This window comes from Scatophagus argus, chromosome 20 (assembly GCF_020382885.2).
Source record: "Scatophagus argus isolate fScaArg1 chromosome 20, fScaArg1.pri, whole genome shotgun sequence".
Classification (NCBI taxonomy): Eukaryota; Metazoa; Chordata; class Actinopteri; family Scatophagidae; genus Scatophagus; species Scatophagus argus.
The window spans coordinates 11,396,264-11,659,950 of record NC_058512.1 but is presented as its reverse complement, the minus strand read 5'-3'; the positions used below and the strand labels follow the sequence as shown (position 1 = coordinate 11,659,950).

Sequence of the window (263,687 nt, the reverse complement as noted above, 5' to 3'; positions counted from 1 at the left end):
ACCCTTTTAAGACCATGGAGAGAAACTAATATGGCAGATGTGGTCCCTTCAACTCCCAGTTTTGCTGCAGTATTCTGTACCTAATGGCACTGTCTCATTTTTGGTTAAGAAGGTAAACAGAAGTGCAGCGTTCATCTATTTCTTTATCAGCTCTCCTCCATCCAGGCACTAAAGGTATGTTAGTTGAAGCAAACTGAACATAGCCGAAAATGGGGCATATTAAGAGACAAATCATTTCCATCAGCATAAAAGCCTCTACACACACAATAGGGAAATGAGGCGTACCATTCTGATTATCGTCAAACATGCTGACGACGGTGCTAGTTGGCCAGATCACCAGCAAAGATTGAGATATACTGACATGTCTGGACTATGAGCTCTTCAGCATCAGTAAAACTGAGAGGTTTCATTCACTGCAGAATACCAAAGAGTCAGCACAACAGTCCTGTCTTCAGAGGAGCTTCAGTTGTGAGCTGACAGAAAGAACAAGGTGCACTCCGTATACAACACCTTATACAGATGGAACATCAAAAGCATCCTAACTGCTCTGCTGACCCGAAGGCTTTCCAGAGGGTAGCTCAAGCCTCCACTCTCTCTACAGCAAGAGTCAGTTTCCTTTTACCATCAGGGAACACTCGGACATCCTAATGAAAGAGCTGCTTCAAGCCTCAGGCCAGGATGTTTTTTTTTTTCCTTCATTATTATTTACCCACACTATAAAATTAGAATTTCATTGCTATAAACATGCGACCTCAGTATACTGAATCAACACCTGAAGCCTTAAATTTACTCCCTTTAACCAGACTAGATTGATTGAGGTATTAGGACAAGCCATTGTTAAACCCATTCCAGTGACTGCAGTGGTAACTATGCATTTCATGCGTGCTTTTTTCCAACAAGATAACCGCCTTAAATTTTTGATTTCTGACTTTTGACTTTTTGGCCTCTACACAGCAATCAGACTGACTGACTATCAGACAGATTCTGACTGTAGACAAAGAGGAAAATTTGGTGGGATTACCTCAGATGTATTCTAGGACTTCAATTATGTAGTTATTCATATAAATAATTATAATAAAATAGGCTCATTTTGGACTGGTCGATAGAAGTAGCTGTTTTTAATCACATTAGTGTTGCATAAGCTCTGCAGCAACCATTGTCTTCTAATTCACAGCAAGGAAATTAGTGCAGTTATATAAAAAGTATGGAGCGGAGATATTTAAAAAGCTCTTCTCTTCTGATGGGCCTTTAACAGGCAAAGAATAAGTCAATAATCAGCTGAATACTTTCAACTAAAGTGGGAAGAATTGGACAGGAAGAAAATCGCTCCTCTACTAGGATGATTTATCCAATTATGTAACACATAATGATATAAAATCTAGACAAAGCATCATTTCCTGGCTCAAAGGGGGGAAAAATGAACAAGAATTCTTTCACTACGTCTGTTGCTCACTAAAGATTACACTAAGAGAGTTCTGAGGTGGAGAGATTTGTGGCTCTCCCCAGGCAGCAGCACCTGAAGGCTGAGTGTCATGCAGTGTTATGCGACACACTGATGCAGTATTACTCTGCCAAACAGCCATACCATACAACAGTGGCATTTTAAGTAAAAGGCAAACTTGACCACTTTCAAGCTGCAAGATGTGCCAGTAATTTTAAGGCCATCACTTTACTTTTTTGTCTCTATGTCTCCGCTTTCAAGGGATCGAGCTGGACATGTTATAGAAAAGGTCAAAACGAGGTAAAGCAGTTCTGCTGGAAGCCAACAACAGTCTTACATTTGCCTGCACTTTTTCTTTGTACAAGGTTTCTTCAGGGCAAACTGCAAAGTTCTGTATTGATTTCACTCTGGACTAACAGCAGGGCTGTTTTTAAGTATTTTAGAAGAAGTACAAGTGAAGTTCTCAAGTCATTTGAAACAGGTCCAAGTCATCGACTGAAGGATGTCTGTGAATCTCAAATTGGGTCCTTTAGGGGAAGTCACAAGTCAGATCTAAGGACCTCCATGTAGAGATGAAAGGTCCCAGAATAAATTTCAATAAAAGATATATAAAGTACCACATACCCACCAAAGTCCAAAAATATTCACAACCAGGTGTTTTCCGCTGGATGTCATAAAACGCACAAACTGCCTGCAGCTGTATTTGAAACACCTTTGAAAGTTTCAGAAGCGAATATGCAGCTTCTTTCTGTGCAAATTAGTGTGGCTTGACTCCATCACACTTAATGAAGTACTCTCTGAAGACCCACTGATAAGCTGATTTTTTTTTATTTTTTTTAAGCATCACTGTAAAGAATCACTTGGTCCTTTATTTTGACAGGTGTGCTTTTGACCAGCAACCATGAATAATAGTAAGTTCCTTCTTGTTCCTGGTACAACATACGGATGAAGAGACATCAGTTCTAATCTTCAGTATTTTATAGAAATGACCAACAACTCAATGAATGCCAAAAAGGAGGAACTCGCATATAAGTATGGAATTTGTGAGCAAATATTATATTAATTTATATGCCAAATCCACCACACTGTGTGAAGTCAGTTAAGTCTTAGAGAAGTCTAAGCTGCACAGCTTTGGGAAGGATAATTGTACTAGTGATATTGTACTAATTGTACACTAATTGCAACAATAAGGGCAATAACAACAAAAAGGATTTTCCACAAATGTTTCAAACATGAATTTTATTTGATGCTGTTGTGTTAGCTTAGCTGAGACTCCTTGCGATGATCAAGCACCTTTTGCATGTTGACTCAGTATTACTACATAGCTTACTGCTCTTGACACGTTTTTCCACGTAATGAAACATTTGTAATGGATAGCCAAAGCTGTTTTAAACATCAGTCCATCTTTTGGTATACAACTGCAGAAATCTGTTAGACAGGGAATGTCCATAATACATTTATGAACTGATAAATAAAATAGACAACAGTTTGGGTATTTCTTATTCCTATCAGCGAGTGACTTGCCTTGATACTGTACAACATGTGGGTCAAAAATTCAGGAAGCAGTTTATCTGGCCAATCCACTATGTGTGAAAAGACATTTATTTTATTATTTTCAGCCTTTAACTATCTGTACAGCTGCAGAGGCTTTGATAAGGCGAGTGAGTGATGCCTTATGCAGCATTTTTCAACATGTAATTGTGTAGTACCCCTGAGGAATATGATAAATATGAGCCAAAGAGTCTAGTGAGAAAAATTTATATGGAAGATGAGCCTGTAACCATTTATTACCAAAGCAGCTTGCCTCTTTCTAGGCACTAACGAAATTTGTCTAACATTAACAAAATGGTGTACAAATTGAGGGGGTGATGTGTGAGCAATGGAAGTAATCCTGACCTCTATTCTTCTGTTTGGGAGATAACTTTAGAGTTTAGCTCTGTTCATCTCCCATCCATTGGTATGTGTAGAGATGATATGAATGGGACATGTGAAGTGAAAATAGTCAGGAGTTCTACTTCATGATATCAGAGTAAATAGTTGTAAATAGATATAGGTGTCCTTTAAAAACATATTGTAGTTCAGGTCAACAGTTTAATGTCAGGTAAGCTATCCATGGCAAGAGGAGTTGCTACAGTAAGCAGATTACTAGCTTATTACTTGTTTTCTCAGTGGCATTGCTTCCATTCATCTGCAGTAGCCTCAGCAGCAGTTTTCAACAAAGAATATCTAAAAACCCACCAAATGGAGGAAGAACAACTTAAGCAACTAGCTCGGGGAGAATTTAGATGGTAATTATTGATAGTTAGTGGTAAACTAACACACAGCTGGAGTAAATATTGGACTTATTTACCAGGTAGCCAGAAACACCACTTGAATGCAAACGTTACAGGTGTAAAAAAGCAAATGTTTGCCACATTGATTTTGAAGTCGTATGTAAATGTTGTGTTTGCAGCTTGCTGTGTGATCTGCAACTGGCCAAAAAAAACAAACAAAAAATAATAAAAAATTACAGGGCTGAATTAAATCATTTTCTTCAAATTTGTGATGTTTTCAGTACAGCTTCTTTTTCATGCATCCTATAGTAAGTGACCACAGTGTACGCTCTGACATGATCTATTGAAGAAAACATTGGATTTTCCTTGTTTTCTTGTTCTCTATTTATTATATACACATATCTTTATTTATGCTACCAAGCCACTTAGGCCTACTCCAGCTCATCCTCACACCCACAAAAACTCAATATTATATTATGTTCTGATGACCCATCAGAAAAGCTCCTAAAGCCTAAAAATAAATAAATAAAATAAGTGAATGTGAATATGTGAATAGCCACTTCCATCTTGCCCCGTCAATGGTGACTATAATAACCACAAAGCCCCAGCCAAACGGTAAATCACAATTTTATATATAATCAAATCGAGTTCATCACATCTGCACTGATTGATTCTAGACTAAATTGCTGCCTGGCATTTGCAATTTCATTAACTCATACTGGCAGGGAGTGTGTGTGTGTGTGTGTGTGTGTGTGTGTGTGTGTGTGTGTGTGTGTGTGTGTGTGTGAGAGAGAGAGAGAGAGAGAGAGAGAGGGTGCACAGGGCAGGCAAAAGTGACTCAGGGAAGTAGTTAGAGAGAAACATAAGGGCAGCAAAGTGATTTGTTTGTTCTACAGGAACTTGAATGCATCATAATACAGTGACACATCTGAGGAGGTTGCAGGAGCAATAAAGGAAGGTGGTGGCAGAGAGGAAGGGCTCCATTCCAAACTGCAATGGATGTTTATTAAAAATAATTAAATGTTATATTAATGATTGTATAGCCAGACATTAAGATTATCCAACTCTTTCAGAAGGTTATTATTAAGCTTATGCTGCAAAGTCGGCTAATTTAATTCAAGTCACATAACCGTGATAGGATTTGGCATGATGTTGATCTACCACATGATCTCCAGAGCACGGCTCTTTGATGTTTCATCTGGAAAATATACTGCTGTACCTTAGTGTAATCATGGTTCACAAGTTCAGTATATTTCAAGTGGTGCTGAAGTGGCTTTGACAGATGCAGTCTGACCACTAACTAAAGGACCAACTGCACATGGTGTGAGCACTCAGGGCACCTTGGCCACAGACCCAGACAGAGACACAGTGGTCTAATTAAGACATGTGGCACAAAGAAGGAGAGCAGACTGGCAGAAGTCCCAGCGGTAAACAGAGTCTAGTGTGAGACAGATGTAGAGATTTCCTCTATCCATTTAAAAGATATATATGGAGGGAGAGGCCACATTTTACAGCATCGGCTGCTAAAAATGCTTCTGCACACAATTCATTCCCATGTATGGATTAATTTGCAGGCACTAGATAAGTCTATTTATCTATCTGTCTTAGAAACCTGATGTGTATCTATCTTAAAAGTCTAATGCTGCACTCTATTTCCCACCAGAGAGATTGAGAGTCCAAGACTTCTTTTAGATTTCTCTCTGCCTTGTTGCAACTGGTCCTAATTAGACTACTACATCTTTGTCTGGGAGAAAGGTGCCCTCAGTCCTCACTTCATGTAGCTGATGTTGTTGGTGTCTTAAAGTCTGTCCCTCATACACATAACAGAGGAGACTTCAATCTGCTTCGAGACCTCTGTCATACTCTTAATGCTCTTTGTGTATTCCATGCAGCTCCCTGCATATTCTTCTCTAATCAGTTGAGCTGAAAGAACCATTTTGCTTATTACGTGCTAACCTGCTCTATGGTGTCAGCAAAGAAGTACAAGAGGTCAGTGTTTTGCCTTGTTTTTCCTGACGCGAGATGGTAGATATTGGTGGAACTCTTTTGGGTGATCTTTGTAGTCAACAGTACCTGCACCTGGACATGACCTTATGAACCTCCATTTACATGTGCTTGCAGAACACATCTGGCTTCAGTTTGGGTTTTGGTTCCTGCCACTTTCTGTCAGTTTGTGTGTCTTTCTCTTAGGTAGCCGTTTTATTTGTGTGTTGAATAAGGGAGTGAATGCGGACTGAAAGACCACACCTGAACAGACAAACAGCAGGCACACATGCTGTTCGTGTGCTACTCCAAGTTCTTAACTATTTCTTCAGTGTGCATGCAATTCTGCTGTCAAGGTGAAAATTACTACCGATGTAGTGATATGGAACATGGCACCAGATCACCTGTGTCCACTCAACCATCGCATGTTCCCTCCTCAGCCTCCCAGTTTGTCATCTGATTTGGATCTGCTTGGCCAATCCCAACTGCGAAGGCCGCGTAAATAAATTGCCTTTCAATCCACATAGTGCAAAATCCATCCTCTAGATCCACACGTGGAAATCTGGAATTTTAAGGTGCAGTTGACTAAATGATTCAGACAGATAACACGACAGAATGCGTGTGATGACAAGAAGTGGTCCTGGTGACACCTATTGCAACCAGAAATACCACAGACTTCATATATTTGTCTGTGGACAAATTTTGTCAGCAGAATAGCATCACTGAAATTGATCACATTGATTTTAAGTCACAGACCTCTTTATGCCAGTTTATACAATTATTCCCCTCTACTCTCTAAAATAGAGACCATCTTGCAATAGGATCGTAGCAGCTACAACGCTAATTTGGTGTTTATGGTGTTTATGCATGTTACAGTTTATTTTAATAGTTTAAAATCTTTTGCAGTAAAGCTACAACATTTTTGCAACTGAAAGTGCTAGAAACAAATTCAAATCAAAAATCTACATACAAGGGTTTTTACTACTTGCCATTTGTTGTTAGGTTGGTTTGTTGTCTTACTTTGAAGTACATCATTCATCATTATTTGTCTTGTTTTCACCAATAAGTCAAATAAGAAATTCTGCTTAGAGCGCCAAAAACCAATCCTCTGGCCCTGGCGTTTAAAAATGGCTCAGTGCTAGTCAATCCCTCCATCTGAATCTCAATTCAAATCTTCTTTTGCTGGGCCTCAGTACATCATGCTGTATTACACATTCACCACACCTGACTGCTGCCAGAATTACAACACTGTGGAAGCTATTGAAAGAGAAGTGCTCAGGAGTAAATGGTGGATTGTTGTGATGGATAGGGATTGCATTGGATTTCCCCAGCCAGATTTTCTGGCCCACTGGTATTGCCAGAGTTTAGCTTTGCTTTGGGACCCTGAAGAAAAAGCCCCCCCCCCCCCCCCCCACACACACACACACCCTCTGTATCTTAAGTTCAAATCACAGATCTGTGGAACTGTGGGATAAAACTGTTTCTGTGAAAGTTATTGTCAAAAATGTTTTCTTTCCCTGATAAGAATTTCAGCATTTCAGCAGAGCATTTGTGAAATAAGCTTCAAATCTGTGGGTTTGAGTGTTCAACTTTGCATCTTTTATTTCTTTTATGCACAACAGTACAATGACCTCTTTGTGTGCCATTTGTTAGAAATAAAATAACCTTTGTTAGAAAGCTTTCACTCAAATATGTAGAGACACAGACTAGATTATGTATTTCACTACCAGCACTGTGACAAATAGTACAGCACTCACAAACACACCTGTCGTATCCTCATTTATATTTAGTCACATCACATCCCTATCTCCCTGCAACAGCAACAGGATAACAGCCCCTGGGATCTGAAAGTCAACAGAGCATTTTTTTTAGCCAGAAGAATCAGAAAATAATCACAAAACAACAATATAGCAAAAAAAAAAAGAAAAGAATGTTTGCCAAGAATCTCAGTCAAAAACTGTTCTTATCTTTGAATGGGAGATTTAAAGTATTGTCATCTCTGATAAAGTTGATTGTATGGTATAATTACTATGTCTTGAATCATGTCCTGAAGCCTGTCATCTGATCTTGGCTCCACTGGTGCCCTACAGTTAGCAGCTATTGTCAGCAGTGACAACTGTTATCATTACAGCTCATTCGTCTGTCCTCTCAGCAGGCTGAATGAAAACTGGAGCTGCCATCATCCAGGTTTATTATCTCAGATTATGATCAACTGATTTTTTTTGTCCATCGTCAATGGACAGAACTAGTCATACACATAAATAGATAAACAGATAACTGGTTGGATAGTTTTTATATAGATATGACAGACCTTATATATGCTATATAGAAATTTTACATCAAACCCCCATTTGTATTTTTATTGTCCTTTTTGTCTTATGCTTCTGTGTGGCATAATACATATTGAGCATGAAATTCCTTCTTTCAACATAGTTCATCACACTGATCCAATTTTTTTTTTATTTTACTCATGATTAATAAGGTAATAAAATACCTTATATCACCTCACTGAAGTAATAAGTCTCAACACACATCCCCTCATTGCTTATATAATTGAATATATTTTCAACCAATAGTTAATAATTGTATTTTATTTTGATTATTTTTAATATTATAATAATATTAAATAAATATAATAATTTATGTATAACTTCATCATGTCATGTATCATATATAATTAGGGTGTTATGTTTTATCTACTCATAATCTCCTACAGTAGCTATCTGACACTTGCTACATAATGTTACATTTTAAATTTCACGAGAAAGGACACTGTGATTTACTGTCTTAATGTCTTTTTGAGTAATGGCTGCAGGTATTTCAAGTCAAGTTGTTTACATTTCAATTAACCTTCAAATCCAGAGAAACCCAGCATAAAAAGTTCATAAAGCATCATTTGCTGCTGCTCATTAAGCTCATTGCTGTGAGTGTATAATAAAAATTGAAGGTGACTCAGATGACGTTTCTGTCAGGTCAGTTCTTCTCTCATCTGGACAGTAGAGCAGCAATATTCAGAAATACTTCACCATTCACTGAAGCAGAATTTATGTTTTACGGAGTCAGAATTCACCACCAACATCCTGGATTAAGACTGAAAGTCATTGTTGACCTTTGATGACAACAGAATCTTTCTGCTGCATCACATGACCTTCATCAGCAGATAAAGACTTCATGTTCATGTTGGCTCAAAACCTGAAGACTGTTGAGTTGTTCAACATTGAGTTGTGGTGAGATTGTTGTGAAAAGTATTGTTTTATTCTCAGTGTTTAAGGCAAGATGGACAAACTGTCTTTAAAGATGAGGAAGATTGTGTGATATTATCAAAAGCTCCGAAATAGATATTAAGCTGATTTTGGTGACAGCTCTTCTTTATAGTTTTTAGTAAATAAATCCTTAGCAATCATGTACTCCTGTATTTACAACAGAAACACATCTTGTCCATTTCATACCAAAGCTGAGCAATTTCAGATCAGTAGCAGTGTTATGGAGCCAGTTCCACTCTGGGTCACTGTATATGTCTGAAAGAGAAAAGAGAGTAATGACACGCCTGACTTTCAGTGAACTGAATTTTCTAAAGGGCCGAGTCGGTCAACACTTTTTTGGTTTCTGGTATACATTTACATTTCAATGTGTTTGGCAGAGGTCCTAGTTTCCAAAAGGTGAGGCAATGCTCACATTCACTGAGTGGAGATTTACTTCTGCTGGTCTTTGCCACACATTTGGATTCATTTTGTTCAGTCAGTGTTTGACCTTTTGTGGTTTAATTTAAGTTTGCGTAGAAGTATCCTTTTGAGACTCTCTCCTGATTCAACATCCAGACTGCCATGTGTGGGACAATTAAATATAGAAGGCAGACAATTTCTCTCGTCTGACCAACACTCAATCCCCATCTGCCACTGAAAAATTGAAACTAGAAGAGAGATATCAGTCCCATCTACTGCTGAGAGGCACTGACACAGAAGTCAGACGAAATGCTAGTGTGTACTGTGGAGAATATCTGGTGTGGGTAATGATGCTTGTAGGGAGAAGATGAAGGGAATTCTAGTTTTCACTGCTGACAGTTGCTGTTGTTGAAAGCTTTCAATGAATATATAGCAGTATGCTCTTTGGAAGCACAGGATTGCACAATATGTATGGGCATTTGAGGTTAGAGGCTTCTTATTTTCTTGTTGTGACTTACGGAAATTACTGTACAGATTTTGTTATAAAGTACCATCTGTTTCGAAAGCCCAAACCAATACCATCCAAGAAGATCTGATATGCAGTGAGACCTTTTTGGCAAACTGCTGATTACTTTATCTGCTGTGTGTGACAACTTTTTCAAGGTTTTCCACGTGCCTTTATGAACTGGGAAGTATGTTGTCATGGTCTCCAGTTGTTTTTCCCTGTGTTTCTATGTTTACCCTGCTCTCTCGTCTCCTTTGGTTTCCCTGTGTCTCTCTGCATTTGTTTGTGAGTCCCTGATGGATAAGTGGTATAGAAAATGGATGGATGGATGCTTGTGTGTCCAAGGGTGTGGCTACCACCACCCACTCCTGAACTCCAAAGGCTGAACGGCACACCTGAAAGTCATCATCTCATCAAGAGTATACCAACAACAGCTTTCCTTCTGTCTTCACCAGATTGTCATGTCAGCGTGGGCACTCCTGGATCATCTTTGCGATTTATTCAAAAGGATGAAATGATTATGTGAGTATTTGAACACATAACAAGTCAGACAGAGCTGCAGTTCCATTAAAAAGAAAACGTAGGTATAGTAGGAATATATCTCATCCAAACACACGCACACATTCTTAAGCATACTATAAATCTAAATAACAGTGCCAATTTACTCCCCAGTTCCAATAAGGAGTGTTGATTGCAATGCAGAGTGGCACTTAATTTCACCTGATGATTTTTGCATTATGTTTTGGCATTGATGTTCTTTTCCTTAGTCACATATAAAGATGGAGAGAAAAAAACAGAAAAAGAAGGAAAGAGAGCTTAAGAAGAAAGGGAGAGTGAGTACAGGGACAAGGAGAAAAATTTCCAAGATATGGGAGAAAGGCGGACATAAAGAAACTATACTTCTCATTAGTGTTACATTAGGTAACTCATTAGTCAGAATCCGCTTAATGTTCAGCAAATGTGCAGGAATTCATCTTGATGTCATTGCTGCAGTGCCACTGACCATAAGGCCAGCAGCGGCTTCCAGGGGAAATTAAAACCTCAGAAACCACTAGCATAAACTCCTCTCTGACACAAATGAACAGTGAGTACTTTACCATGTAGTGTTTTGTTGCATTGCCACGAAGAAAGGTTAATACATAAATATTCATTGTTTTAACTTATTTTAATTATAGAAAGGCTTCATTGCTAATCCACACCAGATGTGTTTTTAGACTCTGACAGGAATAATTTCCTATTCTGGGGACTACATTTCTTGTCTTGTCTTGGATCAAATACGAGGGTGAATTTAAACCACAAAGGGGAACTTTTCCTGTCCTTGCTGAAAAGGTTTAGTTGCCTAAATTTAGCAGATCACAAAATGCTCTGATGAGTTATTTACTTTATTTTAGTGGGCAAAACAAAAAGGATCCATTTTGTCATTCAGGTTTGTGCACTTGTTGTATCGCTCTGTCGGTCCACAGGTATAGAGAAAAAGGATGTGTAAAGCTGCCAAGCCATCTGCCTCACCTGCATTTCTCTTTCCTTACACCCTCGCCAAGGCTTGGCATCTTTACCCGCCTTCATCTGAAACACCTTGGCTCTATTCCCACTATGCCACACTTTGCCAAATCACGACTTAGATATTCTAGCTAACGTATCAACGTTGAAAAGGTGTTGACACAGCTGCCTGTTGAAATACTGGACATCTGTCTAAATATACATCAGTGTTGCAATCAATGATTTTTCTGTATAATCATATTTAGAATTGTTATTTTACCCTCTTTAGGAGAATGTAGAATCTGTTTTTCACTACCTGTAGGAAACTGTCATGGCACTGAGCTATAAAATGTACTTAATATAGAAACACATGCACACTGCTGTACATGCACATTCTGATACACATACATGTGTAAGTACAGACAGTACTGAGCTTTACCTTCTTTTTTTCCTTTACTTTCCTTCTCTTCAGCACCTACTTCAGAGCCAGCTGAAAATGTCTTGAGTGCCTTCAAGTGCATGCTTCAATTGTTTCACTCCTCTTAGTGGAGCAACACAGCAGGAAGATTTCTTCCCTGGTGCTTTCAAAACCACTTACCAACTTGTGCACTTGAACTTGGATAGCCATTAGTTTTGGTCATTCATTTATGTCCTTCAACTCACATTATGATTGAACTTTTCTCTCTTCGGTACCTTTTCTAACTTTCGTCTTCTTTTTTTCCCCGCTCCTTTTTCTGATTCTATTTGTCTCTGTGCAGGACTTCATCTTTCTTTGCATTTCGCTTTTTTTCCCTGTCATCATTCTTTCTGTTTGTGACTTCACTCCTTTGCATTCTAAAAGAAGAGGCAGCCCAATCCGTCTCAATGTAAGTCTGGGCAGATTTTCATCTTTTCTTACCCGTTTCAAAGCCAGATGAAAATTGCTATGTATTCAATTTTGAGGAGGGCTTTTGTTGTCTTTCCCCATCCTCTCTTTGCCTTCATAAGCAGGAAGGACAATCAAGCTGTAAGATAATGCAGGGGGAAGAAACACTTGGGAGTCTAAGGACATCAGTGGTGGCAACAATGGCACGAGTCCTGTTTTTAACCCACTTCTGTCCTCTCCTGGTATGTGTTGCAGTCTTGGCGTGTTCTGACAGACAAACAGCTCTGCACCTCTGAACCCCACTCAGTGTAGAGCTGCCATTGTTCCCTTGAAACATGAACTCCTTCATATCCCTCCTCTCAGGCTCCAAACTCTGGAACATCAGCAGAGAAGTCCAAACAATGGCCCCTGAATAACTGTGACACTGGATGTGCAGACAATTGGAATTGGAAAAGACCTATAATGAGCAGGGCTGAATGCCTGACCATGGGCCACCAAGCCTGAAGCCTGGGAGTTTATATTGTGTTTCTCCTCTGAAGGCTTTAGATCTGACCATTTTTGCATTGTCTGTGCAAGCCTGCTCGCATGTGAGGATTTGCTCGCAGAGTATTCATTTAGGAGAGCAGGTCGTTCCCACAGCCCACATGCCATGCTTTGGTCTAGCCTGATTTGCATTCACTGTAAAGAAGGTTATACTTCTATTCATTGATCTGCTCGCTGGTCTCTCTGTGCATCCTGGCTGCCTTTCTTGGAGTGTGCATGCAAATCCTTTTTTTTTTTTTTTTTTTTTTTTTTTTTTGGAGAAAAAAAAAAAAACATTTCATCAAAGACTTTTTATATATTTTTTTCTTTTTCTCCCCCCTGCCCATGAGTAGATGTGGCTAAGGACAGCTTGCTGAGGTAATGCAGTTTTTTGATAATGAGCTTCCAGTCAGCGGAACAGCCCAGTCACATCTAATATGTCCTAATAAAAGGAGAGTGGTTGCTTCCCTTTGTGGGGAGTACTATTCCCTTCAACCTTGTTGGAGTGGTGGGTAAGGAATGCCTCTTAATTAAGGGCATTAAAACTCCTGAAGGAACACTAAGGAGCCTATAGGTGCCATGTGTTCATACCTACTATTGACTTCTGACCATAAATGTTGTATCATCCCTGACTTTTTCTTGACTGCCAAATGGTTAAAATGAAACTTCAACCTTTTCTGTTCCTTGTAACAGAATTTTATCCTCTCGGTGTCATGGCTTCTTTCTTTTCACACCAGAGCAGCAGTGGTCTCTCGCTTGCTCTGATATTAAACATCAGTCTCTCCACATTCAACAAAGAGTGAGGTCGCAACCTGTCTGAGCTTCATTCTGATTGGCAGGCATGACGGCCCTGCTGAGTTTCCTTTTAATATCAGTGGTGTGCATTTGATCTGGCTTTTGACCAACCGGCAGTGTGTGTGTGTGTATCTACAACAGCATAGCTTCTACCACCTACGTAGCAGAAAAGCAATAACAGAGTGGTGACACTCTGCCCCTCTGTGTTTTCTGCAGGGAGTCAGGAAGGATTTTCTGTTTTTTGTTTTCAATCTGATGACAGCTGTATTGACCCGTTCCCCTGCCGCTCTTCCTTTGTGTTATTATTGTATAAATACATCCTGTTGTACATTGTTAATTGCTGTAGAAGTTCCTCTTGACAAATCCGCAGCTCTGCGGTGTCGGTGACCAAGTGAGGCGAGCTAAAATCAGCGTCCCTCAGCAAGACTTTACGAGACCAGCTGTGGTCTCCGACAGACAGGACCACTGAGAGTTTAACAGCCGTGTCAGTGCTTAATTAGAGAGACAGACCAAAGGAAACAGCTCACATTCCTTGTTAAACATGCTGAAGGCCATAAGCTCACTGCAGGACTGTCTGGGGGTCATTAGGTTAGACTGAGATGATGAAGTTTCCTGTATGTGTTTCCTGAGTTTGAATGAGGTAAGTGTCTATTAGGAGCATGTGTGTGGAAGCAAAATATTACATGAGACAAATATCATCATCGTCACTTGAGTTCTGCCCTGAAAACTGTGTGCATCCATTTTGAATCATCGCACAATGTCTTAAATCAGTATTTCAACAGTAAATCTAGTCTGATAAAGTCACTGCTTTGCATAAATTAATGAAATTCATATGTCTAGGTGATGTGAGATGTTGTTGACTTATGTCTGGTGTGACTTGTGTAGGCTTCTGCAGTTTGCTTCTGTGTCCCTTCTAAATTAGTATCAGTCAGCTATATGCAGAGCAGTAAAGAAGCATTGTGGCGAAATGTACAATTTAGTACAACAAAACAATCTTTTATGTTTTTGTACCTTTACTATCATGGTAAAATACATAAATATTAATATATGAACATACTTGAGGCACAGGAACAAAAGTATATTTGTTTAGTTTGGCATGACCTGTACTTGTATTCAAAAGCACATTTTGCTTGCGTTTTCAGATTTTCAGAGATTTTTTTTTTTTTTTTTTTTTGGACAAATTGCCAACTACTAAGCCTGACAATATCTGCATGTAGCACTAACTGTACAATAAGTATTGTTAAAGGATGAAGTTTAGCTAAATACTGTATATGAAACCAGTGAATTAAATCCAGCAAAAGATTGTGGTCATACATAACAGCAGAATAAAACTTAACAACTACAGCACACACAAACTCACACTGTTGCTGCCAAAGGTGCTAGCATTCAATGTACCACACCCCATCCACTCACTCTTCACTTTTTATATGAACAACTACTTTTCACCTCTAAACAAGCATAAACTGCCCTTAATGTTAATGGTGCATAAAATTTTAGTCACTATTGTGGCAGCACAGAACAGTTTAATTTAAGAGTTCATATGTGCAATGACAAAGAAACTGCCAAGCACAAATTTTTACTGAAGATTGACCATGCTACACACACACACACACACACTCACACACCCTGTCTGATAGCTTATACCTCCTCGACTGTAGCCCCACAGCCCACAAGACAATTGTTGTGTGTAATGACCCTCTGTCCTGTTACTCTTGGCTGATCCCTTTTTACCATCCCTGGGGTATTTTATTTTGCCAGCCTGATCGAGCCTGTGCAGCCAGTTGGATCCACCAGACAAACCCAGACAAAGAATCATAAAAGTTTAATCTGGGATGAATTGTCGTCTTGGCCTGCTTTCAAAACCGTAGTTTTAAAGGATGTGTTCCAGTTGAACGTTGTTTAATTCATAATAGCTTAATGAACACAGGCTTTGAAAATATGTATACATCTATCTATTTATCTATATTCTCTTTCAGGAAAGCTACTGTGAGTATGTGGACATTCTGAATATTATTCCGCCCTCAAACCTGATGTTTCCAATTTGTGTGAAGCTCACAGAGGACGTTTGGTCTGAGAAAAAAAAAGGAATCTTTAATTATTTATTTCCTGGCTGACTAATGACTTGAATGACATTCCTCGTAGTATTTAGCACAAATACCCTCCAAAGAGGTTTGATGGATTGCCCTTAGCTGTTTTAATTCATTTCGTATCCTTGATGGACAGGTGGGCATTTCTGAAAATAATTGCTGTCCAGCTGTACATCAGACTACACGCTGCTGCAGACCCATAACCTATGCATTTTTATAGACGTCTGTCTTTAGAATCCAGATGGTGGAATCTCTATTTAACAATTAAATTTATATTTTAAATGACTGAAACAGTGGAGTAAGTTTAAACTGATAGAATATCAACGTTTTAATTTCCTTTTCAAAAGTCACAGTCATAGAAAGCTGTGATGTAAGACCTACAGTATGGGCTAAAATTAAATAAGCTACAGTGAGAGGTGGAAGAGACAGCAATTAGGCATTGAAGAAACATATTTGATTCAGTAGAAACAGAGGACTATGTGGAAGTTGTGCTCAGCTTGCAAGTGAAGATGAGGAGCGACTGTGCTGCTATGAACAAAGTGAAAAGGTCACTTCTCTACTGGGGAGACAGAAGGACCAGCTAATCAATTTATTGCCAAGAAAAGAAAGACAAGTGGCTGATAGCAACAGAATGCTTGTGTTTACAACTGCACCCTAGCCTGGAGTTTTGGGAATGCATGTGGCCACCAGAGGTTTAACTTGGCACAAGCAGCCGGTGGAGAGAGGATGCAATAGTAACTTGGGAGGTTATAAAAGGCTGACATGCTGCGGTGTTCTTGAGAAATGGAAGGGATCTGAATGGAGGTCAACTAGGAGGGAGTTCCACCACTACAAATGGGAGCTAACTAGAGAAAGAGCTGAAGAGTGTCCCTGGTGTATGAGGATCCCATTTGATCTGTGGCACATAGTTTAAATGCACAGTCACAGATCAGATTGTAGCTGAAATCTCAGGCTGACTCGATAGGATCATACTGAGAAGATATTTGTAGGGTTTGCATAAATTGTTGGAAATGTAGAAATTGGCATTGAACATGGAAAAACTTTCAGCTGGAAATGTTAAAGGACATGGCATGAACAAATCCAAAAATACCCTGATGCATTACTCTAATCCAGACTTCCTTACCTTGCTGTAAGCTAAATAAATAATTTATAAATAAATGTACAAATAAATTAATAAATTTATTAATAAATAAACAAATATTAATAAATAAAATATATTAATAAATAAATATTTAATTTTATATTTAATGGCGGTAGATTCCTTCAAAAAAGATCTAATAATAACAATAGATTATTATTCACAGGATTCAAAGTACAATGTAAAATCCATGATTTCAATTGATATTTCCATAAGACTGCCTTTCTGCTCACTTTACCTAACTGTTCATGTGCGAAAACGATAAAGAAAAGCATCCTTTATTATGTCTGAGCACCTGAGATGATGAGCTACCTTCTTAATATGATGTGAGATAACACTGAGATTGGAAGGGAAGTTGATGTATGAGAAATGCAGAAATTAATACATAATACATCCAAGATGTATAATAAAGTCATTGGATTTTTGTCACCACCTGACAGGATGAATGAGGTTATTGTTTTACAACTGATGGTTAAAAAGCTGTGACAGATTTCTCACAGTAAAACTTTTATATATGCTGAATATTTGCGATTCTTTTCTTTTTTTACCAACTGGGCCTCTTATTCTGTCATTCACAACCATTTATACATCTCCATCCTAAATCCTTAGCCCCTTCCTCCCTTCCCCCTTTCTTTTATCCTTTGCTCAATGTACAGGAACCCCAGGGTTGGGCTCGGGCTTCTGAATTTGTTCAATCATTCCAGCCACTGACGTACTCTACTCTATAGTCATCTCACTGAATAATTAAGCTTGCATTTTGTATCTGAAGAGTGGTCACAGTGACGATGCTAACATGTAATAAAAATAGAGAAATTAAACATTTGACTTGATGATGGCTCTGAATGGAAGGTTAAGAGATCGCCAAAGTGATTGCAATTCATCCTGCAGGGGACACGAATGTGTACACTCATTTTCAGAGCAATGCATCCAGTAGTTGTTTGACATTTATGAAAATCACAAATGTCAGCCTCACAGTGGAAGAATCAGGTGATCAAGTCATTAGGATTCATCTCCAGGGTACCAGGAAACATCAGTGCTAAATATTGTGTCAGTCCATCCAGCAGTTGATGAAATAATTCAGTCTGGCCCAAAGTGGATGACTTTATAATCATAGTTAAATATGTACTGCATATTTCCCTCAATATCCCAATCCCAAGACTAAACAAAATGTTTAATATGAAAAACAAAAGTGCCTGTTTTTCACAATAGATGAGTCTCCATGGAACAAGCTGCATGGAACTATCCCAGATATGATGTGGTTGTTGGTAGGCAAGAGGGTATAATCATTTTCAATTCTAAATGGAAATGTAATCAAAAGATAATTAAAGTATCACAAGTCTCTGTATGAATCAATCTGCATTTCAATCCCATGTTCATGCTGCATTGGTTTAACAATGCGATGAGAATAAAAATGGTGTTATTTTTGTAATTCAACTTGTCTTATAAGCTGTTTTTATGAGAACAGGAAACAGTTTACTCTAAGAGATGTGCTTTAATTATGGCATTTGCTGCCTCTTATATTGTTGTCTCAGAATGTTAAGTGCAAAGCCTCAGGCATAGATGAATACCTTGGTTCTAATGCAGACAGATAAGTGCATCTTTACACAGATAGCCCTTGAAATGTCCTTGCAGATGCATGAAACCAATGAATAGCCTCTCCTACAATGGCTCTTATCTGCTCTGTGAAACAGGGCTGCATGCAGAAGTTGGCCGCCACAAGACCAACCCACACAAACCGAGGGAAGAGAGAAGTGCAGTCAAATCCTCTTCTCTGATCCCATTGATGTTTAAGCTTAAGTCTAATTGAGGAGGTGCTCACTTGACAGAGCATGAGTCCCTCCTATATTACTCACTTAAGCAGCTCTCCTTCAGCTGGAAAAGATGTCCTTTACTCCCTGGTGTCCTGCAGTCAACTTTTAGAAGATCAATTGTAATTTGGGCTGAATAACCTCAATGACTTCTGATGGATTGCTCACATGGGCTCATAGAGATCAAAGGATCAATACATTTTAGAATATGAAATAGATGAGGGTTATGTGTGCTGCTGCTGATGTGATATACTCTAAACATACTCAGTTCATCCCTGCTGAGGATGGTTTTGACTTACAGATGAATGAGTTCACTGATAACATGTTGGTATAAAGGCTTGGCTTTTTCATGTGGGAGTTGTGCTGCTTTTTGTTGATTTTGAGGTGATGCATGTTGACACTCATGATAATTTGATTTTGTTGTCTTCTGTTGCTTGTGGATTTAGATTTATGATGGTTGTTGCCTAAGACAAAGAGCTTGCTTCGCCGTGTTAGGTTCGAGTATGAAGATTTCCAATTCATTTAGGACAATTAAAAAAAAAAAAAAAAAATGCAATCATCATAGAAGTTCCTCAAACACTTTAAGTCTGTGTGAAGTGATTGTTTGAAGCTCACCTCACCAGAAAAATGGATCTGCTGCAGTTACCGGCTTTGAAAACAACCCACTTCATATCGACAAAAGTATCCAGACACACGTCTTTATGGGGCAGTTTTTCAGGAGTCGGGCTCAGCCCCTTACTTCCAGTGAAGGGAAATCTTAATGCTTCAGCACACCAAGACATTTTGGACAATGCTATGCCTCCAGCATTGTGGCAGCAGTTTGGGCTGGCTCCACTGGTCCACACAGAGCCCTGTCCTCAACCCCATCCAACACCTCTGGGATGAACCGGAATGGTGATTGCGAGCCAGCCCTTTTAGTCCAACATCAGTGTCTGGCCTTGCGGAAAGCCTTTCCAGAAGAGTGGAAGCTGTTATAGCTGCAAAGCTGTCAATGTATTTAAAATGTGAAATCATTAAAGTCCCTGTTGGTATAATGGTCAGGTGCCCCAATACTTATGTCTATATAGTGTATGTTTGCCTTACTCATATGAGCCTTAGGGCCTGCCAAAGTGTCACTAGGCACAGTTTCAGATCTCATCTACAACAGTAAGGATGGTGTTCTTTTGACAACAATTCTTACCTAAATTTAAAACTACAGTACATTTTGTGGCCACTTGGGGGCAATACAAAAAAAATGTCAATGACATGATTTCCTCATACACTTGATATGGCCCAAGATATCCAGCAGATACAGAGAAACATTAGCATTCACTAAGAGTCATATCTGACCAGTGAATAAATATAAGTCCAATGTTTCCCCAGCACCTCCTGCCTAGCTCTTCAGTGGCGAGATGTTCCACTTTCTTCACATCATGCATCACGCTCATTGCTTTGTTCTTGTCTGCTCAGCGTTTCACACAGGGCCTTTTAGAGCTTTTTCCTGGAAACATTTGTCTGTTGTGGCTGAAAACAACACTGATGAGAGCAATGAGACTGAAACAAGCAGTCCATAAAACCAAGAAGAGTTGAGAAAGAGTTGAAACATGGTAAAATGCAATGGTGAGGAAAACTGCAGTCAGGTGACAATTATCGGTAGGTTTGTCACTTTGAGTTCCACTTCAGAGTACATAATAATTTGACCTATTATTAATATCAAATATCCATTATAGCAGTTTTTATCACATTGTTTTTGTTGCCTTGAGCCAATCAAACCTTAAAGGAAACTACAGTTTATCACAACTTGGGCTTTGATTTTATACCTTGGGCCTTTGTTTCTGTCAGTGAACAAAACATTGTACTCAGAAAAGTAATTACTGACAGAGCAAACAATCAGACAATCAGACAGGATAAAAACAAAACCCCAGGTTAGTCTAAATTATTTGGAAGAGAAAATGAAGGTGAATGGCAAAATTACTACCCGAAGTGTCTGGTATAATGAGTAGTCCCAGCTTGCAGGGTCAACTTTGATATATCCTATTTGCTGTAATTGTGCACTTACCTCAGGCTCGACACCCGAAAACTTGGTTTGGATAAACCTGCTGAATCACTGACCAGTTTTCAGTCTATTTTGATGTTGCTTCTTTCACTGTTAGAACAACCTTTACCGATACTATTGGATATTTAGATATTAGGACCTACTGGGTTATTTTTGTGTGATGTTCATTCTCACACATGTTCTTTCTTAGGACCATTCTAGCCTTAATAACAAGTGATTTTTATGATTTTCTGTGATTTTTTTTTCTACCATATATTGCTCACCATGACACCAACTACCTAAGGGAAAAAAATAAACGAATACAACAAAAATACAAAATCAGTGTGATAAACATTTTGACAAATCGTCAAAGTAAGTTATTTCAAAGACACGTGTTTTGTTCCACAGGTAAATATTTGAGTTGCATTTAAGAACTTCTCAGCAGTGTGGGATTTTCCCCATTGCGTTCCCCTGGAAAAGAACTTCTGTACACAGTGTACAGGACACTTAATCACAGGGAATAGATCAGTAGAATATGGAGTAACTCTGTGTGCTGCCAGCAGAGCCAGTACCAGGGAATAGGATAAAGGAAGATGTTTTCCTCTAAGAGCCTGTGGGCAACTGATCCTAATAAGAGGAAAGCACAGATGCAATCATGAGCTTGCTTATTTTCAGATAAAGTCACAGTTATAGCTTATGTGCTCTCAAACACAAAGTGACACATGCAAAAAAAAAAAAAAAAATCAAGGCGCTTGTCCAGTGAACCAAACTACAACTCATGTCAGGATTAAGGGCTTAAGAGATCAAAGGTTGTGAGTGTGTATAAATGAAAGATGAGCTGATCTCTGCATGTGTCCTTGCAGTATGTGTATGTGGAAGCATCAGACACTTTATATATTATCTATAGAATAAGTGTGGATTATATGAGCATTTGTGGACCCACTGTAGCTATTCATCTCAGTTGTTGTATCTCAGATCTCGTCCGCTTGTGGCCAGTGATGCTAGACTAGTGTTGGAGCCACCAGCCCATCACATCTATTATTCAAAAAAACATGTGTCTGCAGCTGTTTCCAGGCTCATTAGACAGAGATCATACAAAGACTGAGGATACAATTTTAGTTGTGAACTGACTTCAGTCAGGCAGCATGGATGCCACAGAGCTCATCAAAACAACCGTATAATACAGGGTGAGAGGGAAAGATACAAACAGATGTAGCCGTTTGCAGAGACATTGTCTTGTTTTGTCATATGCCAGAATAATCCTCTGGCATGCACTGTTTCCCTAAATCTGAGAGGGATTGTTTGTAAAACCCACAGACAGCAGCAACAGAGACATTTTAATTTGAAGACATCTTAAGAATAGGCAAATGATAAATATGTAGCATTTACAAATTGTAAATTCAATTTGTTTTTGTTTTTTCAATTTACATTGTGAATGAGGATGTTGACACAGAATACTAAAGGAATATCATATGCACAAAGGTGAGCAGATGTTACAGGAACATGAGGATTTAGTTGGAAGTCATTTTATACATTTGAAGATGATTGTAATACGTAAGAAAACCATTTTGACTGTTCTTTCTTTCTTTCTTTCTTTTTCTTGGCCAGTTTGCAGCTGGATGGAAACCAGTCGACATGACAGCCAACACTTCTGTCCTGTCAAGTTCTTCCTTCTCAGCTGGAAAAGGTTGGATTGCGCCCACCAGGTTAGAAGTGAGTTTTTGCTTTAAGTGAAGATGTTCTTGTATTTCAGGGTCTTGTTCGTGTGTGAGGGTACAGTGGAGGGTGAGGTTGACAGGCAGATCAATGTGGCATTAGCAGTAATGTGGGCATTGTACCAGACTGTTGTGGTGAAAGGGGAGATAAGCCTGAACCCAAAGCTGTCAATGTACTTGGCAGTCTATGTTCCAAACCTTACCAGTGGTCATGGGCTTTGGGTAGTGACTGAAAGAATGAAATTATGAGTACATGAGGCAAGAATGAATTTTCTACAGAAGGTGGCTGGGCTCTCCCTGAGAGGAGGATTAAGGAGCTCAGGCATCAGGAAGGGGCATGAAGTGGGGCTGCTGCTCCTTCACATTAAAAAGTTGAGGTGGTGTGGGCATCTCATAAGAATATGTATGAATTTTTCTGGGCATGCCCAAATGGCATTTTGCTTGGAAACATCTTTGCAATTCCCCAAGGAGGAACAGTAAGATGTTATGGAGGAAAAGGGACATCTGGACTACCGTCCTGCTGCAACTGGAGCTTGGTCCTGGATAATGGATGGCTGGATAGATGGGAAGTCTCAGCCTGACCTTGTCATTTCTCCAGTCAAGCTCCAGTCCCTTAGGGCTTTGGTTTATTACCTCAGTTACCTCAAAATGTTGACTGTGTGGAGTAAGTAACAGCACATATGTAGTTGGTTGTGGAAATGCAAAAAAAAAAGTATAAAACACTGGGAATTATTCAAAAAAGGTTAAAGCACGTAACAAAAGCACAGAACTTCTTTCAAAAGACTGAAAACAAGAGTTCAGGCACAGGAGCCTCAGCAGCACTGAGAGATACAGTGATTGCAGAAAAGATACAAACAATGGAGAAGTTCTCTGCTTGGTGCTTGGGTTGATTTAGTTGCAGCTTTTATTACACATGCTCTTTGATGCCCCTCCTTGTCTCCACAGATGCCTGAGTTAGTGGTGTAATTAAGGGAAAAGCCCCAACCCCCCACTAGTCCTTTCTGGTGTGCTCCACCCAGCCGTTTACTCGTATCCAGTTGCTAATTAATGAAGTGCTATGAAAGGGTTACTCAATCACATCAGTGAAAACATAACTCAAATACTTTTTCCTATGGGATGCTGCCAGTATCATCACAGCAACTATTCAGCAAAAGAGATAAATCACTTTGAATTAATGTAGATGGTTACTGACATGTGTTGAATGTTATAGTGAGCTTGAGTCATGGAACGTTTCTATTTGTGACGATGCTCAGTGTGCATACATGCATGCACATGTTTTTCTTTGCAAGTCAGTACGTATACATTTCTGTGGCACTAGTTCTGCATGGTTGCACAAAGCCCGGGCCCATTAACCAGATTCATTTGCTAGATTGGATGAACGTGGAAGGATGGATGAAGGGAGAGAGGACAGAAACCATGAGAAAGGAAGGATGAGACTTGGGGAAGAAAGTGATAGACAGCTGTGTGGGACAGTAAAGAGACTCGAGAGGAAGATAGAAATAGAGAAAGAGAAAAATAAATAGATGAAGGGAAATAGCAAGAGGAGAGGACATGCTCATAGGGGAAACAGATGGAAAGACAGAGTGAAAACAGGTAGGAGGCAGAGGAAGATTAAAAAGTGAGATACAAGGAAGGAAGGAAGGGGATATAGATGTGGGATCTTCTTGTGGAGGATAATGGCTCCCCTCTCCTCTCTCCTCTATTGCTCACTGAAGGGCACATAAGTGTCTGTGGGCAAATGTGTATCAGAGTCTGGGAAGCTTAGGCAATTTCATGGAGCTAAAGAAGATGATGATAATCCAGTTAAATTGAAAAATGGGAATGTCTATGGATCCTCGTTCATCCTGTAATTAATCCTTTCTTACATTCATACAGCCAGATAGTTTATATGATTAGGATTGACTGAGGATAATACTTCCCTCAGTGGTGCCCTGCTGAAATACTACTTGTGGCTCTGTGATGTACAAATGAACATTTACTTCAAGCTGTACATTCAACAAAATAGGCCTGTATTTGTACAGCAGGGTTTTAAGTGTGCTTCAGTGAAGCTTGGCCATAAATAAATCATTGCATTTTGTAGACCCTCTAGTGTTTAATGGAACAGTTAAATGGAGTGTCACCGGGATGGACAGGAGAGGTACTGAGGTTTAACCATGGGTGGTTGTGTGTGCGTGTGTGTGTCAGAAGGAGCCAATTTTGTCCTCTTAACCAGCTGATTGGGGAAAGTGTAATTGGGGGCTAAACTAGCAATCACAATTTGTTTTCACTACTCTTGTATTCAGCATAGGTCAACAGTAAACAAATAAACAACAACGACATGCTTTAGGTCAAAACAAATACTTAGGTTAGAGAGGACATTGGTCCTCATGGTTATAATAATGTATATATGTATAATGTTCAGAAATTTAAACTATGTTCACTTGCGGTTATAAACATGAGACAATTCTGACTCTTGTATTTAAGTCGGATGTTTTGTTGACCTGTCCATCCACCCCAACCTCTTCCCTTCTCTCATATCTCTTCTTCCTTTGTTTACCGTATTTTCCGCACTATAAGGCGCACCGGATTATAAGGCGCACCTTCAATGAATGGCCTATTTTAAAACTGTTTTCATATATAAGGCGCACCGCATTATAAGGCGCATAGGATAGAAGCTACAGCAGTGGTTCGGGTTGCGTTTTGCGTCCACTAGATGGAGCTGCGCTAAAGGAAATGTCAACAAAACAGTCAGATAAGTCAGTCAAACTTTATTAATAGAATACAAACCAGCGTTCTGACAACTCCGTTCACTCCCAAAATGAATAAACTGCTGTGTTATTATTTTTCCCGATGTAATGTCAGCGACGTAGTATTTTCGCGACACAGTTTATCTTTTAACAACAGCACGGTATAACAGGTAGTGCAACATTTTTATCACGTAGTGGACGGGAACTTTTCCTCGATTCAGTAAACACGTAAAAGAGTCTGATACCGTTACGGTAACTCAGACGTAAGTGCAATAACAATATAGTAACTCTCGAAATAGTGCAAAGCAATAACCATTTAACAATAACTCAATGTTGCTCAAACGTTACTGTCCATATTCACAATATGACCAACCTTGTTCAGTTGTGAACACACAAAAGAAACACGTAAAGCTCACTTTATCAGTTCATTCCTCATCCACGAATTCTTCTTCTTCAGTGTCCGAATTGAACAGCTGGGCGAATACGGCATCCAACATGCCCGGCTCGTTAACGTCGTTAACGTCGTAAATTTCTCTCAGCCACTCACTCATCTCTTCTTCGTCCATCCATCCCTTCGAGTTAGCCTTGATAATGACGCCGGCTGGAAAGTCTTTTGGCAAGGTCTTCCTCTTGAAAATAACCATGGGTGGTAGTTTCTGGCCATTAGCCTGGCAAGCGAGAACTACAGTGAAGGACGACTTCTCACCCTGTGGTGCGAACATTCACCGTACGTGCTCTCGTTTTATCCACAGTGCGCTTAAATCTGTTACTTCGGCCACGCCCCCTGACTACGGTAGCCACGATTGACCAATATTGATCCATAGATAAGGCGCATCGGATTATAAGGCGCACTGTCGGCTTTTGAGAAAATTTAAGGCTTTTAGGTGCGCCTTATAGTGCGGAAAATACGGTATGTCATTATTACCCCAGCCATTCAGCCACACTTGCTGGAACCAGTCTTCAGTCTCAACAGTCTCTATTTACCATACTGACACGAGAGTGGCACTGATCTACTCATCTAAATCTTGGCAATAACTGATTAAGCCATTACCCTAAATGTAACCAAGTAACTTGCTCCTTAAATATGTGTTCAGTACAATAATTTTCAAGGTGGAATACACACCTACAAAATCAAAAGAAAGAAACCTGTCTTCCTGAATAAAATGCCAGTTCAGCCCATAGGACTGGGTTTTAAGGCAAAGGCATGTTTTAACTGAAAGTATGTGCTTACACCACAGCTAGGACTCTGCTTTATGCCTATACAAATAGAGCTAAAAGGAAAAGTACTGGAGGAGGAAGCAGAAGGAACTCAGGTCAGTGCTTGCTATACTAACCAGAAACTAAGAGGACATCCTCAAGGTCTGCACTCTCAGTTTCTTAGCTGTTTGCGGTCTGAACTGCAAAAACACTCCAGCATTTAATTTTTTGCCAGTAAATTGAATTAGCTTTACATCCAATGTGAATGCAAATTGAAAAATGTATTAGACATGTTTCAAATGGATTAATTGTGCAGACCTATTTTCTTGGTGACACTGACCTAGAGTCATGTTGACAACATTACATCATTCACAAAAATGTGTTAAGCCTCTGGTGCTGAATAAAATCACTATGAACTCTCCCTGCAAATGGGCTCAATCATCATTCAAACAACAAAATACTATTTGAGGTTTGTAAACAGCCTAGATCCTGCAAATGATCTGGACAACATTAAGGCAGCTCCCCTTGTGAGGTGTCGCAGCAAAGTAGCTGAAGGTGATGAGCTGTATCTCAATGGAAACCTTTGCCTTACAAAATAAAATCTCTCTCCACTCATTTGTGCCTCAAAGAAAGCACAGAGGTCATTTTCTCGATTTATGAGGGACAACAGCTTCTTAGAGAAGCTGCTTAAAGATTGCCACTGGGTTATGCTTCACTAAATCTAAGAACTGACATTTTGAAGGTCTGACCCTTCTGAAGGGTCCATTTATCTTTGCAAAGCATCACACACCATTGTGGTGACCACTGTGCTCTCTGTGTTGATGTCTGTCTGAATCAGGTTTTGTAATACTGGAAGCCTGTATTCTTTAGGCTGTCTTTTACAGTGTTTTTAACTAAGAAATGACCATGAATGATCATGAAAAGCTTTGTTGAGCCAATTGGCTGTGATTTGCAAAGGCATTAAGTAAAGTCACAAGTTCCAAGCTGAGACAAGTCTTACTGTGCAATGGATTCTTAAGGAACAGATCACTGCAAAGGAAGGGAATAAAGAAGTAGCTTAAATTTAAAAAGTTGACAGGAGTACAGTGGACTTTATTACTGTAATGATGAGAGCAACTGGAACTCTGGCTAGCTGTCTGTCTGTCTCAGACAAAACAAGAAAAATTTTGGTCAGAGATAAAGCTAAGACCCCTGTGGCAACTCGAACAGGACATCTGAGCTCCTCTCAGATGCTGAACAGCGAAAAAATGGAGGTGTGGAGTTGCAAGGTTTTGAACAGTCAGTGGCACATGACAGTGAAACTGGGATTTATAAGGCACCTCACCATTTGGAGCATGAGGGACATGATTTGTGGCTCACACTCTACATCTGGGGAGAGTCGATCACTGTGCATGGTGTTCTAGAATCTCTACGGTGGAAGTCCCTCTCAGAAAAGAGGGAACAACAGTGCTGGAGAAGCTTGGAGAAAAGTCTGTGAATGTCCTTGAGTGGGACTGTTAAAGCCTGGACTTATAAATGACAGAATGAGGAAAAAGATGAAAGGATCCGAATATTTTTAAAAGCTGTAGTTGATGTTGAATCTACACACCAGTCATTCTAGGCTCTGGGATGATTTCTCTCTCTTGCTACAGTTGACCAAATCAGCCAGTTATGCTAGTCTTTTATTCCTGTGAGAAGCCTGGAACACACACGCGTGCACACACACACACACACACACACACACACACACATAAACAGGCAGAATTTTGAAGCTGGACTGGGGGTAGATGAAGACTGGATGGAGAATAGCATTATTTATTTATCAAGTTAAATGAAATTTCAAAATGAGGAGCTGAGTTGATGGCTGATCAGTGCTCCATGTGTCAAAAATAATCATAAAGTCTCATCAAATAGTTAGTTCGAAGCATACGATCGCTAAGATGGTGGATTAACAGTAGAAAGACCAGGAACAGAGCAGTGTGCACTCAAGCAGCACTGAAAAGCTGCACTCTGTTTACTTGCCCTCTGATGATTCCATTAATGTTAATTTAAGGGAGAAATAAAAAGAGGAAATGGAATATTTTAGAATGCCCAGAGCAGGGCGCATTTATTTGAACTGTGATCACATGAATAAATAATAAGGGAAAAGGTTATTCTTACGTGCATGGGATGAATCTCTACCGACAATGACAATCGTATCAATAAGAAGACCCACTGTTGTTGAGAGGGTGCCTTGTATCTCCTGTGAGTATGACTTGTTATAATTATGTGCTACTTTTTCTTATTAATAAGTGATTAGGGACAAGGTTAAAACACGATTTTAATTTATTAATGGGATGGCGTGAAAACCCCAGATTGACAGACTGAATAATGACTTTTGTCCCAATTCAGACAACCTTTCTCAACCCCACTGACAAATCAGTGCTGCAACCAAATCTTTAGAAAATGTAATATCGTGCAGTGATTTTCAGCTCCTTGACTGGCTACCAGTCCAGGGTGTACCCCACCTCTCGCCCGTAGTCAGCTGGGATTGGCTCCAGCTCCTCCTCCCCGTGACCCTGATGGAGAAGGGGTATAGAAAATGGATGGATGGATGGATTTTCAGCTCGTTTTCTATTAACAAGTAAGCAGTAGTATAGTGTTTAGATGGCAAAGGGAGGCACTTTAAGCACAGCTGTGGGCAAACAAGGAGCTGAAACATTTTCTGACTCAAATGTCAGCAGGCCTTGATTATGAAATTTAAAAATTTGAAATTTAGGCTTTCTCATTTCGAAAATCTGTAAACTTACCAACTAGTCGAAGTTTCTACCAACATATCCTGTAAAGAATTTAGCATCTTGTGCAAAAACGCTACTTTCACCAAAAAATATATCGGGCAAGATGTATGATCCAAGCAACTGTAAATACGACTTCTGGTGCCAGATGAGACTGTTGCAGCTCTTCAATAGCAGCTGCATTCCTTGTTTTTTTTTAACAACATGAAACCATCCTTCCTTGTGTTGATGTGGGAGTGTTTCTTGGCGTACTGGGCTCCTTAGCACCTTGTGAGGATCATTTAAATGCCACAGTGTATTTCAGCTTTATGAGACTAGAATTATCCCTTCACAGCAGCGCTGTTCATTTTGCATCCTCCCGGAAGAATTATGCATTGTGTCGCAAAGTATTCACCACTTCCCACCATTCAGCACAATGCCCTCAGCTTTAGGCATAACAGGAGGTTTGCAGACTAAATGCAAAGCTGGAAAATACACAGAAACTGCATTAATCTATTAAGACAGCACAGACCAAATTTAAACTGCTGTACCTCTTTGAAGCTTTAAAAATGTAGGCTTTTCTAGAGGCAATAGGGCCCTACAGAGATCTTACAAAAAAGTTGAAGCTGAACGTGTGAAAATCACATCAAATGCCCGAAGTGTGAAGAAAGCACATGTGAACTGAGAACACATCTAAGTACTCAAATGTGCACTGCATGCATGTGGCTTTTGGACATGCGTTTTTTTCATGTTGTTTATTTTTCCCATGTGTGAACTACAAACACATTAAAACCCAACATGTAAAAAAATAAAAATAAATGTGAACTGAGAGTATTTTTTCCCTGAAAACACATGTTTTTGATCCATGTTCAAATGGGATCTCCACACTTCAAAATGTGCGTTTTTCTTATCACATGTGCAGGTTATGTCAGCTACATGGAAAAAAAAAAGTTCACACACATGTCCAAAAACCACATGTTTACAGTACACATGTGTATTTTCACGTGTGGGGATTTGATATAGTTTCACATTTTTTTAAGGTAATGCTGTAAAATGTTGAACACCAAATGCCTTTAATTTTTATCCAACAAAATAATATAACATTACTGTATCTAACCCATCTGTATACTGATTTATCCAGTATGGACTGACTAATTGTCTTTTTAATCAGGGGTGCTGCCTGTACTTAATGAATTCATTCACACTTTGTTTGCTTTTTTTACATACTTGGTTTATTTCTATCTTTATATGGCTAAAACAAGCTGCCAGTAGTAATCTGACATCAAGGGGCAATGGCTGTAACATAGCAACATTTTTGAGGCATTTTATTATGTTTAAGCAAAATACTATTATACTTCAAAGATGTGATGCCTGCAGCGTTCACAGATTTGGACAAGGACTCATACAGTACAAGGCGCTGGCAGCCAATGGCGTAGAGTCAGATCTTCCTGCTGTCTTTTCCCTCATCAGCATTTGCTAAACTGCCAGAGGACAAGCTTTTAACACGGCCAGCAAAACTGTCAAAGTCAAAACATTTGGCGGTGTAAACTCCAAATAAGTAATGGGCAATGCCTTATGGGCACTCTTAAAAACAATCTATAAAATATTTGTATCTCATTCTCTTCCCTCCTGGCACTCCATTTAGTAATGCACTCCCATGTCACATTGTGTCACAAATAAAAAGGAATGATTTAACTTTTTGGAGAGTTAAAACTTTAATATTTGACCAGACCTGAACCTTTTCGTTCTATACCAAGTTAAGAGACAATGCACCTGATAGAATCACAGATCCTTCAACACACCACTCTGCAAATCTGAGATCTGTAGGACTTGGAGGAAGCTGCAGGCTGGTAATTAAGCTGGATAACTAAAGAGCTATTAACCCCACTGTTTTTACTGCTACTTGCTAATATTAGAGCCTTTAATTGGACTCCTTAGGGCGTTTCCATGGCCTAATTCTGTCTGTTCCATAGAAAGTGAGAAAACCCTTTGGTGTAGAGAGCCATGTACTAAGCTACAGTACCATGATAAATTAGAAGCAAGCCTTTTCGGGAACCATGTATTTAGATATATGCCAATAATAGATTCATCAGAACACAGGATTTGGTTTTCCTTTTAACATGATTTTTTTCTTGTACCTTGAAGATTCTTTTCTTGTACCAGTGTCACCTGAAATTCATTCAACAATTATTCTTGTTTGACTAAGTGCATGCACTTTTAAGGCCAGCATAACTCCTGTGGCTGTTGACGAGTGTGTAACCTTGTAGCACTTAAGCACTGCCTCATACGGACACGATGCAAATGAGGTAGCACTGATATTTTCTTTGAACTGCTGTACTTGCTAAACACTAGTTGCTGATGTTTTTTATTGTCTTGCAAGCAAGACACAGCAGGCCTTCAAAGGCAAGCAGCATTCACTGACAAATACAAATTATGGGAAAGACGTGCGATGGAATAGCAGGATGTGTGAAGAGCAGATGAAAGGAGAATATAGAGAAGAAGAACAAGAAGGGCAGGGACAGCGACTCGACCATTGCTTCCATGATGCATTGCTTTGCTGTTTCCCCTATGGTGCAGCTGTTTGTTATCTGTCAGAGTCTGTACCGTCGAACCAAAGGTTAGCAAGCAGTACTAACTAGCCTTTCCTTTGCTTGGTAACATTGAAGAATGGAAGCTAACTAGACCACCCAACACAAACATATACACAAGGAAGTGAGCATTATTTCCATAACATACACAATTCAGCAAGCAAGTCTGAGGAATAAATCCATGAATCTGAAAGCATCGAATGCCACAACATTGTACAGTAGTTCATCAGGCTATAACTGGATTTCACAGCTCTTTTGTATCAAGGTGATTTGTCTGTTAATCGTTAGACGTATGAAGACTTAATCTGTCCTGGATTGTCCCAGATTTTCAAAGTGATACTAATAAGCATTTTGGAGGACGAGGGAGCTGAAACCAAAAGAATATTCTGAGAAGTAGAAAGTGAATTTATTCATTTATTTTTGTAAAAATGCATTTAAAATACAGAGGAGAAGATCTAGTTTGTGGATTTTGGTTAGTTCTTGTAATGCAAATTGCAATTTCTTGAAACCACTGGTTTGTTGCTAGATTTTACTAGAATTACTTACTCTTTGTGCTTGTCTGCTTTTGTTTGTATGGTGACTCAATCACTATCGTAGATTCTTTGAACACAAGTGCCCATAGAAAACTATATTAGACTCTGATTATTATTCAAAAGATGAGAGATGCGTATCTACAGCTTGTAGATCCACACCCTCCTGACCTCTCTCATTTAAGTATCCCATTTCTGCTGGCACTCATTCAGACTCAAGGGAACAGAGAAGAAGGAAATGCTAAATTTTAGCTTCAGACATTCATCTTTTTTACAGAGGTAGTGTCTGCATGGAGCTCTCTTTCAGCCAGGATGTCGAATTTTATTATAGTGTGCTGCAACTGGGCTGTAGCCACACATTTAATCAAGCGTGTAATCATACTATTGTCACTAACAACAAATGGAAATGCATTCTGTGATTAATATGCGTGTCATGAAAGCAAAATATAAGTGTACACTGCAACATTAGTTCTATAATCACCCTCTTATGGCCCTCTTAAGGGTTGGCCAGTCGTGTCTTCATCTCTGCATGGTAAAAATTTGCATACACATGCTCAGTCAATGGGCATTAGCCTACAGGAGTCTTTTAGGAGTGGAACAGCAGGAAAGTTGGTTGCAGGGGTCCACCTGTGCTCAGAGAACTGGAGGCACACTGCATAACTAATGTTCCATTTCAGAAAGTCAGAGCTCTCTAATGGAGCTCTTTAGGCTTCAAGGGCAAAAACTTCATCCTCTGAACTAAATCCAAATATTTAACTGGTCACACCGGCGTGGGTTGCCACTCTGGACCCTATAAGCTTCTCAGCAAAGGATGAGAAAGCAACAATCTCTAATTCCAGACACAAATCTGACAGTCACTGTACAGGAAGTCAGGCTGAACCACCACTTCCCACTTATCCTGTCACAGTGAAGCTGGGGGACTATCTAGCTGACTCAGGTCTGTGCACCTTAAGTTTAATTCTTGTGCTATTTTAAAATTGAAATAAGAAAGTAAATTTCAGTACTTCATAAAAAAATGGATTGCTTGAAATTCAGTATTTCGCAAAAAGAGTATTTTAAATTCAGATATATGTTGTACTTATTAAGCAAGTTGGAAACAACCCAAACATCTCTGTATTTGGTTAATGCATAAATCTTTCACGTCTCTCTGGTCATGGTTCCAGACCTCTGAATTGCCGCCCACATCTGTTCAGCAATTCAAATAGGCCCAGTGTTGTGCCCACTGACAGCTGTTTAAGCCATTCGAAAACGCAGTCAACCAAGAGCGGGTAAGTCATCTAACTACACTGAACTACATTCATGAAAAATGGTGGCACAGAAATGGCAACAAGTGTGGATGATATTAATGGAGCTTTGCAAGTTATTGTGAGACTACATATAGAAATAATAACTGTTAACCTGACCTGTTAACGTATGGTAAACTGCTACCACATCTTCCATGTTAGCTAAAAATGACTTGCTGACTCTTTTTCACTAGCTATTGATCTGTTAAGGTGGGCAGAATGAATGAAGTGAAACAAAATGTGAATTCAGTCGTACTGTTAAGCTCTTTAGCAGCAAATACAAATATCATATGGAAAAAACTTGTACTTCAGTTAATCTTCACTTTGATTAGAAAAATAATATAATTGATGAGCCTCAGTTGTTCTTGCTTAAATATTTGAATTTAATACCAGTGCAATTTTGTCGACAAAGAAGATCTTGGCACAGCAAGTATAAATGGATGCAGCCACACCAAGCTTCAAGTAACATTACAATCATTCATTTTTATAGTGTATGTCATACATACAGACTCTCAACAGGAAGGCACCAGACAAAGTGTGTGTAATTGGTCATTGTCTTCTCATTATTACTGAGGCAGTCTGGCGTCTCTTGAAGGCTCATCTTATCTGGACCTACAGACACCCAGTATGCCAAGTGTGAGTAACCATGTCAGTGCACAAATTAGGCATTCATATGAGACACAGAATAAAACATTCCTCCATGATCATAAATTTCTGCCATATTTACTGTGTGTTCAGGCAAAATGCATAGTGAATTTTAAAGACAGCATGTCGATCGGTAAGACGCTATTAAATGCAAATTTGCACTAGGGTTAAACAAAGATTACTTGAAATCTGAGTTGAAAATGTTTTAATTCACACAAAAAATATACAGGATACTATAATGAAGAAACTTCTTCATAAAAGTAGCAACAAGACAGAGGAGGCATATAACAGAAGAAAAAAAGAGAGACAGGAGAATGACATTCAATCAGAGGCTGAACTGAACACAAGCATAATGGCACACCCCTACGGACAAGGTCAGCTGGGGTCCATTGCTAGTTAGCTCATGCACAAACAACAAATAAAAACAAATGATCCAGCAGCAAAATTTGCACAAATAATGCAAGACGAAAATTCACTAACTTAAGTGTGAACGGGCAAACACAGATGCACAGTGAGTAACGTTTATGTCCCCAGTTCAGGTCCTACCTTTGTTAAATGTCATTTTGCTCTCTCCAAATGTTTCCTGACTCTACATAGAAGCAAATTAGAAGGAAATTCCCTGTGGTGACCTGAATTCTGTGGAGTCTGACAAGAATCAAACCAAAATTCCTATTCAAATGAAAAATCCCTTTAATTACAGCTCATTAATTACACTTCTCTGCGCACAATGGTTTATCAGGCAGTGAGTGTGATTGATAAAATGATGTTGGACATTGATAGGGAAACAGAGAGAGAGAGACTAAAGGGCTTACAGTGCCGCCGTAGGAAACTGGAGGAGAATTGGTAATGTTTCAGTGATGAATGATAGCACCAGCGCATCTGCGGATCCTGTGAAGGAGCGAGGAGAGTGCTGTTGATCTAAATCATTGATGACTCTCACTGATGGCTCACGCTGAGGTCCTACCGATGAAAAGAACAAGTTCTTAACACAGAGCACGTTTTCTATTAGAGCAGTCACTGTAACAAGACGAGAGCAGGTGTGGGGATTGCCTCTCTGCTTTGACCGCTGTAACACTGACAGTGAAAGACCCCATCTTTAGAGGACAAAGTGGGAGTTCAGACTTCCTGTTCTGTGGATACAAAATCTTGTAATCTCACAACTGTTGCACGTCTTGAAGTTTTCCTTTACAGATTAGGTGTGAGAGTTTTCTTCCAAGTACCTAGAGGAATAGCTTGAAAAATTAAGAAATAAACTGATAATTTGCTTTCTTGTGATGAGAAAAGCAATATCGATCCTCTCACCTCACTCTCAGCAAGAGAGTGAATAAGAGCAGGTCTTGAAATGTTTCATTATTTCTTTAATTTACTTAAGATTCCACATAAAGAGTCTTCAGACTAACTAAACAAAAATTTGTATTTCAGCAGACAAAGTGCTGGCACCCCTTGATTCTGGCTTCGATTTGGGCTGTCCTTTATCTTTGGAACAGGAGCAGTTATTAATGAAAGTGTCATTGTGTTAGGGTGATGAGAAAACCTTACAGGTTTATAAAATCCAACATAAACTTTATTGATCCCACAAGAAAGGTTTTAAAAATGACCCTCATGTAGGACTTAAATGGGTACCCTACAGCAGACAAGGATAACCAATAGCTTTTATGACGGTGTTAAGAATAAGGATGATGCATTAGTATAATGGTAATGGATGTCGAGCAGCTACAGCAGTTCACTCTACGTTGAATGTTATTGTTACAACACACACATAAACACAGACTCTCAAAGCTATAACACATGTAAAGCAATCTCACGGCAGAACGCAGCTCTCGAAGGGTTTTTTTAAATGAGGCACTTGTGTTAAGAGGAGTACAGTACTCCACATGCTGAAGAGGCACTTTTCTCTCCTTGCATAATGCTAGCTTTTCTTTCTGAACATAACGGTTTTTATCACTATGGAAAATAAGCAACTGTAAGTCAAACAACTGCATAAACTCATATGCAACAATAGTCTGTGATCATTAGATACTGACTTAGTGTCTGGTCTTTCGTTATGTCACATTGTAACAGATCCATTGCTATCGTTGAGTCAGAAGCACTTTTAACTGCAGGTTTTCCATAAATACACTGGCAGAATAGAAGTGGTCCCTAGGGTGACAGATGCTGGATTTGCATTTGTCAAAACCGAATTTCTCTCAACCCACGATAAACCACTCACCTCTCCAGGGTGTTTCCCTACATTATTTCCAATGCATGCTGCAGTGAATAGATAGAATTAAATTTTTTTCTAATGCCCTGTGCTGTTTCAATAGAGGACAGGAGGGAAAAATGGCAATTTAAACAACTGAAAAAGACTCTTTGTTTCTATAATGTGTTGTTTTTTCCTGTACTGCTGCACTAGAGTAAATGTGAACATCGCTCGGAAACATGAGAAAAATACAGTTGAAAAAAGCTGAGACACTTGAGGATCAGGGTCTGTGAGCATCACGGTCTCATCTGCATAAATAAATAAAGAACAAACGAACAAAATGATTGTTTATTTGCTTTGAACCTTATGGCACTCACATGTGACTGACATGCTCTTTCATGCCAAGAGATCAGAGGTGAGTTTATAGTCGACTGTGGAGCATCTCGGTGTATGGCATGGTTCAAAGGGGGAAGATTTTTCCCCGTATACTAAAGGACCTCAAACAGTATGTACACATGTGCACTGTATTGTTTAATACTGTATTCAGAGTAGCATACATAATGTTTACTTGCTATTTCTTCAGTGAGACCAAAGACAAATTTGTTCTATTCTAAGATGTGGCAAAAAAAAAATTGTAAGTCACTTCTATTGGCCAAATCGTTGACTGAAAAAAAAAAAAAAGATAGATTTTCTCACAAAACTGAGGTAAAAGCTCAAAGCATCAGTGCCTGTGTGTGAATTACTCCACAGTCACCCAAAAAGAGATGCTTCAGAGCTCATGACAGTTACTGTAAAACTTTTCACAAAGTACAGGGTTTGACATACTGTCAAAACACTGACAGTAGTTGTGGTTTTGGTAAACTGAAAATAGTTGTACATATCCTGCAATCAATAAAACAGTATTTTTTTTTATACTTTAAAACTTATATTTAGTAACCTCCTAACACGTAGGCTCAATCGATAATGTTTCCTCTTCTCTGAAAAGGGAAAGATACCAGTTACAGCCTCTTATTTGGAACAGTCTCCAAATCTTAAAGCCAAATCTGAGATCTTAAATTCAAATCAGTTTATTTGAAAGTACCTTCCATTGGGTGCACAGGTGGTACAAGGGTAAATTTCCCATTCGGCGCCACAGACCCACGCTTTGCACACGTGTAGTTTCATACAACCAGGTCAGATGAGACATCATCATAACCACGAAATTGAATGTTCTGCCATTGTTGTAGATTATTGTAATTAACTACCAACAACAGGAGAACAGTTAAGGATTTTAATTTTGGTCATGATGTCTAATATCATGCAGTGTGTATAACAAAAAACAGATTTAATTTGGAACTATATCACAAGTACGAGTGTAACATTAACAATGTAAAGTAGTTAAGACAGATTAATGAATGCCATGATGGTTTTTAGCACCACAATGTTAACTTGACTAATGGCGAAGCCCATTAAGCAGGCCTGACAGTATGAATGCAAAATACATTATGTATGAATTATGTTATTGAATTACAATCCCAAACACTGTCTCCATAATCAAACAACATTACAGCAGGCTACACAAAAACATTCACATCGCTCCTCTATGATGCTACCTGACATGATTCGATGGGATAGAAAGATATTTGACAATACTCATTTATCCTCAGGATATTACCCTCACCGATGCAAGAGGTCTGCAGCCAACTTGGCACGAAATGCTGCAACAAATATTAAAATGCATGTGTTACAATGGCAGCCAGCAAACTCAATTCAGTCCACATCTGCACTGGGCAATGGGTTTTCCTATAATTATATGCTCTAACCAAAGAAATTGAGCTAGATTTCTTTGGGGAATAGTCTGAAGAGGGTGAAGCACTTCAGGTAAAATGTGCAGAGCAGACTGGGATAAGTAAATGGATATTTTAACCTTCTGTTAATATAAAACTGAATGACTTAAGCTTCTTTTTTGCTTTTTTGCCAGCAGCCATGCTGTAAGACACAGTACTCAGATGCTATAATTAGCATAATGTTGTGGCCATACAACAAGTTGGAGTAGGACTGGAAGCAGTAAAGTTGAGAAGTTTTAAGCCTTCAGCGCTACAACAGCAGAGTTTAATGCTGCTGAGAAAAAAAAGAGCATATTTTTCACGTCTTTCTCCTCTGGACCAGTGATGAATGACTGCTGTAATGGATCTGAATAAGAAATGGAACCAGCTGAGGCAGTATGCGTGTGTGTATTGCCTTTCGTGGATTAACTGATTGAGTGACTGATTGACTGATTGATCATAAAATGTTCTTGGATTAACCAGTGAATGTTGCTAATTATTAAGATAAAACAGTGGACTGATTAAATTGTATTATTCATTAACTGCCACTCCATAATGTTTTCATGCCAAATAGATCTGCAGTTTAGCAGTTTGAGTGCACTTCTGTCATGTTTTCTAAAATATGATAAAAAGTGTAATGAGGGGTATAAAATCTTTGCATTTCATACACATGTGCACTTTCTGCAATTCAAGGAGCAAGCTTCTGCTAATATGAGTATTTAATTGGGTGTCAAGTGTTTCCCAGCACATTCTGGGGCTCCTAGACTTTAATGGCACAAACAGCCACATCATGTAGCACCAGTTCTCCAAACCTTCTGGTGCAAAATAATGATATAACTGTTAAATATTACATAGAAAAATATTTGAAATGGAAATTCAATAGTTCCAGCCGTAGATCAACTGGATAAGCTTAATTTGTGTATGTGGGTGCTCGTGCCCATGCACTCATTATGTGTTTCTTTGCAGTCGAGACACGAGGCTGTGGTGTAATAAAGGAGAACTGTGAATCATTAGTAACAGTGCAGTAAGGTTAAGGAGACTGTCTATCAAAGTCGACACAGAGTAGTTAAGATGCTTGCATGTGGGTGCGTGCATGTGGGTGGGCACCGAGGTGAGAGCGTGTGTCTGTGTATATATGTGTGTGTACGCATTATGATTCAGCATTTAAATTGATAATTCACCTTGATGTTGGGGAGGGCTTAGGGATGATTTTCAAGTGATTACAGTAATGCTTTATGTGTTCAAAATGCCTCCTGGAAAATGTTCTTTTTTTTATTCACAGTCCACCGGAAGCTGGTGCAGGGTCGGGTTCAGGTCAGCACTGCAAAACTAATAAGAATTCAGTCTGACTTGAGGACATTTCATGGAAGTGGATAATTGCCATATTGGGGAATTGAACCTGGTCCAGTTGAAGGATCTTTTTGGTCATAAGATCACATTGACATCCCGAGTTTCAAACTGAGACGATAAAATGTAAATTTGCTTATTGCTGAAGTACTTTCAAACTTTAGACTTTTAATTGACATCAGGCTGCCTTTGACTTCATTTATTTTAAATGAGGATTTTATGATGTGGATTTAACCTTGGGCATGGCAATCATTCTCGTCACTGAGTCAGATCCACCGAACAAAACTACTGAGCAAAACTGTTTGCCTCCGGAGGAAATAGTAATAGTATTACCATGACACCAAAATTATTAGACAGCAGTCGCACTTATTAATCACTGGGTCATCAATTTTCCTATATCCCCCTACATAACAAACTGTAACAAGTAGGCTATCTTTTAATTACATTCTTTAGGACAGGAACTGTTTTATCTTTTTGATGACTCGTGATTAAAGGGCAAACAGATTAAATAAAAGGCGCCTAAAAATGAATTAAAATTTTGTCACAGCTGTTTAAATAAAGTCAGAAAAAATCTCAAAAGTAGCGGAGTGGAAATTTGAAAATTGAACTTCAAAATAAAAGTACGAGCTAAAACATGGTGATGGATCCGAGTGGGCACCCAAGAAGTAGGATCGGTTCAGCAGTTCAGCATGGAAATGTAAATATTATACAGTACAGGAGGAAAGACAAAGATGAAAGAATAAAATAATAAATAGGGTAATAAAAAGGCTCTTAAAAGTTTTTTCCTCTTCTTTAAATTATTATGTTTAAGTATTATGCTCAATAAAATTATATATTGTATTCTAAGTATTTAAGTATCTATATCTAAAACAGCAAACTTATCAAATCTGTGTAAAATTCTTGAACTACAGTCTAAATCTCAAAATATTTTTATTTCTGGGTTATATCTTGCTCGATTTAATTTACCATTTAAACAAAAAATGTTTCAAAAGCAAATTAATAGAAGTCAATACAGCCTGGAGTGATGTTGTATAATTGTGTATAAGCCTATTGAGAACTAGCAACATACAGTATTTGATTTATGGCGATATGACACAATGAAAAGGAGCAAATGATTGGTCTATTATGGCCTAAACAAATTCAACAGCTCTGAAAATTACTATTCATTATTTACCATAAATCATTTCAGCATAAAGTAACTTTAATGTCTTTCACATTGGTCATTTTTTATTAGATTATTTGGCAGCCTTTATCGCTTTATCCGAGATATTTTAAAATGTAGGGACTTCAGCCCCTGAAAGGTTTAGAGTCCAGACGCGAGGGTTTTATTTTGGGAACGGTGTCCGGAAGTTGAATAGGTTATTGTTGCTGGCTTTAGATTGATCTCTGCTGACTGAAACTGCGCGCAGCTGCTTTCATTATCCAGCGCTCGAGACGCGACGTGGTGCTCGCGCTCCTCGCTTCGGGGACATTACCGATGATGGACGTGTTGTAAGACAAGAACACGCAGCTTATCTCTCACCATGACAACTTAAGTGACAGTTACACGTGCAGTTTGGCCGAACATAAACTGCTTTAACGGTCTCAGGTGTTTTTTTTTGTTTGTTTCTTACCAGCACCGGTTTTTAATGTGTTTTATGTGTTTGCGCTCAACAGTGAGGTAGACTTATTATACAGGAGTGTCGGCGTGTGATTTACCCCGTGGATGCGGCTGTTGGTGTCGGTGACTGAGCCCTGCAGGATCAGCCTGTCATAGGGCATCATGACTTCTCTGGTTGTTTACAAGTGGATGAGGAATATTTCTCCGGAGATGCTGCTGTTGGTGCCCATATTGTGGTTTTTACCTCTGATCGGAGCGGCTCCTTCTGTCACTACCGAGCAGCTGGACACGGGGGTGGTAAGTTTTCCACCTTTTCTGTCTACTCTAAAGAACGAGGGGTCGGAAGTTTTCCTGCCTTGCCTGCGCCGGTGAACGTGTCTTATTCTGTGAAGCCCTACCATGTTGTGTGTGGCCGTGGAGTGGCAGCTTTTTCCTCTCTTTTCGTGGGTTACTCTTGAACGTCCTGGAGAGAGCAAGTGCTGTCTTCTCCCAATACTTGCTCTGAATTTTAACGCCGCTCTGCAGTCCAGCGAGGCAGAGCAGTGGCACACACTGCACGATCAAAAAAAAGCAAAAAATTTTTTTAAAAAACTGTAATGTGTAGCAAACTTTATTCATCTGATCAGGGAAAAGGAAATCAGTGCGTTCTTCAATACCCTCTTATAGATGTATGTGAAGGGATTCGCCTTGGCGTTGTATCGACCTCTTTCACAGTAGGCTGTCACACATCCTGTGCTAATAAGAGGACTGGAGCTCCCTGCATGGGGCACACTGAATCCATGAGATCATAAAGGTTATTTTATCAGGGCTTTTCTCAGTCTTGCCTAAGAAAGGCTTGATGCCAAGTTCAGACAATTGCTGTGTCTAAAACAGAGGATCCCATAGTGTCGTCTGTGATGGAGCATACAGCCAAATCCGATCACTTTGAACCTGAATCTAAACCCATGTCGATTAGTGCCTTGTCTTTTACTGTTTAGCGTGAGTAATAAAGGAAGCCATGCAGACTGTAAAGTAGATAATGCATCATCATCATCATCATCATCACAGACCCACAGCATGGACAGCATACAGTCAAGACTGAGGTTAAGGCAAGAGTAGTAAATGGAAGTTTATACTGTATGCATGAGTGTATGTTCTTGGCATTTTTCCCATTAGATGGATAGCAGGTCAACACTGTGCTGTATGTAAAATATTGTTATTTAAAATTTTCAGCAAGGGGAAAAGTTTTAGTTCTTGTCTTGTAAAAGATCTCGTCTTTGTAATTTCATCTCTGTTGAACCAGCATTTTTCGACAATTTTACTCCTCGGGGCAACATCAAGTTGCTGCTCATCCCAACTCCCGTCTCGCTTTTCTTTCAGCGCTCAAGCTCTTCGCTCTGAAAGCTGCGCTCGGGGATTAAGTTTTTCTTAACAAAGACTCAAATAAGAGCATTAAAATAGTCCACTTTCTATTTTTTAACTTTTGTTTTGCTTCAGGTTTTTCGTCCACCTTGAGGCGATACCCATCTCCTTTCTTGACTTACTTTGTATACACATCTCGCACAACAGATGTTTTTGTTGTGAGATTGTGTGGGCCATTTTAATCCATCTTACACTGTGTGTGGGCGAGTCAAAGAGAACTTCAACTTCAACAAATAGTATTAAGGCTGCCTAAATTTGTACATAAGTTACATAAGCTGAGAAATTGTTCCTAAGAGAGAACAGTACACACAGTACGCTCAGTAAGCTGTCGTATCCACGCTTTCCATCAGTGTGAAATACCCAGACTCATCGCTGAGGCGGATGCCAACAACCCTGACATCAGGACATGGTCTGCTGCACCTCAGCTCCGAATCAATTTTATTCTGGTTTTCCGAAAGGTCAGTTTGGCCACATCTGAGAGGGTTTTCATCATATACTCACTTCATTGCTATGTAGCTTTGGCCACAAACAGCCAAACCATTGAAACAAGCTGTTACGTTAACAGAACAGCCCCTCCATCCTTAGACTTAACTTCTTGTCTCATTTTATTTTCCATTTGCAACATAAGTCTGTGCTGCTCCCTCTGAGCCCTAGCCACATCTTCCAGCTTCATTTCACCATTTTGGAATTGGTAAGAAACATTGAGAAATAAGCTCATCAATAATTTTCAGCTGGTGTTCAGTCCACTAACAAAAACAGGTTGAGCTCCAAAAGAGATTTTTTAAAAAAAATAATTTGTCTCTCTCTATGGTTGGTCAGACCTCTGACGAACAATCAGCTGAAAGGTAAATGGTGTCAGTGTCTGGCAGGCTGTGTATAGCTACTGACCTCTTTTGAAAGTAGACAAATGAACACCGGACACGTCATCTATGGGTGAAGTTCGTCACTATTACTGTTAAAATAAATGAATAGATTTTTGTACAGTAACTCTCACACAGTTTTCTTTTGCTTCTGAAACACTGGGTTGAAGGGTAGAAGTATGACATTACAAACACAACTGTATCAGATGAGAAACTATGGTAACAGCAGTGATTTTCCTCCATTAATCACAGCAGAGAAAATAATACACAAGGTGGGAGCCCTGCTGCATTTCTAGATGGACGTATATGATACATTCAGTCCAAAGTGCTGCAGCCCTCATGCAGCTCATATAGTTTTAGGGCCATTACTCCTGCTGTGATGTCTGGGATGCCCCACTCCACTTCATGTGCCACTAAATGCAAAGCAACACTGCTTTGCTCCGATTCAGTGACTGATATGTACAAGAAAATGCCCACGTTTGTTCTATGGACTTGCTCTAAATGTGTCTGGTGGAGGCCACAGAATTCAGAAGTTACCTTTTCCCTAATGATCTCAGCTTATTTGTCCGGAGGGAATCCTTTCAAAGAATAATTTGACACTTGGATGTTAAATTTGCAGGTTAAGTCTGAGCATTATTTTGATTTTTTTTTTTTTTTAAATATAAATATATGTGGAAAATGTTTGTTTGTGCCAATTAGGGGCGCATGATCTGGATTATGATAATTAGATAACCGCTAATTATCTCCTCCTCAGGGCCTGGACTGAAAAGTTATCTGATAATTTCCTATTTTTGTGCAGCTTGTTCACAACTGAGGGTCAGAAAGTCTAAGATGTATTGCGCGAAGATGGATGAGTTAATAGTCCATAGCTCTGATAAGGCTTGTTGGGTTCAAACTCATAGACTTTTTCCCTCCTCTCTCAACCCATGTGGAATATTTATTGCAAAATACAATTGTGTTTTCTTGTTCTGAAACCACAAATAAAAAAAAACATCCACACAAGAGACGGCATGTTTTCCTCTCTAGTCTACGCACTATGGCTCTACTTAGGTGCAACAGCTTGACATCAGCACAATGTCCTTGTTGTCCTCTTTTCTTATTGACAGCTCCCAACCCAACGTTAAAGATGCACATCGCCACCTAATGTATCCACTGCAACTTCTACTGATTGTGTAAGATGCTGCGCTTGTTACAGCCGATAACATAAATTTCCCATCCTCAGGCTTATTTAAATGTCTGATATTTATCGCACATCCTTTATCCCTGTTTTCACTGTGGAGAATAGATCCACAGAATAACAAGAGAAAATCTTTCAGTGGGATCACTCCAGCCGCAGCGCCATTCTGTTATTTTCACGGTTGCTCCGTTATTCTATAAAATGAAATGAAAAATTGTCACCAAAATTTTCTAGAATCTGAAGTGAGATCTTCAAATTGCTCCTTTTGTCCAACCAACAGTCCAAAACCCTTCTAATTGTGACAGCAATACTATATCTATTGGCAGATATATAATCACCGGGAAAAGTACTCAAAACTGCTTTTGTGGTAGTTCACAATATACTGTAGGTGAGGCTGGCAAAAATATTGTTAGAAGCTAATCAAAAACACTCTTTTAGCATACTGCACTTCTCTGCTGTACTTGTTTCAATCATTTTTTCACCAGAAACTGCTTTTGTGAGCATTTGCATCAGGATGATCTTGCAGTGTGGACCATTGTAAAATCACTGTAATACTGGGCTTGCTGATGGAGTTGTCTTGGTAGGAAGACATGCACTGCCGAGCACTGAGGCGCATTTCTCACTGTGTCACCACACTCTTAGAAATAGGAGCTTCTAAAAAAAGTTACTTCATGTACTCTTAAAGCAAAATGCTGGGCTTTGCTTTGCCACAAAGACATGAAAGTGCCTTTCAGGTTTATCATTTTCAAACCAGTCAGCCAGCTTGACGAGTTGTTATGAGTAAGCAGGTGCACTGATCTTTGTACTGTGCCTGCAAGTCCAGGACAGGTCTCATATTTGCATTTTTGTGCCACGAAATAGCTGCAATACAGACTATTTCTTCTGTCCTGAAGAGAAATAGGATGCTTTTGTAGAACCTCTTGATGCTCCAGGGGAAAGGTATCATCCTGCCTCCTGTTCAGAGGCCACATGAAACTGTCATTCTGGAGATCAGAGGTGGTAGAGAAGGGTTGGGTTCATAGCTATTCCACTAAAATAAGTGTATTGAAAAGCCCTGTTACAGGGGACAGCTGGGGTCAAGCAGAGCAGTGACATGCAGTATGCTGAGTTACATAAGAAATATAGCATTTTCTTGGTTTATTTATCACAACAACAGAGATTCTCATGTTTGGTCACCAAAAACAAAGACAATTTATCTTGACAATGTAATCGAACTGCAGCCCCTAGTTCATCATGAGAGACAGGCAGAAAGCATGAGTGTGGACAGCTCCGATGATGATGATGATGATGGTTGGCCAGTGACTTATTTCTTGTCACTGGGGTGCAGCAGGGTGTCAGAGGACACAGAGCACATCACTCTGTGTCACAGGAAGGGCTGTAAAGTACAGACGTGAGCAGATGATTGCACACATCATTCTCTCTACACGGTATAGGATATATGTATGCATGTGTGTGTGTGTGTTTGTGTGCGCACACATGTGTGGGTGTTTGCCCATGTGTCTCTGACCGTAACTGCGCAGTACTTGAAACGCAAAAGCGACCATCTAACAAAGCAGTCCTCTGATCTCCACTGTATCATTGCTCCTCTGCAGTCCCTTTACACTTCATTGCCATGGTGCTCCATCACTTGGCATTTAGTTGAGATTGCAAATCTTATGTGTGGTGTGTGTGTGTGTGTCTTCATAACAGCCACACACTCCGAGTACTTAAGCAACTGATGTATTACTGAACTGTAGCTGAAGTAACATTTTATAGCTTTGCTGCTGTCCAGTTTGATATATCACTGCATGGCGCCGATTTGCAATTTCAGCACATGAAGGAACTGAGTCATAACAACAAAAAAGTAATACGCTCTGTGTTTTGTGCTCATCTCATTATGTTCCTCATGAGGAGTATTTTCTCCACTGAAACAGAACCACCAATGTTCCTGAAGGAAACAATTCACCTGAAAACCCAGGGCTTCCCTTTTGATAAGCGAGAGTGAGCTGACCAGATTAGCAACTGATAAATCACCTAATTTACTGTATATTCGGCCACCTGTGGACTTCTGTTCACTAAAAAAACACAACCAATGATCCTTAAACCTTGCAGACTGTGTGAATTTGTGTGTGCGTGTGTGTGCATGCGGCCAGAAGGACAACTACACTCTGCCAGTCCGTTTCTCACTCTCATTTTCCTATTTAATTTCTTCAATGACACCACCATCTGGCATCAATTCCTCTGGAGCGGTAGGCCCCGCCCCGCCCCCTTCTTCTCCCTCGCCGCTGCCATTCACTCTTCCTCCCTGCTAGACATCGAAATGACAAGTCCTTATCTAATTGTGTCAAGGAGCAGCAGCAAAAAACAAAAGCTAATTATTTACAGAAAGATGAGGTTGCGTGAGGGTTAACTTTATCAATCCCTGCAAAACAGGAGTTTCTTCATCAAACATTTGCGGATTACTCTGGTGTGATACTGCTCTGTAATGAACTTTCATATTCGACACCTCCACAGTTAGTATATTTTTTTTGTTATCTAAATTCTGAAGCAATTCATATATTATTTTGTGAGAAAATGTGTCATACATTCATATTCAGAGCTAACGAGACACTCTGAGAGGGACAAAACTGAGGCAAAAGCCCTGATGTCAGGTATTCAGGAACTAAATGTGATGTAAATAAGTCCCGATTACTCTAACCCATAATTCCTCCATTTGTACTTTCTTTTTCTAATAAATTGAAACGCAGTGTTCAGTCAGTTTTGGGTTATTTGGCAGGGTTATGATTTGCCAGCTTTCTGGAAAGATGGCATAGATAGCGCTCACTAATATCCATAATGTGTTCGATAATTAGGTCAATAAAAAGTGCTCAAGAGAAACATAACAATGACTCGAGGAGCATCCAGCGATAGCTTCAAACAAGCTCATCGAAGAATATCCCCTCACCCGCTCGTGTTTGAATCCCAACTCATTTTCTTCAAGTACCATTAATCCTCCATCCTCCACTCAACAATGGCTGAGGAACGCAAGATGGAAAATGTTCATTTTAATAATTCAGGTTTTGTTCTGAAGGGTATAATGGGGAAATCATTTCATTTCCAAGCCCTGTTTCTCATATAGCCAGCCTGGCAGCCAACCATACCACTGCCCTCATTAGTACTGTGTTTGCCTGAAATTTGGGTAAATTTCTACAGCTTTTAATTCAGTCCGTTCACGCTGTTAGTCCGTCTGCTCCCATTTTACTCCTGCTCTTCAAGCAGGAGGTTTTCCTCCTACCAGCGCATCATCTGGTCACTTCCAGAGGCCCAGGGATACAAGAGACTGTACTGAAACAACAAAGTGACAGCAAAGTGAAAGCATGTGTTAAATGAAGAGGAAGACGATGCTGGTCCATCCGTCACTGTCAGCCTAAACCTGTTGGATATTGTTGGCTAGTCAGTTGTTAGCATCAGCTGAATGGGTGATGAGGAATGTAGGATTGTTAACACGACTCTCAGTGCTAGTTTCCATGTAAATATGTTACTACGTTCTCAGCCTGGATCATTAGGATACTTTTAGCACCGCTGTCCCACTTCCATCAAGCCGTGTGACCTTCTATCTGCAGAAATGCATCATGGGACTCGTATTCAGGGCGAGGAGATTATTTCAGGAACAATGTCATGTGGGAGAGGACTCGAATGTTGGAGAGAGAACATTTCACCATAAAGATTGACAGAAAGCGAATATTCAGCATGTAATATACAGTACAGCACATCCTCAGCCTCTCAGAAAGAGGGAAACTTGGCTCTCAATCGGCTCCTATCCAATCTGTCACCTCGGCCTTGTTAAGCGTAAAAGTTCTCCAGAGACATGTGAGTTTCTGAGAAGACTGTCAGCGTTACTGAGGGAAGAGTTTATGATTTATGGTCTCAAGGGCCCTGACACCTCATTGGCTGCCACTGTAGCATGGAGATTTGGGACTGATGTGTGGCAGCTGTAAGACTTCTGCGCGACACTTTCAGACAATGACAACACATCGGTTGCCAGATAAAGTTTGACAGCATGAAATCAGGCCTTGATTTACTTTAGGCGATCCTCGTGTTGACTTGCGAATCAAATAAATATAAATGTAAAACAGATTTAATGAGCGTTTTGGCCACACATTCTCAACTTCAAATTCACCAAGCAGTTTGAGGCTGGAAAAACCATCAGTGGTTAAAGGACACAGGTCATTTTTTTTAGGCCAAGCAATAGTAGCATAGAAAAGTTGAATGTTAAAATCTGAGAGACTGAATATAATATGCAACATTATTCCTTTAGGCGGTCTACACATCTGAACAATACTTGTTAAATGCATTATTTATGTGTTTTGTGTTTATTCTATTTTTCTTAGGGATGTTATGTGCATAGTTTCATTAGGGTTTTTTTTTTTTAGGTTTTTCTTGTGCTTTTGGTGTTTTTCCTTCATCAGTGCCAGTGCCAACAACCCATCAGTGTGTGAATTAATGGGCACTATTTTAATAAAACAAGCACAACAACTAGCGCAAAAGTGGTGGATTTTTACTTTCAGGAGCACCAGCACAAAGTGCAAAAGGGCTGCTGGAATGAATGAAAGAAAAATAATTTGGTGATAATAATTCCACAGTCATGTCAGTGTGACAGTATTTCAACCTTAGGGTCACTTCATATTGTACATTGTATTTGATGTGATACAACAGTGTTTGTACTTCAGTGCATATCAAAAATAAAATTTTCTGTAAAACACTGCTTTTGGGAACAACAAAAAAAGATGCAAAGAATTGCCCTTGTAATCCATTGTGTGCTGCTTAAACAGGTGAAATACAGAGTTGTAAGAGATGTGCGTGGCTATTGTGGAGCAGCTTGGTGCATGTGACTAAGTCAAAGTAAAGGGTTGTGCATAAAAACTTGGCTCTGCAGCACTTCACACATTGGAGGCTTCAGATTTGTCACAGATATTTGTCCTGCAGCCTTCAGATGACTGAAAGGATTTAGTTTACAGCAAGTATTTAGCTTGTGTAAAATCACCAAACTTTGTACCAGAAACAGATGGGGTCCTGAGATATCTAATTTCAATTTCCACCAAAGATGCCAGCACCTTTTGTGCTGTCTTGTTTTATTGAGCCACCCACCTGTTTGAGCTGATTTTCCCACCTGTGCACCATGCGCTCCTTCACCACAAAGACTGGAAAAAGCTAATTTCAGTTGTGCCATGAAGGGCCCTGTAGGTACAGAAACTAGCCAGAGCATAGACATAAGGATTGCTGCTCTGCTGCTGATTGGTGATTTAGCTAATGCAATACTGTGAAGTTGTGTTCCATAATGGGACAGGAGGGGCAGAAAAAGACCTTTAATCTGCAGTTGACTGAGAGTGTGTACATCCATCTATCACTAAGTAGAAAGAATAGAAATCAGGCTTGTGCACGTATATTCAGTTTTTATGAGACAGCACCTTTCTGCTTTTGTTTGTACACAGCATTTTTTCCCATTGTGGCACAACAATGTGTCTCAGTAGATGAGTGTACAGAAGTAATGGACTGCTTACACAATTTGTGTAAGCAGTTAAGCAGGAATTACTGTTTTCCTCAGCTGCTTATGATTCTCTCTTTCTCTCTGCCTCTTACTGATGTCATGACTTACTGTAAATGTGGGTTAAAAGCAAGCTCTTTGACTCTCAGGCTCCTCATGTAGAAAACCCCAAATTAACTCCATGTGGCTGTCCTATTTTAACGGAGGCATCCCGCGCCCTTCTAGTCATACACCAGATCAAGGTTTTGGTTGCCAAAGCTGTTCAAAGGACTGACCAGATCTTGTAATTATGGTGGTTTCTGGAGTTGTGCTGCTTGCATGTTTAAGTTAAAATGAAACAGAGGCCCACCAACTGAACTGAAGGAAACCCCAAAGCATCAACAGAGCTCCTCTGAATACAGTGTGGTGTGTGTGTGTGTGTGCGTGCATGCAAGGATGCAGACTGAGGCTGTTGCTGCTCCAAAGAAAGATGCATACTGATTTTCATCCCTGACGTGGACACAGGAGTGATGGCCCAAGGAAAATAAAAACTGTTTTGCAGGATCGTTTGTTGTGTGCTTTGGAATGAAATTTGTCCAAATGTCTAAGTGAAATGATGAAAGAGCAAATTGTGCGACTGGAGACTGTGGGTGTTCAGCCAATGCCTGTGAGTCTATTGGAATTATAATAAAAGCTTGGATGTAATTAACATGAGCAAGTAAAAATCAGACTTAGCTACTGAGAGCACAATCATTTTGTCCCACTGCACAATACCCAGCTCTATTAATTTGGAGGGTGACTGTTACATTCGAGATTGAATCTTGAGGTGCCCATTAGCGCAGCAATTATTCATTGTCTAATTAGGTATTTGCAATGTTTTTTTTTTTTTTTTTTGCTTGTTTGTTTGTCTCCAGCCGATGGGAGACAAACAAAAATAGTTATGTTTCTCCCTTCTCCCTCAGTGACAATTAAACTATTACATATGCTGCACAAAAGTAATTTAGTGATCGGATTGCTTTTTCCACATATCGTAAACTCTACTTGAAAAAAGTGCTTGTGACATCGAAGAGGCAGAGGTTACTTGAAGCAATACCAGCATACATGAATTGCATAAGCATAATATTACTGTTTGACCTCAGTTATCAGTGAATCATTTTCCCAGATTGCTTTATCAGTTAGAGGAGCTTTGTTTAATTCACAAAAACCCTGAAAGATTTTTGATCCAGTCTGACACAGACATGAAGAAAACCTGCGGTACCTGAACCTGGCATACATTAATTAATTTTCAAAAGATGCATCTGAAAGGCACAGACTCATTCTGAATAAACCCAAAGATTATTTGGCCCAATCAATTGAAGTCCAACTGAACCAACCCAAGATACTTGAAATGGAGTAACACTCCTTTCACTTGCATATTTTCAGGATTCTGTGATATGATTCTATTCTTTGTGATTCTATGATCGATTAGGGCGCCAGTGCAGAAAACTCCTCAATCTGAATTCAAAGAGCTCACTGAGCACCAGCTGCTGGTTAAACAGCCGACTGCTTGTCTCAGTATGTCCGATTATTTTAATACACGGCGAAGTCTCGTTCAACTGATCCCGAGCGAGATTAGTGTCAGATTAATCAGAGGACAGCCATTCCGCTTCTTTATCATGTTTAGTTCTACCAAGTTTAATTAACTTATCCTGATAAGTGTACTTTGGCTCTTGAAAAGATACTGCTCTTTATTATCCCTACTGATAAATACATCATTTTGTTCATAAGGCATTGTGAATATGGTGTATTGTCAGTTTTTCTAGTCGTAACAGAGTCTACAGTCTTTGTGGCTGAGTCCGTACTGTCATTTTGGATTTACCTTTAGTCCAAATGAACACATTTTGGATTTTACAAACTGAAGGAGAGAAGAAAGAGCTGCATAAGAGCCATACAGTATGCAAACTGGGTCAAGGAAAGATCAAATATTTCAGTAATACAACTAACATTCACATTAGATTTTTCCACCTGAAGCTAGAGGAGATGTTAATGCCAAACAGAAAGCAGAACAGAAAAAAGCAATTGACATGTTCAAGTCCTGAGTCAGTCAGTTAATTCACCCGGCTCCTAAAAATAACAGAGATTCCCCTTTTCATTAACCGGAATCTGTTGATTTTTTAGGCTACACTTGCTGCTAAACACTCATGTAAATACAAAATTATAACTTGTGCTGTTCATAACCTCCTTATAATCTACCCCATTCGTTCTAAGTAGTGGTTAGCAAGAAACTGTTGCAACAAATAACATAAATTACATGGACCAGCAGTGGTTGCCACCTTGTGCGTCATTGGGGGACTCAGGGGACTCAGGGATGCGACGGACGGCTGGAAACATAGCCAATTTGATGCAGATGGATCAGACTGTAACCAACTGACTCGAGTGAGTGCGCAGAACTCACAGCGCTAAACAGGCCCAGATGCACAGGACTTGTGACTGTAACCGAGAGCAATCTTGGGTGGTGCAGGATGGGGAAGGCACATCTAATACTTTTAAACCAGACTTGTCACATGTGTGATGATAAATCTCATGCCCCGTGTGCTGTTTAATAGTTATACTGGCTCCAAAAATATTAGCATTTGGTGTAAGTAAAAAAATATGGTTATTTATGCTGGAGGGAGGGTTATGCATTTTGTCTCTCAGGGAGGCATTGTGTAACTCTGAGGGGGGTCAAGATAAAAATGAAAATAAAGTTAATTTAAGTAAGACCCCAGAAACCCCTTTCCTCTCTGTAAAAAAAATCACAAGCATTCCTCGTCTGTGAAATATCCCTGAAAAAATAAGGAATAATGGTCACAGTCATTGCAACTCAAAGCGCCTGTGGTGTTGTTTTTTTATTTATTTTATCCAAACAAAGTTCAAAAACTCAAAAGGTTTTATTTTTTATTAATCAATGATAAAGAGTCACTGTAAATACGTTCAGGCTGGAGCCTATAAAAGTGGGGCATTTCTGCTGATCAACTTGCTATAGATTTTTTTTAGAAAAAGAGTTTTATTTTCTCCTCAGGCAACTGAGTGCCTAATCGACCAGTCCTTTCAAAGGCAGCTTTACATACCTTGTGTTGTTGTGTATGCTATGAGCTGTTGTCTATATCAAAATGTAGCTGTTGGAGTGCATTGCAATTTCTGTTGTATTTTCAATGCACGTAAAATCAGAATGAAGGTGCATTTTCACATTACTGACCAGATACTGTTTATAATTGTGCTTGCTCAAAGCTGCTCTATTGGTTGAAGTATTGTTGAGGTAAACTAAACCCTGTAGCTCTGCAAACTTGGTTAGACTTCTTAGACTTCTACATTTCTCTACAGTCCTTTCTAGTGGTCTTATCAGATTTCATCAGTGTGATAAGAACATATTATATTCCAGGACCGCAGGGCTTTCTCTCTCTCTCTCTCTCTCTCTCTCTCTCTCCCTCTCTCTCTTTCTCCCTCTCTTTCTCTCTCTCTCTCTCTCTCTCTCTCCTTTATCTGGCTTTCCCTATCTTTATCCCATGAACAGACTGTCAAGCAGATTTTGCAAGATAAGGTATCTGCATCCAAGATGACTATAGCAAACTGTTCTGTTCTGATTGATTACTACATGGTATTTATTTTTTTCTATAATTAGAGTATGCATATGCACTTGCTTATGCATATATGGTGGTTGTTGATTGGTATGCTGGCTATTTATTTTTATGTGGTCCTCTTTTCTCTATTGTTTAAGTTTGCCTGAGTTTTAAAAGTGTTTTGTGGCTTCTTCACAAGTCACAGGTACCATGAGTTCCTTAAAGATAATTGATCTTTAAAAAGCCAACAAAACAAAAAGTCAACTATTGTTATTTTTGTGTTTGTAAGTAATATATATGTAATTTCTGGTTATGGTTCCACCACTGGAGTATCAGATTTCACTGATAGTTGGCACCAGTATGAAACACGGCACATGGTGTACCTGTGTGTTGACCTTGCTCCTGTAATAGCAAGAATAGCCTTGCTAAACAGCTTTCTGGTTTGTTCTTAAATCAAAAAAAGAGCTAGGCCTCAGATGTATCGTATCTTCTATCATTTTTTGTTTTCTTTTCTTTGTCCTGTGCAAACATACTTCCAAGTGTGTATATATATTATTTCAGCTGTGCATTTTTAGCGCTGTTTTAACCTCTCCCGGCATCGTCAAAAAAACAACGCTCACTGAACTTGAATATGTTTTCCAGAGCACCAGACTGTCGTAACATGACCACTCGGTTTTCTGTCCCACTGCTGGCTAGAATTCTCCAGGTCTATAGTTTCACTCTTAGCCATGTGGCTGGACAAGCATATTATTACCATATAGCATCACAGCTTTATCCACAGGAGGTCAGTTGAATACACATACACGCACAAACACACGCCACTGCCGTCCCCCTGACATTGCATGGAGAAACAGATGCATTCGGAATGAAGAAACAAGAGTAACTGACAGACCATGAAATAAATTGGCTCATACACATGCTTGTGCATACATACATGGACATGCTCCCTGTGTCAGTCTGGAGGCGTGGCTACGTCACAGCACCCCATCTCATTCCCGGGCCAAGAGCACTGCCAGAGTTTGAACTTTGACTTCTTTTCCAGACTGCGACCGTGTCAAATAGCAAAGCAAGCAAACTCCCTCTGCAGCTCATTTTGGCCAATTTAACTTCCCATTCTTCAGCCTTGAAGTTTGACTTTGTTGTGCACTGAGCTCACTACTGCAGGTTCGGTATCTTGCTTTGCAGGAGTCAGCTGATCCACAGCAGTTTTCTTGCTGGAGGTCCAGCACAGCTCCTCTCAGCTTTGCTTCCTAATGAAACAGCACATATCCAGATAGCACATGTCTCTCTGCAGGTACAGCACAGGCGCGTGCAAACACACACACACACACACACACACCCTACCCCTGCGTCCCCTCGGGTTACTTATCTTTTCAGGTAATCCTTATGTGGTATCACAATAACTGCTTGTCACTGAGTGGTGTGGACTGTACAGCTGGGAGCTGTGGGGGTTTCTAAATAAAACTTCCTTGTAGATTTTTATTTGATGATCTTTCTGGGGGGCAAGCCACATTTTTTGCAGGCTGGAGGGTGAAACAGCATGTATGTGGAAATGAACTAAAGTTTCAAGCCTTGTAGGGATGAGAAGTTTGTTTAGTTGTTTATCAGCTGAGGAGGTGCTGCTTTCAGAGTGACAATATGCCTGAATACAAGCTGAAAGGGTGTTCAGGCAGCAAAGATCAAATAGCTAAAAATTTAAATCTGTATGAGCTTTTGCCAGTTCATGTCAGTGGGCAAATCAAGTGCATACTAGTATACTTTTCAGGTGCTTTGTATTGTGCTAGTTCAACTGTTTACTGAGCAAGCTTTGAGAATGATCAGTAAATTGTTGCAGCCATTATTGTAACAATCTAGAATAGTAAAGTCCTTTGTCAATGGAGCATAAACCTGCTTTCACCCATCAACGTTATGCAGAGCAATTACTTCCACGCATAGCAGGGCTATGATCTCTTGCACAGATGCCTGAACATAGTGCACTTAACTGCCCTGAATTTTCCTGGCACTTTAATGGCCAGAACTTTGATGGCAGCTATTCTTTCTTCCGTGTTGTGGCATCGACAGGAGGCAGGTGTTACGATTTCAAGTTATGGCATCAATTTGACTGCAGAGAAAATTAAAGAAGTTGTCATAGTTATGTACTCCTTGATCCTGTCGGGACTTAAGAAAGCTGACGAAAACACCAGATTAGAAAATTAATTTGCATTCAGATGCAGTCTGCAGCATCCTTCTTGTTTTGCAGAATGGTAATGCTTTAAGTAATCATTACACACTCTAGCTCACACACATTATATCATACTCATTTACCGTGTAACCAGCCAAACAGCCAGTGTGTTCCCACACCAACAAAGCCATTTTTAGTTTGTCTGAATGTTTTATGGGTTTTAGGGGGAATGACAATCCACCATGGGAAGAGGGCTGGATAGTGTGTGTGTGTGTGTGTGTCTGTGTCTGTGTTTAACACCAGTTGTCACCAGTTCTCACTCTACGTTGTCATGCAGCATACATACTGGCCCCATAGCTAAACTGTCGGGCCTATAAATTACATGTGATCCATAAATACGCTCATATACTGTATATTCAATCAGCTTATTTGAACTTGGAGCAGACAGAGATGCCATCTGTCATAACTTCACATGAACACAATACGAGCCAATGAATCTATAAATAAAACTAAATGTAAAAGAAGCACATCTGTCATCATTCACTGGATTTATTCAGACTGTCACTTTCTGCGTACTGAAACCCACTCACAAATTCACACTCTCCAACAAACAGTTTAAAGTTAAGAATAATCCTGGCCCGTTGCATGCATGACTGTATAGCAGATCACACAGGTCACACAGTCCAGCATGTGCATGGGTTTGTATGCATATCTGTATGTGTGTGACTTTGCATATTTCTTCTCTATTGTGGCGTATGGAATGAATGCCACAGCAGGAAACTGGGCAGGCGTTATTCAGTCCTTGTGTTTGTGGTCTTTGGCTGGATGCCATGCCACATTACCGCCCACAGAGAGAGGAACTTCAAAGAAAGTCTGGGGGCTTTTTCCCTGAGTGGAGCCACTGAATCTTCTGCCTGTTAAAATAAACTCCAGTTACAGGGGCATGTCCTAATTGGCTCCAAAAGCCATCAGTTTGTTTATCTTTAAACCTAGGCTGACTTATTTTTACTGAGTGCACTCTGTGTGAATGGTGGATAATTTTGCCCAGTGTGTCTCAGAAGTCGACAACAATCTGACAGCTGTGGAAGGACTGACACGTTTATAGTTTAAGTGCTGTGTTCCACACTTCAATTCACTAAACCACACATAGCAGCTCAGATAGACAAAATAATGGATTCTACCTTGATATTTCAGTTTTCATTATAATATTCTGGTTTCTATATAAACTGCATTTTCTACTTTAGATAGCCACACAGTAATGCATATTCACAGCTAAAAAGAAAATAAAAAAGCGCTGCTTATTTCTCTCTCTTGGACTTATTGAAATGTTCTTTTAACACTTGTGTAACGAAAGGTTTGTTTAATTACATTTACATTGTAAAAGAAGAAAAAACCTGTGAAAAAAACTCCTCCTTGAGGAAATATGTCAGTACTCTTGGCATGTAAGTGGGAAGGACTTAATGGCTGTGTATAAAAGTCTTGTTTAGAGTACACATTTGGTAGACATTTGCAACTAGAATCAACACATTTAAGGTAGCGCTTGGTCTTCTGTGAGCTGGATTGGTAACACTGATAATGTGCAATCTGGCTGAGCTTTTCTTTCACTTTGTTGCAGTAAATTCTGTTTTTTTGTTTTGTTTTATTTTGTTTTTTACTCAGACATCATGTGTCCTGCACATCTTTGCTCACTCACCCTGAGAAACCTTAGCTGCATTGACAACCTCTGGCCAAGAGGCAGGAATCAGCTCCACTCTCTCCACTTCTTTCTTTCCACTTTGATTGACATCAGAAATATCAATGGATAGTGGATATATAATCCCACAGCTGGGTACAGGTCTGACTGTGGGTGGCTGTGGCTCAGGTGGTAGGGTGAAATGTCCTTGAGCAAGACGCTGAACATCAAATTGCTTCCTAAGAGCAGGCTAGTGACTTGCATGGCAGGCTCCACCTCAGTCAGTGTCATGTTTCCTGCTCATCCAGGAAAATGTTATGTAAGTGGAGTCTTTTAACCATTTACAGCACATAGCAATATGTCAGACTCACACAACAGAATTCATGTCTCTCTCAGTCATAAGATGGTCTCTAACCATTAGGTCACTCTGCTGTATGTGCACAGCTTTAGAGATAGTACATAAATTACATTACATTGTTGCTTCTGTCAGATACCACCACTGCAGCCTTTCAGATCGGTTCCCTCTATTACCCGCTCTCTGTCAGTCCCTCCCTCGTTCCCTCTTTCACCGCTCCGTGTTTAACACGACTGAACAAATGGCCGCCTCCATTAACCAGGCGTGTCTAGGTCACTTAGTGTTGAAGATCGAGATGAGAGAAGTACCAATTTTAAAACTCTCCCTCCTTCTCTTTCACGACCTGTCTCCTTCTTTTTCTTTTTCTGTCCTCCACCCTCACAGTCAACAGACAGGAGTTTTGTCTCAGCTCTCTGTAGAACCAGCTGTCTCTAAGCCACGGATTAAATGATTCACTTACCGGCTCGCATTTTAATCCTCCCTGTCACATTCTCGCTCTTAAACGCAGACACACACACGATATGTTGCTTGACGTGGGTCCACTAAATTGAATTATATTTGAATTATATCTGAGGGTTAGATATGTGTAATTAAACATTGACACTGGGCTGAGAGTGGAAACTGGGTGTTAAAGCAAGCACATCCAGTAGAATGTATCCCTACAACAAGTCAGCCATGTGTTCCATTATAAGCACATTAGATGGAAGTACTTGTCTAATGAGGTGATTGAGTGCTTCAACAGGCTGGGGTGTGTGCCATCTGCTTGCAGCATAGAGGCTTTGAATCCAACAGATGACTGTTATTATACGTCACTGTCGAAAGTCCCCTGCATGTACAGTAGTGCTGAAGTGATTCTGATAATCGATTGATCGATTGGGTCATTGAAGGAAAAATACCAAGCGTTTGCTCTTTCCAGCCTCTCTACAATGAGCGTCCCTCAGTTTTACATACCGGTACTTCTAAATATTTTGTCTCTGCGCTTTTGACCTTTCTTGGTTTCTGCAAAGTGTGCTATATGCTAGTAAAAATTGATGAATGAGCAATTAAAAGTAAGTATGAGTCGCGGCCAAAATAGAGTGATAGCACATGAATACGATATCTTCATCATAGTCTTCTGACTAAATATTTGCTTGGTGCAGAAGTGAATATATACATTCATTCCCCTTGTTTTGGTGCTCCTGCTTATTCATCTTTCCTATGTTTGGTTTAACTCCTTGCCATGGACTTTTACTTATTCATTATGAGCATTTAGGTGTGCCAGCTTGCTCATGGTTTTCGGTGCTATCCCAAGGATATTATATGACTAAACCCAGTGTTTGGTGAAGAAGAATATGCGACAGAAAAGGGAAGAGAAGACAGAAAACACCACAAAACAGATTTCATGTGGCATCTGGTTTAGATGCCACACAAAGCAGCCGCCGGCTCTGTTCCATCACCGAGCTGTTTACTCTCTCCTCCTCCTGCACTGATTCTACTGTATGTCGAGTCTGCAACCCTACCGGCCTTACAGATGTGAGGCCCACTTGGTGATGGGGTGCTTTGAAAAAGAACTTACTGCTCAGACACTGTAAACACTTGAGCTGAGGGTTGACTTCTGTTTAAATCATCTCATTTTCCTCCTGAAAATCAACAGCGCAGCTTTGAGTGAACATCCTTGTGTGCACCATCACTGTGTGGCCTCTGAACCCGCACTCACACTGTGGACAAACATGTACTGTTGTACACAAGACTAAGAGGCTAAGAGCCACCAATTGCTCTCATCTGAGAATCCACACGAGGGCAAGAGCCAAGGAAGTGCTCAGCTGACCCTTCCCACCCATCTGTTTCTGAAGCCCCCCTCAGGAAAATGATACTGTTCTGTCTCAGCCAGCAATATCTCCTACATCAACAGCTCCTGAGCCAACATGGTCTCTTAGCTCAGCAAATAAATGAAATCTTAAAAACTAAACTACTGCTGTGTTAAAATTCTGTTAATTGCAACTTTTAGTAGATTGCTACACACAGAAGTAATGTTATAAGCTGTTTACAGTGAAACTGGAGATGATATATAATCTCATATCACTATACCAATAATTAATATATAATATGGCCCAAGTTAAACAAAGATTTTTTTGTCAGTGGAGCTGTAGCTGGTCTGATCCTCCTCCATCCTGTAGTTTTTGTGATTATTCGCTCTCTGGTGTCCACTTGTAAAGAGACATAAAAGTGTATATGTATCATCTCTGATGTCTACATTTTACTGCATAATGACTGCACTATAACAGATTCAGAGCGCTATGTCTACTGGAAGCACAGTGTATGTGTGTGTGTGTGTGTGTGTGTGTGTGTGTGTGTGTGTTTGGCTTACAATCAGCTTGCTCTGCACATTCACCCCAGTGTATAGTTTGTTTCATGCAGAGCACACTTAGTGAAAATATCCTCCCAGCCTACTCTCTTTTTGTGTGTGTTTCAGCACACACATTATCAGGGTTTCTTTATGGAAATTCAGAAATAAGGTAATAATGTAGGTGGATACTGAATCTGCCTACAAGGGAGGTAATGTTTTATTTATTTATATATTTTTATGAAGTTTGATCACATAGTAACAGTTGGAAAAGTGGTGTCTGTATTCACATAACACATAAAGAAATGAAAGTGAAAAATAATTAAACTCTGAAACACTCGGCACTTCATCTGAAATTGGAAGAGTGTGCTGAACAGTTTCCAATTAGCTTCATTAAACCAACTATTAGTCAGCCCACATAATAGCAACGGATGGTAGTAGCATGTAGAGAACAACAAATGTGATCAAATTTGCCAGAAAAAGAATAGAACACAGTCTCTGCAACATGATGCCTCCTAAGTAAAAATAAATTACTAAAAACTTTGCTCCAGATAAGCACTAACCATGGAAAGAAAACTTAACGCTGTTAATGCTGCATCAGCTGAAAACTACACAAAGAAATTAAGTGATGAAAAAAGAGATGGTTTGATTTAATATTTCATGTACCTAAGTTGGGAAATTAAGAGAGGGATTCAAACTGATCACAAGATGCAATCCAAGCAGTATGAAGTCCACTTGTTTTACAATTCACATGTAGTCTTAAGGTGGATTATGTTCTTATTAATAAACATATGCAAAATAAGTTTCCATTATCTAGTCATTACCCTTTTTTCCTGGAAAAATCTCCTGAAATCTAACATGTTAAATCTCTCAGCAAAAATAATTCCCTTGCATCCTCACTAAAAGGTGGCTTTGCAGAGTGTTTTATGGTGGAGCTGAAGGAGTGTCCATGAAGAGGAGGGGGACTGGAGGGAAATAAGCTGAGTGTCTGGTGAGTGATGGATTTAGTAGGCTGAACTGAGCACAAACACACACACACACACACACACACACACACACACACACACCCTTGTGCCTGCCTTTGCTCATTAGCTTATGGCTAATGCACAGGTATTCTGGTTGTTTGGGGTAAATAAACACAAATGATCCTGCGGTCCTACTCACTCAAAATTTGAATTGAAAGTGAAAGATAGTTGATTGTTGAGTCTCATTCCCAGCACTTTGGTCTTGATGTTCTGAAACACTGAAATCTTCCAGGACTCACAGACTGGCACCAACCATGGAAACTCTGAAATAAGATCGTGTTGGTGAATTTTGCTTGAACAGGAAGATAATCAAATCAGATTTAATCAGAAATTTTGAGAAATCTCAATTTGAAGATTGTCGAGCTCTATATGTGGATGCCTGCTTTGTGAAGCACGAATCTTCACCTCCTCAGCTGAATCTGAACTTAGAATAAAAAGTCGGAAATGTATGAAGTCCAGTCAGGATTAAGAGTCGCAAGAGCTTTAGTAAAAGTGTGATTATTATCATGCACATTATAAATGCATTTAATATTTGTGTGAAATGAAGATGGTGTCGAAATCAGGCCAGATTTTAAATCCTTTCCTGAATGAATGCCTGACATTGCAGTCCATTACCCATAATTCCTCCATTGTGTTTGTCCCTTTCACAACCAGAAGTGCCTTGCCCTCAATCTGTGGCCCACAGGCTGTGTCACTTCTTTGTATTCTTCTTTTTTCCTCTTCCATTTGATCTCAAACTGTTCCCTATTTAACAACTGTACAGAGCTTTGCTGATACCACATCCCTGCATATAGTGTCCATCTCCATGCTGTCTTTTATTTCTGGGACACTTTTGAAGAAGATCTTTCCTTGAGTAGTAACTTCGGTCATTTAAACTACAGTCTAAGATGTGACTATCAGCGAGCCTTTCCAAGAGCTGTACGTACTTTTGCATTAATATTCAGAAAGTATCAACCCAAATGCCTATGCGGTTTTACAGGCTCCAGACAGTAACCATTTAATCACATTCTGTGACCAGTTACAATTTTTCATTGTATATTGTGCCAAAAACAGCAGCCAAAACACAGCTAATACCACGAGTGGTGTTTTTGCCTGCTTTGCCATGGCGAGCCACCACAGCAAGAAAAAAAAAAAAAAAAAACATCGGAAAAGAAAGACGAAGGGAGTGAGATGGCCCTTGGGTGACCTACCAAACCAGACCAAGTGCAGCATAATTAAAAGAGAGCCATTTCATATAGGAGTTGTAGCCTAATATCACAGACTTTCAGATGTGCATTCAAACGTTGGACCCCTTCGTGTGAGGCATCCGTTACAGCTTGTCTGTCAGTAGATAAACTGGTCTGCAGTGTAGTTCATACACTTAACTGATAAACCAGAAAATTCGAGAGTTTCGGGCTCGTCTCCACTCCCTCTATCATCTGTATAAAAATAAAAACAAAATATCTGGGATACAAGCACTGCTATCTTGCATTGGTATATATATTGCCTTCATTCCAGTAGGAAAGGGGAAAACACTTTAGTTTTAACTCTATTTAAACAGAGTTTAAACTTTTTATCAGTTGATGGTGCCGCAGCCTCCATTTAAAAACTCTACTGTGCTGTTTGTGGAAAAAGTTATTCTGAAACATTGAGTTTTGTAAGCATTGTCATTCTTCCTTCGCTACAGCAGATGCAAGCACAAAAATCTATTAAATCCTCCGTGATTTTTCGGTGACACTTTAATTAATCATGATCATGTCAAATGTAAATTCACCAATGTGCCACATCTGGCTCATCTCACTGACAGAGATGGAGGAGTGAACAGCAACCAAAGTGTGCTTTCAAAACTGTTTCTTATTCTATTTTAATCTGGTACATCAGTCATGTACCTTCCTAAAATGGGCCTGTGAAACATCAAGAGAGAGTCTCGCCATTTTTTTAGCAGAGGAATGATGGTAAGGTGCAAATTGACAGATAATGTCTAGACAGACATTAGCACTTTTTGTCGCCTGCTTCAATTTTAGAATTTAATGTGCGTCCAAGGCAGCACTCAGAAGACTCACATCATTATTTCAGCTTTCACAAACAGGTTTCTGGTTATTGCAATAAGTTCTACATGTTGATAAGTGACATGGATTTACACAGTGCAGTCCACCAAAGTAAAGTGACCCATTATGTCAAAAAAAAGAGAAAAAGTAATCCCAAACTTTTTGACAGAATTCATCCATCCACCGATTTTCTATACCGCTTATCAGTCAGGGTTGTGGAGGGGTGGAGTCTATCCCAGCTTACTACAGGTGAGAGGTACATCCTGGACTGGTCACACAAAGACAGACAGTCACACACACTCACACCTGGGGGCAATGTAGAGTAGCCAATTGACCTGATGTGCATGTTTTTGGGTAAAACAGGGAAAACATGCAAAATCCTCACAGAAGAGCCCAGATCAGGGTTTAAACCTGGAACCCTCTTGCTATGAGGCGACAGTGCTAACCACTGCACCACCCTGACAGAAGTCAGGTAAAAGTTATTCCTGGATAGAGTTCATGTGTCACTGAAATTCAAAGCTTTCTATTATTTATGTATTATTTATTATTACTTCAGAGAATCTGACATATGCAAAGTGTCCTGTGTGAACACTACCTATGGCAGCAAATGGCGCGTTGTGTAATATGACACTCTAGAGGTTTATCCACACGTTACAGAGGTATGTGAAATACACAGCATGTGTACCAAGCTGACGAGGGTATTCTTTTTACTTAACACTAGGAAGGTGGATCGGCTCTCCAGCTCTTATCTGACAAAAGAGTTCCAGTCGTTTCAAACTCACACTAAATGTTTCCTACATGTCTGCTACTTCATGGGCCCTGAGAAAGTCCCCAACCTTCCTAAAAAAAATCTTGGTTGCCAAGGAACAATATTAACCTTGTGAAATGCCTTGACAAATTCTTACTTTTTTGCACTTTCTTGTAAATTCATTAAATGTTATACATCATGTTCTGTCTTCTACCTTGCGTAGAAAATCTTGTACCCAGTTGTCCAAGTGATGTACTTGTTTATTTGCATATGGAGCGAGGCAGTGAGATGCGACCATAAGTGGTTACTTGAAATTCATATGGAGACGCATTTTAATGCCAGGTGTGAACTGCCAGACTTAAACTGGTCCACTTGTGATAGGGCCACCCAGGGCGCATGTGAATAATAGTTTTGAACAGGCTCACAGTCATTAGATCTAACGTTAATTAGATGTACTAATTACATTAGTTAATTACATTTTGACACTTAAAAAGAAAACTGGCGAATTATAGTAGAAACGTTTAAGTTAGTGCACGAGCTGCAATAATATGCACCCAGAAGCTCAAAGATGTGAACAGCCTGTGCAGTACAGTCCTCCAAACCATCCTCAGTTATTCTCTTTGTTCAGCATCTCTATCCTCTAAACTATCCTCAACTTGATGAAGAGAGCAATGATGCTCATCTCTGTAAGTTTCCATTCAGCTTGTCCTTCTTACAGTCTCTGACATCATGCTTGCAAGTGTGAATGTCACACTCTCTCTCTCTCTCTCACTCTCTCTCTCTCTCTCTCACACACACACACACAGGGGCACATACTGTAGGAACATCTCAGATTAAACATGACCTGAGGGTCAACATATGCTGTTAGTGTAGTGCACACACAGCACTGCTGTTTCAGTTTCTCACTCAACACACTGTATCACACACTCTAACCAGCTACACACAAGGAATCTGCAAGCTGTCTGGGTCTAATACACCTACTTACATACATTAGATAGAAACATTGGGTATTTATTTGTTTTCTTGAGATTGAGGTTGAAAATATTCTGGCTTGAAAATGCACATTTAAAATATGATAATAGGAACAGGGAATAAACCACTATAAAGGTCATGACGTAGGATACTATTTTAATTAACAAAAAGGCAGTCTGTATCTCTGCTGCATAAAGACATAAGGGCCTTTGTGAGTTGTGGACCTTTACTTTTTCAGACTTAGCCATGAAGTTAATGTCCTTATTTCTAAGCAGAGGAAGGGGAGTAAGAGAGAAATGGAGAGGAGGGAGTTTAAATTCATGTTTGGGCCATTTATTATCATCTGCATTATGATTATAGTAGTATATGTCGACCCAGTGAAAACCCTGTGCCTCCGCTACTCCAAGGACGACATACAAATGATGCGAGATAATGCTTTGCACGTGCAGAAAATACAGTCATTGCATGCTGTATAAAATATACAGAAAAACCCAGGCTGTCTTGAATTGCACCTAACCCATTTGCAACCTAATTTCAGGGAGTTGCATTATACATCAAGTAGTGGTTAAAAATACACAGCATATAGTCGATAAAAAATAGTATCATAGTCTACTTAGAGTTGACTTGTGGAGACTCACATCTGTCACTCTGTTAGCTTGTTACTAAGTCTGCCTGTGTGTGAACGAAAAAACTGAAATGAGTGGTTCTGGTCCAAAACTATGATTACAAGGTGATAATATCAGCAAAAGATGGCCTGTATGAATGTTGCCCTACATACTCATGTTGCAGCAGAAAAATACTGAATATATGTTTGCTGAGAGTCTTCACATGGTTTAAATATACAGAGGAGATGGAAAACCGTTGTTCCATCGACCATCATGTCTGTGTTTGAGTAACAGTACTACTGTATCTTGCACTCATCATTATGTATTATATAATATGTACTATATACTAAAATGTAGGCTGCTTACTAGCAACAGACCAGATCAGATCAGATCCCAACTCAATCCAGATCCCTCCTCAAGTAAAAACTGAGCTTGCCTGAATTTACTGGTCTCGTAGTCCAGTTTTGAACATTTTCAAAGATGAGTGGGATTGTTTCTGATGCCATCTGGATGGGCTCGCTTGCGATTGGCTGTGTTATGTTGTGTGTGTTATGGTTTGGACCACAGTGGGAGACCAAACCCGAGATCAACATCGCCTACATTTGTCAGTGCTCGCTGATTTCATGCCCATTGTTGAGTGATCAGTTCCTTGAACAACTGGATGAAATCCCTTTGGAAATACAGTGCTCTCATTTTTCCAGTTCACATCACAAAAGCTAAAAACTGTTTCAGTGCATCTTTAAGATAACAAACCATGCTAAATACCTCAATTTGCTGCTATTTATGTTGTCAAAGTTGCATTTTTTATGGTATACCAACATCTTTTAAGACACGAGATTCTTCATCCATCCTTTTCTTAAACGCAGCTGTGCATAGTTATACTCGATAAAGTAAGTTTCTCGGGTGGAACTTTCCACTGCATCATGATTAAGTGGAATATACGTGACTTTGTATTTACTGTCAGTGAGGATCTCCTTAGTTTTGCCAGTACTGAGAAAGAGATTATTGCTACACCACTGAGAAGGTCCTTCACTTCAGCCTGTAAGCATCCTTGCAATCGATCAGCCCAGTCATCTGCAGGGCTTTAAATCCCAGATGTGGCCTGGTTCTCTGTTTGGCAGTAAGTCTAGTTTATCTTTCCTTGCCGAGAGTCTGACTGCCAGGTCCAAAACGAAGGAAGTCCTGTTTGTTTGTGAAAAGCGAGACAATAGGTGAGGGAAATGCAGCACTGAAAACAGATGACATCTAGGCTCAGTTTAATTCTCACTTTTTACTGCCTGGCAATCTGGCAGCAATGTTTAGATGTGCTCAAACATGTTTCTAAGGCTGTGAAACCATCCTAGTGTATCGGTTGCAATTTCTCTCTCCCTCAGTTTTTTTTTTTTCTTACCATGTTTCCTTTACCTTGCCTGTTTGCACAGGTGAGATTAAATCCTTCACTTCTTTACGAAATGGTGTTTACTCTAAAAGTCTGCCATTGGGTTCAGTTTTTATGAGCTCCTTAGTCAAACACACAAGCTGTCATTGCCTGCCTGTTATATCATCCCAGTGTAATGCATTAAGTAAACGCTTTTTCAGAATAAGCTGGTGATATAAATTGGAAAGCTGCTCCAACTGCTTTGGAGAATGATAGCATCGCTGCAGCTATTGCATATACTCTCTGGGTGTTATGAAGAGAAACGGACTGGAGAAATCTCCTTGGCTGTGGGCAGAGATTTTGTGTTGATTGAAGTGACACAGTATGGGGCAGGATTTTTTTAAATGGACTTTTTGGTAGACAAGGAAATGTTTTTTGAAGACAAAATTCAGTCTTTTATATGTGAGACTGTGGGTATTTGTTTACATACACACATACATTTTATGTGCCATTTTGGATACACATACAGTAAATAGTTCTGGGCCTTTATTCATCAAACTGTAATAAGAGAATTTGTATTTTTTGCAGAAGAGAGCACACACACCAGTTTGGATTGACTGCAGTTAGAGTATTCATAACAATGAAACAGGCATCCTCATCCTCATTTGTTTAGATGGGGATGGTGTAGTTTGAGTTCACCAGTTGGGGCTGCTGCTTTCTTATAAACCGTTCGCTCTAAAACTGATAAGGGATGTTACATTTGTCAGATATCCAAATGACAAGAATAAAGTTGCCATTGATTTAGTTTCCTGACATTTTTCTGTTCTATCAGTGTCACTTCTTTTCCCTGTTTCGGATGTTTTTTTTTTAATTATTGTTTTCTGAGCCCTCACAATCTGGCTATTGGTTTCATTGCATTCTATTCCTCTGAGTGACAGTTGATTGGGATAACACGTTAACAAAAGTAGTAATGCAAGCAAATCGATGTAAACTGATCATTGTTTAAAATTAGGTAAAAATCTGGTTTGCAAAGATATGTTTGGAGGTCCTCAAAGATGAACGGAATCCATTTTGTTAAATGTACACAAGACATTTGCTCCTCAGGAATTTCTCATGAATTAAATAACAACTCAAAAGTCTAAATGCTTTTGCAGAATAATCACTTACAGAAATTCAGCGATTTTTTTTTTTTTAAGAGAATAAAATATTGAACAGCTGCTCTTAAATGCTCATGCTACACTTTGCTATAAGAAATGAGTTGTGTTATGAATTTCCAAACCCTTTTTCACTCCTCAATTAAGAGCATTTCCTAAATTATCTTATATACTGTATGTCAGTATAAAAGACACAAACATTTGCAGGAAGAAGCACTTAAGTCAGCCAGTGCAACTCAATATGAATCCCTTTCTTTCTGTTTTATATTAGCACTTTACTTTTTTATAACCTTAGAGGTCTTCCTTCCTTCCTCCATTAATCAACAATGTAAACAACAAAGTGGCCACGGCTACTTTATCGAACTGTGAGACAGCAGGGTTGTGGGGTTAAACGTCTCCCGGTGACTCATTTCTTGTCAATAAGACAGAGGTTGAAGAGACTCAGCAGCTGTTTATCAGGGAAAACAGAGGGTGGCTTTGTTGGATGGAGGCGTTCACAAGCTGGGAGGATGAAACAGATTGAGCTTTATACAGAGGCTGAAGGGAAGGGAGGGTGAACTTTGATTTTCTGGGGAATCGGGACGAGAGTGGCAGGACTTTTTCTGGCAGCATGCGTTATATGATGTTGGAATGACTTAAATCTGTAACAGGAAGGGTTGTGGGACCATAGTTGAGTTAAATGTGTGTGTGTGTGTGCTCAAGGGCTGTTTATTGGCAGTTTTTGTCCACCTCTCTTGCCTGTGTCTTTCTGTTTCCGTGTCCACACTCTTGTTCTTTTCTCTTATCTTTACTGCAAATGTCGCTCAGAAAGGCTGTGAGCTCATGGAGACACAGGAAACAAAAAAGAAAGAAAAAGGTGGCTGAAAAAGAAAAGGGGGAGAGAGGAAACAGACGGTAAGATGAAATGGAATAAGAAATGTCTGCCATTTAGCTGCTATATTCCTGCCTGTGTAATAGTATTACAGTGACCAGAGCATTTCAATGCAAACAGATTTACATATACAGATAATGTAGTGCGTAATAGAACAAACAAAACCTCTGATGATTTAATATCCACTTTAATACCCATTGAAAATATGTATGAGTTTATGAGTATGGATTGATTTTTTTTCATGTCCTATTATTATGAAGAGCTATGCATAAAATACAAAGCACATTTGTTGTTTACTGGAAAGGGGTGCTTTGGAGCTGTATCAAAGACTTCAGAATTGTATTATACACTCTGGTGATTTACTTGTTGCTTCCAATTTTCAGGAATGTTCAAATGGCTGAGACCTGGGCTGACGACTAAATTAGTTCCAGCAATGTTTCTAAGTGGCAATATCCTCTAATGCATATCTTTTTTGGCTTTCCAATTTTAAGCAAAGCGTCTCCTCACAGCCCCCTGTCATCATTTGCATAATGTCCACTGTTGTTTCTTCCACAGATAGTTTTATTTGAATGACATTTTTTTTGAGTGTAGAGGAGGTGAAACTATTATGTATTTCAGAATTTTCTTTTTTCTTACTGTGTCTTGATAATCATTTTAAGACCCCTCATTTTTATCTTGCCACTCATAAAAAAAAAAGATTTCAAGCTATTCTGAGTTGTGAGTACAATAAAATGACCTATAGTCTTCCTCAGGGTGCTAAAATTAAATCCAAAGACAGAAGATAAGACATGACACAAATGAGCAGTGATGGAAACTAACTAAGCACAAGTGCTGTACTGGAGTACAATTTTGAGGTATTTCTGAATTACTTTAGAATTTTCTGCCACTTTTTTTCTGCCACAAGTAAAATACTGCTACTTTTACTTCTGTACAAAATTTGAGTATTTTCTCCACTTCTACAAATGAGTTACACTTGGAGCACTTCCCGGTCTTGACCCTCAGGCTGGGAACCATAGTTTTAATTCATAAAAGTGTAGATGTGTCCACAATAAATATAGCATAAAACATGTACCTTTTACGCTGTAAGCAATGGTATAACATCTAAATGAAACCGAGTGAAACCAGTACTCTTTTCTATGTTTGAACTCTTCATAAATTTTTAGGTGTTGACAGATCATTCAGGTCATGGTTGGTTTCTGTTAGTGGGCGCCTTGATCAGCACACACTCTATGTTTTTATTCCATCAGAACTGTTTGCCTGAAACCTTGAAACATTCACACCCACTTTACGCCATTACTGACCAGCTATGCAGAGGCGAGGAAAGGAGCCGGGGTTTGAACTATGTACCTCTGGTTTCATTCATTACACAACCGCTTGTGACAAACGTTTGCATGAAAGTTTTCCGGGGTGAGATTGTCCAAAAACATGCAACTCAGTGGTCGGAACAACTGCAAACACTTTTCTCTCCTGATATGGTTGGACAGCACACTGGACGAACTAGTTCATCTCAAACATAGCCCAGCCTACGTGCTGTTTCTGTGTACCCAAACGACAGCAGCACTAACACTAAAAATGCAGAAATTCTAAATAAGCAATTATGTGCTGTTAACTAACCTGTGAGGGCCTTTGTATTTGTACAGTATGTGTGTAGTATCCGCAATATTGTAGCAGGGTGTTTTATAGCCACCCTGTGAAAAGCGGTGTGTAATTAAAAGTGTACCATCTTAGTGAAGCGACAAACAGAGTGTAAATGTGATGATGTTATATAATCACTATCTTTATCAGCGAATTTTTTTCCACTGTAGTTGTTCACATTCTCTGCTATTTCTTTTGAATTCTGGGTATCATTGCATAACCGTCTTCCTAATCTGAGAACTAAGTTGGCACACAGACGACCAAATAAAATGAAAAATGCAAATTGGAAATTTGGAAAGAACTTCTGCACAAGACAAATCAGTGAATCAGTAAGACAGTGGGAAAGAAATTCTGTTCTGTTTACTTATCTGCATTAGAAAACTAAGATCATTTTCAACGTAAGTGTGTAAAAGAGAGAACATTGTTTATTTTCTTGCATTCTTTCATCTTCACCCTGCTGTTGCAGCAGTTCCTCAGAACTACTTCACTCCTAAATTAAAACAACTGGAGAAGATCAAAGTGTCCCATTAAGGACCAGATCCCACAAAAAGCAGCATTTCAGACAACTAACACAAGTCGCGCAAGGGATGCATGTTGAATTTCCACCAAATTACTGGAATTGTATAACTAATTATCATGCAAATACATAACATTTCAAAAATGACTTGTTTGGAGTGGTATAATCCTGGTTATTTTCAACACAGGCTGATTACTCTTGTGATTGCTATGTTATTATTTTTATAACTACCAGTTGCCACACAGTGTGCCTCTCCTCACTACCAGATGCATGTCTATATGTCCCTGTGTCTGTAGGTCATGCCACATCACATCCATTCCTACCCGGTCTGTCTGTTTGACACTTGCTATTTTTCTCTGAGATCTCCATTTTGTCCATCTGGGTCCTTGACTTGTCATTAAGACACCCATCTGACAAGATTATCTTTGTTTCTGTCTCTCAAATGCATTCACTGATTTGCTGATATTTTCACTCTAATCCACTTCTGTTTCTCCCATTTCTCAGTTTTATACGAGATATTTATATGAAATGTGCAGGAGCAACAGTGAGTCAGTCAGCGAAGTGGGGGATGTAGGACAGAGGAAGTGAAAAAGGACTGGGGATGAGGGAAGAGTTATCATCAGAATTATTGAAACTCAGCCTGAGAGGGTCATGGACATGTGTACAAAAAGCTGTGGCAATCCATCCAGTAGTTGTAAAGACATTTCCCTCAAAGTCAGTACAATTTGTGTCTGTACAAAAGTTCATGGAAATCCATTCAAAAGTTGTGGCATTATTTCAGTCAAGACCAAGTAGTTAACAGGCATACTGGCCGACAGTGCCATCCAGACACTGCTTAATAGTGAACAATGACTTGGACTCACATTAGTGTACACTAAGAAAGTGCATTTTTCTTCATTTCTTGATCTCCAGATATCACTCACACCCACATCCCCTGCCTCAGCTGGACTATCCTTTTTCTGCATGACTACTTATATCTGCTTATGTCACAGAATCTGTCCATCACTTGATTAAAATATCCTGTTAAGATGATTGGCCCATCCATGCTACCCAAGACTCTTTTCATTTTTCCTAAAGAAGTCAGTCTTTATTGGTTAATGCACAACAAATGGTCAGGCTTTAACATTATTGATTAGGGCCCATTATTCTGCCAGCACTTTAATCATTCAGCTCTCTAAAAGTGGACCCAAATGACTTTTGTTTTTCAAACTCCAGAATGAATTATGACCCTTCTTATGAACCGAAACATCTTCTTGGTCTTCAATTATTCTTTGCCTGTTCCCCAGTGGTCTATTTATATTTAGGATATCATGAATCTGCATTTTAATATGAAATATTAAACCCTTAAATCTGTCTTTTTAGGACAAATATTCCCTTTGCAGGTTTACAAAGTTTGTGTTTTAAGAAGTTGTGGTCAGCCTGTTCAATAGGAAACGTGTTTTTACACTGGAAAAAAAAGTAATGAAATACTTGCAGGAACTTATAAAACCAGCCTGGCAACACAACCTACAACACTCCCCATTTATTGATTAAAGTCTCCATAAAAGTTGGTGTTTAAACACATAGCAGGAAATGCAACTGCCTGTCACACTGATCCACTGTGCCACCTTGACCATATAATCATTTTTAGGAAGGTCTGCTGGAATAAGGCCAGTAGAAATCATGAAAAGCACTTGATGTCTGTGTGTTTTTTCTTCTTTCATTTTGGTCGATGTTATTCATGCAGCTCATGCGTGACTCACATTTACACATTCTCTCTCTCTCTCTCTCGCATGGTGTGTGAAATCATAGTCAGTGGTTTGGTTTGATGTTTACAAGGCTGTACAACAGAAGGCTCCCTTGAGGATGAGTAGATCTTAAGACCCAAGAAACCCTTTTCATCAGAGGTCTCCTTCTATCTCCCTCCACCTCTTTTACCCCCCTGTCTTTTCTCACCCGTTTTTTCCCCCTGTTGTGAGTCTTTTCTGTAGTGAGGTGTTTTGTGGGGTTAAGTTCTGACTTTATTTCGCTTTCACAGACACATGCATGCTGACGGTCGCAGTCAGTCACAATCACTGCACAGTCACCTTTCTGAGCGGTAGGCAGTCCTGACAGTTAGATAGATGGCAGAGTTTGGGATTCTTGACAGCGCAGAACAACAACCTTGCCCGCTGTCCGTAAACACACACTGCAATGATATACCATATTCTAATAAACAACCCTGTCACCAGATGCAGCGTTGATTTTGGACAATTCTGCAAACTCCAGATTTTGTTCAAAGACAAAGTTTTTAACATTCATTGCCAACTTTTTCTTGTCTCTTTTTCCACCATATTAAATAAAGGTTACATTGGTTAATGCAGTGCTGATAGAATTGGGTTAATGACTTGTAACTATTGATTTTATCAGTCAATAGTGAACTATTTATTAATACTGGAGGTCAGTCATTGATGAGAGCAACAATCAAGATCGAAACAGAAATCCACCGGCCTGTCATACATCATCCTCAGATATAACTTTATGTCTTCAGTCATGCCACCCTCCGAGGATATCAGTTTTGGCCCACCACATTGGTTCAGACTGAAATGTCTAAACTGCCATGCACTTTGGTACAGAAGATAAAAAATGTATTTTGTTTGGCAGACTCCTGATTTTTCTTGTATCACTGCTGTTTTTTTTAGTGGAATGTCTTGACTGTTGTATCTATTGAATGCACTGAGGAGTGCGTTCCTGTCCCTTATTTAAATAAATTTCAATGATTTTGGTGATTTCTTGCCTTTTTGTCCAGGTTAAATTTTCACTTTGTTAATTTCTTATGTTTATGACCAAATACCTGCAAAACTAATGACATTCTGTCTAAACTGTTCTTCATGCTTAATGCTAATTAGCAAATGTTAGCATGCTGATGTTCCAAACTAAGAGAATGAAGATGGTAAACTAAACATAACAGTACTTGCTAAACATCATGTTGGCATGGTGATGTTTAGCTTAAAGCACCACTTTGCCCATGTAGCCTCACAGAGCTGCCAGCATGGCTGTAGACTCAGTTTTGCTTTAGCATAGATCTGGAAAAAACAGCATTGAGGCCACAGCAGTCTGTCTTTATGTGTGTCTACATAATTATATATACAGGGGCAGTTTTACACAAACACAGGCAAAATGGTCATAAGGACAGTTTCATAACTACATTAAACAAATAAAAAAAGTGGATGTAGCTGTCTTGAAATAATGTTTTGCTAAATTGTCCTGTTTTCTACCTGATGTAACAAAACATACAAGATGCTGTAAGACGTAAGAATGTGTGTTTTCTTCATTCCTTGTACCAAGTAATATTCTGTCACGGACAATTATTTCTCTGTTTGCCTCCACATTTCTCACATACATCCCTTGGAATACAAGTGGCACGAGATAAAGTAGACACAAGTGCCTCTAAGTTTGTGTCTGCCTGTTTGTCAAATCTGTGGTTCTTCGGGCTCTGCTCTGCAACTTGGACAAGTAATATAAAGCGTCAAAACTTTTATGCCGACCGCAGTGGAGCAGCTGAAACACGACTGCTTACTACAAAGAAAGACTTGATTGTTCAAAAAAATGAGCTCGCTAAAGTGGCAGCAGGCTGCTATGTGGACTGAACACATTGCTCTCATTTGAGGTACAGGAATAGTGAAATACTGGAGTGTTAGTTTTTTTTTCAGTTTTTTTTGTGTCTGTCTGTCTTAATAATGCATGATTAAAGAAGATAAGTCTCAGGCATCTGCATCAGCCCCCTCATCATGAACGTTTTCGCTCTCTCTGCATGAGAGCTAGTTGTTTGCCCTGTCTTCGCACTGCCTTTCTCTTCTCATTTTGTGGGGATGTAGAGTAATCAAGTGTAGCCTTTTAGACCTTGCGTTTTACAGCAGAACATTTGGTCCAGGCATCTGAGCATCAGCAGTGCAATCACAGTGGTCTAAACATGCTGTTGATTGTTGGAATGTGTCTTCTTACATTCTGTATACTGTACATGTCTACATTGTTTATGATACAGGCTATATTTACAGTACGGTATATACAGTAATAATGCATATCTAACAAAAACTTCTTTTAGTAGTCTTTCATATGGATTACACCCAGTCTAATTATACACTGGGGCAGATCTGAATTCCCTGTTATCTAGACTGTAGTCTTTTTTATGAGAAAGTTCATTAGCTTTCATTTAAACGCAGCCACTGAAATAACACTCCTTTTCATGCAGTTTTTTTTTGTTTGTTTTTTGTTTTTTTTTCCTTTTTGGCTCTTTTCCTTTTATTTAATTTCTACTTACTGGTAATTTTCCCATTTGTTATATCTGTACATTTCCTAATGCATTCCTGGTCGTTACGTAAACCACTTTGAATTACCTTTGTGTTTAAAAGCTGCAACATGTTATCGCCTTGCCTTTTGCTGCTTTAAAGTCGACAAAGACAGCGTTTTTGATTGATGCTGTCTTAGTGGTTTCCATACCAACTGGGGTGCAGAAAGAGCTCAGCTGTTCTCAGGTCCAATAAGGCTTGCTGTGGTTGTATATATAGTACTTATATTTCCTATATTTCTGTGAAGCACAGAGTGAGTCTCATGGATATATAGACCTTAGCTTATATAATAACCATGTTTTTTTTTCTTTTTTGAACTACATACAGTTAAATGGTATTTCGCAGTAGCAGGATGGTGGAGAGGAATTGTCCTACTAAAGGGACCGTTTTCAAGCATTTACAAAGAGTCTATATCAGCTGCAGTGGTGTTATTCTGTAGCTAACCCTGAGCTATGATTGACATGGAAGCAAAGTTCACATATGCTGACATATCATTCAATCATTGAAAAGTGAGCTGGGTGGCTTTTTAACCTTAAATTGCTTTGCTAGAACCTCTGGCTCAGCATAACCTGCACCAGAAGTCCAATGCTTTTGACCCAGACCACACATATACCTACAAACTATATGTGACTTTAATGCTACACAGGCTTCTAAACCAGCTGTTCTTGTACCTTCCCAACATGTAGTTGTCGCAAAACCAACCATCACTATCATCATCATTTTGTTTTCTTTATTACCTTTTCTTTCTTATTAGCCTTACTCATAAACCTGCCCTTATCCACCTTTTATATCTAAGCCTGGTTCCAACCACCTGGCGTCAGTGCAGATACTCAAAGCATATCATCGCATAGAGAGTTACTTAAGTTTTATTAGTAAATGAAAAGAGGACTGCTGCCCTGACATTTATTAGGACATTAAAATAAAAGATAGTGTGTATAAACACAGGGCACTGTTATTTTTGTAGACATCAGAGATATGAGATAATTCAGTGCTCATACATTGTGCTTGTAGTAAACAAGAACCTTTGAGATGTATTTGCAGGATAGACACTATAGATGTTCATACACACATATGATTGCCTTTCTTTAAATAAAGACCTGCCATTTAGCCACTGAACAAAATTTTAAACCCGTTTTTTTTTTTTTTTCATTACCATGCATTGTCCTGTTGTGAGAAGTCACTTTTCACCACAATTTCTAGGGTAACAGAAAGTAAACAAAAATATTTTTGTTGATATAATTTTTATCAAATAAATCTGGTTATGCTCTTGGTATTTTCTTTTTAGAAAAATAAAAAATAAAATAATTCACCTTTTTCATTGCCTGAGTTGTTATTCAGGCACACGTCCTTTGCCCTCTGCTTCCTACACATTGTTAAACAAGACTACAATTTTTTTCCTTTTCATCCCTAATGACACTTTGGATCATCTGTATTCTGCAAGCTTTTGCCCATCTGCTGCCAGAATGAGGGGGCAAATATCAGTCCACAGATAGCTTTGTAAGAACTGAAGTCAATTATCGGTAATGGAATTTTCCCAGTGTTGTAAATAGAGAACGTTTGCCTTGCTATCGATCTGTGTCACCTGTTTCTGATGAGCCTTGATCAAAAACCCATTAAAGACACACTTGTCAGACTGGCTATCAGATCATGCCGGGGTGGAGATGGAGGACAAGAGAACAAGAGACACAAAGAGAAACTGCTAGATTCAGTTAGAGCACGGTAGACGGTGGATTTGGTTGATATGTGGAGTGACTTGAAAATTAATCTTCCAGGACTTTCACTATCAAAGTAGCACAACTTGAATACTAATAAAATGTCCCAAACTACAAAGTAAAAATGCTTCACTCACACAAGTTGGGAAAAAAATCCAACAGTAATATGCTGCAAACATGGGAGGAAACTGATGAATAGGGCCTTTCTTACGTGGCACCAAAGGAAAAGCACATGCGTGAATAATGAAATTAATGATATTACTGGGACACTGGAATAGAATGAGGCCATTGTTAATGTAATTAGTAACACCTGTGCTTTTCCTACGATGACAAGTAAAATGTCAAACTAAATATTCAGAAAATTGATTAATCAAATTAAACACTGTGTGTTTTTTTTAAACTTAGGTTTGTAATAACACGTTCCTATTCAGTGTTCTGGATTGTGTCCCAGTAAGCACAGAGCAGTCAGCCAACATCCACAATACCGGGGTCGTGGAACTATAACACTAAAACTGAATGCAGCCATTAATAATGTTATGTGTAGCACGTGTGCTTTGCCTTTTCCTTCTATGACATGTCAAAATGCCTGCTGTGAAAATAGATCTTTCTTTTAAATGGAGGTATTTGTACAAACTGTGGCATTCAAAAGCTCTCACAGAATCTGAATATGTATGCACTGACACACGGTGTTTACACACAATAAACATGAACTGGTGTAAGACTCAGCAGCTCTGGGATATTTGGAGTCCTTGCAATGCCTTGAATTACTCTTGAACTTTTTGTCCACTGTTTCCCTTCCAGGACTGGCTGAGTAAGTTTGGCTACCTCCCACCCCCTGATCCTGTGACTGGTCAGCTTCAGACCAAGGAGGCCCTGACCAAGGCCATCAAAGCCATGCAGAAGTTTGGAGGGCTGAAGGAGACCGGAGTCTTCGGTATGAGGCTGTGTGTGTGATGGTGGTGAAAGGGGAGGATTATGTGAGAGAGTTGTGTTTACTTTGTGACTACAGAGAAAATAAGGAAATACAAGATATACACTACAATATAATACAGTATAATGTAACAAAAACATATTTTTGTTCCTGTCCCTGAGTTGAATTAAAATCATTTTGACAAAGTGACCATTAGAGAGGTAATATTAATCTCAGATCTTTTGTACTGGATTGCACAGCCTACTTGCTGTCATACACGCACACACACAAACACACACAGTAGAATGACAGTACTGCAGTGCTAGCGGTGTACAACAGAATAACAGTGTATTGATTTGTATACCTTTTACTATTCTCTGTACATATTTTCAGCCTCACACACATCACATCTCTCATTCTGCAAACAATATCAGTCTTTTTCATACACACCATTACAAAATCACATATACAGGACAGTGGAGGGTAGACAGCAAGATACTGTTTTTGAGTGATTTTAAGAGAGCGCAGTGCTAAGTGAGTGTGAGCAAGTATAATTTATGGCCTGAAAAGTAGTGTATGTGAGAGTGTGATTGTGCATGTAGGAGGGTACAGTGCAGAGCATGTGTGATTTATGGCCTGAATGGCTACTCACACCCCTGTGTGTATGCACATATGTATGTCTCTGAGGACATACAGTATGAGTTGCAGCTACTGAAACAGTCATTTGCAAACAGATGTTGAATTGCAGTGGTGTACTTAGACAGTATGTTTATATTGAGTATATCTGTATTCATGTGTTAAGTATCTTTGTCTTCCAAACATTACATTTGCTGTGTTATATTAATACTATGTTCGATTAATGTATCTCTGTTAGTCTTTATCTCAGTTACCTTTCTTCTCCTCTTCAGACCAAGCCACACTGGGTCTGATGAAAACACCCAGATGTTCTCTGCCAGATGTTTCTGAGGCAGAGGTGACAATGGGTCGCAGGAAACGAGGCCTGACTCCTCAGAACAAATGGAATAAAAGGCATCTATCCTGGAGGTAGGAATATGTGGAGCAAGTGTAACAAAGGATCAGAATACCCAGAAGTCGTTGTCAATCATTCACCATTTGTATCCGAAGTAATGTAAATAGCAGGGAGAGCCGCCATGCTATGTCGCTGCTAATGAATAATAAGCCATTCGTCACTTACCGTATGTGCTCATGTTAGCCATAAAAATCAACAGTGCCTAGGCTGACAACAAACTCTGGGAGAAACAAGCACATTTGAAATCTGATTCTCTGAGACATGGCTAAATACAGTAATTTTCTTCAGACTTAATTGTTTTTTTTATGCCAGTGTTGATTAGTAAGATTAAAACGGTTATAAGGAGAAAGTGTTTTTTTACTTTTCCTGAAAATTTTCCATCAGCTTGTGATGGATGATAAAGGTGGTAAAACTAGTGAGTGCCTCACCTCTTTCTGTCTCACTCCCACCTGTGTCCACTCTGTTGACTTTCTTCATAAGCAAAGCAGAGGTTTCTGGCTCAACTTTATCTACTTCCAAGTTGCAAAAAACAACTAAATAGGTCAAAACTCTAGCAACATTTATAGTATTCAGAACAACTTTATTAATAGACCGAAGTGTTTTGGCTTGTGGTCTTCTTCGGGGTCATCATGAAACACATTAGAAACAACATTTAAATAGGGCAGACTGGCCAAGAGGCAAGAGATTAATGACCCCCAACTTTATTGTTTGTTTAACGGTGAAGTTGTTCAGTATATTACAAGTGTGGAGTTTTGACCTCTCTTGACTCTGTTCATCGGCAATTTGTTTTATAAAGGCAACTTAAGAACACAATAAGTGTTTTTTGGAGTTTTTCATCTGTGATTCAGTTCTCACAACAGCAGATGAGCCAAGTGTGGAGGACCTTGATATTTAAAGACGTAGCCTATTGAAATGCTTAAACACATGTCGTACTGAAGGACATTGCAGCAACAAGGGGTGACTGCAAGCCTTTATCAAACACTGGCTTTAGTAGGCCTACATTAAACAGGAGACATTTGTCTCGTTTTGTCTTGGATGTCATTCAAGGATTGTCATTTCTGACAGCTGCCTCCCTTCTCTCCTCTTGCAACAATATCTCTGTAAAGAGAGTGATTAGTGGCACAGCGAAATAAGTGATCATAATATGAAATGACAGATGTTTTTCTTTTGTCAAATGATATGTATCATATATCGCATGGCTCATTTTGAGTAAAGTTCAATCTGTGTCAAATGTGACCAGGTTATCTAAGCTGAATACTCTTACACCTGTGCAATATGTGGAATTAGAGACAAACCACCACATTTTTTATCTCCATCTGTGCATCCTTTGGTAGATTAGATTAGGTGACTCCCTCAAGGAAAAAATATCTTTTGGTTTCTCAATCAATTTTTTGCTAAGAGGAAGAGCATTTTGTAAAGGTGGCATGGTGTTTAGAGACACCTTAAACAAACTCTGAGGCTATACATAGCAACCAATTTCTCTTTTATATAATGTTTGAACTCTTGTGAAATTTCATTAAGCGCACTGGCAGTTCTACGCAGAGACCAATGTCATTTACATGATTCCTGAAGATAAAATGCTTCATCACAGAGTCGTTCTGCAGTTTACACTGCACAGTCATGTTAAGTGCAGCTGGACCATCTGTCATGGGTACGGCTTAGTGCTAGACAGCAGAGGAAGAGCCAGCGAAACATATGTTTGGCTCGTGCTGATTCACATACGCTGTCCAGGATGATTCAACATAGAGATGATCTAAGCTGGTGTGTCAGCCGGTTTGTGTAATATGTGTGTATATGACAAAAGACCTACACATCAAAGCAATAGACGCAAATACACATGCAGACAGAAGCGCAAAAACTTGAGTAGTACATATGCACAAATACATAAAAAGGAGCACACACAATATGCACACACACTGCCCACTCCCACACGAGGTTGGATTTCTCACTGTGTTTTCCCTGCTAGTGTAAGGCATTTGTAAAGGATCAGCACTTCTCAGACAGCCATTAGACACAAATCATGACAGTCAGACCACACCCTTTCATAAAATCTCCCCACTATTCCCTTTGGCCTTTCGTGAGGAGTGACCTCTGCCAGTGAGAGGAGTCAGTCTTGACTTGAACTAACTTGTTTAATGGCATGACTGACCAGTTATTATAATGTTATCTTATTCCCTTCACCAAGGAGGTCATGTTTTTTGTCCAGTTTTTCTGTTTGTCGGTGGGATTACAGAAAAACTACAGGCTTGTTTCTGGTGGAAGGGTGCGTGGGCCAAGAAAGAACCCATTAAAATTTGGAGCAGACCCAAATCATGGGGTGGATACACAAATTATTTTTCACTTTCACAGAATGAGCATAGGATTCAGTTGCAGGTTGGCCCTTAGTTTGAGACAGCAGCAGAGACCGAAGAAGCTAGATGCAGTTTAGTGAAGAGAGTGACAACAAAGCAGCAAACCAGAGAAATAAAAAGTTATTTTCTGATTGTTTCACAGTGATTAAATTCCAAAACACAAACAAACATCTATGCACAACCTTTTCTTAGGAAGGTGCTACATTGCCAGATTTTGTGTGAATTTAGACAAAGTGAACATCAAACAATATGCAGTTCTTTATAATCATATGCTTTATATAATGTCACAGACAGAGGCAGCAGTTCCCTTCTAGACAATGCTGTGTATCTTTTCTTGTTTTTTATTGACACATGCAGAACAATGATGGTGAACCTACTGCACAACAGCTTAGCATTGTAACAGTGAGCATGTTAGCACCAGTGTGTGTCATGTTCAGCTTCACAGAGCCATTAGTATGGATGCTGACTTCATCCATCATAGTTTACTAGAACAATCACAGGTCTTTTCATTTCGTACTGAATGTTGATTATTTAGCGAGTGTTATAAGTTTTTGAGTTGCAAAGTTTATAATTCCGCATGAATCAAATATTGTGATCACATCTTGGGGGTGCTAACAGTTGCAGAATTAGACTGCAAATTAAACATTTTAGCACATAAAAAACAACATGAAACAACATGAAAGTGGGTGTGTCACATGATATGTGAAGTAACCACACCAGCATTCAGTTGTGCCCTGCAAAACACTCTTGTACACCATAGTGTTGAGTATTTCTTCACGACACTTAAACAGTTTTTGTTTCGATGAGGAATGCGGTGTTTACAGCTGACAGGTCAGCACAGCATTTCACTTTAGCAGGGGGTTGTCTTAATACGAGCTGCAGTGTGCATCTGACAGCAGGAACACACTGAAAGAGACAGGTAGGGATGCAAGAATCTTGGCTCCGCGCTCAGAATATGAGATGCTGAGATACAGTTTATCAAAGAAGTAAGCTTGATTTGCAAGTGTATACACAGTGTTTCAGTTAGAAATGACAAATGATGCTGGATCTGTAAGCTGACAACATGAGTTTCTTTTCTGGGTAAGGGGTGTTTTAGCAAGATGACTGACCATTTAGTTTCTGAATTACACACACATGAACTAAAACAAAAATAATGCAATATACATATTTAGAGTGATGTGTAGCTGTGATCTGTTTGGTGGACAAGTACTGGATAGGAAAGGAAAGTCTTCATCTCAACCAGGCCAGTTATGGAGAGTGAGACCACAGGCCAGATGGGCTGAAGCAGCCTGCAGAAGAAAGATGACCCTGGGCAGCAAATAGATCTTAGTTAGGACACAAGAAAAGCAGAATGAAGTGACATTCGGAGGGAAAAAACAGGACATCAGGGCACTGGAGGATTGAAGAAACAGGTCGATAAGCAGAATGGGAAGGCTGTGGGAGCACAGGGCAGTGAGCGGACTGCAGTAGTTACTGTAAAAGTGAAAAAACATGCAAAAGTTCAGACTAAGATGGTGAAGATGATGAGACAGCAGGATTGAGATGGGTTCTATAATGTTGAGTTATCATTTTAAATAAACAAATATCAAATTTCTGCTTTTCTACTGATTCAAGGAAATGTTTGAGATCCAAAAATCAGTCTGGTTGTTTCACAAATACAGATTCTTTACCTTCTGAGAGAAAAAGAAAAAAGCACTTAATTTGGAACTATAAGTGTTTTGTCCCAATTTTATTACTTGACAGAGCACTGATATTTCAAATCTGCAAAACCTGGGATTACATACTGGGACATTTCTAGCCACACTAGCTGCTTGGCTCTAGGGATGACACTGCAGGTCTGCTCATCTGTTTGTCAGTCAGCACATGTAGACTTTAATATCTCAGCAAGTATCAGATGGATTAGTCTGTACTGAATGTTGATTGCTCAGCCTTATAGAGTGTAAGGAGAACACCAGAGAATGAAGCCAACTGATGTTGGTGCCACAGGGACAGCAACATTTGTTGTTTTGATTGAAATCTCTTGAGGACTATTGGATGCCTTGCCATGACCTTTTAGGTTCCCCTCAGTCTTAATGAATTAATGAATGAATGAATGAACTGAATTACAGTACATGTAACTTTGGTGATCACATGACTTTTTGTTAGATCATACAAGGATTTTGTACAATAATTTGGTCTCTGACCAAGTACTTACAAAACTAGTGACACGAGCCTCTGCTTTACTGTGTGTTTGGTGCTGTTAGCGTTCTAACACTCTAAACTGGTGAACACGGTAAATATGTAACATAAAACCTGTTTAACATCATTTAACAACATATAATCATGCACAAAGTCTCACAAAGATGGTAGCAGGGCTTTAGGCTTTTTGAAAAGTTAATTCTATAGTATGGTTGGTGGGGATTTCATTTATGAGAAGCTGTGGTTAAACGGTTGAAGTAGGATTAAGGGTAGGCGACTAGAACACTTGGTTATGGTTTGGGAAAGATCATGCTCATGGTAAAAGGCAACACTTCGCAGACATTCTAACTTTGTAGCTTGTTACATGAAGGGCTCCTTATCTTCTCCATTGGTACTGAATGTTGGCCCTTGACATAACTCATGAGATGCCGAATTGTCCAGTATAAACATATTTACCAGAGATGGGCTGGTTCCTCCAGCCAGGATCAGCTGCGGAGATTAAACTTCTCCAACATAGGGTTTTAAGTTTCCTGCTCCACACTGATTTCCAGCGGCAAAAGTAACAGATCTGACTCCAAGGAGGATGAGTTCAGATGGATGAAGCACTTGTCACTAGGGGCAGGATGGTCATGTCTAGTGATAACAAATCACCTGGTGACTTTGTCCCGATGGCATTGCCTTATTGAAATAATTCCCCGAGTCCGCCCACTGGAGGCCTTCAGGCTGAGATCCAGGCATTTTTCAGGGGGTGAGGATATGATTGCATGCAGGCTCTCGTAAGGTCTCAGCTGACCTGGAAAACCATGTAGCAGCAATCCAGCATCACGCTGCATCAAAACTGTTGTACAGAGTCAACATCTGCTTCAGGGGACCAGCATGTACGCTGCTGTGAAGACCTGCTGTTTTATGACTGGAACATTTTGCTTCCTCTCATCATTCGCTCTCCCACTCTCTCTTTCACTCCATCCTACTGCTGCCAATCACACGCCTTACGAGGCTCGGCCCCACTCAGCCTTGTGAATTAGGGCAGCCTGTCTTTTCGGTCGAATGCAGCCACCTTTCACCTCGCAGTTCCAAGCCAAGTTTTAGTGGAAAATGAGATACTGTATATAGACCTTGTGTCTTCTGTAGATTTTCTTTCTGCTCGTAGCTCCTGCCAAGAAGCAGATGGTAAATTTAGTGTGCTTTTATTATGAACACTTTCAGATTATTTTTTTATTTGACATTCAGTCACATTTTGAGAGGTTTCCATATGGTGTGGGTTATCAGTAATGCAACATAGTAAAACATTGATATTCTATACCGAACTGCTGCATCAGAAGTGCATTAGGATTTAATTCAATGAAAACTTTTTTTTGTTTGATGTGAAAAATGTATGGTCTCTGGCTTCTTTATGGACTTACTAGCTCTTTTGTGAGGTGGAAAAAAAAAATCACCATTTACACTCCCAGAAACATCTGCTATAGTCTTACACCTTTTGCCTTCTATTGTCACCTGAACCTCTATTTGGCTCCAAGGATCTCTTTGTTGTTGATCCCACACGGCAACATTTTCAATAGATGAAGTGCAGAGTTGTGCTCAAATACCGATGCCATTTAAAAGTTATTCTACTGGGAAACCATCTACCCTGTTTCCCATTTTTCACCCAACCAGCATCACTCTGAGACAATATTGCGTAATGGAGTCTGTCATGGCAAAACTAATTTCTCTCCTCATTACGTATTTATAACATAGTTTCATAGTTTGGCTTGCATGGATGGTTTCATCTGCATTTTCAACAAAGTTTTACATCTGTCAGATAAGATGGAAAACTTCCTATAATCTCACAGTCGCTTCACTGCAGCGAGAAAGAGCCCAGCTCCCCACAGCCGTTTCATGTACTTGATAACTGGAGGGTTTACTATGTTAACTTGCAGTGATTTAATTATACTTGCTTGTTTTCTGTCATTACATCCATTATCTTTGTTGTTGGGAAATTAATCTCACTCTGTTCCACTGCAATAGAAAGGAAGCTTATTGAAAGTATATATTGTATTGTGAATTATGTGCAAAAGTATGGCTTTATTTGCCATTCTTCTGGCCTCTTCATGATTTTTATAGATAAGGCACGCATATCAGATGAAAGAGCAGAAACATATATGTCTGCATTGAAGGCAAAATAATACCATGACTAATTTCTTCTTCACCCATTTAACACAAATACTTATCAGACACTACATGACGTGAAGAACAGCAGAACTGAACAGCAGCAGAACGGATTGCGAAGCTGTCGTGTGTTTCTCTGACGAAACGTGTCCATATAAGGCTGACATTGCATCTCACACTGAATCATCGAAAAGCACTTTATTGCTTTTCATTGCAATGATTCAAATGTTGTCAAAAGAAGAGCGCAGGTCACCTGAGCGCACGCAGGCTACTGTAAGTGTGTGTGCACGGAGGCAGAAGCCTCAGTTGATGTTCATGTCAGGTCAGTTCAGGTCACCATTGCAGAGCAGAAAGTTCAGAGAAGAAGAGCAGAGAGAAGTAAACACAGATACAGCTGCATTGTACTTACTTCACTAATTTTCTATTCTGTAACATGAGCAAGATGTATATATTGCATGTTTCTTTCAAATAAAACACATTTTTCATCAGGAAAAAAACAATATCATTTAATTCAGTAAAAAGTAAAAAAAGCATTTATTTCAATCTGGCACAAACAAAATGTTTTTGTAAACAATTTAGTTAGTTTTTGTATTACCACATAAAATGATTGCAGCTCTATATAGTCTAGACTGTGCTGAAAAAAAAAACACTGTACAGCATGTATGGATGGTACTTGTGATGACCAAGATAAATGCTTCTGAGTAAAGGTAGTGAAATTGCCCTAAAAATAGCCTAGACCTAGCTGTCCCTTTCTTACAGCACGGTGAATTAAAGATTACCCTTTAAGACAAAGGAAATAAAGAGACACTAATACCTTCAAAAATCCAGGTACTCAAAAACCAAAATACCCTCATACCCTGCTTTAATAGATGTCAAATTGATTGTTACTTTCAAAATAATGGTAGGTTTTTTCTGGATTCGAATGACCACTGTTTGAATGGTACCTGCAAATATACAGATTTTAGTATTAGTCAAAAATAGATCATTTTTTATGTGTATCAAGTGTGTTATTTATGTGGAATTACACCCATATTAATCACTGCTTCATGTGTGAAATTACAGAACTAATTACACTTGACTTGCCCTCTCTGGTATTTTCACTGGATTATCCAGTAAATCCAACGTAAAAGCTTTCACAGAGCTGGTTTCACTTAAAAAATTTTCCTAATCAAATGCAGTAATGAGAATAGTTTATTTTTCCTTTGGTTAAAGCAAATGACAAATATAAAATGACAAGATTGCAAACATTATTTATTGTGACACATTTTATCAAATGCACAAATAAGTGCTGAATCATTAAGAATACTGTGATGTTCATTTGCATATTTCATCTATTTTCTTGCTTCACCTTCATTCCCTTAAGCCTGTAACAATGCCCCCCTCTCTTCCCTCTCCTTCTTCCTCATGGTATTTCTTCCTTTTCCATCCTCTGTTTGTCAGTAAAGCACCATAGCTAAAGATTCACAGTCTGCCCAGGACTGCCTGCTCAGTAGTGCCAAGGTATTCCTTGATGTAAGCAGTTCTTTATGGAGGTATTATATTTGATTGATGTGGAAATGTCTGATAGCACACTCTGTTCTCAGATATTTATTTGTGAGTCAATGATGCACACTCAGGAGCTCTGTTGCTGCTAAACAGCCCTCAGCCACTGAGCCACTGATGAGTCTCGCTTTATGCTGCAGCCAAAAACTCTTACATCTGCACTTTTTTTTCTCCAAACGCTGCTGGTTCGTGTGCTTATCACTTTCTAACTGCTCATCAGTCACGGTCATGAAATTTCTTAAAAAGAAGGGGGGGGAAAAAACATGATCACACAGCCATCAGCTTGAGTCACAAGTTTGGTATTGTAGAGCCAAGCTGAGAAAACCATGAGATTATATGAGCTGTGACTGCATTATTGCCCACAAAAACTTGACTACAACTGTCATCAACGGTCACATTGTTTGATCTTAATTGTTTGCCCCTAAGGTACAACATCTCTGTGAATAAACATACCGTAAAAGTTACTCTGGTATTAACAGAGTAACAGATTAACTGTCAGTCAACTCACAAGGAATGAATAATTCTCAATACAGAATGTGTGCAGTGTAGATGTGTGGTGTTAGCAGATCACTAGCGGTATAGTTTGACATGCTGCAATAGTTATTCAGGTTTTTGCTGAGGGTTAGATGAGATGATTGATATCACTGTTAACTAAATATGAAGTTACAGCCAACATGTGATTAGAATAGCTTAGCTTAAAGGCTGAAATCAGGGAAAGTGGTAGCCTGACTGTCAAGAAAATTTGTCTAATAGCATTACTAATTCCCACAGCATATTTTGTCTCTTTTAATTATACAAAAGTTGAAATCTAACAAATTGCGGTTGTGTGAAGAGTCACATGCTAAAACTGCTTCTTGGCTAAGTGCAGAGACTTCCTGTCTGAGTTTTATCGTCATAGCGAGAATAACATTATTTAATGTTTTGACAAGTAGTGTTTTCACAACTGCAAAACAAATTCCTTACATAACTTTTGACAGAAATGTTAACTTGAGTCATAACCATAAAATATATGTCGCTAATTAGATAATTTAATAGAGATTTAATAAAGAATACCCTTCAGAAATTTTGTCATATATCAAAATTAATTCATCCAAAGTAAACAAATCATTAATGTCAACTAAAATGATACATTACGGCTGATATAAGGTAAATATATTTGCTCAGTTTTCCTTTGACATACAAAAGAATGCTAAAACTCATGTACTGTAATACCTTTTCTGCTGACATTTTCAATATCTGTAGTGTGTCTTTATACCCTAAAGAACAGAAAATGTCTTGGCTCATAAACATATTTAAAGCATTTTGAAGAGAGTGAAATATTTTACCGGAGCCCATAATTTTTTTAATTTCTCCCAATTTCTCTAATTTACTGCAAACAAAAACCTGTTATTTGTGTGTCTATACAAATTATGCCAGAGTGGAAAGGAATAAAATGACATCTGATATGGCATACAATTTCTATTTGAAAAAAATAAAATATAGCCACAGACGTTTGTGTCAGTACTACACTAGAACATGAAAAAAAAACTATACATGTGTGGACTTACTAAACGTCGTCTGACCCTGTTGGTCACTAGATTAATTCATAATCGATAAGGTTGTTAAAGTCAAGGTGTAATATTGACAAACTGACAGGACCTCTGCTATGCTCTGTAAAGTTAACCATATTTAAAGGAGGCACCACAGGGATATGACACCTGGTTCATTTATTCACCTATAGTTTCCTTATGTAAACACCAGCAGTTCCCTGGGACTCCTCAGTTTATCTGAAATGCAGGGTGTGACTGCTCTGACCTTGTGAGACTTCCCTACAATTACATTCACACACTCACAGGCCGACACACACATTCGGATGCACATACATAAACTTACACACTGACAAAACCATGCACTCTTCCTCTCCATCTTTGTCTCTCATTCAGCCAAACACAGAGACACTCACAAACACACAGACGTGCACAATCACTGACCCTCGTCCATCTGAATTAGGACTAATAAGCAGGTGAATTGTCTGTGGAGGAGCCATTAGCAGTGACCTTGGCTAACAGTGGTTTGCAGTGAGGATCAGAGGCTCTGGCAGTATAAATAAGTGGACTGTGTAGGTCCATTTTTGTGAACAAATCAACACATGAAAAAAAAACATACATAGGCCACTGTACACAATCTAATCTAATCAAATCACCTACTCTATGGCTCTCCCCATAGAGTAGGTGATTTGATTAGATTTTGAGGTGACTTGCTGCAAACATTTGCATCTTAATGAGATAAAACTCATTTTGAAAATACTACTTCCTCATTGCTTAAAGCTAACATTGCTAATGCAGCCCATGTGCTTTGTGACAACATGTTGACATAGACATATTTGCTAATTAATACATTAATTAGCCACACTAATGAACTCATTTGCATCACTGGGTGTGCTAAAGACATCGCGGTTACAGCACAGCCAGATGCAGCTGAAACGGGTACAGCAAGGAGGAGCAAGAGAAAGTGTCCGCTAATGGGAGCTGAAATTATGGATGTTAGCAAGCTACCAAGATGACCTTGAAAGGATTTTATTGGAAGAAGAGAGGCTGCAGTTTTCTTTGTTTAAAAAATGGCCGATTATGGTCAAAACCATTGCTGTTTTTTGTATGCTTACCGTATATACTGCTTTTTTATGTATAGCATTAGTCATGACTATAACAGTGAGAAGCAGTGATACTATGGTAGTCTGACAAAGGTCCAGTGTGTAGGATTTAGGTGGATCTAGTGGCAGAAATGTAATATTGATAATAACGCCTGGTGTATCATGGTGTATCAAGCTGCAGCTACACCGCTAGATGCCACAACATCCTACACACTGGATCTTTTAACCTGCAATAACAGTAAACACATGACCTTTTAGCAGAGCTGCCTGTTCATACACAGAAAGAAATCAGCATTCGTTAAGAGTTGTGTTTGTGTCCACCTCACAAAGGTTTTAAAGTCCAATATGAGCAGGCAGCGTACAGTTGGATTTTAATGCCTTTTTGGTTGAAGCAGCTGACTGCTGTGGCTGAAAACAAGGTTAATGAGAGCAGTGAGAATGAACCTAGACAATAATGTTTCAGGCTGGAAAACCAAAACATCATCATCCATTGTCATTCTTTTGGTTCATTAGTGGCTTGTTTCACATCCACGTAGAAACATCATCCATTGTTGTTATGAAATTACTGGTTATAGTACCAATTAAATCATACAGTTTGTACAGTTCGAGCTGGCCAATAGTGGAAGACAAAAATTTATAAACCAAACTGTAAGCGTTGCATAAAATTCAACAAAAGTGTATGTTTTGGTTGTTCCCGGATCAATCATCTCTGTGAAAGAGACTTCTTTAACACAGAAAAAGTAGAAGAAAAATAAAGCTTACAAAGGCAAAAAAAACATTGCACCACTTACAATGATAGGACTTCTAAAAGAAAATCAATCATATGCAGTACACATATGGCCAAAAATTGTAGAGAGAAAAATGGGGAATGCTGAGGGAGAGAAAAATTACTGTTTGTCTGTTTTACTGCTTGAATGCATACAGGGTAATACGTTTTAGTGTGTGTGTGTTTGTGTGTGTGTGTGTGTAACAATCCAAAATATCAAACATTGTACAGTGGATGAAAAGTAAGCAGTGAATGAGCGAGTGGGAGCAAAACAGAAACAGAGATAAACCACGACAGAACTTGAATAAGTGTGTGAACTTGCTTGCCTTAAGAAGTGAGTTCAAAGATTAAAGAGATCTCGCTGGTGTGAGCTCCTCTGGCAGGTGTTCAGAAGTTTGACTTTGACAGCAAAGGTCCAGTCAGCCTCAGCTACAAGCTAAGTCGCCGAAACAGCTGCTGCCCTGGCTCATGCAGGGATGAAATGTAGCTGGTGGCTTAGGTTATTGTGACTCAGAAGTTTCCTGTAAGGAAAAAAAAAAGAAAAAAACAATAAAAAAACAGTAGATCATCAGGCTTTAAGATGGGTGAACAAACCTTCAAAGAGGTCTAAACACAGCCTACATTGGTTAAATTTATCTTGTCAGTAGAGCCTGAAGGGTCACATAGAGCATTGAGTTTCTTTTTCCATGAATTTCAAGTGAAGTTCAGCTGCAGGTAACTGCTGACCTGGAACATACAGTCAGTGTGTCGCCTGACAGAGTGAAACCTAAGTACATCAGAGCTATCTTAAAACAACTATCTGTTACCAGGCTATGTACAAACGTCTACATTCCCATGGCGTCAAATATTTGTTTTGACAAATTACCAAATTTGCATTAACAAATCTAGATAAGTGTAGTAAACATTAATGATTTAATCCAAACACTGTTTCACCAAAACTCCTCTGTACACATGTAATATTAAATTAAACCTGAAATTTGAAACTAAAAGATCTGCTAAATTGGCTTGTTCTTTCCAAACACAAACAGGAAGGTTTTTCTTAAAAGCAAGTTATTGTAGTTAGTCAATCTTCCAGGCGAACTGTTGTAAAAGCTGCCAAATCACACAGTCAACTTTTCTGGTGTTAAAAAACAGAATCTTTTTTAACTCTCTCTCTTTTTAATTCATAATTAAACAAGGTCCCAACAAGGTCCCAACAAAAGTAATGAAAGACAATATCTGAAAGGAGAAAAATTGTTTTGTTAATTTAAGTTTCATTTATTACACTTTAATTTTTCAAGTAAAGGCTGGACAGTATAGAGGGCTGTAAGGACAAGTATATTTCTTCTTTAAATGTTTGGACATTTTTGTGATTTACTGAGGGTTTGAGTGAAATGGTGTTTATTCAGAAAAGTGAACACTGCTACAGGGTTTTTTGGCGAGGTGCAGTCCATACAGTCCACCAGAGAGTGAAAATCTGGCACCTGATGTTTTATTTTCCCTTCTTCTTTCTTTTATGTAACACATCCTCCCTCTCCCTTTCTTCTGTCAGGGTGAGGACCTTCCCTAAGGATTCGGCCTTACTGGGCAGGGACACTGTTCGAGCGCTGATGTACTACGCCTTGAAGGTCTGGAGTGACATCGCACCACTTAACTTCCACGAGGTAGCAGGAAGTGATGCAGACATTCAAATCGACTTCACGAAGGCCGACCACAATGATGGCTATCCCTTTGATGGACCAGGTGGCACCGTGGCACACGCATTTTTTCCAGGAGAGAGATTCACAGCTGGGGATACACACTTTGATGACGACGAGGCCTGGACCTTCAGATCACCAGGTGAGGACAAATGAACTTGAATATGTAATTATAACAATGAAAGAGTGTGAACCCAAAGAAAAAGATGTGGCAGCAGATTGTAGGACGATAGAGAACTGGCATAGAATTGATATTCTGGAACACATCTCACCAAAACTTTTCTCAGACCTTCCCGGAGTACTATAAAATGTAGGAGACTGAAATGGTCCAGAGAACTTGAAAATGAAAAAAGCCTGAAAACTGTATTAAGCTTCCTTTCTCACCCAGAATTCTATAACCCAAAGTAGAGCGTTAACTGTATTTTGGAGCCAAGCTGTGCTTCAACCCTTTGTTCATGTTCCAGATTATCTAATTAATATTTAATATGTTCGAACTATGAATATAGTATACAATGGTTTCAGATACAGGACTCATTGACTAAAGCAGTGGTGATTGTTATCACAAGCTTATTAGGAGGCATAAAAGCCATCCTTTCATTTCCTCCAAATGCCATAAACAAATCAATTTACACCCATATGCCACTGATACATTTATTCTTGTTTTAAGCAATAAGAAAAAAGCAGAAGAAAGAGACAAAGGCACCATATTTAGACTGATTAAAGTATTTTTACTCATTGCAGCAAAATGCTTCCTTTGATTTGAAGGTTTTGAAAAGCTGACAGGAAGGGGTCTCTACCAGACTTGGAAGCAACATTATAATCAGTGATGTCAACTAACAACTGTTCCAGTGACAATCGATAAGAGAGTGATGTGGACACAATAACACAGTGCCGCGACTTTAGGGTTGTGAAAACACTGTTTTGTGCAGAACATATCAGTCTGCCTTTGCAGTGAGCAACAATGGTGGAAAGTTCATTTAGTCAAGTTAAATTTCCACTCGGTTTGAGTCTTTCCATTTTACACTTGTTATTCTACTACGCTACATTTCTGAGAGAAATATTATGCCTTCTGGTGACAGCTGTAGTGACTAGTTAGCTGCAAGATTAAGATTTTACACAAAACATATCACTTTGTAAAATACATGGCATGGCTCAGATTAAAATATAAAAATGTTAGTTCCACATAAAGGAGCTATAACCTTAAATGCTACCAATACTTTTGCACTTACTTTACTGAAGTGCATTTTTAAATTTAGGAATTCAGCTTATAATGGAGTCATTTTACATTCTTCTGCTTTTTACTTGAAGGAAAAGTTTGATATTTTGTTTAATACATTAATTTGGTTTCTTTCTCCGCTGGTAGATTAGAGGATTGAAACCACTCTCATGTCTGTACACTAAATATGAAGCTGTCACCAGCAGCCAGTTTCAAATGTGTTTGTGTGTGCACATACCAGATTGATCACTTGATTTTAGACAGATAGACAGAAGTTCTTCAAGGCACATAGTCCTCTTTCAGTTGTGACTAAAACCTCAGACTGCAAAATAATCTCCCTGTGGACCCACTAGCCATCCTGCTCCCTGGAGATGCAGCTTAAAGCTTGCAACGTGGGTGTAGATGATGCTGACTGTACCAGTCGGTGAGTCTATGATGCAGCCGGGACAGTTCATTTCCATTCTTTGCTTTGGTCCTGTTAAAGCTGCAAGCCATATGTTACATCAGCTCAATCTGCTCCAATTAGATCTCACAGCAGGCCGTAGCAGTGGCCATGATGACTTGATGGTGTAGTAGTTTACAGAATTGTCTCCATCAGTGGGGGTTTGGTCAAAGGGAGCAGTGAAGGAGGCAGGGGTCTGAGTTGAATTCTTGTCTTTAACACCCCACTCTGTTTCAAAAGCAAAATTTAAACATAATGATTCATGATGACTTAAAGAGAGAAATTAAACTAAGAAAATTCCCTGTGAAATGCTAGTATTAGCAGACATAAATTAGCTCTGAAACAGTGGTGTTAAAAGCGTGGCCTTCACTGCAGCTGTGAATCATCTTTTCTTTTCAGATGTTCTTGCTTGCTTGTTGCTGCAAAGTTACTTTTTTCACTCGCTCCAATAAAGGAAATGTATATCAAGTGAAACATTTCAGACTTTTTTATTTGTAAATCAGGTACCTTGTTCTTCAGCTGTATACTGGCACTAAAACCCTCTGTTTCTTATGGTCAGTCAGTGGCAATTAAAACAACCCTACTCTGTGTACTGATGCTTTTGAGTTTGTAGAATTCTTTTAGAACATAATTAGAAATAATGTGATTCGGGTAGTATAGTGGAGACAGTGTTATTTGTATGCTACAGAAATTACATATTGCCCTTGCAGTCTTTCTCATACTGTTATTTTGGGACTGTCTGCTGAAATACCTTTAGCAATTAGGGACTTACCTCTCGGCCAAGGTCCTTGTTAATTATAGAATTTCAAATTTTCTCTTCGTTGTACTGAAAAGGATAATAGCTACCCAATTAACTGCGTAACTCTAAAGCAATGTGATATTCAAATGTTTCAGTCTGACAATTAGTTCATTTCACAGCACTGAGAATGCACTTTTTAGAAATTAATGACCTACTGTATGCAGCACCTGCAACTGTGAGCTGCCGTCCCATCTAATTTGAGTACAGCCTGTGATTCTATGATCTGTTTCCCCTTTTTTTTATTCTTGTTTCTATAACTTGCACTAACTAATTTTTTTGGCCATCTGGTGGCATCGTAGAGAAGTAAACAAATCATTGGCATATTAAGATACTATGAAAGTAGATAAGGCAAACATTTTAGGAAAGAGCTGCCTATTTATACATCCAGCAAAAACAGAAGTAACCTTAGCAGTCATTCAGTCACATATCTGGCCTCCTGATGGCCACAGACACTGGAACTGCAGAGTTATGTCACTCTCTGTGCGTGCAAGTGTCAATGTTCACTTACAAATGATCACATCATCCTTTGATAAAAGTTCCCTTTGGAGTGTTTGACCCCCAGTAGCTGTATGGACCTGTTTCGTTTGTGTGTTGGTCCATGCTGAGAGGACCGGAGGATGCACATGCATGCTCACACAGGTGATGTGGTGCACACTCCTTTCAGCGGAGTCACACTATTGCAGTGATCTGCAGGTGGTGGTGATGTGCCAAAAAAATCAACAATGCCCCAGCAAAGCAGGGAAGAAGGAGACCATTAGCAGATATAAACAATTTAGGATTAAAATGTTCAAAAAGTTGGCTTCACAAATGTTTTATGAGAAAAAAAGACTTTCAACTCTTGTGTTCAACCTCACGAATAGAGTCAGTGTATTTTGTCAGTCTAAGCATAACTTTTGTTTGTTAGAGGTCGAAGAGCACCAAAATATTGGAATTTTAAAGAGATTATAACAGATTAGTTTAGCCATTGATGGTTCTCTGTCAGATGTGCGTGCATGATGATTGTTGCTCAGTTCTTCAAAGTAAAAATGTATGTAATGTATAGTTTAGATCATTGTTATGACAGTTCCACATCTGCTTTATAGAGTAAACATCCAGTCTGTTCAGTAGCTTGAAGAGTCATTTTCTTTCCAGAGCTACCAACTTGCTTAATTTAACACACTAAATATTCAACAAAGGGAACTGATGCAGACTTTCATTCCTCTCAATTAAATTTTGACATGACATAATATCTCTTTGTATTCACTTTGCCTTGGGCAGGCCAAAATCACAGAGAGGGGAGGTGTCTCCAGCTCAAACACGAGCTGAAAGGTGAAAGTTACATTTAATAGAGCTCTGGCATGGGGGATCTTATAAGCCAATTATCTGCCTATATCCTGGAGGATAAGTAACAATAAATTACAGTACAGCACAGGGATTCTGAAGTTATTTGGAAACACTGTCACCATTTCATAGTTTGCCCATCATAGAACATTGAGTTTATTTTTCAACTATAATGATCGGCATTTTCTGATTTCCAGTTTTGAGGTACCATGAATCCATAGTGTATAAAACTGACCTCTATTTTAGATTCACTACTTGCATCCTAGATGGAGCTCAGTCAACTCTGATAAATGCTTAAAAATACAGAGGTATAATTCTTATTTCTCTGGATTCCATTTTTATATGCTTCCATGGATTCAAGTCCATTCTTCCACAGGAATATTAATATCAGAATCAGCTTCCTGTTTGACCTTTAGTGAATAAGTGTTAGGGTCTGAGCTGTTCTTGAAATTAAACCTTTAATAATCAATACATAGATTACTAATCTATGTAATAATCTCTATATGATACATAAGGGTAATCCTGGCTTTAAGGGTAGAAACTGGAGAAACAATATACTGTATGTGTGCTAACTGTAGCTGCAGCTAGAATGGATATTTAGGGATCTCATTGAATTATTTTAGTCTCACTGTAAAATATTAACCAAAACATCAATTGTTGAACAATGAAAAATGAGACCCCATAATGCTTATCCTCAGCCATTTGCACTATATTAAACTCATCAAACTTAGTATCAGCATTGATTGTCATTTGACTTTTTGCAAGCAGCTCTACCCATGTGAAGCTTAGTTTCACCTTTTAAATTCCTGTCTGTTTCCAGACCGTTTATTTATTCTGCAAGGTGGAATTGTTGTATAATTATCCTCTGTTAATTTTACCTGTCTGCTCCTGAACAAATTAAGTAAATGTACTGTTTCATCCCAGCACTTTTGACATACAGTATTTTGACCTGCATTAAACTTAGTAAAAACAATTAAAGTAAGTACTTCATATATCCCGATAAAATATTGATTCTAGAATCATTATGGCACGAGGTTATGCAAGGTCACAATTCTACGAGGATTCACTTCAAATGAAAAGGATCGCCCTTGGCTAGTTGTGGTCCTGCTTCTTTCCATCTCCCGTATGCTACACCGTCCTTATTAAAATTTCAGCTCATTGCTGCAGGCTGTGTTTGTATCATTGTGGATACATCAGGCTATATCCAAGGTAGCTGTACCCCTTAATATATTGTATTACTGTGCATCAAAGCAATGAGGTTTTTAATACAGTATCTTATCATACCCTGTGGACCGTCCTGTTAGTTGGATATATCCTACTCATACCCTCTACTGTTCATACCATACCATCATATCTTTTTATTTCTGTAAGTCTGTAACCTCTTTCTCTCTCTCCTATGATCGTCTAACTCAATGATTTTTGTTCATCCACCCAAAGCTCTCAGCTCTGACTTTGTCCGCAGGCATCAGGTTTTTTTCCTTCATCCTCTGATGGACTGTAAATACGATGACATGGTACCTACTTTGTTCTGAATCCCTGTCTCTCCACCTCGATCCCTCCTTTTATCCACCTTTTCTCTGTGCACCATGTGCACCTGTAGATTACAGTTGGCATTTGGCTTCTGAACATCCCAGGAGTTGTAAGCACAAGTGCATGTCTTCAGTTGTCCCTTTGTCTTTTGACAGAGCACAGCACTGAGATGTTCACAAATCGAGGCCATTATAAGGTTAACGGAATGCAGAATTCAGCCTAGTCACCGAGGAACTCTAAGCTAGCTTGGTTCGACACGGCAGCACTCACATTTTTGTAAATTTAAATCTCTAAACCCCAAATTTTGTTTTGCTTAGCAGAGCCAGACAAGGAGTTTTGGAAGACATCGCTTTTCTTTTTTAGTTGAACATCGAGGGAAATGTGCTTTAATAGCCTGCAGCCTCTTTAGGTGTCTTTCCGCACTCAGGTTTTGATTGGCAGCCCAGGGGCTCAGGCAGTATTACCATAGTTATCTCACTACAGCACATGCCTAACAGCTCTCACGGCTACCAGAGCTGTCTGTCACGCCTCTTAACTTGCATCCTATAGAGTTCACTCATAAAAGGGATAAACATACAAACAGGGGTTGTGTTGGTTCTACAAAAGGCAAAAAGTCTCTGCAGCAAGGTGATCTATGCCACTGCTGAAGCCGACATAGCAACTGAAGTAAAAGGAATTGATGACATATAAAAGGTACTTATGTCTTGTAAGAATCCTTATGGTTAATTATTTGTTATTAAATATTTTTAATCTTTATAATCTCCTCTTGCTTCTACATCTGCTGTTCCCTCTTAAAGCCCACAAAAAGGTGAAAAATCATTTTTGAAATAATGACAGGCAGGAAAGAGGAACCCTGTCTAAGATTTTGAGAGGACAATTTTTTGTAAAGTAATTTACTACTGGGCTGGACAGCAGAAATTGTAGGAAAGAAAAACATGCCATGTGCAGCATTCTGCAGCTGCTCACGGAAATGAGAGGAGGGAAATGTAAGATGTTCAAAATTGTAGTGTTTTATTCCAGCTCCAAGTAGAAATATACTTTACTACCAATGAAAAGATATGACACAAAAATTTATTGGATTATTATTTTTAGAATATATCAACTTGTGCCACATACAGTAACACACATGCTAATCGCCTGTGTCAAATGATCCATTTTTAGTGGTTATAACAAGTTCTTTGGTAAGAAGGTATAAGTTGTGTGAAAATCTGATCCAGGATGATTATTTCCTTTTCTCTCTCCATGTCTCTTTCAGACTCTCATGGGATGGATCTGTTTGCGGTTGCAGTCCATGAGTTTGGACATGCCATCGGCCTGGTTCACACCTCAGCTATAGAGTCCATCATGAGGCCGTATTACCAGGGACCTGTAGGAGACCCTCTGAAGTACGACCTGCCCTATGAGGACAAGGTCCGCGTCTGGCAGCTCTACGGTACAAGAGAACACCATCTACTGTTCTGTGTTCTGCGTGTGTGTGTGTGTGTGTGTGTGGAACAGCGAGCAATTGATGAGCTCTGTAAAACAAGGCTATTGATTAATGAAAGCGTGCATTGTGTTAATTGGAACTCTTTATGGCATGTGACCTTATGCCTTATCACACCATTCACTGATAAAGACAGCAGCGTGCAGGGAGAGACAAATGGTTTTGAAGAAGAGAATTAAGTGCAGGAGAGAATGCTGATGGACAGGACTGTGAGGGAAGGAGACGAATCAGTTGAATTTTATTAAAAAAGGAGCACAGACATGATGACAAAATAAGAGTTAACATTTCATGCTGTATATTTCGTCTTTTGTTAGAGAAGAATAAAATAAATAATAATAATACAAAATAATAATACAAAAATTACTTATTTAATTGGCATGACAAAAAAAACATAAAATAAAACTATATATATATAAACTATATATAAAACTATCTCTCTCTATATATATACAGTATATATATAGTTATATAATATTTATATAATTGCTTTGTCATGTATGTGTTCATTTGATCCTTAATTGCATATCCTCCCTAGGTGTCAGGGACTCAGTGTCCCATACAACTCGACCAGGCAACCCCTCCCAGACAGCTGAACCTCCGGTCCTGCTGGACCTTCCTGAAAACAGATCCACTCTTCTGTAAGTAGAAGATCTGGTGTCCTTTTTGTGCAACATGAAAGGAGTCAACTGTTCTGGTTGTCAAACCCACTTAAGCCTCTTCAGGAATAGTGCCCCATTCTTTCTCTCTCTCTCTCTCTCTCTTTTTTTCATATTGCTCCTTTCTTTGACCCCCTGAACACTCACATAGTTGGGGTTTGTTCTTTTCCAAACTACCTCAAGTCCCTTTTCTCTCTGTCCACTGCCTTGGTGAAGATGGAGCAGCAGAGACTGTAATAAATGTCCACTTCAGATGAACACCTAAAGGCATTTGAAAGTAAAAACACCCACTATCAGCTTCTAAATACTGCAGTGTGAAGCTTCTAGGACTCCCAACCTTTTTTATGTTACATTTTTAGTTTTATGTTATACCCCACAGCCCTGCCAGTTAATCTCAAGGACTCATGGACACAACCTGTTCTCTTCCAACTGCATACTGTTTAACTATTAATGACATAAAGGTGGATTTATGTGGATGTTAATAATCTCTCTTTTTCAGACAAAATGAAAACAAATCTGTGAAGTGACATTTTTCAGAAGCTATACGTTTCAGGCATCTCTTAAATAACGTTTAGCTACTTTAACTATTAACTATTTAACGATTTAAAATGTTTATTCATCAGTTATAGCTAACTACTCCAACTTATTTTCATTATTTCAAGCTAGCAGTTTATTCATTAATTCTTGCTGTCTGAGTCAACTGCTACTTTTCACTATTTCGGTTGTTTATCTATTATATTTAGCTATTTTAATCAATCATTTACTTTTAACTTTCTACCATTTCAGATGTTTTCAAATTGCTATTAATTATTTTAGATGTCTATTTCAACCACATTTCAATCATCCATTTAGTCTATAGTTGAAATATGAAAGCAGATGCAAACTGTGCCAGGCTACCTGCCTGAATGACCTCAGTCAACCTTAATTTTCCCTGCACAGTCAGAACTACATAATGAAAGTGAGGTTTAAATGGAGCCAGCCTCCACTCTGATGATGTCATTATACCAAATCAAAATTTACTTCATAATGATACGATAATGCAAAAAACTTATTGCCTGTTTTCACCATGCAAATATGAATGTAATTTACTTACTATCGTTACATGTAGTTTACTACTCCTCAGTATCTCTTGATTGAAAAGGGTGACCTCATTATCATATCATTATTATATCATTAGTAGTCTCTCACCACCCTCATTACTTATTTTTCACTTCCTCCTTCACAAGAGGTCATGATGTGTGGAAAAGCTGGATTATGTTTAACAAGGTCACAAATACTGACCACTAGGCAGAGGTGTTGTGTTAATAGAGCTCTGAATAGAGATCTTTGTTGATAATACAAGGGTGGCCTCCCACTCACAGTGGCAGCCCTGTGGTGCTAATGGCTTCACCATTGGCAGGCTGACCACGTCAGTGCTTTAAATCACTTATTAGCCTTGGGGATAAATGATACCATTTTGTCTAATGTTTAGCCTATTTAAATGAAGGAAATACATGCACATACATGCACAGAGTCAGAGTCTCTCAGTAGGATGGTGTAATTATCCCATTTTCTTTTTCTTTTTTTAGATGGAATTAAGTGGTATAGTTTCTTTTTTCCCATAAACTGCATACCTTACAAAACTTGCATTTGTTTATGTTTTATGTAAAAATTAGGTAGATGACGTGCAGAGACCCAAACATTCAATGTTCAGAATATGAATTTGAATTCAGTGCCTTTCTTGGTTTTTGAATAAATAAAACTTTCCTTTCCTTCCTTCCACTTTCATTCTCCTCTCCTCAACTTTGCTTTCCTACGTCCTCCAACAATCCTCTATCAGGTTGGCACGAGATGCCCCAGACAGATGCACCAGTCACTTTGATGCTGTGGCCCAAATACGAGGGGAGGCGTTCTTTTTCAAAGGTATTCAACCTTAAAATGAGAAAGTAAACAAGAGTCAGACAAACAGACAGATAGACAGAGGGTGATGGAGAGAGAGGGAAAAGAGAAAAGGAGGTGAATGGAGAAGAGAATAAGTGAAAGAGTAAGGGACGGGAGCACAGGACAGAGTGGTGGCTCCAGCAATCAATAGAAAGCCAAGTCAAGTGTGGCTCCCAGGGCTCGTATCATAGGCTCACAGACCAACAGACATTTTGTAGTCTAAATAAAATGGTTTCACAGGGCTCAGACTGTTTCACTGTATACTTGCTATCTGCTGAAATTTTTTTCTTGGCTGATTGGCCAGCTTACCTTTTATATTCACAAAGCAAGACAGCTTTCATTCACCTAAACATGTCAGATACAGTTATATTGAAAATGTCGTAAAACATAAAAGCAGACAGTGTGCCTTAGCTAAGATTCCCTTTCATCTTAATTAGTTACACCTCTCATCCTAAGCAGAAACCAACAGAAGAAGAAACCAGACGCTATATTTTCCAATATCTTTTCATTAGGTAGATAAAAATGTAATGATTTTGACATTTTTAAACAAGAATGACTTCATCGCATGGTTGTGAGGATGTGAAGGAAGGTTAGGCCCTTTAATAAGACTGCTGCACACACAGCCAACTGTGTCCTAATGAAGCATGCCTTTTTTTGGTAATAGACTACTACAAGATATTTTGAGGATGTTCAGAACCATAACCACTTCCTCTCTGTCACAGGCAAGTACTTTTGGCGACTAACTCGAGAGAAGCACCTGGTGTCTCTTCGTCCAGCTCAGATCCATCGCTTCTGGAGGGGTCTTCCACCGAATCTGGACAGTGTGGATGCTGTGTATGAGAGGCCTGGGGACCACAAAATAGTCTTTTTCAAAGGTAAATATCTCTCTGTCTTCAAGTGTCTCTTATAGCATTCATTTCGCATTTGTCTTTGTGGATTTAGTTGACTGACTAGGCACATCTTTCCCTTCTTGTTGCTTCTTATCAAGCACATCTGACATGGATATATTTCTAAAAGTTTCTGAAGTAACTGCGTGGGTACATTCCAAATTATAAAGGTCTTATTGCTCTCTTTAATTGTCACCTCTGTGTCCACCTAATTCAGGTCTAAAGTACTGGGTATTTAAAGACAATATTGTGGAGGAGGGTTACCCTCGTCCAATCAGTGACTTTGGCCTACCCTTGGAAGGAGTGGATGCAGCCTTTGTTTGGCTACACAACGACAAAACCTACTTCTTCAAGAACAACCACTACTGGCGTTATGATGACCACCTGAGACGTATGGACCTGGGCTACCCGAAAGACAGCACGCTTTGGAAGGGGCTGCCACAAAACTTGGACGACGCCATGAGGTGGTCTGATGGTGAGGAGACATTGTATCAACCCATTGTTTTGTTTTACTTGTTATTTCAACTGATTTAGGTAAACAAATTCACAAGAAGATTCAGTAAAATAATTGCACAAAAACATTTTCATGTTTATGCTCTGTAGTTACCTTAGTTACTTACACATCCACAGACATCCACAAAACTACTCAAAATAAAGCATAGACTTGTAAAGCCTTACGTTATTAAGGGAACTGTGAAAAGTTAGGGAAAATTATGTCACTCAGGTAATCTTAACTAGGAGTTGGAAACAACAAATTTATATTAAACATACACTTAGCAAACATGGTGTGGCAGTAGTTGGCAGCTTTGCTTTGAAACAATTCTACAATTAGCTTGGCTTATCTGAACATACATTTCTTTTACAACCTAAAACAAAATTTCAGAAGGTTTTATTGAAGCTAATGATTATTTGTCTTATTCTTAACAAATAATACCATCAATGAAGTATTTTTTTTCATGTCCATACAAAAGCTCATATACAAGGTACAAGGTTAATTTATTTATTCTTCCACAACTCATAACACAATGCTACTTGTAGTCACTTTATGCTATTCACAATAGAAAACTTAAATAAATGGGTAAATATATAATGTCAGAAAAATAAACTATTTTTACAGTGCAGCATGGAAAATGAATTCATAGTCAGATGGTATGGCAGTGGTTACTTATGTATAGCTTGCAGAGCCCTTGTGTCCTGGGCCATGCATATTCCGCACCAATTGTTATTTTGTAGATATTTTGGCTGTTGGCGAGTACAATGTATGCGTATCCAGTAACAAATAATCACTGACCCACAGAAAGTGAGCTGTGGTTATAGAAAATGGACTGTACAGCTTTATGTTCTCCTTGAGGGACCTTTTGGATGCAAGATGCTCAAGTTTCCAGGCAACAAACTTTTTAGACTACAGACACTGAGTCAGTCTACCAGAAAGAGGTTGTAAGGCTGGAATCTCAGCTTGCCAACAACAGCCTTGACCTTTACACTGTACACACAGCAGAGAGCCGTGTTGGGTGTTATGAATCCACAAGCCAGTCTCCCCTTATTAATCTACGCTGCCTGTGGGAGCTCAGTGCAGTTGGTCAGATTCTTGGGAGGGCACATTTGAAAAATACTTCAGATGTCATGACAAGATCACTATCACATCTAATCAAGAAGGTCTAACGGAGATTGTTGTTCCCGCATTAACATTTATATTGATCCATCTTCTCATTTGAATCAGTCTTTTCCCGCTCTAGGATAAAATTAAAGTTAGATTGCAGTCTGTGAAAGACCTGAACAACACCAGAGCCAAAGCTATATGAAAAAAAAAAAAAAAGCTGATTTCAGCCATGCATTTTACAGACTGCCCCCTGGTGTACAGCTTCAACACCATCAGTCCTCACACTATCTGCATCAGCATCAGTTACTACCTTGCAGCCATCAACCTCTCCAGCCAATCCTCCCATCACCATCACAGTGAATCTTTAACACACACACACGCACATGCACTGCAGCAGTCACACTGTAAACATGAATGTACCCTGACTGAAATACTTTAATGTGCAACCGGATAATAATTTGAGCTATTCATAAAAGTAACATCTGATTTTGTTTGTTTTGTTGATGTCATTTTACTTTCACACTCAGTGTAGCTTGAATTGCCCTTTACGGGTAAAGGGCAATTCAAGCTAGTAGGTTCACAATTTAAAGCTGCATAAGTCTATATTTTTAAAAGGTGTCGCTCTAAATGACAAGTCAACAGAGGATATTTCCAGACTCTGCAGCTCCCTCAAGTTAATTTTCGGATACCACAGACAGCTGTTTCTAGTGAAAAGCTCTGCAGATCTGCTGCACAAGCTTTTGTGCACCAAACAGTAGAGGGATAAAGTTAGCGACTAAACACAGTGGAGTAAACATGGTGACTAAAAATCTAGATATTTCTTCTGGGGCTTAGCGGAGAGTTGTCAGATCTGTAAACAGGCAACTGTTTGATAGCACAAAATTGATCTTGAAGTTTCCAGTTTGGCTTTGAACATTCAGGTGCAGAATGTTGGTCAAAAACTGATATTATGTTGAAAATGAGGCCCAACGACAGGAAATGATTTAGCAAAAAATCATGTGACGGAAATCTATGCTGTAGATGTTAGTGGTAGTTGTGTCCGAGTATGTCGGTATATGGCTGAACCACATGGTGTTTTTTTTTTTTTTGGCATAATTTGCTGGCTGCGGCCAACATACACGCAACCAATAATAGATCCAGATAACACTGGAAAGGTGTATTCACAGGCACTGTTTTAATCATGCATGTCATGTTATCCTTTGTTTGGATGGAAATGGAACACAGAAAGGATTATGAATAACTACGCAGTCATCATCAGGGTGTTATATGTTCCAAGCATTAACATAGTGCTGCAAAGTGTTGTAAATAGCTTTTTAGTAGCTGTTTTACTTCAACACTTTTCTGCTCAGCATTCTGCCATCAGTTTGGGTATTCGCTCTGCAGCAGCCACACTGGGAATAACAGGTATCTCATCAGCCTCCCAAGTTGTCTCTGCTCATCTCCACTCTCAGCCTGAGTTGTCCGTTAATCTTACATGTGTGAGTACCATCCTCACACAGACTGCAGCCTGCAGCTTTTGAGCTGACTGTGGCTCTCAGTGGCCACAGCCAAGACTTCTCTCTTTTTCTGCTGTCACTAAGTGGTCGCACATGAAAAGCAATTCAGTGTGGCAGCCTGGCCACAGCCTTCTGTTCATATATAATTAAACTGCTTATAGTCTGTGAAATTTCTGAAACACGTCAGGGAAGAAAGTGTCATTGCCAGATGGATGACGTGAGAATTGTTCTCTGGCTATAAATTGGCTCACAGTTTTTATGACACATGGCCAACCACTGACCCAGCAACTGACAGTCATTTGAGAAAAAAAAAAATCATTGGACATCCCTGGTGATCTTTTTTAAAAATCAGTCGACCGAGTATAATATTTGATTACACTCCATAGTTAACTTTGAGTCAGAGGTGAGAGTTCTTGATGCAGAGGAAGCACAAACCTGTGACGAAGTAAACAATGTTAATATTGTTTTGAGTTTGTTAGACACTGTGTGACATATGGAGTTTATTTGCCACACTGTTACAGATCTAGATTTGTGTGTGACACACAGAGTAGTTATTAATATCAGGTCCCAGGGCTATGACACACGTTTTACACGCCTTTGCTGAATGTTTCTAATTAACAAGCTGAGGTGTTGAGAAGGGAGAAGTTTATTTGAAGAAACACTTGTGACATATTTCTAAATATTAATAATGATCAATAACAGGAACATTCACAGGGGCAGAGTTCTGAAGTACTTTTAAGATATAGCTTTTGTAATTTCCTCCATGTGCGAATAATGCTATGAGGCTTTTACAAGTGTCCATCACAGTAAAACAGGATTGTCAACATAATTGGACCCTTCAGGAAAGAATGCCCAAGGTGATATTCACACGCTATAATTTAAATTCACAACTGATGTGCCAATAAAATGCATTAATTGGGTTTATAATATTCTATTAATGTGAATAATAATCTCCCCCTGTCTTTTCAATTTTCTTGGTTGTCTTAATGTGGCCAGTTTTATAGGAGGAGATGGGGTAATGTGATCCTTATAGGTGCACGTCATGACTGAATCTGCCTTGTCAGTAATCTTTCCACACTATGTGCATCTGTGCCTGTAAAACATTCTGGTCTTTTACCTCCTATAAAATGTCTCGTGCGTCAGATAAAACCCATGCATACCTATGTGTGAGAGTGAAACTGTGTGTGCATGTGTGTGTGTGGGCTCACAGCTGGTCCTATATAATTATGTGTGGTATTAGCATGGCATTACCCATTATGAGGAGCAACAGTAAGAAAAACTAATCATCTTGCACAACACTGAAATACCACTAGAGTTGCACCAAATAGTTCTGTTATGAAAGATGCCTCTTGTTTTTCCTTTTAAATGTATTTTGATAGCATACCTGACATGTACATTTCTTCCTAGCCTGCAGCTTTTTTGTTTCAGTGTTTCTCTCACAATTACAGCTTGAAACGTTTCCAAATACGTCCACTGAGATTTAGACTCCCTGGCTAAATAGGTTTGAAACTGAGATCCTGTTTCATGACTTGATTGAATTAATGTATGACATAGGAAAATGAGGAGGATTATAGTATAAGACTGAATGAATCACAAAGTGTGAAATAAATCAGTAAGGCAGCTGTCACACTGTCAGCGGAATTCTTGAAGAATATTTACAGAAAAGAACGTGAGGATTTTTATTGCACTGAGAATAAAATAATTTTAAAAATCCATTCAGGTTCATCTTATGGAGTTAACTGATTTGTGTGAACCTCAGATCCCAGTAGAATGCCAGCATTAGGTCTACTGTTTAAGTCAGATTGCTGTGTTGATCTTGCTGTCAGTCAACATGTCATGTCAATTAATTTCTCTGTTTCTTAACAATAACTGTACAAAATATGGACAGAGCTTTCCTGTTTGAAAAGTGAAACCAATGCAGAAGTACCTTAAACTTGCATTTGCTTTGATAGAAAGCAGGGCATGACTTCATTGGTTTGAAGAAGAAGTCTGACTAGTTACCTCTCCATTGGTCTCAGAAGGTAGTTTCAAGTCCTCTGCAATATAGCATGATGTTCATTTAGAAATTGATGGTCCCATTCAGAGTAAAATGGACAAAAAGCATGGTATGGTTTATGTCATGTGGTTGACAAGTTGCTGCTAGAATGTCCACAGGTTATAAATCAGATCCAATTAGGATAAAGTTGGAACAGTGTGTAGCTCTGGGGCTCACTTCCAAAAAACCAAGATGGCAATGGCCATGATGCCAAACTCAAGGCTTTCAAACAGTGGTCCATAAACCAAAGGCTGATGTTATGGTAGGTTTACACTTGGCACATAAGAAGAAATGTGCTTGGTTTTAACCCAACATGCGTACATCAAAACTTGATTGTTTTCAGTTCTCTTGAATAAGGGAAGAGGATGTAAAAAATTTATAAAATAGTTACCAGTGTTATTAAACTGCTTATGGTGCTTTAATAAACCATTTGCATTCAAAGTGCTGACCCAGATGATCTCAGAGTGAAAGTTATTTTTTATTGCACTGGATTCTTGCATTAATTATTTATTGGTCATGACGGTTTTTATGAACTGAAATTTGCTGTCAGTTATGCCAAAATGATACATCACAGATGTCACTGGTTAGCTGTGCTACTGCTCTGTGATGGACTGTCTTATTTGACACTTTCATAATTATCACAGATGCATTTTGAGATTAAATATTTTGCAGCAAACTTAAATTCCATTACAAATCCAGAATGTAATAAGCTTCAATTTCTTCACATTCAGATGAATGGAAAATGTACAATATTTGACTCTTATAATAACACACGAATAGTGAAATGACAGAAATACAGTTTGGGCCTATGACTGAAAGGATTCAAAAGAGATATGTTGTGATATACATTAATATAAAGTTGGAGGGATAATACATTTTCATGGCTGAACTATTTCAGAGACAATTTCATACATTATGACCATTTTATCTCTGAAAATTACACTTAAAATTTATTATGTGGACTTGGGCCTGACAATTCCTTTGACTGGAGGAGGGTCTTATCTGGAGCTGGTCCCCAGTTAGTGGAGAAAAGTTTCCTGCTGTTCCTAAGTAATTGCAATAGGTCAAAAACTGAGGACATATTACCTTCCCACAGGGATTAGTAATGTTTCCTTTGCTTCTTTTTGGCAGCATTTGCCAAGCAAGCTCCCTTTAAGGAGTGCCGCCACCAGTTGGCTGTGCAGATTAGGCTTTGATAAAGCAATTGTAGGTGTTCAAAACTGGCACAAAAACAACTCATTAGCAGGAGGTATTCAGTCCTTACTTGGGGCCACTCTCATTGAGAGTAAGCGACGTCACCTCTCTCGCCTGCAGCAACTCCCAGCTGAATGTGTGGAAGCTCTTTTCCCTGTCAGGTGTTCAGTGGTTTGTGTTATGTCTGAGCTTCTGCCAGCTTCAGAGGTCCTGCTCCAACCCCTTTGATGTGTGTCTGTATTTGTGTGTGTGTGCCAACTGCAACATAGGGCACAATCCCAACTAAATCCCCAATTCTGTGGAAAGACACATAAAAAATGAATGTATGTATATATGCAAGAGCACACACATTCACATACAGTATAAGCGCACCTTTGGGCAAGGAAACTGGATGCACATCAAAGCTTTTATCTTCCTTTATGCTGCATTCACAAAGAGAGAACAGCGAGAAAGAGGCAGGAGGAGAGGATAGAAAAATGAAGATGTGGTGACAACTCATGGTGACTAGAGAGTGAGAAATTGCAGTTTTAAGAGATGGATAAGAAATATTCTGAAGGGAGGAGAACTGTGATGAGAACAAAACTGTGATGGGAAGCAAAAGTAAGTTATATCAGTATTGTTAGTTATCCAACTACATTTGTCTTTCTCTGTAATCCTATTTTAATCCCTGTCCCACTTTCATCTGCCTTATTGCAAATACTAAGCAAAGTATTTTTTTCTGGTCCATCTCTCCCTCTCTCTCTCTCTCTCTCTCCCCCTCTCTCTCTCTGAAGGCTCGTCCTATTTCTTCAAGGGGAAGGAGTACTGGCGAGTGCCTGGCAGTGACATGGAGGTGGAAGAAGGATACCCGCGCCTCATCGCCAAAGACTGGCTGCTGTGCACTGAGATGCAATCCGATGCTCCAGACGCAGAGCCCAAAAGCACGGAGACGAGAGGCAACGTGCACCATCACCCGGACCACGCGGAGAATGGCTACGAGGTCTGCTCCTGCACCTCTGACAGCGCCTCACCTTTAGGCGCCCGGCCCTGCCCGTCTCCCATGTGGCTGTTGCCACCTCTCTGGACGCTCTCATTGGCCCTCCACTCTGAACTGCTATGATGCCAAAACATGGGACAGAGTTCTCTGGCTGGGTACAAGAAAGAGACTTTTTGGTAGAGGGCCAGTAGACACTCAGTCCAAATACACCCTGGAAGATTTTGTTCATATAAGTTGATATGTTTTTGATATTGTTTTGCTGTTATTTATTTCACATGTCGTTTGACAGTTATCTAAAGCGCCTTGTAGTATGGGTAGTACATACATACATACATTATCATATTATCATACTAAGGTATAGCTAGTAGCCATTAATCCACTGACAATGACAATTCTAGTACCGTGCTTTACAAATGGAGTTACAGAGCCACAAGTTCTATCCCTATAACCCCTCCTTCAAGGATATGTTCACATTAAAAACAATGGTTCAAGCATAAAACAGCATAATACTTTCAAGAACAAAAAGTTAACAGCGATAAGGAATGGCATCATGGGATACAGGCAGGTCAACTGGTAAATCGCATATAGCGATGTAGACTTTGACCATCTGAATGGCATCCTGAGATGTTCAGTAGACAGGTGAGTAGATAAGATAATTTTTACCTTAAAGGAATCGTTTGACATTTTGGGAAATTAAATATCCTCCTTCTCTTTCTTGCTAGGAGCTAGATGAGAAGATCAGTACCACTGTCACGTCGGTGAAAGCTTATTTCGCAAAATGTCCAGCTATTGCTTTAAAGAGTCATATTTTACAACTTGACAAGAAGAGCTGCCTGAAAGACTCCAGCCAAGCCAAAGATTGATATCTGGTATGTAGATACTGTAGTGAGACAGGAGACTGACACCCTGGCATGTATTTCGGCAGACAGGTGAAAAGTACCTTGGGATGTAGCATAGATAGTTAGATTTACAGATGAACGGGCCCATGGGATGTTGACAGGAAGACATATGAATGGCTTGTTTGTGTGTCGGCAGGTAGATGAACGGCAGGGCTGTAAACAGGTAGACGGGCAAACACCATCCAGCATAGTTACACAGCTATTGGGACGTGAGACCAATTACAGACTTCCTGTCATTAATTGGAAAGTTAAAATCCAACAGTTTCTCACTGTCGCTTAACACCATTAGCTTAAATCCCCTACTTGGCCTCCCACGGTCTGTGAGGAACTGTTTGAGGCCATAATGAAGTCATAATTTTAAGCCCTGGTACAGAAGCATTCCCTGCCATTATCAGAGGCAGTATTGGTTTTGTAGTTTGTATTCTTTTTTGTAATAAATAGGGATGAAATGTGATTCCATATTGCTTTGATCAAGTTAGAGTTCATGGAGCCTTTTTCCTCACCACCAGGCAATGTCCATCATCAGTCCAAGCTTGTTCTGGTGACTTGTTGGCAGACCTCACAAGCACCTGGATTTATTCTTGCTGATATATTTACCTACATTTTAAAATAGACAATATATTTGAGTTGAGATGTTCCATGGTTAGTGCGAAACCAAGTGGAATGTGTATATTTGAAGGTGTGTTTTCTAATGTAAAATATTTTTGTAGAAAAATAAAAAGAATCTGAATGACATTATTCTCTAAGTGCAGTCACATTCATTTCAATCAGGACAGATGATTTGGAGTCCTCCTGTGATGCAGGTGTGTGAACTGAGTGAGTCCAGCCTTGAGGACAGATGAAGGTAACATGACAGCTTGCAGAGCCGCAACTGGGAGTTGCTCTCCATCTCTCTGACGTTCTTAAGCCTGTTCTCTCTTGTAATGGTCACTGCTGTTCATCAGGAATGCCAACCACATCATGTCAGTCACAAACCACACACTGACTCGGAGTCTGCCTTATGAAAAGACAAGCCTGGCAGAGGATTATATTTACCCGTACTTTTTCAGGGAAGTACATCAGAGAAGCAATGTTACCTGATCCAAAAATATTCAGCGGCTCAGATACTGCCTAGTTTGAAATCAAAGTGAACTGTGGGTGGCAAACAAATAGGAAACGTCACATACCACAGCAAGCACATGTCAGTCGCAGACTTCAACCTCAGTTCAAAACAGCTATTAAACAGAAGAGGTTACAGATGACCTCTACCAGATTATGACCAACCAAACTCTGTTTTGAGATTAAAAAAGTTTAAAGTTTTAAAAGCATCAACCATCATTTCTGCTGTCGCTGCTTGATGGTATATTATTCTGTTACAGTCCCGTTTCTTATTCCGCACCTCAAGATTACATGCACAAACACAATTGCCTTTTTGTTTTGTTGTAAGATGTTGTTTTCAAGACATTTTTTCTCAAATTCTTAATTTATTATTACATTACTTTAAAATTAACCCATTGTTATTCCCCCTGCGTTTTCCTTTCGTCACGTCTTGCAGGCCAAGGTGTGACACTGTTAAGAGCAGCAAATTTTTCTTCCCTCCTCTTGACACACTTGAGTGGTGTTAATTAACTGGTGTGGCTCAGCGGCCACCAGGAGAACACCTGCTCCCGGGTTCAAATGCAGCACGACAAGTCAAGTTTGTTCAACAAATCCTATTTGAGCTGCTACTTCCAGTGTAACAATTATTTTAATAGAACTGTTAAATTTAAACTTATTGATTTTCTTCATTCACTGTTTTTGGTTAATACATTAGAATCTGCTTTCATCTTGATTGGCACTGTTGTCTGACAGTTGTGTGAAATACAACTGTACAAGTTTGCATCTTTGAAATTAAGACTTCTATCTCCTCACGCCCTGAGCTGTGACTGTTTCCCCCTGGAGGACCCACAGCATCATCAGAACTGATCACATTACAAACACACCCACAAAACATACAGATGGTATATTAGGCATGATGTGTTTTACTTTCATCCTGGCGCTTTTCATAAGAAATGAAAAATCAGCAATAATCATCATCTCATGTGATGAACATCTGTATAGAACTCTCAGTGACACCACTGAATCAGCTCTGATGAGGTCTGGGTTTTAATAAGGGGGTACACAGGAAACTTAAAAAACAGACAAAAAAAAATAAATGCAAATAGTCACAGAGACTGACAGATGCAGAGACATTTAAAAAGCTCTGGCTAACATATGGACATTATTTTTTAATTATAAAAGAATCCAACAGAAAATGAGGAAAAGTTTTTCAAGTGTTCCAACAATGAATTCACAGACTCTGAGTACCACACTAAGTCAAAATGCAATGTCAATAGCCTGTGCAGAACAACTGACCTGGGGAGTTTTTTGTTAAACAGTGTGTATATGTAAGTTTGGGTGTGTGTGTGTGTGTGTGCACACGCACCAAACTATAACTGTTCCCACAGTCACTCCACTGTGAAGAAGATGCTGTCAAGAGCCCAGCTCTGAGCTGATGCATGGCATTGAGGTTGAGGGGAGGGTCTGCAGAAGGAGCTGGTTCAAGCTTGCATGGTGAGCGAATCATTTGACAGACTTGTCAGACTGGCTTCTGGCAGTCCTCTGCTGTCACATTCCTCAAAAGGTCACGCTGAATTCAGCTCTTGCCCACACGAGCCAGGGGACTCAGGAGGGAAGGGTGCACCCTTTTGTTTCTACTGAGTCCGAAGCATCACCTCCACTCTTGATGGCTGGTGTGCCAAAGTGACAGTGTTAGATATGGAAAGGTTCACATTTACAGTGCATACATTGATGGAAACAGTCGTGTTTGAAGCCACAATATCCCAAGCATAAATTGAAAAATAGAAGTAAGACTGGCAGAATTTACAGTGTATTATAAACATTCCAGTTTTGTTCTTCAGAAAGTTGTTGGCTTATGCTGAAGACAGGAGCAGAGCAGATACTCTGGATGATGTTAATCTAAAGCACAGAAAATACGAGCAACAGAATTTTAAAAAAGAAAGTTACAGGACAGGTGACGAAAGCACCCAAGATCCCGCTGGACTGTCAGTCTGTTCTTTCAATGGTGGGCAGACAAACGCTTTTTATCAGTGATATGAAATGCATCTGAGCCCCTACAAGGCAAAACAGCAACAAATTTAAATTAGTTGTGTCTCCAGCTCTTAAGACAAACTTCACTGATTTTACACATCCAAGCCTGTCATCTGAAGTCATTTTTGTCTCCAGAGAGCGTACAATCTCCAAGCAAACTGTGGGTGGTTGAGCTGCATTGTGGGTGATGTAGGTTTCAGGATTTGACAAAGAAGGAAAAGAATATGTGGGGAAAGAAAATATCTTCATCTGTTGCTTTGCTTTTTAAAAAGCTGTCTATCATAAATCAGAGTATGTTATAAATCAATGATGATCAAGCAGTTTTGAAAACATTTATTTAGTGTTCCTTCACCAAGCGAATGTAATTTTACTGATTTGTAATGTGAGACCACTGAAATAATTAACAACCAATGGGAGTTAGAGCTACTTGATGCTTTAGAAAAGCTTTATTTTCAGTCTATGAATGCCAAAGTCTCCCCTGAGTCCAAGGCTCCCTCAGTTGTAATAGAGTGTATTGAATTTCCCTCAGCTTCTCAGTTTAATTATCTGGTGTGACCTACTGGCAGGGATCACACACTTGAGTATAGGAATGCAGAGTGCAGACAAAACTATTATGCTGATCAAGTCCTAAAAGTTCATTTCAGTGTGAAGATGGGCTTGAAAAAGCAGTGACCTTCATGGCAAGATTGGTAGCTCCATCTACATGAAAAACTTGGCAATCATACAGCTGTGCCTAGTGGGGAGTCCAGGCCATAGTGTCACTGCACTAGAAAAGAGAAGCGTGGTCTTGAGGCCCACAGTCAAGGAGATAATGTTCCTCTTAATAAATGTGACTTATTTATGGGTATGCAGAATGATTAGAAACAAGGAAATATTGCAATAACAAAATTTATGTGCAAAAAGAAAAAGACATTTATTCATTCTTTCACAAACTTAGTCCTCACATGTAAAATGATATTATACTGGTGGGATATCTAAGTTTGAATCTGATCCAAATCTTTCCCCTTATTATCCTTGTGATTATTTTGCAGATAAACTTTAAGTAACTCCTGCAACTTTAAAAGAATGAAAAGGGAATAATCCAGCTTCTTTTAAAGAGCTGTGTTTGCCCTCACTAATGCTTTGTCCTCAGAGGGGAGATCAGTCCACAAAATGTCCTCACAAAGCATGTGTACACGCACAATGCATCCTGATATTAATTTATTCCAGAAATAGAACTGACACATCAAAATATATCATATTTAAGATGAATAGAATGTTCTTTTTGGTTTTGTAATGGAAAAATATAACTAAAAAAATCTAATTACCCACATATGCTTACTGTATGTATGCTTACTGTATGTAAGCATATGTGCTTTTCTGCATGCATAGTTATCCTTGAGTGATCAGAAGTACGGTTAAACATGGTTAAAATGCATTACACATTCAGTTTCACATGATAAAACAGTTAATGATGCTGCTTGTGATGATGATGGCACAAGTACCTCTCTGGGTGTGTTTGTGTGTAAGGGAGTATGAGTGGATACATGTTTGTTGGTGTGTGTGACTGTCTTGCTGATGACAGATAGAGAAGTGTTATATGCATTAGCTTTTATATTATGCATTATAATATTCTATTTAAACCATAATTTCCCAAACAGCTTACACAAAGTTTGTATGCTGTGGTATCCCTAACTAGAGTGAGCACCTTTAGGCCTTTGCAGCAACTGTCACCAGCAGAAAGTTAATGTGGGCCATGGAGAACCAATCAATCATTCTGAGGGAACCACAGAGCAGCTAAAATATTCAAAACCAGTGCAAACCCCTGCAGAGTAGACACCTGTGATGGTGGCTGCTGGGCCGCTTACAGCAAAGTACACCAACTGTCCTGTGTATAGTCCAACTTTTCACCACACTAAAGAGCAGTAAAAACAGACTTAGCATGTTTTATGTGCACAAACACATCGCAGTATCAGCCTAACTGCAGCCTATTGGCAGAGGTGCATCATTATGCAGACCTGCACAGCACTCTGCCTGTATCCTGATATTTGGCTCAGGAGAACCAGTATGACTAATTCATGATAGCATGCACCAGTGCTGCTGGACTGCACCAGTATTATACGATAACTGGCTGCCCCCTGATGTGCTATTAGGTAGGATACAATAGCTCTTTGCAATCAAATTGCCAGCCAGAGTGGGCTGAGAGTAGGATGTTTCAAGGTGTCAAAACATCTTAAAATTGGTTCAGGAAAAAGCTGCCTGTGAATAACTGACGTTTAATATTTGTGTGCATTACAACCACCTTTTTCTTTTTCACAGAAGTTTTCAAATGTGCTCACTTTCATACTGTCTTTTGATTACATCCAATCCTGAATGAATATTGTCATAGATTGTTCCATATTTAAAGAAAATGAATATTCAAAGACTGAAATAACTAGTAAATCGGAATAATGTTTAAGATAACTTTGCATGTTTTGTTTCCATAATATTTGTTTTATAATGCTTTAAAATTTTAAGTCTGATCTCAGTACAATAGAAATGCACCCTTTTGCAGTCCTCTACCGCCCCCCTCTGGTGCAACTTAAACTGCTTTAAATTCTCATTACCTCCTGCACTGAAGAACGGCCTTGTAATAATGTGTGATAGAGAAATCTGTAAAGAACATCAGGATTTAAATGTATAAAATGAAACAATTTTGATACAAGGTTGTGTTACGTGCAGGCGAAGTTCAATAGCCTCTGCCATGCATGCACTAGATAATAAAACTCCTCACTGTATGTGGTTGTAAAACCTGTGCTCTAATTTTGTGTTATGAATTCATATCACAGTCTCTTTGCTACTGCTGTAATGATAAATTATGTGCACATTTATCATCCACCTGGCTGTGGAAAGACTCTTCTCTCAAGGACAATATCTTATAATTAAGTCATCTGTATTTGTCAGAAACACATTAACTCACCCAAACAAATAGAAACAAATATACCTTACTGAACTTAGCCTCTCATTAAATTTTCCACATTCACTTCTTCATACGATTAATGGAGTATCCTTCATTTAGAATTGGACTGAAGGGCAGTTTGGTGGGCATTTTGAGTCTCTTATGTTTTCTGTCATATGTAGAGTGACATTGTAGGCATGAAAATAGAGATAATTTAGTTAAGAATGAGTATATATGCTGTTTCAATCCTCTCATGAAAGACAGCTTGATCTGGCTGTCATCTTCTTCCTGTAGTTTTTTGTCCGTTTATTCATTTATTTGATGTTCCTCCATCTACAGCTGCTCCATATGTCTCTGCTGCCATCTTTTCCACATCTCCCATTTTGTCATTTTTTTCCCCATCATCTCAGTCTCTCTTTGCTGGTGTTGGAAGCTACACCTCCACGCCCATGATAATGTCTGATGATGATAACGATGATGATAATAATGATTATGGTTGTCTTTTATATCACCTAGTGGCCATTTCAGACGTTAATCAACGGAATATGGTCTTTTTTCTTCATCCTCTTCCCTTATATTTCTCCACCTTTAATAATCTAAATTAATTAATTAACCTAAACACTCCAAAGCACACACACAACCACACGTGCGCGTGTACCATCTCGTGGTGTTCCACACTGTTGATGTTAAGAGACAAGTCTTAAATAAATAAATAAATAAATAAATAAATAAATAAATAAACACACACTTTAATTTTACGATCGAAGCCAGCTGAGGACGTTACTCTGACGTCAGATCTTCAGCTGTAGTTGCGCATGCGCGTTGTTACAGATGCTGGACGCCGTCTGCTTTGTAGGGTCGATCGATTGCCTGACTTTCGGTGAGTCAGCCGCTAATTGCAAGAGATTACGGGGAATATTCGCAGTCGTTGCTAGTTAATTAACATTATTAGCTTCCTTTAAGTTCACAGGCAGCGCTTGTTTCGCTTGGACTCTTCAGACGACAGAAGTGAGGAGTGTATATAAACAAAACGCTAGGAGCTGCTATTTAAGGTGGCACGTCAAAGATAGCTGCAACAACAAGACTCGTCCAGTTCCCATTTGTTAAGTTAGCCAACTTCGTGTTGGCCGCGTCTCCTGTGATGGAAATGACCGTACAGCTTTATTAGGAGTTGAACTCCAAATCGTATGCGTGCGAACATGAGAGAAGAATACAGTTTGTTGACAGGAAGGCAGCCCATGGCAAGTGAAAGAGGGGGTGAACATCCCTGCTGCTGCCCCTACTTGACAGAGGAGAGAGGAACACTTGCTAGCCAGAAGAGTGTCCTGAAGCCTCCTGGTCATTTATCCGCGTCTAAGTAGTGTAAAATCAGACTTCGGCACAATATGGAGACGGTCGGGAAATTTGAGTTCAGTCGGAAGGACTTGATAGGACATGGCGCATTTGCTGTCGTCTTCAAAGGTAGACATCGAGAGGTGAGTTTCCTCGACTACTGTTTATATTATTTTTTGAGAAATGTATACCTTTGCAAACATTGACTAAATCAAATGCGTGAATGGTTTGGTTGTATTGTCAGACTTGAATCGCATTTTATTGGCCATCTGCTGTATTTGTTTTCATTGTACGGCCTTAAGAGGCCTGGGAGCGTATTCAGGATGTTGCTTAAAATAACAGGCAGTTAATGGATAAAATGCTGAAATACTTACGACATGTCTTAATGCATGTGTGGTCATTTTGAGAGGGTCTTTTGTATTTTGACAGGTCTATAACGCAGATGATACACGTCTGTAAATGTGGCAAACTTACGGACGCTATTGTTTCCGCTAAGCTGTGCACTGAGGTCATTAAAGTGCATGCTGAGACATGTCTCATACCTGAAACGAAAGAGTATAAATCATAACGGCTTCATATTAATTTGATTACACGCTGGTAACATAATACATCACATCTGCTGAGACAAACAAAACACGCAAAGGGAAATGTAGACAGGCCTATAACTTAGCATCTGTGTTGCTACATTAGTAAATTGGCACACAGATAAAAGTGTCTTCTGATAACACATTACAAAGCACAATACAGTAGGTTCCAATATGTTGTAAGGTTAGATAATGTTAACAGAAACCCTTCCAGTCTACAGCATGAAGGAGGGAAGCCAGAGTCAACAACAGTCCACTAACATGTAATAGATTTGCTGTTTTGTTTAGATGCTTAATAGTGCATTGCATTATTGTTTTATGCATGCCAAAAATAATTTTACATGTAATGGTTCCCTCAAGAAACATGACTGGGAGGTGGCAGTAAAGTGCATAAATAAGAAGAATCTGGCCAAGTCGCAGACGCTACTGGGGAAAGAAATCAAAATACTCAAGGTAAGTCACAAGCTATCAGAAAGTGCTTCTACCCGTGAGTTCAGTTGTTTCCAGTCACTATATGTGCTTCACACATTATTATGAGGAACACACACGTACTAATGTGTATTTGCTTGTTCGAGACCTGAGCAAAAACAAACCTGTAAGCCTTCACCAGCATTGGTAAATGTCTATCTCTCATATCTCTATTTATGTTAAAAAAATTATTATTACCTCATTTAGATGTGTAGTGTATTTTCATAACGTTTTGGGATCATTTTGGTTCAGACTAAATGGACTGCACTGTACAAGTCAAGGTGAACTGATTTACCATACAGATAATAATTTTCTCTGTTATTTTTACAGGAACTGAAACATGAGAACATTGTTGCATTACTGGACTTTCAGGTATGCAGTACTGCACTCACAAATGACACATCAGGAATAGGCTGCACAGTCTTCTATGTAAACAGCTTCTGTTTACATACATGATTATCACACCTCTTGTTGTCCCAATTTTCTCATCACACAGTGCTCACCAAGTGGAGCAGATGGGTTGTTGTCTGTTCCACATGACCCACTTCTGTCTAATGCAGCTTGAATACTCTTTTCCCTACTTATTATATGAGGTTTTGTTACATCTGTTTGTTCTAAAAACTGTTTCCACTTTATCTTGTTCAGGCATGTTTTCCTCTGCTCTTCCATGTATAGCAAATCCTTGTGAAGTTTCAGCAAATGCTTTGCCTTTGTGTCCTGTTGAGCTCAGCCATCATCACTGTTTTTGCATTCAGTCTATAGTCACATGAGCTGTTTCTGCTGGTCCCCTTGATTAAGGCTTTCTGGGAAGTATGTCTTATTATTTAAACTTACATCAAGTATTGCTATCCGCGAGCCTTGTGCCAAAGACGTAGACTAGGTATTTTGCTCTCATACAGCTGAGTGCCACACAAGACAGGTGCTGCATTATAAGGTGATGAATGAGAATACACTATTACTGTGATGTTCTTGCCTGTAGGCCTGGAAAACAATCTGTGGCAACATCTGCCAGATGACCCCCTGCGCCAACACAAATATGTATGTTACCTCACCAGGTGTTTGTTTTGGTCCTTGACTAACGCCCTGCCATCTGGTTAAAGAAAATCTAATGTACAGATGTACACATTATACTAATTGTAACATCTGACAAGACTAGAATATTGCATAATGGCACTCCCTTAGTGCAGAACGAGGTTTGCTCAGGTGTTGGAGAAGCTGGTGTTACTTGTGAGGAATGTTACAGTAATTTGGACATACATCTAGTTGCATCGCTGTGTGTTGTCATAATGTCATAATGCAAAAATGTGTCTGGTCTCAGTGTACTCTTTGCTGTATGAAAATGTCATATTTGAAAACTGTGTTTTGAAGCTGGACTTGGTGATGTTGGAGGGTAAAAGAAAGCTCGATTTTGGAAGTATCCAACTGAAAAAATATAAACTACGACACCCAAAATGAGGGTAGCGCATCGTTATCATCGTTAACGGTATCTTACTACCTGATGTCTCATTCATGAATGTAAACATCAAACATGGCTGCTGTTAATACTCACAATTGTCAAGCTGCTTTGACTGCACTTTCTCTGCCATTCCTGTGCAACTCGCCTGTGAAAAGCTTTAGAAATATATCCGTCTAACTTTGTGGAAGTCTGTGTGTATGGACACTGACGACAGGGGAAGGTGTGTAGGCACACCAGCAAGTAGACCTTTGGACTTATTACAGGTCAGCCACAATAACCATTTTTTAAAATTTTTGTAATGTAAAGAGAATTTCAACAAATGTAACAAAAATGCTTATAAATTACATTCTATCATCTACCCTAACTTTAAGTCTGGATGAGAGCAAATATTGTAAGCTTTATTGCCAGACCAAGAGATTTGCTATGCTGATTTAAGCTGACCATTCATTCTCAGCTCTTATCTTTTTGTTTTTGTCAGAGGACTTAGTCATCATGCAAAGAAGATTCCAAAAACGAAGTCATGCCCAGTGATGCATACATTTATATGCTGAGCACAGCACAGCAGATTGGGTTTTAATTGCTTTGCTGAAGAACTCTTTCATCAAGAGCTCAGAGAAAAGTGTTTGCAAAATGTTATAATGCATCTGCCCATGCAGAACTCAGACATATTTCACTTTATTATTTGTATTCAAACTCACAGAGGCACCTAAGCTAGTCCAAGCTGGGTTCTAAGATTACAGGTTTGTTGTTGCACAGCAGCAGATAGTGTAGATGTTCTGTGCAGAGGATCTTACCAACCAGCTATCTAATTAGGTCAGGAGGAAACTGAAACTAAAGCAAACACTGGACACCAGAGAGACACCAGAGAGAAACATTTGCTTTGATTTTCACATATTATCTGATTGCCTCATCCAAATTAGTTTGGGGGTTGAATCATTGTGTTTTTCCTGGATTGTCCTGGAGGTGCAGGCAAACCTTACTGTGACAGTCACAGCACCAAAAGATTTTAGCAACAACTTCCTATTTCAGCAAGAGCGAATAGAAGACAGACTTAAAGCTAAACTTTTTATCAGTTTTTTCACTTTTTTGTCACAGAATTGCAGGGATGCAATACCATTAGATAAATGCAGCAGAGAGACAGCCTGTTGAAACCAGATGGTTCGCTGGCCGGTTTGCTAGTTGCTGTCCATCTTCAATAAAGCCAAAGACAACCAATTTCAAAAGACCTGACTCAGCTGAAAACAGGCTGGCCTCTGACTGGTGGATTCAACACGATACTGAGCGGAGGTCAGAGCGAAAGGGTGCAGTCATCTGCTGCTTTGAGATAAGAAGGTTTTTTCAAGCAGGCTGCTCTGTGTTTTCTTTTTCAAAACTTGTCACTCAGACATGTTGTCAGAGAGAGAGAGAGGACACTAGGGAAAAGTAAATAACAGAGGTTCTAAGAGTTGCTAGAATGCCAAGTATCATCAAAAGTTATCTAAGCTGCTAGTAAATTAAATTTAAAGGTATTTATTGTTAGTTGGTGTTGTTGTGCGAGCTTATGAGTTAAAGGTTTCACACACTTCTCGCTTGTGATTTACCCGTTGTTGTGATCGTGTTGTTGACAGCAGAGCCAACCTTCTGATTCTTTCTCAATGTAGCAGAATACATTGTTTTCATATTTTCTTACTGATGCCCGACATGCTTTTACTTCTTAAAATGTTTACATTTAAACATATGCAAGACACAGAACAGGCTGCAATTCTTTTTAAAAGTCCAGTGGTGTAGGAGTGTGGCATCCATTTTTAAAAACACTACAACTGTGCAAAGCTTAGATATTATTTGACATCTGCCTCTCACCTGTGTTTCTTTTTTCTGTATTGCCAAGTCTCTCTTTCACTAAGCTTCTTTTTTTTCTCCCAGCATTTAATTCTTATTTAGGCTTAGGCTGTTGTATATTTCCCCCATCCAAATCACCATCTTAGTTTGCATGAACACAAGGACCACCTGTTCCATCCTTTGTGTGACACTGACATCTGTTTGTTTACCCCTGTTCTTATCTCTTCTCTCTTTAGGAAACTGCCAGCTCAGTGTACCTGGTAATGGAGGTAAGCTTGCTGTGATGTTTGGCTTTGTTTGCTCAGCACTGCATTGTCTCAGCTTTTGTGGGCAGCTCTGACAGGGCCTGGGCTATAATTAGCTCTGTCCTCAGGCATCAAAGGGGGAAATGGCCACCAGTCCGCATCCAAATGCTGCTAGGTTTTCAGTGTGGCTTAATACTATTTAATTGATGAAGAACCACAGGTAAAATACAGTTTGTGAATCTTCTAACTACTGTTTCACTAACAGTTTATCCCTTGGAATAAAGTTTTTTTTTCCTTTTTTTGTACAATTAAACAACACAGAATGCATGTTTAATTATTGTTCATCATGAATGGTAGTATGGTAATACATATTAATCATTCTTGCAAGGCAGGGTGAGAACTGTCTGTCACACTTGTTTCTTGTTCTGACAGCCTAAATTCCCAGTATATTTCAATATTTTCAGAGGCATATTGATTTTTCACAGCCTGGTTGTTCTCTGAACAAATGTTAGCCATAAAGATATTTTGTGTAGATCATTTTGCTAGTGTTTAGCAGGATTTTATGTACACCAAGAGTATTAATCTGAAAGTGCATCACTTTTCAGCAGATCACTGCTCTGATCTTGTTTGCTTTCTTGTCCCCTCAGAGAACAGCTGATGTCTGACACTTATTCACTGTAGTTACACATAAGTCCTCCATGTTACCTGTATTTCCTAATGTTATCTTTTTTATGTCTTTCTTTCTCTTCCTGCCCCCCCTTCTGTGACTCTTTGCAATCCCAGTACTGCAATGGAGGCGACCTTGCTGACTACCTGCACTGTAAGTGCAACGAGGCCAATTCACTCACACAATGTCCAACAGCAGACTCATCTTTAATTTCTAGACTAGAAATGCTACAAGCTACCAATAAAGGCATTTAAGTCTTAAAAAAAACCCTCAGAAATGTAACAAATGTTTCAAGGGTCTGGAAATAATGATTTTTGGGTAGAAACTATAAGTTAAGACATCAAGTAGGAGGATTAGTTTTGTGTTCTATTAGATCTTCAGGGAAGATTTAAAGAGTCTTGAATTCTTTAAGGGAGCAACTTACAGCAAAATGCATGCCTCGAGGCTGCCACTCAGCAACTGTGTTTTTGTAGGCTTCCTGTGTGACTGCAGGAAGCAGCCTTTTATCTGAAGACAAAGATAGTTTTGGTGCTTCATAAACTTTGAAGGACCTTTGAGTTTAAAATAGACTTTGACATACAGTGTAACAAAGCCAGAGAGCAACTTCTCTGCTGTGATCTACTTTCTTTTCTCATCATATGTGAAAAATGATTTAGTCCACATTCTCATGCAAATATGCCATGGTGGGATATAAAGCATCAGCTTCTAGCCATGTGCAGACAGATTATACTGTACCTGCAGAGGCTAACTTTGCCTGTCATATACACAGGCTCTAAATAGAGAAGCTATTCACGTAGATGTTTCTGCCTGTGTGGTTAAAAAAAGTTTCACCAGTGTTTCTGGATCAACTGTCCACAGTGGATTAATGAGCAGAATTTTCTTCCTGGCCCAAGTTGAGCCTGAACTTGGCTTTAAAGAAACTGTTGGAAGGGAGGTGGAGTCAGAGAGGAATTCAAGACAAGGGAGGGGCTCTCACATGGAACCATACTGTACCACCATGAGATCCAGGAGGTGATTGGAGGAAAGGACAGGAAATAGAGCAGGAGGTGGCAGTGGGGTGATGTGAGACAACAGGGGAAAATAGAGCTTGCAGATATTTTTAAAATTAGCTGTTTTGTCTGTTTGTTGTAACATGGTTTGATTCCAAGATTTGTCAGGAAAACTAGTGTGATCTGCATAGACCTGATCATCTGTGAAAGAGGGTCATACAGTACCTATAGGTCTACTCTTTGTCTTTGCAGTTAATTGCACATGCACTGTACAAATAAGCACACTGAGTATACCCAAAGTTAACATATTTTTGATCAACTTTTTATTGTTACTTTATTTATTTATTTTTGCTTCTTGTTCTTCCACAGCTAAGGGCACACTGAGTGAGGACACTATTCGGGTTTTCCTCCAGCAAATTGCGGGGGCCATGAGGGTCCTACAGGCCAAAGGTATAATCCACAGGGACCTCAAACCCCAGAACATTCTGCTCTCCTATCCACCAGGACGCAAGTCGCACTCCAACAACACCTGCATCAAGATCGGTAGGTTTTGACAGTGTGAGCATCTGCGAACACATATCCCAAAATGATTAGAAAAAACCCTCTAGATTTGTTAGCTTAATTTAATCTTAACTTACTTTAATGTTTTTGATTTTGAACTGGTGTAGTTCTTGGTTCAACCATCTCTTGATTAATATGGACAAAGTGTTTATAGGCAGAAATAAAAAGAGCAAAAACATTCTAACATTTCACAAGACAACAGCTTGAAGATGTATACTGGAGTTTAATAGCAAACCACCAGGAACAAAAACTAATTTAATCTCATGAAGCAGCACATGGCAGTCCCTTTGCTCTAATCAAGCTCTTTTCATGTGCAGGACCTATTAATGATTTCCCTGAGGTAATTTATTACACTAGGATTGTAAAATTTTAACTCGTTAGAGGAAATTGATTAGATTGTATATGTCGAATTTAACATTTTCCCCCAGCACTATTTGTAGTCTTCCACTGTTAAAACACTGTTGGAAAAAAATACCAATGAAGAGAAAACCTATTCTCAGATAGATGATGTATGTGTCTCATCTGTTTTGATGTTGACCAATTCCACCCAGAACATGATGTTGGTATAGCAACGAGCAGTCGACATAATAAGTGTCATGACATTAGAGTGGGTGCGTGTTGTTCATCTGTTTGGAAAGTCTCCTAATCCTTAAGCCTATTAATTGTTGTACCTCTGGAGAGTATTGATTGGCCTGTGGGACTGAAGTCTGAGGGCTTGTTTCTGTCCCACTTGTTATTAGCCTCATGACTCTGGGAAAACCTGCTCAGTCTCACTGACAGACACACTCATTGTTCATCTGTAGTACTTCCAAAATGAGTTTGTTGACTTGCTGGGCTGTGTGCTTTTGCTCAGCGATATTAAGAAACATTTCTTGAGTTTATGTTTAAAACAAAAAAAGTAATATAATGATCAATTCATCAATGTTTGATTGTGCTTGTGGTTCCCATAGATGGAATTTGCCTTCTTTACATAGCAGCTGTTGTTTAGATCATTTGTGTTGTCTTGGTGCTCCACTGTAGCCAAAACTGAACAGTTGGTTTTTGGTTATCATGGTTGAACATCATTTTGGCAATTGTTGTCATTTTACTGCTGTCACAGTGAGGATGGTGAAAACCTCCCTCTCAGCCATTAACCATATTATAATTATGCTATTATAATGTACAGTCTACTTTCTGTTCAGTTGGAGACCTGTGACAGACAAAGAGGATTTTTTTATTTGTTTGTTTTTTTTGTTTGTTTGTTTTTTTGCATTGGGATATGCTTTTCCATAATTAATTTCATGGGTCCCCAGGATCAGCACATTTTCTGTATGAATATAATACAGATTTTTTTTTTTCTGTATCCACTTCTGGCACCAGTTCTTGACTTGTCCTTTGGTCATCTCTTTTGATCTCGATTCCCATCTCTCTTCACTCCCCACTCGCTCTCTCCACAGCGGACTTTGGCTTTGCCAGGTACCTCCAGAACAACATGATGGCAGCAACGCTCTGTGGGTCGCCTATGTACATGGTAAACACTTTTAATAGATTTTCATCATGTCTAACAATGACTAGACCTTTGTTATATTTTGTTGACCAAAAAAAATCTAGAATTTAATTCACGGTAGTAGTGCGTTTCTTGTAGTGACTTGTCACTGTAGCTTCCAAGAGACAGTCATAGAGTGAGGAAAGAAGTCAGTGACTGCATAACATGACATGAATGTAATTTTAAAACATCACCTCATCTGTGCACATCTCTGCTTGAGTTCTGATAGATTTCATCTGCGGCGGTGTTTGCAGTGGTGGCTGTTAAACAATGAAGACAACAACTCCCATGATCCCATGCTTCTTACATCTTTTGTTTTGTTTTTGTTGAGAGATCCTGAGTGGAAAAAACATGTTGCACTTTTGAGCATCTCATTACTTATTTGTCAAAGAGTTCTACCAATTCCACTATTATTTTTGCTCACTAGGCTCCTGAAGTCATCATGTCCCAAAACTATGATGCCAAGGCTGACTTGTGGAGCATAGGAACCATAGTGTTTCAGTGCCTGACTGGGAAGGCTCCTTTTCAGGTAAACACACGCACACATTCACAGGTTGTATGCTGTTTAATTCTAGAGCATACATGTTTTTGTTGCAGTTTGACCTGGTTCACCCATAGTTCTCACCCACTATGCTGTCATTTAGGGATGGCTCAGCAGCTACTTCAGCTGCTTTCAGCTGCAGCACTTCCTGTTTTCTGAGTTCTTTAGCCCTCTCTTGACTTGTCTTACACAACACTACAGACTTGTTTGTCAACTGTGTTGTCAGATGGCCTTCAAGGTAAAGATATTGTAAATATATCTGTAGCCTTAAATTTTGTGAAAGACAACTTTTTAGATATTCTAAAATTTGTAATGGTTGTTTCTCTGACATGATATTGGAGACTGGACACTAACCTGGATTGTGAGTCATATGCACTGAAAATGTGCTTGTCATTTTGATAATGAAATGAAGCAAATATTTTAAGGGGATTGAAGTTTTGGAAAACAAATAGCAAAATAAAATGCATCAGCACAAAAAGCTGCTTATTGTTCTTTTAACTTGTTTTCATACATCCTTGACCGGAATCCAGAGTTCAGTCTGTTGGTTGGAAGCACTCAAACAGCCTATGTCCCCTCTCCAGATCATATGAAATATGAGCTGACTTGATTGATGTTGTGAAAGATGAAACGCATATCTTCGAAGTCATTTTGGCATCGAAACTAGTCCAGCAGCATTTCCTGAATCTAGCTGAGTATCTGTTGCATCGTGCCATTACACAAGTAGTTGAAGCACGACATTAACAGTGCCAGGATTGGGTTCAATCTGTGCAGACTATGGTGCCATGACTCTCCGTCTGCATACTTCATTGGTAGACATTTACGTGTTTTCATTCGTCTTTCTGGTATTTTGTCATATTTAGGCCAGCAGTCCCCAGGACCTGCGGTTGTTCTATGAAAAGAACAAGACACTCAGCCCCAGGTAAAGAATTACAGTGAGATGACAGCGTGTTTATTTTTCATGTCATTAACAGGTCTAATGATAAATGAAGACAACGTAATGAGGTTAAATCGTTTTTCTGCATTTGTTTCATGGACTTATAAGAAAAGAGAAACTTGTGATATGTGCTGGTACTTTTTTGGAATAAAATAATAAATCTTCTAAAGAGATGCAGCCTATGCGAGCTGTGTTGTTGAAGTTCAACAGTTGAACAGCAGTTTGCTTTTAACATTGTTAAAGATGACAGGTTGGTCAGATTGGTTACGTTTCTCAAAGCTGCCTAATGACAGCCTGCCACAAGTTCTGTGTTCAGGAATGTTTACAACCACACTAACTGTGAAAGACACCATGCATTTTGAAAAGGTTGAATTTGCTGTAGGGAATACATATATATCATTTTTTGGCTCCAGTAAACAAAGTGTATCTGAAAATGTTGCTTTATGTGTAGTAACAGTTTTTTCTTTTATTACTTTGCTTTAATGAAGTTTTTTTTCTCTGCCCAGCAGCACACACTGACTTGTATTATTTGTTTTATAGCATCCCCAGAGAGACTTCAAGCCATTTGAGGCACCTGCTGCTGGGTCTGCTGCAGCGCAACCATAAGGACCGCATGGACTTTGGTTAGTGAGCATCAAGCACAGTGCAGTAAACAAAACGGTTGATGCAGACCCACAGTGATAAATTACTATATAGCATTTTGTAAATACTTAAACTTAGTCACTGTTGTAGCAAATATTCCTGTCAGTGTAGTGTTTCTGTTTGATAAAGAAGTGTTATATAACAGAATAATGCCCACCCAAAAGGTTATGTATCATTTTGTACTGTTGCATAGATTCTTACTGTAGGGATGCTGCTCTGTTTCACCTCTTCTCCTAATTATGTTTCTGTTTGTGTTGGTAGATGAGTTTTTTTGTCACCCTTTTCTGGAGGCAAGCTCATCCATGAAAAAGAGTAAGTAAGAATAAACAATGCTCTTCTTAATGGAGCTTGGTTGGATTATTTTCAGCAATTCATAAATTCAGGACTGCATCCATAATGGACGCTTTGTAATATATCAAAATGTCTTGAACCTATGATGTCTCATATGACTGATAAGTAAACAAACAAATACAAAAGTACAAATTTGCTTAAAGTGCAGTTCCGGTATTTTAAAACCGGGACCCTGTTTTTTTTTAACATGCAGTCTAAACACTTTAGGGTTTTAGAACTAATCCTTTACAACACCAAAGTCACACAATAATGCGAACAAACCAATCAAGGCAGCAGTGAAACCAGAAAAACACACAGCGTTCTGTGTGGTGGTGGCTTTGAAGAGCGTAAGGTAGCCACTGTTTCCAGATAAACAGAAAGGATCTTAGTCTTAATTAAAAAAGGCCATCTCTGTAGGGATCCTTACAATAATCTAATCAAACACTTAGAATAACAGCAATAATTAGAATAGCAATCTAAGCCCGGTTGGGAAAAAATAACCGCTTTTGGTGGATGTACTTTCAGGGGTGGTGCAGCTCCCAGTGATTATATTGTAGCCATTGCAGTCTGTTTCATGGCTGAGGTGATCTACTGGACCAATTCCAAAACATTTGTACACATTAGTCATAAAGTATCTCAAAATATGCTAAAATAATGCCTATGTTTTAAGAGACAAGATTTTTTCTTGCATGAAGCATGAAGTGCAAATCTATAAACCTCAAATTTTTTTCCATTTAGTGGTAGAGCCAGCTGCATAGTGATGTGAGCATGATAAAAATAGTATTACTTCTCAGCAAAACATTATAAAGGCAAGGTATGATAGGTACCCTCAGGAGTTTTCATGTAAACAAAGTTTCTGTTTACATTCAGTGCTTCTCACCAAACCACATCCTTTATTTGTTTGACAAATGTGTTGCATTTTTTACAGCAACTCCTACTGTGTCCATGACCTGCTTCCCAAGTTCTGCATCAGCCAGCTCTTGTAGCAGCTCCTCCACCTCTCACCTCGCCTCACCGCCGGTTTGTGTTCATTATTCATGTTTTATTTACCTTTGTTTACTTGTCTGTGCCTGAGTAATGAGGCTGTCCTTTTTTAATGAGCAGTCATAGAAGCCAACCAAGTCAGCACCTATTTGCCCTTTCATCACTGTTTGCTCCTTTTTGATTTCTTTTGTGCTTTCTTTCTTTGTTTATCTACTACTTTCTGTCTCCCTGTCTCTGCAGCAGTCTCTTGCAGAGGTTCAGCATTTGCGTGCCAAAGCTCTGGCCTCCCCTACCCAGGAGGCTGCTGGTTTTCTCCTCAAGGACTCGTCTGGTGGGGGTGGCAGCAGCAAAAACTCCTCCTCCTGTGACACAGATGACTTTGTCATGGTGCCTGCTCACTTTACAAGTAAGAAAGCATTTTTTCCCCTACCTAAATGTCAAATGCAGCTTTTCATAGTCTGAGCCTTGGCTCCAGCTCTATGAATTAATTGCTTGAAATATCTTAAGTGTATATTTTCTATAGCACTTCATAATCTGGAACTCTGCACTGTCTACCCATCCACTCTTAGTCATTCTTTTCATTCTCTGTTCTTAATGTTAATGAGTCATGTGACAGAATGTAAGATACTTGAGGAAATGCCATTTTTGATCTTTGCTGATTTTGCTGTCTTCTTAATTTTCCTGCTTTTCCAGCGGGTGAGCTGACATGTGAGAGTAAAATGCTGCCAGACAGCCTGATGAACAGTGGGTAAGTAGCAAGAACTGGTTATTCATAGATAATCATTACTTTTATATTATACTAATGTATACAGTTGTATGATAGTGTTACAGAATACATCTGCTAAAGGAGGGTAAAATGACTATGTGTAATTGAATTTACTGTAAAAATGAGAACACAAGCTTCAAAGTAAGTCCTAATGACATGTCTCTTGTGTCTCTTCTCCCCTTTAAATAGATCTCTCCTGGCTTCTGCTGGTCTGTGCAGCCAAACCAAAACACCACCACACTCACCTTCCTACAGTGGGTCTCCTAGTCCTGTCAGGTAACAGCACAAAGCTGAATGTTTGATGAGGGTGATGCTGTTCACCTCAGAGGGCACAACACTGAGCTGTAGAAAAGGGCAGTGGCAAAGGAAGAAGCAGCAGTCAACAAGGTAGCGGGTAGAGTAGCTTAGATTCCTTGATATCTGGCAAACTCATTCATTTCATGCACTAGAGATGACTTAAGTACAAAATTACATTTATAAAAATAAATGATCCAAATGACTTACATTAATCTGCTACACATTTGTTAATTATGGGTGTTTTTATCTTCATAAACATATAATATGATGGTGACTGTTTAGAAATACTGCAAGTTTTAGACTTTAATTAACCTCATCTTGTCCCGTTATCCTTGCACACAAGATAATGCTTACTTTTTCATTACAAGTTTGTACAAGTTTGGCAGGCTTGTCAGTAGCAGAATATCTCTTCTTCAAAATATTTGTGTTCCTGTTGAAAGTGTTAAACTTCACAGTGTCCACACACTAACTCTCTCCTCTCTGTTCTGTTTCCCTCGGCACTCTGTGTTCTTCTCGCTGTTGTTGGCAGGCCCAGTGAGTTCCCGGGAGGTAACTATGGTGTTAACTGTGGAAACCATGGTCAGTCATTGCCCATCCCAGTCCCCACTCAGCTCCAGAACTACCAGCGCATGGAACAAAACCTCCATTCGACCAAACAGGATGGCTCACCACGGTCTGTATCCACAAACACACACAAATCCAAACTGTTACAAATGTGAAATTGCATTTATGCTTTTTGACTTGACCGCAGTGACTCATGAACTTTATATTATTAGGCTGTCGACACCAGTGCGCCGCTGCAGCAGTGGAAGCTCACTGGGCTTTGTTAGGACTGGGCCTTCACCGCCCTATGGGCAGGGAGCACTCACTGCCAATCGCAGGCTTTCTCTGGGTGGCGCCAGACCCTTTCAGCTCTCTCCACAAGGTAGCTCAGATTCTAGTCTTCACTTTGTAAACCAATTTCACAGATCGTAGCTTTCCCTATACTGTATGCCTTGAATAAAATTTTGGCTGTTCTAGCAGGATCACTGACCAATTTTAAGCTAACTTGTTGGATTTATTGTTGTGCAACTGTGTGAAAAGTATAGTGTTAAAGCAGTTGACACGACTTGTGAGCAGTTCAGGATATTTAATTTGAAGGACTTTGAAGTCTCTGGTTTGAACTTCTCATATGTAATGATTCATTGCTCATTCTGTGTTTTAAATCATGATTGCCAATTAAAGTTTGGACAGAACAAGAAATATGAGTCTCTCTGAGTCATCCTGATCAGCAGTTTTGAACGTTAATGCTTGAGAAAATAAATCAATCTCCTTCATACACAAACAGTCTCCTTCTTACCAATTTCCCTCTACTCCTCTGTGCCTCATGCTGGCACAGTTCCTTCCATGTCTGGAGACGTGCATGCCAACGGAGGGGTTGGGGGGGCGGCATTAGGCAGGACTTGTCCATCTCTGCTGTCTCTTGGTAGATTTGCTGTCCTGTTGCCCTGCGTGACATTTCATTCTGTGATGCCACCTGCTGAGTTAATACTCTGATTGTCTTACATCCCACAGCTCCTCAGCACACTGAACCCCGGCCCACTTCTCATCAACACCCACAGAGGACAGGACTGGGCACACGGCTCCACAGTGCCCCCTGTTTGTTAGAGTGTGCCAGTGGTGGTGGCAGGCAAAAGATAAAGAAGCAGCACTCAGATCCAGTGGTGGCCCCCTCGGCAGGCCCCATGACCATCCGCCCTCTGCACTCTTCTCCCAGACTCAGTGAGCTGATGCAGCGAAGCCCCCTCCCCACCATCCTGGGCTCCCCTTCCAGAGTGAGTCAGTGGGATGTGTTTTCACTTGAGAGAGAACAAGAAAAGACTAAGCAGTTTAAACAAACCTCTGGTGCCTCTCTCCTCCTCCTCTTGTCTCTCTTCTCAGACTATCCCCCCATTTGAATTCCCCAAGCCTCCCAGCTCTCCAAACCTTGTAACCTTCCTAACACAGCAGGGTTTGGTCATCGGCTCCCCTTGCAGCAGACCTGCCCCAGCAGAGCCCAGAGACCCAGGACAACAGGCACCTACACAGGTCACCCAACCTGCCCACTGTATCCACAGACGGAATGATGATACCAAGGGCTTTGGAAGGTTAGATTGTTGTTTGTGCTGTTGTTTTCTATTTGATATGTTTAGCACACTGATGCTGAACATCCAGGAGGGATTGTTTGATACAAGATGGATAGATCTGCGTATGCAATGGAAAGCTGTTGAAGGCAAAAATTAAGTGTTTTTGAGATAAAGAGTTTTTTTAATTTTTAAATTTGTACCTTTATCACTTTTTTTTTATATATTAAGCTTTTTTTAATAAACACATTTCATGGCATTGTAGAAGCTGAGGATCTGCTGTATCTGGATTTTTTTTTCTTTACTCAATCTCCTCATGCATGCATGAAAAAGTCAAGACAGGAATTATGAACTTAATTGACTGGATAGAAGCATTGATAATCATAGCTAGCAGGAGAAAAGTAAGTAATTGAAAGAAGGTAGCTAGTAAAAATATATGTTAAATAACAAAGTTTGCCTAATTCATATCACTTTCTCTCCTTCCATGTCCTCTGTTCTGTGTCTTGGATTCCTGTCTCTTTGGTGCAGGTCTCAGAGTGCCGGTCGTCTTTCTGACATGCTGCTGATGGCTGCGTTTGGACCCGGTGGACTTGTGGGTGACCGGGGCAGCACAGAGAACCTGACCTCTGAAAAAGCCATAGATATAACAGGTAGGCATGTATGTAGTATGGGATTTCAGTGCTTTTAGGTGTCTTGTTCCAACATGTAATAGATTTACTTAAGGACTAGATGCATATTAAAATCTTGCATTGACATACAGTGTAGAAGTTTTTTCTACACTTTTTTTCTCAATGATATATGTAGCTTATCCTCAGAGTTACCCATCTTCCCCTACCTTCAGTCATTGCTCTTTTCTGCCTTCTAGTGCCCCCCGGTGGTGGGGGAGTCCTTGTTCCTGGCTCCGGCAGCTCAGCACAGGTGGTTTTCACCGTGGGCTCTCCTCCCAGTGGCAGCACCCCACCTCATACCTCCAGACAGAGGAAATACTCAGGTAGCACATGCACATCCTGCTGCAGATGAATGCGAGTCTCCATAGCCCTTGTGCAGCACGTGGGAATCAAATTCCACTTACAACATGAAGCTCTGGGAGACTGTTACTTTCATTTACCATGATGTGGAAAGTTAACAGAGTTAAATGTCATGGAGGTACTGTCCAAAGTTGAAATTAAAGGGGAAGTCCAATATTTGTAACGTGGGCCGCGTGTTTGCATATTTTAGTGTGGAAATGATTCATACATACCAAACTTTGAGCTGCCGGCTGAAGTGATCTTCTGTACCAATTCCAAAACTTTTGGAAGTCAGTATGAGTCATTTACACATCAAAATATGTAAATATAGGGTCTAGGTTAAAAATCACTGGAATTCCCCTTTAAGCATTCTGAGAAAAGGTGTACTTAAATATAGGGAGTAATAACTCAGATGGTTTTCTGAACACGCAATTTTCCAGATGGTAATTGGTAATTGGTGTTAGTATTTATCAACAGAAAAAAATGTGCAGCTCATTATTCATTGTTAACTGTAAAGCTCAGAAGGTGGTTAGCAACAGGCCTGAATGCTGAAAACAACAAACAGTATAGGTAGTATATTTTGGTATTTATTGCAAAGTGATGAAAATGGTGGATTTAAAGATAGTTCTGTATTAAATATGAAATAAAATATTTCTTACCATCTCTTTTTCTGACTCCTGCAGGCTCTTTCACTTCAGTAAGCCCTGCGGGCTCCTTCACAAGCCGTTATCCACAGACAGGCACCTATCTGGATGGCTTTGAGACTCCTTCCAGTCCTCGTTACAGTTTCACTGATCCTATCACAGCCAACATGGGTGGCCCTGTCACCTTCGAAGCTCCCGAGCTGCCCGAGGAAACGCTGATGGAGGTGAGAAGCAGGTTTTATATACACATCTGAAAAGGGAAGTCAACCTTTAGATCCTGGATATTCTGTGTGCACATGCAGCAATGGCTCCTTTTGTTGTGTACATCAATCAGAGGTTTATTGTCACAAAATCTTGAAATGAAATATCCCCCTAGAGAGTGCCGAGTGAGAAAAATAGAAGAAGAGAGAATAGTAGTTTTAAGTGCCTTTAGCTTAAGTCATTATAGCAAAATAGCCTGAGGTGGAATGTGACAGTGGAATAATGAAAATGCACTGAATAGTTCATCCGGTGACTCCTGTTCATGTGGACTGAATGCAAAATCACATTCTGGTGTGTTCTGTTTAAATTCTATCACTCTGTTACCTCCTATTTCTGTTGGAGTGCAGCAGGAGCATACAGACACTGTGCAGAGCCTGCGATTCACGTTGGATTTTGCCCGCTGTCTGATGGAGGTGGCTGGAGCCCGTGGGGCCTCGCCGATAGGGGAGTGGGGGGACATTTCTCATCCCGCCGTCCTTCAGCAGCAGAGCCTGGTAGCAGATCAGATAAGCTCGCTGAGCCGAGAGTGGAGGTAAGGTCCATATGAACTATGCTGTAAGTATTTGTTGATGGCAGTGATGGTGTTTAGTTTGGATAAGGTCCAGGTTGGTGAGAAATTGAGAAAAAATGTTAGGGTAGGCTGTTCCAAGTAGGATAACAGGGAGAGTGCTTTTTAATAGGAAAGACTTTAGTCTCAACTTCAGTCCCCAGAATTCTTTGGATACATTCCACAATCGAGTTGGTGCTAGCAAGCAAATGCATTCACTTTTTTTCTCCACAATGCATAATTGCTTATATGTCTGCTATAATCCGTGTATTTAATATTTCACTAGATTTCAAATACACACCAACAACAACCTTGTACTGTTTGAATTTCATGTCTCATTCATCGATTTCTCAGTACTTCATTCATGCATGACTCTCTTCTCAGTCATGCAGAACAGCTGGTCCTCTACCTTAAGAGTGCAGAACTCTTGTCCACTGCCTTACACACAGCCATGGAGAGAGTTAAGCAGGGTAAACTCTACCCATCCACTACTGTCAAACAAGGTATGTGCCATTTTATTTTGTCATGTTGGCTTCTGGTAAGGTGTCTAATATGTATATTAAAACAATTTTTGTTCATGTCCATATACAGTAGTGAAGAGGCTGAATGAGCTGTACAAGTCCAGTGTGTCATCATGTCGTTCACTCAGCACCCGTCTGGAGTGCTTTTTTTCCAGAAAGCACCGTCTAATGGACCAAATTACCTCCATCACAGCTGAGCGACTCCTGTTCAGTCACACTGTGCAGATGGTAAGCCAGTGGAAAAATCAGAGAGACACAAAAGGAGATTTAAGCACAGATTTAACTGCATGTGTGGAAAACATCCCTTCAAACTCTGTTTGTTTCTTTAAACTTTGGCCTCAAGCATTTGCTATTTTATGCTTCATTTTATTATTGCTTCCCAGGAATATTTTAAAGTCACTAAAATAAATTGATGCTAATTAGTCTGTTACATAAATGGCTAAACATATTTGCTTAATAAAGAGTAGCCCACAGGAAAACAGCAAAAATCTCATTGCATGTCCCATCAGCATTATATTGATATTTTAATAGACTAAAACACTAAGTTGAGCACCCCTGTGTCATCTCAGGTTCAGGCTGCTGCGCTGGATGAGATGTTCCATCAAGGGGAAGCATCAGCCCTGCGCTACCATAAAGCTCTCCTGCTGATGGAGGGCCTCTCTCTGCTGCTCACTGAAAAGGATGACATCATCAGCGTTAGCAAATGTAAGTAAGGAGAAAGGCGGGATGTCTCCACTCTACCAACACAATATGTATGTATTTCAAATGTCCCATTTAAATTTCCCTATAATTCATAATATGTAATATATACAGTAATATCAGAAATAATATCTAGCCTGGGTAGGTAGCCAGCTTACTGCAGAGCTAATGCACATATGTAAAACAGAATCAACCCTTCAGTCTTTGGGTTAGCAAGTTTTAGCATTCAGTTAAGCTAAAACAGCCTGGCCATGTTTTGCAGCGCTCACCCACCCACTGCCTTTTTTTCCTTCCCTTTGTGTCTGCAGGTAAGGAGTGCATTGAGCGCCGCCTCACAGCTTTACAGTCAGGACTCTGTGTTTGAGAGTCTCACACTGCTTGGAGTGTGGATTTGAGATGTCAGTCATCTGCACCCTGCGCATTACCAAGGAACCACATCTGCACCCACATCTTTCACTTTGCACACGACAACCTTGAGGCTTCAGTTTTTAACTGAGCCTCTGGGGTTTGTGCTCTCTAAATGGTCTGCCATTCAAATTTTGGACAGTGGCAATGATTTTTGCCAACATAAACTTGCGTCGGACATGAAGTGACAGAATGTCTGACTCTGCTCCTGGATGGCACTGAAAGTTTTCCTTCGCTACGCGTAACACTTGCAGGAGCAATTATTGCCAAGTAGTCTCATACCCACATACAGAACTTATCTAAATATAAAGAGATAAGTTTTGTTGGGCAAATAGTCATACTACAGATTTGCAGTAGACAACTCTACATACCAAGATCAGTAGCTGGAGGAAAGGTACAGCTTCTGTTGTACGAATACATACAGTAAGGGTGTGTGCTGATGAACACCGGGAACGGCCAAGTATCATTCTCATCAGCTGTGTGTTTGTCTTGTGCCCCTTGTTTGTTTTTCCCGGGTTTATTTCTCTCTGTATTTCTCTCATTTTTACTTGCTTGCTGAAGGGAAGTATAAATAGCAGTGCTACAGTAGATGGCCAATAGTGCATACAAGCACTAGTAAAAAAACTGTTGCCGAAATTAATAGAAAATATATAGTTTTGTGATTGTGTTAGGTTTTATTTTAGATTGACTAAAGGTAACTATGCTGGTTTGGACACTTTACTGATTCTATACTTGCCTAATGTCAAAGACCACATCCCATCAATGAAACAATAATGCAGGTAGGGATTTTATTTTTAAGTGGTGGTGGGTATTAAAGGAACAGGGACCAAATGGGGTCCAGAAAATGCTCACTACCCCACTGCTACATGTAAAATATAGCTTTTAATTCAATAGTGACTGAAACTGGTCTGATCGTAATCATGTTAAAGATGCTGAAATAACCTGGAGTGTATTCTTCAGGTGTACCGAAGCTTAGAAGATGCTGCTGTTACTGATATTTTCTCCACATGATTCCAAATTCTGTCTGCATGTTATCAATCGATCTTGGCGGAGTTTAGCAAGTATAATCAGATTTGAATGTGGTTGACAGGAGAGGAAGAGCGTTAATATTAGCCAAGTGTTAACGTCTGAATGTTTTTGCACTGTTGAAGTACTGTAGAGAACCATCGTGAGTTAAACATACAAAACATGTTCAGTTTGTGTAGATGCATATTTGCTTATTTAGAGATTTCTACTTCCATACTTTCATTGCAGTTTTAGTTGTATGATAGTCGCTGTCAAAAGGTAACGTGTTATGTTGACGCAGAGATGGTATAAGCTATGAAACCTTACAAAGATTTCTTTATAAAGGAAAAGAAAAATCAGTTTACTCTTAAAACTGATTAGAATCGAGTGTTTTGTGTTCTGCTTTAGAGTAGTGAGTGTGTGACAATTGTGTTTGATTTTGAAAAGTGTCCTGTTGATATGGGGTGCTAGATGAAAATGTCTATTTTACCTGAAATATTTATGCGTTGTTGATAATGACCTTCGCCATATATCCCAACGGGATACCTTTTACTGCCCTGAACTGTGGGCCAATGGGAATGGTCAGCTTCTGCTTTGGTTGCTTTCAGAGAGATGTTTGTGTGCATGCATGCATGTGTGAAGCGATGTGTTAAAGGATAGTGGGCTTTGCTCCGTACAAATGACATTGCTCTGCAACAAGATGTTGAATGATTTTTATTTTGACTGCAGTTGAATTGCATGGATGTAGTCAGGTCTCAAGTCAACATAATGAAACTTACATCAGGCTTACAGGCCCAGTACTACGTTCTTTTCCCTGAGGTATATTTCTTCTGCCTTTTTGAGTCAATTAAGATGGTGACAGAGTGCATATTTTTAAAATAAGGTGATGATGTGTGGTAAAGACTGAAGATGGTTTTCACTTATAGTAGCAATTATAGTAGCACAGTCAGAAGAACAGAATGGAGGAAAGGTTTTTCTAAATATACATTGCATATTTACTTTGTGGCCTTTTTGTATTTTTGTCTGACAACACTTTTTCTGAATTTTTTGCAGTGTGTTTATAATGATTGTTTGAGTGTACATTCCTAACATCAACTCATCCACAGGCTTGCTGTCTCTTACACATGCTGCTCTGCTGACCCCTTCAAAGAAATGGATGCATGTGTCACTTTTTATTGTTCCCTACAATCATTACTATTGGCCATCCTCATGATGATGATAATTGTCTTGGGTAGGAGTCAAAAGCGCCATAAAAATCATTTTTGAAGCAGCTGAAATAATTAAAGAGTATTATGTTAGAGTAGAGCTGTAGGGCACAGTGCCCGACATGGGGCACATTTCCACTCTGCTGAAGTTTATCGATATATTGACTATCAGCTCGAGGGCTACTGTTCAAAGTATGAATAAAGATAAAATGAAGTGTAACCTTCATGAAGATTCTGCCATGTGCACTTCTGTAATAGATCTGTCGTTGATTTAGATTATTCTTTGTTTGTTTCCTAAGAACATACCTGAATGTTTTCATTTTGTGCTTTCACTTTACTAATTCTGTATTACCTGTAAATATTGTAAATTAAATTATTGTTGTCACTGTGTACATAATGCTGCAGGCATGGAGAGAACAGTACCATACCATCTATACATTTCCAAAGAATTGGCCTTCTGCAGATCTTCCATTTGTCTCTTACTGTTGCTTATGTCGTCATATCCATGACAGACACGCTGTCTCTGTGTCTGTGCGTGATGTAACCTTTACTTTTGGGAGTTCCAACATGAATAAAGTCAAAGGAAAGGTAATTTGTCTTAAGTGAGTCACCTCAGTTATGGAGATTGGAGTTTGACATGATCCCAAGCTTCTTTTAGAAATGCTTAGCTCCATTGTGACAAATGTTATGGCCCTATTATATGCTCCTATTCATTAACCTCACCATGCCAGTTGGTTAGTTAATTTGTTAGTTTATTTAATTATTAGTTTATTTCATTAAAGGTTAGAGTTATAACACTCAGACAAAACTTAAATGGAGGGAAAGACGCTAATATGACTTGCTGAAACACTTCAAAACTTTTTTGTTAATACGTGAAGGTCTTTCAACAACACACAAAACAAACGCACTAAAATACAATGAGACTATTAAGGACGTGAAAAGAGTATGTCTGGCTATGAAGAGAATGGTTGTGATAACATGACATGTTTTCATTAGGCTAATTCCTTTGCAGGTGACTGAGTTCCTAGAGAGCAGGTGGCAGGGCTCTGCTCAGACACTCAGCTGCTCACAATATGTTGATGGCAGCCATACTTATTCAGTCTCTACCAATCCTAAACTGCGCTATTGCCGTGCTTAACGAGGTGAGCCAATGAGAGAGACACACACACAAAAAAAAAAAGGACGCGCCGTAAACTGTTGTCATGGCAACATTGTGTATAAGTGGAGCGCATGTCAAATGAGTGCAAAACTAATTCAGGTTACCTGAGCTTTTTACAAGCAACACACTTTTAGCTAATTAGTTAACAGCACGGTCGCTGTTGTCGGGTAATGTAGTTTAACGTCTCCACACAGGAATATAATGGTAAGAGAAAACACAGGTAATGGTGCAAGTTTATCTAACCGTTAACGCTAGTCAACTTCGTGTAGAAACAAGTCGTCGCCGATTTGACAGCAAATAGGGCCAGAATGGTTCGATAGCTCAATGAACCAAAGCAATGTCAAGTTACAACCTTCCACCGGTGAGGCATCTGCCACAGTGGACCCGAATTGGGCAACTCGGAAAACCTCGCTCTCCGCGGCCTTTACCGGCGGACCAACTGCCACCGGTTGTCCCGGCAGCAGACAGAGGAGTGTTGAAAGCAGCTGAGGTGTCCCTTCACAGCGACATGGACCCCCACGTCTCATCACTGGAGAGGAATATCCAGTTTCTTCAGCAACAACACAAAGAAACTCTTGAGAAGCTCCACGCAGAGATAGACTATCTCAGACGGGAGAATAAAGGTGAAGAAACACGTGTGAGGTGGGAAAATGCCATTAATGTTAACATAAGACAATGAACCTTCCTATCTGGTAATGTAATGTAAGTACAGCGTTTGTTAGTGTTCTCTTAGATGTGCAGTTAACCTAATAGTTTGGGATAATCACAAAAGATTAACATTTGTTGACAAATGAATTAGAAAGCAGCAAAATACTTTATGCTGCTTTGTTAACTGAACGGCTAGGAGAATCACATGAATAAACTTTAAATGTATAGGACTTTCCAAACTGTAGTAACTTTACAGAAGGCAGAAGAGAAAAAATGAGCAAATAAATAAGGCGCAATATACAAATTTGCGTGATTCAAAGATAAGCCAAAAGGTGATTTTAAATAACATAGTGCATTGGTTTGGCCTCTAAGACTTTTCAGGAGAGTTTTTTTTAAAGTTGAGAAGGTAAACAGCAGAGAATGTTCAGTAATCATAAATAAGATAATAATAAGATAATAATTCTTATCTTATAAAAGGATGAGAATTCATCCTCAGAATCCATATTATTTATCATCTACAAGGGGTGAACTTAGTAACATGTTTAGCTGTCCATACCCGGTATGTAATGAATTTAAGTTAATGACATAGACCTGACTATCTCCTGCTCAGATGCTGAAAAGAGACATTTAATATAGGCATGGTGGTCGCATAGCAACTCCGTGGTTTTCATGGTGTCTTACTGGGAGGTGGACAGAGATCTGGTATCACTTTCCTGAACAGGCAACATGCTGTTCTATATAACAGCATCTCACCACCCATCAGGAGACTCCACAGTCATCTGTCTTCACATCACCACAGCAGTCAGGCCCCCATGGAAACATAGACTGTTTGCTGGAACTGTGTTACAAGATCTTGCCTCTTATGTGCCTTTCTAACACACACTAAAATTCTCTTAATATGAATGTTGCAGAGTTGCAGTATAAGCTGATAATGGATCCTCCCAAGTCAAGTAGAAAAGGTAAGAAAGCCCAATTTAGTGTTTCTTTGTTTCACACTGCTTTGCACAGCCGTTATTCTTGCAGGATTTGGATAGCTTAAAGTAATGAGTAATATGGATAAAATGTTCTATCACAGTTTATGCAATTTTATATTGTGATATAGAAAGTAACAATATAGAAGAAATTTCTTGGATGTGAGGCGAAACATCTTCCAGAAAACTTCACGTCCAGTTGCCTAACGGAACTATTCTGCCTTGACCATGACCTGGATGACTGAGAATCTCCATAGATATGATATAGGAAGTAGTACTGATATATAGATATATACATGTATATCTATATACATATAAAACAATCCGTTTTAGGATGATAAATTTCAAAACATGCTATCTTGGTATAAACAGTATTGCAGCTTCAGTGACACCTGTTATCTGTCAGTGGATATCATTGCATTGCCCAGACCTGGTCCAGTGGCATCCCCAGAATGGAAAGGCTATGTTCTAGTTGTCCTAGTATCTCATGTTTGGCTAATTAGATGTTTGTATACAGTTATGTAAAACTCAATTTGCCAAATAGTGTTTAAAGCACAGCAGTAAACAATTTCTAACTATATTTGTCTTGGGTTCTCTTTTTTATTAGAAATGACACACAGTCGAGGAGTGAGACCACCCACTCAGGGAAGTGAAGCATATATGAGACTCTACCTCGAGGAGCCGCTGCAGGACACACGACCCTCACGGGACCAAGCACTAAGGTGAATTCCTGTCCAGCTTTATCTGGTTCTTATTCTGTACTTCACCTGCCTGCTTACCTCAATACAGATGAAGTGTGATTGGATTTTAGAATGTTTTTTTTTATTATTTTGTGTTTTTGTGAAGATATTTACATACAAAACAATACAAGAGATAAAACAATGCATTTATTGTTCATTTTAAGCAGCCGCACCAGTCAGATAAGCACAGACATTTGTGTTACTCAGTTGTAATTCGGCCATTAAGTCCAAGAAAACACTCATTTAAGCTGTATCATGACTTTCCAAAATTCTAAGACAATATCTCACCTCACTGTATTATTGTCCAGCTCTATATCAATTTTGCAGTTCTAAATGAAATTATAGCAAAACACTGATAGGAAATAAAACGTTAAATGTTGATGTAATTAGTGACAACATGCACTTGAAATGATACAGAATTAAGCAGCACTAAGCATTTTTAAGGGGGAATATACTGCATAATACAATACAAAAACATATACTGCACAATGCAATTCAAATACTAGAAGATATATGGGTAGCAACTAGGCTTTTACAGCCAAGGCTGACTTTAGTAGTTAATATGTTACTTTTAACTAATATTATCTCACTGGGTACTGGGGAGAAGCAATGGAGAAGCCACCAAAATTCTGGGATCTGCCAGGCAGGACCATGGCCATGGAGAGTTGAAAGGAGGTCTCATCACCTCATTACATCCTCTGCGAATTCACAGCAGTCCCTCCCATCCACCGCGCGCTCCCACGCTACAGGAGTGCGAGGTCATCATTCGGCAGCTCTACAATGCTAACAATTTACAGTCTCAAGAAGTAAGTGCTCATCATTACATCATTGCAAATTACATTTGCTTTCCAGAGTTGAGAAATACACTGTTTATAATTTTTTTTTATTATTTTTATAAATATTTCTATGGAAATATTTCATGACTTAACCGCAGACTCTGTGCTATTTAGATTGTACGTGTGAAGGCATTGCTGAGAGACATTGTTTTGAGCAAGAAAATCACACCAGAAAACTACATTCTGACCAAGGCGTACCTTGTTGATGGAGCCTGGTAAACTGATAGAGATTATTACCATTTCTATCTGCACCAATACACAAATATGCAGTAATTTGTGTAAAAAAAAAATAAAATAAAGTACAGTCGTAATAAGGTTTGTCTTTTTTGAACCTCTCAGCAAACCAGAAGAAAAGAAATTTCCTAAACTCAGTCTTCAAACATTTCCGGAAAAAACGTAAGTAAATATCTCCTTTTGCCTTAAAACTCCATTATCCTGTATTTAGTGTTCTTATAATCATTGCAAAGTCTTTTCACAATGCTACAAAGCTAAAATCTACATACATTTCCTTTCTCAGGTCTGGACCCTCTCAGTCAGGGGTGATCCTCCCAGCCCTCAAACAGAGCCTCAGTTCCACCATTGCAGACAGACAGAGGAGGACCCGTGCTGTGCAGAGAGACCGTTTCAAAAGAAAGGTGCCATGACAGGATCAGAACTACCACAGTGGCAGCCACATCCATCTTTGCCCCACATCGACTAGGGCTTTTCAGAGCTGACTGAAAAACCAACAAAAGTCTGTGGTACTAAAATCAAAGGTCTATAGACTTAAAATGTTATAATTTTGCACACAAGAAGAAGATGAATGTCTCAAATCTAGTTTTTACAGGGAATGGTACAGTCGTTTATTTATTTTTTGCCATTTTCTCTAATTTATGGCTGCTTTTTATTATTTTATATTAGTATGGCAGAATTGTTGTATTTCATGCTTCTGTATATACACTATAGATATGAAAGTGTGGAAGCTGTTACAGCTGCAAACCTGTCCAAGTATTTAGAATGCAATGTCATTAAAGTCTCTGTTGGAGTAATGGCATGTGACCCAATACTTTTGTCTATATAGTGTAACTCACTTTTTTTTTGTCACTTTTATTCAAAACTTTTATTAGTGCAAATAACCAAAGTTAAGCCTCCAGAGGTACACACACAAGTAATGATAGCAAGAACCTACCAGGCTTATTTGTGAGGCACATTTTGTGTCAGTTTGTATTTACACTGAAAGGTGTGCTGTCATATTACTGGCTACAAGTGTTTCCAGTCATGCCCCTAGAATACAGCCAAGCACAATAATACAATACTTTATTAAAATGTCTAAATAAAAAATAGCACTGTCCTTGTTTTTTTTCCCTTTGGACTGGTACTTCTTCCTGTTATTGGCACAGAATATGCTTCTTTAAGCAAGAAAAGAACGTGCAGAGTTTATTATTCACAATATATGTGATGTTGCCATGTGGATACACCAATGTTGTCACAGTCTGCTCTGCCCCTCTCCTGCTCTGCTGCTCAGCCACACCCCTCATTAGCTCTACTGCTCAGCCACACCCCTCATCAGCTCTACTGCTCAGCCACACCCCTCATTAGCTCTACTGCTCAGCCACACCCCTCATCAGCTCTACTGCTCAGCCACACCCCTCATTAGCTCTATTGCTTCCACCTGCTGCTGCCACCTGCTCACCATCTCCAATCAAGCCAGTATATATGCAGCTTCACTCCTCTCACTCTTTGCCAGATTGTCTTTGCTCTCATGCCTGATTCTTCAGCATTTATTCCTGGACTGCTTACCTGATGATGACCCATTTTGCGTCTGACCTTTGCTTCACGTCTCTGCCCTGGTAATCACCAGCCTTCTGTCCAACTATGAGTATTGCCTGCCGATTCTCCATTCCTCATCTGCCTGTGGCTGGTTGGCACTCAGCCGGTTCCTGCTCAGCTTCACCTCGCCAACTCACCTCCTCTGGTGCCATCAGCTCCATCAACTCTGTGTCAAGGTCCGGATCCACACACAGCCCTCATCTGAACCACTTTCCACAAAGGCTTCCCTCAGCAGTGGCTTTGAGCTATTTCCCTTCCCCCGCACTCGTTGAGCCTGTTGAGAACTTTTGGACAATTACCTGCTCACAAGTTCCATGTTCTTCCTGCCTGTCCTGTTGGTTCTGTGGTAACGTGCTTGCCTGGCACACGGGAGACCCGGGTTGGAATCCTGCCATACTCACCTGCTCTGCATCTTCTGGTTAGCTGTGCCCCTGCTGAATAAAGACTGTTTAAATGTGAAACCTGGTTTATTTGTGCTGCAGTTGGGTTCAGTCTATACCCGTTACAGTACAACCTGGCCAGCTATGGACCCAGCACACAATCCCAATCCCACACCACACAGTCGCCTCGAGACAATGGAGGGCGTCCTGCAGTAACATGAGGCCATGATGACAGCTCCATCGACTCCTTCTCAAGGTCCAGATCCACACTCAGCCCTCATCTGAACCACTTTCCACAAAGGCTTCCCTCGGCAGTGACTTTGAGCTATTTCCCTTCCCCTGCACTCGTCGAGCCTGTTGAGAACTTTTGGACAATTACCTGCTCACGAGTCCCACATTCTTCCTGCCTGCCCTGTTGGTTCTGTGGTAACGTGCTTGCCTGGCACACGGGAAACCCGGGTTGGAATCCTGCCATACTCACCTGCTCTGCATCTTCTGGTTAGCTGTGCCCCTGCTGAATAAAGTCTGTTTAAATGTGAAACCTGGTTTATTTGTGCTGCAGTTGGGTTCAGTCTATACCCGTTACAGTACAATCTGGCTAGCTATGGACCCAGCACACAATCCCAATCCCACACCACACAGTCGCCTCGAGACAATGGAGGGCGTCCTGCAGTAACATGAGGCCATGATGACAGCTCCATCGACTCCTTCTCAAGGTCCAGATCCACACTCAGCCCTCATCTGAACCACTTTCCACAAAGGCATCCCTCAGCAGTGACTTTGAGCTATTTCCCTTCCCCTGCACTCGTCGAGCCTGTTGAGAACTTTTGGACAATTACCTGCTCACGAGTCCCACATTCTTCCTGCCTGCCCTGTTGGTTCTGTGGTAACGTGCTTGCCTGGCACACGGGAGACCCGGGTTGGAATCCTGCCATACTCACCTGCTCTGCATCTTCTGGTTAGCTGTGCCCCTGCTGAATAAAGACTGTTTAAATGTGAAACCTGGTTTATTTGTGCTGCAGTTGGGTTCAGTCTATACCTGTTACAGTACAATCTGGCCAGCTATGGACCCAGCACACAATCCCAATCCCACACCACACAGTCGCCTCGAGACAATGGAGGGCGTCCTGCAGTAACAGGAGGCCATGATGACAGCTCCATCGACTCCTTCTCAAGGTCCAGATCCACACTCAGCCCTCATCTGAACCACTTTCCACAAAGGCATCCCTCAGCAGTGACTTTGAGCTATTTCCCTTCCCCTGCATTCATCGAACCTGTTGAGAACTTTTGGACAATTACCTGCTCATGAGTCCCACATTCTTCCTGCCTGCCCAGTTGGTTCTGTGGTAACGTGCTTGCCTGGCACACGGGAGACCCGGGTTGGAATCCTGCCATACTCACCTGCTCTGCATCTTCTGGTTAGCTGTGCCCCTGCTGAATAAAGCCTGTTTAAATGTGAAACCTGGTTTATTTGTGCTGCAGTTGGGTTCAGTCTATACCCGTTACAGTACAATCTGGCCAGCTATGGACCCAGCACACAATCCCAATCCCACACCACACAGTCGCCTCGAGACAATGGAGGGCGTCCTGCAGTAACATGAGGCCATGATGACAGCTCCATCGACTCCTTCTCAAGGTCCAGATTCACACTCATCCCTCATCTGAACCACTTTCCACAAAGGCTTCCCTCGGCAGTGACTTTGAGCTATTTCCCTTCCCCTGCACTCGTCGAGCCTGTTGAGAACTTTTGGACAATTACCTGCTCACGAGTCCCACATTCTTCCTGCCTGCCCTGTTGGTTCTGTGGTAACGTGCTTGCCTGGCACACGGGAGACCCGGGTTGGAATCCTGCCATACTCACCTGCTCTGCATCTTCTGGTTAGCTGTGCCCCTGCTGAATAAAGCCTGTTTAAATGTGAAACCTGGTTTATTTGTGCTGCAGTTGGGTTCAGTCTATACCCGTTACAGTACAATCTGGCCAGCTATGGACCCAGCACACAATCCCAATCCCACACCACACAGTCGCCTCGAGACAATGGAGGGCGTCCTGCAGTAACAGGAGGCCATGATGACAGCTCCATCGACTCCTTCTCAAGGTCCAGATCCACACTCAGCCCTCATCTGAACCACTTTCCACAAAGGCATCCCTCAGCAGTGACTTTGAGCTATTTCCCTTCCCCTGCACTCATCGAGCCTGTTGAGAACTTTTGGACAATTACCTGCTCATGAGTCCCACATTCTTCCTGCCTGCCCAGTTGGTTCTGTGGTAACGTGCTTGCCTGGCACACGGGAGACCCGGGTTGGAATCCTGCCATACTCACCTGCTCTGCATCTTCTGGTTAGCTGTGCCCCTGCTGAATAAAGCCTGTTTAAATGTGAAACCTGGTTTATTTGTGCTGCAGTTGGGTTCAGTCTATACCCGTTACAGTACAATCTGGCCAGCTATGGACCCAGCACACAATCCCAATCCCACACCACACAGTCGCCTCGAGACAATGGAGGGCGTCCTGCAGTAACATGAGGCCATGATGACAGCTCCATCGACTCCTTCTCAAGGTCCAGATCCACACTCAGCCCTCATCTGAACCACTTTCCACAAAGGCATCCCTCAGTAGTGACTTTGAGCTATTTCCCTTCCCCTGCACTCATCGAGCCTGTTGAGAACTTTTGGACAATTACCTGCTCATGAGTCCCACACTCTTCCTGCCTGCCCAGTTGGTTCTGTGGTAACGTGCTTGCCTGGCACACGGGAGACCCGGGTTGGAATCCTGCCATACTCACCTGCTCTGCATCTTCTGGTTAGCTGTGCCCCTGCTGAATAAAGCCTGTTTAAATGTGAAACCTGGTTTATTTGTGCTGCAGTTGGGTTCAGTCTATACCCGTTACAGTACAATCTGGCCAGCTATGGACCCAGCACACAATCCCAATCCCACACCACACAGTCGCCTCGAGACAATGGAGGGCGTCCTGCAGTAACATGAGGCCATGATGACAGCTCCATCGACTCCTTCTCAAGGTCCAGATTCACACTCATCCCTCATCTGAACCACTTTCCACAAAGGCTAAATGTGAAACCTGGCAAGCAAACGATGGCAGATTACTCTATTGAATTCCACACCAAAGCCAGCCAAAGCAATTGGAACAGCTCAGCCCTATGTGATGCCTTGCTCCATGATTTGGCTGACTACATTAAAGATGAACTGGTTTCACATGACACTCCCATCACCTTGGCCGGGGTGATTGATTTAGCCATCCGCATCGATCTTCGAATAAAAACTCATTGATGAGAGATGTGTCAAGGGGGAATCCAACGTTCTCTTCCACCTTTCCCCCGTGAGGGTGCTGCTGCAGTCAACTCCACCTCCTTGGCTATCCTCACTGACTCTGGGGCCAATGCCTGTATCATTAATGAGGAGGTGGTCCTTCAGCCTTAGATGGACACATCTTGAGCACTGTCATGCATCAGACCTCTCCTGTTCACCTGCTGCTTTCTGGTAACCATCATGAAACAGTCCAGTTCCACATCCTGAACTCTTCCTGCCTGCCATTCATCCTGGGGTATCCATGGCTCTGTTTTCACAACCCTCAACCTCGACTGGGCCACTGGGGCTGTTCTGGAGTGGAGCTCCTCCTGTAATCTGAGGTGCCTGCAACATGCCTCAACTCCGCTTCACTCCTCCGGGTCCAGCTTTTCACCTGACCTTACTGGGGTGCCACCAGAGTACCATGATTTACGCCATGTTTTCAGTAAAGCCAGAGCCATGTCACTTCATCCACAACTACAGTTCTGTGGCAGCCCCTCTTACCGCCCTAACCTCCTCCAAAGTGCCCTTCCAGTGGTCACCTCCAGCTGCAGTGGCCTTCCAGACCCTCAAAGATCAGTTGACTTCATCTTCCAGGTGCCTGACTCTGGACAGTTTGTGGCTGAAGTGGATGTTGAGGTGGGGGCCCTTTTTCTCTCAACACTGGCACTGACCATAAGCTCCATCCCTGTGCCTTCTTCTCTCGATGCCTGTCCTCTGCTGAGAGAAATTCTGACATTGGTTACAGAGAACTGTTGGCAGTTCAGATGACCCTAGAAGAGTGGTGCCATTGGTTGGAGGGCACCAAGGAGCCCTTTCATGTGTGGACAGATCATAAGAATATGGAGTGTATATACACTCAGCTAAAAGTTGGCTCGGAAAATTGCAGATTACAGAAACCACCTACGGTTTAATCTGAGATGCAGACAACAAAGGCTTATACCAACTAGCCTACGCCTATGTTCCACTATGGAAGGCCATAGAGTGGAAAGAATCATAGGAAAAGCACAAAACCAACTCCTCAATGAGCAGATAAGGCAGATTAATTTCACTGTTGAAGGACTGAAAGAGAAAACAAAGAAATTACTACAGAAATTAACTCACTCCTACCTGGTTCTATGTTGGAGAAAGTTGTGAATTTCACCAAGAAAGCCCAATTATCTCAACACAACAAAAGCAAAGAAAGACAGACCAGAAAGTTCCAGAACCTGCAGTCTCGGAACAATAGCAATAACAACACAGAAACTCTTACTTGGAAGCAAAAGACTGACATTCCAGCACAGAATACAGTACAAGACAGATGGGTAAAGAACTTGTCAGACAGAGAACTCACCCAACCAGAGAAAGAGGTCTTAGCCAAAGGCTTGAACTTTGTCATGACTCCAAAACAGTTACCTATAGTTGATTTGATTACAGCTACAGAATCAGCTATAAAGAAAAACAATTTAACAGAAACCGAAGCCGAACAGCTTAGGTTAAAAGTGTCAGCAGCTTTGTCCAACGCCAAGGCTCCCCCTTCCAACCTCACTTTTGAGGAAAGGAAAGCGGTTACAACACTCAGCAAAGACCACAAAATCACAATTCTTCCAGCAGATAAAGGACGATGCACAGTTGTGCTCAATACAACTGATTACCACGCCAAAGTCTCTACACTACTCAGCGACACAGAAACATATGAAACCCTGAAGAGAGACCCGACTAGTGGCTATAAAAAGAGGGCAATAGAATGTCTACAAAAACTACAAAAAGAAGGGATTATTGACTAAGCACAATATCACCGTCTTTATCCACAAGATTCTATCCCTTGCTTATATGGACTTCCAAAAATCCACAAAGAAGGGGCTCCACTCAGACCCATTGTCAGCAGCATTAACTCGGTCACCTACAACATTGCCAAACACGTGGCAAACATCCTGGCTCCCTTGGTGGGCAACACCCCCCACCATATACAAAATTCCATTGATTTTGTGAACAAAGTCCGGAACTTAAAAATGGATCCAGATGAAACCATGGTATCCTACGACGTGACTTCTCTGTTCACTTGTATACCAACCATGGAAGCTTTGTCCCTCCAGGACAGAACAAAACTCAGACCAGAACACATATGCCAACTTCTGGATTTGTGCCTAAACACCACATATTTCCAGTTTAATGACAAATTTTACAGACAGAAACATGGCTGTGCCATGGGCTCACCAGTATCTCCCATTGTGGCCAATTTATACATGGAGGAAGTGGAACGCAGGGCCCTGAACTCCTTTGAAGGAGCAACACCGAGCCACTGGTTCAGATATGTGGATGACACGTGGGTCAAAATCAAAATGCAAGAAGTGCAAGCCTTTACTGAACATATCAACTCAGTGGACAGGAATATCAAGTTCACCAGAGAAGATGTTAAAGATAATAGTTTGCCCTTCTTAGATTGTGACATCCATATAGAAAAGAAAGAAAGTGACATAAGGACAGGAGCCTCCACATTGGGGTATACAGGAAACCCACACACACAGACCAATACCTCCTTTTCGACTCACACCACCCTTTGGAACACAAACCTGGTGTTATCAGAACCCTGCAACACAGAGCTGATAAGGTACCCACCAGCTCGCAGGCCCAAGGGGAAGAACATGAACACCTGAGGGATGCCCTCAAAACATGTGGTTATCCCAGTTGGACCTTTGTGAAAACTGCAGCTGGTTCCAGGAAGAACACTACCAAGGTGGTTGAGGAGGAAAAACAGGACAAAAGAAATAACATAGTCATCCCATATGTATCTGGGGTATCAGAAAAACACCGTATCCCTGTGTATTTCAAACCCAGCAACACACTCAGACAGAGACTGGTACATCCCAAAGACAGAACACCACACACTCAGAAAAGCAATCTGGTGTATGCTGTCCAATGCAATGAGGAATGCAAAGACCTCTACACTGGGGAGACAAAACAACCACTACACAAGCGCATGTATCAGCACAGGAGGCCCAACTCAACTCAGGCCTAGATTCTGCCATCTACCTACACCTGAAGGAGAAAGCTCACTCCTTTGAGGACAACAATGTTCACATCTTGGACAGAGATGATAGATGGTTTGAAAGAGGAGTAAAAGAAGTCATCTATGTGAAATTAGAAAAACCATCTCTCAACAGAGGAGGAGGTCTGCGACACCACCTATCTCCAATTTACAATGCTGCCCGTTCATCTCTTCCCAGGAGATTCAACAACTTAGCTTCTAAGAACAACTGCCATTCACAAAGGACCCCATGTGACTCAAAGACTGTCGTTATAACACAATAGAGCATTAACGAAGTCGAAACCAACTTCACCATCCCCAACGACTGTCTCTCAACGACTGTCGTTTGGCACAATGGGGCACTGCACGAGCCTATGACACCACTGGCCATGTGAATGCCTCCACAGAGGTTAAATACCTGGGTCTCCACACCAGCTAGTTGGACTAGTCCCAGTCTAGTCAAGCGTGCATGAACTGATGAAGCCTCTTGGATGAGAGGTGAAACGTCTTCAAAGCCTCAGCTAAAAGACTGAACTCTTGCCAAGCCTGCTGCTCCTTGTTTTTTGCCCGTTTCAACTTCGCCCTCTCTTACTGTCTGGGTTCCCTCAATGCCAAACTTGACGCCCTTTCCTGCCAATTCCAGAGGACAGAGGATTCTGTCGATAAACCTGAACCCATCCTCCCCACATCCTGCCTTGTTGCCACGTTGACCTGGGACATAGAGGAGAGGGTGAGAGCCACCACAGAAGGACAGCCAGGTCCCAGCTCCTCCCGTCTAATTGCCTTTTCATCCCTCCAGCCTTGAGGTCAGATGTGCTACTATGGGCCCACTCCTCCAAGCTCTCCTGCCACCCTGGTGTTTAATGGACACGGCATGCCCTCCTCCAATGTTTCTGATGGCCCACCTTGCAGGAGGACATCCAGGAATTCATCAAAGCCTGCCCAACTTGCAGTCAACACAAGACCTCTTGCTGGCCTCCTGCTGGGCAGCTTCAACCTCTTTTTGTTCCTCACTGCCCCTCATCTCAGATATCCTTGGCTTTTGTTACTGGTCTTCCCACCTCTGATGGCCACACTGTTATCCTGGCCATCGTGGACCACTTCAGTGAGATGGTCCACTTCGTGCCTCTTCCCAAGCTCCCCGTTGCTAAAGAGACTACTCAGTTGGTTCTGCTCCATGTATTCCGCCTGCACGGCCTCCCTGTTGATGTAGTGTCAGACCGTGGTCTCCAGTTTTCTTCTGTGTTTTGGAAGCCATTCTGCAGTCTGCTGGGTGCTTCCGCCAATCTGTCCTCTGGATTCCACCCCCAGACCAATGGATAGATCAAGCGCATGAACCAAGAACTGGAAACAGCCCTGCAGTGCATAGCCCCCCAGAAACCCTCTTCCTTGTCCTCACAATTACTATTACTACTAATAATCTGCTGTCATTCAGGATGAAACTGAAACATCTTTCACTTTCCAGACCATGCAATATACAACTGCAATTATTAGTACAGATTTTCTTGTGAATTTTGAGGTGTTCACCATTTTGTTCGTTTATTGTTAATAAATAAATGGATGGAACTCTTAAGCTTTTGGCAGCCAAGTAAACATTGATCCATGAGATGGTAGACAGCTGTGAAAGACAACAAGTTTTAAAAATATGTGGCCTAATTTCATAACAGGAATTGCAATTCTCATGATCACAATGAGATGGAACTTAAGAAATTCTCTTTGTTCCACAATAAACCATGTGTCAAATATCATCTCTCAATGTTGGCTCTATTATATTCATCTAGACAATGCCCACTCTACTCTAACTGCATCAACACTTTGTCAGCGACATCTGATGCAATAACCTTGACTTTACCATTAGTTTTAACAGCAGTAGATGAAGGGGTTGGCTGATCCAGCAGGATCAAAATGACCACTCAGCAACCCTGTTCGTCAAGTCTCCACAAGATGCAGGCCTAGCTTTACTGTATGGTCTTGGCTACCTTTCTAAAGACATTCTTCAGCTTTTTTGTGCCTGACATGATGGTCTTTGCCAAAATTGTTGTGTTTTAAATAGCTACATAAAACATAAAGTACAACAAAATCTATTGCCATAATAATTAAAAATATTGATATACAACATTGCAACCAAGAAAACGGTTTACATACAACTAAATTCATCTTTGTAGTCCCTGAGCAGTCGTGATTTTTATTGGTGATTTGAACCTCTGACAGTGGTGTTTCCTCATATAGGCCCGCCCATAGGGCAATTTCTTAATACAGCACTGATAGCCAGGGGTTAATGGTTAGAAATGAAATCCTTTGCCTGAGGACACTGATTTTACTCCTAGAAATGTCTGTAAAATCAAAGGAGCAAGGAAGATACCTAATATCTTTTGGCAGGAGTTGTAAAAGTACTCTGTATGCTTTTCTGCTCAGACAGTTGTGCTTAAGGCTAATGATGCACCTGACAGGTCTGTGTCTGTCAATTTGTATATCAGCGTAAAATGAAAATACTTACTGTGTACAGAGACAATGTCTGTCTCTGTCTAACATGTGGCCACTAGATGGTGGTATTTCTCGTAAAAATATTCAGTGGGCATCCATTCAAAGCCACAAACAATGTTGATTAAAAAGAGTTGTTAATTGTCTTTGATATTTGTTTATCTTATTTAATTTGTGTTAAATATGGAATTTGTGTATTTGTGATAGGATCAAAGATGCAGTTATATACAGTACATCTAAATTATGACATCCAAAAAATACATGGTAATGAATGGCTGTAATGTGGTAACAAAATATTTAGGCTCTATTTAATATGTGTGGTTAAAACAGATTTAAACTAATGGTATGGTTAAACCAAACGGCTTTTGTGATGAAATGCACAGACACAAACAATACAAGTTCCCAAATAACAAAATTTTTTGCTTAAACTTCTGACAAGGAAGAGGCCTTGTTTGTTCTTTTTTTTCTTTCCAATTTGTTGTATCACTGCATCTTTGTTGAAATGTGGGAATTGGCAGGCATTAGCCATTAAGACCCAGTGAGTGCATATCTATTAACATTCAAACAGTGCTGCAGTGATGAGAGCTGCTCTGAGCCAGCTGCAGCCTCATGAGGTTTGGTCACTGAAACCTCAATGACGAGAGGAACAGAGCTAACACTTTATATATTTTACTTTCATCAATAAGCAGAAGTTGTTACACCACCCTGGACAGCCCACCATGTTCAGTCTCTGCTTTCTAACACGTTCTTTTATCTGAAATTACTCTTTCATTAAGGCTTCTTTAGAGGGACTGTCCCCTGCATTTAAATTCGCTGTCTTCCTTTCAGCATATTGTGCTGTGGGTTATGTTGATTGGGTAGCTCTAAAGTGACATGTCACAGTTCTTTGCCAAGTAGGCTAATTCTTATGTGATTGAATGAAGGGGAAGTTGGAGAACAACAGGAAATGAAAATAGGGAAATATGTAAAACCTTTGATTGGTGGCATGAAATAACTGTTGACTGAGTAAATATACTGTACATTGCAGCTCAAATATATTAACTACTACTACTAGTACTACTACTAGTAAGCTAAAGATATACAATATAATAAGCTATAAGAGGCAGTGCAGTAGAGTCACATGAGAACATATATTCATTTAATAGGACTGTGTCCTCAAGGAACCTATCAGACACGATTAAGTTGTCATATAACAGAATCGTGACATTAAACTCTTTTTATTCTGCTCAGGGAATGTTCTTGAAGACTGGGAACCCATGATGTTTGGCTGTAATAACATTACATCTCCGTTCATCTTTATTTTGAGATGTCCATATATTTATACAGTGGAGGAAAGTAGCTTACTAAACTTTTATGCACATAATTATGCTACTTTATACAGCCGTTTCACAACATCTTATATCCAAATATTTTTGTTTGTTTGTTTGTTTTTACTAAATTTGGCTGACCAAGTAATTTCCCTTCTGAGGTTACATATATCATAATTAATTAATTACACAAAAACATTTTAAAACTGCTCCTGTAATCGTTTTTTTGTCTTGCTGGTTGCTTGTCCTGTGGTGATGTGCTTTATCGTTTATCGTAGAAAATGTTCTGAAGCTGTGTCATGGAAACTTGATTGACACCTCGCTCGCTACACAGGGGTGGGGGGGCGGGGTGAGGCTCTCCGTAGCCTCGTCATCCTCCCACCCCTTTCCTCCTCCCACCTCCCCCTCCAGGCTGTAGTGACGTGCAAATAGAAAGCGGGACCTGCCCTCCCGTCGCCATTTTTCGGTCTTGTACTCGTACTTCTGGTTGCTCGGGTGAGGGGGGGGACGAGCAGAATTAAGGGAAAGTATAAAATATAGAATCGCTAAGCCGGTATGCCTGTCTGGAATGCACGCGAGAGTAACGGTATAGCATAACGGAAGTGCTCCTGAGATGCACGCGCAGGACACAAGCAGTTGCTGTGAAATATTTTTTTTGTGTGAAGACGTGTTGCGAGCCGCCATTTTTTTGCTCTGCTGCCCCTGAAGTCTGCTCTGACTCGAGAAAGGGGATTCAGAAACGCAATTCCATGACGTGTGCCTTATCGTAAGAACAAGAAGAGACAAACTAACGTTAATCATTTGGTTTCCGACCCGGGGCTACTGGCAACCTTTTGCAGACATGTGGAATTAACAGATGAAAAACTGAGGCCACCTTTTCCGTTCTCGTAACTGACACTGACTGGAGGAGATAAATTATTAGAAGAGAAGCCTGGTGTTTTCTCGGAAGGCGGAAAGAAAAAGGGAAGCTTCGTTGATCATTTGTAGCTTCGGTCTCCGTCGATGTTTGTCTCAAGTTTTTGTTGTTTTTGTTTTATTTTTGCATTTTGGCTTTTCAAACCATCACTCAGCCACTGACTGCTGAACACTGGAACCACATTATGCTCCGAAGTTGAATTAAGCCAGTCGCAGCCTCTCTCTGAAAACGTCAGGTTGTTTTTGTTATTATTATTATTTTGTTAACCCGAAGTCTTTGGAGCCGTGGAAAACGTGGAAAACCTCTCGGGGCGACGAATGCCCTGCCCTACATCTTCAAAATCCTCCAATTTGCTGTGATTGGTTAATTCCAACCACGCATACACATTGTAACTTATTATCTAGTTTGTTTTGTATTTTTCTTTTTCTTGTTTATAGACTGATAACTTATTTTTTAAACAGAAATGTCAACTGCTCGGTTTGATTCAGCTGATCGGTCCGCCTGGTATTTTGGACCTGTGTCACGACAAGAGGCACAGAATAGGTTACAAGGACAGAGACATGGCATGTTTCTTGTTCGAGACTCGTCGACCTGCCCCGGCGACTACGTGCTGTCAGTGTCTGAAAACTCCAAAGTTTCTCACTATATCATCAACTCTTTGCCCAGCAAAAGGTTTAAGATAGGCGACCAAGAGTTTGAGCACCTTCCTGCCCTCCTGGAGTTCTACAAAATTCACTACCTGGATACGACCACGCTGATAGAGCCAGCCCCCAGGTAGGGAAATCACGCAATACTGGACTAGTTTCATTATGCACAGTGATAACGTAGCACGACACCTGGGCTTCAAACACAAACGAATCTGGGTTAACTATATTTTCTATTTTTATCTAAAGTAACCCACTTTCTGCTATACTGCAGTGCACTGCACACATTTGACATGAAGCATTTCTTTTGCCAAACTTAAAACTGGGCATCACTCATGGTTTACTGCTGCTGCTGGATAAGTTAATATTTTGTATGTTTTTGTACTTGAGTAGAAATGTTTACTGACACACAGCTATATCTTGCATACACTTGCTACTTCAGCACTGATGATAGTGTTTTTCTGTCATTCTCTTTGTGGCATTGTTCTTATTTTTCTCCAAGACATTGGATATTAAGACGAGTATTAAGATTGTTTTTATTTAAGCCTTTTGGCCTCCTATTTGGTTGTACTACATCAGTAAACATTTGTGTGTAAGGGTCCCTTACTGGGCACATGTGAATCATATTTTCACAAATGTAAAATGTGTCCTTTGACCAAGCATAGCTTTTAATCCAGCGCCATTCAACAAAAAATGTGTGTGATGTTTGAAGGAAACTGAGTCCTGATTCATCTTTTTATTTTTATTATCAACTTGACACTGGCCATTATCTTATGGTGACCGCATTTTGTCTCTTTTCTTTGCCTCTTCATTATAATCTCTCAAGGTACCCAAGCACAGTGAGTTGTCCCATCCAGCCTGTTGGTGGCCCAGAGGAGAATGTGGAGTATGTGCGGACTCTTTACGACTTCACTGGTAGCGATGCAGAGGATCTTCCCTTCAAGAAAGGGGAGATCCTTATCATCTTGGAGAAGCCAGAGGAGCAGTGGTGGAGCGCCAAGAGTAAAGAGGGACGTGTTGGAATGATCCCTGTGCCCTATGTCGAGAAATTGGTACGACCTTTACCTCACCCTGGTCAACCCTCCCTTGGATCTCGCAACTCCAACAGTTATGGAATCCCTGAGCCCTCCCACACCCTTGTCCATGCCTATGCTCAGCCCCAGACACCATCGCCGTTGCCCCCTGGCACACCTGGAGCAGTTATCACTCCTCTACCATCCATACAGAACGGCCCCGTCATGGCAAAGGCTATCCAGAAAAGAGTACCATGCGCCTATGATAAAACAGCTCTCGCTCTAGAGGTATTGTAAAATGGGATTTCACCTTATCTCTTCTATTTTATCTGAAATGTCATTTGTTCTGGTCTCCAACTGGGACAGTCCCCAAAGAACACTTTTCCAAAAAGATTGTTCTCCCTTAAAATATGCAGTTGGTAGGCCATTCTGCAGAAAGACAGATTGTTTGGGTTAAACCAAAAAATTAGTATTTGGTGGTCTGGGAATGAGACATTGTTTCGTTGGAAACACTAACGGCCAATTGTATAACAACCTAAAGCTTTGGTATTTGACGTCCTGGTTGTCCAACAGTCACCTGCATCATGTGGCATGCTGATGCTGCATGTGGTGGTGAGTTGATGCTTGTTGTTGGCATCAAGCAGCATCACTGAATGTGAATGAATGCCAGACACATTTATTGTTTGGTATTAGATTCTGATGGGAAGTCATGGTGAGTTGAGGGAGCAGGTGTTGGAGATCTGTGTGGCTTCTCTGTCAGATACATTGGAGATTTCTTGGAATGATAAATGCAAAAAACACATTGGCAACTGGGGGAGGACAAGGACTCTTGTGAGACTGAACACAGTTCTGTGACTCAGTTTCCACAGATAGACAAGTGCAGCCCAAATTCTACCAGTTATCTTTAGTGTCTCTTGGCTCAGGCTCAGTCTACCCAGCTAGCTGCTAAATGGGCAGCAGCTCTGTCAACAGCACTATTGCATTTCACAGCTCTTTTGCATTTCTCAGTGGTGCACTCTGGCTAATACAGATCAACTTTGGCTGTGGTAACCTTTTGAAACCTGTGATGTAATGCATAATGCACAGTACACATATATACTGGAGCTCCAGAATGTTCCAGTATGACGACAGACTGCGTTGTGTTGATGCCCCCAGGAGAGAGATGAAAATGAACCCATTTCTGCTGCCATTCAGTGACATCAGAGTGTGTCAGTGGATGTAGGAAGTACGCTGGGCCTCTGCAGCTGGGTCGTCTTTATGACTCCTGTACAGAATGAGGGTATAAATTTGGACCATGAGCAAACCTGGTGAAGGGTGTTCATGCTAAAGGTTAAATAATTCCATCTCCCAGAATCAGTCCTGTCTTCTCTGCTGTCTTCCTCCTGTGTCGCTTTTTACAGTTTACAACTAATAACAACCTCCTCAGGAAATACCTAATATCTCATACAGACACTGTTACATGAATTGAATGGGTGCACAAAGAGCTGCCCTACATTTACATACTCACTGTCCACAGCTGCATTGAGTAGGGAACGTCCATTAAACTAAATGCTTCATTTAACTAAGTCCACAAACAGACCATCTAGACAATAGAGAAGGAGGGAGAGTGCACAGCTAGTAGATGAGAACTGAAACTGAAGCCTCATTTTATTTGGCACTTCTTTGTGATACCATTTCTTGTAATCACTGTTTATCATTGAAGTGTACGGAGCTGCAGTCGCAGCCTGGAGTGTAGAGTTTACCCTGTGACTCTCAGTCAAGTCAGATGTATGCTCAGTAGACTCATGCCTAAAGTGTGTCACCCTGTATAAAAGACGTATAGGTCTTCACAAGCATCTTTCTATATCAGAGCACCGTTAATTCATCAAAGAAAATTTTACACACTTTCTTGTTTACAGTTTTCATTTCTGCAGCAAGGACACATTCATCAGTATTTGGTTGTTTTTAAAATCGTCATATACCATATAGCCTGGTGAAACGTCAGGAAGGTATGAAAAAATAGATATGGCCCAAATCTAGTCCCAAGCTCCCTTCACTGTTTCTAAGATACTTTCTGCTTAATCACTCATAGGACGTCAATTAATTTAAACTGCCAAAAAAGACCGCTGTTCTCCTTTAAAACAGTAGAACGTGTTCAGCTAGCAAAATGTAGGACTGCTGAGAGAATAATTATTGATGTTTCCTCTTTTCACAACATTTTTCAGGCCCACATTACCACACCTCAAATATGCTGTATGCTGAACTGTGTTAGAACTTCAGCATTTTGCTGATCCTGGGTTTTAAGAAGGGCTGTTAACATTTTTGTTACAGTTTCAGGCTGATAATGTTAAAATGTGATCTGCAAGCACAAAACTCAAGAATGTAGAAAAAGACTAAAGGACAACATCATTGTCTTTTCTCACACATTAACGATAAGGTATAGAAGGATTTGTTCATTTTGATCCTCATGCGTTTTCCTATAAAATACTGGTTTAACTGAGTACAAGTAACGAGTTGTATCTCTTCACACATTGTCGATGTGAGGGCTCGAGGTCAGATTTTTGGCACCGTCTTTCTATCCAGCAGGAGTAATGCTGCCACTAGTACCTACTGTGCAGCTGAAAGATGGGTTGAACTTCCCACAAAGATTGGCCGAACCTAAAGACTTCAGTTATTTGAAAGAAATTATTGCTGCAAAATATCTTATTTTCAGTAGCTACAATTAAGCAATAAATATGCTACTGTTATTGCGAGTGGTGTGTGTATATTATCCCCCAAAGACTAGGAAATGGATAATTGAGACATGGAGTTTTTCTAAAGACTTTTGCAATCAGTTGCAGTGCAGGTACAATTTCTGCTCTTCTGAGATGCCTCTGTTCTCACTTCCCTTCACATCAACCCTGGCATACTGGAGTACAGATGAAAACTCTTACAATTTTACATTTTAACGCCCTTATTTTTCCACATTTTTACTATTCTTCCCGTATCTTGGCAGTTATCTTCCAATATTGTCTGTTATTAAAACTTTGTAGACTACTTTCTGTTTAAATGTTTTCATAGTTTTGGAAAAGAAATGAAAGAAACAATTCCTAAATGCATAGAGTCTGAGTCAGTAGTTCAGAGATTAAGCACAAAATCTAATGTTGCATATGTGCAACACTGAGTAGTGAGTATAGCAGTTTTTTAAACTTAAAGAAGAAAGCTACCAGTAAGCTGAAATGCTTGTATTTGCTATGGTACTTTTGATTTACTGGCCTTGTACTGAAAGTGCGTACCTCACTTCGTCTCCACATATCTTTTCTATCTCTTGTTCAAAAAGCAGAACCTATGACTCATTATTTTTTTCACTTAAGAGACAGGCAGTCCAGAACAAAAGACATCATCTCATGGATAATTGGCCATTTTGATTAAAGCACAGACATATTCTGTTTTTTGAATAGTATGATAGAAAGATATTTTTATACTTTAGTTCTTTGTATCCGCATTTTTTGTGGTCACAATGAATATGTTAGGATTTGTAGTAATTCTAATTTCAGAATACTCAAAGGTACCATGTTAACAAGAACTTGTTTAATTGGTAAATTTTAATCAAACTTTGCATACATAACAGCCTCCTGATGGAAATGTAAAAGTGAAAACTCGTGAGGGGAAATACATTTTTCCACCCTTCTCTAAATCTTAGCGGTATCGCAATAGCCACATCATGATTCACACAACTAGGCTGATTGAAGTTTTCTATCATTGTTAGACAGGTTTCGCAGAAGCTGTTGATGATTACGTAGGAGTCCTGTCATCGCACGGCAGCGCAGGGGATTATTGTTATAGATAATGTCTAGGACTCGATGTCCTTGAAGCCTCATTCTGAAATTAAAGCTACGAATAGTTTGCCCTCACATTCACGCTTCAATCATGACTTTGATGATGGAGACTTTTTTTCCTTTCTAATCCTGATAAAGAACATATGGCTTTAACAGATTGGGGTCAAATTCAGTGTCACAGAGCCATCTGAGCGACAGCTCTGTCATCTGTTTAAACCTCAGTGACATGCGTGTGTGAAGATGTGACAAACTGTTTTTTATGTATGAAGTCCATATTTATAAATTCGCTGTGTTGGATAGAGCTGTAAAGATTAGTCAATGGAAAGAAAAGTAGTCACTAGCTATGTAGATTACATCCAGTGTGAGGATTGGCTGCTTCTATTTGTCATTTATGATAGTAAATTAAAGGTTTTTGGATTTTGGACTGTCAGTTGGGCAAGAGGAAATCTGATGAGGTCGCTATGGGAAATTGTGATGAACATTTTCACTGTTTTCTACACTTCATGGAGAGATTAATCATGAAAATAAGCAGCAGATTGTTAAAACAATCATTGAACTTCTAGTGCTGGATGCTGTGTACGCTCATGTGCGTCAGTAGTGTAGATGAACAAGTTTCAAAATAAAAATTGGCCATGTGGTAGAAGTTGTTTTTTCTTTCTTCCCTTGAGCTGTGAAAAATCTTGACTCTTTTCTCAGCAGTATTTTTGTTTTGTCTTCATTTTATATGCATCTTTGCAAGAGGTTTGCGTTTACAGCGGTTAGTCGCCAGCTTAAAATTCAAAATAACTCTTTGAGATTTGTTGTCTGAAAATAGACTTGCAAGCAAGTCTTTATGTGGTCTTTATGTGCCATTTTTGATCCATTATTTAGTGAGTGTAGACCACCCAGCTACCTGTGACTAGAAGTTATGTTTGTGTACTTGATATTGGACAAGGAGCATAATGTGGAATTGACTCATTTGGTTATTGCATTCTAATCTACCTAAAACGTCAAACATCCTGGATTGTCTGGATTGTTTTGGTGAGATCAGGTTTTCTTAACGTTTGCTCCATGGACAGACATTGCTGTCCAAGAGTGCTGAGCGAGCACAGAAACAGACTGAGCATAGAGTTATTTTCTTCACCACACAGTTGGTTAAAGTTGTTGTAGGCTGAGGTGTGTGTTGGTCAGCAGCTCTTGTTTCTTACTGCTGTCGTTTACTGCTCTTCTAGCACGGCTGTACCTCTCAGGCTTTCAGTGAACTGGCAGAAACCCTGGAGTCGTTACAGAACTTGAACTGTGATAACAGGGCTGTTAGAGTTAACATTAGCATTAACATCATAGTCACCTTACCAAATAGTGCAGGCACTTTGAAGAGACTTTAGTTAAATGATGTGTCAACAAACTACTAGTGCTTTTTTTTTTGTTTGTTTGTTTTGAGTGCACTGCATTTTTAATTTTACTCACTCAGCAGAATATTTTGTGACCAAATGAAGAAATATTTTTAAGTCACTCTGCATGTACAGCTAACAGGCCCTCCTCATATAACTTGTCTTCTCGTCCTTCTTTCCTCAGGTTGGTGACATCGTTAAGGTTACACGGATGAACATCAGTGGTCAGTGGGAGGGAGAGGTGAATGGACGAAGGGGCCTCTTCCCGTTCACCCATGTCAAAATCATAGACCCCCAGAATCCGGATGAGAGTGACTGACCTAAGAGTTCGACCACAATCTCTCGCCAGTATCGACCTGTACCTGAATGTGCTGGCTGTCTCCACCTTTTCCCGCCAGTGTCACCGGTCGGCTACGTGCTTGCCTGCTTGGGGCTGTACAATAGCAACCCCTCTGTTGTTGCCAACCATTGCAAGGCTTTCTGACTGTTTACAGCTTTGGACATTGGATCCAAACTAAAAACCTGTCCCCACTTTTCCCAGGTCCCTTTGCCATGTCTTGGTTCCAGGCTGGGCAGTGTTGCATTAGTGTCCTTTTCATTTCCAGACCACTGGGCATCAGTGTGAGTGTGTATGTGTGTGCGCATGTATAAGTGCATGTGTGTGTATGTGTGTGTGTTCACAGTTGATATTTACCCCATTTCATCACAACAGGTCTTTATTTTTATTTGCTTCTCTGAATATTTGTCATGTTTTAAGTCTTGGAAACTTTAGAACGTGTTGGTGTGTGTTTGTTTTGTTGATGTGAGGATATTTGTACGAAGTAGGGAAAAGCAATATCCCTATGGACTAAGGAGAGCACTGAGGCAATGAGGAGCTAACCAGCCAGTCAAATGTTATTTCTTCAAACAATCAAGTCACTGTTGTACCTTAGCCATCACACACAAGCACACACATGTACAGACACTTATTGGCCATGAGCCATTCAGGTTGACAGGTTTTTGAAGTGTATGTGGTGTGTGGCTGGAGTCCGGAGGGAGTAGGGGAGAAGGGTTTGTGGAAGACCTAACTCAAGTCTGGCTGACAAGAATTATTTATCTTTTGTCAATAAGACACGACAATATGTGATTTAATCCTTTTTCTTATTTCTGCCATATGATCAACAATAGTTTTTTTGTGACATGGAGAAGGTGGTAGAGAGGTAACTGCATGTCTACTTGATACCTCCCTTTACTGTCCTACACATTATGTTTGAACTAAAAGGACATCGCTTAGAGATTAGCAGGTTTTTAGTGCCAGAAGCACCAAGCACTAGAAGATTTCTGTCAGCTTTCTGCATAAGAGTGCAAAGCTTTGAACAGGTTTACAGAAGTCAGATGGTAACGGCAGTAGCCCTGGGCAGCACTTCCTACAAGTATCTGACTACAGGGCTAGCAAAAAAATGCAGTGTGGGCACAGGGACTGATGATTTTCAACTGAAGTGAGAAACTCCACTTTCCGTGGCTTAGATTAGGTAAGGATGAAATGTCTCAGCAAGCCAATGAGATCCCATCAATGCCTTTTCCAGAGAGTAACATAAGTGCATCTCTTAGCGCATGCAATCCCCCCTCTAACCTTTTGTTTTTAATGTGATGTTAACTCTTGTCAATTTAGGATTTCAGCCAGCTTTATTGCTTAAATATTTGGTCTGTGCACAATTATTGTGTCTTTTTATGCAATCAGACCCCATTGGAATAGTGAAAAGGATCTTTTTTTAATACTGCGCTGCATCCAGTTCTGTTTGATCATTAGGAGCTGAGGATTAAACAGTTGTGCAAACAGTGCCAACCCCTAGATCTGCTGTAAAAATGAACTACCCCCCCCCCCAATCTCTCCTAGTGCTTTCCATGCAAATTATTGCTCAGCTGTTCACCCAGAGTAATATTGCGCAGCTTTTAGTTGTGTCCCAGTCTTTTTTGTTTTGTTTTTGTTTTTTGTTTTGGTTTTTTTTTAGTTTATAGGCAGTTATGAAATCAAGCATTTGTGTTAAAATGAATGATGTTATTAAACAGAAGTACCTATGGTGACATTTACAAAAGGGAAAAATGCCTGCTGGTTGCCTCTGTGCATGACCTCTTGGCTGGGGAGATGGTTCTACCTGGCCAAATGCTGCTTAATGTCATTTATGTCCTTAATAAATAAAGGTTTCTTTTGTTTTGATCCCTCCTGGTTTGTTTGCACAAACCAGTCTGGGTTTCCTCATCAAATTAATGAAATCTACTAATTAAGCAATACATCCTGATTATTTCCTTTCTTGAGGTGAACTTGCTTTTCTCATGCTTCTGATTTGTTTTGTAATGGCATTAACAGTATTACTGTGCTCTCTTCTCATATTCTAGGAAAGCCTGTCTTTTACTTAAGAATTGAAAATTGTGCCTTTTATTTTCTTATACCATTTACATGTGTTAATATTTCTCATGGTTAACACCTGTGCTGGTATTGACCCTTTATGTACAGAACAAGTAAATAAAATTTACGTCTACTTCTTTAAGTTGCTCCGTCTTGTATCTCTGTCCTCGACACGCATGTTGTGTTTTTAACACAGATGGCTGGGTGTGGACGTGTTTGCGTCACAGGACAGTTGCTCTAATTTTCGACAGTTCCAGTTTTGATTCTGGCTGCGCCCAGGAGAAAGGAGGCAATTAATGAATTTTAATGAAGTGCTAATAAAAGAAAGCCAGCTGACCCAAGACATGGGGGAATGGAAAACTTTTCAAGGGCAAGGCTTCATGTGAGCTTGTCTGAGGCTAACACTTTTTAAACCAGGTGCAACAAACAAGTATAAACCAGTATGCATGTAGCTTGTGACACTTTGCTGTCTGACTAAAGATATCAAAACTCCTGGTTTCACTTTCAGCATTGAGCATGTTTGTATAGAAAAAGCATGGCATTTTTGCTCTACAATAATTCAATTCTTAATAAAACAGACTTATTCTTATCATACTTGCAAGGCATAACTCAGACTGCGATCAGATGCTTCTGGTTGAAAAGCTGGTTCTTATGGGGAACGAATTGAAATAAAAGCAAGAGGATTTCAGCCATTCACAGGGACTTCCTTGAAGCTTGTATGAATATTCTAGGTGTTGCAGCTGTTCCCTTGTGTGGTATCCTTGGGCCTAAAGGCATCTGTATTAAATCTGACACGTCTTAAGGATGTTTCCATTCCACACAGATAGCAATGATCCTCAGCTTGTCTTCCTACACAACATGCACTCACTCATCCCTTACCATCACATTATCGTAATAAGATATGTTGTCTTAATGGCTTATATAGGGCTGTGAAGGAATGAATAAGTTATGGATGAAGTGCGGGAAGTCAAAAGAAAAACATATTACATTTACACAACAGGTAATGCTCATGTTGCTCAAGCTAAAATATAGATATTGATGAACCTAAAAGTCAATTCATTAACCACATATTTGAATTTAAACTTAAATGTCCATGTTATAGGTTCCATACTTACTCACGTAAGGGTTCTAATTTATAACTATACCATGATTAGGGAAACTGTTCAGTTCACCCTCTGGCTTTTACCTCTAGTTTGTGTGTGTGTGCCTGTTTAAAGTGCCATTAAAGCCAATCAATGTACTCCTCTGGACTGTGATAGGCAGCGACTGCAGAGAGAGTGACCGTAGACTGAGCTGAGTCTGACCTCTTTTCGGGGCACAGTGTATGCCAGTGTGTGTTCTTTGTGTTGTGTGTTTACTGATGTGTGGCATGGTCGATGAAGGCCTTCCTACAGCCCATTACCACCGCCGCCCTCAAACTGGCTGTGATGACAGCTGCCATGCTGTACAGTATTTAGCCCTCAGAGGCGATTGTACACTGAATGTTTGTTGTTTGAAAATATGAGGATAAATGATTTACATTACTTTTTTGAGGTAATATTTGTTCATTGATGGTTAATTCAATTGATTTAAACCATTACAATATTAATAATATGTAAATATTTAATTCATATAAATATGCACAATAGAGTTGCCTTTCACGTGTATTGTTTCTTGGTTGAACTCGAATGCTTCACCTCTCAGTTTATTCCGTCTGCCATCATAATATTTGTCAAAGTTGTACTGATGAACATCAAGTGCTATCTTTGTCTTTATGCTGTCTTTTTAAGGCCTATTAAAGCAGTGTGCATATGTGTTTCAGAGCTCTCAGTGTTGTAGCCATCAGTTGTTAGTAAGTAGTCATGATGGACAAGCCCATGAATTAATCAGCATTGTAAGTGGCACAGTAAGGCTTTGAATGGCTTGAAAGTCAAGGAACTTCCAGTCAGTCATGTCTGCCCTTCTCATGTAATCATCCTGTTATTGATATTAACTTCTTCCGGCAAATTGTACCAACTACTCCTGAAATTTGAATACCCAAAACAAGTAGTGCACTTGTGATAAGTGTTGTTTGACTGTGGATGGGCTACAATTAATGCCACAGTTGATCACTTTAAAAAAAGTTTGTTTTCAGAGACATATTTTACCTTAACTGATACGTTTTCTAAAACAATTTGAAATTACTCTGCTTTGATGTTGTCCAACTACAGAACCAAACTCAAGAACATTACTGGTTAAAGTCTTTACTAAATGCTCACGTCCCCTGGTGCTGTAATTATAACTTGAGCACACTAATTGACCCCATCTGTGGTCTATAATTCATTTTATAGTGAGGTGAAAGGAATCCAGGATGAGCTATGTGGGTGACCCAGATGACCCAGGCAGAATCAGGAAGAAGACCAGGAGGATGAAGCAACCATCCTGTAATCAGAATGTCACACTTTCAGACTTCCTTACAGCCTACATGTTTGGTGTAATGAACTGTAATGAACTTCAGAAACACAGAGATGGACATCATGTGTGCTCCATGTTTGATATTACTTATACATTTGACTGTATATATATATATTTTATTTTATTTTTTTTTTCACTGTAAAAAAAAGTGTATAACACCAAACATGTCGGTTGAGGTGCTCTAGAAAATGACTTTACAGTGTGTGCTCCCTGAAGCTTTATAGATGTCCCAGATATGGCTTCCCCCTCTCTCTCGTAAAACATTTACAGCACAGACGTTTTTGCCTTCTGCTGGGGAAACTATGCCAGACTATGATGGTAATTCCACACTAGCTGTCTGTCACCACTTTATCGGGTCAGACTCACTGTTCTAGGACAGTCTCTCACTGCTGCATCATTCTCGCTCTTTCTCACCCCTGATTGTGTTGTTGTTGTTGTGTAAGACTCACCCTCAAAGGATTCAAATACAATTGATGAAGACATATTTGCTGCTTTTGCGACATTTCATAGCTAAACTCTCTGCTGGTTGTAGTAAAGCAATGGATTACTAGAGCAGCAGGGCGATGATCTCACAGTGCAATTTCATAACAGCTTTGTTTGGACTTATTTGAATGTGTGCTGGAGAGTCGAGAGCTGCATGCTCATGTGTAGATGATAGCTGCACCCTGGTAGGACAATATTAGCTGTTTATTTTTTATTTTAGTATGGCACTGTAGATGGCAGTGTTGGTTGACTATGGGATGGGCTACCATGAATGCCACTGGTTTTAGTAATTGCTTCAAAAATAATAATTAACTCTGAAAGCTGAATTCTAGCAAACAAACGTTATACCTACCAAACATCAGCATGTTTAAATTGTCACTGAGAGCGTATTAGCATTAACATTTTGCGTTTTTACGGAGTCGTTAATGTGACTGTAAACTCTTTTATTCAGCACAGCTCATCCCATCAGGAATCGGATTAGCTGTTCAATGTCCAAACTAAATACCAGAAAGAATTCCAGAATGTCACACATGTTAAGTCATTGTTCTTCATCTCCATTTATTGTGCTAAAACCTTCTCCAGCATATTAACACCAATATACAATTGAGTCACTTTTTGATGCAGACTCTGATTCTTGCACAGTGTGACTTATTAGATAATGACTCAAAAACTATATTTTGATGTTGAATAAATGTATATTTTGTTATGCATTAAATTCCGTTCAATAATTTTGCCATTTTTATATTATATTGCCTGAGTACAACACCATTACAGTAGGAAAACCTCTTTAAAAAAACATCGTTTCCTCAACGTCTGTTGAAGTAAAGATGGGTGTCTTACCAGCTGAATGAATACAACACAATATGTATATATATATATATTGCATCTTAGAATATACTTGTTAAACAGTCAAACATGCAAACGCAAACTGATCTACGTCATCAGAAAAAAACAGGACAACACGAACATCAGATAGTGATCCGAAGGGATCTGCTGTCCTGTGAAACTGACAAAAAATAAAGTGACCCCCCCCCCCATACAATAGAAACTTTATACACAATTATACACTTTAAACAAACTACATGGGTGGCCTGTCAGTCAGTTGATGCTCCACTCAGAATAACAGCATTCCTTTGAGGCTTTACTGGTGTTATCCTCTGTCGATGATATCACCATTGCGAAGGTTAAATGTTCACCAACAGGAATAAGAAAAGAGTGGGTATTGGCTCCAGTCAGCTGCATGACTGTGGTGGTGGGGATGGTGGTAGTAAACGTTCTGTTGGGCACTGTGTTCAGCTGTGGCAAGTGGATGAGGTGGCGGGTGAACGGGAGGGTGCGCTGCATCTACATGATTGGAAGACAGTGGAAATCTGGTGTACTGAGCGGATCTGAGGAGAAGAAAGTGACATTACGGTTAATTTTCCTGCATGTTTTGTTAAGCAAGCAAGGACTCTCTGAGGTTATTAAAGTGTAAAGTTGAAGGAATTATTATATTTATTCGTACTTGTTACATTCAGTGGTTCTGATTTTTTCTTTTATTTAGATCATTTTCCTGCAAGTCTCATTGGATTTTATCTCATGCTGGATACCTTAAAACATACCTGTAGGGCTGGTATGCCATGGATGCAGGCACCATCTGTTCTTCACAGCTGTAGTCATACTCGTGCTGCTCCAGGGGCTCAGCGTGTAGGCTCTCAGATGGGTCCTGCTCCAGAACCCAGGCTGAAAGGTCACCCCCCTTCAAGGCCTGATTCTTCTCTGCCTGCTCTGACTGAGAGGTGGAGGGCATCCTCTGCAGGCCTGAGAGGGAAATACAATGTTTAATAAGATCTCATAAAAGTGTAAAGACATTGGCACACAGGCTGTGTTAGGTAAAAAAAAAAAAACTTACTTGGAGGACTGCTGCAAAGGTCTTTTCTGTCCAGTGTGGCTCTTTTTGCAGGAGGGCTTCTATTTGGACGACACCTATGAAATAAAAGAGCACATAAAGCAATTTTTTACACATGTCACTCAGATGTAATTTTTTGCCTATTAGCCTAAAAAAGTGAGAAAGCAAATCATGTTTTTGCTGTATATAATTACAGATTAAATACATTCCATTACAATAAATTATATGAACAAATATAACTTGCACTTGCTAGCAAATGTAAATTCATTAACAGTAACTGCCGAGTTGTGACTGCCCTGCAACATATTCAGTCCTTATTAACAATGTATCTCGTACCTCTTACTGTGGGAGTGTGTACCCCCTTCCCTGAATCCCTTAGCAAAGGGGTTGTGGTCAATCTTCAGTTTGGTGATCTTAAAAAAAAGAAAAGACCAGATAGTTGTCAAACAGATTTTATCAAACACATATGTCAGTGTTTCTGTGTTGGGTTGATGCTGTACACGTTTATACCTTTGGGTTTTGGTAAGCGGTCACTGCAGTGAAGGTCATCTCTGGGAAGGAGAAGGTCTGAAATGGGCCCCAGCGGACAGTGTAAGGGCTATCTGCCTGGGTAACATGAAACCTGGGGTAGTAGCGATGCATGGAGTGTAGGATGATCTAATGGGTAAAATGCAGTGAGCAAAACACAAATTAAAAAGAGCAAAAAAACAAACAAAACATGGTATAATCATTTTGTAGCGTGGCATCTTACATGGCCATGCTGGTCCAAGGTATTGTTGGTGAGTTTCATTTTGAGAAAAGACAGTGACTGCTTCATCCAGTGACTTCCTGGGGCAGGGGAGTCTGGGTGCATGTACGTCCGACATGGAGGCTGTGGCTCCGCCTTACCAGCGACCTCCCACTGCTCCTTTTTCCACTGCAGAGAAATGGGGGAAGGATAGTTCAAGGTTATTAACTGTGACCCGAGGACATGTCTGATAAGTGTTCATGAGGCATGAAATGCTTTTTTTTATCATTTCATAATGGCTGGTGTATTGCCAAAGAGCTGTGGTGCATGAAAGCTTTCTTCATTCTGTTCTTTATATTCTTATATATTTCGGTCTTTCTGGACACTTTTTCTCTTTTATGAGGTAAATCATTTTTTAAAAAATAACAATTTGCCACCACCAAAAACTTTGTCATTGCTCTCCTATTGTACTTTCCTATTATTATGTATTTCTTTGCATTGAAGAGTATGCTAAAAGCAATATCTGTGACCAAATGGGTCATAGCAGTTGATGTAAGAGCCATTAAATGTGTAGATGGCTGGCTGGCTGCTCCCTTTCTGCAAGTGCGAATAAGAAGGGATGCTAATTGATTGGGCCTCCAGCTGAGAGTGCACAAACAGGAAGCAATGAAAGCCTTTGATATGCAGCGAGGGATGGCCCAAAGTGGGCAGGCCAATGTCTGGCCGCAGACTGCTGTGTTTTCTGCTGCAGTCTATTGATTTTAGGCCTCAGCAAACAAAACAAAACTTAGAAAACAGTGAAATTCAAAAAAACGACAAACTTCATGCTAAATTAACATGTTGTGTATGAACCTAAATGCGTGTCACAGAGCATACAGTGTGTGTTGCATATGCATTTACCTTGTACTTGAAGCTGTCTACTGGAACCATGTCCACCATGATGACATAATTTGCAAAAGGCTGGAGCCCAGATATACTGATGCTGCAGTGTGGAAACATTCTCCTGAAACAAACATACAAAGTAAGCAAGTGGGCTAATTTTGTAGGTGTTGGTTAGTGCGATAAATGATACAAAGCACTGGTGGTATTTTCAGAAAACAGTCTCAATTCAGTAGCCAAGTAACTGTACCGGTATTCTTACCTCCCATGCTTTGTTATGATCATCTCGGTTCCAATGCTGTGAAAGGACTTCCAGAGATCAGAGTTTTCCAGGGTCATTGCGATGCAGCCCTGCTGGTATGAGTCAGCTGCTGGAGGTGGCCTGGACAGGCTTGGATTTGATTTGAAGTCTGTGTTGCAAACACACATGTAAAAGTTCTGCAATTTCAGATGTATTTATAGAAAAAGAGGAAATATATTCTCTCAAAGTGTGCAGAACCTAAGACATTGTGTCTGTCTGTTAACAATTCCACTTGAAATATTTTGTAGTGAGATAAAAGGATCATTTTACACATCCCAATTTTATTCTGAATTTGCCTCCTCAGTTGCACAGTATCTCAGGCTCTGAGATATAATCAGAAATAAGTCTTTAATTCTATATGTTCAAATGCACCCAAGTGATTATTTAGTTGAAACCCAAACTTAACAAATCATTACAGTATGTGTTATGTTGCACATGCCTGCTCATACCATCAGGTCTGTTAAGTTAAAAACTTACCGGTGATGTGCTGCATGTTGCTGTCCCGTCCTGTTGTCACCAACAACGCAGAAGTTTTAAAATGAAGTGCTGCTTTCAGGTGTTCTAACACTGAAGTCAGGGGTCTCTATACTTGAAAAGGACTGAGCCTTGAACTTGATTGGTCATCAGAGAGAGGGTGTGGTCTAAACATCTAAAGGGGAGTAGTCATAGACCAGCGAGAGGCCAGGTGAGAATTTTACCTGATGTTGAGTTCAAGTTGTAAAGTTCATAGTGGAAATGTTGGGGTCCTTTTTTCCCCTTTACATGTACATGAGTCATTTTCATGCTGGCTTGAAAGACTTAAAACACTTCAAAAATATCTTTGAAAAGATATGAGTGAAGATCCAGCGAATGGGAACATAAACATACCTAATACATGAGTGTTACTACACATGTAAATACCTGTATTTTTTAAGATTTATAATTATCTTGTTGTTTATCCTCTGTTAATATCTTTCACTTTCTCTCTTGGTCGGGAAAACTGCAAGCGCAATGTCTGTACAAAAAAGAATTTCCCCTCGGGGATAAATAAAGGAATTCTGATTCTGATGTCTGCTCTCTGTGCTTTGTCAGGTTGTTGTTATGAGTAACCACCCGAAGACTTAAATGTACTTGAGACTTGTGATCAGCTTAGTAGAGCTTACCTGTGTACTGTATGCATCAGTCATACTCTATGCATCAGTCATACAGTATGCAGGCAGGCCTGAAATGCATAAAAGTTTCACTGTCCTTCAGAACAGTGAGTAGAATTTCAAAGTGCCCCGGGGGATGGAAGAGCAGACACAACAGATCCCTTCCTGGCAGCTTCGTTTGTGTATTGAAACCAAGTCAGGAGATTACAGAGGTGACTGGAGCTGGGGCGGATAGCCTTGACAATGGCGGACAATGCTGCTAATCCTTGAAGGCCATTTGGCTCCATCTCACCCCACCCCCCCACCCCTTCATGCTACCTGGAGAACGGGCCCTCAGATGGAGCCAGCAATTAGCAGCCCGTTCACATGAAAGACTGACGGGAAGAAGGGAAGAGGAGCAGCTTGGATTTTAGAAGACAGTGTTCGAAGTTTACAGCACAATGAATTTAATCCTACATGAATTGCACAAACTTTATTCAAGCCCACAGAACTTAATTTAAAATTCTAGTGTGGTCTCAGAGTTTCTAAAGAGATACCAAAATAACAGGCTAAACTTTGGAGAAATGTATATAAAAGTCCACATGCATTTCCAGCTGGTTTAATTGTGCAGCTGAGCCAAACATAAAATAGAGTGGTTGATTTTGGTTTTTTTTTCCATCAGTGTCAATGTCATTTAGTTTCATTAAAGAGTTGGAACAAGCTGATACAGGATATAGAGAACACTGTCAGACAGAGTGAAATTTTGTAAACTTAAAAGACTTCAGAAAAAAACAAAAAAACATAAACTAGATAAGGGGTTATAGCTCTCCTTTTCTTAAGACAGTGACAAAAGTGACACCATTCTGGGAAAAAAGGTTAACAAAAGCTTTGGTATTAAACAAACAAATAATGGTTTTAAGATAGAATTCAAGATGACCTCTTGTGTGTGTGTGTGTGTGTGTGTGTTTTCATAAGTGCTACAGATACCAAAGTAGGTGCCTAAAATCGATTTTTATAGTGATCACAGACCCTTTTGAGGGGGTCATGAGGTTACAACAAAGCGGCGCCTCAGTACACGAGAGTAGCAGTTAGGTTGAGCAGAATGGCCAAAACATCAACATGATCACATAAAAGAAACAAGAAATCCAAAATTTTCAACTGGGTTTTCAGGAGTACTCCCTAACGGGAGCATGCATCAAAATGTGTTTATCTGAGGATTTCTTTGACCTTAATGCTTCACCCCCCCTTTAAGGGGAGCTCACATTTGGGAAGAAATCCAAATCACCTCTCGCTTGCTTTGCCCTTTGCTGCTCTGTTATGCACTCTCTGTCAGGAGAAATTAAAGCATGTTATTCAAATCCTCTCAGCCACGAGAAATACCAAAAAACTGAAAGAAAAGAACGATTTACAATATTGTTCTCATTCTTGAGCTTGTTTTTCTTTGACTGCTTTCTGCTTGCAAACTAAATATGGCCAGTTCTTCCTTTAAATGTTTTTGTTCAGATTAGAGGAGTAGGGGTTGCTGTCTTAAATTTAAAAAGAACACTGAAGTTCAAAAGGTGCTGTGGTCTAAGAGTGTGTATGCTGAGTTTGTTTGCGTGTGAGGATATACTGTAGGCCTGCAGTATTATCATATTGTTTACCTGACCATAGTGATCCACTTCTCCTGATTTTGGAGCAGTAAGCGCGGCTTGCTGCATTCATGAGGCCTTTCTGCTGCCATTTGTAGGCATGTTGAAACATTTCTCCTGTGCTTAAATCAACCTCAGACTCGAAGATGGAATTCAGTCTGTTACTGCTTGCGGCATGTGTCACCTCTGCAGCTACGCTACAAAGTCAAGTTCGCATAGAAAAAGGCAGACATCTGCTTCTGCTAATGGTGTTTTAGACTGATTAGGCAGTGCTGTAATGGAAATGGAAATGTGAATGTGAATGTTTTACATTTAATTGTAGGTGGCTTCACAGTTTTATCCAGTGCTTTACAATGAATCCAGCAGTAGAGTGAACCGCACACTCTGTGTCTTGTTTTTGAAATGCATCAGTTCTGCTGCAGTAAAAATATCTCAAGACACAGGAAATGCTGTGGTTTCAACAGTTTCGACAAGTAAGTCTAAGCTGCAGCTGGAGGATGCAGTGCATGACCCTGGTGGTGGCAGTGCGGAGATGTGGTTCTCTGATCTGTGCACCGCCTGGATGTAGTGGGTGGCTGAGTGGGTGGGATGAATAGTCCTTTTTCCTCCTTCAAAACCTGCACGCTAAGGTACTCCCAAAAAAAGACATTTCATTTCGAGGGAAAGAGAGTTGTGGCTTTATGTGGGGAGGGGGAATTCATAACATTTTCACTCCTTCAAAAACAACCACCTCCAGCATCTTACAAACCTGAACCGCAGTGTCACCAACGGATAAGCTAAGTAGGACAAAGATCATGAGATAATAGTAAGGCTAGACTTTAACATTAAAGTTATCTTTTCCCCATGTCTTAATCTAATAAGACAGATACAGTATGTAGAATAGATATACTAGCTTTTACTACAGTTTGACTATAAATGAACACACATCTGTGATTATATTAATGTTCATCATCGTTCCACAACTGTAGAGATGAGAAGAAATGTTTTGAAACCACAGTAGTTTCATAAAAGCTCTTATTTTTCAATACTGCCACCTACTGGATCTTTTCTTAAAAACGCAAACTTCTATCAACTAATTTTCTATTGCACCATATCACACATCTTTTTCAGTATAGATATATCTGCCTTGTGATGTTGTCTTGAGGAAAACTGACAAATGCGTCAACAATTCCTAGAATGCAATTCAACCTCCACCCAAACATTAAAAGAAATCAAATCAAACCTTTTGCACTTCGTATGAGATAGATAGATAGATAGATAGATAGATAGATAGATACTTTATTGATCCTGAGGAAAATTCAATACTGTGAGGGATACTCTTAGAGGAAGCACAAAAAGAAAACAAGAGAGACACTGTAGATAAGAAGAGAATACAGATAAGTAAAAAAATAACAAAAACTTCATATATATACTTTACAATTAGTAAATAAATCAATATATGTGAAAACCCACTAGTGTGGTTTTCTAATAATTCAGATCAAAGTGGCATAGTAAATGCAGTATTTGCATAGTATTTAGTAATAACAAATAAAATCAAGCATAATGTGATAAGTATACATATAATATGTACTTCTTTATATAAACATGATGTAGGTCTGTGTAATATGTAAACATGTAAAATATAATAAATACAGGACACAGAATACAGTGGAATACAGCTGCCCCTTTCAGCAGCCTATGATTCCCTGGTCTGCTGAACATGCTGACACAGGCATTTGGGAAAATGAGCTTTTCTACACCTAATGTAATAACACAAAGTGTTCTGTCTGAGGGCGCTTTAATGGCATAATCCTATTTTTCCAGAGTAAAAATAATATTAGCAGAGAAGTGCAATTGCCCAAGAAGCTCTCAGTTATTACAAAGAATAAGGACATAGTTACATGAATCCAGTTCCACTCTGAACTGTCTATTATAATATACTAAAATGCTGACATATATATACAGTATATATATATGTGTGTGGTGTAGGATTAGGTCTAACCAAGGACATCTTTGCATGAAAGGACAAGGAAAACATTTTCATACAAAGAGAATAACGACTCTTCAACTTTTAGTGTGAAAAGTGTGACAAATTAAAGGAAATTGAAAAAAAAAATTAAGGGAAAGTGAGAAATTAATGAAACGATTAGAAAGAAAAATTATAGGAGGAAGGAAAGAAAGAAGGCGAGGCAAAGAGAAAGGCATGAGAATGTGAAGGCAGAAGAGAAAGTGATGAAAGATGAGGATGAAGCCCTTGAGAGAGTGCACAAGGGAAGGAAAAAACCTCTTGAGACACAGAGGGGAAGCTAAAGATAAAAAGGTAGAAAGAAAATGAAAGGACATTTCTTCATCTGGGAAAAATGGGGGCCCTCAAAGCCAGGATACATATTTTAGAGGCTCATACAGATGTGAATTTTTTTCAGCAGCTATAAAGTAGAATATATTTATCAGTTACAACTATTTAACTTTTAAGTGGTCAGAAAGAGAGGTGGCTGTAGATCTGCAGAAAACTGACAGGGAAGGAAGCTTTTTATTTTTAATCTTCTGACAGAAATAATGATGAGGACCCCTGCAGGTACTGCTGCTTCTCACACTGCTTCAGCTGGCTCAGGTGAAATCACAAGGAATGAATGAAAGAAGCACTGAAGAGGCTTAAGTCTGCTTGAACTCAAGTCATTTTTGTATCTCGGTCTTGGACATTAGAGAGAGCGACTACACGTGTTTTCAGTTCCTGTTTTAAGTGTAGACTAAAGAACATTTTTTTAAAAAATCACACTGTATTACTTCATATAATGTATTATATTAGTCCCTGCTGGATCATCTTGATCTGACCTCAGACTCCACTTTTACACAGATCACCAGCCTGTCAAAAAGTTGCCTTTTTATCACCAGCAGAGAGCAGCACAGCACTAAACAGTATTTGCAAAGGTGTGTAGGATACTGTAGGTTTGAACTGTTAGCATCTTTTTCTGTACTTTCAAGAATGAGTTCACACATTTTTTCAGTGTGAATGAATGCTAAAACCTACTTTGTCTTCACTCATTGTGAAAGTTGCTTATTGCATGCTGTTAGGAGTCTGAAGTTCACCAAAACACCTGCGTGAGTTTGGACTGAAGGAGGAAAATGCAGAACCTGAGAGCAGTCGTGTAATGTAAATAAATATTCTATATTTTCCAAAGCACTGTACTTAAATACCTTTACTTTACTTAAGAAGTTCCATATTGTGATTACTTCTACTTCTACTTCTACTCCACCAAGCAAATATTGTCCTACGTTGCTTGTACATTACTTTAAAGCTTTACTTAGTAGTTATTAGTAAAGAAATACAATTCAACTAACAAGTTCTGCTAAATTATTACAGATTGCCCAGCAGCATAGAAAGTAATTGATTTAGATTAAGCTGCAACATTAAAAAGATGGGGTTTTGTGCTTAATGAGTACTTTTACTTTGAGTACTTTAGGTGTGCATTGTGCTAATGCTTTTGTGCTTTTATTCAAGTAGGATTTTGAAGTAAAAGTTTGAAATACTTCTTCTGCCACTGCACATAAACAATGCAAATAGGAAGGACCAGTGCTAAAATTCAAACCCAAGACTTCCCCGCTGTGACCAATTGAAATCTCTTTCCTTATCTTACATTATCTCAATAAGGAATATAGCTGCTGTAAATTCATACTGTTTATCTGATACATGTTTATAAAATAGTGCTAAGCAGTTTGCCACCACAACAGATGGTGCAGCTCACAGTTAACATCCTGCCACATCCTCTCAAATCATCCCATGACACATTCACAAGTTTTGCAGAAATCACCCTGGCAGTGAATTCTTAAGCCTCAGTGCAGTTCACTTCAGACTGATTGATTGGCTCTGCCCAGCCTACAAGAACCCTGTCACTGATAATAGGTGCAAAGGCCTTCAGGTGTCATTTTGGATTTAAGAAAAGGATCCACGGTCGACCAGAAGTATCTCATACATTTAAATAAATGTAATATTTGTAAAGCACATGCAGGTACCACAATTGAACCCACTCATATCTAAGTGAGTTTAGTCATGCTTGCAGAGGATGTAAGATACACTATACAGACAGAAATATTTGGGCACCTGAACATTACACCAGCAGGGACCTTGCATTCTAAATACATAGTCAGCTTTGCAGTTACAACAGCTTTCACTCTTCCGTTTCTGTGGGAATGTTTGCCCATTCATGCAGTAGAGCATTTGTGAGGTCAGGCACTGATGTTGGACAAAATGGCCTGGCTTGTGGTCTCCATTACAGTTCATCCCAAAGGTGTTTGATGGGATTGAGGTCAGGTCCCTGCCAGGCAAATATTTCCATACCAAACTCATCCAGCCATGTCTTTATGGACTTTGCTTTGTGTACTGGGGCATAGTCGTGCTGGAATAGAAAAGGTCCTTCCCCAAACTGTTGATACAAAGTTGGAAGCATAGTATTGTCCAAAATGTCTTGGTATGCTGAAGCATTAAGATTTCCCTTCACTGGAAGTAAGGGGCCGAGCCCAACCCCTGAAAAACAGCCCCATACCAATGCTTCTGTCTGTATTGTGTAGTTAGACACTGGACCATTCCATGTGCATTCGTAATATGATTTTATGCTGCATCCATGTAAAATCCGCAGAGTTTGTACCCTCCAACATACTGTGTTGCCCAGGAACTACTCTGGAATCATGTCCTCTGCAGAGCCTCCCACAGCTCAAACGTTGTTGGATGTCAGGTGTTTAGAGGTCTCTGTTGCATATTCTGCAGTTGTGCCTGCTTCAGAGGTCCTGCTCCGGGCTCTTTGATGTGTGCGTGAGGACGGACAAAATGCAAAATGGACAGCCACAACAACAGCTGCTGCTCTCCCCTATGACCACAACCTCTCGGCCTTTGGAGGGCTATCCTGAAAGCTGTAAAGCTACACACACACACAGAAATAATCATATGCATGTGTCTTTGTGGGGTTGTCCAAGATACCAGTGGTACAAAGAGAGTGTGAAAGTGTCTGATAGAGAGCACAGTTCAGAATTCATATCACTGCAGAGCACTAACCTTTCCTGTCTTCCACTTCCACTCTCTTTCTCTGTCTCTCTCTACCAGGCGCACACACACACACACACACACACAGAGACATGCACAGAACTGATTGATTTCACGTTGCCCTTTTCTAGCAGCATTTGTCATAGGTCTGACAACTGGCATGTATCTGAGCAAGAGGATGTTTAGTTTTGACACAGCACTTTCCACTGAAAATAAGCATAATCATAATTCTGTTAATTACAACTTGAATTTTAGTTTCATAGTTGGAACAAATATTTCAGTGATGCCCATTGTGTGCTCAGGTGTGTGAATGAGGCAGCAAAAACAGAAAGAAGTCTGAAACATGAGCAGTTGGCTGACCAAATTTGAATTTGGAGGAGAAAACAAAAGTGACGGTAAACAACTTTCTGCTTCAACTTTGACTTTGGTATTTGCTGTAATTGTCCCTGAACACAGACCTCAGTATAGAGCTGCTGGCCTGCACCCCAATCAGAGCAGTTACTTTAGTGAGTATATTGTTATCATAACAGATAGAAATGATGGTCAAGATGATAAAAAAATCCCATGTTGTTATAAACATAGTTCTTGAACAGACTGTGTGGAGACAGTTTCATATCCCTCGGTGGATTATGTACTTGGTGCTAAATTGCCTCTTTATCTTTGCCACTGTCTCTGTGGAGATGGAGTTTCATTTTTTTTCCCATCTCTACATCTGTTGGTCTTTTTCTTTGTTTGGTGGTGGTTTTTGTTTTCTGACTGCCAGCTTTCGTTTTGTTTCTAACCCCATGTATCTGTCTATTAATCTGTCACTGTCTGTCCATTTGTTTCCCATCTCACTGTACACTCTCTCCCTCTAAACCAAACCCTCGCAAGTTCTCAGCTTTGCAAGCAACAACTCCACTCTTGAATATTTTAGTTACGGACTGATTGATTGGTTCTGCCTGGCCCATCTGGAGACTCGAGTAGTGAGAGTGCCGTGTGTCAGCTACAGAGGAAGCTCCATGGATGATGACACTATTTTAGCATATTCAGTGAAATTGTATTTTTTAAATGATAGCTTTCTATTTTTGCTAACATTCCAATATCACTATATCAAACATGTCCAATTTGTCTGTTAATAGTTATCTTCCCAAAGAGGACATACAGCTATAAAGTCACCCATCTCTGCTGCATTTGCCTGTGGGTGCAGGTGCTCTCCTGGTGGCACACCAGTTAATTAATACCACTCGAGTGTGTCAAGAGGAGGGAAGGAAAACTGCTGCTGTTGGCAGAAATAGCAATTGAGTGACTTTTTAAACTTTTAACTTCATTTTACCTCAAAACAGGAGGAAGTTTTGGGTTTGCATTATTTTGGTGGTGGTTCATCCGCAGCCTTTGGGTAGAACAAACGAGCAAACATCTACACAAACACCTGCACAGACGTGCACATGCTGTATTTATGCATGTGCATGGTTAGTGCATCATTTCAGTGTGTAATGGTGCTGTAAGTAGAGTGTCAGTGTGTGGTGTTTATTGTGTGTTTGTGACACGTCGCCCTTGCAAAACGAACTGCAGTAAAGGATGGTACTGTTTTTAGTCAGGATGTAAAGAGTAAGAGTAAAGACTCTGGCACAGTATTTCTATTTTTCTTTACTCTTTGAAAGAGTTCAAAATTATGAGATGACAGATTTCATAATAATTAAAGAAATATTTTCTTCATGAACAACAACAAATGCAAGAAATAAAATTCACAATGCATACTATTTTTTTCCCCTTTTTTCTGAAGCAAAGCCTACGCCCTGTGTGTGTGTGTGTTTACTTGTGTTTGAGTCTACCAAGACTCGACAGGCCTGACATCCTGTTAACTTTGATCTCTGAATTAGCAGCATCTGAGCCTCTGAGCCTTCGAACATTTTTTTTATTTTTTGATTGGCTGACATTACTTTTCTGATTCTCCTTCCTTTATGAACGTGTATAATCTGTATAATCTTCTGCCAGCCAATCTGTTCATACGGCAGACTCCGGCTGAGTGTGTGGTGTGTGATTGACATGATGTGGTTGGCATTCCTGATGAACAGCAGTGACCATTATAAGACAAAACAGGCTTAAGAACGTCAGAGAGATGGAGAGCAACTCCCAGTTGGTGTATGCAAGCTGTCATGTTACCTTCATCTGTCTTCAAGGCCGGGCTCCTTTTCAGTGACACTAAATAATTACATACACAGTCCAACAGTGAATACACCAAATCATCTGTTCCGATAGAAATTCAAGTGACCACAGTTAGCCAATAAAGTCATTAAGATTCTTTTTATTTTTCTACAAAAATATTTTACATTAGAAAACACAGCTTGAAATATACACAGTCCACTCGGCTATGCAATAACTGCAGAACCTGTCAACTCAAATATATTTGTCTATAGGTAAATATATCTTTACAGCAAGAATAAATTCAGGGGCCAAGTTGTGACTCTTGTCTTCAGAAGGAGCTAAAGGTGAATGAGGAATTATCCAACAGTCACAAAAAGGCTGTATGACCTCATCAAAACAATGTAAAATAAACAGGAATATCATTTAATCTGAATTTGATACAAAAGATACTGAACTGAACTGAACCAAGAGCAGGAATGCTGAAAATGACTAGCCCACGGAAATCTATACATGAGCAGCAGTTCCTCACTTCAGTGCAGAATTGAGGGATTTAGGCAAGAAAACTGGTGCTGACAGAATGCATCCATGTCCTCATCCATCCAAACAGCTCTCACAGTAAGATGTTTGCACACCGTCTGCAGAGCAGGATACTCCCCAATTTTTGAGACATCCAGTACTGTAGCACTGCTGTTAGTGTGGTACACACCACATTTAAAAATTACTTTTAAAACTTCAAATCCAATAACAAAGTGTCTTTACATAAACAGTGTCCCTGTTACTCTGGATAACCTACAAATGTTACTTTTAACTGAGAGACTGAAAAAATAATCCCTATGCGTTCTGTGGATTATCCATGGTAACACTACCCTTGTTTATTGCAAAGACATTCTATTGTTAACTTTTTCAAATGTTATTCTGCAACATGTTGAACATAGTACAGGGATGAAGAGGCTGAAACTATTAAAACAAACTGTGTAGGCCAGTAGAAACCGTTAGAGGAAGTGCGAAAATATACCAAACCTGTAATAAAGCATCTGCTGTAATTTCATAAAATAGGCAACAGTGTGTGTGTGTTGGCATGCTGGTCGCCTTTGCACCTGCTTTCATCCCATGCAGAATACTTTTAACTTGTCTCTATGTGAGGCATTGCTACTGTAAACCAGCTGAACATTAAGTAAAATTATCATTGTTGGTTGCTTCTCCTCTTTCTGTTCAATAACCCTTTTCCTTGCAGAAATGAGGCAGTTTGACCATTCAGTCAAAAACATTGTAAAGCATCGTGAGTGGGTTGATGCCTGTAAGGATGAATACTTTAGTTGGCAGTGCCCACCAAATAATGTTTAAAATAAATAACAGCAAAATTAGCGCAAAAAGATAGCAAATGATATAATAAGAACAAAATTGTCCACTGACTGTTCACTGGCCCTCCACCAATCAGCTCAGGAGCTTTGTCCCATGTTTTGGCATTACAGCAGTTCAGAGTGGAGGGCCAATGAGAGCGTCCAGAGAGGTGGCAACAGCCACATGGGAGACGGGCAGGGGCGGGCGCCTAAAGGTGAGGCGCTGTCAGAGGTGCAGGAGCAGACCTCGTAGCCATTCTCCGCGTGGTCCGGGTGATGGTGCACGTTGCCTCTCGTCTCCGTGCTTTTGGGCTCTGCGTCTGGAGCATCGGATTGCATCTCAGTGCACAGCAGCCAGTCTTTGGCGATGAGGTGCGGGTATCCTTCCTCCACCTCCATGTCACTGCCAGGCACTCGCCAGTACTCCTTCCCCTTGAAGAAATAGGACGAGCCTTCAGAGAGAGAGAGAGAAAGGACACAGGGATGCTGTTAGTATGTGTGCACCACATAGAACAGAACACAATACAAGACTGTATATTTTATTATACATACATGGTACAGAGTTATGTTTGCCATCGTCTGGGATAGATGAAAAGCACAGAACACATGAAATAAGAGGACCACAAATTACTGAATCTGAAATGGAGTGGGATTCATTTGAAACAAATGCATCACAGAAGATACATGTTAGTAGGCATGTACAGATATTTCCACGGTGATAGAATCAAATCTTTTCTTTCAATATGACAGCAGAGCAATTCTACTACAGAGTTTAGGAGAGGAGAGTCCAGGTCAGCTCACCAACTGTCATGGATCATCATTTTTTGATTTTGGATATTTTTTTCCTTCTCCAATCTATGTAAATGTACCACCTACTTCGGCAAGAAAGAATATTCAAATCATACCCTGCCAAACATTTTCACCTGTGTAACCTCCAGTGACTCTGTCTCTCAAAAAAATACCATTTCACAGACTCTCATCTGCACTTTGCTCAATCCACTCACATAAAAAAATTAGTCTACTGACCCAAGCCAAGTCTAAAATCAACAACCTGGTTAGCAGTGCTTACTGTTCAGATGGAAGGTTCCATCGTCTCCATATATAAATAATATCTAAGCTGGCACACATTAGTATTGCCAGTCATCATGTGTTGTCACTAGCTTTTATTTTTCAGTTGCCGTTAGCTGCCGCGGGACAGCGATGATTCAACTTGGGACTCTGATGGATGATCTGAACCAAATCTAAGGTGGCAGACGCGTACTTGGATGTTGTGCAGAATAGCTGAGTTGTGGCCAATAACTTAGTGATAGTGATAGCTGCAAGACTGAGCACCCACACTGGAAGAGACTGGATAATTGAGCACCAAGTGCAAATGCACAGACAATCCTTAGATTAGTCTTTGAAGAGAAGGGGCAATTTGTTTTGGAGTTTAGAATCTCCTTTACTGGTAATATTGCAGGAAACATATGTCCTGTTTGAAGAAATACTGAATAAATCTGGCAAGGATTTATATACATAAGAAGAGTTCATGTGATTTTGGAGGCTTTCTGTGAGCATGCTGGCCAACACAGTACACAGCAATGCTTTGTGGGTATTCCTGACAGCGTAATTGCACCGTGCTACTTGATCATTACTGACACACCCCCTCTGCACCTGTCCTTTCACTTCAGGGTACTTAACTTAATTAGAGTCACCAAAATACCAAATGAACATTGGCAGAAGAAAAGAAAAAACTAAACGCAGTGTGCTTCTGATGAAAATACCACTTTGTAGGAACGAAGTATCCCTTTCGCGTGCCATTATAAAAACTGGTACTAAAAGAAAGAGATGACATGAAATAATGATTCAGACGAATTGTATTTAAATAGAATTTTCCATTTGGTTTACCAACTCAGACTGAGTTTGTAACTCAGAACTCTCAGAATTTGTTAATTAGAGCATGAGCACCTCCTTCAGGTCCGTTTACCTAACCTATAGATCCTATAAATTTTCTTCTGTCTGATTGTGACCCGTGACTGAAGCAAAGAAGACAAGTAAACATGTTTGTATAAGAACAAAATGAATAGGAAGCATGAGATAAACAAGTTGGATTGATTAATCGCTCCACCAACCTCTAGGCTAGGCCCCTAAAAATGTTGTCACATCACACAGATAGGGGCCTTACACTCATCCAAGTGTTTACTAGAACCCTCAATTTCTTAAGATGGCTGTTACTCTTAAAATATATTTTTTTCTCTTTTTGTTGTACATAGTACATTAAAGCAACAGTTAAATGTCTAAAATGTAATGTGAAGCAGGAGTGATGCTGGTTTAGGCAGTTTTCTTGTAAGTGGGTGAAGGCTCACAGCACCTGGTGGAGTCCATTTCCTGTGCATAATCATGTGAATATATTCAAGCCTGGATGTAGCCTTTTGGAATAAAAATAAGATGTGCTCTATAGTGTATAGAGAGACACAATGTTCCCCTAAATGTCTGACAGCCTCTTTCTTCAAATGTCCTCATTCTCTAAGTCTAGAACTGAACTTGATCCGAAGAAAGACAGAAGTACAAGAGTTTCACACAGTCACAAAGTCACCCTCCTTATCCATCTTTCACTATTATCGGAAGTCCAAGCCCATAGAGCTAAATGCCACACTTCTCGAAATTCTTCTTTCTTTTGCTCTGAGACTAAAAGTGTTAGAGCTGTCAGAAGTGCTGAATGCATGTCAAAATGTCGAATCCCGACCACAGCTGGCTAACACCTCCTGAATCATTTTGTGAGTCCAAATATACCACTCTTGAAAGGGTCATTAGATAAATTTTATGACAATGTCTGGTTGTAGGAGACTCCTTTATGAAGTAATTACTGAAAGAAAAAAGAATATGGCTGGTCTTACTGTATATATTTCTTGTCACCAAATCACACGAACAGACAAAATACAATAATGTATTAATCCGTTTGAGGCCTGAATCCCATTCCTTTATACTGCAATCATGGATTTGAGGGGTGGCTGTGACCACCATGGACACCACTGGTCACCTTACTGACCACTCCAGTTAGAACTGCCTTTATGGCTCATTTCTTCTTCTTTACGTAACTTTTTTTGTATACCATACAAAACCTTGTTCGATAGTTTGTGTGGGCTAGTGCGAAAGCTGTCAATCAAACCCTGGTGCAGGCCAAAGAACCACAACAAGACCTCTTGAAAAGTTTGTGAATCAAGCACAGGATTTTTGGTAAAAGATGTGTTTTTAGCATTATTTCCAATTACTGTTAAATCCATCTGCTGATTGTGAACAGTTCAGAAAGTGATCTTGTAATCACTCTGTACAAGCCATGTATAGGCCTTTATAATTGTGCAAAATGATTCGGTAACTACGGTAACACCTATGCAAGTCAACGGAGGCGTTTTTGCTGAGTCATAGGTCAAAAACTGTCAAGCCTGCTGTGCTTGTAACCTACTCTGTGCTCTTAATGTCAGTTTATTAAATCCATTAAAAAATGCGTGACAGCAAATCCCACAGTGGCTCTGAATCATTACTGTACAAGAAGTCTCCTTTTTGTCCTGTCTCTGCCTATTAGGTCTAATCATTATCATAACATGCAAACTGCAGTCTTAAAAAACTGATGTCCATAATCAGTTATGTGAACTCTTTGTGATGCCAAATAATATACATATACATGTCAGAAGATTTAAAGTGCTGCATAAACTTCTGGATACATTCATTTGCTGCAAGTTTTAGGAACATTTAAACAATTTAGAAGAACGTTGTTTCTACCGCAAAGACATCTGTCATAGTTTAGTAGGCAATTTCATAAGCATGTTCTTAATTAGATTTGCCAGGACTTGATGCAATGATAGTAAGGTTGAAATATTCATCATTTTGCACAGATGGAGTAGTATTAATCTGTAGCTTCAGACACAGACACAGATACTGGTGTATCCTTATTTGTTATATAATGTTATTTCATTTTCTCACCACAACTAAAAGGCTAAATTGTCCCTGGGTCCCATACATATGTCAACAGCTATGACATTACCACCCTTACCCCCTCCCACCCCCCCGTACAGCCACCATTATGGCTTTACTGCTTTTCCTTGTCTCTAAGTCAAGCCATCTATCTTTCTATCATCTCCCTTTCCTTCCCTGGTCTTTACTATCTTTCCTCATATTCTCTTGTCAGGATTCCGCTCACCCTCTTTCTGTTTGATTTCCATACAAAGATGCCACTATATCTCCTCTTTCCTTGCTGCCATATCACTCTTTTCTCTCCCCCTGTCATTTCTATCTCCTTTCTCTATTCATCCTGAGCTGGTGCAACAAACAGAGAACAGGCTTTGATGTGGCTCCAGTTCCCAGGCCCCATGGTCTGTCTATGTGCGTTTAAGCGTGTAGGTTTCTAAGTTTACCTTTACAGGCTCTGTGGTGATAATGGCCAGAGGGGTAAAGCGGAGTCTAGTCTGTGCTACTGGCCTCTTCTCACACATGCACGCATACACCCATGTGTGCACATATATCAAAGAGCTTGGAGCAAGGCCTAAGTCAGAACACAGACCACTAAACACCTGACAGGGAAAGAGCTTCCTTGTATTCACATGCTGCAGGGGGGATTAGGGACATCCTGGCTCGCTCTTAGAGTGGCCTCAAATTTCAGGACTCAGTGGCTGTTTTTTGGAGATATTTTTAAAATTTCAAAATGTCTTAGCATCATTCAGAGCCCAGTACAGGCATGTAACAGCCAAGTTTCTCATATCTAGACTTTACACCTCTCATTAAAATGCACATGTGATCAGATGAGTGTAACTGTGATGCTTTGATAGAAGCAAGCATTGCGACCTTGACATTCAGCTGGAGTGGAGCTGCTCACAGTGATTACACTGGGCGAGCTCCAAGGTTTCAATGTGTTTGACTGTGTGTATGTGAAGCAGAGGCTTGGTAAAAAAAAAGACCATGTGCGCTATGTCAAAATAATAGTTAAAAGGTTAATGAAATATTTTGACACATTATAAACAATCAAATGCAAATGGGCCTCTAATATGCATACTGCAACTATGCCAACAAAAAAGAAATCGTGCATGCATACAACCAGAGAATCGCCCTTTATTTTCTCCCAAATAAAATAAACTCAAATAAAATCAAAACTAATATTGTGGCAGAACACACTGTATGGAAGTAACAAATATTCAGATGAGATGAAATGTCACATATGAAAGAAGTTGATTAAAATTCAAAACACTTTTTCTGTGTAGTAAAATGAATAACAACCACATTACTTTTGACTCATATGGTGGTAAATTGGATATGAGTGATTGATGAAGTGCTGAAAGCCACTCAAATGTCCAGTCAAAGAACTGTGCTGACAAGATCATCGCTTCATTCAAATTTAAGCAGAGTACAAAACATTGTTTTCTGATAGAAACATCAATATGTCACTGGCACCACTTATTAAAAGATAACGAGACAGTCATGTTAACAACTCTGAGAGCAGATTTTAGCCAACTTCCCACTCCCACTAACATATTCACAATGATATGGTAGCAGGCTAATGTTTTGTAGGTGCAATGTTTAGAATTGTTACCATCTTAGCTCAGCATCTTAGCATGTTAACGTTTGCTAATCACTAAACTCATTCCTTTTGTCAACAGGTTTAATATTCAGTAAAAGGACCTGAAGCATCATCAAAGTGCATATCAAATTTAATAGCAATTAGATGTTGAGACATCTGACTGAAAACCACATCTTGTGGCACCATAGGAAAGGACGAGAGCTCAACAGGATTCGTCCTCTTGGGAACATTCATGGTAATCCACTCAACAGTTGTTGAGATATTACAGTTGGGATCAAATCGATGGACTGAACAGACCAGCCATCCTTAGAGTCATGCTGCTAACATGGCTACACAATTTCACTGATTTTACTGCTCCTTGGAAACTGGCTCAGAATCTTTTGGGAAACTTTCTTGAGCCTGCATGTTTGTTAACTTGCATAATCGTTCCATCCTTGTTTCATTTTTCTCTTGTAATTTATTCTTCTTTCCCCAGAGAAGGATATTGCATGGTCTTGCTTTAGGCACCAGCAAATACCAGAGCTACCAGTGCTGTTATGCTCTGGTGGAGGGTTGCAAGACTATTTTTCTCTGAGAAATGTAATTATTTATCGCTGGAAGGAACAGGCAGTCGTGATTCATCATTTATACATTGAATATAATCAATCATAATGTCTTAATATTAAAATTTGAATTAAGACAGAAGAGGTCAAAATATGTCCCTGGCTTCCTTATACACACCTTGTCACTCCATGTGATGGATTACTTCTGGGGATTACTTATGGTTTTGATCATTTATTTTGCAGAATTCTGAGAATGCAGTAATACAGCTTTATTTTACACATTTATTGGAAGGTTTTTTGAGAAGCTGCCATGTTTTTGACGGAGAGAAAGACAGAGACACACCTTCTTTTGTGATCTTCTCTCATATTCTAATTGTTATTTATCTATCTGTACTTTATGTCTGCCTTGTTTTTTTTGTCTGCCAGCTGCTTTACTGTCAGCTGAGGAGTAAGTATATTAGATTCTAATTCAACGGGAAAAGAGGTTGAGAGGCCACAATGTAGGAAACATGGCTGCAACAATTAATGCATTGTAGCAGACTAGGCTGTGTGACATGCTGTCCAACCACGCTGAGAGTCAAAAGTAATAAAGCCCAACCCAGCCTGATTAAGCCTGATTAACTTTTGGACACAGCCCCTTGTTTCTGCTGTTGCAAGGGGGGTTTAAGATACTAAAAGCGCTTGATCTGAAGCATACTGACAAATGAGACACCATCTTTGCTCTCAAACTTAGAGTCAAAAATGAGACCATGGATTTCATGGACAAGGTGTAAAAGATTTATTTCTCTTCAGAGTGACTGCCTTTACTCTATGTGACCTAGAAGTCAATGACTGGCTCTCTTTGAATGGCCCCCTAGGAGGGCAAGACCAGACCACTGGAAGGACTATATCTCCCAACGTACCCAGAGATAAGGAGTGCAAGGATGGTTGTGGAGAAAAACACATCTTTATGGTCTGCTAATCTGTAAATATCTAAGTATATATAAAGTTTTGATGGGTAAAAAAAAAATTTTGTCTAAGTGTTTGTTTTTGGGTTGAAGAGCACCACCACCACATGTTCTAAATAGGACTAAAAGCATTTATTCTTGCCAGATGAGCTTTAATTTCTCCATTCAAAGCAAACACAAGGCATAGGCTATATAATGTCACAGATGAAAAACAAGAAAACTAAAGCCAGGTTTTGATTTTCATGGCTGCTCACCATCAGACCACCTCATGGCATCGTCCAAGTTTTGTGGCAGCCCCTTCCAAAGCGTGCTGTCTTTCGGGTAGCCCAGGTCCATACGTCTCAGGTGGTCATCATAGCGCCAGTAGTGGTTGTTCTTGAAGAAGTAAGTTTTCTCATTGTGTAGCCAAACAAAGGCTGCATCCACTCCTTCCAAGGGTAGGCCAAAGTCACTGATTGGACGAGGGTAACCCTCCTCCACAATATTGTCTTTAAATACCCAGTACTTTAGACCTTGGAGAGAAAAAGGATTTAGAAAAAGGATGACAAAAATTCTTCCCTAAAATCTATAGTTTTATTCATCATGCACAACAGACTGTGCATGCACTTCAGATGATACATTTGAAAAGATGAGAGGCCTGAAATATATGTATAGGACAATCTTTGAAAAGAGAAACATTTACACTTATTTTTGTAATGCAGCCAGTGAAAAAACATTCTCTGCCAGGAAAACTTACTTACATTTTATATCAAACGTGCAATATGTCCTTGTTTCTACACCCCTGTTTTTTTTTTTTTTTAAATCCTTGCCCCATCACATAGGGCAAAAAAATTAACAATTTTCTTCAAAGTCCCAGCCACATTGACAGAAAGGTGTGAACTGCCTCTTTTCATCTTTTCTCTTTATAGTGTGAATGAATCACACATTCAAAAGTCTGCAGGTCATCAGTAGTTTTTTTTTTTTTTTTTTTTTTAATGTTCTGGACTTACTGTCACTTATAATGCTGCATGTACTAAATCATGAGTACTAAACTGTGTATTTGATCTCTTAAATGAGTTAAAAAAAATAGCTCCTACGTGTGAAAGAGAGAGGAGAACAAATGGAAGAATATAAAATCCTGCTCTCTAACCCTACTGAACAAGACTAACTTTGTAGATTTTTTGGTACCTTTGAAAAAGACTATTTTGTGGTCTCCAGGCCTCTCATACACAGCATCCACACTGTCCAGATTGGTTGGGAGGCCCCTCCAAAAGCGATGGATCTGAGCTGGACGCAGAGAAACCAGGTGCTTCTCTCTTGTTAGTCGCCAGAAGTACTTTCCTATGAGCAACAGAACAGTTTGGAGTTCAGAGGATCAGCCCTGTTTGCAATTCTGATAACAAATAATGATGGCTCTGGTAGTCAATATTATCTGTTAGTTTTTATGCGTTCCCTAAGGGGAAACTTGCTATACAAATTGAAATGAAATGAAGATTAGTATGGTTCCTGCTGCCATTGGCACATTTGTGGACAGTTTAGCTATGTGGTTCAAGACTGAGGGTTGTGTGAAAAAATAATGCTGTGCATTTGCTTTGGTCCTGGTTAAAATGGTTAAACCTTTTTGGCAGGCTGACACTATATCTTATAGACTGACTAAAGCTGTAATCAATTCAAACATCTGAAAGATAAAAAAAACATTCACAGAGCCAAATGATTGTAACAATGATCAGTCATCATTTAACGTCACCTCTTGTAAGTTACAGAAAAGATTCAAAAGGGTTTTTAAAAACAAGGTTTAAAATGTCAGTTTGAGTTCAGGACACTGTCTAACAGTTCTGCTGGTGAGGGTTTCTGTTTCGTGTTTCTGTTGTCAGTGGGAGTCTGGGGGTACTTCCTCCAGAGGGCAATACATGAAAGCCTGATGTAATTTTGGACTGCAGCCTCTCAGCAGGGCTCAATGGGCCCAGTCGGGTGTCTACGTCTACCCACTGTCTCATACTCATTCACTTTACTCTTCTCTCTCCTTTAATTTGCTCGGCCCCCTCTGACTCCCACTCATTTAGTTAATATCTTTTTATTTTTCCCACGCAGCTCTATAGCTTTGCGTCTGCCTGCCTCTCTTTGTGACTCCATACCTTTGAAAAAGAAGGCCTCGCCTCGTATCTGGGCCACTGCATCAAAGTGACTGGTGCATCTGTCGGGGGCATCTCGTGCCAGCCTGAGAGAAATGTGAAGAAAGCAGGAGGAAAGAGGATTGCAAAAAGGGGAAAGAAAAGATCCTCATGTTTAAAACTGGACATTAACCCTTTAAATCTTTGATGATGTTTCTGTGATAAGATGAGTTAGGTATCATCAAAAATGAGTTATTACATGTTTATGATAGTGAAGATTGGGGCAAAATCCAATACTAGATATGTGACCATCTTACCCTTCCATCTAAATTTTGTTCCTGCTTTTCTGGTCCTCTACTGCGACTATATGCCTGTGCATGAATCCGTGAAACCAAGCGAAACAGAAGAGGAAATGTTATCAGGCTGACACTGCGAGGACCCTCGGTGCATTTATCTCCCAGGTTTTTAAGTGATTTAAAGCACTGACGTGGCCGGCCTGCCAATGATGAAGCCATTAGCACCACGGGGCTGAGAGTGGGAGTCTGCCAGGCCTTATATTACCAACAAAGGTCTCCATTCAGAGCTCTGTTAACACTACACCACTGCTTAGTGGTCAGTACAGGAGCCCTTGTCAGACCTAATCCAGCTTTTCCACGCATCATGACCTGATGGAGTCAATGGGAAATGATTAATGAAGGCAGAGGATGTCTGACATCAGAGAGCAGAATGGTTAATTATCCCACCACTGCTATGCCTTTAGTTTAGGCATCCTTCTCAGTGTTGACTCGTTGTTTATGTCCATGCGCATGTATGTGTTTTCTAAAACAAAACAGTCCTTCAGAATGAAGACATTTTTGGACATTTTCTCTTCCACTGGACCTCTTGGGTGCTACTTGACGGTTAGTTCTTTGGTGGTTTTGGTCTGTGACTGAGTGTGTGCATGCAAACTCAAAATATATAAATGGACAAAATGAAGTATAATTATCCTTGATAATCTGAGAAACTACATGCTGATAGTCGCCCAACTTGCTTTAGGGAATTACTTAATTAGACGGGCAGGCTCCCAAGCTCACTCTTGGCCTCTTCTTAGCTAATTTACTTTGTTGGCACCTCACAATTTCTTTTCAGACTGAAAAAAAATGAAGAATGTAAAAAAAAAACCAAAAACGTTTGTACAATAAATGTTGAGTATTCCTACATGGATTCATTGCATTGTTTTTCAGTAACAGAGGGATAAAAAGCAAGAAAATTAAAAAATAATCACAATATAATTATGCTGGTGTTAGGGGAACCATCAGAAAAATAGAGATCTCTCAATAATGACATTCAATGCAGTTACCTGGCAATAAATAGTACCTGTGTGAGGTCTCTTAAGATTATGGTGTTCTTATGGATGTAGTTGAACTTATATTATGGTCCTAACTTTAATATAGTCACATTTTTATGCCTTGTAAATATGTCTAGTTAGGGAATTTATATTAGCTTGAAGTAGTATATTAGTTTGAGGTACATTAAGAATGATGCTATTTTTGCAGACATTTAATTTTACATCCACCTTTGGCAACCGCAGTCATAAGAAGTATCAAAGAGCAGTATTTATTTTAATGAGATGTACAAAGCAAGTATCACACACACTCCTTTTTGCTGCACTCCTCTAGTTGTTACCTAACAAGCAATGTCATGTTGAATGTGACTTACAGAAAGAGTGAAGGCTGGAAAACATCAGCTTTCACCTCCAAAAAATACAACACTGCTAATACAGGACACTGCACTTGATACAGTGGTATGAAAAAGTTTGGGCACCCCTGATCATTTTCAGGATTTTCCTTTATAAATCATTGGTTGTTCGGATCAGCAATTTCAGTTAAATATATCATATAGCAGACAAACACAGTGATATTTCAGAAGTGAAATGAAGTTTATAGGATTAACAGAAAGTGTGCAATAATTACTTAAACAACATTAGGCAGGTGCATAAATTTGGGCACCCCAACAGAAAAATGACATCAATATTTCGTAGATCCTCCTTTTGCAGAAATAACAGCCTCTAAACGCTTCCTATAGCTTCCAATGAGGGTCTGGAGTCTGGTTGAAGGTATTTTTGACCATTCTTTACAAAAAATCTCCAGTTCAGTCAGGTTTGATGGTTTCCGAGCATGGACAGCCCGCTTTAAATCACACCACAGATTTTCAATAATGTTCAGGTCTGGGGACTGAGATGGCCATTCCAGAACGTTGTAGTTGTTCCTCTGCATGAATGCCTTTGTAGAGTTTGAGCAGTGTTTGGGGTCGTTGTCTTGTTGAAGTATCCAGCCCCGGCCCAACTTCAACTTTGTCACTGATTCTTGAACATTGTTGGCAAGAATCTGCTGATACTGACTGGAATCCATGCGACCTTCAACTTTTACAAGATTGCCAGTACCTGCACTGGCCACACAGCCCCACAGCATGATGGAACCACCACCAAATTTTACTGTGGGTAGCAAGTGTTTGTCTTGGAATGCTGTGTTCTTCTTCCGCCATGCATACCACCCCTTGTTATGTCCAAATAACTCAATTTTACATTCATCAGTCCACAGCACCTTATTCCAAAAGGAAGCTGGCTTGTCCAAATGTGCTTTAGCATACCTCAAGCGACTCTGTTTGTGGCATGTGCGTAGAAAAGGCTTCCGCCGCATTACTCTCCCATACAGCATCTCCTTGTGCAAAGTGCGCTGAATAGTTGAACGATGCACAGTGACACCATCTGCAGCAAGATCATGTTGTAGGTCTTTGGAGCTGGTCTGTGGGTTGAGTTTGACCGTTCTCACCATTCCTCGCCTCTGCTTATCAGAGATTTTTCTTGGCCTGCCACTCCGGGCCTTAACTAGGACTGTGCCTGTGGTCTTCCATTTCCTCACTATGTTCCTCACAGTGGAAACTGACAGCTTAAATCTCTGAGCCAGCTTTTTGTATCCTTCCCCTAAACCATGATGTTGGACAATCTTTGTTTTCAGGTTTGAGAGTTGTTTTGAGGCTCCCATGTTGCCACTCCTCAGAGAAGATGCAAAAGGGAGAACAACTTGCTACTGGCCACCTGAAATACCCTTTCTCATGATCGGATTCACCTGTGTATGTAGGTCAAGGGTCAATGAGCTTACCAAACAAACTTTGTGTTCCAATAATTAGTGCTAAAGGTACTTAAATCAATAAAACAACAAGGGTGCCCAAATTTATGCACCTGCCTAATGTTGTTTAAGTAATTGTTGCACACTTTCTGTTAATCCTATAAACTTCATTTCACTTCTGAAATATCACTGTGTTTGTCTGCTATATGATATATTTAACTGAAATTGCTGATCCGAACAACCAATGATTTATAAAGGAAAATCCTGAAAATGATCAGGGGTGCCCAAACTTTTTCATACCACTGTATATGCACAAAAGTAAAGACCTAAAAATAGAGACTGAGAGAGTGTTGACGAAGTTGAAGTGGATTGCGCTGAGTGTAGTGGATTACTTTTGGTTGCACATATAAGATTCTAAGCGTCTTGTCTTCAAATCTACTTACAGAACAGTGGATCTGTTGTCAGGAAGGTCCAGCAGGACAGGAGGTTCGGCTGTCTGGGAGGGGTTGCCTGGTCGATTTGTGTGAGATACTGAGTCTCTGACACCTGGAAAGCCAAACGTCAAATATCTGCATTAATGTTCGACTCCCATTGTTTTGCAATGATACTATTTCCTTATATTGAAACTTTTTATTTCTTTGTTCACTCACATACCACTCTTCATCACATTCATCATTAGTTTCCTCACAGTGCCATTTACTATATTAACAAATGGTATGATAGGGTCACAAGCTATAACAAGGTACAACTAACTTTAAATCAATAACCTTGTCCTCCAGAATTCATCATTTGCTGCTTCCTTCATGAAAAGACCTCAGTATCTTCTCTGTGCTCAGCTGGCACCAGAAAATGGGTGTTTCCACCATTGCGCATGGAAAATATGCAATTACAGCAAAGGCTCATGACTCATGGTCAGTGGAGAAGAGGATGATATATGTGAATGCAGATATGGGTATGCCTCCTTAATGGTTACATACATTAGAGACACAGGTACTGTGAGATTCTAAATACCAACCAGAAATCGAGAAGAGGCAGAATCTGAGAGACCTATATGAACAGTTAATTTAGCTTATGTGTAGTGTAACATAAATTTCCTGTTCATAATCAGATACTGCTATAAACACTGATGAACAAGTATGCTGTATCTCCAGTAATGATGTAGGCTTAGTGTGCTGCAGGAAAGTAGAGGACAGTATGTGGGGGTAATCTGGAAGTACTCGGAAAGGCTTACTGTCAAGAAAAATCAACAGTGACCTCCCATAAATGCTATGCTGTTGCTTCCACTTACACCGGGCCCTTCATAGTTGCATGGCCACTTTAATTCAGCATCTTCATCCAGTACTAATCCATTGCTGAAATACTGTTGCTCACATGTGTGCATGGTTTCTAAGACTTGAGGCAGAATATTAATGAAAATTTTGATGTAGCTAATTTAATTTTTTTGCCCTTTCTTGCTTTCTCTCTCTCTCTCTCTCTCTCTCTCTCACACACACACATATATATATATATCATAAGTTGATTACATGATCCCTCCTACCATAGAGCTGCCAGACGCGGACCTTGTCCTCATAGGGCAGGTCGTACTTCAGAGGGTCTCCTACAGGTCCCTGGTAATACGGCCTCATGATGGACTCTATAGCTGAGGTGTGAACCAGGCCGATGGCATGTCCAAACTCATGGACTGCAACCGCAAACAGATCCATCCCATGAGAGTCTGAGAGAGAGAGAGAGAGAGAGAGAGGGAGAGAGAAAATAATAAAATGAGTTTACATTGTGTTAATTAAGACATGAATCAAGAATCAAGAGTCTTTATTGTCATTATGCAAGCATAACGAAATTTTGTAAAGATTCTCAGCTCAAATGCACACATATAAATAGCAGCAAAATTTAAAATGAACACTTAAGAAAAATATCAAAAATATAAAACACAAAGTAAAATGAAGTAAAGTAAAAACATGTAGAAATGACAAGAAAAGGAAAGTAAAACTTTGTATACCCAATCCAAAAAATATACTATAAACAAGTGAAACTGCACAAAACTGTATCACAGCAGTTTTAATCTTAACTTTCTTTGAATTTCTATCTATCTATCTATCTCTCTGAGTGGGAAATGACATTTTGTTTCTATATACCGGTACTCTAAATGTGGAAATGACAAACAAATACAAACTTGAACTTTAAATACAGAATATTTACAGGGAGAAAACGGGAAATTTTGACATTTCTAATAATTCAGTGAAGAACACTCTAGAATATTGATACCTTTTTAATAATGTAGCAACCACCAGTGAAATACCTGCAAATAGCTGCATGAGAAGGGGGATATGAGTTACTATTGTAACTTTAGTTACAGTGGGACTATGCAGAGTCACAACTGCGGTCCTACACTCAGCTTAGTGATATAAAAAGACGACTTGTGACCCTCTCCACTATTCTCATTTACAAAAATACATTTGCTCCATTTGTTTGTGGTGGTCCACCACAGTATTTTGACCAGCAGATATTGATTTTCTGTATTTATTTTTTCTTTTTTAACTACTAAGCTACTAATATTAAAATAAGTACAACTGTATATCATTTTATAGCTGTGCACAGTGCATTGATTCACTCAGCCCATCCTTGTCCTGCTTTCCGCCTCTCTCTCATAAACACATTGACAATAAACCCGTCTGTGAATGGTCATTGTGCACACTCACACAACGACACATGATCATGTGTGCAAGGAAGGAGTGTTGTTGGCTTTCTCTGCAGAGAAGACAGCTGTCCAAATTCCTGAATTGAATCAATCTAGACTTAACCAATGGTTAGTATCATGCACAAACTGAACTGATGCGTTCAAGTGTACTCTGATAAGTTAGTCTAGCTATGTTCTGTCAGTCTTGAAATCCCAACTCTTCAAGTTCAAAACAGTATTAAGGATAACTGCAGTCAAGTGAACTACCATTTGAGAGCACCTTATATGCGGTTGGTGTTATTTAGAAATTGATGTATGAAAACATGATGTGCCTCCTTCTATGTGTGAGCACGTGCACACCCACCTGTCAGCTACTGCCTCAAATAGAATCCAATTCTGCAGGAACACTGAATCTCAGAGTTAAAACAACATTACAGCTATGTGTATGGAACTAATTCTGCAGCTTCAGTAAAACGAGTTACATTTAAAGAGCTTTTTACCTGTGACCACTAGCACAGTTAAAATTAGGATTCAAACACGAAAACATTGTGCACTATACCGACAGCTTGTGTATGACCAGTAGGTCTACGTGAAAGGTTTGGGAAGACCCAGTGGAAACAGTCGCCAATGTGACCTTTCCACCTTAAGTCTGCATCCTAAATTGACCCAGTCAAACCCCCGTTCAGGTATTTTATCCTTTTTCAACTCATCTGCTTATGGTGCAAATTAAGAAGCATGACAGACAGCTCAGGAGGCTTTGAGAGCTGTTAGGTGTGTGGTGTGGTGAGATAACTATGGTAATACTGCCTGAGTCCCTGAGCTGGCAATCAAAACCTGAGTGCAGAAAGACACCTAGAAAAACTGTAGGATATTAAACCACCTTTAACTTGATATTTAGCTAAAAAAAAACCCAAAAAACAAAAAGAAAGAAAGAAAAGAAGAAAAAGAAAAGTCTCCCAAACTCTTTCTCAGAATCTGCAAAGCAAGGAAAAAGCTGGGACTTGGAGATTTAGATTTGCAAAAATATGGAGAGAGCTTGTTAAGCCAAGCTAGCTTAGAGTCCCTTGGTGGCCAAGCTCAAGTCTGCATTCAGTTTACCTAAGGTTGGCCTTGGACTGGGACATGCACCCATGCTTACAATACCCAACTGGGGTATTCAGAAGGCAAATGCCAACTCTAATCTACAGGAGCACATGGTGCAGAGAGGGAAGGTGCACAAAAGGAAGGATAAAGAGAACAGGCTCAGAGCAGAGCATGTACCATGTCATCATATTTACAGTCCATGTGAAGCTGACAGAATAAATGTAATGCCTGTAGACAAAGCAGGACCGGAGAGAACTGTGTGGATGAACCAGATTTGTTTAGGAGGGCGGAGAGAGAAAGAGAGAGAGAGAGAGAGAGAAAAGATGTTATCTCTACAGATTATTGAATACAGAATATTGTTCTGTTGGATTCACTAGTTAGCTAATAAGTATCTTGTGATCAACCCAAATATTCCAAAATGCTTTCATTGTAACATGGGAATTAAGTACTTCATTCACCGGTCTACATGGGCTCACAGAGAGTCTTTGATCTTAGAAGACATCTGGATACCTCAAAAACACCACATTGTCCTTCACTGATGCCCTGAAATTTGCCTGCAGGGCCATAATGTTTATGGAGGATGCAGTCAACATGATTCTGAAGAACCTCTGACACCCAAGAACTTTTGTAAAGAACTCTTTGAGGACCTTTTATCTAAAATGAAAACCTTTAGTCAAGAGCTTCTGGTCTCCTGAATTGTACCAGGGATTTGCAAATCCCTTACTAAGTTCATAGTATCTAACTTGATTCAAACAAGGGATTTACTATATTGGGTTGCAAGAGTTACAGAGACTTGTGTAGGCAGTAAACCGGTTAGGAAACATCGGCAACATTCAGTCAAAAGCAATCAACCCTGTGTAAAAAGGAAGACATGCTAACAATACAAGCTGCAACATAACTTACAAAAAAATTACACTTTTAGAGAGGACAAAGGATATAATACATGCAAGTGCCTTTGTAAATGTGGGTATTCTGTTTATTAGTAATACATAAATACATGGACAAGTGCTCAGTCAGTGACAGTGATGTGGTCAATAGTCAGCATCCAGTCCACCATTTTGCAAAACACTTCTCCCTGGACAAGACCAGAGCAAACAAATAATTGACTAGGCAGAGATCACTGGCAACAACCTTTTCCATCCTGCTACTCAAGGCCAAAGACCATCACTACCAATCTCTTCCACACACATCATCCAATCTTCTTCCTTCTAGGAAGCATCTCTGCACAACTGGAGCCAAAACAAACAGACACAAGAGCAACTACTTCACCTTGACTCATCACCCAGTGCTCCTCATTAATACACCTGCTTTTGTCCAAACTAGTAAACAGAATGAACACCAGCACCATAATGTACAATAGCCATTGTCTCTGTGACACAAAACTCTAGTGATCATCTTCCTCCAATGTTTATAATCAATGATGTGATTATATAAATCATTATGCTGCATTTGGGAAAACTTCTTGACATGGTCTTCTCAGTGTTTCCTTCATTTTAAACATTTTCTTTGGAGAACTCCTTACAAAGAATAGCTGTCTAGAGTAGGTGGTGTTGCTTGTTACCGTGCTCTATATTTCCTCAACACAATTACTCTGTTGTGTGCTATGTTTTGTGCTGTTGCATGCAGTATCATTTTTTTTCTGGAATGTATTCTGCTCATATCTATTTGTAGTCTGAAGAGCAGGCCCAATGCAGAATTTCCTAAAGTTGTGTTTCTTCTGCTGTTGTGTTTCATAAGTATGAAATCTCCTACCAGGACAAACCCAAACTTGTCAAGATTCATTCCACAGCAGTGGTAACGATGTCACTGTCTCCACATCCATATTCAAATGGCAAAGCAGAGCTTATAAATATAAAAGAAATGTAATGATTAATTGACCAAATGCGAACAGAGTAATGGGCCTGAAATACCTTGTGTAATACATAATTGATCAATGTATATTGTGGTTGCCTCATTCCTCTTCAGTTCTGTGAAAACCGCATTGACAATGATATACTGAGTAAGTACTCGACATGCAGGGGTCTTTGTTTCCACTCTGTGACTGGTTTCAGCAGCTCCCTCCCAGGTTCTTCAAGACAAACAAAAACATGTGGTATATAAAGACCAAAGTTTCTTCATGTTGTACATATTTTACAAAACCATAGCTGAAAAGCTGAACTGGCGGTGGACTTGGTGACAGGTATATCTGTTGCCTCAGATCTCATACAGAATGATGAAATCACCTTGGTTTATGGACCCTCCAGTCCTCCAAGTAGGCATCATCTGTTGTGCACTCAAGTGCAGTCTTTATTGTGATATGATGTAACACACTAGCTTCTAGTACTTGACTAAGCTTGAGAAGGACAATGAGCCCTTAGATGGAAATAAGCAGACAGCTCAACTGTTAACTTTTTTATTTGATGTGAGTTCTTGTAATGCTGAATGCTGAATACAATCACAGCACTTTTTCTTATGTTTATTTATCTTAATGATCAAAATTCATCTTGGTTTTGCTGACCTTGAATCTTTTGCTGAGACAATATACATTTCTTATTTCAAAAAAGTGAGTTTTAGATAAATGTATTTCAGAAATCGTAGAGAAAATTCAAAGTGAAAAATGTATAGTAACTTTCCATTTCAACCATTAATTTTCAAGCACCAAAATAATGTCAATTTGATTTGTCAATAATGACAAATCAAGTTCTTACTCCTTGTAAATAAATTCTGAAATACAGAATCTTTTTTACATACAGAATACAGAATTTTATTTCTACAGCAAAAAGAGAAATTATCTCAACACTACATATCTTTTTATAGCAATGTTTAGGTTATAGCCACAAAAGGCCAATGAAGGATGACCGTTCACTACCCGCATTTCCCCTTTCATCGACACATTTATCTCACAAATAAAGGCAATAATGGTGAGAAATGCATATGTACATTAAATGCAATAAAATCAAAACATACAGTAACACTCACTGGAACAAACAGTGTCCCACTTAAGATGATGTTCAAATTCTTAAAAGGAAAGAGTGTTTCTCCTTCTCACCATAGTTGCATACACACAGAAAAAAATGTATTAAAAAAATAAATTCACCTGCATAATGATGCTTTTGTTTTAGTGTGTGAAATCAGTTGCTGTAGCAGATTGCTGGCAGAGTGATAATTAATAGAAGCAATCTGCTGCCTGTCAAAGCAACAGCAGCACTTCCAGACCTCCACTTATTTGATCTCACCAAGATCCTGCCTCTCCCAACTCCTAATGGACGGCGGAACCATTAATCACACAGCAGGAGTGAACTGGTCCGCTAAATGTGGTATTTAATATTCCACTATTCAGCATCATCATACGCATTATGAGCTGGCCTTACTGGACCCAGATCTAGGTTCCCGCTGAGAACAATGCACCGGGGGAGGGGGGAAGGGAATTAGCAAAGGCAATTACTCATATATGGATTTGTCTGATAAGGCTCATTTTTCTAAAGACGATTACATGGCGCCACATTCTGCTGAAGCACCAACATTCAATTTTTACCTTCAGGTCTGACCTAACAAGTTTACATCTTCTCTAGAGATTACCACACTTTTGAAAAAGTTGCTAAGAACAACAATTTATGAATCTGATAGCTATGGGAAAGCACAGCTAAACCTGACAGGATTCAACGTCTGCAGTCTTACGAGAATACGTACAAGCAGTGATACTAACATCAGCCAAACAATGCCTTAGAGACAAGCTGAAGCTGGGGGAGGATGCTGTGAGACAGAGGCAGAATTTGACTCGAAGAACTTAAGAGTTGTTTAATTCACTTTTTTCAGATCAATCTGGCAGCCTCAGAGTAGTACAGAGAAGGCAAAGTCAGTGGCTAGAGAAAGCATTATAATCCGGAGGTGAGTTGAACTTCATAGAAGAAGAGAGAATTCCACCAGGTCCATGGCTATCTTTGGGGAACTGATTAAAACATTTGGGGAGACTTTTAGTCTTCAAAAGATTTAAGAGTTAAAAATAGCAGTCTGTGCTTGCTTTAAAGATGAAAAAGTTTGATGTGCTGTATGTGAATTTCACCCTAGAGTGGATTCACAGTCGAAGAGAGAAATATCTTTGAAAGATATGATTCACACAATCGATTCATAGTTCTACTTTCTCCTACACCGTGGGCCACTTTACCGTACTGATACAATAGGTACCATCATCTGTTAGTCTTCCCGAATTATTGATGGCATTTTAGGATTAGTTTGAGCTATTTTACTGGTTTATTCTTAAGTACAAACATATTTCACATATCTCTGTAATGTCTCTGTAGCTTAGTTGTTGTTTGAACGTCTGAATAACTATAAGAGTAACTCTTTTTACCATTACTACGACACAGAGAAATAATTGCACTTGTGTAGATGGGGTCACAAGTCTGAACCCTCCCTCCCTCACTTCCCTGCTTCCATTAACCAAAGCTACGTCTATGCAGCTGCTGCTGGCCCCCGACCCTATGCAGCATCCTCTGCTTGTCCTGCCACTGCTGTGGCCTGGTGGGAGGTCTAATTGGAGCAGATTGAGCTGCTGTCCTGTAACATATGGCTCACAGCCCTGACAGTGCAAAACAAAGGAGGGAGATCCACACAGATCCTGGGGGGGGGATAGACAGCCGTTCAGCCACTCACGCACACACACAAATACATACACAAATACACATACAAAGCTTCATCCGTCAGTTCAAGGTTCAATTTAAAACATGAGGTCAAAATATACGGCAGAACACTGGTTCTTTCTATAGAGCTTTCTTGTGAGTTTACTATGTGAAACACTGCAACAGTTTCAGATTTCAGATCTGTGATTTTAGAGTTCAAGCTTTTAAATTCTCAAAATAATTATTGTTTTCTGCTGTGCTACCATGCTCTTATTAATATGTGCCTTTCCCATTCAAAACATGCCTATTCAGAACAGTCCCACTGCTGGGCCTCGGGTATTGCTGCTTGCAGCTGTCTTGAGAACCATTCATCCAAACTGCTCCACACTCGACAATGACTGTGTCGAGTCATCAAAACCTTAACATTAAAAATCAAATTAGATGATGCCTCATTAGGTATAATCTGTGCCAGTGAGAGAGACAGTTAACCCAACCACTTCTCTACATGGCTCAGGCCTTAATGTAAATTAGGGTCACAACTAACAATTAGTTTAGTTTATTTTTTATAGATTAATCCAGTGACTAATTTATTGATTATTCTAAATATTTGATGTATTATTCAATTAACATAATAATTAATTTACTGAGCATTAATATTTTAATATTTTATTCAATCACCTAATCATCTAATTTCCACATCACCGCTGTGTTATGTGTCAATAAAAATGGGCCTACTGGACCTTAAATTCAAAAGGATTGCTGAGACATAGTAATTCACTGATCATTAATCATTTAATGATCAGTAATTCAATTACCTGAAATAAACCAGTTTTTACTTTATTACTTGACTTAAAAAATAGTTATGACATGAATTTATTTAATCACTGGAGAAATATGAAGTTAAGATAATCACAGTTCTCTAGATATTTGGAGGACACGCACCCACATATGGACCGAGATTCCTCGCTCTACAGTTAGATGAAGAAAAAAGCCATTCAATTAACATGTCTGATCCCAATTTCCCTGCTTAAATCCACAATTGCCCTCAGCTAATCGCTAACTGAGAGATGTGATGTCAAACAGAGATGAAGGAAGTGGGCATGCTTTTATTTTGCCTCAACACTTTGAGTTCAGTCAGGGAGAACATAACATCATCCAGTTCATCCTTTGAATCTATGATGTCACACAAGCAGCAGAGTTGAAATTCTGGTCCTCCTCATTTTTGAATAACGGTCTGCACAATAAAGGACAAGGTGACGTGATGTGAAAACATTTGAGCGATAAAATACAAAAGGGCTTCAAAACAATTCTGTCAAATATAGCACAACCAGTAACATTACACCACAAACAGGATGTTGGTGTGTTTTGTGAGTAAACTCATATGTAAATACTAAATTAGAACTACCTAATTAACAGATATTCTTTGACATCCAAAAAATACAGATCAAGATTATGATTTCCATACATTTTCCTGTGGTTATCTGCTGTGAAAATTAAATGAAAATTATTGAATTCTTTGGATTCCCATAGTTCAAACCCTGGGAATGGCCCACAACTGGCAACTTTTTGAGGCTGCAGTGACATCAAATAAAGTACTGATGCCTTGTGTTCAGGCACTTTAAATGGGCTCTGCTTCTTTCAGTGCGTTGCACAAGATAATGTACATATAACCCTGAAAATCACACAGTGTGTAGGCCCGGTGTCACTGCATCTTTGTGTCAGTGCTGCTGATTCACAAAACACTGCTTGCCTACAGATTTCTCTCTGGTGTGCCTCAAGCTTTGTAAGAGAGGTTTGTGTCAGCTTTTGCCATGGATTTATCTTTCTTCCAGGAAGTACTCTATTTGGGATGTATGAGGCTGAGGTGAGAAAGAGGTAGTTAGAAAAAGGTATAAGGTGCCAACTCTTGCAATTCTCTTTCTCCTGGAAGGGAAAAAGACTTCACTTGGAATCAGAGGAGGAGTAATTGCATCCACACATATCACAAACTTTTGGCTACACTTCATTCTTGGCTTTGGGGACTTTTCAGCAGATGGTAGTACACAGCACGACAGTAACAATTAGTCTTACCCTGCTTAGGTGCTATTTGCACTGGTACAGAAACAAAAGCAAAATACAGACATCAATTACGCACAAACAGCAGATATAATTAGAAAGATCAAAGTCAATTTATTTATTTTTTTTTAACATTTAACTACAGTGGAGGTGGAGTACATACCAAAATGTACTCATGCCGAATGGCATATTTCAGAATAAAGTACATTATATCATTGGATTATAATTATCAATGCATTAATGTGTTGATCCTTTAATGTTGCAACCAAAGGTGGTCTAACCACATTATACAGGCAATATTATGGTGTAGCTCTTGAATGTTCACTCTGGGATCAATAAAGTTTTATTTTAATCTATATTATTACAACTTCATTTGTTTGTTTAATTATATAATTAAATTAAACCTGAAAAGTAACTACTAACTAAAGTTATCAAATATATGTAATGGAGTAAGAAGTACATTATTTGCCTCTGAAGTGTAGGGGAATAAAAGAACAAAGTAGCAGAAAATAAAAATAGAATACAAGTAACTCAAAACTGTACTTAAGTACAGTACTTGAGCAGATTGTTACTGACAGATGATAATAATATTAACAAAAAACTGTGGATCTTTCTGTTGCTCGTTTGTTTATCAGCCAATACGGGTTCTTTCATGATGTTTACATAAACTGTATGCCAATATCCCTCAGGGTATTCATCTAGCTTCACTACCTCACCATATTTTCAAGGTCAAATATGAACTTTCATGCTTAACTTCACTTGACCTTTTGTTTTGTTTGGCAAGAACTGCTCTAAAAAAGTTTCCAAACTATTTCTTTCATCATCTCTTCCATTCTTATTGTCACCATTCCCTCGCTCCTCTTCTGTCCATCCATCAAATAAGGGATGAATGGAGGTATTTAGCAGAGGAGATGGAAAGGTCACTTTAAGTTCAGTCATCCAGATGAAAAGAAGACTAAAGAAAGCAAGTCAGAGAAAAGGAGACTAAATGATTTATGCTGTCATTCGTGTGACCGCACTGAGACAACCTCTGTTTGACGATGCATTCAGTGTGACTAGATCACTCCATCCGCTCATGTCATCTGGATGAGTGGACTTATAATGCAAGGGACAGTGGGGAGAAGTGAGCATGATGCTGAGTACAAGACCGCCGAGCTTCTTGTCAGAGCATGATGATGTCATCACATGGTGAAAAATGGACCTGTTGTGCCATAATTTTATTTGAACACACAAGCAGCAAATTCATAAGATAACAAGGTCATAGACATTTTATCTGAAGTGCAAAGAGGAGGCGCATGATTGATGATTTCTACAGGGAGGACAGACATTGTACTGTGAGTGAATGAATGCATGAAGGAGTGAATTCAATGAATCAGTGAATGAGGTGACGTGCAAAGACAAAACAGCAAAGAACCGTGCTGTGTTTTTCAGTGCTGTCTAAGAATAATGGATATTTCTAATATAAGCCTGTCTATTTTTGATTGGCAAAGCTGATTGAATTCCATTTCGAGCTGCTGTCATCCTGTCCTCATTTCAAACTCGCAGATCTCCCTCAGCGGGTAATGAAGCTCTTTGAAAATGGTTTGATGAAAGAAATTTGGCCAGATCATTCAGGATAGCATTGCATAAACCAATCTATTAGCCCACACAGCTCAAAGCAGAAATGCACTGACTGAATATGGTTCACTGGCAACATAGCCTGTGTGTCGATGGCTGTAATAACAAACTTAATAATGCAGATACTTTTGATTTTTGGAAGGGGTTATGAGAATTCCAACACCAAGATTTCTGCCTTCACCCTAATAGAGTCGGACAATAGAATTTCATTTGGGGTGTGAAAAAATGATATTCTAAATGTCATCGACTAATTAATCTATGTTTTTTCGATCATATCAGTCACTAAAATCCAAATTAAATGTGACAAAGTTTTCAAACAATAAAGTCTTCAAATCACTTGTTATTTCAGACCAAAACATATAACATTATAGATATTTAACAACAAAATGTAACTTAAGCTGCCAATGTTTATGAATTTGGAAAGAAACCAGAAAAAATTGGAAACCAGACATATGGTATAATACGCAGGAATAATATGCAGGAACTTCATAAAGTAAAATGTAGAGACTCATACGAAAATATTTCCTCTAGTCATCACTAATGACCCACTGTAACTGTGACACAGCATCTGTATCTGCAGAGACCCTGCCTTCTGCTGTATTTTCTTATCTTCTCAATATTTTGTTGTGTTGGCCTCGAAGGATCTGGAAAAAGAAAGCTTGAGTCTCATTCCCAGGTCATGAAATACTGACGCTTTGGGTTGGTGGCTGACCTAAGTATGAGACTCAATAATCAACTATGGTTCTCTGGAATCGCTTAATGATGTGTTTACAAACACCAACAAAGAAATTCTGCCTATTATGCCCCTAAGTATTAAATCGATTATATTGTTGAGGAATGATTTTTTTTTGTCCATTGTCTAATTCCTAAATGAGCTAAAAATCTCATTCTGTTGATAATTTTAGATCATTTTAATTTTTCCTGCTCAATGACCCTTCACTTCTCAATATGATGTTGTAGTTAGCCCTCTAGTGTCATTTCTGGAGGTGCCCCTCTAGTGTGGGAGTATTAAAAACAGGTGGTCAGACAGTTCTAACACAGGACCTTCTCCCAGGATCCAAAGTTCAAGTCCCATGCCAAAGACAAGTTTTTAAGTTAATATACTTATATTAACCCAAAGCATAATATTTTTCTTAACGCAGCCAACTAGTTTTTGTGCCTAAACCTAACCAAACTGCAACAATTTCACAATGCCAATAACAGTCCGAAACTCCTAATACCTAAAATGATAGCGTTAACTTACTGTTAACTATTGCTAACAGACAAAGCTGCTGTATTTGATGAGTTGGGAGTGAGAACATGTTGCAACTGTAGCACATTATCACCATGTGCTGTGATACAGAGCACATGAAAATGAATTGCTTAAAATAATTAATAAATGTTTGAAGCATAAATGGTTGAAAGAAAAAGTTAAACCAACTTATTCCAAATTAGCTTTAATCACAAGAAACCAAGGTCTATTTCACTCTGTGCTGCTGGCACCAAATTGATGATGCCCAATACAAACAGGCTGTGGTCTAATGTAGCAGATTGCATCACCTGGTGATCTGAAGGTCCAGGCCTCGTCGTCATCAAAGTGTGTATCCCCAGCTGTGAACCTCTCTCCTGGGAAAAATGCATGTGCCACGGTGCCCCCTGGTCCATCAAAAGGATAGCCATCATTGTGGTCGGCCTTCGTGAAGTCGATTTGAATGTCTGCATCACTTCCTGCTACCTCGTGGAAGTTAAGTGGTGCGATGTCACTCCAGACCTTCAAGGCGTAGTACATCAGGGCTCGAACAGTGTCCCTGCCCAGTAAGGCCGAATCCTTCGGGAAGGTCCTCACCCTGACAGAAGAAAGGGAGAAGAGCATTACAGCATTACATACAAGAGAATAGGCGGCTGATGAAAGAAGTGGATGGGAAACTAGACAGAAGAACAAAGTAAAAGTGGAGATAAGAGAGGACAACTGGGGGAAAAGAAGGGAATTATGATGGACAAGAAATAAGAGAAGAACAGCAAAATTAAAGGAGATAAGGCTAAGAGAGGTAGAATCTGTGGGAGGAGACATGAGAAGAAGAGGAGTGTGTCAAGGGTAAGAGTGTCAAAGATGAACATGATGATAGAGAAGAGATGAGAAAATGTGGGAAATAGACTGCTGAGCACAGGAGACAGAGGCAGATACAGTTAGAAGAGCAGGATGGAGAGACAGCACTGAAGCGCACAAAAGCACTAAACCATAATGGCCAACTACACAGTGTTTCCCCTGGGACATACCGGCACGAAAAACAAAAGTTTTGGTTAGAATGATTTATATGAGTCCACTGGTTTTTGTATTTCATGGTTAGGTGCTCCTGCTGCTCACATATACTGGTGATAAATTGAGAATACAATGTGTCTTTCAAGAGATTACAGCATCTACTTTCAGGAACAACTCATCAGCTTTTTCGCTGTCTTCCCCTTTCCTTTTCAGTCCAAATAACTTTTTTCCCTTCCTCTCATCACCCAAACATCTCTCAAGCCATCACCAGGAATAAACAGAAATCCACTCAGACATCATGCTAAGTTCGTCTACCCCCTCTTCTCTCATTGTCTCTCTCATTCACCGTCTTTTCTCTCTACTAGTCAGTCATCGCCTCTTCCTACTACTCATGTATGTGCTCATGTGCTCAAACACTGAAGTTATGTTATAGAATAAGAAATGATAAAATCTCAAATGTCTTCCTTCTACTGAATTCCTAATGTATCACATTGAAGGTTACTGAGGTTGCATGCTAGGCTTTCCTCCATGCATTGACAGCTGGATTTTATTGACAGTCTTGACCTCTTTGTCATGCGGCATGACTTGCATCAGATGAGACGAGAATGTAGCTCAATCAAAAAGGAGCACAAACATGAATATTGATTCACATATTGATTGTCAGAGAGACTGCAGGCCTAGTTTAATTCTACAGTACATACAATGACTGAATTCCATATGCACAAACAGAACTTATTGGTTTCTCTGAAAGGACAACATTCTGAAAATACGAACCTAAACAAAAATGTCCATTCTGTCCAACCACCTGCATTGTGCATTTATGCTGCAATTTAGAATAAGAGACAACGAAACTGAGAAAAAATATCTGAGTGCAATGGTGAAGGGAAACAACAAGGACTGTAAACTGTGTAGGTGAAGCTGAGGGTGAGTGCACTTCAGCTGACTTGTGAGTTTTCAGTGAATAAACTCTTTCTTATTCAGGGGGAGTCACACTGTTTTCCTGTTAGAATGGTGTTTAAATCCGTCAAAAACTCGTTTTTCTTTTTCTTTGGCTTCTTCGTGTTTATTAATTTGTTCACAGCTGCAGAAAATTAGGATAAGCTGTTTCTTAACAAACATGACGCTTCAATATCACATAATACAGTATACAGTCTGTGATTTTAGCTCTGAATGTGTTTTGAAGGAGTGGCTTTGGAGAAAGGCCTGAAAGGACGGGGTGTGATTTTTTTTTTTTCTAAAGTACTTTCAAAATCTCTCTCATTCTGGCTGGTTTTTCCAGTCTTATGAATCTCAGCTTCAAAACTCAGGGAATGTTTCACAGCTGAGGGTACGACAGAAAAGGTTTGAGAACCACCGGTGTGATCAGCCCTAAAGATATCATTTTCATTTAATATTGTGAGGAGTAAATGATCAAGGAGCAGCCAAGTGACAGGCTGTACTCCAACAACCCAGAAAGGTAACAAATTACATACACTGTGCCCTGCTGTGTCAAAATGTACTCACACTGTGTGCAGATTGAAATCAGAATGCTGTTGCTTCTAGTATACTGGAAAAAGGCCAATTATTGACTACCTTCTTTATCAATGTGAGTTTGTTTGCACTGTTAACAGATATACCAGTTTGTCTTCTGCAGTATTTCTGACCAAGTAGCTGCTCGAAGAGCATTCATTGTACTTTTAAACCACAGTTGCTGTTAACAGCAGTAACAGAGAGGGTCATCAAATCAAAGACTGAACACTTACTATGAGAACTTGAAACTGAAAATGACTGCATAAAAGGTTGTAATGCTTTACAGTGCATATATAGATTTTACTGCACAACAATGATACCACAAAAAACTCATAATTTTTTATCAGTTTATATAAGCTGCACCATCTATGGGACTGTCAAACTCAGACTGTGTCACAATGTTTAGGTCACAAAAAGGTTCAGTGACTGAAATTCTGTCACTTCACACAACAGTCTTCTTTATAAAAAGCCAACTGTCATCTCCATTTCTTCTTCTTTTTCTTGAATCTGGCATCTTGAGAACCAAGTTTCTGTCAAACAAATCATTTACTTGACAATTGTTTCAATTCGCACTTGAATTATTCATTATTAAAGACTTCTTCCTCAGGACTGGTGACTCATCGCTCTGACTGAAGCTTCTCCCCCACTGTTTTTTCTTTCCTCTTTTACCAGCCTATGATCTCTGGTCATGTGTGGGTACAGCAGCAGTTCATAATGATGGTTTCAAAGATTCATTTATGTTTCTCGGTTCTTTATCTTTCTTCTTGTTTTACCTTTAAGACCAAATCAAAAAATGATTCATCCAAAATAAATGCAACATAAATTGCAGATTCATTCAATATAGGCATAATTTTCAAGAGACACTGGCCAAGCGCTCTTCTCCTGATTAAAGTCACAACAGCAACTGTCAGACCATTGAGACTTTGGTCAGACAAGAGGATAACGACCAACCATTCCACCAAACGACCAGAACAAGTCAGCCCTTAAGTGAGCAAGGAGAGGCTGTGTGTTTGCTTGTGCAACATGCAGTCTTCTTTTCCAAAAATTCTTCAGTTTTATTTCCTTAAATCCTTGAATCCTTGAATCCTTGAAATGACACACTACAGGTCCAATCTGCAGAGAAACTAAAGGAGTGAACGGACGGGATTGTGTATGTAAGAAAATAATGAGGAAGGAAAAGAAGCGAGAGACAAAATTAGTTCGAAGAGACCTACTGTAATATGAGGAAAGTGATGGAGTAAAAAGCAGAATCACACAGACTCTCCTATTACAGAAATATTTCTGACAACTCCCCATGGCTTCATCTTTCACATTTCTAACTTTAGTACCACAGAGTTTGTTCTTCATGAGAATGACAAGTCCTTAAGTTTCAGCATTTCTCCAGGCTAGTACACTCAGAGGGATCAGTGATCACACAGACACATTTCCATCTCTGACTTAGTATCTGATGTCTCCTTTTCCTTATCTACAAAAAATGTTCCTCATTACAAAAGCTTTTTTAAAAATGGCTTGTGTTACAGACTTCTGGAAGTGAGCACGAGAGAGGGAGACATGCTGACGATACATCGGAAGACAAATTTCAAGGTTTAGAAAAAAAATTCAACTCCAGGATTTCCCATACATTCATTTATTGGTGGTGGTCCATCACAATATCAACGTTACCCACCATGTATTAATTTTCTATTTTTAGAGCTGTGCCCTCCCACCCCAACCCAATTTCAGCATTTTATATTTTTATTTTTTCATCCATCCAGCTTAAATGGTGAAATAAGAAATAAGCTACACTTAAAACACTTTGTTATGGTTAGAGGAAAGTCTTGGTTACAGATAATGAAAAAAATCATTAATTGCAGTTATGTGATAGGATTATGCATTACAGATACCTGCTATATGCTCATCCACCCTCCAAACCTCCGCACACCTTCTACCTGACTACATACAATATCAGGTGTACTACTTCCTGTACTGAGAGTCAGCAGTGTTGGCACTGCTCTGAATTTGTAGGGATGCTGTGCTGTAAAACTACAAGCTTGCATTAATATGCCATACTTGCACAGTTACCTGGGAGCTGGAGACGCCATCCATCTCCACAGAAAAGAAATGTTTATCAGGATGTCTGTATTTACCATGAAGTCAGCTGTATCATACTGATGTGTTCTCCATGTTATGCTGATTCATAAACAGCAGGTTTTCACCCAAACTTCCACAATAAATCATACATATTCAGTGGAGGTCCTGGCTTCAAGCTCAAAATGAAATACCACTCAAAGTTTCAGGTCACTATGGTCTCTATAGTTTTTCCACTCTCAACTTGACTCTATACTCGCTTTTTTATTCCATGTACTTTCCACACCTTCATTTTTCCACTGCAGATAGTGCCCCCCCCCCAGTGTGGGTGGGATTCTTTAGCTGATCGTCATAGTGTTGTGGTACCTCCTCACTTTTCCAGCAGTGGGGGAACAACACAAAGGAGCTTCACTTTGGTCTTGAGAAGCTGCAGCCTTTATTCATTGACTAAAATGACAGGTCATCTTTCAGTATCGGTTCAGCTCACTTGATAACGTGATACCAAAAGAAGAACTAAGTACTACACGAAATGGAAAAAGAAAATCAGCAGGTAGAGTTGGCTTGTGCTGTTACCATGCAATGGAAACTGATAAGAGTATTGGGTAAGGGGTTAGCAAGAAACAGGCCTGTAACCTCCCTTAACCCTAAGCCTTTTCTCCACCAAAGATTTGGAAAAAGTGATTTAACAGACTTTGAAATTAGTTGGATGGGCAGAAGGCTGATTAAGGCAGACTTCATTTTCTCTACCTATTTAATTCCACGGAACGACTTCCGTCTTAATTTAACAAATGAGTAAGAACAATCTAGGCTTATGTGTAGGTAAATGTGTGTGTGTGTGTGTGCATGCTATGTGTTTATGAGGTTGAGCTGGCATAGAAAGACACAAACGTCTATACACATACATGTGTGTGCACACACGCTCCCTCTCACACACACACACACTCACAATGTTGCCTTACATTTCATCTGCTTGACTTTTAATTTCCACGTACTTCTTATAGACCTTTCCATGCCAAGGTGATGATTCATATGCAAAGAGGGGAAAGAAGAGAGGGATGATAGAGGAAAAAAAACAGATGATGAAGTCTAAGACGTCTGCTGTCCCTCGCCTTCAGCCTCTCAGCAGGCTCTTACCTCCTGTGGCTCTGCTGCTCCAGAGACATGAGCTGACATCAAAAGTGATGCTAAAAAGTACACGCACACACAAATAATATTCCCCTCCCGTGCTCTGCTACCGTCCGTAGACATAAGCTGATTACTCTGAAAATTGAAAGCGCACACGCGGAAGGTGATTCGTGTGTTCATTTGAATTTGTCGATGCACACGTAGCACCACAAACACTCACAAACATGAAAATATTTCTCTGACATTGACACAGGCTCATGCTGTGTACCACCAAAAACTCCCCATACTTCTTATTCAGTCTCTCTCTCTCACACACACACACACCGTGTCATTCAGGCTGAAGTTAAAAGACACCAAATTAAAAGGCTCTGCATGAGTCTACTCTCTCTTCACAAATCTTTTCTTCCCTTTTCAGTCAGTCTCCCTCATCCCTCATTCTCTGTCTATCCTGACTATCAAAGCCACCAACCCGGAGAGGTTGATGTGAAATCTGAAGAAAAAAATACAATGGCTCCCTAATAAGATGATGCTTAATAACAGCTATTTTTTATTCTTAAGGTTTCATCAAGCAATTTCACAGGTTGGTGACCTCAAATAGCAGAGAGATAAGAGAGAGAGAGATGAATGCTGAGGACTTCAATACCCTGGAATTACCTTGTATGATGTTAATAAACTTCAGTGTGGAAAAACTGTTTTGTGACACAGACACAATGATAGATTTATGACTGATAAATGATAGAGGCACCTCTTGTGTCCATCAGGGAACTGACTAGAAGAAAATCAAGAATCTATTACTCAAGGCAGAGCAAAAAAAAAATAAAAAAAAAATTCAGCATTTAGCTCAAAGCACTGCTACGCCCAAGTGCAGCTGCACAGAGCTATTAGCATGGCTGTAGACTCTTTTAGCATATTATTTTTCGGTCAATCCGGTAACTCACGCATAGACTTTTCCTAGGCATACTGTCACAGTGTGTTCTTAGCTCGATGTGAAATGTCATAGATTACCCCTCAGGGAGGCACCATAGTAACAGCTCATAATGGAAAGCTTAGTCTTGTCATTTTGGATTTTCTGTAAAAGCGTTCAAGATCGCCTCTTCCAAGTCAGAGTGCTACATAATGTTAGAATCGAATGATTTTTCTTTGCTTGCACATAGTGAAGGAATTTGACAAAGTTAATTACCCGAAGAACAAGACTCATCCAAATATTTAACAGGTGCCACAGGAACCAGAGAATTAAACAATGTTTGTGATGCTGTGGTATGCCTTGCAGTTATTGCTTGCAGTTTTATGTTACGATTTCTTATAGTCCCAGAGCTGCCTCTAGGACTATAACATTTTGATGCTTTTGGATACAGCTGTGGTCCTTCTTAACACTCACTAACCACTGTGAGCTACGGCTATAATTAGTACCTTGATGGACACCTGCTTCTAATGCTCTCATTACTGAGTACCTTTAACTTTGAATATGGCTCTACTCTTTTGAAATATTCCTCGCTGTATGGCTTGATCACGGCTGCCTCATGAAGATGTCACAAAACAATGGCTTTGAGTTTTGGGATACGTTAATACAATAATGATTTACTCCAAATTGTAAAAGGAGTGACGCCACTGTGGACCATCTATGATGGTTTTTTCATTGTCATTAAGCGTGCGTTCATGTCCCTGCATTGCTCATTCTTGTGCTCAGTTCATTTACTTTATTGGGAAGATGACTCAAAGTTTAAAGAGATGGATGAGAGTAACTGATGTTGCAATAAAGCATTAAAACCCACCTACCGTATCAGATGCAGAATGAAAATATGCAGTCTTCCCTTTCATGTTTGCTTCTTCTTGTCTTTCCTTCCTCATTGTTATCCTCATCTTTTCTCTCCTTCACTCAGCTCACTACACCTATCTGTTTGAGTTATCAGTTGGGCTGCTAATGACTGCCAGGCTGTCTGCTGTGATAATGGGCTAACAATATGCGATAATGAGCTAACAGTGAGCTGTTACACAACTCAGCTGTAATATACTTGGCTGAGTGCAGTGTGTTATTTGGGTGTGTGTGTAAGAGAAAAACTAAAAGAGGTGAGCAGGAGTTAAATTGAGGATTAAGAGCTCAACTTGTTCGCAAAGAATCCCAGACATCATCACAAAAATAATTTACTTATATTTCTATTGCGGAAAAACACATTACTCGAATCCAGGCCCCTAAAATGAATAGCCACTCATATTAGCCCCCTACCTTTTCTTCCCCTCTATGAAATAACTGACACTCACCACCTACTCTGCACATTTTCAGAACGTAATCATGATGATGTGCGTGAAGAAGCAGAGGAGAGACTGAAGTGCACGTTCAGGCGAGCTGTTGTCAGTCTTGCCAAGAAGAGCCAAATCTGGAATGAGTAGGTGTGTCTTTCTTACTGTAAGTTGACGTGATATTCTAATTAAACAATCTCTACATAATGTTACAGACCTCAGAGCAGGGACTCCCATAATGAGGCTCATTTCAAACGTAGCAGGTACTTAAAGTCTCTGTTTCTTTAATGAATTAAAAGTCAGTTCTTTTCATCTATTTAAATGCTTTGCTGTAACTCACTAAGTGTTTTGACCTTGCATTAACGCCTGGTTATACAGCATGCTACTCTACAGCGAAAACTGAGAGAGTTTGTGCTCATTGTTTCCCATGGCGATGATGGTTTTATGGACCAGTAAAAGATAAGATCGTCATATCTGCACTTTGCTACTTCTTACAGAGCTATATATTCAGTTTAATTCAGAGCACGGTGATGCGAGCACAGTTATTTCAAATCCATCTGTGAGAAGGTGAGCACCCTCCTTCTCACGGTCTCCCACGAGGGACGCGTTTTGATAACGTGGCCTGCGAGGCAGCGTCGGACAATTAAAATTAAAAAGACTTTTCGGACTTTGTGGCGCATGTATACGCGGATGCGTGTGCGCACACACACGGAGAAATGGACTCTGTCGTCAGTATATATATGTTTTAAATGCTTGGTGACATGTTTGGCGTGGCGTACGCCATGGACGCTTCGGCGCTGAAAGTTCAGCCCGCTGCATCGCTCACTCATGTCAGTTTTCTCCCCGGTTTAGCATCCAGGCGTGTGGTGAGGTACCCACTACTCGTCCACCTCTTCAGTTCAGTTTGCAAAGACTGTGGTTTGTCATACACTCACAGTCACCTGCACTCATGGTTCAGCTCCACTGCTCCTCTGCGGAAGCGCGCGCCGCTGCAGGGGCGGACTTTATTGGGCACGGGGCAAGGGGGCACGGCCCATTGCACTCAGGGGGTTTTTATTTTTCTATGGTATTGGCTATGTGGTGTTTGTGAAAAATTATTGTATGGTGTGTAAATATTTGGTGTGTGGATACATTGAATAATGCTTTATTTATTTTTTTTGCATTTATTTATTATGATTAGTGTATTGAATGAACCATTATGTTTGTTGGTAGTCCCCTCTATAATGGTTCGGACCGTTTGGGCTCAACAAGCAGCCCTATTTAAAGGAGCCTCATTTCGCTCTTCTTGTTCCTTGGGAGAACTACTATGTGCTGTTGTGAGAGTTTGTTAGTGGTGTTTTTGGTCCCTGCATTGTTCCTGTTGGGGAAAACCTTGTGTTCCGGGAGAATAAAAGGGCATTTCCTGGCACCTGACGCTTTGCTGCCTCCTACTTTCAATCTCTTCTGCCTGAATCCGATCTTGCCGAGATCCCGTTATTCGGGGAGACCGCTCTGGTCCCTCACACCATCCAGTTTGTTGTGGCATGTGTACAAACATACCATACATTGTTGTGTGATAAGAGTAAGACACTGACAACAAAGACACTCTTGAAATGAAAAACATGACTACCTTATTATGACACTAATTAATGTTAACTGTGTATACCATTTACTGATCATACTCTCACTTATGATCAAACTGTTGTAAAAGCTCAATACCATAAATCATAATAGACAAATCTGAGATGTGCTGGTGGTGGTACTGTATGAAAACCAATCACAGAAAAGAGCATTTGAAGATCTTTTGTATTTCGTGCCGGTTCCCAGCCTTTGTGAAAAGCCCTTTGTGTCAAAAATATGAAAAGCGAAGCAAGGCCTCTAAATGAATGCTGCTGGTAAACCCTCAAACCTTGACGACTCTCATAGTTGTGTTTTGAATTTCATTAGAACCAAGTTTTGTTTTTTTGTTTTTTTTTATTTGAACCTTCCTTGTTTTACTGACATCATCACTTAACATCATGTTATCCAGTAGGCATCTGGCATGATAGAAAATGTTCTAATTTAAAAGTAAAATTATTAATAAAAAATATACATTTTGCAGTTCAGGTTGTACAAAAATTAAAACAGATATATTGACTCAGTATGTATATTGCAGCCATATAAATACTTTTCTATAATTTGACTGATGTGGTGGATCATAATACTAACATTTAATATGCCTGTCAGATTGCATCTGGCTCATTAGCTGTTTTGCACATTATCTCCATTCTGTCAGCCTCTTATTCAATCATATAATCTAATGGAGCAGAGATACCATGAAATATTAGATGATAAAAATAATTTTCTAAAACAAGCAGTGAGAGAATCACTATGCAACTCCTACAACATAAGCTGAAAAACACAGAAAGCGAAAGAGAATTACAGAGGAGACCAATCTATGCAGAATATCTGTGCTTTGTTATGGTACTTTACTGAAAATCTGCAACATATGGAAATCTCCCTGGATCTGACGCCAGCACATAATCCACAACTGTTCCAGCACACTGTTCTACAAATCTGAGTGCTGTGAATATAAAGGTGGTTCACTGGACTGAAGACAAACCTGTCTCATGTCAGAGTGGAGTCAGTTGACAGGAATGCGGTGGATGATTGGCAGCGGTACAAAGAAGAAAGAAAGTTAAAGCCCACCAGGAGGAAAGCAAAACATACAGGTCTGTGTGTACCTGCGAATACAATGGATGTGTGTTGGCTCGTCTGATTTCTCAAAATACATGCGGATTCATATTCTGTACACACACGTGTGCGCACAGGGGCCCGCACACCAGCTTATGGCAGCTCATTGTTGAATCAGCGCTGACAGCCTGTGTGAAATAGCTCAGACCATCCGTATGCCTCCCTGTCTCCCCCTCTGCCATCTAACACTGTGCGATGGTTTTTAAAGTGGTCATGGACACCCATATTATTTTAAACATGGAAAAACTGGAAAACATCCCTCTCTCTATAACAAAACCTTTTGCCCTTTGGGAGTCATACAAATGACTTTCTGAACTACTAAATAAATATTCCACCATAAATCTTGCCTTTACCAAATTGTCTTTGTAAAGTTTCATCAGCTTAAATTCACAGCAGTTGGAAGTAGAGTTTTCTGAATCACCTAAAACAGCATTTTATTTTATCAAGTTTATGGGGAATATGTGTCTTTGTACATCCTCTGAGAGGACAGACGTGGTTGTCAATATAATTAATTTATTTTTATAATTTTACAATTTAATATCGATCTCTCTATTAAGTTTGCCACAGTTACAAAATGACCCAGAACCAAAATAATATGATTGTGATCTGTTTACAATAGATGTAGTGTATGTCTTCACCTTATTCTTTCATTATAGATAGTAGTGGTTAATAATGTAACCTTCTCCATCTATCATTCAGGTAGATCTGTAAATTACAGTATTGTAATGACAGCAACATATAGTTTAGCAGATCTGTTTCATTCCTACCTCCAGGATAGATGCCTTTTATTCCATTTGTTTTGAGGAATCAGACCTCGTTTCCTGCGGCCCATTGTCACCTCTGCTACAGAAACATCTGGCAGAGAACATCTGGGTGTTTTCATTAGACCTAGTGTGGCTTGGTCTGAAGAGGAGAGAAGAGAGAATATGGTTGTGTCAGATTATTCAAATTTATGAAATTTTCTGAGGTTTTATGGAGGTGATTTTCTTGGTGGGATTACATTAAATTGTTTGTCCGTATATCTTGTCTCCAGCCACAGTACTAACTCTCCCACATGATTGCTCACAAATAAACACAGCCACATACCGAAGACTCCGGTCTCCTTCAGCCCTCCAAACTTCTGCATGGCTTTGATGGCCTTGGTCAGGGCCTCCTTGGTCTGAAGCTGACCAGTCACAGGATCAGGGGGTGGGAGGTAGCCAAACTTACTCAGCCAGTCCTGGAAGGGAAACAGTAGACACAAAGTCAAAGAGTCATCCCAAGCATTTCAAGGACTTCAAGTATCCCAAAGCTGTTAAGAAGGTCTCACACCTGTTCATGTTTACTGTCTTGGAACTCTGTGTGTCTATGCAGGTTTTATGAGAATTCAAGCAAAGAAGTTACTGTGAGTTTGTAAGTTAAAAATTACTCCTTTTATCATTTTGTTTTGCTAGAACTACACACAGTAAAAGACAGCTTAGTCTTTATCAGAGAGAAACCGACTGTTTCATATAAGTTTCATATACAACACTGAAGATCAGGACCATAATACAGACATCTATTGACTGTTTTTTTTTCATAATCTGACCTTGATTTCAAGTGTACAAATAATATATAAATAATAGTATAATTACATAGATTTTTTGACATAAATTCAAAGAATATGAGTAGGTTCGAAAATGAAATGTGGTTGAGCAAAAACACAAGCCATGTACTCGTATATATAAAAGAGTAACACTGCAGCCCCTTTTCCACTTGAGACCAGTGCAGTTGCTGGCAGTCAAAGCAGCCCAGCTATCTGCATTGGATTGGTTCTGGCACGTGTACGATCTGACTGATTGATGCAACTGAGCTGCAGTTTGACTGTTGCTCTTTCTCTCTCTCTTATTCTCTCTTTCCTTTTCTCTTGAGATCTATCTTTGTCTTGTTCCTTCCCTTCATATGTCTCAGCTCCACCGAAGCCTTCTCCTCCTCCTTGTCATGAAGACCAATAAGAGATGGCAGACTTTAAATAGGTTTTTGATCAACCCTCATCAGAGGTGAGCGACATGGATCGATGGCAAGGCGTCTGTAGTGACAATGCTGGGAAAATCCCATTAATTCAATGACTCTGCTGGCTGATATTTGCCTACTCATCCTTGGCTCTGCCATTCATGCAGAGGGCTCGGGGAAGGTTGACAGGGAAATTGAATTGACCCTTAGCAACAGCAGGTAAGATGAGAAACAACAATAATTTCCTGAAAGAGATTCAAGCTGTACTGCCAGGAGCAAGCGGGAGAGGTCAAAGTAAGGGGGGGAAGTTAAACCGACTCCATGAGTCAACAAAGAATACGTGATGGCACTTTTTTCCAAAATTTTTTTCCATCGTTTGTTGTTTATAGCTCATAACAGTAGTAACACTGAACTCACCAACATCGCTAAAAAGTCAGATGGGGCAAGAAGCATGAGCACTCAGACAACCGTATGGGTTTAAACACATTCCCAGCTCAGTAAAACTTGCCAGGAAGTAAAAACACAATTTACAGACTATCACTGTGTTCAGAATTCATAATAATTCTAATAAAGCATTTAGTGTTGGAAAAGAAATCAAATCTATTCAGACAGCCTGCGCATGAGGTATGGTGGATTTCTGAGTGTACTGACGGACACTTCCTTCCTCCACAATACAATGCTCAAAAGAAATGGAGGAGCTGTATGAGCCCGGAACAGTGACATTAAAATCTGGCATTGAAAAGTAAAAGCAAAACACAAGCATTAAAAGCTACTTCATTTTATCTTCGTCTTCGTTTGTTTTGACAATCTTCTGATGTTTTTCTTAGAGTCTGTCTTTTTTAAATGACAGATTTTTCTTGCTTCTTTTTTTAAGTGTTGATTTTGTTTTGTTTGTTTTAGTATCACTGGTTTGAACTTCACTGCTATGGCACAAAGAAGAGCAGAGTTAGAGGGCCAGGGGCAAGAAGAGCCTGATTTACATATCTGTACACTAATGAGAAACCTCATTAACTCATTTCTTCTGAAGTCGCAGTTTGATTGATATTCTGCAGTGCACATATTGTATAAATTATTCTTAATATAAATGTTTTTCTTTACAAACTGCTAAATTAGTATATTACAGTATGGAAAAGGGTATAACATACTGCACAGATTTAATTTGTGGTAAATTAACACTCATCATGTGACTCCCTGGTTCAACATGGATCTACCTGACTCGCTTCAGCTGTGCCTGCACACATAGTTTTTCTGTGCAAGAGGGATTATTACAGACATTCTGGGTGCTTTCTGGTTTCCTCAAAATTAAGTGCTTTATCTAAACTGTTGATCTGATTACATTGTCTGACAGTTCACGTTCTTTGCCTCGTCAGACTTTATTGAAGCAACGTTGGCACAATCACAGATCTTGGTGATTCCTTTGCAAGACAGATGAAAATGAGGCCCAAGTTGTAATAAACCAGAAATTATCTTTAAATCAATTTGAACAAAGCATGTGTGTGTGTGTGTGTGTGTGTATAAATACCTGTGTGCATTGTGTGAATGTGCATGCACCCATACAGACAAGAGGGAGATTAAGTTCTTCTCTGTAAGCAAGGTGTGCAAGTGATGGATTACATCTGTGCTGTCTACAAAACCGCAACTCCCTGTTTTCACACACTTCTCATAAACTCACTACATCAAACTTTTTTGTGGAGCCAGCAACTAATTTAAACCTTGACATCATAGCTCACAAGGGAAAAAAAAAGCTGTAAAACCTGCCAGCAAGTTCAGTAACATGCTGAACACTGCTGAATTGTATACAAGGATGTCACTGTGTTTAGGTGAGATTGAACGCACTTTAAAAAGGCTGCACACAAGTTGTCTGAGTTCAAACAAAATAAATTAATAAATAAAGATTACCGGATAAGGAGAACAATAACATTAACCATTTACAGTAAAATGGTGACATTTCACTCTCTGGGAACAAAGGAGGAAGAAGCAGAAAAGCTTAAATGATTGACACGCATCTCAACCTTTATAACCCAAAAAATAATGGTTTTCTTTTTTTGTCCTGAGGTCTTCACTGTTGAAATAAAGATAAGAGAGATAAGAAATAAATGAGCACATAGTGCAACAAAAGCAAAGAAAAAAAGAAACTGGTCTGTACGACAAACTCATCCTCTCCAAATGTCCAACTAGCAATTAGAGAGGACAGATGACTGACTGCCCTTTAATCGCTCATTAGGATATAGTGTTAAGCACAGACACACACACACACACACACACAGGCTGACTGCTAAATAAATGATGAAATGATGCCCAGTGCCTGTGTATTACCATACTGCATCCCAAATGAGAAGCTTTTTGAAGTTTTTGATGCTACATTGGAAAATTGTTTGCCTCAACAATTGCAGCAATGTTTTGATTGCTGTGCTGTGTTCTGCATAAAATAAGAATGTGGACTCTTTTACTATCTTGTGTCAGAGTGTAAAGCAAAATTTAAAGAACATCTTGAAAGGTATAGTGTAAAGTTCATCACTGCTTAAAGCAATGAATCAAGTAATAATTCATTTATGAAAGCTGAGAGTTTCTGAAAGAAATATAGAGAAGCGCTGACAAAACATTCCCCTGTCAAAAAAACAATCACGACTTGAAAACTGAAAAACTGATTTTCAAATTTATGTCTTATTTGTCTTGAGTCACACTTGTTTTCAACTTGTCTTCTAACTTGGTTGTTATGTGTCAGTGGCGTTTGACAAATGCAACCAAATAAAAAGGAAATGACTTGAGAATTGAGAAGATTTATGCATATGAAAGTGCAGCGTACTTTCCCGTAAACAGGAAAGGTGCATTGCATTGTGGCGAGATGACCAGTGGCTTTAATGCTGCAGCTGATTAGTGTAACTGACAATGCTTACACATGAACTTTCTCCTCTTTTTCTGTGTCTTCTGCCTGCACTGAGGTGAGGAGCTGTGGCTCAGCTGCGGTCCAGAAGCCCTGCAGCTGGAATTCAATGACTTCAACAGGGCAAATGCTTACTGACGTGGGGGCTTGACCCCCTGTCCCAACTCAGGCCCGGGGGCTGTTTACCACTTAGCCTTCTTGCTGCTCAAATAACCTGCACAGTCCGGGCATATTATCATTCGATTTTGATTGCGGCATTCAGGCCTTCCCAAATAAAAACAATAAAATATGTTAACAATGGAAAACAACAGAATTAAGTAGAACTGCTTTGAAGATGTCATATTCTCTTTAATCTAAATACAGGGATACTGTAAGTTTTTATGGTTATCTTATAGAAAATCAAAGCTTTTTGTTAAAATATTAGTTCAACATTACATTAAGGTTTATGGTCTCACACTAATTCTAAGCAAAACATTTGGATGTTTTGGGAAATGGTTATTTGGTTTTCTTGCCTAGAGGTAGATAAATAGATCAATAGCATTCTCAGGTCTGCACAGTAAGCATGAAGCTAACACCAGCAGCAGGTTAACTATAGTGCAAAGGCTGGAAACCAGGAGAAACACCCAAGTTCTCCCCAAAGGTAACAAAAAAAGTGTAAAAATGGAAAATGTCTCTTTTTACACCTTGCATGTGTCCTAATACTTCTTGGTCAGCACCAGTAAGTCCCTGGAGCCTTTACTGGTTTGAAGGGAAACTGCTCTGGGAATGTCAGACACATGCTACCTGATTTTGACTTATAAAGTTTACTGTTTGTAGATGACAGGTTATTTCCTCAGGCACAGTTTTGGTTAAGAGTGACTCTGAGTTAACAACATAACACACCAATACAACTTACAACACAAATTTCTTCATTTCTGCAAACTGGTTATTTTATCAGCCTCTTGCTAAAACGGGATCCATATGTGAAAACTGTACCCTAGTGTTGAAATAATTTTCATTACTACACATAAATACACATGTTGTGCGACTTAGTAGGAGCAATTTGGTTATTGGCAAAGAGTCAATGATTATGGGAAATAATCATTAAAGTAAAATCAGTGTATGCTTAATACACATAAATATCGGGGCACCACCCTGTTACCAGGGACCAATAGCCAAATTAATTAATGGGAAAACAGTCTCTTAAAATTGTGAAGGATGAATCCGAGCACTGGCTGTCATGAATTCAGCTGTTATTACAAGTACATACACAATAACCACAGACAACGACAGGTTAAACTATAACAGGATTTATTAAACAGCAACAACCATCCATAGATAAGTATCACTTTATAATAAACACTATTATAATCTAAGTTTTATCAACACACATTAACTATTAACTAAGATAACACAGGTACAGCAACTAGAGTATATCTATATACAGGAGTGTGTGTGTGTGTGTGTGTGTGTGTGTGGGTGTGTGTGAGAGAGACAGATGACAACAAAAGTATGGAGGCTAACAAGCTAGCCAGGTAGCGGCTAACAAGCTAGTGGCTAAAAACAAACAAGATGGCGGTTAGCAAGCTAGCCAGAGGGTGGCTAACAAGCTACAGGCTAAAAACAAACAAAATGGCGGTTAGCAAGATAGCAGCTAACAAGATAGCAGCTAACAACAAGCTAGTGGCTGACTACAATTAAGATGGCGGATGGCCACATGAGGGGAGGAGCTACAACCAGAATGGCGAGTGGGGAAACTACAACCAAAATGGTGGAGGACTACATGAGGAGGGGTCAGCACACCAGGATGAACAACCACATGAAGGATGACTCAGCAAACAACAACTAGTCACACGCAAGTGATGACTCAGCAAAACTCCAAATGACTACCGAAGAATACGCCGGCCGTATTATACAGAACCAAGATGGTGATAACCAACGTGATGTTGCTTATGTGGTCACAGAAGGGAACGATGGGCGGAAGCCTTTGAGCGCCACGTACCCCTTGGTTACGGTTCGTGATCGCGTGCTCGGACTTTCGCCTCACCGTTCAGAAAGAAGAGTGTGAGGAAAGATAGAAATGAAAATACAAGAAACACAACCCAATAAAATAATCCACTCTAATTCTTTAGAAACTCGCGTGTCACCACACAATAGCGGAGTCAGTAAACCGGAGCTTATCTGCTCAGCTATTGGTCCTTTAACTGGTGACGCGCGGTCTCGCTGAAACGGCGGAAATGACCGACCGGAAAACAAAATCAATGAATGCAGCACTTAAAAGTTACAGAAATCATGTGTAAACAACCCTACGTTACACTATCTCTGCCCAGACATAAGCCTCTTACGTTGCGTTGCTCCGATCATTCGGAGTTTGAAATAATGATCCGCTTAAACGTTCGCAGCGTCGTCCTCGGCGGGATGCTGGCGGTCCGTTATTCTGATGATGCGGAGTGTTGATCTCTCGGCGGCAGCGGAGAAAATCACCGGTGAAGAAGTTAACAAACTTTGTTTTCGTCCTTAACAAAGTCGGCGCGCGGCTCGTTAACGTGCGATCAGCTGATTGTTCAGCGATCCACGTCGGTAAAAGGAAAAGTTACAGGAAAAATACAGCAGTCTGTTTCTCGGCCTGCGAGTTGCAGAACTGTGACCCGGGATCTAAAATGATGTTAATCAAACGTCTGATTTTTGCTCCCTTTGGGCGGTTTGGACACTAGGAGAGCCTGGAGCAGCTCTCACTGTCACAGCACGCACGGGGAAAAAGCGCATGCTGATGGTCGCAGTGACCTTTTATTACCTGAGTGACGTCACCGTAGATTCCTTAGGGATGGTTGGCACACAGCCAATGTCTGTGCTCGTTCGGGGTTCGAACTCAGGAATTTATGACTAGGCGTACGCCATAAAATAGATTTCTAACGGTTAGTCACTCTAAGTCAGGCTTTATGGGTCACATGTAGGCCTCTCTATTGTTCTCCAGAGCGCATGGCCAGAGATCCCAACATCCCCCCTTTGGTCTGAAGAATGGGGTAGGGGCCACAGTCTTTAGAGCAACATTCTCTAAGGTCGAATGGTCCATGTGCGCTGAAGGTGGTCATCCTTCTGGCTTCCTTCCTGTTAGCTGATGAGCAGACACAGTGATCAACAGTTCAAAGTTCAGAGTTCATTGAGGCTTTAGCTCAGAGTTCATTGAGGCTTTAATTCAGAGTTCATTGAGGCTTTAATGTCTGGACAGAGTTGAGGCACAGTCTGGGCAGATATGAATAATGAGCTAACTAACTCTACTATGATTATTTGGCATTTCAACAACACATTTAACACAATTTCAAAAGAGCATAGCTCAATGTAGGTACCCAAGGAGAGAAAGAGAGGAGAAAGAAGAGGAGGAGTATCAGTGAATTGGCTATGTATTCTAATGTAGCCAGCAGCTTAGTGGCTGTATCATGCCGGTCGTAGGCTAATGGGGCTTTGTGGTGACTGTATTCACAAGCCATAGGTGGCCAATTCACTCTGCGAGGATCTCACTTTCCTCTGTTCTTGCAGACACGGTACCCTGGCATTTTTGCTAGGGTGAGTCAACTCTCAAACCACAGAGATCATTCACATCTCTGACAAATGGCTGCTGGGGCAGACCCAGTGGATATTCCTGGTTCAGGTACATGTGTTTAAGGTTCAAAATACAATGAGGAGTCTCTTCTCATAATACGCCAATATGGATGACATACTTGTGTATTGTTTTGCCAAAACCAACATTCAAAACAGACTTCAGTTGCTCATTCTGCCAGTCTATGATCGTTAGGATTAAGACAGAGCCTAGCTCTAATTTCTAGAGGTCTATGATTATTATAAGGAGGGATTTATTACCATTTATTACCAGTATATTTCGGGACTGGTTCAATCCAACTGACTTGAAGATTGGAACATGAAAAGGTGACCCCCTTTTCCCTGAATTTGTGCTCGATTCAGAGGATGGTTAGTTAAAAATGACAGCAGGTAAGGCATCCTTGAATTTAACCTCTGGTGTCGTTGTTCATGGATGTCCAATATGCAACCTGCTGAAGTGTCTGGAGAGTGGCTTTGTAACCATGGTGACCACCACAGGTGAGTTAGGGCGTGTGTGAGCATCAACCCCCCCCTCCCCGTGGCTGGTCGGGTTAATCTATCCTAAACAGCTGGTGGTGCTTTAAGAAAATCAAAAGGGGAAATATATATATATATAAGGAAAAACAAAAGCAGTTAAAGGAACAGGGTTTCTGGTGTTAGGAGTATGTTTGGGTGACTAGGCGGCCTGAGTGGTCGATCTGAACGTCTCCGCCACACACTTCCTTATAAGTTCTTTTAAACTTTCCTTTTGGAAGTCTTCCCCTTTAAATGGAAGTGGGGCTTTGCCACCATACCTCCTACCCTGTTTGGAGTTGGATTTAAACCTGCCCTTTCCGTCTGGCTGGGGAGTGTCTTTTGCCGGTGGGCTCAGGTTTCGTGACCAGTTAGGACTGTTGGTCCTCTGACTGGGGTGTCCACCCTGTGGGCGGAGTGATTGGTATGCCGGGGGACCTGGTCCCGCTTGCATCTGGGGGAAAAAAACATGACTCCTCCTTTGTTTCGGAGAAGAGGTTTGGTCAAAGTGAGGGCATGAGCGGCGCCCTAGATATGGCATGTCGGCCGGTGTGGGGCCAAAGTCCCTGTTGTCTCTCAAGGAGTATGGCTGATGTCCACCTTTCTCCAGGGAGGTTCTTCCTTTGGCAAAGTCAGGTATGGAGCGCTGGAGAGCTGATGAAGTTGCACTTCTTGTGCCTGAGGCATTCCCATGCCTATGGTGGACCAGTGGAGGAGTGTACTGGTCAAGAATGATCATGTCGGGCATCTCAGTAGGGGCTGCTACCTCTCTACTAACTGTCCTCAGATCAGTGGGTGTGACTCGAACTGTCTGCCGAGCACCCTCAAGCTCCTGACATATGGTGGCTATCCGTGCTCGGGATGCCTGTCGTTCAGCCCGCAGCTTGTCCTCCATGGTGTCCGCCGTTCGCGTTTTAACCATCTCTTCTGGGACAGGGGCTGCATCTGGGTCAGAACCAATATCAGACGGATCAGGGATCAAGGCTGCTTTCACCTGATCCTCCGTCGTTTGGAGCTGCAAATTTAAATAAGGACAATCCTGCTGGATGGTCTCATTTTCCTCCTTAACTTCACTCAGCTGATCCCTAAGGTCCTTAACCTCTTGCTGTAGGATCAAGTTTTTGTGTTGCTCAGCATGATATCTGGTCTGCAACACTGTAATCTGCTCCATATACTCTGCAGCTTGTAACTGGGCTTTATGGTGATAAAGCATTGTTACCTGACTGAGCATCTGAGAAATGAGGGACAAGTGACAAGTGACCACTTCCTGTATTTTCTTATCACAGGTGCTAGCGTTGTAGCTGTTCAGGTCACTCATGCCATTAACTGCCAATTTCACGAGGCCACTGACTGTGGCCTGCATGTCCAGGTCATCTGCCTCTTGGGAGCCTCTAGCTCCTGGGGTGTGGGAATCCCTACTGCTCATTTTGTCTTTCCACTGAACAGACAAAACAAAAACCACAAAACTGCTACGCTGAGCAAGTTTAAGTTGCACAGGTGGGCTTCAACCTGTGGCTTACAAACCTACAAAAATCAACAATGTGCTGGGCTAACTATGGCTGCTAAGTAGTTGTAACTGAGGTTACACAGTAGCACTATACCTTATGCTAAAGGAGTTAGTGCACGTCAAAACAGGACTCACAGAACCAGGAAAGCAAGAGAACACGGCCTGTGTTCTGCCACTTAACCTAGGTAATCCACTGTCCAATCTATGGCACCTCTTAGTGCAATCACAACACAACCAATACTCTTAGTACCCGTAATTAATAGTTAACAATTAAAAATGCAGGGGACGGCTTCTTCACTCTAATTCTGAGAAAAGAGGAGAATAAGGAGAATAATAAAACAACACAAAAGAAAAGAAATTCTCTAAACCGTCAGCAGCAGGTTACTGTGGTGACACTGTAACACAGCTGGAATTAGACAAACTCACCTGGGACACCAATTATGTTGGTGGACCCATGGAAAAGTTTGGTTTTGCCTTTTTTGTTATTGTGTTTATACTGTAACACAGCTAGAATAAGACAGCCTCACACGGGGCACCAATGATGTTGTGCGACTTAGTAGGAGCAATTTGGTTATTGGCAAAGAGTCAATGATTATGGGAAATAATCATTAAAGTAAAATCAGTGTATGCTTAATACACATAAATATCGGGGCACCACCCTGTTACCAGGGACCAATAGCCAAATTAATTAATGGGAAAACAGTCTCTTAAAATTGTGAAGGATGAATCCGAGCACTGGCTGTCATGAATTCAGCTGTTATTACAAGTACATACACAATAACCACAGACAACGACAGGTTAAACTATAACAGGATTTATTAAACAGCAACAACCATCCATAGATAAGTATCACTTTATAATAAACACTATTATAATCTAAGTTTTATCAACACACATTAACTATTAACTAAGATAACACAGGTACAGCAACTAGAGTATATCTATATACAGGAGTGTGTGTGTGTGTGTGTGTGTGTGTGTGGGTGTGTGTGAGAGAGACAGATGACAACAAAAGTATGGAGGCTAACAAGCTAGCCAGGTAGCGGCTAACAAGCTAGTGGCTAAAAACAAACAAGATGGCGGTTAGCAAGCTAGCCAGAGGGTGGCTAACAAGCTACAGGCTAAAAACAAACAAAATGGCGGTTAGCAAGATAGCAGCTAACAAGATAGCAGCTAACAACAAGCTAGTGGCTGACTACAATTAAGATGGCGGATGGCCACATGAGGGGAGGAGCTACAACCAGAATGGCGAGTGGGGAAACTACAACCAAAATGGTGGAGGACTACATGAGGAGGGGTCAGCACACCAGGATGAACAACCACATGAAGGATGACTCAGCAAACAACAACTAGTCACACGCAAGTGATGACTCAGCAAAACTCCAAATGACTACCGAAGAATACGCCGGCCGTATTATACAGAACCAAGATGGTGATAACCAACGTGATGTTGCTTATGTGGTCACAGAAGGGAACGATGGGCGGAAGCCTTTGAGCGCCACGTACCCCTTGGTTACGGTTCGTGATCGCGTGCTCGGACTTTCGCCTCACCGTTCAGAAAGAAGAGTGTGAGGAAAGATAGAAATGAAAATACAAGAAACACAACCCAATAAAATAATCCACTCTAATTCTTTAGAAACTCGCGTGTCACCACACAATAGCGGAGTCAGTAAACCGGAGCTTATCTGCTCAGCTATTGGTCCTTTAACTGGTGACGCGCGGTCTCGCTGAAACGGCGGAAATGACCGACCGGAAAACAAAATCAATGAATGCAGCACTTAAAAGTTACAGAAATCATGTGTAAACAACCCTACGTTACACTATCTCTGCCCAGACATAAGCCTCTTACGTTGCGTTGCTCCGATCATTCGGAGTTTGAAATAATGATCCGCTTAAACGTTCGCAGCGTCGTCCTCGGCGGGATGCTGGCGGTCCGTTATTCTGATGATGCGGAGTGTTGATCTCTCGGCGGCAGCGGAGAAAATCACCGGTGAAGAAGTTAACAAACTTTGTTTTCGTCCTTAACAAAGTCGGCGCGCGGCTCGTTAACGTGCGATCAGCTGATTGTTCAGCGATCCACGTCGGTAAAAGGAAAAGTTACAGGAAAAATACAGCAGTCTGTTTCTCGGCCTGCGAGTTGCAGAACTGTGACCCGGGATCTAAAATGATGTTAATCAAACGTCTGATTTTTGCTCCCTTTGGGCGGTTTGGACACTAGGAGAGCCTGGAGCAGCTCTCACTGTCACAGCACGCACGGGGAAAAAGCGCATGCTGATGGTCGCAGTGACCTTTTATTACCTGAGTGACGTCACCGTAGATTCCTTAGGGATGGTTGGCACACAGCCAATGTCTGTGCTCGTTCGGGGTTCGAACTCAGGAATTTATGACTAGGCGTACGCCATAAAATAGATTTCTAACGGTTAGTCACTCTAAGTCAGGCTTTATGGGTCACATGTAGGCCTCTCTATTGTTCTCCAGAGCGCATGGCCAGAGATCCCAACACACATTTGTCAATCAAATCCGATCAAACCGGCCTTCACCCCCTTCATGACTAAGCCGATTAGCCGAGTTTTTAGAATGTTAAGTAATTCTGATATTATTTTGCAAAATTCAAGTTTGACTGCTGCTCCTAGTCATTAATATTTGATGTTAAAGAGAAATGCTCGAGATTCACAGACATGTTTTCAAGGGCTGCTGGAAAGTCCCTTCAGTTTTTTCTTTTTTTCTTTTTTTTCAGTTTACTTCCTCACCGACTGAAACCGTCATGTCTGCATGAAACTTCATTAGAGGTGCAGAGTCCCTCCAGTGCAAAACAATACACCCATGTTTTCCTTCTCCTTTTAGCTGTATCGGTTTAATGCTGGCAGCTGTGCAGCAATTAATCAGTCTGAACAACATTAAATCACTGTCAATAAGCTGACATTTATCATTCGCTCTATACTTCATGGGAGACGGGCTGCATGGATGCACTTCACTGTGGTACAATTAGACAGCCTCTTCAACCAAACTCATCTGTTGATGTACCACCTACTGCAACAACAGTCAATATTCCTCAGCGTGTGACCCTGGTAGATTCAAGGCATTCTTTTTAACAAATCTGTTGACTTCAGTTTGTTCTCTTTTCTTATTTCTTTCCATGTTCCGGATGCCACAAGTCCCTCGTTGGGGTGGAATGATGATAGATACCATGAGACAACTGAAATCTGTCAGAGATGTTACTGTTTATACTGAAGTAACCTTTTGATATCTCTGCAGTAAATAGCAGTGTTGTAAATCTCCTTATCATTGTCTCATTTTCTCTGACATTACTGAATTAAGACATATTTTCACTTAAACGGATGCAAATTTTATGACTCGTGTATGACCATGCATGCAACCCCATAAGGTTCACAATTTATTGCTTGCTAAATTTTGCACCATCAATATTTGTGATCAATGCATGTAAGTCACTTTTGTTTTTGTTTTTTTTATTAATGAGATGTAGTGCTTTGATCTTAGGTATTTATTCAGTGTATTAGTCAAAAACCAAGAGGTTCATTTATCTATAACAATTTCTCAATTCAATTTCCAGAAAATACACTGTATCACTGGTCTTCAAACTGCAGTTTCCTGGGTGCCACTTTAGGACTCCACAAGGGAACGTTCAAACTATTGCTTACATACAAATGGACTTCTTTTTGAAAGTGGTAGTCATGGGTTCAAGGACATTCTGCTTTGACTAGACTTTTAAGACCCAAAAGCTCCATGCACCTATTAGAGTGTCATGTTTATTTCTCAGTTTGTTTTTGTTCACTTTTTGTTGCATGTCTTTGTCTTACTTCATGTATCTCTTTGCTGATCTTCACTTGCTTTAAATCACTTTATTTCAAAATTAAAAGAAAAAAAAACAAACAAAAAAACAGAAGACACAAAGGCAGAGGACTACATTTCTGAGGGCTTTTCCAACAAATATCCAACAGTGGTTGTGCTGCTGTAACTCTACAAATATGAGCTTGCACAAAGAAATACACACAAACAAAAATCTCATATTTTTATGTACAGTATCTTCAGATCATTAATACAAGTATGCAAACACACACGCGCTCATGTACTAACCAAAGATTTCATGAATACAAAGCACACAAACACACATTCAATCTTTTATTTATATCCACACTAAAACAATAATCCACAGAGGACATAACACATACAGAACACACACTCTGCCTTTCACTTTCACACATACATAATTGAGGTGTGGAGTGGGTATTATAGGGTTTGAATAATTCCCAGTATGTGCTGGAGTATCTGGATGTGAAGGATAATTTATCTCTATAATCCTGAACTCTTGTCCCTTTAAACCTTTATTACAGCATGAGTACACAAGAAGCTACAATTTCCTAAGAAATACTCAGAGAGAAAAAAAATAGAAAGAGAGTCTGGGGCCTACAAATAGTCCTGACAGAGAATTTAGCCTTGAGATAAAGCAGGCCCACATCTTTCTTCACCTCATTAGAGTATATGGTACTCATAGTATAACATGGTACGATATATTTGTAGTATTTATGCTTGTAGGAGATGGGAGGCACCACTGTCTGGCACATAAAATTACCTGGATTTTTTCCTATTTACATAATCTGTTTCTCTATAGTAATCTGTAGCTGTGGACAAAGCAAACAGAAAGGACTGCTTACTGAGTTTCTGCAAAGGAGTGGACTGTCCAGACCAAAGGAGAAAATAGATTTTAGGTAGAAAGCCAAGTTTCATATGTGTGAGACATTGATGAATGTGGGCGCCGGTCTAAAGCGCTGCTGAATTGGTGATGCATCGGTGATCAGTGTAGTGTTTGAAATTGCAGGATCGAGATCGAGTGGCGTTGTGTGGATGAGTCAGCATGACGAAGATGGTGGACAGTGTTTATGTGATTTAATGAATTTAGCATCTTTGTGTTTTGTTCAAATTCAAAAAATTCAAAAACACTTTTTTTTTTTGACGTTTCAGACCTTTGTCCTCATTTAACTTGCATGTTTCTCACCCAAAACGGGTCTTTTCCTGAACAGATAAACTTTAAAGTGCTGCCTTAGCATTTTATTGCCTGACAACAGAAACAGAGTTTGGTTATATGAAAACACTGTGGCCTTCAGGGGACCACAGAGCAGGAAGACTGAACAAAGATTTAAAGTCCAGCTGAAACCATATTTAGTCATCCATTTTTTCAGGCAAAAATAATGTCATGTTTTTAAGGGAACTGTAAAAAAAAAAATTATTATGGAAATTAAGAACAAAAGGTCATCTTATGTTTGCGAATAGAGTAATTATTCTAACAACATACTGTACAGTATCACGGTGCTGGACTACAAACTGCAGTATCGGTGTCACAATTTGTTCATTATTTCATTATTATTGATGTCTGACCTGTGACATCGTATCCTTTTTTGGTCCTTTAATGTGAGGCTATCACTGCACGCATGCACACACACACACACACACAGACTGAGCTCTGCGATGATGTTATCACCACAGCAACATTACTCAAAAGCAGAATCAGTTTTGCTGTCATGCACGTGGCCTCCTCTGTCCCACAATACCTCCCTGTTTAGCCCTGATGAACAGCTGCAGAGTTCCATCATCTTCAGCCTCATTGACAGGAAATGAGTCACCAGGAGAAATTTAACCTTATGACCTCAGCGACTCTCAAAAGGTCATGAAGTAGCACACTCCATTATAGTGTTTATATTGTTCCGTACTACCTCGAGGAGAAGGTCAGACCTGTGGCTGACCTCCTGGACTTTTTAAAGGTTATGAAGCTGCACTAGAATAGAGGAACATGTTTTGAGGAGAGAAGTTAGTTGAAAAGTGAATGCTGCATTAAAAGTTTTGAGATGTTAGTACATTATTTAATGCCAGTGAAGGATGAAGCTTTTCCTTGCCTCTTGGGTGCTTTCTGCTGACAACAAAGCCTTAAGATTTTTGTTTTTGCTTTTGGAAGTTGATCAGAGAGGAAAATGTGGCTTTTCATGCACACAATGGAAGCACTAGAAAAAAAGAAAAGAAATCGATAGAGACCTACAGCTTAAGGCCATAACACTGACAATCATCAGGGAACATCAGAATTTTCATTTTAACAATTATAATATGAGTAACATCATAAACTGAGGATTTCAGATAGTGATCAATCTTGAAGGTGTCCACAATCCAGTTTTCAGGCAAATCAGAGAGACTGTGGCATTTAATGTTGCTTACTGTTGTTTGCAAATTCAGAAGACTCATTGACTAGCAGATCTACACCATGTGAACAAAACAGCAGAATTATGTAGCCAGCTGTGCTGACCGGAAGCATCACTTTACACAGCTCTTCCTCGGATGACGTACTGTAAACGATGTGACTTAAAGTTAACAGGACAGATGAAGAGCTTGTGCCAAAAAGAAGTAACGCAATATTGTGTTTTAATGATGAAAAATTCATGGCTATAGCCTACAGGGCATGTCAGACAGGAGAAAAAAGACAGCAGTTTAGGTTGTGATTGTGATTAAATAGATTGCGATATTATTTTTAGAGCTAGATCACCAAACCCTAACACAAAGACTTTACCTGATTTGACCTGAGTGCCCGAACAAACAACAGCAGTAATTAAAGTGGTGATTGCGTTTCCAGAAGTGGAACACTCTTTATGGCAAATCGTATCTTGTTCACAGATAAGTGTTGCAAAATAATCAGTTGACTAAACCTTAATTTTAACACGGCGTGTCCTGAATCTACTCACCTCTTGTGAGTTTAATTCTGAGGAGAATCCTTGGCGTATTATTGTAATAGGAAACAAGTAAGGAGGAGTTCACTCTTGAGAGACAAGATCTCATTTAAGCTAAAGGGAATTCAGCCATCGTGTATTTTAATATTACACCTGCACTTTTCTTACTTTGTCAGTGTCTTTATAAAAATAGTCCTATCCCTGACTTTTTCTAAAACACAGTTTTGTCTTTGTAAAATCTCTATATTGCCTCACCACTTGTTAATTTCAGTTCTGTTAATTGTGCATCTTTTACAGTTAGTCAGCCTCAAACACATTATGGAAGCTCCGTGTTTGACAGCTTGTGTAATATGTTTTGCTGCCACAGAGGAAATACATTTCTGAGTGCAAATGAGTCAAAAGTATATCACTATATCTATAACTGCAGAAATGGCCTGGAAACTGAACCGCCAGTCAAGCAGCCAAGAACTGCTGTGGTCATGAAATATCATAATGAGGAGCTGAAAAATGCAAACAGCAAGCAAATGAGTGTGTGAATGTGTGTGACTGACAAGCAGAATGAATTTGCTGTTACTTGAAAAGATACCTGGACAAGCTACACAGCTGTGGGATTTACATTACGCTGCTATTTTATTTTTCAACTAGAAATGCCTCAAGAATGTGGACTTATCCTTGGATTAATAGCACCTCTGGGGAAACTGTCTCAGATAGTGTTTATGAACTCAAAGAGTTTCTGCTTTTGTAAAAGAATGGTAAGCTGTTATTAGGCAATTAATATCACAATGTGAGCAGTAAGATCTCTGAATGCAGATACAGATCAAAAGAAAAATGTCTCGCATCAAGCACCCATCGGCTTTTTACATTGCTCTCCACCGAGATGATTTCTCTCAACCAAATCCTATCAGAACATCCATGGACATCAGCGTGAAGATGCTATCATTATTCAAAGCAGTTGTAGCAGCTTCCCAATTTGAATGACCAGCTTATTCAGAGAGATGGTTTACTTAAAGTATTACATTGGGATGATGTAGAATCCAAGGAACGAAAGCTTAAAGTGTGTTTGACTGAGGAGCTCCTGAAACCATTCCGATGGCATAACCCGAGCGTAAACACTATTCACAGAAGAAACAAGGGATTTAGTCTCATTTGTGCAAACAGATAAGATCAAAGAGGGAGAATATAAGGGGATAGAAGGACAGGGAAATTGGGGGTGCAATGCAGCCTGAATGACACGTTTAATCGAACAGAAAATTGAGGCTAGATTGCTAGGCGGTAAAATAGTGAGGATTAATCCATGCCGAGAAATCATTTGTCTACTCTGATGTATTTTCCTCACCTTTCATCTCATTGCTTTAAACGGAACATGACCTCTTTCCCCTGCTTTTCCATGCATGTGTGTATTCGGGGTCTACAGCTTGTACTCAGTTTTCTAATTGTTGAAATCCTTCAGTTTAAAAAAAGTCATACCATGTTATAATACTTTTCATCTACTGCCCAATTTATGTTTTCATTAACTGTCAGGCCAATTAATATAAATAAATACAATCAAAAAGTAGCCAGGAATTACCTCATTAGACTTAGCAAATGGGATGTTCACTGTTTGAATTAAGATAGGCCTGTATTCATTTGGAATAGTGATTTGTTTTAATGAGTATGAACTGAATTTCATTTATGTAATATAATTAAAGCCAAAGTCATGGGTTGAGAGAAAGAAAATAGATAGCAAACTTAAGCAACAAAACCTTTATTACACACTCTAGAAAATGGAAAATAGACCACAGAAGCACTACATGTAGATTTTTTTTTAAACCTTGTGTATCAAAAGCTGCACTCAGATCAAGAGGCAATCCCACTGTCATGAGGAGAACATCATTGATCAGGTTTGTGATTGCTGTTTTGGTGATCATGAGCAAAACTTCACCTTTAAAAAGGGGCAAACCAGCACATCTGGTCTAAAGTTTTTTAATGGCTACTCAGCCTGAGCTCACACGATTCTAAACAATCTTTAATTTCCACAGCAACCGCAGAAACACGCGTTTTGGCCCTTGAGCTTCATCACTGCACCACACAAGTGGTGTGTGTGACACATCATTGGTTATTAAACCTGCACGTATCAGAAGAAAATCTACTCACAGATAAACAATCCACAAACAACAGTTGTTACTGAATAAGCCTCTTTGCAGAAGAGCTCAAAGAGTTCAGCATAACAAAGACCACATAAACATTTGGACAGATACACCTTTGTGGATACATCAGTTTTACCAGTGTTTGCAGTTTTTTGTAGATTGCAAAATGAAAGAATTCACAATATGTTGAAAGTGAATATTTGAAGCTAGCACAGGTAGTGCATTTTAGAAGCTTTTTTGTTACATTTGTTGAAATTCTCTTAACATCCAGACAACAATCAATAAATCAAATGCTCAAAAAATACAATAAAATAAAAAATAAAACATAATCCGTGGCTGTGGTTACAGGCCTGTAATAAGCCCATTCATTGGTCTGTCTGCCCATGTACCTGCCTACCCACAGACTCTCTGCCTACGCACTCATTGCACATGAGCAGAGACTTTCACGAGACACTGATATGCTGTTGAGACAGTGCTGCTAAAACTTCCCAATCCTAACACGCAAGCTTGACAGCTGTGAGTCCTAACAACAGCTGTGTTCGTAGTTCATGTTCATTATGAGATGTTTTCTCACATGTGACTGAGACGTGAGCTAGGTGGATACAGTTAGCGACAATGTGCTGCACTCCTCTCGGGTGGAGTGGCTTCGAGGGGCCCTGAACGGAGGGGAAGGGATTTTTTTTCAGGTGAATGCTTTCAAACTGTAGCTGCTCTTACTCATTTTTCTAGTGAAAACTGATCATCAGTCATCAACTTCTTGTTGCAGCATGAAACACAAGTTGTGGATGTGTTGAACTGGATGAATCCAGTTTAAACTATTCATTTCACTTAAAAATCTGGATATTATAAAAAGCAAAAAATTAAAAAACAAAAACACAAACAAACAAGAACAATGCGCCTTACTGAATGGATTTACATCCACACTATCAGTTTCTTTTTATACCTCAAATTATCTGGCCCAGTTGATATAATTAGCTTTATTTGTGCATACATTATGTTTCCAGTGCATCCACAAACCAGACTTGGCATGTAGCGCTGCCTCTGCATGCCTCTGCTGCACACATATGTGACAAAGCCTCTGTAACAAGTGGGTGTCAGAAAGAATACACCACGTGGAAGCTCTTAGATCCCATTCTAAGTGAAAATAAATAAGTGGTGTACAATTATAGTACAATTATGCATGTACACATTTGAGGTACTGCCTGATAACTTTGATTACTTTTCAGATTACAGTGATTACAAACGCACAACTTCCTTCTTTAGCTAAATAATTGGATAAGCAGTTGACCACTCACACCACTCAGAGTTACTGTCTTCTTAGTGGTGGTTTGCTGCAAAATAGCGCATGAAATCTCAAATATTTTGACATCTCAAAAAACAAGTTTTAAAGAAATCCAAACAGAAACTTGCTATTTTAACCAACAAGGACACAAGAAGAAATTTGTAAAGTTTTGTTTCATTCCACTGATGTATTTCATAAAAAGACTTTACTTTCAGTTTCAGATGTGCTATAGTAACTACTGTATATAGACTGTATGCAGTGAACAGGAAAGAGAGACAACAGAGAAAAGAGATGACATACAGTGAAATTCATCAGTTTCATCAGCGGCAGCTGCCACCCCATGCCACCCAATAGATCCGCCCCTGATCTCTGATGCAGGCAGATGGCACATGCACCTCCCTGCTGAAGTACTCAATCACTTCTCCTCAGGAAATATTTTGTTCACCCAAGTCTGACTTGTTGAAAGGATTCGGTACATTCTGATGGATGTGCTTATTCTGACACCCAGTTTGAGGTGTGAATGTCATTTCCTAGACATTTGGGAGGAAAATCTTTCCTAATTTGCATGTTTACGTGTGTGAGAGCGTGACAACTGGGATTAAGATGTGACTGTAAGTGAATCATATAATCTCTGGTTTAGGAACAGCTGGTTGTACAGAAAGCTGCAGTCTCAACTCCTGTCTGTTCTTAGAGGCAGCAAGGAGGAAGGTGGAGAGGCAGAGATGTTAGGAGAATACAAAGAGGAAATGACACACACAGAGAGAGGAGAGTGAGAGAAAGAATCATGGAGAGGGAAGAAAAAAGACGAAACATAATGCTCAGGGCGAGGGTAATGGAGAAAATGAAAAATAGACAGATTGCACACTGAAAAAAGAAGCGAGGAAAGAAGTTGGATAGAGAATGTGGAATGGCAGAAGTTAAGTAGAAGAGAAAAGGAGTCTCCATGCTTGAAAGGTTACCGGGATTTATTGGGTTGAAGCAGGACTTTGAAGAACACATTTCCAAGCACTGGAACCAAATAGGGTCTCATTTATCAGGCACATGTAAACACATTCTTAAGAATAACTTCTTGTGTTAGACAGAACACGTGTTCTAAAGCAGAATTAGATGCACAAAACAAAACTGAACCAAACTAGCAATAATTCAAACATTGCTGATGGTAATAATGGTTTAGGTTAATAATTAAACCATAAAAGGCACACCCACATATTGTTTAGAATGACACAAACAGTGGCTGATCTTTCCCCTCTTAATGCTTTGATTTCTTTTAAAAGTTTGCTTCATCTGTCCTAGCAGCAACCCAGCTCCATTTGAGGGGCCAAAGAGATGCACTAGTGGTGTCCCTGTGCATATTCAAGTCCGATCAGCTCTGCATTTTTAGGCATAGAGTACATTTCGATCAGAAATATCAGAAATTGTGACTGAATGAAGGAGTCAGGGATGGATGATATGAGGATAGGACGAGAAAGAGAAATTGGACTTCAGTCAGAGATTAAAGATAAATTAACTGATGGAGCCAATTAGAACATCCTTCTGTAACTGGAGCTTAATTTAACCGGCATAAGTTTCAGGGGCCCCTGAACTTTCTTTGAAGTTCCCCTCTCTGTGGGTGGTAATGTGGCATGGCACACAGCCAAAGCCCACAAACACAAGGATTGAATAAAACTCATCCATCGTCTTCGAGAAGGGAGAAGGATGTAAATTCTCCCTGTACATTCTCTGTGTGTTTAACTTTATGTGCCTCTGTGTACTTAAGGTTATCTTTAGGCACATTTCAGACTGTAAATATCAGTATGTGCATCTGTTGCAGGATTACTGCTCTACAGGATCTAAACACAACGTTCTTAAATTTAATACCTTTTTTTTGTTAACAAATGCATGCATCATAATTGTCTATGAAGGATTATATCCGCGCCATTCACAGTTTAGAGATTACTGCATCATCTTTGAGCAATCTCAAACTACATCACAATGAAAGGTCATTCACCATTACATAACTGTTCTGTCATAGACTCAATTTTTTAAATCGTTTGTAATCTCTGTGACCTTGAAGGGTATGGAATATGTCAATCACATCCACTTTAGAGAAACCGGGCACATTATACATCATAAAATGATATTACCGTATATCATTCTACTAATCTAGCCTATGTATAGGAAACACACACATAAGCATGCATTTATGCACTGTCCTTGAATATATCATAGCCCATATGAAAGCCATGAAATAGCTGCCATGTGTTACTATAGTGATCCTCACAAAGAGGACAATGTCTCTCTGGTGTTAGCTGAGGAATGCTGGCAACTGCAAGTCTAAAGTAAGTATGCTCATGCGAAAGCTCACACACATACATGTCAATGCGTGTGTTCATCTCTATATGTGTTTGACTCTATTTTTAAACTAAAACCTAGAAGCACATGGCCCTGTTCTTCACATTAACCCGACTGCAATATTAAGCTCAGTCCAGACTGCAGTTCACACAATCATGAACACCACTTAAAATTCAGCCGACTGTTAGCAGCTCATTACATTCACTTGATAGGAAGTTGAGTATCAACACTGGACTAAGAGAAAGTGGGTCTAATTGCCAGTGATAGTTGAATGGAGATGTAGCATATCTCTACCACCCACTCAATCTTCCTTGGTCTTCCTCCCCCTCCTGTCTAATTCCCTTCGTTTCACTTGGACCTTCAGAGAAATGGGATCAGGAGCACATAACAGTCTTGAAGTTGAGTCCATGGATGATAAGCAATCGTCCTCATCCATTTCTATTTCCCTTTTTCCCTCTCACCAACTGCTTCGCTTTGACTTGTTCAGAAATGACAATTGCTAATGAGGGACAAGCAATGAGATCATCAGTGTGGCAGTGACGCACACACATACAGTCACGCATACACACATTTTATGGTGACACACAATAAGAAACTGACACGCACATGCACAGACAGACAAAACCACATGTGTTATAATTCTGCCAATTTCTGCAATGAATTTCAGAGTTGCTTTTTGTTGCTTTCGGGTTTTCTTGATCGTGCTATTAAAGCAGTCTATTGGCAGTTTGGCTGGCAGCACTATGGATTATTTTAGGCTTCAGCATGCAAGCCAGCGTAACACCAGAAACCACTGTAATTACAAGATCTGGTCGGTCCTTTGAATAGCAATGGCAACCAAACCCTTGATCTGGCCGAAGACAAGAAGGAGAGGCGGGGCTCCTGGAGTTAAAATAGAACTGTCCACATGGAGTTGATTTGAGGTTTTCTATATGGGGAGTCCTAGAGTGGGCCTGCTCAAGTAATGAAGTCAGTTCAAGCCATTGGAAAAGACTATATCGCGTGCAGCTCTGTTGTGGAAAACAGCACTCACTTGCCCACAGTATTAAACCCACTACTGCTCTAAATTCAAACATATAATAGCAGGGGTAAGACTATGCTGTGTTGTGACTACAAATGGACGTTTTAGGTATCCACACTTTTCTTTTGAATTGAAAAGAAAAAAAAAAAACCTGATAAGATGCAGGTTAGAATTCTCGAGTCACAGAAGTATTGTTCTACAAATCAATTTCGATCATTGTACTGTTACATGCAAGTAACACAGCAGATAGACATAATTAATTAGTCTGTGCATATTACACTGAAATGCACATGCAATACATAAACAAATTTCCCCAGAGTATTAGGTTAGCCAGATTCATAACTAAGGCAACGGACAGTGATTTTTCATTCCGATCACGTGTTTATAAATCTATGACCTTTAGTAACAATATTTTACCAGCAGGCTTGCTTGTCTACAGTATCAACTCTAAGTCACGAATTAACCCAAATTTATCTACATCAAGCAAAAAATGTTGCAGCTGCCGCACATTGGTCTCACAGCACCATGCTGCACTGGCAGCCAATCAACTTTTAGAGCTCCTGTGATCCTTTGTTGAAATGGCCCCTGTGGATATTATAAACTTCGACAATCTCCTCAGGAACTCGCAACTTCTTGGTGAATTTGTACACTTAGAAAAGCTGCGATGACAGATTGGAAAGGAGTGAACTGAAGGACTGGTTGCTTTCCACAGTATCTACATCTTCCTGAGAAGCAGAGAATGTGCAATGTGTTACATGCTGCACTGTCTCTTGTGCTCTCTGTCAATCATTACACAATAATGTGTTCTGTCCTACTGCGTAGTCATCTCCCACTTGACATCCCTAACCAGAAAGTGTCCTTGCCCTGCATATAAGCGCTGCGATGCAGTGCTAGAAACAGAAAGGTCAAACACCTTAATGGAAGTGGGAGAGCAGTGCTAAAAATCTAGCATCACATGACAATTAAGAGAAGTTTTGCCATAGCTGTTGAAGACATTTAAAAATAAAGCGTCTTTGAAAAGTATAACATCAAAAGGTGAAGACTTTTCCCTGGGTCATTATGCTGATGCATTCAAGATATGTTAGTCACAACTTCACATCTACCACTCGCCTTTTTCACTTCATATGTGTTGACCTTTCTTGGCTCTGGTTGATTATTTGTTTCGGCACAGTAATTCCTCCTCCTTGTACTTTCCCCCAACTGTCATGGCATCCAGTTTTCACTTGGAGTCCCCTCTACCCATGAGCCTCTGGGTGTAATCAGAAGAACCATGATGTGCTGGTAGAAGAAAGCCTCCTAACTGGATTGGAAGAAGAAAATTGAAGGAAAGGAGACTGAGAGGACAGAATATGAAACTTGTGAAATGCACACTCATGGGAGGCAAAGAGAGAGCTAATGAGGGGTGATGGTACTGGTGCCGGGCAGGCTAGTTGCAAGAGAACTCAGTATTACAAGGCGCAGAAAGGAGGGAGAATAGTGGAAGTAGGTGGAGGAGGGTGGCGTCTGCCAGGCTTTTTTTTTCTTTTTTTCAGCAACCACAAGACCAGATGGTATTCTCATTGAAGATATTATAAAGTAAAACAAGAGTTAGAAGCAGACAGACAGGGTCTGCTGCTCACTTGTTTGATTTTACTTATTACAACACATCAAAAATGACAGAAATTAAATTTTCCTCATTGGAAGAGATTAAATGCAGCACAGACATTCTTCAAGGTCAGTTTCTACAAGATTAAATACCAATTTAAGTACTTTTATCAGCAGCTGATCGAGTCACCTCAATCTTATGATAGCTGCTAAAGCGAGCAGAGTACTGCTTCCAAAGGCAGATTGTCCCCTAAAGAGCTCAGTCATTCTGTAGTAAAACAGCCATTGAGAGTAAAATCATATGATGAGTGGAAACATACTGCAGATTACATTGTAGCTGTTATGTCGTAGTTCCCTAAAATGCTGAAATTGCACATTGGTGCTCTGCAGTGATATACTGGGCTAGTTAACAGCAAAAGTTCAAACCAGATTCCTCAGAGCTGTGCTCAAATTTGTGGTTCAGTTAATTATGGTCACAGTGTACAGAAGCTACGAAGAGAGCTGGATACACTATGCGCTCCAGCTCGACTAAAAGCCAAGTGATGCGGCACAGTGACTCTGAAGTGTAATGAAACTGGGGAGGATTAGAGCTGGAGATCAGGACACGGTTCTGTGAGTAGATGGTTGTTTTTGTGGACCAAGTCCCTAATGTATAGCAGTTATGAACACAACTGGGGACACAAGATGGGGAAACGCTCTCAAAACCTAAACAAGCAATTATCCACCTGCTCTCAACAGCTGAGAGCAATTTTATCAATGCAGGAGAAGTCTTATTTAAAAGTCAATCAGATGGTCACAAGGGAGGAGTGTGTGCATATGTGTGTATGTGTGAGGATGGGTGCCCATCTGTCCATCTGTCTGTCCAACTCCCTTGGTCATTCAAAACCCCTTTAACACCAAACCAACAACCTGAGTACTTTGCCTTTGTTGAGAGGATACTGTACACTATGACTGTTGGAGGAATTCACTTCTAACAGGAGCTGAAACCAGAATAATCAGAAACTATTCTGATAATCGATTCACTATTTCAACCATTTTCAAGTCAAAAGGCCAAGCATCTGCTGGTTCCAGCTTCTTCACTGTGAGGATTTATTTTTATATAAATGTTGAAGCAATATCTGGGGAGTTTGTTGGCTTGCTGGTCAAAAACCGAATAAACAGAACAACCAGACATTTGAAGACATCACCTTGGTTTCGGCTTATTGTTTTGATTTGTAGGTTTATAAAGAGAAATAGCGGGCAGCTGCACAGCACAGGAGCTCATATAAACCAGTCGTTCGGCATGAAATGAAATGTGGAGACACAGTAGACACACTGCTGATGAGTAGAGTTGAATAGCTCACAAGGAAAAAACACAGATCATTTTCTAAAGTTGGTGAACCAAACCAGGAACAAAACAGCAGTGAATTTTGCACTTACAATAAATGTAAAATTGTAAATGAGCTGCATTTATATAATGCTTTTTTGGCTGACTGACTTACTCAAAAGGCCTTACAACATGAGCCAGCATTCATCCACTCATACACTGGTGCCATGTGTTCATCAGGAACAATAACCAGTCACATGCACACCAAAAGAAGTTTCATCTACACCAAAGATACTTCAAAAACGCAGAGTCAAGGGGCCGAGGATTTAACTACCAGTCCTCTTGATTAGCAGACCACCGAGCTAATTCCTAAACCTGTGGAAAAGAATTCCAGTATTGCCTACATTGCTGTGTATGTGTTTGCTCACACACTCAAACATAGTTTGATAAGGGATAATAGTATCAAGGCAGCTTTAAGGATTGGCTGACTAAACATCAGATCACTCTCATCCAACCACCCAACATGTTGAATCTGCAGTGTAAAAACAAGATTAAAGCAGCTACTTTGAACAATAATCCAATAAACCTTTTTTCAGGTAAGTACCCAGTAATCTGATGCACAACAGGCCTGCTCACTAAGGGATGTGTCCTCTACACCTGTAGGTCTGCACATCCTAACCATTACTTGATGAAATTTGTAGATGATTCCATAATCCCATCTGTGCAAGAGAATTTAACCCTCAAGTCCCCAAGTCCTGCATTGTTTCTCTTGTTTTGTTTCTGGCTACTGAGGCTTGAGGACGAACTCTATTATCAAAGACACTGTTCAGTTATTTCTATTTCCAGATCACCTCCCTGTGGATGTGTTCCACCAGAAGACAACCATTCATCTTCTTGGTCTTAGATACTCTTACCTGTAGACATTAATTGTCACGCGGTGTTGTGTGAGAGCTTTAAAGCTACACAACAGCTTTGTATTTGGAGTTTGATGAGCAGAGCAGTTGCAGATAAAAGAAGTATCAGCTAATTAGTAACTCTTGAGACAAGATCCTAATTAATTGCTACCTTTAATGGCTATAATATCACAGCCCAGTTGCTTCAATCTACAGACAAACTGTTGGATGTCAAAGTTTACTTTTGCATGCAGGCAATACGTCAGTCCTGTGGAAAACATGAATCAAATACCACCCATAAGAAAACATGTCAGCTGTAGTATAAAGTGCAAGACAGTCCAAGTCGAGTGAAGGCTGGAGCTGATGGATGGCAGGCCAGTGTTTGTGTCCCATGTAAAATCGAAAGTCAGCAATTACTTTTTTAGACTCACACCCATGAGTTAACAAATATAACATATTTAAGAAGATGAAGAAACAAGAAGAAACATAACTTAATCTTCTGATTTTACCCAAACCATCTCTTCCTACATCAAGTAGTTTTACTGTCAAAACTTAAGTTGATAATAATGACTAAAAGTTGATAGAAAGGATTGGCACATCTCCTGCCTGCAAAATTGGACTCCGGCCCAGGCTATGCACTGCACTGCATGCAATTTAAAAGTCTAGGTTTGTGTTATTTATACACAGATTAATTAGAACATTGAGTATCAATGGACATGTTTCATCTTTGCAGTTTTTCTCCACATTTACTAAGCATCAGTGTAACACACCTTCACATCTCAAAGCGCTGATCGATTCATGTTATAGCCTACTGCTGCTGTTCAGTGCCTCTCATTCTGTTCATTGGAAGGTTTAGCACGATTCTAATTTGTTTCAAAACTATCATAAAGCACCCACGGAAACAATGATTTCAATATATGAATGAATATCATAGGCCTACTACTAAAATAAATTACTAAATTCAGAGCTCACACTATGAACATATAAAAATGTTAATATCTTGTCTTCATATAGTAAAAAAAAATACCCGTTTTATTTAATAGGTACAGCAGAATCTGCTGCTCCATCACATCTCCATTTAAATGACCCTATTTTAAACCCAGAAATTGCTTAAACTTGGCGTCAGATGACGTACAAGAGCAGTCTTTCAGAGACATGACTGAGAAAACGAAATAACCAACCGTCTTATGGCTTGGTTTGTCAGTGAGCTGGAAGCACAGACTGTGGCTGGAAGTGAGCCCCGTTGGCCATTTATCAGTGCAGGACATAAAGTATAGCGTGCTGTGGAGGAGGTCGATATTCCGCCAAGGCAAATAGGGCCTACATTTACATTCATCTGCTTATTGCAAGTTATTATACGAATCCCGATTCCTGCCTAGGAGAACAAGCTTCAATTTAAAATTCCATCACCTTCAGTCACCGACACCAAGCTGCCGCTGGACTGCTGCGAGATGTTAAAATTCAGATCGAGTAGGAAACAGTATTTGCCTCCATCCAAAAGTAGGCCAAACAAAAAAATATAAAAAAATCCCCACACACTATATGCCCAGTAGTGGTATCAAGAGGAAAACGTCCCACCCTCCATGTCCAAAAGTGTTCATAAGTAGCAAAACTTCCTATCCCTATGTAGAAAAGGTGGAAAACTTACCACCCCCGTGTCCAGCTGCTCGGTAGTGACAGAAGGAGCCGCTCCGATCAGAGGTAAAAACCACAATATGGGCACCAACAGCAGCATCTCCGGAGAAATATTCCTCATCCACTTGTAAACAACCAGAGAAGTCATGATGCCCTATGACAGGCTGATCCTGCAGGGCTCAGTCACCGACACCAACAGCCGCATCCACGGGGTAAATCACACACCGACACTCCTGTAAAATTTGCCTGCATAAGTCTACCTCACTGTTGAGCGCAAACACATAAAACACATTAAAATCAGTGGCTGTAAAGACGTTTCGGGTGTACAAGTTTGTTTTCCACGACACGGCACTTGTAACTATCAGCTACGTGGTCACTGACAGAAGAGAAATGTGTATTCTTGTCTTATATCAAGTCCATCAGAGGTGAGATCCTTAAAGCAAGCTCCTCTCCTGATCGCGCGGTCTCGAGCACTGGAGAATGAAAGCAGCTGCGTGCGGTTTTGTCCCGGCCAGCAGCAGCAGAGACCGCTCGCTGAGGCACACACAGCGAGAGTGAATGAGTATTTGGCCTGAAGGATTGAGATGGAGGAGGGAGAGGAGGGAAGAACGGCGAAGGTGGGGGGGATTCGGCGCCTTTCTAGCCCATTTGGACACTACTGAATTCATGACGCGCATCGTGCGTAATTTGAGAGTCTCGAGGGTTGAGGCCAAAGACACAAAACACAATTTGTCTGCGTTGCTCCGTTATCGTTACACAAGACATATGCCGGTGTTGTGTGGGTCTGACATGCTCTAGACTGAGTACAGTTTTGAACCAGTAGTTTGAGTTTTAATTTCACTTTATCCCAACATGTCATATAACACAAACACAAGTTACAAGAAATTAATATGGAATCTATCTATTAAAATAGAGGGAAGGGAAGTGGATCTGTGCTTACCTAAATCGAACTAGCCTGACCCTGATCAGCATCATCATATCCACGTCTTGGTTTTGGTGCCAGTGGGGTCTAAATACGTGAGTCAACTACACATAGCCAGATTACAGCTGTTGGCTAAAATGAAATGTGGGCCCCTGCTGACATCTTCAATTAAACAAACTTACTATGCAAGCAGAATAAACATAAATATCTTACTCAAGGTTGTGAAACTGGTTTTAAGCAATTCTTACACTATAGGGATGCTAACACATGTCTGCTGGTTACCACATTAGTCCTCACTGAAATCCATTATATAGACCAAAGTATTAGGACACCTGACCATTACACCAACAGGGATATTAATGACATCAGATTCTAAATACACAGACAGCTTTGCAGCTGTAACAGTTTCCACTCTTCTGGGAAGGCTTTCCACAAGATTTTGGAGTGTTTCTGTGGGAAATTTTGCCCATTCATGCAGTACAGCAATGCTGAGGTCAGGCACTGATGTTGGATGAAAAGGCCTGGCTCGCAATCTCCATTCCAGTTCATCCCAGAGGTGCTGGATGGGGTTGAGGTCAGGGTTCTATGTGGGCCAGTCAAGTTCTTCCACACCAAACTCATTCAACCATGTCTTTAAGGTCTTTGTTTTGTGCACTTGGACACAGTCATGCTGGAATAGAAAAGGGCCTTCCCCAAAGTGTTGCCACAAAGTTGGAAGCATAGCATTGTCCAAAATGTCTTGTTATACTGAAGCAATAAGATTTCCCTTCACTGGAAGTGAAGGGCTGAGCCCAACCATTGAAAAATAGCCCCATACCAATGTTTTTGCCTTTATAGTGTATCTTTACTACCATTGCAGTATGTGTCATGAAATTTAGTGCACACATCAATGCATCCCTCAGAATTAATTAATTCATCCAATTTCTCATGTACAACCACAATCAGATAACAGTTTCTTTATGTCTTTGTTTGTGTTTTTGTACTTTTCACTGGCAAGCTGAACTGAGATGGTGAACTTGGTAAACATTGCTTAACATAAGCATGTTAACACTGTCAGCATGAGAATGTTAGTATACTGTCAGTCTTACTTTCTTCATTGTAAATTGAATAAAATGTGCAGAGTGGATGCACATATAATATCAAAGGGACAATTTAAAACTGCAGTCATGTAAAATGGCCACTGGTAAATGAAATTAAGTTTTATGACCCCACCTTGAGTCACAATTACAGTAGCCCATATCAGAAAGACATGTTAAAATCTCCAGCAGCAGTTCTGGCAGAACATCTTCACTATGAATGTGTATTCACAATTAGTCTTAATTATTATTTTTCTTTTCAGTATGTAATTTTAAAATGTCTTCTTATGTGAGGAAGTGTGTCTTTAGTAATTTTTAATCTTTAGTAAAAGATTTGTATTTGCCCTGGTCCAAGCTGAGATTGGGTTTTGAAAGTAAAAAGGTATAGTATAAAGGCAATGGCAAGGGATGAAGAAAGGGGGAGTAAGTCATTTTTTAGTCTTCAAACTCTGAAAACAGCCTCCAGTCAACTGACTGTCTTTGTTTGCTTTTTCACTGTGTCATCGGAGAGATCTGAAACTCTCCAAAAGGTCATTCAATTATTTTTCATCCAAACCTCAGTTCAGTCTCATATGTACATCATCTTTCATCTTTATGCCCTTTAAGGGCATGTTAAGATGAAATCTCATTGTTGAGAAAATGGTTACTACTGCTACTACTACTGTAAGTGATGTAATGACTGTAATAATAAAGCAGACTTTTACTTAAAATAACGGCACCAAATATAAGAGTTAAATTCCACCCAATTAAATATATATCTATATCTATCTCTCTATATATAGAGAGATAGATATATATAAGCAGAGGCTCAATAACTGAAGTACAGATACTGCATATGTCTCTGAAATGCAAAGAAGTTTTGTTTTGTACCCCTCATTACACTTCTATTTTCATCGTATTTGAGAAAACATCAGAGGAACACACAAAACAATTTTCTGAGCTGAGAGATAATTATGACATGAAACAATTGTATCATCCCTCTGCGTTCTCCTTCTGAGAGAAGATTAATGTACTTATTTCTTTGGTGTTTCATAATGTTAAAATTCACCTGGTAATGAAAGAACATACTGTAATGACTAACAATAAGAGCTACATGCCCCTGTAGCATATTAACCATTTAATATACTGAGTCATTGGTTGATAAGAAATAAGAAATAAAAGAGTTAGAAGACAAATCTGAAGTGAACGACTGGTGCTTGTTTTGAATTCATCCTGCTCTTGTTCTTGGTAAGAATCAACGCAAATACACACACTTCAAGTTTTTATTTCTTATGCACATCCATTACAGCAGTCGTTCATCACTGGTCCAGAGGAGAAAGACGTGGAAAATATGTTTTTTTGCTCAGTAGCGTTAAGTCGTGCTTCCATAGTGCTGAAGGCTTGCAACTTCTCAACTCTGTCAGACTTGTTGTATGGCCACAACATTATGATAATTGTAGCATTCGAATACAGTGTCTCATAGCATGTCTGCTGGCAAGGAAAGATGCTTCTGTCATCCAGATTTATATTAACAGAAGGTTTAAACATCCATTTACTCATCTCACTCTACTCTGCATATTTTACCTAAAGTGTTTAATTATCTTCGCAAGCTATTTCCTGGAGAAATTTCCCTCATTTTCTTCGGTCTGATCGTGCAATGATGGGAAAACCCATTGCCCAGTGCGGACATGGACTGAATTGATTTTGTTGCCTGCTCTTGTAACACATGCAATTTAATATTTGTTGAGACATTTGTGCCAAGTTGGCTGCAGACCTCTCGCACTGGTGAGGGTAATTTCCTGAGGATGCTAATTTCCTGAGTATTCTCAAATATCTGCCTTTAACACTGCATGTCATGTGGTACCACTAAGAAATTGCGTGACGTTTTTATATAAGTACATGGAGACAGTGTTTGATCATTGTTAATAATATTTTAAAACAGCTAATAAATTCCTATGTCAACACAGCATTCATTTATTCTTTTCTTTTTCTTCCTTATCTTTTCCATTATTCTATGTGCTTCTGCTGATTGAGGAAGAAAGTGAAACACCATTACCATTTAAATGTGAACATAGTGAGGTTTAACATACATATAGATAAAGGTCCTTATTATATGTGTGCTGCAGTTTGATAATAGGTTAATGTGGAGAGACAGCATAGCCTTTATACAACCATTACCAGCTACAATACATTATCAAAAGCAAGAATCAACATCACATGGCATCTCTCTCTCTCGCTATATATATATATATATATATATATATATATATATATATATATATATATATATTCTCCTAATTATGTCTCCTAATTATCAGATCATTTGACACTAGTCTACAAAATTGGTACATCTGCATTCTCCTCCACATGCTCTCCATTTTGTGAAAACAGATGAAAATCCAGTGATTTTTCTTTGCAAGAGGAAATAAGGCCGCTCTTAAAACTCTTTGGAGTCCCAGAGTCAATACCAGTTCTTATTCACCAAAGTCTTAAAATCAACTTTGTCACATTTTCTTTGAGCATGTTCTTCTGCTTTATTCTTTTGTCCAGAGTGATGAGGCAGTGACACGTGAAAAACACTCCCTTTCTTTGTGATTCTTAAAAGTTCTGTTTGCAACGTTTAACCCAAAAGTCTTACTTTCCCCTGAGCTGCACCACTAGGCACAAATAGCCTAGTACACAAACTTAAATTCTTTAAACACAAATACTCACCCCTGGGAAGTTTGAATTTAGTAAACCCTATTTAGTCTGCCACTGTGCGTGAGCTTTACTGTAAATAATGTTTGTCAATATCACTCTGGAAAGTAAAATCAATGATGGTAAAGGATGAGCTGTAATTAATTAAACTGACTGATGTATGTGCACGTGTCACCGCCCCTGATGGATCTCCTTCCACTTTCACATGTCTCCCTCCTTCCTCTCAAAGTCTCTCTTGCTCAGTCTTTCTTTCACAGACTCACAGACTTTGATGTACAGTTCTAGTAAGTCCATGACAGCTTGGGGCTGCCCCGCCATAAAATCCACAGTGGATGCATATGAGGGCACTCCCGCCGACTTTTTCAAGTCTTTATGCTCACTTTCTGTGAGTAGACTTCGCTTGAGGACATAATCCATAATTCATATGATTGTGTCTTTTAAAATGTGTGTAGAAAAAACAACAGTTGGTAAGAAAATGTTAAGGTCTGTGCGTATGCTAGCAGCATTTCTCTAGGGATGGTAATGTTAGCCGTTGGTTCAGAGAGTCCACCACTTTAGTCCACACTGAAATATCTCAACCATTGCATGTATTGCCTTTACAGACATTCATGGTCTCCAGAGTACAAAGTGTAGTAACTTTGGTCATCTTTTCATCTGTGGCCAACATGAAGTTGACATTTGTGGTTTTTACTGAAATGTTTGTCAATTAGAGAAGTGGATGGACTGCCATGAAATTTAGTGCAGGCAGCAATGTTCTTCACAGGACGATCTGTAGTCACTGTGGTGATTTCACTTTAGTGGTGACTGTTCATGTAATTCCATCCTCAGCACAAAATTTTAAATTTGTCAAATACTTTGACGAAATATCTGCAGAACTAATTCCAATCAGCCTCAGGTGAGCCGTTAGCATGGTGTAATCACTTAGTTTTGTTAAATTCTATTTTATAAGATATTTTCAACTGAATAAACAATGTTTATTTACATAAATAAAAGTGTAATTGAAATATTGGCCCCAGTTTGTAGGGGGGATGTAAAGTGCTGGCGTTCGGGGATGCTTGTTCCATTTTGAACTCTTGCAGTGCTCACACACACACACACACACACACACACACTGTGGACAAATAAGTAACATCAGTATTTGAGGTTTCACTTCTTCTGGTTCTCTGGGGCCAGTTTTATAAGTATGTTTTGATTTTATCACAATTCATCTAGGCGTTTTTGTTTAGTTAACCTAACCGCACCATAGAAAGCGTGATATTCGTCATCTCTTTGGTCAGCAGCACTCTACTAAAACTTCTTTCTGAGTGTGAATACATCATGGCAGATGTTGACTTGTGGCCTGTTTGCCACCCTGGGGGCACTGATTGTGGTGACTGCACGTACAGTGACATCATGTGCACACCCTCCAAACTGATCTCCTGCTCGGGAACACTTCACTACAGTTACACTCGCAGCTGTGAAGGGCTCCTTTTTAAGGGGGAAGGTATAAATAGGCAACCTGTGGGACATTCTTGTTGCTCTCCACCATAAGCAGGAAGCTGTCACCGTGCATGCTTATAGACATCCTGCTCACACAGCTGTTATGTCTTTTGATGTGTTGCCATGTCAGTTCAAGTAATTTTGTTGGAAAAATTTCGTTTTAAATTCAATATCTGAAGTTTTAACTTCACTCCCACTATGACAGGACATGGTAATAGCTGACAACATGTGAAGATGGTTTATTTTCTATGCTTTATGTATTTATTTATTATGTTTCCTTTCTATTCTATATATTCCTATCTATGTTTTCCTTTCTTTCCCCTTGGTATTATTGGTATTATCACATTGATATTATTATTGGCAATCTTGTCCCAAAGACAACCAGACTGGATTGCAAATCAGACAAAACTTATAGTGAAAATGATTTTTATAGGAAAGCAGTCTAAACGCAGATGGTGTCATTATTCTACAGCATTCTACACTGTGCAATCAACATTTACGTCAAAAATAAAGAATTGTTTACTTCCTCTGCCTACAGGTTCCATGATGCTCATGATTCCTTTTCATTTGTTTGAACATCTTTATTTCAGTAGTGTTTAGTAGCCAAATACATTTATTCTACTCACTACACTCTTCATGTATACTTGTTTTTATGTTAAACACTTCTTAATGAATAATTCACTTTATAGTATTTTTTACTATAATATACTATACTAATTTTTAATAACAAATTAAGTCATATTTTAAACAGTTTCACAAATGTTTCACCTCATCATGAATCCTGTTTTCTTTGTGTGGGAGACAGGGAATAGACCTTTGAGAATTGTTGTCAATCAGATTGTAGAATGCAATTGATTTATATTTTATATTTATATTATTGATTTATATATTGACTACAATAAAAAAAAACAAAAGTCATAATGTGATTTCTTTTTAATCTGATTTTGATTTTTGTGTTCATAAAACATCCTTCAAAAATGTTGCTGTTGAAACTGAAGTTATGGGTATGTGCTGATGTTTGTGCTCCATGATTAATGAGGCACGGCAGAGGAAGGTCAGCAGTAGAAAAGGTGGCTCTGAACAGTTTGTCACCTCGTGACTTCACTCAAGATCACAACAAGTGTCTGGAGGCATCTTGCATTAAACAAAAATCCCACATCCTTTTCAAAGATGTGCTAAAAACCTGTTACATAACTCTTTTCAGACAGGCAAGATATAAAACCAATTGCATAAACAAATGAGTGCTTCACTGCAATAAACAACAGTAGGAAAAAGCAGAGGTAGAAAAGTGCCACTTCAGTATGTGTCAGCCTGGGTTCCTATTACCATAAAAGCCTCCATTTAAAAAGGTTTTAGCAATGGAATACAAGTCATATAATTAGTTTCAAATAATTTGACTTGAAGCATCATAATTTAACACTGATTATCTCTCTATCCATCCATCTATCCATCCATCCATCCATCCAACTATCCATCTATCCATCTATCTATCTCTTCCATTTGGCCAATTTCATTCCTTACTTTTGTCAATGTTAGATCCTATGTTGAGACATTAATAGACAATAACATTGGTTTCAATTACTCCATGTACCCCTCCTCTTTTCCACATTTTCATTTAAAGCTGAGCTCATCAGTCATACGTTAGTGTGACATTGCTGTGTGCTGGTGCGTGCACAAGAACGTGAGATCTCCACCTCGTATCCAAATGTGTCGTGACAGATTTATGAGTGACCTAAAAATCATGTGGAACCTCTGCAAAACAGAGGTTCACAATAGCGGCTGGGGTGTTCCCTCAGTCATCCTCCCCTTAATTAATGATCAAATTAATCCAATTAGTGTTCTGAAGTGGATTTATAGCACTATAATAAATTATTCATCACAGGTTACATTTGATGTAAAAGAACAGAGGAGGTTTCAGTTGTACCACTATGATAGTCATGTTTAATTCATGGATCTCTCTTATTGCTTGATTTAATACGAGATGCAACACACTATGCTCAGTGTTTGCTGATGAGAGGTTCTGTATGTGTGAAATGCATATTGATCTCAAGATGTATGTGATTAGTGGCAATACTAAGATTAGACTCTCGATTAAATCTGTAAGAGCCTAGCTGCAGCACAGCTTAATGAAATCTGATATCCTAGCTGAAAGATGGTTCCATGCAGACAAGCAACATTACTGCTATAAAAAGGATGAATGTCCAGAGGTTCGACATCGACCTTCTCTTTCAATGTTGTTCCATTACGTGTGCAAAAAAAGCCAACTGATATTGGACAGTGAAATGAGAGAGGCCAGGAGGTTGTACGTGCAATAAAGATGCATGTTAATCAGACTGGAGAGTAATCCCAGTGGTTCCTCTTGCACCGAGGTTCTGTGAGAATTGTGTCCTAGATTCTCTCAAACTGTGCCTGGGGCTCATCTACACATGGCCAGAGGTAATATTTTTCTTTTTAGACCCCATGCATGTCCTTTTAGCTGCACACAATGGCAGTCTACACAGCATGAAAGCAACAACTTGTTGATATCTTTCTACAAGTGAATATTTGTGTTTGTCCCAGGATCAGGACAAGGCTTGGATTTCTATGTTTAGCCATAAAAGTATTGGACTCTGGTACTAATTTACCTGCAGCTTATGTATTAGCCTGCTCCCCCAAACTTCAATGGTGCTGTGACCCTGACAGATAATAAAGAGCTGCACCATAAAGGGATGTAGCCAAGTAATGCATCATGGATGCAATGTTCTAGTCATTCTACTGCCCTCCTTTTTCCTGTTAACTCTGCTTTTCATTATCTCCTCACACGTCCTGCCACAACATCACCTGTCAGGATGAGAATCTGTATTTGTCACCAAGTAGTGTAAGGATCACTGCCTTTTACCATCATTAAAACAGTTTTGTTTTATTAAACTTATTCTGTTTCCTGCTGAAATAGGGTACTCACCCTCAAAGTGTTAAAGTTTTCAACAACTTCATGCAATGAGTACAGAAAAAATATAATGAAAATACAATGGTAGTTTAAGACTGGCTGTGTTGCAAATATTATTTTCAAACATTCAAACAGCACAGTGATTACTTCACAGCAAGGGGGTTCCAGGTCCCTTTAGTACAGAGGTCACATGTTCTTCCTGTGCTTGCACTCGTTTTCTCCAGGTACTCTGGCTTGCTCCCACAATCCCAAAAACATGCACATTAGTTTAACTGGCTACTCTCCATTGCTTCTAGGTGTGAGTGTCTGAGCATGTGTGATTGTCTGTCTTTGTGTGTCGGTCCTGCGGTTGAATGGTGAAGGTGAACCCAAGATCTCACCCGTTTTCAGCTGGGATACACAAAGCCCCACTGTGACCCTGATGGATAAAGCGGCACAGAAACTGGATGGATAGATTTTCAGCTGGGTTTTTTGTAATATTTGTTTAATTGACCTTCTGTTAATGTGCAAAATACGCAAATGATTAATTCCTCGATTTTCATTTGATAAATAATACCAAAAAAATATGAGTGCAAGTATAAGCTGGTCTATTAAAAGGCAGTTGCTCTGACTTACAGGGTTGTCATTACTTTTCATCCAACAAGGGACACAAATTATAAAGCTAAATCCATCCATCCATTTTCTATACCGCTTGTCCGTCAGGGTCGCGGGGGAGCTGGAGCCTATCCCAGCTGACTACGGGCGAGAGGCAGGGTACACCCTGGACTGGTCGCCAGAAAACCCACGCAGGCACAGGGAGAACATGCAAACTCCACATAGAAGGGCCCAGACCGGGATTCGAACCTGGAACCCTCTTGCTATGAGGCGACAGTGCTAACCACTGCACCACCGTGCCGCCCCCTATAAAGCTAAATAAAAAGCTAAAAGCTAAATTAAACATCAGGCACTCAGTGTGTAGGGATATTAAAAGATGTGTCCAAAATCTTGCCGCCCCCTATAAAGCTAAATAAAAAGCTAAAAGCTAAATGAAACATCAGGCACTCAGTGTGTAGGGATATTAAAAGAAACATCAGGCACTCAGTGTGTAGGGATATTAAAAGATGTGTCCAAAATCTTGTCTCGAAGACTTTTTATAAATATGTTTTAAGATTAGAAAGCACCTTTTCATGAAAAAAAGTACCCTCAAACTTGGTTTTAAAAAGCTGTCCTTTAGCACTAATCAGTTGTTTATTATGATAATTTTATAAATGACTATATACACCAAAGTGCTTCTGATCACACAGACAAAATTTGGCCATGAAGGCAGACAATAGAACACAATTAGGAGGAAGGTGCGAACATCTGACTATCAGACCTGTAAACCTTTTGAAACAGACCCAGACTTTCCCTGCATGGAAAGGCCCAACCAAGTAATGACACAGCCTCTTACAATACTGTGTGACAGTTTCATTAGTCCCTTGACATAGTGAGGTAGGCTGTAATAAGATAAAGACAACATTGAACAGATTTAAAATTTTAAACTAACATCTCACCTCTGCACAACCTTCCCTTAAAACATTAAGGTTTGGGACTGCTTTCACTGGTAGCTTTTTTGGCTGCAGTATAAGAGAACAAACCGTACAAGACAGATTGACAAAACTAAAGCTTGCCAGAGAGATTATTATAAACCCCACCATTAATAATGTGCGGCACAGGCACAATGATGAACACAGGTTGTGTTAATATTAGTTGCTAATGGAAGACATTTTAAGACTTGAAAGTCTGCCAACGTTAAGAACTAAACTCTTTGTTTTTTCCATTGCAGGGTTGTGTGTGTATTTGTTTATTGTGCATGTGCATCAAACATGTTGTGAATATATTCAAAAAAAAAAGCAAACCCATCATATTGTTCTGCTCTGAGAAACATGCTGTATTGAAAGCGTTATAGACTGACCTTCATATTAACATGAACAACAGTGAAAAAAAAATTCCTTATTGGGAAGATTAGTCTGTGACTTGGGATTCATTCTTACATTAATCTTCTTTAAGTAATTATATGGAGACTTGAATACAAAGACCTCTTTTCTCAACAACTCTCAGCTATTTTTATTTTGGGTCTACATCTAAACACAATAGATTTAGTGTCCCCCACAACTTAACGAAAATCTGCTATCATTAAGCTGCTCTCCGATGATAGAGAGCTTGCTCACGACAGATGCCAACAGTTATTTCACTTTCCTCTGAATATCAATAATTGCTGAATAAGCATATACAAACAGCTTGTGTGGATAGTTCTTATAACAGGAAAATAAAGCAAAAATAATGCCCAAACATGACACAAAGCATAGATACATTCTTAAACAGTAACAAATGGTGACATATATACCATATAGACAAAAGTACTGGGGCAACTGACCATGACACCAACAGGGACTTTCACGACATTGCATTCTAAATACACAGACAGCTTTGCAGCTATAATGGCTTCAGCTCTTCTGGGAAGGCTTTCAACAAGAATTTAAAATATTTCTGTGGGATTTTCTGCCCTCTCATGCTGTAGAACAATATTGAGATCAAGCACTGATGTGGGACCAGAAAACCTGGCTGACAGTCCCAAAGATGTTCGACAGGATTGAGGTCCGCAAGTCAAGTTCTTCCACACCAAACTCATCCATCCATGTCTTTATGGACCTTTCTTTGTGCACTGGGGCACAGTCATACTGGAATAGAAAAGGGCCTTCCCAAAAGTGTTGCCATAAAGTTGGAAGCATAGCATTGTCCAAAATGTCTTGGTATGCTGAAGGATTAAGGATTAGGATTTCCCTTCACTGGAAGTGAGGGGCCAAGCCCAACCCATGAAAAACAGCTCTCAAAAGGGGTTTGTCTGGATACTTTTGTCTATATAGTATAAGTAAAAAAACAAAAGTGTGTAGATTATAACAGTTGACAGACCATAATCCACTCTGGGCTGGGTAAATAACCCAAGTATAAAAACATTAACAATGGACAGACACAACCCCTTGTCTTTGGTGGTTTTGAGCACTGAGTAAAGTTTGAGTTCAGTTGGTGCTTGTGTATTGATTTTTAGTGTATAAGAGCCATTGTATAACTCTGCATGGTCATGCTGGCACCTGTGTCAATTGAATTGTCTGGTCTGTGGCTACTGGTGTCTTTCCTCCTATTTTCTGCCTCCAACAGCTCTGGGTTCACATGGAGGACAGAGACAAAGCAATGTTTTCAGCCATGTTATTTTAGCAAACAAAAAGGGCCTGAGTGAAGGGCTCTGAGCAAGTGAGGCGTATTGCTCCTGATGTCCAAAACCACTGGTTCTCTGTGGACTCCAACTAAAGCAGTGTGGGCTGCACCCAAACCCCTGTCTCCATCCTTGTCTCATGTTGCAAGACCACTGCTGGCAGTTCCAATGGGTCCTGATTCTCCACAGAGGCGCCCAGACCCACTGTCCACAGCTTCTGTGAACAATACTGACATGTCCCTAGAGTGTGAAGCAGCCTCTTGGAGATCCTTGGGGAATAGCTATCATTTGGTGGATTGGGAGCAGCATCACAGTGACTTCATCTGCCTGACGGCAACTGAGGCATAAAAGTGTAAAAGTATTTTTTGATGTGCATAATTGTGAAACCATCATCCACATGGACCAGTTACAACATTCTGTTCACAATCAGTGCATACAATGGCCAGAAACTATAAATTCCCTAATTTTCTTCTGTGCTAAGAGCCTTAGCCACATCCTCCCATGTTACAGAGGCTACAGAAATAGCATCGTTGTGAAGCAACCCCTGAGAAGACAGGAGAATATCATCAGCCTGAAGAAAATAACTCAACACAGCACTCAAAGCTCTACACAGAAAAAAAAACATAATAAAACAATAAGATCCTTGATGAAGTAGGTCATTTATTTATTTCATATATTGAAGTGTTTATTTCACCGGTAACCTACACAATAGCAGTGCACAATGCCCACACGCAAGGTACTATGACCGGCAACTATATGAACAACAATGACTACAAATGAAAGATGACTAGTGACTCATCCTATGGTAATTATATGATGGTAGTTTCATCTGGCTCTTGGCTTAATGCAGATAACAAGGTATTAGGGTTGATGTAAGAGAGAGCCCAAGAGATTGTGAGCAGAACTCTTGCCTGCACATTGATCGTCCACATCCAACTGCCTGAATTAAGACATTAATTGGGCGTAAACGTCAGGTAATGGAGTAGGAAGGCATGACATTAAATTACTAGTGCAGGTGCAGCTTCTCTGATGCAAGTTCCTATTACAGAATCTAATTGTGTCTTTTTTCTAAACTTTAAAGCATATTACGCAGTGGGTTCAGCCTATCCTGAATTTATTTCATTTGATGTCTCACAGAAATTCACAGATTTTTACATCTGACATACAAGATTCAAAGTAAGACCCCGAGGACCCTGAGCCTTATTTCTTTTTGCTTATCTTGCAGATTGGCATATCTGAAATGTTTTTCAAAAGCTACACGTGTACAAGTATACTGATAGTGGGTTTGATTTGCACTGATGGGCTCTCTTTGCCACAATAAAGTAGGCAGAATAACATTTTTAGCCCATGACTTTTTTAACATAACCGGTCTTAACCTTTTTGCTGATTACTTATTCACAGAAACATAGTTCAGATGAATGTGTTCTGCTCTGAGCTTTCAAAATATTGCATTTCCCCCTTTGATTCTTCTGTTAAATTAACATTAATGGAATCATCAGAATGCAAGTAAACAAACTTCACAGCATTTCCCTGCTGCTTGACAAGACTTGATGCAGTACTTTGTTCTTCTCCCGTTCCTTCAGTCCACATCATTGCTGGACTTCATTATCTGGGTCAGAATTCATAAATTTTTAGAGAAAGTAAACACTGACCAGCCATCAACTCTGCTTCTCATTTTACCATTCAGTTTTGATTAAAGATATGATACATTTCTGTATTAAAACGTCAAAAAGACTTGAGTTGTGTGCTTAGATTATCCTAAATGCTTTCAACAATGTTAAACTCAGGAAATACATAATTTTATTTAAGGTGACCTTGTGTTTGCTGTTGCTTTAACTTTCGGAAGAGAATCAGAGAGTGAGGAAAGTAGTGAATAAACAACATAAACATAATGGCAGAAATTACATACAAATGGTTGTCTTAATCCAAAATCTCAAAACACTGTTTAGAAGCTTCAACACCACCAGGAGCTGTTGGTTGTTTTGTTTTAAATGTGAAGACATATAGTTCAGTAGCAAGCTCCACAAATGAACACTTATTGGACCTGTAATTTCAGTGAGTAGATAGAAAAA

General features: G+C 39.8%; 6 protein-coding genes and 1 long non-coding RNA gene across 10 annotated transcripts; 5 read left to right on the top strand and 2 right to left on the bottom strand.

Annotated features, from left to right (window-relative positions):
- The first annotated feature begins 33,223 nt into the window (after window positions 1-33,223).
- Window positions 33,224-39,490, top strand: LOC124052012. Its single transcript, XR_006841908.1, has 3 exons — window positions 33,224-33,328; window positions 33,922-33,979; window positions 39,255-39,490. It is a non-coding gene; the product is annotated as an uncharacterized LOC124052012 (long non-coding RNA).
- Window positions 39,491-40,718: 1,228 nt separating this feature from the next.
- On the top strand, window positions 40,719-111,262 carry mmp17a (matrix metallopeptidase 17a). Of its 2 annotated transcripts, none has more exons than XM_046375850.1 (11): window positions 40,719-40,810; window positions 40,976-41,216; window positions 77,660-77,792; window positions 78,677-78,812; window positions 91,941-92,227; window positions 98,648-98,824; window positions 99,411-99,513; window positions 101,351-101,433; window positions 102,174-102,326; window positions 102,556-102,813; window positions 109,437-111,262. In XM_046375850.1, exons 2-11 carry the CDS (start codon window positions 41,082-41,084, stop codon window positions 109,760-109,762), a joined length of 1,791 nt encoding a protein of 596 aa, XP_046231806.1. In that variant the 5' UTR covers window positions 40,719-40,810; window positions 40,976-41,081; the 3' UTR covers window positions 109,763-111,262. The 2 variants fall into 2 exon arrangements, 1 of the variants encoding a protein (XP_046231806.1); XR_006841907.1 differs by having other exon boundaries at window positions 40,744-41,216; window positions 109,437-110,278; window positions 110,362-111,262.
- Window positions 111,263-117,374: 6,112 nt separating this feature from the next.
- Window positions 117,375-139,690, top strand: ulk1b (unc-51 like autophagy activating kinase 1). Of its 2 annotated transcripts, none has more exons than XM_046375044.1 (27): window positions 117,375-118,038; window positions 118,840-118,932; window positions 119,278-119,319; window positions 122,458-122,490; window positions 123,250-123,286; window positions 124,492-124,665; window positions 126,120-126,193; window positions 126,636-126,737; window positions 127,610-127,668; window positions 128,224-128,306; window positions 128,587-128,637; window positions 129,584-129,675; window positions 129,883-130,045; window positions 130,333-130,387; window positions 130,595-130,681; window positions 131,232-131,375; window positions 131,479-131,627; window positions 132,257-132,516; window positions 132,623-132,828; window positions 133,333-133,454; window positions 133,670-133,795; window positions 134,495-134,679; window positions 135,064-135,248; window positions 135,648-135,766; window positions 135,855-136,012; window positions 136,354-136,489; window positions 136,792-139,690. In XM_046375044.1, exons 1-27 carry the CDS (start codon window positions 117,949-117,951, stop codon window positions 136,845-136,847), a joined length of 3,081 nt encoding a protein of 1,026 aa, XP_046231000.1. In that variant the 5' UTR covers window positions 117,375-117,948; the 3' UTR covers window positions 136,848-139,690. The 2 variants fall into 2 exon arrangements, with proteins under 2 accessions (XP_046231000.1, XP_046230999.1); XM_046375043.1 differs by having other exon boundaries at window positions 129,880-130,045.
- A 580-nt stretch (window positions 139,691-140,270) lies between these two features.
- si:ch211-222n4.2 (uncharacterized protein LOC101885505 homolog) lies at window positions 140,271-144,513 on the top strand. Its single transcript, XM_046375045.1, has 7 exons — window positions 140,271-140,880; window positions 141,817-141,864; window positions 142,484-142,598; window positions 143,224-143,422; window positions 143,567-143,667; window positions 143,792-143,848; window positions 143,970-144,513. Exons 1-7 carry the CDS (start codon window positions 140,595-140,597, stop codon window positions 144,094-144,096), a joined length of 933 nt encoding a protein of 310 aa, XP_046231001.1. The 5' UTR covers window positions 140,271-140,594; the 3' UTR covers window positions 144,097-144,513.
- Window positions 144,514-156,171: 11,658 nt separating this feature from the next.
- On the top strand, window positions 156,172-166,006 carry crkl (v-crk avian sarcoma virus CT10 oncogene homolog-like). Of its 2 annotated transcripts, XM_046375374.1 has the most exons (4): window positions 156,172-156,749; window positions 157,116-157,428; window positions 158,125-158,599; window positions 163,663-166,006. In XM_046375374.1, exons 2-4 carry the CDS (start codon window positions 157,118-157,120, stop codon window positions 163,795-163,797), a joined length of 921 nt encoding a protein of 306 aa, XP_046231330.1. In that variant the 5' UTR covers window positions 156,172-156,749; window positions 157,116-157,117; the 3' UTR covers window positions 163,798-166,006. The 2 variants fall into 2 exon arrangements, with proteins under 2 accessions (XP_046231330.1, XP_046231329.1); XM_046375373.1 differs by having other exon boundaries at window positions 156,173-157,428.
- Window positions 166,007-169,615: 3,609 nt separating this feature from the next.
- LOC124052095 (T-box-containing protein TBX6L-like) lies at window positions 169,616-173,068 on the bottom strand. The gene is made up of 9 exons (XM_046376005.1): window positions 173,053-173,068; window positions 172,537-172,684; window positions 172,296-172,398; window positions 171,420-171,584; window positions 171,179-171,325; window positions 171,005-171,081; window positions 170,672-170,745; window positions 170,382-170,580; window positions 169,616-170,168 (listed from the first exon to the last, which is right to left on the bottom strand). Exons 1-9 carry the CDS (start codon window positions 173,066-173,068, stop codon window positions 169,973-169,975), a joined length of 1,125 nt encoding a protein of 374 aa, XP_046231961.1. The 3' UTR covers window positions 169,616-169,972.
- A 9,516-nt stretch (window positions 173,069-182,584) lies between these two features.
- On the bottom strand, window positions 182,585-249,886 carry LOC124051899 (matrix metalloproteinase-17-like). Its single transcript, XM_046375680.1, has 10 exons — window positions 249,318-249,886; window positions 221,034-221,166; window positions 220,715-220,850; window positions 209,597-209,883; window positions 197,568-197,744; window positions 196,474-196,576; window positions 192,948-193,030; window positions 192,001-192,153; window positions 191,088-191,345; window positions 182,585-184,248 (listed from the first exon to the last, which is right to left on the bottom strand). Exons 1-10 carry the CDS (start codon window positions 249,450-249,452, stop codon window positions 183,923-183,925), a joined length of 1,791 nt encoding a protein of 596 aa, XP_046231636.1. The 5' UTR covers window positions 249,453-249,886; the 3' UTR covers window positions 182,585-183,922.
- Window positions 249,887-263,687: the final 13,801 nt, after the last annotated feature.

Excerpts from the sequence above, each read along its gene's own strand:
- LOC124051899 (XM_046375680.1), bottom strand. The coding sequence starts at position 249,452 with ATGACTTCTCTGGTTGTTTACAAGTGGATGAGGAATATTTCTCCGGAG. Across the intron at positions 221,167-249,317 it reads AGCAGCTGGACACGGGGGTG|GACTGGCTGAGTAAGTTTGG; the intron begins GTAAGTTTTCCA and ends TTTCCCTTCCAG. Across the intron at positions 209,884-220,714 it reads AAAAGGCATCTATCCTGGAG|GGTGAGGACCTTCCCGAAGG; the intron begins GTAGGAATGAAA and ends TTCTTCTGTCAG.
- mmp17a (XM_046375850.1), top strand. The coding sequence starts at position 41,082 with ATGACTTCTCTGGTTGTTTACAAGTGGATGAGGAATATTTCTCCGGAG. Across the intron at positions 41,217-77,659 it reads AGCAGCTGGACACGGGGGTG|GACTGGCTGAGTAAGTTTGG; the intron begins GTAAGTTTTCCA and ends TTTCCCTTCCAG. Across the intron at positions 98,825-99,410 it reads CCGCGTCTGGCAGCTCTACG|GTGTCAGGGACTCAGTGTCC; the intron begins GTACAAGAGAAC and ends TATCCTCCCTAG.
- ulk1b (XM_046375043.1), top strand. The coding sequence starts at position 117,949 with ATGGAGACGGTCGGGAAATTTGAGTTCAGTCGGAAGGACTTGATAGGA. Across the intron at positions 118,039-118,839 it reads TCAAAGGTAGACATCGAGAG|AAACATGACTGGGAGGTGGC; the intron begins GTGAGTTTCCTC and ends GGTTCCCTCAAG. Across the intron at positions 133,796-134,494 it reads CAGACAGAGGAAATACTCAG|GCTCTTTCACTTCAGTAAGC; the intron begins GTAGCACATGCA and ends TGACTCCTGCAG.
- si:ch211-222n4.2 (XM_046375045.1), top strand. The coding sequence starts at position 140,595 with ATGTCAAGTTACAACCTTCCACCGGTGAGGCATCTGCCACAGTGGACC. Across the intron at positions 141,865-142,483 it reads TCCCAAGTCAAGTAGAAAAG|AAATGACACACAGTCGAGGA; the intron begins GTAAGAAAGCCC and ends CTTTTTTATTAG. Across the intron at positions 143,423-143,566 it reads ACAATTTACAGTCTCAAGAA|ATTGTACGTGTGAAGGCATT; the intron begins GTAAGTGCTCAT and ends TGTGCTATTTAG.
- crkl (XM_046375374.1), top strand. The coding sequence starts at position 157,118 with ATGTCAACTGCTCGGTTTGATTCAGCTGATCGGTCCGCCTGGTATTTT. Across the intron at positions 157,429-158,124 it reads CTGATAGAGCCAGCCCCCAG|GTACCCAAGCACAGTGAGTT; the intron begins GTAGGGAAATCA and ends TAATCTCTCAAG. Across the intron at positions 158,600-163,662 it reads AAACAGCTCTCGCTCTAGAG|GTTGGTGACATCGTTAAGGT; the intron begins GTATTGTAAAAT and ends TTCTTTCCTCAG.
- LOC124052095 (XM_046376005.1), bottom strand. Across the intron at positions 171,585-172,295 it reads TAGACAGCTTCAAGTACAAG|TGGAAAAAGGAGCAGTGGGA; the intron begins GTAAATGCATAT and ends ATTTCTCTGCAG. Across the intron at positions 170,581-170,671 it reads CCTTTGCAGCAGTCCTCCAA|GCCTGCAGAGGATGCCCTCC; the intron begins GTAAGTTTTTTT and ends TTTCCCTCTCAG.